This window comes from Pecten maximus, chromosome 10, assembly GCF_902652985.1.
Source record: "Pecten maximus chromosome 10, xPecMax1.1, whole genome shotgun sequence".
Classification (NCBI taxonomy): domain Eukaryota; kingdom Metazoa; phylum Mollusca; class Bivalvia; order Pectinida; family Pectinidae; genus Pecten; species Pecten maximus.
Window position 1 is genome coordinate 5012892 of NC_047024.1, and position 288358 is coordinate 5301249.

Genomic DNA, 288358 nt, shown 5'->3' on the forward strand with positions numbered 1-288358 from the left:
ACAAGATGGCCGACAGGCAGCCATCTTGGATTTTGACCATTGAAGTTTGTTATCGCTATTTCTGAGAAAGTACTGAAGGGGTCTTTCTCAAATTTCATATGTAGGTTCCTCTTGGTGCCTAGTTATGCATATTGCATTTTGGGACTGATCGAAAAACAACATGGCCGACAGGCAGCCATCTTGGATTTTGACCATTGAAGTTTGTTATCGCTATTTCTGAGAAAGTACTGAAGGGATCTTTCTCAAATTTCATATGTAGGTTCCCCTTGGTGCCTAGTTATGCATATTGCATTTTGGGACCGATCGGAAAACAAGATGGCCGACAGGTAGCCATCTTGGATTTTGACAATTGAAGTTTGTTATCGCTATTTCTGAGAAAGTACAGAAGGGATCTTTCTCAAATTTCATATGTAGGTTCCCCTTGGTGCCTAGTTATGCATATTGCATGTTGGGACCGATCGAAAAACAAGATGGCCGACAGGCAGCCATCTTGGATTTTGACCATTGAAGTTTGTTATCGCTATTTCTGAGAAAGTACCGAAGGGATCTTTCTCAAATTTCATATGTAGGTTCCTCTTGGTGCCTAGTTATGCATATTGCATTTTGGGACCGATCGGAAAACAAGATGGCCGACAGGCAGCCATCTTGGATTTTGACCATTGAAGTTTGTTATCGCTATTTCTGAGAAAGTACTGAAGGGATCTTTCTCAAATTTCATATGTAGGTTCCCCTTGGTGTCTTATTATGCATATTGCATTTTGAGACCAATCAGAAAACAAGATGGCCGACAGGCAGCCATCTTGGATTTTGACAATTGAAGTTTGTTATCGCTATTTCTGAAAAAGTACTGAAGGGATCTTCCTCAAATTTCATATGTAGGTTCCCCTTAGTGCCTAGTTATGCATATTGCATTTTGAGACCAATCAGAAAACAAGATGGCCGACAGGCAGCCATCTTTGATTTTGACCATTGAAGTTTGTTATCGCTATTTCTGAGAAAGTACTGAAGGGATCTTTCTCAAATTCCATATGTAGGTTCCCCTTGGTGCCTAATTATGCATATTGCATTTTGGGACCGATCGGAAAACAAGATGGCCGACAGGCAGCCATCTTGGATTTTGACCATTGAAGTTTGTTATCGCTATTTCTGAGAAAGTACAGAAGGGATCTTCCTCAAATTTCATATGTAGGTTCCCCTTAGTGCCTAGTTATGCATATTACATTTTGAGACCAATCAGAAAACAAGATGGCCGACAGGCAGCCATCTTTGATTTTGACAAATGAAGTTTGTTATCACTATTTCTGAGGAAGTACTGAAGGGATCATTCTCAAATTTCATATGTAGGTTCCCCTTGGTGCCTAGTTATGCATATTGCATTTTAAGACCAATCAGAAAACAAGATGGCCGACAGGCAGCCATCTTGGATTTTGACAATTGAAGTTTGTTATCGCTATTTCTCAGAAAGTACTGAAGGAATCTTTCTCAAATTCCATATATAGGTTCCCCTTGGTGCCTAAATCTTAGATTTCATATATAGGTTTCCCTTGTTTGAAAAGTACTAGAGGTTTCTTCTGAATTTACACAGACTAGTAAGACTTAGAAGAAGAGAAAAGTAGAGAAAAGATCAATCTGACATGGAACCTATGAAGAACATTCAATGGTGGGCGCCAAGATCCCTCTGGGATCTCTTGTTATGAAAAACAAGAGAGAATACCGATATGACAACGAAACTCTAATTCTAACCCAAAATAGATGAAGTGAGGGCCGACTAATACGAGCTTATCAATATCTATATATCATGATATGTGTACTCTTAATGTACAGATCTATATACTGGTTTGTTACTTCTGGTGTTTTGGCTGATGAGCTGAAAAGCTCAAGGAAAAATAAAGAACTATGAGCTATCTTAATAGTAAACTATATTGTCAATCAGTAACTGTTCATTCGATTCATTGCTCTAGGTGAAGCTGTCTTTGGAGGTTAAAATAACCTCCCTTGTGTACACTAATAGTGCAGGATGGATTTAAATGATCACAATGTTGAGAGACTTCACATTTTATTAGATGACTTGCGTAAGTACTCAATAACCTGGAATCGGTGAACATAGAAAACATAAAAGTGATTTAATGAATTTTGGTTATACGACGGTGGTAAAGTGGTGGGTGTATTTTGTGACCCGAGTATGTTGTTTACATAATGTAGATGCAATAATGATATTTTCCCTCAGAACTACTTATCTGGTCAAGGTAGGAAAGCTTGGTTTGTATTTTATTCTATTTATAAGAACTTATTCCCGTCTTTGTTACACATCTGAAGTAAGGAAATATGATATTATCAAAAGTCACACATAGAGTGTTGTAAGTTCATTAGGGGTAAAACGTTCAACTTAAAATCTAATGCTGCATGAACTAGGCATATATCCTCTAGAACATTTTATAGTTATCCCATATGGTATCTTCAGGTAGCACACCACAGTAAGACAGCCTGGCCATGGGCAATTTTTTTGTTAAGCAAATAACTCCTGTATTATGATATGTATAAAAAATGAAAAAATAAATGTACACTATAATTGGTATATCCAGTATGAAGTAGTACATACAGGCTTCACATTTATTAAAACAAAAATCAATAAATTGGTTCCGGATTTTAAATATCCGGATTTTCCGAACGTGTGTTTACACAGGAAATTTAGTTTCGCCTACAGCGCAAAATGGAAGCCCACAGAAAAGGTAAGATAGCGGAAAAACTTAATTTACAACATATGTCCAAACAAGATTAATTCTGTCTTTGGGATAGAGATATTTAATTTTAAATAGGTTTCAGAAAAAAAATTGTGTAGAGAATTGTGCCATTTTGGGTCAAATATCATAATATTTTGCAATTTTTGAGAATTTTTTAAGCTGTTACCATGGTATTCACAGCTCTAAAAATCACAGAAAATATCAGTTTACTTATCCTTCAGAGCTCTATTAAAATTGCAAATGTTGTACAGATTTCAAATATATATACTTTATTAGAGGTTATATGTAAGGTTAACTGGCAATGTTTACATATCTAAAGCATGTGCCATATTTTTCAGAATTTGGCATTTTTACTGTACACTGCTACCTCAAATACAAATAATATCAATAAGATTTGACAGTATCATATTGCTAATATACCTAAATATTCCGTCATCATCATAGTTCTCAATTTCAAAATGTTACTTAACCCGTTTTTTACCTTTATTTATATGGCGGGTGTCGTCGTGACCTAGATTTACATGACGGGTGTCGTCGTGACCTAGATTTGTATGACGGATGTCGTCGTGACCTAGATTTACATGGCGGGTGTCGTCGTGACCTAGATTTACATGGCGGGTGTCGTCGTGACCTAGATTTACGTGGCGGGTGTCGTCGTGACCTAGATTTGTATGACGGGTGTCGTCGTGACATAGATTTGTATGGCGGGGGTCGTCGTGACCTAGATTTGTATGACGGGTGTCGTCGTGACCTAGATTTGTATGGCGGGTGTCGTCGTGACATAGAATTGTATGACGGGGGTCGTCGTGCCCTAGATTTGTATGACGGGTGTCGTCGTGACCTAGATTTGTATGGCGGGTGTTGTCATGACATAGATTGGTATGACGGGTGTCGTCGTGACCTAGATTTGTGTGACGGGTATCGTCGTGACATAGATATGTATGACGGGTGTCGTCGTGACATAGATTTGTGTGACGTGTCGTCGTGACCTAGATTTGTATGACGGGTGTCGACGTGACCTAGATTTGTATGACGAGTGACATCGATGAATCAGAAGACGCTTACTCTGCCGGATCACCTGGTCGTACTCTCCTTGTACCATGCAGAGCTATATTTTTGTTCGTATTTGACCAAGTTTTCTCTATTTATAGGTAGACTTACGTTTCAATGTGTGTATTCTCAGTTGTTTTTGCAATTTGAGGAAACCTTTGTCCTTGACCCTATGTTAGTTGTGGGATGTAGATATGCTAATCCTACTCATGTACGTGGCTCGTTCATTTGCCCCACCTGTAATGCTAGCTCATATGTTGTAATTTTCAATTGAGACATTACGTTAAAAGTACATCGGACATCGCTAATAAAATAGCAATGGTTTGTTTTTGAGACGATATATAGCTTATCGTAGAACTGCCAATGCATGTACAGTGGATCCTCGATAATCCGAACACCTTCGTTCCCAGTCCAAACCGTCCGGATTACGAGTTTTCCGGACTGCCGAATTTCGTGTACCAGGTCAAAAAAATTGTCGTGAAAGAGTTATCTCCCTTGATTATATACAATCCGGGACGTTTCATAAACACGTCTAATTGTCAGACTTTTTAACAATAAATATACTTATGTTTCTGATATGATTCTTGATTTGTTTTGTAGAAAGTAAAAAATAAACTATGTTTTTAAAAGAACATGTAAAGTGAAAGTTGTTTTATTTATAGCGGGCATATGTGACCTACAAACAACATACATGTGTCGCGTCCCGGAGGTTCACAAACAAGTAGAAATTACAAACGTTAAATACTTTAAATAAAATTCCCGGATTTTACAACTTACCGTCAGTCCATGTTTTTTTTTATGATTTTTAATGTACTAAAATTGTAGTAAGTCTATTGATGACATACTCACAGGCATCCGGTTATTAAAGAACCTTTTAATGTTTTCTTCTTGTAATAATAGCGGAAACAGTTCAATGAGTACACAATTAGTAACATAATAAGCTACCTACAATCACGCGAAGTTCTACCTGCATCACACGGTGTTTCTGCTAGCAGGCGGTTTTAATAGCCGTATTAAAGATATCCGTATTTCACTTTTGAGATGGAATCGAGATAGGCCTATGGTTGGTTCGGTTGAAAGACTTGCTCACAATGGATACGTCAATACCTTTTACATGTCAACGATCAAGGTTGATCATGTCCGGGTTCAATATACCCGTAAGTACGGACTTGTCGGGTAACGCCAAGCCAGTTCACCCACAGGGGCTTGACACGCTCCTATGACGTCGTCCTGTCAGATGAATTTTAAAACTCGGACAATTATAGCGTTATTGATGTACGGAATAAATCAGTAGTGATTGGGAACTAAGTACCTATTTAGGATAAATAAATACATGTATCTCATTTATCGATGTAGGTATTACACCAATCAATATCGGGAATTCCTCATCTAACGCCTGGTGTTAGGATCAGAGGAAACTCGGGCTACTAAGAACATGTCTGATGATGAATAAAACTGTATCGTACAGTTGATTGGTATACTATTTTACAAACTATCGTGTGCATTTATGGTCGGCAGCAAAGACATTTATTTAAGGAAGCGCATATCATTGGCTCCTAACGTCAGAGATGGGTTCTAACATAACTGACGAGTCCTATATGGACGGAACAGCTTAATGATTTCTCTAAAGTCATTTGTGAGTCCTAGAAGGACGAAACAGCTGTATGAAGCCGTTGTATGCTCTATAAATGCTGCACTCTCACTCTCATTCCAATCCTAAATGATTGCTGACATCATACCAATGGATTGTGTAAAGCGTGATACCATCTTTATATCAAAGCACACGACTATAAAACGTAATATAAAACTTGTTTGCATTATAATGAACAAAACATGAATGTTACTGCTTCTGCGGATCGTGATGGCGGAACCATTATACATACCAACAAGCATCAACCACGTCTGTCGTCATATCGAGGAAATACAATATGTCCAAATGGGATCTTGATATAGACCATTAAACTTCCCCATGCTTCTTTATCAACCTGTATCACTCGAAATTCTGTGCTGTAAATGTCTCCGTCATTAGTCGGCATCTGTTACGGAAATCGTGATAATGGGAACATGGCAACCAGACATGTACTCTTGATAGACACTTGTTACCTAGTATGGACACTTGTTACCTAGTATGGACACTTGTTACCTAGTATGGGCACTTGTTACCTAGTGTGGACACTTGTTACCAAGTGTGGACACTTGTTACCTAGTATGGACACTTGTTACCTAGTGTGGACACTTGTTACCTAGTGTGGACACTTACTATCTAGTGTGGACACTTGTTACCTGGTATGGACACTTGTTACCTAGTGTGGACACTTGTTATCTAGTATGGACACTTGTTACCTAGTATGGACACTTGTTACCTAGTATGGACACTTGTTACCTAGTATGGACACTTGTTACCTAGTGTGGACACTTGTTACCTAGTGTGAACACTTGTTACCTAGTGTGGACACTTGTTACCTAGTGTGGACACTTGTTACCTAGTGTGGACACTTGTTACCTAGTGTGGACACTTGTTACCTAGTGTGGACACTTGTTACCTAGTGTGGACACTTGTTACCTAGTGTGGACACTTGTTACCTAGTATGGACACTTGTTACCTAGTGATGACACTTGTTACCTAGTATGGACACTTGTTACCTAATGTGGACACTTGTTACCTAGTATGGACACTTGTTACTTAGTGTGGACACTTGTTACCTAGTGTGGACACTTGTTACCTAGTGATGACACTTGTTACCTAGTATGGACACTTGTTACCTGGTATGGACACTTGTTACCTAGTATGGACACTTGTAACCTAGTATGGACACTTGTTACCTGGTATGGACAGTTGTTACCTGGTATGGACACTTGTTACCTGGTATGGACACTTGTTACCTAGTGTGGATACTTGTTACTTAGTATGGACACTTGCTACCTAGTGTGGACACTTGTTACCTAGTGTGGTTACTTGTTACCTAGTGTGGATACTTGTTACCTAGTATGGACACATGTTACCTGGTATGGACACTTGTTACCTAGTATGGACACTTGTTACCTAGTATGGACACTTGTTACCTAGTGTGGACACTTGTTACCTAGTGTGGATACTTGTTACCTAGTATGGACACTTGTTACCTGGTATGGACACTTGTTACCTAGTATGGACACTTGTAACCTAGTATGGACACTTGTTACCTGGTATGGACACTTGTTACCTGGTATGGACACTTGTTACCTGGTATGGACACTTGTTAGTTAGTATGGACACTTGTAACCTAGTATGGACACTTGTTACCTAGTATGGACACTTGTTACCTGGTATGGACACTTGTTACTTAGTATGGACACTTGTTAGTTAGTATGGACACTTGTAACCTAGTATGGACACTTGTTACCTAGTATGGACACTTGTTACCTAGTATGGACACTTGTTACCTAGTGTGGACTCTTCTTACCTGGTATGGACACTTGTTACCTAGTATGTACACTCGTTACTTAGTATGGATACTTGTTACCTAGTGTGTACACTCGTTACTTAGTATGGACACTTGTTACCTAGAATGGACACTTGTTACCTGGTATGGACAGTTGTTACCTAGTGTGGATACTTGTTACCTAGTGTGGACACTTGTTACTTAGTATGGACACTTGTTACTTAGTATGGACACTTGTAACCTAGTATGGACACTTGTTACCTGGTGTGGACACTTGTTACCTGGTATGGACACTTGTTACCTAGTGTGGACACTTGTAACCTAGTATGGACACTTGTTACCTGGTATGGACACTTGTTATCTAGTATGGACACTTGTTACCTAGTATGGACACTTGTTACCTAGTATGGACACTTGTTACCTAGTGTGGACACTTGTTAACTAGTGTGGATACTTGTTACCTAGTGTGGATACTTGTTACCTAATGTAGACACTTGTTACCTAGTGTGGATACTTGTTACCTATTGTGGACACTTGTTACCTGGTAAAGACAATTGTTATCTAGTGTGGACATCTGTTATCTAGTGTGGACACTTGTTACTTAGTATTGACACTTGTTACCTAGTGTGGACACTTGTTACCTGGTATGGACACTTGTTACCTAGTGTGGACACTTGTTACTTAGTAGGGACACTTGTTATCTAGTATGGACACTTGTTACCTAGTATGGACACTTGTTATCTAGTGTGGACACTTGTTACCTAGTATGGACACTTGTTACCTAGTGTGGACACTTGTTACCTAGTGTGGATACTTGTTACCTAGTATGGACACTTGTTACATGGTATGGACACTTGTTACCTAGTATGGACACTTGTAACCTAGTATGGACACTTGTTACCTGGTATGGACACTTGTTACCTGGTATGGACACTTGTTACCTGGTATGGACACTTGTTAGTTAGTATGGACACTTGTAACCTAGTATGGACACTTGTTACCTAGTATGGACACTTGTTACCTGGTATGGACACTTGTTAGTTAGTATGGACACTTGTAACCTAGTATGGACACTTGTTACCTAGTATGGACACTTGTTACCTAGTATGGACACTTGTTACCTAGTGTGGACTCTTCTTACCTGGTATGGACACTTGTTACTTAGTATGTACACTCGTTACTTAGTATGGATACTTGTTACCTAGTGTGTACACTCGTTACTTAGTATGGACACTTGTTACCTAGAATGGACACTTGTTACCTGGTATGGACAGTTGTTACCTAGTGTGGATACTTGTTACCTAGTGTGGACACTTGTTACTTAGTATGGACACTTGTTACTTAGTATGGACACTTGTAACCTAGTATGGACACTTGTTACCTGGTGTGGACACTTGTTACCTGGTATGGACACTTGTTACCTAGTGTGGACACTTGTAACCTAGTATGGACACTTGTTACCTGGTATGGACACTTGTTATCTAGTATGGACACTTGTTACCTAGTATGGACACTTGTTACCTAGTATGGACACTTGTTACCTAGTGTGGACACTTGTTAACTAGTGTGGATACTTGTTACCTAGTGTGGATACTTGTTACCTAATGTAGACACTTGTTACCTAGTGTGGATACTTGTTACCTATTGTGGACACTTGTTACCTGGTAAAGACAATTGTTATCTAGTGTGGACATCTGTTATCTAGTGTGGACACTTGTTACTTAGTATTGACACTTGTTACCTAGTGTGGACACTTGTTACCTGGTATGGACACTTGTTACCTAGTGTGGACACTTGTTACTTAGTAGGGACACTTGTTATCTAGTATGGACACTTGTTACCTAGTATGGACACTTGTTATCTAGTGTGGACACTTGTTACCTAGTATGGACACTTGTTACCTAGTGTGGACACTTGTTACCTAGTGTGGATACTTGTTACCTAGTATGGACACTTGTTACATGGTATGGACACTTGTTACCTAGTATGGACACTTGTAACCTAGTATGGACACTTGTTACCTGGTATGGACACTTGTTACCTGGTATGGACACTTGTTACCTGGTATGGACACTTGTTAGTTAGTATGGACACTTGTAACCTAGTATGGACACTTGTTACCTAGTATGGACACTTGTTACCTGGTATGGACACTTGTTACTTAGTATGGACACTTGTTAGTTAGTATGGACACTTGTAACCTAGTATGGACACTTCTTACCTAGTATGGACACTTGTTACCTAGTGTGGACTCTTCTTACCTGGTATGGACACTTGTTACCTAGTATGTACACTCGTTACTTAGTATGGATACTTGTTACCTAGTGTGTACACTCGTTACTTAGTATGGACACTTGTTACCTAGAATGGACACTTGTTACCTGGTATGGACAGTTGTTACCTAGTGTGGATACTTGTTACCTAGTGTGGACACTTGTTACTTAGTATGGACACTTGTTACTTAGTATGGACACTTGTAACCTAGTATGGACACTTGTTACCTGGTGTGGACACTTGTTACCTGGTATGGACACTTGTTACCTAGTGTGGACACTTGTAACCTAGTATGGACACTTGTTACCTGGTATGGACACTTGTTATCTAGTATGGACACTTGTTACCTAGTATGGACACTTGTTACCTAGTATGGACACTTGTTACCTAGTGTGGACACTTGTTAACTAGTGTGGATACTTGTTACCTAGTGTGGATACTTGTTACCTATTGTGGACACTTGTTACCTGGTAAAGACAATTGTTATCTAGTGTGGACATCTGTTATCTAGTGTGGACACTTGTTACTTAGTATTGACACTTGTTACCTAGTGTGGACACTTGTTACCTGGTATGGACACTTGTTACCTAGTGTGGACACTTGTTACTTAGTAGGGACACTTGTTATCTAGTATGGACACTTGTTACCTAGTATGGACACTTGTTATCTAGTGTGGACACTTGTTACCTAGTGTGGACACTTGTTACCCAGTGTGGACACTTGTTACCCAGTGTGGACGCTTGTTACCCAGTATGGACACTTGTTACTTAGTATGGACACTTGTTACCTAGTGTGGATACTTGTTACCTAGTGTGGACACTTGTTACCTAGTATGGACACTTGTTATCTAGAGTGGACACTTGTTACCTAGTATGGACACGTGTTACATAGTATGGACACTTGTTACCTAGTGTGGACACTTGTTACCTGGTATGGACACTTGTTACCTAGTATGGACACTTGTAACCTAGTATGGACACTTGCTACCTGGTATGGACACTTGTTATCTAGTATGGACACTTGTTACCTGGTATGGACACTTGTTACCTACTGTGGACACTTGTTACCTAGTGTGAATACTTGTTACCTTGAATGGACACTTGTTACCTAGTGATGACACTTGTTACCTAGTATGGACACTTGTTACCTAGTATGGACACTTGTTACCTAGTATGGACACTTGTCACCTAGTATGGACACTTGTTACCTAGTATGGACACTTGTTACCTAGTATGGACACTTGTTACCTAGAATGGACACTTGTTACCTAGTGATGACACTTGTTACCTAGTATGGACACTTGTTACCTGGTATGGACACTTGTTACCTGGTATGGACACTTGTTACCTGGTATGGACACTTGTTACCTGGTATGGACTCTTGTTACATGGTATGGACACTTGTTACCTGGTATGGATACTTGTTACTTAGTATGGACACTTGTTACTTAGTATGGACACTTGTTACCTAGTGTTGACACTTGTTACCTGGTATGGACACTTACTATCTAGTGTGGACACTTGTTACCTGGTATGGACACTTGTTACCTAGTATGGCCACTTGTTAGTTAGTATGGACACTTGTAACCTAGTATGGACACTTGTTACTTAGTATGGACACTTGTTAGTTAGTATGGACACTTGTAACCTAGTATGGACACTTGTTACCTAGTGTGGACACTTGTTACCTAGTGTGGACTCTTCTTACCTGGTATGGGCACTTGTTACCTGGTATGGACACTTGTTACCTGGTATGGACACTTGTTACCTAGTATGGACACTTGTTACCTAGTGTGGACACTTGTTACATAGTATGGACAGTTGTTACTTAGTATGGACACTTGTTACCTGGTATGGACACTTGTTACCTAGTATGGACTCTTGTTACATGGTATGGACACTTGTTACCTGGTATGGACACTTGTTACTTAGTATGGACACTTGTTACCTAGTATGGACACTTGTTACTTAGTGTGGACACTCGTTAGCTAGTATGGACACTTGTTAAGTAGCGTGGACACTTGTTACCTTGTATAGACATTTTCTTACCCAGTATGGAAACCATGGATACCGTTACCCAGTATGGATATCGATGTAAGTGATACACAATATTTCCATTTTCTGTTAAGGAAGAATATTCCATCGAGTCGAACAAATATTGCAAAGGTCTTGTCTCCAAACAGCTGTAATCGTGCCATTCATTTGTCCTATCTGACCTCTTAGAACATATCATCAGCCATTAGAGTGGGTGTACAAAAACACACGATATTGGTATACACGATGCAGCTGTCTGGTATTTCTGGATTTGGTTTGGTTTTGTAGTGTTTAACGTCTAATCAACAGCTCATTTAGCACGGTCTCCCCTGTGAACGAGATAATTCGTGTAATGAATGTATCTCGTGATTGTCTCCTTGTAGCGCGGAACTGATGCCGACTTTATTGTGTAAATCCAGCAGGACACCCAACCAGGTCACAGTATACTGACAACGATACTGTTTCACAATAACAGGGATGTGTGTTACACAATATCAGAGATGTGTGATAAACGATAACAGAGATGTATGTTAAACAATAACAGAGATGTGTGTTACATGATAACAGAGATGTGTGTTACACGATAACAGAGATGTGTGTTACACGATAACAGAGATGTATGTTACACGATAACAGAGATGTATGTTACACGATAACAGAGATGTGTGTTACACAATAACAGAGATGTGTGATACACGATAACAGAGATGTATGTTACACGATAACAGAGATGTGTGTTACACAATAACAGAGATGTGTGTTACACAATAACAGAGATGTGTGATACACGATAACAGAGATGTATGTTACACGATAACAGAGATGTGTGTTACACGATAACAGAGATGTATGTTACACGATAACAGAGATGTGTGTTACACAATAAGATATGTATGTTACACAATAACAGAGATGTGTGTTACACAATAACAGAGATGTGTGATACACGATAACAGAGATGTATGTTACACGATAACAGAGATGTGTGTTACACGATATCAGGGATGTGTGTTACACGATAACAGAGATGTGTGTTACACGATAACAGAGATGTATGTTACACGATAACAGAGATGTGTGTTACACGATAACAGAGATATGTGTTACACGATAACAGAGATATGTGTTACACAATAACAGAGAAGTGTGTTACACGATAACAGAGATGTGTGTTACACGGTAACAGGGATGTGTGTTACACAATAACAGAGATGTATGTTACACAATAACAGAGATGTATGTTACACGGTAACAGAGATGTGTGTTACACAATAACAGAGATGTGTGTTACACAATAACAGAGATGTGTGTTACACGATAACAGAGATGTGTGTTACATGATAACAGAGATGTGTGTTACACGATAACAGAGATGTATGTTACACAATAACAGAGATGTGTGTTACACAATAACAGAGATGTGTGTTACATGATATCAGAGATGTGTGTTACACAATATCAGAGATGTGTGTTACACAATAACAGTGATGTATGTTACACAATAACAGTGATGTGTGTTACACGATAACAGAGATGTGTGTTACACGATAACAGAGATGTGTGTTACATGATATCAGAGATGTGTGTTACACAATATCAGAGATGTGTGTTACACGATAACAGAGATGTATGTTACACAATAACAGTGATGTGTGTTACACGATAACAGAGATGTGTGTTACACGATAACAGAGATGTGTGTTACACGATAACAGAGATGTGTGTTACACAATAACAGAGATGTGTGTTACACGATAACAGAGATGTGTGTTACACGATAACACAGATGTGTGTTACACGATAACAGAGATGTGTGTTACACGATAACAGAGATGTATGTTACACGATAACAGAGATGTGTGTTACACGATAACAGAGATGTATGTTACACGATAACAGAGATGTGTGTTACACAATAAGATATGTATGTTACACAATCACAGAGATGTGTGTTACACAATAACAGAGATGTGTGTTACACGATAACAGAGATGTGTGTTACACGATAACAGAGATGTGTGTTACACGATAACAGAGATGTGTGTTACACGATAACAGAGATGTGTGTTACACGATAACAGAGATGTGTGTTACACCATAACAGAGATGTGTGTTACACGATAACAGAGATGTGTGTTACACAATAACAGAGGTGTGTGTTACACAATAACAGAGATGTGTGTTACACGGTAACAGAGATGTGTGTTACACAATAACAGAGATGTGTGTTACACGGTAACAGAGATGTGTGTTACACGGTAACAGAGGTGTATGTTACACGATAACAGAGATGTGTGTTACACAATAACAGAGATGTGTGTTACACGGTAACAGAGATGTGTGTTACACGATAACAGAGATGTGTGTTACACAATAACAGAGGTGTGTGTTACACAATAACAGAGATGTGTGTTACACGATAACAGAGATGTGTGTTACACGATAACAGAGATGTGTGTTACACAATAACAGAGATGTGTGTTACACAATAACAGAGATGTGTGTTACACGATAACAGAGATGTATGTTTCACAATAACAGGGATGTGTGTTACACGATAACAGAGATGTGTGTTACACGGTAACAGAGATGTATGTTACACGATATCAGAGATGTGTGTTACACGATAACAGAGATGTGTGTTACACAATAACAGAGATGTGTGTTACACGATAACAGAGATGTGTGTTACACGATAACAGAGATGTGTGTTACACGATAACAGAGATGTGTGTTACACGATAACAGAGATGTGTGTTACACAATAACAGAGATGTGTGTTACACGATAACAGAGATGTGTGTTACACGATAACAGAGATGTGTGTTACACGATAACAGAGATGTGTGTTACAAAATAACAGAGATGTGTGTTACACGGTAACAGAGATGTGTGTTACACAATAACAGAGATGTGTGTTACACAATAACAGAGATGTGTTACACAATAACAGAGATGTTTGTTACACGATAACAGAGATGTGTGTTACAAAATAACAGAGATGTGTGTTACACGATAACAGAGATGTGTGTTACACGATAACAGAGATGTGTGTTACACGATAACAGAGATGTGTGTTACACGATAACAGAGATGTGTGTTACACAATAACAGAGATGTGTGTTACACAATAACAGAGATGTGTGTTACACGGTAACAGAGATGTGTGTTACAAAATAACAGAGATGTGTGTTACACGATAACAGAGATGTGTGTTACACAATAACAGAGATGTGTGTTACACGGTAACAGAGATGTGTGTTACACAATATCAGAGATGTATGTTACACGATAACAGAGATGTGTGTTACACAATAACAGAGATGTGTGTTACACGATAACAGAGATGTGTGTTACACAATAACAGAGATGTGTGTTACACGATAACAGAGATGTGTGTTACACGATAACAGAGATGTATGTTACACGATAACAGAGATGTGTGTTACACAATAACAGAGATGTGTGTTACACGATAACAGAGATGTATGTTACACGATAACAGAGATGTGTGTTACACGATAACAGAGATGTGTGTTACACGATAACAGAGATGTGTGTTACACGATAACAGAGATGTGTGTTACACGATAACAGAGATGTGTGTTACACGATAACAGAGATGTGTGTTACACGATAACAGAGATGTGTGTTACACGATAACAGAGATGTGTGTTATAATATCAGAGATGTGTGTTACACGGTAACAGAGATGTGTGTTACACGATAACAGAGATGTGTGTTACACAATAACAGAGATGTATGTTACACAATAACAGAGATGTGTGTTACACGATAACAGAGATGTGTGTTACATGATAACAGAGATGTGTGTTACATGATAACAGAGATGTGTGTTACACGATAACAGAGATGTGTGTTACACGATAACAGAGATGTATGTTACACAATAACAGAGATGTTTGTTACACAATAACAGAGATGTGTGTTACACAGTAACAGAGATGTATGTTACACGGTAACAGAGATGTGTGTTATACGATATCAGAGATGTGTGTTATACGATATCAGAGATGTGTGTTACACAATAACAAAGATATGTGTTACACAAGAGATGTATGTTACACAATAACAGAGATGTGCGTTACACAATAACAGAGATGTGTGTTACACGATAACAGAGATGTATGTTACACGATAACAGAGATGTGTGTTACACGATAACAGAGATGTGTGTTACACAATAACAGAGATGTATGTTACACGATAACAGAGATGTGTGTTACACGATATCAGAGATGTGTGTTACACGATAACAGAGATATGTGTTACACGATAACAGAGATGTGTGTTACACAATATCAGAGATGTGTGTTACACGATAACATAGATGTATGTTACACAATAACAGTGATGTGTGTTACACGATAACAGAGATGTGTGTTACACGATAACAGAGATGTGTGTTACACGATAACAGAGATGTGTGTTACACAATAACAGAGATGTGTGTTACACGATAACACAGATGTGTGTTACACGATAACAGAGATGTGTGTTACACGATAACAGAGATGTATGTTACACGATAACAGAGATGTGTGTTACACGATAACAGAGATGTATGTTACACGATAACAGAGATGTGTGTTACACAATAAGATATGTATGTTACACAATAACAGAGATGTGTGTTACACAATAACAGAGATGTGTGTTACACGATAACAGAGATGTGTGTTACACGATAACAGAGATGTGTGTTACACGATAACAGAGATGTGTGTTACACGGTAACAGAGATGTGTGTTACACGATAACAGAGATGTGTGTTACACGATAACAGAGATGTGTGTTACACGATAACAGAGATGTGTGTTACACAATAACAGAGGTGTGTGTTACACAATAACAGAGATGTGTGTTACACGATAACAGAGATGTGTGTTACACAATAACAGAGATGTGTGTTACACAATAACAGAGATGTGTGTTACACGATAACAGATATGTGTGTTACACGATAACAGAGATGTATGTTTCACAATAACAGGGATGTGTGTTACACGATAACAGAGATGTGTGTTACACGGTAACAGAGATGTATGTTACAAGATATCAGAGATGTATGTTACACGATAACAGAGATGTGTGTTACACAATAACAGAGATGTGTGTTACACGATAACAGAGATGTGTGTTACACGATAACAGAGATGTGTGTTACACAATAACAGAGATGTGTGTTACACAATAACAGAGATGTGTGTTACACAATAACAGAGATGTGTGTTACACGGTAACAGAGATGTGTGTTACAAAATAACAGAGATGTGTGTTACACGATAACAGAGATGTGTGTTACACGATAACAGAGATGTGTGTTACACGATAACAGAGATGTGTGTTACACAATAACAGAGATGTGTGTTACACAATAACAGAGATGTGTGTTACACGGTAACAGAGATGTGTGTTACAAAATAACAGAGATGTGTGTTACACGATAACGGAGATGTGTGTTACACAATAACATAGATGTGTGTTACACGGTAACAGAGATGTGTGTTACACAATATCAGAGATGTATGTTACACGATAACAGAGATGTGTGTTACACAATAACAGAGATGTGTGTTACACGATAACAGAGATGTGTGTTACACAATAACAGAGATGTGTGTTACACGATAACAGAGATGTGTGTTACACGATAACAGAGATGTATGTTACACGATAACAGAGATGTGTGTTACACAATAACAGAGATGTGTGTTACACAATAACAGAGATGTATGTTACACGATAACAGAGATGTGTGTTACACGATAACAGAGATGTGTGTTACACGATAACAGAGATGTGTGTTACACGATAACAGAGATGTGTGTTACACGATAGCAGAGATGTGTGTTACACGATAACAGAGATGTGTGTTACACGATAACAGAGATGTGTGTTATAATATCAGAGATGTGTGTTACACGGTAACAGAGATATGTGTTATAATATCAGAGATGTGTGTTACACAATAACAGAGATGTATGTTACACAATAACAGAGATGTGTGTTACACGATAACAGAGATGTGTGTTACATGATAACAGAGATGTGTGTTACATGATAACAGAGATGTGTGTTACACGATAACAGAGATGTATGTTACACAATAACAGAGATGTTTGTTACACAATAACAGAGATGTGTGTAACACAGTAACAGAGATGTATGTTACACGGTAACAGAGATGTGTGTTATACGATATCAGAGATGTGTGTTATACGATATCAGAGATGTGTGTTACACAATAACAAAGATATGTGTTACACAAGAGATGTATGTTACACAATAACAGAGATGTGCGTTACACAATAACAGAGATGTGTGTTACACGATAACAGAGATGTATGTTACACGATAACAGAGATGTGTGTTACACGATAACAGAGATGTGTGTTACACAATAACAGAGATGTATGTTACACGATAACAGAGATGTGTGTTACACGATATCAGAGATGTGTGTTACACGATAACAGAGATATGTGTTACACGATAACAGAGATGTGTGTTACACGATAACAGAGATGTGTGTTACACGATAACAGAGATGTATGTTACATGATATCAGAGATGTGTGTTACACGATAACAGATATGTATGTTACACAATAACAGAGATGTTTGTTACACAATAACAGAGATGTGTGTTACACAATAACAGAGATGTGTGTTACACGATAACAGAGATGTGTGTTACACGGTAACAGAGATGTGTGTTACACAATAACAGAGATGTGTGTTACACGGTAACAGAGATGTATGTTACACGGTAACAGAGATGTGTGTTACACGATAACAGAGATGTGTGTTACACAATAACAGAGATGTGTGTTACACGGTAACAGAGATGTATGTTACACGGTAACAGAGATGTGTGTTACACAATAACAGAGATGTGTGTTACACGATAACAGAGATGTGTGTTACACGATAACAGAGATGTGTGTTACACGATAACAGAGATGTGTGTTACACGATAACAGAGATGTGTGTTACACACTAACAGAGATGTGTGTTACACAATAACAGAGATGTATGTTACACAGTAACAGTGATGTGTGTTACACAATAACAGAGATGTGTGTTACACACTAACAGAGATGTGTGTTACACGGTAACAGAGATGTATGTTACACAATAACAGAGATGTGTGTTACATGATATCAGAGATGTGTGTTACATGTTATCAGAGATGTGTGTTACACGATAACAGAGATGTGTGTTACACAATAACAGAGATGTGTGTTACACGGTAACAGTGATGTATGTTACACAATAACAGAGATGTGTGTTACACAATAACAGTGATGTATGTTACACAATAACAGAGATGTGCGTTACACAATAACAGAGATGTGTGTTACACGGTAACAGAGATGTATGTTACACCATAACAGAGATGTGTGTTACACAATAACAGAGATGTGTGTTACACGATAACAGAGATGTGTGTTACACAATAACAGAGATGTATGTTACACGATAACAGAGATGTGTGTTACACGGTAACAGAGATGTATGTTACACGGTAACAGAGATGTGTGTTACACGGTAACAGAGATGTATGTTACACAATAACAGAGATGTGTGTTTGGTATGCTCGTTCATCGCGATCTAGGGGGAAACAAAAGACACAAAAACGGACAAACAAACAATAATTATAAACAGAGAAAAAAAGAAGGAATTTCAACCTTATTCCATAACAAATTAATCTTGTCGTGACCTTTTCCCTAATAGCTATTTCCCAATAAGAATATTTCTAAGACGAGTATCAATCTCAAATACATTAAAACGGCGGGAAGCATATAACATTTATTGTTTATGCTGACAGCGAAGGTACTATCTATCCCTCCCTGAGTATCCCTCCACACTTTACACCAATTCGACAACTTTTGATAATCTTTATAATTAAAAAAAAGTGGAATAATTATCTACTGTGGAAAATATCTGGGTAGCCGCTTTTAGTACATCGCACACTCAAATAGCTTGTATTCACCGGGTGATGCCGGAAGTTACGAATCCGACGGGGAGTATATACAAATCCGACGGGGAGTATCTACAAATCCGACGGGGAGTATCTACAAATCCGACGGGGAGTATCTACAAATCCGACGGGGAGTATCTACCCGATGGGCGTAAGGACATGGCTGGGGTATGTTTTATAGTGATACGTGGCATTTTAACACACTATCGGAAATATGATAATACCCACGGAATTCTACGCTATTTCCTTTATGCATATCAGTACTTCGTTAATCTCATAAACTTGTCGTGTTTGATTGATGCTCAATATTATCCGGCTGCCCTACTGTCAAACGACGAATTTGCGATGATTTTTGTCAAAAATACCCAATTATCGCGATCAAAACACGATGGACAGACTTTTGGCATTAAATATTGACTACAATAAACTATTTGTAATCAACAATTTGTTTGGACTTCAGCTATAAAGTACCTTAATTTGCTAATTATAATGACACGAAAAAAATCCGACGGGTAAAATCTCTCTCCAAGATCTGAATCCGACGGGGAATATCAGTACACAAAGTCGCGACTGTGTGAGTTTTAAGCATTGAGCTTCTTTCATTTGGAAGTTATGGGCTGATGAATGCCAACTGGACAAAGGCAAATTTAATGAAGTGCGCTAGCCCTTCATTTTGAATTTGCCTTTGTCCAGTTGGCATTCATCAGCCAATAACTTCCAAATAAAAGCAGTTCAGTGCTTATACTTACATTTGACAACGATTTTTAAAGACTATATCCAGAAATTTTGTTCCTGCGATGAATGAACAAATCATTATTCCCAAAGACGGAACCACCTTTGCAACAGCCTTCTTTCGTTATCGCCGACGTGGCAATATTATGACCTCACAATAGTAATGACGTTATGGACTCGTAACCTTCAAGTGAGTTTGGTTAATGTTATTTATTACATTTTTACCAGTGAAATATCAAAAATTATTCATTCTATAAAAGTGATATTTTTCATATTTATCACTAGTGAAAAATATCACTTTTGCTGATTTGACCAATCAAATTAATGATTAGAAAATACCAAAATAATTGACCAATCAGAAAGCCCGACATATATCTCAGAACCTGGACAGGGGGAACTACATGTTTTGTTTACAAATTATCGCTGTAGGCCTAGTCAGCATACGGGGTAGGCTTTTCGTTGATAAAAAAAGCAATAAACAGAATATCTAACAGTGTCTTCAGTAATACCAAATATATTTCACTCGTGTGGCTAATATTTAGATATTTTTCACTCGTGCTGCGCACTCGTGAAAAATATCAAAATATTAGCCTCACTCGTGAAATATATTTGGTATTACTGTAAACACTGTTAGATATCCTCTATATAGTGGGGCTGCAGTGTAAGTATAAATATAGATATGTACAAGTATGTCAAGCATCATTCAGTGTGTGTATTGCGCTACACGCGTGTTCGGGGCTCAGTTATCAAAATGTAATAAGTCTAACTGAAAACTGTATGGGTCCAGTTGCTTTTGATCTTATGAAGCTCGATTCCACTATGATATTGTTCATGGAGCCAAACGTACCAATCATCCACGGGACATAGCTAAATTCAAAAATCAGCGAAATAAAGTGAATAATATGAAAAAGTATGCACGACAGTCTTTTTATGAAAATGTTGGAAATCTTATTGAGTTTTATCATTCGTCTGATCCTAAAAACTATTGGCGACTTGTCAAAAGATTGATGGGGAATTCTGAGACATCACGTCCTATCCCTACTTTAGTTGATCCAATTTCGGAACGTTTATTAGTCGATGATAAGGCCAAATGTAATGCATTGAACGACTATTTTTGCAGTATCACTAGCATAGATGACAACAATAACGATGTTCCTTTGTTAGAACCTAAAACAGAGAGTTCTTTTGAGTTACCTGTAATAAGTCAAAATGACATATCTGATGTTTTGATGAATTTAAAACTTGGTAAAGCTTCTGGCTCTGATGAAATTAGCCACCACATGTTGAAGTATACTGCTAAAACTGTATGTAGACCACTTGAATTGCTTTTTAATTTGTCGTTATCAACTGGTATTTATCCCGATACTTGGAAATTTGCTAAAGTGATACCTCTTTTTAAAAAGGGTGATAGGCATTCTCCTTCTAATTATAGACCTATATCACTTTTGTCCTCTGTTGGTAAAACATTTGAAAGAGTTATCTTCAAGTATTTACATAATTATTTTCTTGAAAATTCACTTTTCTATCAGTATCAATCAGGATTTATGCCGGGTCACTCGACCGTATATCAATTAATTGATTTATATCATAACATTTGCCTTGATCTAGAAGAAAAAAAACATTCTTGTTTAGTTTTCTGTGATATTTCTAAAGCGTTTGACAGGGTTTGGCATAAAGGTTTATTAGTAAAACTAAAGTCATACGGGATATGCGGAAATTTTCTATCATGGATTGAAAACTACTTAACCAACAGACGACAAAAAGTTTTTATAAATAATTGTTATTCGGATTTTGGTTTGATACATGCTGGCGTCCCTCAAGGTTCCATTCTTGGGCCTCTATTTTTCTTAATATTTATCAATGATATCTCAGAAATTCTTCAATCTACTGCACGTCTTTTCGCTGACGACACCTCTTTGAAAGTCTCTTCATCTTCATGTCTAGAAATACAAACAGTTTTAAATAGAGACCTGGATGCTTTAAACAGATGGGCAAGTACTTGGCTAGTTACTTTTAATCCAAATAAGACGGAAGTTATTTTTATTTCTAATTCGGATAACGTTGATGAAGATCTGGAACTGATTTTTGATGGTCATTTTTTAAATTTTAGTAGTAAGCATAGACATCTTGGAGTTACATTAAATTCAGATGCTAAATGGGTAGATCATATAAATGAAATTTATAAGTCGGCTATGGGAAAAGTAAATATATTGCGAAAACTTAAATATACATTAAAGCGTGATGCTCTTTTACGAATTTATAAAACTTATATTTTACCAGTTTTAGAATATGCGTGTGAAGTTTGGGATGGGTGCACTTCAAGTGATTCAGAAAAGTTAGAGAAGGTTCAGCGGGAGGCAGCTAGGATAATAACAGGGTTACCATTATTTGCTAGAAACGAGTCATTGTATTCAGAAACAGGTCTAGAATTACTTTCAGTTAGAAGGAAAAGACGGAAATTACAATTAGTTTACAAAATGGATAGACATCAAACTCCAAACTACATTACAAATTTACTTCCCTCTACAGTCGGTGAAAACAGACAGGGTCTAAGAAATAATGAAAAATATAGAATCCCAAATTTCAGACTGTCTATTACAAAACAATCTTTTCTACCTTCCTCTTTGACGATGTGGAACTCTATACATTCTGATATTAGATCCATGCCTTTTTCTGCTTTCAAGTCAGCTTTAGCCCCTAACTTACCATGCTCAGTACCCCCTTATTACTTAATTGGTGATAGAAAACTTAATATTATTCACACTAAATTAAGACATGAATGCAGTTCCCTTAATCATGATCTTTACCGTTCAAATCTGGTCCAAAACTCAAATTGTGTAAATTGTGGCTATTATTGTGAGAATGCCTATCACTTCTTCTTTGAATGTCAATCTTACACAAATGCTCGAGTTGTGCTTTTAAATCATTTAAGTGATTTAGATATAAATATATCTTTAAGATTATTACTTTTTGGAAATGAAAATATGTCTTTGGATTTAAATTGTGTTGTATTTAACAAAGTACAAAATTTTATAAAATCCAGCGGAAGATTTTAACAAAACAAGATTTTAACAATATTTAACATGTTTGAAAATTTTATTGACTTTGTTATATTATTTTGTGTGAGTGCCTAATGTTATGTAGGCCTATATCTCTTTCGTACTGCAGTTGATCAGTCTGTAATATCATCTGTTGTCTATGTAACTATTGTAAGGAAATGGCTTCATAAGTTGTAATAACTTGTGCCAAATCCTATTTGCAAATATGTGTAAATAAAATATGTTTAAAGTCATGGAGCATGCGCATCTAACAGAAAATGTATGTAACCTCCCCCCGTAAGCCAAGTGAAATAATTTAAATCTACATTTGTACCCGTCAATTACTCCATCCCAGGCAACAGGAATTGTCCACTTCTCAGAAGCCAGAATTTTCCTGTATTAAACTTGTTTTCTCGTATCAATTTTTTGGAAATCGGATGTCATGCCATAGAAGAAAATGGTGAACAATCATATGTCGGTGTGCTCGTTTTCGAGCTATTGTTGATCAAATATAGAATACCAATTTACGTACCCCCTGGCCAATGAATTTTGAAGTAGATACTTTAATAACGTCAACACTTATTTCCTTTCATTTTCAGGTAAAGCCAACACGTAAAAGGAGTTCGTTGTGGCTTCACGCGCCCCAAAAAGGATTAGATCCAATTTCGTTAACTCCAAAACTTTTTATTACGTTTTATTACGCCGCATAAACGTCAACGGGTAAGAAGTCCCTGGATCAAATGTAAAACACCAGAATCTTCAGATAACTGGGTAAATCTAGAATTATCTGGAAATAAATGAAATCATGTGTCATATTGATTACAAATATTTGATATCTGAATGAAAATCAAATGAAAGCCTGTGTACTGATATTCCCCGTCGGATTTTGATATTGGAGAGAGATTTTCCCCGTCGGAATCTTTTGGTATCATTATAATTAGCAAATTAAGGAACTTTATAGCTACAATACAAACAAATTGTTGATTAAAAATAGTTTATTGTAGTCAATGTTTAATGCCAAGACTCTGTCCATCGTGTTTTGATCGCGATAATTGGGTATTTTTGACAAAAATCATAGCAAATTCGTCATTTGACAGTAGGGCAGCCGGATAATATTGAGCATCAATCAAACACGGCAAGTTTATGAGATTAACGAAGTACTAATATGTATAAAGGAAATAGCGTAGAATTCCGTGGGTATTATCATATTTCCGATAGTGTGTTAAAATGCCACGTATCACTATAAAACATACCCCAGCCATGTCCTTACGCCCGTCGGGTATATACTCCCCGTCGGATTTGTATATACTCCCCGTCGGATTTGTAGATACTCCCCATCGGATTCGTAACTTCCGGTATCACCCGGTGGTATTGTGAATGTCACGTGTCAACTCTCATGTTTCATTGTTGCATTCTTTGTAAACATTAAATCACGTTTTGGACGCGTGTTATCGCATTCAAAACACATGTATACACATATACAATGTATAATCATATTGTATGTAATTCGTTTTGTCGATTAGAAAACAGGACAAATTTATTCCGGTTCATTGATTACAAACGTATATCAACTGTAGATTCCAATGCAGAATTATCGTAATGTTATAGTTATCTCCTGGTATGTGCTATAGGTTAGGTTAATTATAGTATAGGTTAGGCTAATTATGGTATAGGCTAGACTAAGTATGGTATAGGCTGGACCAATTATGGTATAGGCTAGACTAATTATGGTATAGGCTAGACTAATTATGGTAAGGCTAGACCAATTATGGTATAGGCTAGACTTATTATGGTAGACTAATTATGGTATAGGCCAGACTAATTATGGTATAGGCTAGACTAATTATGGTATAGGCTAGACTATTTATGGTATAGGCTAGACTAATTTTGGTATAGGCTTGACCAATTATGGTATAGGCTAGACTAATTATGGTATAGGCTAGACTAATTATGGTATAGGTTAGACTAATTATGGTATAGGCTAGACTAATTATGGTATATAGGCTAGACTAATTATGGTAAAGGCTAGACTAATTATGGTATAGGCTGGGCTAATTATGGTATAGGCTAGACTAATTAAGTTGAAGGTTAGACTAATTATGGTACAGGCTAGTCTAACTATAGTATAGGCTAGACTAATTATGGTATAAGCTAGGCTAATTATGGTATAAGCTAGGCTAATTATGGTATATTCTAGGCTAATTATGGTATAAGCTAGGCTAATTATGGTATAGGCTATGCTAATTATGGTACGGGCTAGGCTAATTATGGTATAGGCTAGACTAATTATGGTACGGGCTAGACCAATTATGGTATATAGGCTAGACTAATTATGGTATAGGCTAGGCTAATTATGGTATAAGCTAGGCTAATTATGGTACAGGCTAGACTAATTATGGTACAAAGACTAGGCTAATTATGGTATAGGCTAGACTAATTATGGTATGGGCTAGGCTAATTATGGTATAGGCTAGGCTAATTATGGTACATAGGCTAGACTAATTATGGTACGGGCTAGGCTAATTATGGTGTAGGCTAGACTAATTATGGTATAAGACTAGGCTAATTATGGTATGGGCTAGGCTAATTATGGTACATAGGCTAGGCTGATTATGGTATAGGCTAGACTAATTATGGTATAGGCTAGGCTAATTATGGTGTAGGCTAGACTAATTATGGTATAGGCTAGACTAATTATGGTATAAGCTAGGCTAATTATGGTATAAGCTAGGCTAATTATGGTATAAGCTAGGCTAATTATGGTATATTCTAGGTTTATTATGGTATAAGCTAGGCTAATTATGGTATAGGCTATGCTAATTATGGTATAGGCTATGCTAATTATGGTACGGGCTAGGCTAATTATGGTACAGGCTAGACTAATTATGGTATAGGCTAGACTAATTATGGTACAGGCTAGACTAACTATGGTATAAGCTAGGCTAATTATGGTATAAGCTAGGCTAATTATGGTATATTCTAGGCTAATTATGGTATAGGCTATGCTAATTATGGTACGGGCTAGGCTAATTATGGTATAGGCTGGACTAATTATGGTAAAGGCTAGACTAATCATGGTACAAAGACTAGGCTAATTATGGTATAGGCTAGACTAATTATGGTATAGGCTAGACTAATTATGGTATAGGCTGGACTAATTATGGTACAAAGACTAGGCTAATTATGGTATAGGCTAAGCTAATTATGGTATAGGCTAGACTAATTATGGTATAGGCTAGGCTAATTATGGTGTAGGCTAGACTAATTATGGTATAAGATTAGGCTCATTTTGGTATAAAATAGAGAAATATTGACATAGGCTAGACAAATTTTGGCATAGGTTAATTTTGGTGTGTGTACGAATGAAAAACAACTGGCAAGACAAAGTGACGTCATAAGTGTGGTATTATCGGATTAGTATCATCTTATCTATTGACAGATAAGATTGATTCAAGCATGAAGCGTGAAGTAGATAGCAATGCAATTATATTAATATACTTATTAACTTCAATTTCAAAACATTTGCTCTGTTACTTGATCCGCCCTAAGCTAGGCTTGCACAGTAGTATAATATGTAGGTTTACCGGGTGGATAGAATTTTCGACTACACGTTCCCACGAGGTTTCGGGATTCCCCTACGTAAAAACCCGTTGGCAGGCAGAGTGATAGGGGTGGTTAGAAAATGGAGGTGTTGAGATAAGTTTTTGTGTAGATCGGTGGTAACCAACAGCTGACAACTCGGTGTGTCCATGTTATGATGTTTTTTACATCGAAGAATCTTTGTGGTTACTGATTTATCGGACACATAGCTGATTATAAACCTACCTACAAGACGGTAAGTACCCTCTTTGGACTCACTGCATAGAACACGGTACTTTGTTACTTATATAGTCCGTATAATTTATAACGCAGTTGCAAATCTATATCGGTGAAATTGTATTCCATTAGTTGGAGAAATACTTTTGTTTTGTATCGGATCGACATTATAGAATTTCATACGCATTACGTTAAAATAAAATTATAATGCTTTGTTTTAACAAATTAATGATCTGTTACGTATTTTTGAAGAATTACTTTGTAGGTAACTCGTTATTCTCTCTAAGTAAGGTATTACCCAGCCATGCTGATTTATGTTTTTTTTTCGTTTTTATTAAGATACCTTATATTTGGTTCACTGCACAGGTATGTGCTAGTTTGCACCCTTTTCTCAGAATAGGTCTTTGCCTGTATTTCGTAATACCTAACTTATGTACAGGTATTTATAAATAGAATAGAGGCAATGCAATTAACCAGCCAAGTACTTGGGACACCAGAAGGAGATAATCTAGTAAAAATGTAGGGTAAAACACACAAAAGGAGATCAGGGCGAGAAAGTTTATGGTAAAACACACAAAAGGAGATCAGGGGAGATAGTTTATGGTAAAACACACATAAGGAGATCAGGGGAGATAGTTTAGGGTAAAACACAGATAGTGAGATAGATAAATAGAGGTTACACAACGAGTGGTTGTTGGATATGGAATTTATTTCACACGAGTAAGTTATTTTTTAAAAGTTACAAAAGACACGAGCTTTAGCGAGTGTTTTTTGCAACTTTTAAAAAATAACTTACTCGTGTGAAATAAATTCCATATCCAACAATTTCGAGTCGTGTGACCTGTTTCTACCACAATAATATCGGCTTGAATCAAAGGGAAACGTGGCCAAGTATAATTTCGCGTATGCAAATAAAGTGTACTGGTGACGTCCGGGACCCGGTGATGTGACATCATTAGATTATTGATGACGTCAATAACAATTGCAGCTTGGGTCAAAGTTCACCGTGTTAGCCAATCAAAATGCGTACAGAGTTTATACCAGTGTGGTATAAACAGATTGTTAATCAACAGCTGTAATGATTAACTGATGGTCTGAGAGTTGAATAACACAGCGTATTGTGGTAGAATGTAGGGTAAAACACAGATAGTAAGATCAGGGGAAGGTAATTTAGGATAAAACACAGATAGTGTGATAGATAATTTAGGGTAAAACACAGATAGTGAGATAGATAATTTAGGGTAAAACACAGAAAGGGAGATAGATAATTTATGGTAAAACACACATAAGGAGATCAGGGGAGATAATTTAGGGTAAAACACAGATAGGGAGATAGATAATTTAGGGTAAAACACAGATAGTGAGATCAGGGGAAGGTAATTTAGGATAAAACACAGATAGTGAGATAGATAATTTAGGGTAAAACACACGTAAGGAGATCAGGGGAAGATAATTTAGGGTAAAACACAGATAGGGAGATCAGGGGAAGATAATTTAGGGTAAAACACAGATAGTGAGATCAGGGTAAAACACAGATAGGGAGATCAGGGGAAGATAATTAAGGGTAAAACACAGAAAGGGAGATAGATAATTTAGGGTAAAACACAAATAGGGAGATCAGGAGAAGATAATTTAGGATAAAACACAAATAAGGAGATCAGGGGATATGATTAAGGGTAAAACACAGATAGTGAGATCAGGGTAAAACACAGATAGGGAGATCAGGGGAAGATAATTAAGGGTAAAACACAGAAAGGGAGATAGATAATTTAGGGTAAAACACAAATAGGGAGATCAGGGGAGATAATTTAGGGTAAAACATAGATAAGGAGATCAGGGGAGATAAATAAGGGTAAAACACAATGAAGGAGATCAGGGGAGATAATTTAGGGTAAAACACAGATAGGGAGATCAGGGGGAGATAAATAAGGGTAAAACACAAATAAGGAGATCAGGGGGAGATAATCAAGGGTAAAACACAAATAAGGAGATCAGGGGAGATAATTTAGGGTAAAACACAGATAGTGAGATCAGGGAAAGATGATTTAGGGTAAAACACACGTAAGGAGATCAGGGGAAGATAATTTAGGGTAAAACACAGATAGGGAGATCAGGGGAAGATAATTTAGAATAAAACACAGATAGTGAGATAGATAATGTAGGGTAAAACACAGATAGTGTGATAGATAATGTAGGGTAAATCACAGATAGTGTGATAGATAATGTAGGGTAAATCACAGATAGTGTGATAGATAATGTAGGGTAAAACACAGATAGTGTGATAGATAATGTATGGTAAAACACAGATAAGGAGATCAGGGGAAGGTAATTTAGGGGAAATATAGGAAAGAAAATCAAGGGAAAATAGGGAGACGAGGGGAGATAATTTATGGTAAAACACAGATAGGGAGATCAGGAGAGATAATTTGTTAAACAAACATAGAGAGATCGGAGAGATAATTAAGGGAGAAACATAGATAAGGAGATCAGAGAGATAATTTAAGGTAAACACAGAAAGGTAGATATGAGGAGATAATTTAAGGTAAAACTCAGAAATCGAGGATATGATTTAGGGTAAAACACAGATAGGAAGATCGGGGAGATAATTTAGGGTAAAAAACAGAAAGGGAGATCAGGGGAGGTAATTTAGGGTTAACCACAAATGTAAACTTTATTTATTTTACAACAATTACGAATCAAGTTATATAACTTATATTAACCACGCTTGTTGGCCCGGATGGAAGCTTGCAAGAGGTCTTACTGTGGGAGGAAACCGGAGCACCCGGGGAAAACCCACGTGGTCGGGCAGGTGGCCCCATACCTTTTCACGTCCGATCGTGGAATTGAAACCCGGCCACCTAGGTGAAAGGCAAGTTTGTTACCACTGTGCCACCCGACCACCAAAAACACAATATGGAGATCAGGGGGAGATAATTAAGGGTAAAACACAAATAGGAGATCAGGGGGAGATAATTTAGGTAAATGTGGCAGTGGTCAGTAAATAGATAACTCTGAGGTAGACAGGTCAGTGGGAGATAATCAACGGAGGTAGACAGGTCAGGGGGAGTTAATCAACGGAGGTAGACAGGTCAGGGGAAGATAATCAAGGTAAATGTGGCAGTGGTCAGTATATAGAAAACACTAAGGTAGACAGGTCAGGGGGAGATAATCAACAGAAGTAGACAGGTCAGGGGGGATAATCAACAGAGGTAGACAAGTCAGGGGGAGATAATCAACAGAGGTAGACAGGTCAGGGGGAGATAATCAACAGAGGTAGACAGGTCAGGGGGAGATAATTAACAGAGATAGACAGGTCAGGGGGAGATAATCAACGCAGGTAGACAGGTAAGGGGGAGATAATCAACGGAGGTAGACAGGTCAGGGGGAGATAATCAACGGAGGTAGACAGGTCAGGGGGAGATAATCAACGGAGGTAGATAGGTCAGGGGGAGATAATCAACAGAGGTAGACAGGTCAGGGGGGATAATCAACAGAGGTAGACAGGTCAGGGGGAGATAATCAACAGAGGTAGACAGGTCAGGGGAAGATAATCAACGGAGGTAGACAGGTCAGGGGGAGATAATCAACAGAGGTAGGCAGGTCAGGGGGAGAAAATCAACAGAGGTAGACAGGTCAGGGGGGGATAATCAACAGAGGTAGACAGGTCAGGGGGGATAATCAACAGAGGTAGACAGGTCAGGGGGAGATAATCAACAGAAGTAGACAGGTCAGGGGGGATAATCAACAGAGGTAGACAGGTCAGGGGGAGATAATCAACAGAGGTAGACAGGTCAGGGGGAGATAGTCAACAGAGGTAGACAGGTCAGGGGGAGATAATCAACAGAGGTAGACAGGTCAGGGGGAGATAATCAACAGAGGTAGACAGGTCAGGGGGAGATAATCAACAGAGGTAGACAGGTCAGGGGGAGATAATCAACAGAGGTAGACAGGTCAGGGGGGGATAATCAACAGAGGTAGGCAGGTAAGGGGGAGTAATCAACAGAGGTAGACAGGTCAGGGGGAGATAATCAACAGAGGTAGACAGGTCAGAGGGTGATAATCAACAGAGGTAGATAGGTCAGGGGGAGATAATCAACAGACGTAGACCGGTCAGGGGGAGATAATCAACAGAGGTAGGCAGGTCAGCCTGGGGGAGATAATCAACAGAGGTAGGCAGGTCAGGGGGAGCTAATCAACAGAGGTAGACAGGTCAGGGGGAGCTAATCAACAGAGGTAGCAGGGGGAGCTAATCAACAGAGGTAGGCAGGTCAGGGGGAGATAATCAACGGAGGTAGGCAGGTCAGGGGGAGATAATCAATGGAGGTAGACAGGTCAGGCGGAGATAATCAACAGAGGTAGGCAGGTCAGGGGGGGATAATAATCAACAGAGGTAGACAGGTCAGGGGGAGATAATCAATGGAGGTAGACAGGTCGGGGAGATAATCAATGCAGGTGGAAAGGTCAGGGGGAGATAATCAACAGAGGTAGACAGGTCAGGGGGAGATAATCAACAGAGGTAGACAGGTCAGGGGGAGATAATCAACGGAGGTAGACAGGTCAGGGGGAGATAATCAATGGAGGTAGACAGGTCAGGCGGAGATAATCAATGGAGGTGGATAGGTCGGGGAGATAATCAATGGAGGTGGATAGGTCAAAGGGAGAAGGTAATTGTGGTAGTGTGTTGTATGTAAGGTATCATGAAATTAGGACAAGTCGTCTCCTTTCCTGTAATTCATTATTAATATTCAAAAAGCTTATATATGTTGTTTTTTTTACTCAGTTAATCACGCAAGAGGATTTTACTTTATACAAATGTAAATTTGATTTTTGAATATTGTGTTGGCATTTTGCCTATACCTACACAGCACTGACAGCTACAAGTGTTATCTGCATTGTTCTGTGGATGTAGAAACGTGACCAGATACTCGAGAGACAGGACAAACTGCAGGTCATATTAACATTACGTAATAAAGGGGCTGGGTAGATATACTGTACATACACTGTTGTATAGCTGTGACAAGGCTCATTCTGCTGAGAATTTATAAAAAAATCAATTGTGAACAGAAACGTAGTTAAAGAATGCTGTAGGCCAGCACAAACTGGTATTTGCTTTTTAGAATGCCATATGTATACATACACAGTTGTTACACACTGGTACCTGAGGTTTTCCCTCCTTAACAACAAGCAAAGCCAATCAGCTTGGGTATCAGTCCCTTACTGGTGAAACGGGGTGGGGGATGGTGGTGGGGGTGGGGGGGTGGGGGGGGGGGGGGGTTGACTAAAGGATTCCTCTCCCCTCATCCCCAAAGTATGTCGGCTCTCTAGCGACTTCATTCCATGAGGGATTTTGATAAAACATCACACAATGATAAAGGACCATCATATCTCGAATAAGTTCAAGTTTCAGGGTTTTTGGGTCAAGGTCAATGTTACTATTTTTAGCTGGGGCTGTTAAGGTACATGTATTGCTTTAGCAATACCGAGAATGATTCTTATACAAATGCTCATCTCATAGTGAGGACATTAGTTGAGTGTTTTTAACCAATTCACCATCAAAGATGATCATCTGTTCTTTGTAATAGATAGCTTTTGTTTCCTTTCATCAGATAAATAGTAATAACCATATTGGATTTTGAAAATGGTTCTCTGGTCCTGAACAGCCTGTTTTCATTTGATTAAAAAAAAAAACTGCAAAATTTTGTTCTAGACTTTAGAACAGTTTTGGAACTGTTTTAGAATATTTCTGGAATTGTTCCAGAAAATCTGTTCTAGAACTGTTCCAGAGTAGTTTCAAAACTTTTGTTCTAGAATAGTTCCAGAACTAGATCAGAACATTTGTTCAAGAACTGTTCTGGAATTGTTCTAAATTTCTGTTCTAGAACGGTTCTAGAACTGTTCCAAAATATTTTGTCTCATTTAACATTCTAGAACTGTTCCAGAACATATCTATAACAGTTCTAGAACACTTGTTCCAGAACATTTCTAGAACAGTTCTAGAATTGTTCTGGTATCTTTCACAGGGGTAGGAGGCCATATATACCATTCATATTTAACTGATTGGTCAGATCAATTTTAACGAGATGTCTTATAAATGACCCATACCAAGTGTTGTTTGTTTTATTGTTTGGATAGATAAGAAACAATACTGGGATGCTCAATTTAGATACATGTAATTGCTGCAGGCCCAGCAGGCCTCTTGTTCTGGCTGTATCAGATGTTGAATGGGAATATAAACTGGCTGTACAGCCAGAGAAATATCAAGGTCGTCAGACTGAATAATAAACAAGGAAACTGCTCCATTGAGCTGTGAGAGTTTAAGAGATTTTCTGTGTCCTGTTTGCCAAGTGATAGTATATTTTACAATGGAGTTTATCAATGAATCTTTTTGTTTAGTATGTATGTCCTCTGAGAACTCTAAGTATGCTTTGTGTATAATTAATGTGTTATTAAGTGCAGCATTTAAGATTTAAGAATATTTAGATTCTCTGTTTGTTTTTGGCTGAAATAACCACTACCTGTGTGTGATACCAAGCGAAAGCTGACTGAAAATTTCATCTGTATATGTTGAGACATCTTGTCAGACTACCAATAGCTCAGGTAGAAGACACACCTTCCATTTAAGTAAAGAATATTTGTTAGTTGTATCTAAGCTCTCAACAATTAAGTCATCAACTGTATCTCAGTTGTCAACAATTAAGTCATTATAGCTGTATCTCAACTGTCAAAGCTTAAGTCATTATAGCTGTATCTCAACTGTCAAAACTTAAGTCATTAGCTGTATCTCAACTGTCAAAACTTAAGTCATTAGCTGTATCTCAACTGTCAACATTTTATTCATTAGCTGTATCTTATCTGTCAACATTTGATTCATTAACTGTATCTCAGTTGTCAACATTTGATTCATTTTCTGTATCTAATCTGTCAACATTTGATTCATTTACTGTATCTCAGTTGTCAACATTTGATTCATTTTCTGTATCTAATCTGTCAACATTTGATTCATTTGCTGTATCTAATCTGTCAACATTTGATTCATTTACTGTATCTCAGTTGTCAACATTTTAGTCATTAGCTGTATCTCATCTGTCAACATTTTAGTCATTAGCTGTATCTAATCTGTGAACATTTTATTCATTAGCTGTAACACAGTTGTCAACATTTTATTCATTAGCTGTATCTCATCTGTGAACATTTTAGCCATTAGCTGTAACACAGTTGTCAACATTTTAGCCATTAACTGTATCTCATCTGTGAACATTTTAGCCATTAGCTGTAACACAGTTGTCAACATTTTATTCATTAGCTGTATCACAGTTGTCAACATTTTAGCCATTAACTGTATCACAGTTGTCAACATTTTAGCCGTTAACTGTAACACAGTTGTTAACATTTTAGCCATTAGCTGTATCTCATCTGTGAACATTGCATGCACTAACGGTGTCAAGATGTTTAATGATATAAAAACAATAATTTTTGGTGTAAAAACTCTGTTTCTCTATCTCATCAGGAGCCGATCAACATTTGTTTTATTCAGCAGATATCATTACTCAGTGGTTTTCAGTTTATTTTATAATGTCAACTTTTATCTTCTGGTTGCGAAATCTTGATGAAACCGAATAATTATTGATAAAGATATTATATATAGCCATGACATATGTACAATTTAAATAGATGTAATTAGGTGTAACACATTGCTAGCAATACAAAAAATATCAAATATAAATTTCATTTAAGATTAAACCATAATACGCAATGTTAGTTTATTACCTGTGCTTAGATAATTACTCAGCTACCTTTTTACCTGTTCTAAAGTGATAAATATATCTGTTAAATTATTACCTGTGGTAACTAATAACAATGCTATCTAACTAACATGTGCTCAAATAACTATTGTCTTTGTTAGCTTATTACCCATGCTAAAATAATATCTGTTAGCTTATTGCCTTGATTGACTGAGAATATAATAGTTAAAAATGTATAAGTCTGCTTATTGCAGTTATTTATCCTAATATCTGTGGTAGCACAAGAAAGTCATGAAGCACTGTTGTAAAATTGACTTGCTGTGTCATTAATAGACAGCTTGTTTCTGCTGTATAGTTGTGCAGAGCTTGTCAAGTGTTATCTTGGGTAGGCCGTAGGCTGAATGGGGTAACTGGAGCATGCTGTATACCTACCACCACTATCGACTGCGCACTATACCCCTATATACAGTCTACCTGTCGCCATTTTAGAAATTTAGGAAAATGATTTTACTCTTCATCAAATTTCATATGTAGTGAGGATTAAGGATTTGTGACTTATTGACTGGTTCTGTGCATAAGGTAGGTAGTTTATACTGTGACAGCAATGTTTCTGATGTAATAATTACACCATACCTGGTCAACACTGTCTGAAGTCACAAGTGTTTACGAACTGATGTTTATGGTGTGTGCAGGTATGTGTTTTTAACACCAACTTTTACATAAGTACTGATGCTGCAATTGGGTGGTATAATTTGTCTAAAAATACCCTATTGTTTTATGTCTCATTTTAAAACTTATGATACATTTATACAGAGTGGTATTGGTATTTGTCTAAATACCATATTGTTTTTTTGCCTCAGTTAGACTGGTGTTATACATTTGTACAGAGATTGTTATTGGGATTTGTCTATGGATATCAACATTATTTTACACCTAAGTAAAACTGATGTTACATTTCAGAGTGGTATTGATAGAATATAAAGGTTGCATATGAACAAAACATACATATATAGTATCAGTCTGTAACTGGAACATGCTTTATGTGAAGACCATCATGATGGTTCACACTGGTTGCTTCAGTTGTTGTGAGCAATCTGTTAGGTTGTTATATTTTAAAGGTTCATGTCATTTAGGTTTGGATTAGGGTTTTTTGGGGCACTTACATGTACCTGGTAGTTTTTTTTTTCTATCAGGGAATTTTTATTGTTTGAATGCTGTATATTTTTCAACTAATTTCTTATTGATATAAAAGAATTCCTTTAAAGGAAATACTGAGTTAACCCATTAATAATACATCTGCATTTATGATAAAAACATTTAAACGACAGATTTAAACATGACATAAATGTCATGGTGACACTGGGGCTTGATCTAGGAACATCTTTCTTTAAGTGGCGACATTTAATTAAGTGGACACATATATGTGTTTCGTATTGTAACCTTCACCACTACCTGAGTGTTGTAACATTTACCTGTACCTGTACCTGATTGATGTAACATTTACCTCAAGGCTCAAGGAAATAAAGAACTTGAACTTGAACCTGTACCTGTGTGTCTTAACATTTACCTGTACCTGAGTGTTGTAACATTTATCTGTACCTGATTGATGTAGTGATTTACCTGTACCACCTGTGTGTTGTAACATTTACCTGTACCTGATTGTTGTAACATTTATCTGTACCTGAGTGTTGTAACATTTACCTGTACCTGATTGTTGTAACATTTACCTGTACCTGAGTGTTGTAACATTTACCTGTACCTGAGTGTTGTAACATTTACCTGTACCTGAGTGTTGTAACATTTACCTGTACCTGAGTGTTGTAATATTTACCTGTACCTGAGTGTTGTAACATTTACCTGTACCTGAGTGTTGTAACATTTACCTGTACCTGAGTGTTGCAACATTTACCTGGACCTGATTGATGTAACTTATATCTGTACTTGTGTATTGATATATTTACCTGTACCTGTACCTGAGTGTTGTAACTTAACTGTACCTGTACCTGAGTGTGGTATAATTTCCCCTGTACCTGATTGTTGTAACATTTACCTGTACCTGATTGTTGTAACATTTACCTGTACCTGAGTGTTGTAACATTTACCTGTACCTGATTGATGCAACATTTACCTGTACCTGAGTGTTGTAACATTTACCTGTACCTGAGTGTTGCAACATTTACCTGGACCTGATTGATGTAACTTATATTTGTACTTGTGTATTGATATATTTACCTGTACCTGTACCTGAGTGTTGTAACTTAACTGTACCTGTACCTGAGTGTGGTATAATTTCCCCTGTACCTGATTGTTGTAACATTTACCTGTACCTGATTGTTGTAACATTTACCTGTACCTGAGTGTTGTAACATTTACCTGTACCTGATTGATGCAACATTTACCTGTACCTGAGTGTTGTAACACTTACCTGTACCTGTAACTGATTGATGTAATAGTTACCTGTACCTGAGTGTTGTAACTTATATCTGTACTTGTGTATTGATAAATTTACCTGTACCTGAGTGTTGTAACATTTACCTGTACCTGAGTGTTGTAACATTTACCTGTACCTGAGTGTTGTAACATTTACCTGTACCTGATTGATGTAACATTTACCTGTACCTGAGTGTTGTAACATTTACCTGTACCTGAGTGATGGATTATTTACCTGTACCTGAGTGATGTAACATTTACCTGTACCTGAGTGATGGATTATTTACCTGTACCTGAGTGATGTAAAATTTGTAGGTCTTTGTTTATGATATTTTATTTTTTCTGGAGACAACAAGATGTCTTTGCCATATAAGCAGCAGACAGATAAGACCACCGTGTTGTAACCCTACAAAATGATTGCCGCTGACCTAGATTTCCAGTGTATGTTGAGATAATAATTATCAGTTTGCAGTATTTCTCCCCACATCAGTCATATCTGTCAATCCTGTATTGCCAGCACTGCTCAGCTGGCTTCTCTAACGGTACTGCTTTTTATTGGTATTATCTTTACTTCTCTGCTGTAGTTATTGCTTTGTGTACATCATCTTGGTTATCATATATCTTGTACAGCAATAAGGACAATTAATGTTTACACCTATACAGCCATGAGGACCATTAATGTTTACACCTGTACAGCCATGAGGACTATTAATATTTACACCTGTACAGCCATGAGGACTATTAATATTTACACCTGTACAGCCATGAGGACTATTCATGTTTACACCTGTACAGTCATGAGCACTATTAATGTTTACACCTGTACAGCCATGAGGACTATTAATGTTTACACCTATACAGCTATGAGGATTATTAATGTTTACACCTGTTCAGCCATGAGGACTATTAATGTTTACACCTGTACAGCCATGAGGACCTTTAATGTTTACACCTGTACAGCTATGAGGACTATTAATGTTTACACCTGTACAGCCATGAGGACTATTAATGTTTACACCTGTACAGCCATGAGGACTATTAATGTTTACACCTGTACAGCCATGAGGACCATTAATGTTTACACCTGTACAGCACCATCAGGACCATTAATGTTTACACCTGTACAGCTATGAGGACTATTAATGTTTACACCTGTACAGCCATGAGGACTATTAATGTTTACACCTGTACAAACATGAGGACTATTAATGTTTACACCTGTACAAACATGAGGACTATTAATGTTTACACCTGTACAGCCATGAGGACCATTAATGTATACACTTGTACAGCCATGAGGACTATTAATGTTTACACCTGTACAACCATGAGGACTATTAATGTTTACACTTGTACAGCCATGAGGACATTTAATGTTAACACCTGTACAGCCATGAGGACCATTAATGTTTACACCTGTACAGCCATGAGGACCATTAATGTTTACACCTGTACAGCCATGAGGACTATTAATGTTTACACTTGTACAGCCATGAGGACCATTAATGTTTACACCTGTACAGCTATGAGGACTTTTAATGTTTACACCTGTACAGCTATGAGGACCATTAATGTTTACACCTGTACAGCCATGAGGACATTTAATGTTAACACCTGTACAGCCATGAGGACCATTAATGTTTACACCTGTACAGCCATGAGGACCATTAATGTTTACACCTGTACAGCCATGAGGACTATTAATGTTTACACTTGTACAGCCATGAGGACCATTAATGTTTACACCTGTACAGCTATGAGGACTTTTAATGTTTACACCTGTACAGCTATGAGGACCATTAATGTTTACACCTGTACAGCCATGAGGACATTTAATGTTAACACCTGTACAGCCATGAGGACCATTAATGTTTACACCTGTACAGCCATGAGGACTATAAATATTTACACCTGTACAACCATGAGGACTATTAATGTTTACACCTGTACAGCTATAAGGACCATTAATGTTTACACCTGTACAGCCATAAGGACAATTAATGTTTACACCTATACAGTCATGAGGACTATTAATGTTTACACCTGTTCAGTCATGAGGACTATTAATGTTTACACCTGTAAACCATGAGGACTATTAATGTTTACACCTGTACAGCCATGAGGACTATTAATGTTTACACCTGTACAGTCATGAGGACTATTAATGTTTACACCTTTGCAGCCATGAGGACTATTAATGTTTACACCTGTACAGCCATGAGGACTATTCATGTTTACACCTGTACAGCCATGAGGACTATTAATGTTTATCCCTGTACAGCCATGAGGACCTTTAATGTTTACACCTGTACAGTCATGAGGACTATTAATGTTTACACCTGTACAGCCATGAGGACTATTAATGTTTACACCTATATATACAGCCATGAGGACCATTAATATTTACACCTGTACAGCCATGAGGACATTTAATGTTTACACTTGTACAGCTATGAGGACTATTAATGTTTACACCTGTACAGCCATGAGGACTATTAATGTTTACACCTGTACAGTCATGAGGACCATTAATGTTTACACCTGTACAGTCATGAGGACCATTAATGTTTACACCTGTACAGTCATGAGGACCATTAATGTTTACACCTGTACAGTCATGAGGACTATTAATGTTTACACCTGTACAGCTATGAGGACTTTTAATGTTTACACCTGTACAGTCATGAGCACTATTAATGTTTACACCTGTACAGCTATGAGGACTTTTAATGTTTACAACTATACAGCCATGAGGACCATTAATGTTTACACCTGTACAGTCATGAGGACTATTAATGTTTACACCTGTACAGCCATGAGGACTATTAATGTTTACACCTGTACAGCCATGGGGACCATTAATGTTTACACCTGTACAGCCACGAGGACTATTAATGTTTACACCTGTACAGTCATGAGGACCTTTAATGTTTACACCTGTACAGTCATGAGGACTATTAATGTTTACACCTGTACAACCATAAGGACTATTCATGTTTACACCTATACAGTCATGAGGACTATTAATGTTTACACCTGTACAACCACGAGGACTATTAATGTTTAGACCTGTACAGCTATGAGGACTTTTAATGTTTACACCTGTACAGCAGTAAAGATTTTTAATGTTTACACCTATACAGCCATGTGGACTATTAATGTTTACACCTGTACAGCAGTAAAAATCTTTAATGTTTACACCTGTACAGCTATGAGGACTATTAATGTTTACACCTGTACAGCAGTAAAGATTTTTAATGTTTACACCTATACAGCCATGAGAATCATTAATGTTTACACCTGTACAGCTATGAGGACTATTAATGTTTACACCTGTACAGCTATGAGGACTATTAATGTTTACACCTGTACAGCCATGAGGACTATTAATATTTACACCTGTACAGTCATGAGGACTATTAATGTTTACACATGTACAGTCATGAGGACCATTAATGTTTACACCTGTACAGCCATGAGGACTATTAATGTTTACACCTGTACAGCTATGAGGACTATTAATGTTTACACCTGTACAGCCATGAGGACTATTAATGTTTACACCTGTACAGTCATGAGGACCATTAATGTTTACACCTGTACAGCTATGAGGACTATTAATGTTTACACTTGTACAGCCATGAGGACTATTAATGTTTACACCTGTACAGCCATGAGGACTATTAATGTTTACACCTGTACAGCCATGAGGACTATTAATGTTTACACCTGTACAGCCATGAGGACCATTAATGTTTACACCTGTACAGCCATGAGGACTATTAATGTTTACACCTGTACAGCCATGAGGACTATTAATGTTTACACCTGTACAGCCATAAGGACTATTAATGTTTACACCTGTACAGCTATGAGGACTATTAATGTTTACACATGTACAACCATGAAGACTTATAATATTTACACCTATACAGCCATGAGGACTATTAATGTGTACACCTGTACAGCTATGAGGACTATTAATGTTTACACCTGTACAGCCATAAGGACTATTAATGTTTACACCTGTACAGCTATGAGGACTATTAATGTTTACACATGTACAACCATGAAGACTTATAATATTTACACCTATACAGCCATGAGGACTATTAATGTGTACACCTGTACAGCTATGAGGACTATTAATGTTTACACCTGTACAGCCATGAGAACAATTAATGTTTACACCTGTACAGCAGTGATGACCATTCATGTTTCCACCTGTACAGCTATGAGGACTATAAACATTTACACCTGTACAGCTATGAGGACTATTAATGTTTACACCTGTACAGCTATAATGTAATATATGTATATATAGTGATAACTATCCATATATGTTACTGTACTACACTTTTATAACTCTTCTATTATAAAGAGTTCCCAAAAGGGAGACAAATCAAACACATCCTGGTGAGACCTTAACACATCGGTAACTAAAATGTGTAATTGTGGGTTATTTCCCTTGCACTAAAAACCAATAGTACGGTAACATGTGAATGGTTTTATATATGGAGTTATATGTTACCACACAAAACCTGTACAGTTATTGATACACAAAGATGTTAGTTTACACTTCACATCAGGTTTTTGCAGCACGCTGCTCCTCAGTGCAGTGTAATTAGTAATTACTCATGATGCCATGTATTACCATACCAGTACAGCAGAATGATGTGAATTAGAGTATATTATTGGCACATCAAATAGGTGATCACCAACAATTTTATCTTTGTTTCTTTTGTCCTCAGATCCATAATGGAGAAGTTCCGTGGTATCCCTTTTATGGTTTTGCCTCGAAAAGAACAGAACCGTTTGGCAAACCAACTGGACCAGACGGATTGTACAGGCAAAGACTACATTGTCTTTGCTCAAACTCTGGAAAAGATGTGTGCCTATCAGCTAGGTGTTGTGGAATTCCATGCTTTAAGGGTAAAAACTTATCAATTATTAATTAACAATTATTTTACTGAGTAAATATTATGAAACTCAGTGATAAGATCTATATTTGTGTATACTGACACTATGCACTGTTTGATGAACAACGTTCTATCTCTGACATTCTATGTAATTGTTTAAAAATGAATGTCCTGGACCCATTTTCAAGGTCATAGAGGACATATTTGAATCTGATGATCTGGATTAAAAATTGTTTTGCTATCTTGTTGTTTCTATGACATTATGTTAATATTGTCTGCGTGATATTCAAATTGATTTGTTGAATTTCAAAATGATTGTTGGAATTTCCACACTTGAACAGTTTGAACTCACAGACTAACTGTATGAACAATTAAATGTTCGCTTTTTCACAGGTGATGCAAACCAAAACAATTGGTCCCACCCTGACGTTGTTTGACCATTACTATGTCCACAATCCTAAGATCACTCTGGACTTAGTGTACAGGGTCCTACAGGAAATGGGCCTGGATGACTGCACGGCTGTGCTGGACGAAGCCTATGAAGGTCAGTATCATCTTCACACCTTATCTAGGTATTAATGATAAAATTATATCCGCTTCAGCTTACAAATTATTAAGAGCTTCATTTTCCCAAAAAGTCTGGAAAAGACAAAGGTAGAACAAGAAATGCCATGGGAACGTGTGGGGTGTCATGGTTATGTGTGGGGTGTCATGTTTATGTGTGGGGTGTCATGGTTATGTGTGGGGTGTCATGGTTATGTGTGGGGTGTCATAGTTATATATGGGGTGTCATGGTTATGTGTGGGGTGTCATGTATCACCTTCCCATGACACACCACACCTGATACCCAACACCTTCCCATGATACACCACACCTGATACCCAACACCTTCCCATGATACACCACACCTGATACCCAACACCTTCCCATGATACACCACACCTTATACCCAACACCTTCCCATGACACACCACACCTGATACCTGACACCTTCCCATGATACACCACACCTGATACATGACACCTTCCCATCACACACCACACCTGATACCTGACACCTTCCCATGACACACCACACCTGATACCCAACACCTTCCCATCACACACCACACCTGATACCCAACACCTTCCCATCACACACCACACCTGATACCCAACACCTTCCCATCACACACCACACCTTATACCCAACACCCTCCCATGACACACCACACCTTATACCCAACACCTTCCCATGACACACCACACCTGATACCCAACACCCTCCCATGACACACCACACCTTATACCCAACACCTTCCCATGACACACCACACCTGATACCCAACACCCTCCCATGACACACCACACCTTATACCCAACACCCTCCCATGACACACCACACCTTATACCCAACACCTTCCCATGACACACCACACGTGATACCCAACACCTTCCCATGACACACCACACCTGATACCTGACACCTTCCCATGACACACCACACCTGATACCTGACACCTTCCCATGACACACCACACCTGATACCTGACACCTTCCCATGACACACCACACGTGATACCCAACACCTTCCCATGACACACCACACCTGATACATGACATCTTCCCATGACACACCACACCTAATACCCGACACATTCCTATGACACACCACACCTAATACCCGACACCTTCCCATGACACACCACACCTGATACCCGACACCTTCCCATGACACACCACACCTGATACCTGACACCCTCCCATGACACACCACACCTGATACCCAACACCTTCCCATGACACACCACACCTGATACCCAACACCTTCCCATGACACACCACACCTTATACATGACACCTTCCCATGACACACCACACCTTATACATGACACCTTCCCATGACACACCACACCTGATACATGACACCTTCCCATGACACACCACACCTGATACCTGACACCTTCCCATGACACACCACACCTTATACCTGACATCTTCCCATGACACACCACACCTGATACCCAACACCCTCCCATCACACACCACACCTGATACATGACACCTTCCCATGATACACCACACCTAATACCCCACACCTTCCCATCACACACCACACCTTATACATGACACCTTCCCATCACACACCACACCTAATACCCAACACCTTCCCATGACACACCACACCTAATACCCAACACCTTCCCATGACAAACCACACCTGATACCTGACATCTTCCCATGACACACCACACCTGATACATGACACCTTCCCATGACACACCACACCTGATACCCAACACCCTCCCATCAGGTGTCAGGTGTGGTGTGTCATGGGAAGATGTCAGGTATCAGGTGTGGTGTGTCATGGGAAGGTGTCAGGTATCAGGTGTGGTGTGTCATGGGAAGGTGTTGGGTATAAGGTGTGGTGTGTCATGGGAAGGTGTCATGTATCAGGTGTGGTGTGTCATGGGAAGGTGTCAGGTATCAGGTGTGGTGTGTCATGGGAAGGTGTTGGGTATAAGGTGTGGTTTGTCAATTGAAGGTGTAACGTATTAGGTGTGGGGTTTCACAGAAAAATGTTATTGTGGCCTTTTAGTTTTAAGATGTTAGTTATTGTTGATGTCTATGTATTTAATGAAATGACCATTGGAATTCATTGATTGTTTCAGATATCAAAAAAAGACATGAGTCAGGACGTTGCCAACCTTTCAATGAGGACAGACAATTGAATGTACACAGATGTACATGTGAAAGTTGTAGACCATTACACTCGGTAGAACAAGAAGACATCCCTTCCAATAACACAAACCCCCGTTGCCATCCTCCTTGCACAACTTGTTCATCTTCTCAGAGGACCTGTCATCCTTCATGGACAAACTGTGAGCGTTCAAACATTAATTGCATACATCCAAATATAAGCAGTGTGCATTCAAGGTTACTCCCCACTGAGAGTGCTGGACACCCATATGCTCCTCCCCAAGTTACTCCGTATCTGCAGCAAAATAATCACTTTGTGCGTCAGAATGAACACCTAATGCAGAGACAAGACAGGTTCTCTCAAGATGGACCAAACTGGGTACCCCGTGGACACCCCATATCCCATGATGGACACAACATAATGCGTCATGTTCCTCAGAATGTAGTTGTGCCACCGTGTCCACCGTGTCCACCTCACCCACCCGCTCACTATAGTACATCAACAGTACAGCTACCATACTACCAAGGCAGTTCCCTAAAAACCCCAGTCACCCATGTCTCTACTCAGCCTGGACCAGAAACTGGTGCCATTCCAAAACAGCCCAGTCAACGTGTTGATGAATCTGAAGGCAGTTCACTGTCCCCTCTCACATCACAGAGTTATGTTGATAACAGGCAGTGTTTACCAAGAAATTTGTATCAGCAGTTCTATCCATCCCCTGGTCGAAAAGAACCGCCGACTCAAGCAAATGATTCTGACAACTACTGTAGACTTTTGCCTGAGGTGAATGATTTAGGGAAAGACAATGTGATGAGACCAGTAAGGACAAACCAGTGTACTTGTCCACCGTATGTCAGGCCTCAGTATACACCATCAATACCAGCTGGTGAGTATCAGAACAGGTCACAAATTAGTTTCATACCTCCTTCAGACAGTGAAGAAGATGATTCTGATGAGACTAAGTTACTTGAAGTAGTTGAGAGTTCCAGTTGTAATCGGTCACAGTTGACATTTCAATCTCCAACCAAGAATGGTCCATCAAGTACCAGACAGTCAAGTAACAAGGCTGATGCTGAGCGTCGTTACTCCGATCCACCAGATAATTTTCCACCCTCAAGTCCCTTTGACAATGGCGTGAGGCGATCCATTAGCGACGATGAATTAAAATGTAGCCTCAGCCCTGCAGAACCTGTCTACTTGCATAAAGTACAAAGTAAGTTTGTAACTTAAACAAGCTTTATCATCTAAGCTGCTCCTACTGACTAAAGAGAACAACCAGTAATATCAGCTTGATATAATGGTTATTGTGTGTTGTTTTTCTCTATAGACAGGTTACTGTGTGTTGTTGTCATCTATTTACAGGATATTGTCTTGTGTTATTCTCTATAGACAGGTCATTGTGTTTTGTTGTGGTCTATAGACAGGTTATTGTGTTGTTTTTCTCTATAGACAGGTTATTGTGTGTTGTTTTTCTCTATAGACAGGTTATTGTGTTTTGTTGTTGTCTATAGACAGCTTATTGTGTTTTGTCTTCTATAGACAGTTTATTGTGTTTTGTCTTCTATAGACAGGTTATTGTGTGTTGTTGTCGTCTATAGACAGGTTATTGTGTTGTTGTCGTCTATAGACAGGTCATTGTGTTGTTGTCGTCTATAGACAGGTTATTGTGTGTTGTTGTCGTCTATAGACAGGTTATTGTGTGTTGTTGTCATCTATAGACAGGTCATTGTGTTTTGTTGTCGTCTATATAGACAGTTTATTGTGTTTTGTCTTCTATAGACAGGTTATTGTGTGTTGTTGTCGTCTATAGACAGGTTATTGTGTTTTGTTGTCGTCTATAGACAGGTTATTGTGTGTTGTTGTCATCTATAGACAGGTCATTGTGTTTTGTTGTTGTCTATAGACAGGTTATTGTGTGTTGTTGTCGTCTATAGACAGGTCATTGTGTTTTGTTGTCGTCTATAGACAGGTCATTGTGTTGTTTTCGTCTATAGACAGGTTATTGTGTGTTGTTGTCGTCTATAGACAGGTTATTGTGTGTTGTTGTCATCTATAGACAGGTCATTGTGTTTTGTTGTCGTCTATATAGACAGGTTATTGTGTTGTTGTCGTCTATAGACAGGTCATTGTGTTTTGTTGTCGTCTATATAGACAGGTTATTGTGTGTTGTTGTCGTCTATAGACAGGTCATTGTGTTTTGTTGTCGTCTATATAGACAGGTTATTGTGTGTTGTTGTCGTCTATAGACAGGTCATTGTGTTTTGTTGTCGTCTATAGACAGGTTATTGTGTGTTGTTGTCATCTTTTTACAGGATATTGTCTTGTGTTATTCTCTATAGACAGGTTATTGTGTTTTGTTGTCGTCTATAGACAGGTTATTGTGTGTTGTTGTCGTCTATAGACAGGTTATTGTGTGTTGTTGTCGTCTATAGACAGGTTATTGTGTTTTGTTGTCGTCTATAGACAGGTTATTGTGTTTTGTCTTCTATAGACAGGTTATTGTGTTTTGTCTTCTATAGACAGGTTATTGTGTGTTGTTGTCGTCTATAGACAGGTTATTGTGTGTTGTTGTCATCTATAGACAGGTTATTGTGTTGTTGTCGTCTATAGACAGGTTATTGTGTGTTGTTGTCATCTATAGACGGGTCATTGTGTTTTGTTTTCTATAGACAGGTTATTGTGTTTTGTCTTCTATAGACAGGTTATTGTGTGTTGTTGTCATCTATAGACAGGTTATTGTGTTTTGTCTTCTATAGACAGGTTATTGTGTTTTGTCTTCTATAGACAGGTTATTGTGTGTTGTTGTCGTCTATAGACAGGTCATTGTATGTTGTTGTCGTCTATAGACAGGTTATTGTGTTGTTGTTATCTATAGACAGGTCATTGTGTTTTGTCTTCTATAGACAGGTTATTGTGTTGTCTTCTATAGACAGGTTATTGTGTTTTGTCTTCTATAGACAGGTTATTGTGTTTTGTCTTCTATAGACAGGTTATTGTGTGTTGTTGTCGTCTATAGACAGGTCATTGTATGTTGTTGTCGTCTATAGACAGGTTATTGTGTTGTTGTCGTCTATAGACAGGTTATTGTGTTTTGTTGTCGTCTATAGACAGGTTATTGTGTTTTGTCTTCTATAGACAGGTTATTGTGTTTTGTCTTCTATAGACAGGTTATTGTGTGTTGTTGTCGTCTATAGACAGGTTATTGTGTGTTGTTGTCTTCTATAGACAGGTTATTGTGTTGTTGTCGTCTATAGACAGGTTATTGTGTGTTGTTGTCATCTATAGACGGGTCATTGTGTTTTGTTTTCTATAGACAGGTTATTGTGTTTTGTCTTCTATAGACAGGTTATTGTGTTGTTGTCATCTATAGACAGGTTATTGTTTTGTTGTCATCTATAGACAGGTTATTGTGTTTTGTCTTCTATAGACAGGTTATTGTGTTTTGTCTTCTATAGACAGGTTATTGTGTGTTGTTGTCGTCTATAGACAGGTCATTGTATGTTGTTGTCGTCTATAGACAGGTTATTGTGTTGTTGTTATCTATAGACAGGTCATTGTGTTTTGTCTTCTATAGACAGGTTATTGTGTTGTCTTCTATAGACAGGTTATTGTGTTTTGTCTTCTATAGACAGGTTATTTTGTTTTGTCTTCTATAGACAGGTTATTGTGTTTTGTCTTCTATAGACAGGTTATTGTGTTTTTGTCTTCTATAGACAGGTTATTGTGTTTTGTCTTCTGAAGACAGGTTATTGTGTGTTGTTGTCGTCTATAGACAGGTCATTGTATGTTGTTGTCGTCTATAGACAGGTTATTGTGTTGTTGTTATCTATAGACAGGTCATTGTGTTTTGTCTTCTATAGACAGGATATGGTGTCTTGTCTTCTATAGACAGGTTATTGTGTGTTGTTGTCGTCTATAGACAGGTTATTGTGTTTTGTCTTCTATAGACAGGTTATTGTGTGTTGTTGTCGTCTATAGACAGGTCATTGTATGTTGTTGTCGTCTATAGACAGGTTATTGTGTTGTTGTCGTCTATAGACAGGTTATTGTGTTGTTGTCTTCTATAGACAGGTTATTGTGTTTTGTCTTCTATAGACAGGTTATTGTGTTTTGTCTTCTATAGACAGGTTATTTTGTTTTGTCTTCTATAGACAGGATATGGTGTCTTGTCTTCTATAGACAGGTTATTTTGTTTTGTCTTCTATAGACAGGTTATTGTGTGTTGTTGTCGTCTATAGACAGGTCATTGTATGTTGTTGTCGTCTATAGACAGGTTATTGTGTTGTTGTCGTCTATAGACAGGTTATTGTGTTGTTGTCATCTATAGACAGGTCATTGTGTTTTGTCTTCTATAGACAGGATATGGTGTCTTGTCTTCTATAGACAGGTTATTGTGTTTTGTCTTCTATAGACAGGTTATTGTGTGTTTTTGTCGTCTATAGACAGGTCATTGTGTGTTGTTGTCATCTATAGACAGGTTATTGTGTTGTTGTCATCTATAGACAGGTCATTGTGTTTTGTCTTCTATAGACAGGATATGGTGTTTTGTCTTCTATAGACAGGTTATTGTGTGTTGTTGTCATCTATAGACAGGTTATTGTGTGTTGTTGTCATCTATAGACAGGTTATTGTGTTTTGTCTTCTATAGACAGGATATGGTGTCTTGTCTTCTATAGACAGGTTATTGTGTTTTGTCTTCTATAGACAGGTTATTGTGTTGTTGTCATCTATAGACAGGTTATTGTGTTTTGTTGTCGTCTATAGACAGGTTATTGTGTGTTGTTGTCATCTATAGACAGGTTATTGTGTTTTGTTTTCTATAGACAGGTTATTTTGTTTTGTCTTCTATAGACAGGTTATTGTGTTTTGTCTTCTATAGACAAGTTATTGAGTTTTGTCTTCTTAAGACAGGTTATTGTGTGTTGTTGTCCTCTATAGACAGGTTATTGTGTTGTTGTCCTCTATAGACAGGTTATTGTCTGGGTTGACCTCTATCGACAGGTTATTATGTTTTGTTGTCGTCTATAGACAGGTCATTGTGTTGTTGTCCTCGATAGACAGGTTATTGTCTGGTGTTTTCCTCTATAGACAGGTAATTGTCTGGTGTTTTCCTCTATTGACAGGTTATTGTCTGGGTTGTCCTCTATAGACAGGTTATTGTCTGGTGGTTTCCTTTATAGACAGGTAATTGTCTGGTGTTTTCCTCTATAGACAGGTTATTGTCTGGGTTGTCCTCTATTTACAGGATATTGTCTGGTGTTATTCTGTATAGACAGGTCATTGTATTTTGTTGTCATCTATAGACAGGTTATTGTGTTTTGTTGTCGTCTATAGACAGGTTATTATATGTTGTTTTCCTCTATAGACAGGTCATTGTATTTTGTCTTCTATAGACAGGTCATTGTGTGTTGTTGTCGTCTTTAGACAGGTCATTGTATGTTGTTGTCCTCTATAGGCAGGTCATTGCATGTTGTTCTCTATAGACAGGTTATTGGCTGGGTTGTCTTCTATAAAGAGGTCATTGTCTGTTGTCCTCTATTTACAGGTCATTGTCTGTTGTCCTCTATTTACAGGTCATTGTCTGTTGTCCTCTATTTACAGGTCATTGTCTGTTGTCCTCTATTTACAGGTTATTATATGTTGTCCTCTATTTACAGATTATCATATGTTGTCCTCTACTAACAGGTTATTGTCTGTTGTCCTCTATTTACAGGTCATTGTCTGTTGTCCTCTATTTACAGGTCATTGTCTGTTGTCCTCTATTTACAGGTTATCATATGTTGTCCTCTATTTACAGATTATCATATGTTGTCCTCTACTAACAGGTTATTGTCTGTTGTCCTCTATTTACAGGTCATTGTCTGTTGTCCTCTATTTACAGGTCATTGTCTGTTGTCCTCTATTTACAGGTTATTATATGTTGTCCTCTACTTACAGGTTGTCTGGGTTGTCCTCTACTTACAGGTTATTGTCTGTTGTCCTCTATTTACAGGTTATTTAAGCATTGAACGGCTTTCAGTTGGCATTCATATTGACTATGAATGCCAACTGAAAGCCGTTCAATGCTTATATTTACCATCTGCGATTTTGTATTTGTCGTGCGATTTTTTTTTGAAATTTTCAAATTCAAAATTCAGTTGGCAGTTCATAAGCTGGTGAACTCGCAACTGAATTAGTAGGGTTATATAGTGGCAATGCCATACAATGGTAAATATTATATGTTGTCCTCTACTTACAGGTTATTGTCTGTTGTCCTCTATAGACAGGTCATTGTCTGTTGTTCATTATTGCACTACAAACCAAGGTGACTGCATTTACAGTGTTATTTATTGTGTTACAGATCCAATCAAGCTATTCCTTACATTTGCTGATGACAGTGAAGAACACTTGGAAGAAGTTCTTGATTTGGGTAAACTGCTAAAAGAAATGGGCTACAGTGTGAAATGTGACATGTTTGACCAAACCATTCAAAAACTGATCTCCGACCCTGGTTCTAGGGAGGTACAACAGAGCATGCAGCAGTTCTTCAGTAATTCCCATGACTGGCTGGATGACCAGATCCTTAACGCTTCTTACCTGGTCTTCTGTATCTCACCAAAGTACTTTCAGTATGTTAGACCACAGGAGGAGATATATGGAAACAGCACTGCTCATAGTGTTGGAAGTGCCCGCAGTTTGACGGAGATGGCCCAGCCTAACAGCTGCCACCTCCATACAAAGTACATTTACAACCAAGCATGCAGTGAACATTTACAAAAACTTACACAAAACAAAAGGTTTTTTCCAGTCTTATTTCAGAAATCTGGGGCTACCCAACATCACATTCCGAACATTTTTAAGTCAACTTGGATTTTCAACTATCCTGATCCCAAAAAATCGCTGCTGACATATCTCAGCAACCAGTTCAAAGAAAGAACCATGCAGTAGGTGTCTATCATCTCCTCATGCCAAAACTGGGGAGGGGATAACAAGCTGTTTGTCTGCATGTCCATAATTGTTCCCCTTTCGTCTTCGCTGTAGCAACCTCATTTTTAATCATATTTTGATCAAACATCATATAATGGTCAAGTATGAGAATAACTGGAACAAGTTTGTATTTATGGGTGCTAAGGTCATTATTAAGGTCACGGTTACTATTTATATAAAATATTTGTCAGCATACTAGTGACTTCCTCATTTAATGCATTTTAATCTAACTTCATATATTTATTGTAATTGGTCAAGTATGAGAATGTATGAGAATACAAGGTATCTCAAACGAACTCATTTTTCAAGGTCCCAAGGTCAATGATAAGGTCACTGTTATCATTTAAAGGAAATCCAGTTTTTTCATCCTTCAGGTGATTTGATTTTGATATATTATGGTTCAATTGCATCCATGAAAATATTCTTACATAATGTACGTGTGCTGATTAAATTTTATGAAGAAAAGAAAATGCATATAGATACTGCATGTATAATTATATTGATAACCAGGAGTGTAATGTGACTATAGACAGTGCACTGTTGGAGGGATTAATCACGATATACCTTGGTACACTTTTATCTAATAACACCCTTATCAGCATCACGACAGCTTATGTAATTAGCCTCAGGCTAGCTAGTAGGCTTATTGTAGAATAATTTCATATTTTGGTAGGTACAGTTCAGGTATATGCTTTGCAGCTAGTAGGGATTTGTATCGCGCCTCGATCCCTGGTGGTGAAAATTTTAAATAAAATACCTGTTTACTAGTTAAGTTATATTCCCTTGTTGTATAATGCTGTGGTACACCACACTCCAGGTAACATCTTTAAGGATATAATGTTACACCCGGTGTGCTGCTCCTACATAGGTATAATGTCTACATTTCAATTCTTTATTGTTTCTTTGAAATACAACTTTTTGTCTCTTCACGCTCCTTGCTCTCAGTCTATTAGCCATCTTTCTTTAGATTTTGATGAAACTTACCTGGTGGATTTGCTTTGTGATATATATATAAATATTTATATAGACACGTGTATGCTGTATATGAAAACTTTAAAAACAACAACGTACACCAGTATAGATAGCAACATTAGATAAATCAGCACGGGATTCTGAGATCACTAATGTTTTCAGGTCTTCAAGGCCGTCTTCTGGCGATAGTTTATTTACCAGGAAACAAGACCATGTACCCTTACCTCCCCTGCGATCATAGAATGCTGTTTTGATTTCTTTTATTTTTGCTATATATATATATACATGTATACCATACCACTGTTACTAATAATATAATTCTTTACCTTTCGATTCACTGACATAATCTTAACAGCATAAAATTTTAGTTTTGATAAAATTTTGCACGTACATGTATTTAATTTTCATTTTAATGTTATGTAAGACCAGTTACTAAAATGCAATTTCACTCCCAAATTCATTGTTTCTTAATATATTTCGATGAAACAGCAAATGTATGTTGACCTTTCACAATTCCTACAAAAGTTCAAGTATCAGGATGATCAATCAGTGAAGGTCAAGTTCATTATTAGTAAAAAATACTCAACTGGTGAATCTAACTTTAAAAGTGAAAACTTAATGTATCTTACAACAATTTGACAAACAAGTTATATCTACTTATTTTAACTGCATTAATTGCACCATCTCCATGTCAGATTAAGACATATCTACGATGTCAGATTAAGACATATGTGTACAATGTCATATAAAGACATATATGTACAATGTCAGATAAGACATATATGTACAATATCAGATAAGACATATGTACAATGTCAGATAATACATATATGTACAATGTCAGATTAAGACATATATGTACAATGTCAGATTAAAACATATATGTACAATGTCAGATAAGACATATCTACGATGTGAGATTAAGACATATATGTACAATGTCAGATAAGACATATATGTACAATGTCAGATAAGACATATATGTACAATGTCAGATTAAGACATAATTATATGTACAATGTCAGATAAGACATATATGTACAATGTCAGATTAAGACATATATGTACAATGTCAGATAAGACATATCTACGATGTGAGATTAAGACATATATGTACAATGTCAGATAAGACATATATGTACAATGTCAGATTAAGACATATGTATAATGTCATATTAAGACATATATGTACAATGTCAGATAAGACATATATGAACAAAAATATGTATAATGTCGGATTAAGACATATATGTACAATGTCAGATTAGGACATATAATAATTATGTACAATGTACATTGTAGATGTCTTTAAGTGACATTGAGGTCACTCAGGATGTCTGTCTTTGACATTGTAGATGCCTTTGTCTGACATTGTAGATGTCTTTGTCTGACATTGAGGATATCTTTGTCTGACATTGAGGATATCTTTGTCTGACATTGTAGATGTCTTTATATGACACTGAGGATGTCTTTGTCTGACATTGTAGATGTCTTTAAATGACATCAATGATATCTTTGTCTGACATTGTAGATTTTAAATGACATTGATGATGTCTTTGACATTGTTGATGACTTTAAATGACATCAAGGATGTCTTTGTCTGACATTGTAGATTTTAAATGACATTGATGATGTCTTTAAATGACATCAAGTATATCTTTGTCTGACATTGTAGATTTTAAATGACATTGATGATGTCTTTGTCTTTGACATTGTTGATGACTTTAAATGACATTAAGGATGTCTTTGTCTGACATTTCAGATGTCTTTGACATTGAGGATGTTTTTGGCGGACAATGGTGATGTCTTTAAATGACATTGAAGATATATTTGAAAAACATTGTAGTAATCTTGGACATAGAGGATGTCTTTGTCTGACATTGAGGATGTCTTTAAATGGCATTGAGGATGTCTTTTAAATGACATTGATGATGTCTTTTTCTGATATTGAGGATGTTTTTGTCTGACATTGTAATTGTCTTTATATAACATTGAGAATGTCTTTGTCTGACATTGAGAATGTCTTTGTCTGACATTGTAGATGTCCATATATGACCATGTCTCTTGTGTTACCTTATAATGTCAGACTTGAGTGACTATTCTATATACGCATTTCCTCCCATTGAACATTCTCATCTCATGTTAGGACCATAGAATCTCTCATAGAAATGTTATTCTGATCATTTTCACATTAATTGATATTTTTATTCTATTCTACAATTTCTTATGTTTTCATCCTGATGTTACATTCATCAGGGCTGGATTGCAGAGGTATCTAATGTGTATACGTGTATAAATGCATGTATATTTTTCTTACATCTTTGCGACATCTGGGGGTATTTCAATTCCACTCATTTTTGGTGATGGGGTGGAATTTAGGGAAATATTGAAAAAAATCAAATCCACCTATGTTGTGTTTTCAATTGTTTTCTTATGAAAATACATATTACTCTGTGATCCAAGCATTTTTTTTACCAGAACAGAAGTGGCCTAAAAGTCACTGTGCAGGGTTTTGATTGTTTTTATGTTTAACGTCCTATTAACAGCCAGGGTCATTTAAGGACGTGCAAGGTTTTGGAGATGGAGGAAAGCCGGAGTACCCGGAGAAAAACCACCGGCCTACAGTCAGTACCTGGCAACAACTGCCCCACGTAGGTTTCGAACTCACAACCCAGAGGTGTAGGGCTAGTGATAAAGTGTCGGGACACCTTAACCACTCGGCCCCCCCTACCATGCAGGGCCAAAACAGGCCACCATCAGGAAAAAGCTGCATGCGAAACTTTCAAATAGGTGCTATTTTCCCCCTTTTCTCTCATGTCAGTAAATAGTGAAAAAAATGGTGCTAACTGCCTTACAAAACAAATATGATACCTGCCAGACGGATAATTTATTTTAGATTAAAATGTGACCAACATGTTTAACAATTTGAACTGTCGAACAAACATAAAGCTATCCTGTATAGGGACTTACAAAATATAGTATACAATTATCACAAATTACTTTCAAAAAAACTTTCGCCTGTAAATGAAATTACCCTAATTATCAAAAGTCTCATTTCTAATAAAACTTTTAGCGAATTTCCAACATTTCTCCAACATTTAATTCTTATAGGTTCAGCCCTTGATGCCATAACTATTTGTAAAAAAACTCACATTTTGCTATTATTAATATTTTTTTTTACATATCCTTCCAGTGTAGTTTTGACATCAAACTATGTATAAAATGTGTGTATATATATGTAGTTCCTTTCTGATATAATAGAATAAATTATAGCATCAAGATTACAATATTATCAAGTGTCACCAATATATACCATCAAACATGTTCTTAGTTTCACTAATCTTGCTGAATATTAAAATAATAATCCTTTCATCACCGTTTGCTGGGTTTATTGCCAGACAGTCAGGGTTATTTTGTCGTCTCTTTGTAGTAACTATATATATGGCTAACTTGATCAATCAGAACAAAGGCCTGTTACAAGCTTCTAAAGTATCCAGATCAAGTGGGACAGAACCAGACTATTGCTAAAATTGAAGGATATTTTACTTTGAAACAGTGATAATGACTGTCTTAGTAAATCTTAAAACATAATAATATACTCTCTATGTGAATATGTAATATAAAGACTGGCAAAATTAATTATGGTTTTGGTTTTGTCAGTTTTATTGTGTGATTGTCATGTTTTTTGTTAAAAAAATCTTGATACAGAAATACTGTACATATACACAATCTTACAATTAAACATACATTTTGTATAGCTGACGTATATGAAAGAACCATTATAAAGTGTTATAGAGCTGATGGACTGAATCAGTGTGGCTTTTGTGCAGTGTTATTTTAGAAAAAATTCTGTCACTTATAGAGCAGGTCGATAGTACATAATGTTATGATGTGACCTTGTATATAGTGTTAAATATGGTATGTCACTCAGCTGACAGAGTAGGTCATTGTGACCTTGTATATAGTGTTAGATATGGTATGTCACTCAGCTGACAGAGGTCGATGTGACCTTGTATATAGTGTTAAATATGGTATGTCACTCAGCTGACAGAGTAGGTCATTGTGACCTTGTATATAGTGTTAGATATGGTATGTCACTCAGCTGACAGAGGTTGATGTGACCTTTGACATAATGTTAAGTATGTGATGTCATTAAGCTGACAGAGCAGGTCAAAGTGACCTTGTAAATACTGTTACAGTCAAGTCACTCAGCTGACAGAGGTCGATGTGACCTTGTACAGTAAATATGGTACAGTGTACATCTCTCAGCTGGTGGAGTCTACTTCTTTGGCTCGATTAGTAGAGCCAACGATTATCACATTGGAAAACTGGGTTTGATTTAAGTGGGGCACTCACCAGGAATTTGCTTTTTCCTGTTCTTTTACAACAGTATGGCCTTATAACAGGGAACAGTATCAAACATATTTAAGTAAATTAATGGCAGATGTTTCAGTTTACAGTAACAAGTGTACATGCCTATTGTTCAATGTGGATGTTTAAGTCTTTCAGTCCAGATATGTAATGAACAAGTTTAGCAATACATGAACATGAATTAAGTTGAATGTTGTGAGTGCTCATGTTAAGTGAACATATTTGATGTAAACAAATTACAAGCATCCATGTCTTTTTAAATGTGAACAAAAGGCCAGTGTTCAGGTATTGATGGATACAAACATTAATTATTATGTTGTGGTTGTGAACATGTTAACAAGATGCATGTTTGGGTATTATTTGATGTGAACATGTTGTTAGACTAGTGTCTAATTGGACTTGAAAAAATGACGAATGTCTTGTTGGTCGTGAACCAATTAATAACATCAAATCTGATGTCAATTATATACAGTAACGTGCCAAAAGTATTCGGTCACGTTAAATTTTCACTATATATTTCATGCATTTTGACAGATATTCATTTTATTACTTCGCTTTGCAATGGAATTATTTGAAACTTCACATACATGTAGAGAATTATTTGCTCATTCCTATGATAATATTTGTATAATTTTCCGTAGTTGATTTCAAGAGATATTGCATGTTACAGTTTTTAAAATCTTGGCAATGGCAATTGTCTACTAGTGTTTGGAAATTAAAAAAAAACTGTTGATAAACAAAGTCATAAAAATTCATTGACAAATTGTAAAAAATGCAAGAAATATATAGTAAAAATAAAATGACCAAATACTTTTGGCACTTTATTGTACATCTAGATGTTGCTTGTCATGAAAAAGTGTTGAGGTCCGTCTGTACCCTGTTTGTTGTGAATGAATATATTCATACCAAGCTAAGCTATTGTAAATAATTTCAAGGATTAAGTCTCTAATCAAAATTACTATTGCTATATTACTATTATATATTGACAATAAAATGACTGAATTAAAAGTTCATGTATGCCTTGTGATTTTTTCCTGGATTTTTTTTTTTTTATATCTCATATCTAAGTCGAATTTTTGATGGCCCCATATATCAGATTAATATGATTATGATTTCTGTTCAGTCTTAAAAAGCAGTTAATTTGTTTTTCAAGTCTTCAAGTGTTGAAATCCAAAATGGCTGCCTGTTAGCCATCTTGTTCTCTAATCAGACTGATAGGTTAACATACATACATAGGACCAGAGGATACAAGAGGAATCCTGGTCCACTATGAAATTTCAAGTAATACCTTGTAATTTCTGAATAAAAATATAATGTTAACATCAGGTACATTCTTCAAATGTCAAAACATTTTTGCCATCTTATATTCTTTCATCTTATATTCTTTTACTCAAAGTAAAATATGTGTAACCAAGCACCCTGAATCTACATACCTTGGTATGCAATCTAAAAGATCTTGAACGAGATCTTTTCCTAACAAAATCCTAGATCGCCAACTGGCAGCCAATTTGATTATGCCATCACTTTCAGAAGATTTCGCCATCACTTTCAGAAGATGGCCACACAAGAAACGTACAGCACTTAAAAGAATAATATCAGGTTGGACCCTGATCAAAAGGCAATTTGAACAGCACCGAAAGTCCACAATCTGATTATAATGGTATAGAAATGTGACAAAGGACACAGCACTACAGCATAGACTCTTTCCTTCAGGTGAAATACAAGATAGGCAGACATAACATTTCTTCTTTGATATTTAATAAATTTGTATTCTTGTTAAGAAAATATCATAACAAACAGTCTATTATACATCATAATTAAATGGAAATAAGAATTAAAAATTTGTTCAGTCATGGTTCAGTATGTCAACTTTCACAACATTTAAACAATACACAATGTACTAATAATCAGGCCGTTTGAAACAACACTCTTCATTGTAAAATTACTCACCAAGTATAGGTGATCTCTAGACAGGGTGTCTTAAGGAGTCTCTTAAGGACTGGAGGGTGTCACTTTGCTGTTTACAATATGGAGTAGTACAAGCCCTAATTATAAGTTGGCTATTATATATATGTATATAGACATATGGTCCCTCTCAGTCCTCAGTATCACATCATGATCTATCAACAGATAAACTCTAACATTCATAGACAGATTTAAAGATATTTCACAGGAAGTCAAAACAATAGTCATTGTTATCAACTTCCTACCTCACAATAACAAATATTGCACTGCCTTTCTTAAAATAAAATTTGCTTTAACTGTACAACTGTGTTCTAGGACAAAAACCTTAACAGCACAATGTAACATATAACTACATACAATACAGTTAACAGACTCGCAGTTATCCAACTTAAACTAAAATTACAAATACACCAACTTAGGACATTTTAATGAGCATAGCCTGATCTGTCATTACACCAATAACATAATCATTCCTGGTATATCATTGTAGTGTAGGCAGATCATGCTAATGCCGGTGATTTCAACTGTACAGTAGACGTACTGTCATGATTTATTTTGCATTCAAACGGCTTATCAGACAAAAACATAAATATTCAAACTTTCAATTGTTAATTTCAATTTAACGATCAAAAACTCCTTAGGAGTTTAACCCAAAAACACGTAACTGACATTGAAAACTCAGGGTTATTGTATTTAGCCATAAATGAAAATGCTTGCTCTGTCTTATCGACATAAGGAGCTTGATCCTTCATGTAAATATGTGAAGGAATTTTTACCATTAATTAATTGCTACCATGAGATTTGTGTTTTGGTGTTAAATTGATTATAATTGAATATTTACTGCAAAGACATTTAATATTGGACCTCAAAAAATTCTGACCTTCACCAATGACCATGGATATTGATGACATGGCACCTGGTGTAAATCCTCACAATAGCATACTCATATTGCTTTTTAACATTAAAACTATGTAACATTAATAAAACTAGAATTAAATTTGACCTTCACTGCCTTGACTTTATCGCTGAGGCACTTAGAATCTGAAACAGTATCTAATCCGATACAATATTGCTTCTTATTTTAAACATATAAGATATCATCCACATGATCTATAACATTGGAAAAAAACAGGAACAAATAAATTTCAGCAACGACAATGAAGCGTTTAAAACCAAATGAGCTTCAATATTCATCTAATGAATCTGGGAATCTCTGGAAATAACTGAGTGTCATATTAAATATGATATTAAAGGTAAGGAAGGAAATATCTAATTAACCAAGTGACAGAATTGTGAATAAAGACTGAAAGAACTACATTAACAAACAGGTGTACAGTAAAACCTGCCTTAGTGACCACCCTTCCTACGTTATTTACTATAACAAGAGGCCCAGAGGGCCTGTATCGCTCACCTGGATTTCATGAGATATGAAACAAGAATGATGATTAAGTATATTTGTCACTGGTATTGCTATGTCAATATATCATAGGCATTTTATATGGGTACGTGAGGATTTGATGTCAAAAAATGCATTAATCCATGAAATAAAATTAACTTTTGGCACAACCTCATAGGGATGCTACCACACAAATGTGAGTGATATCCATTGCTTAGTTTCAGAAAAGAAGTTGTTGAAACCAATTGACCCCTTTTGACCCCGCCTTCTGCACCCCGGGGGGAGTGGGGGTCAGTTCCTTCCTTTATAAAATTTTGAATCCCTACCCAAAAGGATGCTACCAGGCAAATATGAGCGATATATCTTGCTTAGTTTCAGAGAAGAAGTTGTTCATATCAATTCAGCCAAATTGACCCCTCTTGGCCCTGCCCCTCAGGCCCCCGGGGGGTCAGCCTCACCATTTGTACAATTTTGAATGCCCACCCAATAGTGATGCTACCAGGCAAATATGAGCAATATCCATTGCTTGGTTTCAGAGAAGAAGTCGCTAATATCAATATGGCCCAATTGACCACATTTGGCCCCACCCTTCAGGCCCCCGGGGGGTCAGCTCCATCATTTGTACAATTTTTAATCCCCACCCCATAGTGATGCTACTAGGCAAATATGAGTGATATCCATCGCTTGGTTTCAGAGAAGAAGTCGTTTATATTAAGAGAGCCAAATTGACCCCTTTTGGCCCCGCCGCTCAGACCCCTTGGGGGTCAGCCCCACCATTTGTACAATTTTGAATCCCCACTCCATAGGGATGCTACCAGGTAAATATGAGTGATATCCATAGCTTAGTTTCAGAGCAGAAGTCGTTTATATTAATTCTATAAAACTGACCCATTTTGGCCCCGCCCCTCAGACCCCAGGGGGTCAGCCCCGTCATTTGTACAATTTCAAATTCCTACCCCAAGGTGATGCTACCAGTAAAATATGAGAGATATCCATTGTTTGGTTCCAGAGAAGAAGTCAATTATATGAATATAGCCCGATTGACCACATTTGGCCCCGCCCCTCAGGCCCCTGGGGGGTCAGTCCCATCATTTGTACAATTTTAAATCCCAACCCCATAGTGATGCTACCAGGCAAATATGAGTGACAGGCATTGCTCGGTTTCAGAGAAGAAGTTGTTTATATCAAAATAGCCAAATTGACCACATTCGGCCCCACCCCTCAGGCCCCTGGGGGGTCAGCCCCATCATTTGTACAATTTTGAATCCCCACCCCATAATGATGCTACCAGGTAAATATGAGCGATAGCCATTGCTTGGTTTCAGAGAAGAAGTCGTTTATATCAATATAGCCAGATTGACCACATTTGGCCCCGCCCCTCAGGCCCCTGGGGGGTCAGCCCCATCATTTGTACAATTTTGAATCCCCACCCAATAGTGATGCTACCAGGCAAATATGAGTGATAGCCATTGCTTGGTTTCAGAGAAGAAGTCATTTATATCAATAGCGCAAAAATGACCCCTTTTGGCCCCGCCCCAGAGGCCCCCAGGGGGTCAGCCCCATCATTTGTACAATTCTGAGTCCCCTACCCATAGGGATGCTTCTGACCAAATTTGGTCAAATTCTGATGTGTGGTTATGAAGAAGAAGTCAATTGTTGACGGACGGACGGACGACGGACGCAACGGTATGGCATAAGCTCACCTTGGTCCTTCGGACCAGGTGAGCTAATAAAGCTAGCTATCTGAACCTGGATTAAGAGACCACCTGTCCTCTGCCACTTTTTGTTTTTTTGCCTCCCTTGGAAGGTCACATAAGACAATTTTGACTCTATAATATGCTGAATCTATCGTCAGACCATATACATGATGGCTCACAGAAAATTCTGATTCTGAACAAAGTGCTAAATTATGTTTACTAAGTAATATAAATCACTGCTCATCAATCAATCTGAGGCTAAAAGATGGCACTTCAATTTTATAATTTCTCCTTTTCAATAAATCTTATATATACAGCTATCACATACAAACACAGGGAACGTATGGCAATCTTGTAACTTAAGTACATGTACAATCAATTTTTTTGTTCGTTACGTAGAAGTAAATACATGTAATCTCTTGTTGGAAATAGGACTTAATATAAAAGGGGATACTTATATGTGCAGTACTCTTAAAATCACCAAAAATATATTGATTTGAATCATATCTAATTCATGTAGGCCTGAACATGGAATTTTGAAAATCCTTTTCTAAATTTAAGGAATTATACCCAAAAAGTAAGATCACAAATATGAATGGCCTCTATATATGAGGCCTCTATTTTATAAACATTCTCTAAGTTCAAGAAATTTCTGATATATAAAATTTTCCGTAGGAACGCATTATTGGATTCAAAGAAATAACTTTTTATGGCATTTTCTTAAATTTTAAGTTCAGCAATTTCCCTAAGTTACAGAATACTGATGAAACTGTGACCAGGTGAATCTTAGAGCTCAGAATTGTATTAAAATTTCTACTATTCTATCATTTTTGTGACAGAGTGCTAGATATCAAAACTGAGACCTCTGGCTAACTAGTTGAACGCTCAGGAATTACTACTTTACCAGGGATACATCTTCTGTGATAAAAAATATTAGATTTCTATATGTTGAAAAAGGAAAATTAACAGTTGATAGATCATTCCTAACATAACTTCGTGTTTCAATTCTGCAACATACACTTCTCAACATATTGACTGAACACCTCTGAATATATTGACCTAATTCATCACTGCTGCCTGCAATGGTTCTTTGCTGTTTAGTAGGTTTTCCTCCTCCTGACAAAGGATGGTCTCCCCTGTCTGTAGGAACGGCGACTCTGTCATCACAAATGGATCTGGGTCATGCTCCTGCTCATTATCTAGTACAATGTACGACACATTCTGATCACAATCAAAATCTTGGACATACTGAACCATGACCTTAGGTTCCCCCCATGACCCTGAACAGACATTCACTTTCTCTGAGGCTACTGATGAGTGGAGATTTGTTACCATGGTCACCTCAGGAAGTGCCTCATCTGTGTCCATGGCAACAGGTTTATTCACATCCTCAGTTACCATAGCAACCTGTTCAGACACATTGTTTGTACCAGTAGTAGACAAGTGAATGTCTGTAACCACAGTAACTCCTGGATCGGAGTGAATGTTGTACTGTGTCAGAGCCTCAGAAGAAGACGATACATATACATTAGAAACTGGTGTAAGATAACTTGTAGATGAAATATTAGAAGCATGAAAGGAATTCTGACCAACTAGATTTGAACCAGACGTAGCATCAGAGTAATGGATGTGTCTTTCATCCACCTCCCGATTCCCCTGCTGAGACAGAGTGTTGCATAGATTTGACTTTTGATTTTTACTCTGCTCCGATACATTAACACTTTCCTGACCATGCCAAGTCCCTAGACAGCCAGTACGCTGACCATTGGAATTAAGTTGCAATGACGATTTGTTGGCCACAACAACACCCGAATTGTCCCACTTTTTTAAATCCTCTACACCACACATCACTACTTTGACTCCAGGTTTCTGGGAAGTTACTGGTTTTGACACGGCAGATGGTATACCATTTTTATCTGCATTACATGAACACTTAGTCAATATGTCTACAGCACAGGTACTACATGTCTGTTGGGATGTACATTTGTCTTGATGAAGCCGGTCACCATTGTGTTGTTCTTTGGTAAGTTCTGGTTTTGCAGGCAAGTCAATCACATTTATATCTGTGGTATAATTACTGGAGGTGGACTGGTTGTTCATGACGATGATCTGTACACTAGAATCCTCGGCTTCGTCAATACATGAGGTAGGCTGTACAAATGGTATATTTACAAATACTGAAGACTTTTCTGACTGGGTGTTCTTTGTTCCTATATTGAAATCTGTTGCTTCAGTCTGCTTGCCAGCAGAACTTTCACTTTGAGGATCTTGATTCTCATCAGAGTAAATTCCGAGAGACTTTGCAACCATTTCCAGCAAATTTGTCCTGTTCTTTATGTCTGGAATATCCCTTGAGATACCTAGAGGTAAAGATGCTGTCCTACCGACAAACTGTGGAGAAGACTCTGGTGTCTGTTCTGTCAGTTTACTTCCAGGAGGAGGAAAAACAATTACTTCTTGACTGTTAGGCTGAGGTATATGCACGTTTTGGGCAAGTTTTTCCTTGAGAAATATTTCTTTATTTGGTAAGGAATCACTATGCATGTTTTTAGGGAGAGGAGAATATATCAAAGCTTCTTTGTTGGTTAGCAAGTTTTGAGTTAGAGGGTATGTAGTAGCTTCCTCATTGTTACAAGGTGTGTTGTTTTGGGTTGGAGGATATGTAGTAGCTTCCTCATTGTTACAAGGTGTGTTGTTTTGGGTTGGAGGATATGTAGTAGCTTCCTCATTGTTACAATGTGTCTTTTGGGTTGGAGGGTATGTAACAGCTTCCTCATTGTTACAGTATGTATTTTGGTTTGGAGGATATGTAGCTGATTCTGAATTGCTTGACAGTGATCTATCATTGCTATCAGATTCTTTACCAAGACTAGAAAAGAGACTTTCAAATAAATTACGCCCTTCGCTTTTTTGGGGAGAAGGTTCCTTGGACAACCCTGGTTTCTTTGAGGACTTTATCAAACTAATTTCGTTTAGAGGGAGTTGCTTCTGAATGGTTATTGGACTTGGGGAATGATCTGGTATGATATTTTGTGATTCCACTGCCCCACATTCCTGTGAAGTTGATTGCACTGGATATGTTTCTAACTGAATGTCAAACATTGGACTAGGGTCGGAACAAATACCTGTTTTGTTTGGAAATATGTCAATGTCATTTGGAGAAATACAGGTATCATGTTTAGTTAGAAGGTCACTGGTCTCCAAATTTACGTTGTCAGTCTTTTCTGTTGGTTTCACTTTGCTAGATGTTTCAAATGTTTCACTTCCTACCATATCAGCACAAATCAACTCAGTGGATGGTATATCTGTCCTAGAAGCCATGATTTTAGCAGTAAAAGAGTCGGCATCAGTTTGCACCGCCACTGTGACCTTTTGGACTGTTTTGCGCATGCCATTAGATCCTGGGTCAACTTTAACACTGGCACTCTTACCAATATCCAAAGCTGCTGCCATGATGGCATCCATGAAGTGGCGCTCACCTAGCTTTTGTGGTTCCTTGGATTTTAAATTAGAACTTCCCACTTCCTGATCAGGTTCATTGTGGGGTGAATTTTCTTGAGCTTTGGACCAAATTGAGGAATCTATGGTTGTCAATCCTTCGGACTGTTGTGAACTACATATGTCAGCAAGAAGATCTGTGAAATGTCGGGTTGTGGATGACTTTGAAGGGGAAGACAATGCAGCAACTGAATTTTGGATATTTCCACCATGACATTTTGTTAAATGTTCTTTTTCTACAAAATCTGTGTGTGTGCTTGGATCTGCAGACTGATTCAACTCTGTGTTCACTATCATATGAATGCCAACACCACATGGTGCTGTGGTACCAGACATATGGTGTTCCAGATCTCCTGCAGCAGAAACATCACCACAAACAGGTAGTTCAAGAGCCATCTCTGAATTATCCATGGTGTTGTCACCAATCAATAAGAGATTTGGGGCAGTATAATTTGCCTTTTGTGGAAAATGTTGACCTTGACCTTCCTGTGACTGCTCTGTATCCAATGTAGCATGTGGTTCAGTCTCAGTTTGTAAAGTCGTGTTGAAGGGGATTGCCATTTTATCTTGTGATTTGACAGCTGTCTTTTCATTTACTTCAGATTGTGTATGAGCTTGTTCATACACATTTCTATCCCCTCCTGGTGATAATTCCTGTACCACATCCAACAGTACACATTCTTTTGGTGAAGATATATCCTCTGTCTGAATATCAAACATCTGTCCCTGATTATGAATTGAAACAACCTCCTGAAGATCTGCAGGTTCAGAATTAAGTGACTCAGTATCTTTTGACATTGAATCTTTTAAAAGCAGTTGTGCTTGTTGCTCTGACTTGCAATTTGAACTCTCTTTTTTTGACTTTGGGGAGATGAAATATTTTGTAAATATTTCACTCATTTGTTCCTGAACTGATTCTGGACCTTCATGTCCTGATGTCCTGTCACTGGAATTTTCCTCGCCCAACTCATTTTGTTCGTTGTGGGTCACAGAATTTACTGTAGCAGAAGCACTGATACTTGATGTTTTGTCCTCACCGTTTGTGTCTAGAACTGGTGGTACCTCTGTTGTTGCTGGTGGTAATGGAGACATTACTGGTGTGACAGAGGCTCTGTTAAATACTGTAGAATCTGATGTTGTTATAACCTCTGGACTAGAATCTTCAAACCTTAAGTCAGAAATGACCTCAAGTACAGGAGGTTCAAGGTCAAGACAAGATGTCGGACTATGTATTGGAAAAAAGTCAAGGTCAGGTATTTTTTCTAAAACTGGTGGAGGAGTACACGGTCCGACCACATCACTTATTTCCTGACTAGACTGATCCATGTCCAAACCTGGTAAGGAACTATCCATCATTCTTGGGTCACATCTGTCTTTGTTGAGATGTACAGAAGAAATCATGCCCAGGTCAAAGAAGAACTTTTCCTTGAATGGTAATGACTTGTATGTCATATGTATGCCCAGGAATGTGTTCTTATACTCCTTCACTGGTGGTGAATATACAAACACTGGAGCAGATTTCCGTCTTTTTTTACCTCCCTTCTTTGCTTTAGGCAATATAAAGAGAGTGGTATCAGAGATTCGTCTAACGGGCAGAAGCTGCGGCCGTAATACATTCTTGTTGCTTTTCTTGTTTGTGAGATTCTGTTTAGGTTTCTGCTTGAGTGATGTTGGACGTTCAACAGGTGCACGTTTGGGACGAAGCACCTTCTGACAAAGATTGCGTGTGTGTTTGATTTTGCATGGCACTTTGTTGTGTTTCTGAAGAAGCTGTATTGATTTGAACACACGATCACAGATTCGACATTTTGGTTCTCTTGCTGGTTTTGGTTTCCGTGTAACAGTTTGAGGAAGACATACATTACTTTGAATTTCTGTCTCTTTAGTTTCTGAGTTGTGACTCCCCAAATCCTCACAGTTTTGTTTTTCGACACTTCCTGTTGTCTGTGCTGTGTTTGAATTTACATTACTTGCATTTTGTAGTGCTGTCTTTTTCAACTTTTTTCTCTTTGACCTAGCTACACAGTCCAAACTACCTTTCCCACCAATATATTTCCGTTTCTTTTTAATAACTTTGTTTGGAACACTTTTTTCTTCCTCTACAGACGTACTTCTAGTTCTCATCTTTTTGGCAGTCTCATGAACCTTGTACTTTGGTGGTTTTGGGGGTGGACGCGATGTTGAGGGTGACCGTTTTGATTTAGAAAATTGGCTTGATGTAGATTTTAATTTACAAGTACAGTGCGGTGTAGGTCCATTTATTTGGCTATCATTATCGTCTATAAGGTTTCTAAATCCAAAATCATCAACAGTAGGATCATAACAGCATCCATTTTCACAACAGTTTGAAGGTTTGGGTTTGACAACATTGTTTGTTTCATCCTTTGAACACACACTTTCATGGGAATCCTCATTGTTTAAAGAATTTTGGACACATTCCGAGTCGGATGAAAATGTGTTGGTAGTAGCAGGTCCAACAGAATGTGATACGGCCTCTGAATTTGTACTGTTTCTTGAGTCCTTGTTATGAGAAATTTGTGAGTCTTCATCAACAGATATCCCCTGGCAATGATTGGTGAGTTCCTCAGTTTGTTCGACAGCTGGGACAGGGTATGGTGGTGGTGAACTTGTAGATGATGTTCGACTGGATGGAGGGACAAAACTATGATGCTTTCCAATCTCTGGTTCCTCCCTCGCTATGACCTACTCAATGTGAGAAAGATAAACACTTAAAATAAATATTCAATCACCAAATCAACAGAATTATTTAGTTTTAAATCACACAATCTTTAAGGCTATTCCAGTAATATATCTACCCGATTGGAGAAATCCAGGTTTGTCAAAGAGGGACCAGCCATAGAATTAGTGATATTTATATACATGTAATTCAAACAGTACCATATGATAAGCTGCATCTTTTTCAGCAACCACCATGTACGTAATATCTTTATTTCTGAATTCCTCCTATCATATCTATATATATATATATATATATAAGTTAAAAAGTTTAAGGTGAACCTTACGGACGAAAAATATGCATTCAAAAAGAATAAAAAAGCGCTTTCGTCACGTCTAGGTGACTCTTCAGAATCGACAGCTGGGAATATATATATTCTACTGGAATAGCCCTAACCTAGGCTAGAAAACAGAGATTCTAATAAGTTTTGACAGAATAGAACCTGGCCATTTTGACCTGTTCCTACCAGACATCATCTCTGGTGATTATCAGCAGTTTAGTATCTGTTTTAATAATACATAAGAACAGTAAAGAACATCTATGATCAACGGAGCTAACACATTGAGTTGTTTCCATTCTTTAATATTTGCCGGTAGTGTGAGATTTGTACCACACTAAACCCTGTTATGTTTGATCGTATCATATACATTACTTTATATCATGTGTGTTAACAACTCATAAAACACAATCAGTGGGGGCTAACATTCTCTAATCAGAAAATGGTATGTGTGGAGATTAATAATCACCTGTAAAAATGTTCCAGAAATACAAGAGGTATGACTTAAGACCCAATGACTGATGACCACCAAATTTTAATCAGGTATGAACCTTACTGTTATGATACTCTGGAGTGAATATGAACTAAATATGTTGACTGGTTCATGTCATATCTTCACACAAGCTTTTTCTTTCAAAATTTGTTAAGTGTGACCTTTGACCCTTTAACCTGGACCTATGACCACCAAAACATAATAAGGTATATTGATGTCATGATAAAGGTGTGATTGTTTATGAGGACTATCATCAGATTGAGTTTATTACAAATGTCATATAAGTATTTTTACAAACGCTGTCAAATCCCAAACTGTTTTACTTGTAATACATAGAAAGTGGCTTCTTACCAATGAATCCAATTAGTGTATACTTTATTAATTAGATATACGGTACCAGATAACATTTTTGACCTATACAGCCAGCTCAGGGGTGGGTGGAGGTTGAACAGTTCTCCAAGAAATAAGAACATCCTTCACCGTACGATAATATACAGACCACAGATTCTTTTCAGGAAACAAGTTAATAGTAATTCTGTTTTTTTTATTATGGTTATATTTGTAAAAGAAACAGACCTTTCCTTGGTACATATTTTATACATAAATTCTGCTTTCTCCTACGGAATTTATCTGGGATTGTTTATTAACAGAGTGCCACACTTGACCTACATATAAACATTGTTAAAACAAGACTGTCTTGAAAGCCATGAACTCCCTATAATTGAGGCTAATTTTCAAGAATCTGTGTATACATACTTAGTTACTTACAGACTTCAATTGCTTATTACAATTACAAATAATATGAAATTTTTCTATAAACAAGACGTACATTTGACAATACCCATAACTAATTATATTTATCACATTTTACCAGTGAAATGATTTCACTGAAGGTTTTTTTTTCTCTGACATAGGAAGTTATACTTATTTAATCACTGAATGATCATTGGATTGTTTAGTGTCAATATGAATGCAACTTGTACAACAGATACAAATAATGACCTCCCTACACAGTTTTAGTAAGGAAATAAACAATTCTTTTAACCTAGACATTTTTGCTACAAAAAGATGTGTTATTGTCATAAATCACTTTGCTAGCTGCTAACATTTTTACCAGGAGATGGAGTATGAATTTAACTGTTTATGTGCTATATTTTACTGGGTTGAATATTTTCTGTATATTTTATTCATGCTGCAGGTCTAACTTGCAAAATGTCATACTTAATTATATACAGGTTTTCCATTTACATCATTAAATTATTTCTCAACACACAAACCCACTATCCTAAACAGTCAGGGCTTTTTCTCACTGATTTGGGATGAGGCCTTTCTGTCTCATTTTGGAAAAACTTTTTCAGGAGTAAACTGAAAATTTGGGTACTTTGGCCTAAATATGAAATAATTTCAACTGGGAATGGGGTCCATTAACAGTCCAAAAAAGTCCTCAGAAAAAGTGCTGACATTGGACATATAATAGTAAAGATTAACAGTTTCTATGACCAATGGATCCGGACTCATTTAAGCTAGTTAAGACTAATATATGGGTCGGTTACAGTGATCTTATGCTATGTTTTCAGCCAAAAACAGGATGTTTGTCCAAGCAAAAAATGTGTTTTTTGAGCGAGGAATAATTTTTGATTTCATCAAAATATATATCGATAATAACATGTGTATTTTTCTCAAGTGATGTGGCACAGGTGCCTGGAAAACTAGAAAGGAAAAAAATGCATACAGATTTAGGCCATTTTTTAATTTCACAACTAATAATTGCTTCAGTAAACTATGCTTGGTGGTAAATGTATTTTTCATTTGTACTGTAGTCTATATATAACTAATCTGTAGTCTATATATAACTAATAACCACATGATTTAGTAATATGACCACCAATTCAACATTTGCTTTATCGGATATCTTCCTGATCAGAAAATAAGTCTTCTTTAATATATTTACTAACATCAAAACATGACCAAAACATAAGCTAAAGGCCTTAAGAATTTTTATATGTATCCAAACAAAACAGGAGAATGAGCTGTGTACCATGATGGAACAAGTGGGAGGTCGAATAATTTTGAGATTAAAAAGTCAATAAAATTAATGAAAAACTTTAAAAAAAACAAACTGTTTAAAAGTTAAATGACACAAAATGGTTACCTACCAAGTTCGAATGTTGGTACTGTAACAGTCTGAAAGGAAAACCAAAGGTTTTAAAGGTTCAATGAGCTACCTGGATATAAAACTGAATAAAACAACAAAAATATTCAACTTTACTCCCCTATGTGTTGTGAAATTGATGACCTAAGATGACCTATCGTGACCTGGTCCAAGGTCAGAGTTGAATCCTTACCTCAGATATCAGTTGGAGGTCATCTGGTTCAATGTTTGGCTGTAGAACTACTTGTTGTTGGGCCACCTCTGGACACATAGCGACCTGTGGAACAATGTTCTCCAGCGTGGCAACTGTTTCTACAGTAACTGCTTCAAATTGCTAAAAAATTTAAAGATTTTTATTATGACAATTTACAAATCAAATGTTTCCCTAAATTATGAAATAAGTTACGTCATAATATACCGTACATTAAATGTAGGATATCACAGGCATTAGCCAGGTTTTTAACTCCTCTAAACATGTCTAAAGTATTTCATTTATCATTACTTATGAAAACATTCTGAAAAAAGCCAATAAAATAACTAAACTAGAAAAATTAATTCAGATATGGAATTTAGAGGTGAATCAAGGTAAAAGCATAAAAGATATCAATGGTAATCATCACACCTGGACATCTTGGTATTGGTCTGGGTTAGAGGTGATGACATACTGGGTGTCCACATTACTAACAAGGTCTTCTGTGCCTAAAAGCTGGTATGTGGTCGACTGTTGCTCTTGCTGCTGTTGTTGCTGCAACACCTGAGCAGCCTTCAGAAGTGATTCAATTTGATTTGCCACAACTTCATCAGCTACATCAGACCGCATGGCCAAAGACTGTTCCATCTGCTGCAAGTTTGCCTCCAGACTATTCAAGGCACTGGCCTTTTCATCTTCATCTTCAGCCTCTACTTTTTGGTCAAAATCTGGTAAAGTTATTGATACTCCAGTCACAGGGACTGTCGGCTCTTCAAATGGAACTACTTTCCTACACGGGTGCTTGACATGCTCTCGCATTTCATCAAGTGACACAAACACTCGTTCACAAATCTGACATTTCAAATCATTCATGACAAGCTTACGGATTTTACGTTTCGATACAGAAGGTTCAGGTTCTTCCAGTGGTGCTAGATTAGACACCACCACACTACCCTCAGTAGTTCCTGCCACCACCTGTAATATTCGACCATCTGTACTGACTATTTCTTGACGAGGATTAGACGAAACAATCTTTTTGCAGGTTTTGCTGTGCCTCCACCTTTGAATGGGGTCAATAAACTTTGCCATGCAGTGACGACACCAAAAGAGACGCTTAGATGGGTTACTGAGGTTGTGACATGGATGACTAGAAGACTGACCTCCTGTTGCCATAGTTTGAAAAATTCAGTGCTTCACCTAAAAATAAACAAGGAGATGCTATCAGCGATTATATCCCCACTGGACTGAAATGTCTGGATGAGAGGCAAAAAATATATAAAACAATTGTTTCAATTTGGATAGGATAACAGTCAAATATTTCCTTTCACATACAATATATTCAAGGCCAATCAAGAGTGCAACATTTGCAAATGAACTAAGATTATTACTGAAAGTATTATTATTTTGACATTTGATTGTATTTATTGCAGTTAACTTCATTTTACTGATTTTATTCATATATTTTTGTTTCAAAAATTGTAAAATAAAACAACCACAAAAATCAAATAGTGGTGACATCAGCTTGAATATTGCAATTAAAAAAAAAAGGTTGGGTAATGTAGAAGGTTGGTGTGAGTGACACTAAATCAAGGGGACTTTTTCAGGTTTAGGCTGAGATTTCTTCCATTCTCAGAAGAAAATTGATGAATTGGGAAGGAAGTTTTCATGAGTAAACTGCAATAAATGAAATAATTTAAATAGGGATTGGGGTTCATTTCTGACCCCAAAAAGTGCTGCATTATTCTACTAAAACTTACAGACGTCCAGTCAGAAATTTGGAGTTTGATTATGCAGCTACTTAGACAAAACTCCCACAAAAGTATCAAATGCTTGTCCGCTACAACAGTAGCTGGTGATTATGATTAGTTTTAAGCCTTTGCAAATATTGTCCCAGTGTGATTTTAGAACACAATGCTAATTAACTCAACACAAACCTCTTCAAGTCGAGTGTTACACGTGATTTTTATCATTGGTCACCATGTCCAAATTCATATACACCTGTTTCGATTACACAATTCCATGCCGATATATTTACTACGATAAATGTGCGAATTATTTCTTTTAGTTTTAGCTAATAAAAACAGTCGCACCCAAAATCATTCATGAATGACCGCCCTACATTCATAGTTTACGTTATTTAGCGGTCCATACTCCAGTAAAATTGCAATTGACTAAAAAAATAAACACGAAAGTCACCATATTATTGGGGGTACGATCAAAGTTACCCAATCCTCCATCCACAAATGCTGGTGTTGTTGCTATGAACTTCTTCAGTATTTTCTTAACATTTCGCCATTAGAGTTACATCCCTTGATATTAGGTACAATGCTCATGTCAGTAATATACACGAGTGCGCATTTGTTATCTAAATCGACAACATATACTTACGTCTCCTTCATCTGTTGATTATTTTGTATTACATTCACTATACAAATATTATCTTCGATTCATTTGCTGGATCTTCATTTCATCAATCGCTAGACCCTGTCTGTCTTTCAAAGCTTCCTGTGTGTATTTAGCAGGTGGCGCCACCAACATGCATATGTAATGACCCGAAACTTTATCATTGACCTTCACCTGTGGTAGTTTAAGTGAGTATAGAGGTTTAATTCAATAATCTTATAATAAAAATATTCATGTATGAAACATAAATAAGTTGATGAGATGCATTAAAGAGTCGCGGAATGGCGGAAACGAACACTCACATTCCCTCCTAAAGGGAGGAAACTCTTTCCAAAATACCACTCGGAGTTTTTGTACGGCATAGATTTCTTCAGTGGTATGAGTGCGAGAGTTCCGAATAGAATAGTTACTGTTTACAAATGGCGGCCCACAGATGACAGTAATGCGGATAAATACGCATATAAGGTAATGTTTGAAATTGTAGCTAGTATCACGTGTTTGATTCATCCATATTGCCCCAACAAAAGCATCCACTTGTTAGCCGCAAGAAGCAAATTCTTATTTTTCTTCGCTCGTGTAGAGATACATGTGTGGATGTCTATGAAATTGACAAGCTAACTTGTTACAGTACAGTAGAGTTAAGTTGACTTCTCCACAATTGAAATACTAATGTCAATTATAAATCGTCCGACTAGTGATCTCTTTTGCTATACGGATAATGCGTTCAAAATATTTGGTACATTTTTCTTTTATTAAAATTACAAGGAACGGATATTTTTGTCCGTTAAATGGGAATCTTATGCTGTATATTTTGTTTATGCTATATATAACCATGCATGTGTGTTATCTTTCTTTTTCAGGACACATAGTGTTTAAGCTGTTGCTTATTCGACAAATAAGCATAAACAAGAAAAAGGATACCATCCACTATTGTACCATATATCAGTAATTATGTCGATGAGGACCAAGATAAATGGCTATACTGCCTGGGTAAACCTGCGGTTGATGCCTTATGACCACTTACTGAACAATGCTCTGATGGACTTACTAACAGGAACACACATGAAGTTCCTCCTTGAAAGCATCACTGGCAGGGACATAAAGCGACTGGAGAGTTTTGATGAGTACGATTAAATTTGAGATCAGAAATCAGTAAAATTAGTCATGAGGCTGAAAACTGAGCATTTGACAATTGTTTAATGCAAGCATTACCGGACATGTTTGCATAGACTACATTTGGGCACTAAGATCAGTGCTAATATCTTATATCAGTATTTTAAATACACACTCTGTCCCTGTTTAGATTATGTTATCACTATATATATCCTAATTGGGGAGAGTAATTTAGCTTTAAGTTGTTTTCTGATCCCCTATTACTCTGTTAAAAAATGCTTGTTTTTGTAAAACTTTCAGAAAAAATACTGTTTAAACTAAATTATATAGAAACAATATTTCATGTTTGTTTGTTTTGTAATAGCATTTATAATATTCAGTGATTTTCCTTTCTTAGTAAAAATTGTCCATTTACTTCAAAAGTATTTTAGAGAAAATTATATTAAAAAAATCTTTTCATCACAAGAACCTGTGAAGAAAGCTATTTTTCTTCTCTTTGAATTTCCTTTAATATTTCTCCTTTACAAGATGCAAGATACAAAATTTATTTTCCAATATTGGGTTCACATGGGTTATAATCAAATACATGCACACAATATGAGATGAAATCTTAAGTACAATATAGCCAGTCTCAGATGAACCCCCTCCTTGGCATCGTGGTGTACAAAAGGATATCAGTATATACTGTATTTGTAAAACCTATATAAAACAAATAAAAAACTTGTGTTGATGTGAGATCAATATTTAAATATTGATATTTGGTTCATCACTTTATTTTACTGGTGTGTGGTAATTTCAAAACTAGGCTTATTGACAGTAATGCATTGCACTGATCCTTTGTATTTAACAGATTTATTTTAATGAAAGGATATTGTTTCAGCCTTTCCCAACAGCAGAAACAGACAAGGGTGGAGTGGGTGGTGGATGAACTGAAGACATGTCAGGTTTTACCAGATGATGTTGCTGTTGACTCAAGACTGTTTGCTATGAGGAGTGCAGATCACGTAGGTTTAAAGTTTGCAGGACCCCTGCTATTTTTTGCATGCGAGGACCTCAACACAGTTCATAGATCATGTGTTAAGTTATAATCTAACAACACGCTCATCAAAACATTTCTGGGGGTTGATGCCCCCTCACCCCTTCCCTCTTTCCATTCTAGCTACATGTTTTCAGATAGGACAGAGAAATTTGATATAAATTTGATATAACATAAGTGAATAGTCTGTGTGGCTGTGTACAATAATAGATAGCATTGTTTGTTTTTATTAAGGTGTTTGATTTACTGTGGCGATTGATAAGCCATGATATCTGGTTTGTATGGGAGAGGGCAGAATACCTACAACACGAAGACTTGGATGTACTCACACAGATTCCATTCAAAGTAAGAGTATTTTGTACAATGGATGTTAATTTTTTAATTGTCAATTGTCAGATTGATTTGAAGTGTTATGAATAAAACAGTTTCGTGATCTGATTAGGTGTGGTCAACCTTCTGGGGTCAGTATGTTACAGTAAATATAAAAGCTTTGACACAATCTTCACAAACTTCTAACTTCAAAACAGGATGTGAATTATAAATACAGTAAATGTCTTTGTTATAATATAAAAAAATAAAATAAATTATAAAGTTTAGATGCAGCAAATTAATAACAATTCAAAGCTTTTAAAACAAAACTTTTTTCCCCAGTGGACACCAGAACCACCTCCCAAAAAGAAGAAAAGTAAAAAACCCAAGAAGTCATTACTGTCGGGGTTTGGATCTGGTTCAGCAGCTGGAGAGGATAGTGTAAGGATGAAGTATTTCTGAATTTTGTTATAAATATTTTCAGTATTAAATAAGTATATTGAACAGTTGTACAATAATGAATGATCAAAATATTCATTGCAGGTTTTGTACATTTTCTGAACCATAATGGTCAGCTCAGTGCCCAAGCTATTCAATATTGACTTGACAGATATAGGATATTAAATAAGTTTTTATTTCATGTGAGATTTTATGAAATGAGTCAAAAGAAATAAGAAAGGAAAACTTGAATTACATTTTTATCAAATAACTTAAAAAAAACATTTTGACAGGTTTATAAGTCATACTGTGGAGAACTTAAGCAGTGACATCCATTTTGTTGCAGCATTTACAGTTCATGACGTCACATCATTATCCATATTGTGACAAATGAAAAAAAGCTTGAGGGTATATCACATAAACTTATGTGATAAAATGATCTTATTAGCACTGTATTTACTGATGTGTTATATCCAGTACCACCTAGCTGTACAAATGAGTACTGACTTATGGGAAGAAATCATCTTAAATTGGAGTTTCTGATAAATGATAATGAACACTATCGGTAATTTGCCCATTAAAACTAAAAGCACATCTGATCCGTAGCAGTTTACAGGACTAATGCCTCATTTATTTTAATCTTAATAGAAAGATATGAATTGTTAAACAGAAAGTATAGAATTCAGTTTTGCATGTCTTAACTTATGACTTGTGTTCCTCTGTAGGGTACTTTAGACTCCATCGATCTGAGTACATGTACTCCATCACCAATACATGACCTTATGGTTTGTCTTACTCTCTACTGGGTATATGGTATACATCTCTAAAATGGTGATCAGTTGTCTTCTATTGTCTAAAATTAATTTCTTCTTATTTCTGCATAAAGTGTTTATCATTCTTTTATAACTAAAATGTATGATATATATACTTATTCCTTTGTATTTCTGAATGGGTAACTAGATATACATTCTTCTTAATTGTCTGTTGATGCTATTTAAAAATCTTTTTTTTCTATAGAATCCGATTTCTACTTGGTATGGGGAATATTTTGGTTGTGCTTGTGAGAATATTTTGTTGGCATTGTTTTGACTGTGACTTACCATTTAAATGAATGAAGCTATGATCATAATAAAAATCATCTTGATATTGATACAGTGGGGATTGGTATTTCTGTTTGTCTAACACCTTTCTAACCATAGAAACAGTTGCTGATTTAACAGACTAACATATGACAGTGTTTATTTGTGTACTATGTTATATATTTACCTAGCATCATTTAACCATTTCTGATACGTGTTGGTTATAATGTATACACTCTATATCAGTCATTTAACAAAGACTGGTCTAGGTGGTCTGTAATCATTTGGTAAATTCAATTTTAAAGAAAAGATTAATCAATCACCTCTTCTTTTGTATTGGTAATGATGTTAAGATCATTAAGATATTATACAAATGTTTAAAATAACCATCTAAAGTTTGGCTTTATAGGGCATTACGGTTACCATTTAGATTTCTTGTTTCAGATTTAGATTATTTTTTTAGTTTCCTGTTTTGAGTGTGATTTTCAGATAAAAAAATATTTCAGTGTGCAAACTGTATAATGTTCTGTGATTAACAGTAGTGTATACAGTATAAACCATCAGATATGATAGGATCAATGATACAAGGCTGCTTTATACATCGTAAGACTTCTGTATACTTATTGTCAGTGTATAGTACAAAAGCCACTTGGTAAAAATCACTTGTATATAATGATGAAAATTAAACAGGTATAATACTTAAATTACAATCAAATCAATAACATATCTAAATGTAGAACTTCAGTTTCAATTTTGTTATTTTGTATCATGAGAAACATGATGATAGTAAATCATGATAATAGATATCCAGGTTTTCCTGTCATTTTTACTTGGTGTCTCATTGTTTTATGGTACAGAGACACAATGCTGGACTAGTATACAACCATTGAACGCCATCTTTGTAACATCTACTAGTATGTGTGATGTTTCTTTTTCCAGTCAGATGATGTTATGGAGGATTGGGTTAAATTCCCGAATGCTGAGTGGGTGAAAAACTTCAAGAAGAAGAAAAGGGAATATGGAAACTACCCCAGTCCTGATGAATGTATCTTGGAAATGGTGAACTATCAACTCAGGGTATGTAACACCTATCATAGCAGACTTAGTGTCTTTATCGACCCTTTTGCTACATCAGATTCCCAGTTCACCTTTAACTTCACCAATAAGATAAACAAAACACAAACACATAAATGTATTTCACAGTGACAGAGGTACCACATGATTTAATCAAACCAAATAACATTTGTCAAACATCAAGACAATATGATTAATATTGTTCCATAAAACTACTACTGAATACAATGTATATATATATACTCTCATTTAATCAGTTATACCCTTAAACAACCAACAGCTCCAATGTATTGATTAATTATGAAATTAAAAATAAATGGTTTGGTGAAAATACAAGGGATGGTATAATGTGTTGATTTACCTATGATGGGAGACCTATTGTACTGTGAATTGTATGATATTATGTATGATGGGAGTCTGGGAGACCAATTGTACTGTGAATTGTATGATATTATGTATGATGGGAGTCTGGGAGACCTATTGTACTGTGAATTGTATGAGATAAAAAAATAAATTTTTCAGGGATCATTGTCTCATTAATTGTATCATCTTTCTCTACTTGAACTGATTTAATTTGTGTTTCTCCTTTCTGCTTTTGTCCCTCAGACATTTATACAATACACATGTACATTAAGAATTCAGAGAAACTTTTTTTCAATTTGATCAGAAGGAATTTAGTTGAATTTATAAATAATGAATATTGATATCTGGACTGTCCTGAACCGAGTACATACATACAATATACAGTGATAATGTTGGTAGAATACTTAACAGTCATTGTTCTGGAATTGATTTTTTACAGACCACAAGAGATGGGAGAAATCTGGCCTGCCATGTAAGTATACCTAGTTCAAACTGAGGTATATACATTGATCTGAAATCTCCTCAAGTGAATCATCAGCTATCAGTTTTGAGGAGGTTATATTACCTTGATATTATGATGGTATCATGGTGTTTTGGTTTGGTTAACACAATACACATAGTGACAATGAAAACAATACACACATGTGAGTGACAATGAAAACAATACACACAGTGACAATGAAAACAATACACACAGTGACAATGAAAACAATACACAGTGACAATGAAAACAATACACAGTGACAATGAAAACAATACACACAATGACAATGAAAACAATACACACAGTGACAATGAAAACAATACACACAGTGACAATGAAAACAATACACAGTGACAATGAAAACAATACACACAGTGACAATGAAAACAATACACACAGTGACAATGAAAACAATACACACAGTGACAATGAAAACAATACACACAGTGACAATGAAAACAATACACACAGTGACAATGAAAACAATACACACAGTGACAATAAAACAATACACACATGTGACAATGAAAACAATACACACAGTGATAATAAAAACAATACACACAGTGACAATGAAAACAATACACACAGTGACAATGAAAACAATACACACAGTGACAATGAAACAATACAAACATTTTAAGACATTCTGAATTTAATAGAACAATTTCAAACACTTCAGAACAAGTTTTATAATACATTACTAAATAATTCATTCACTTCAGACAAGTATGTGATATAAAAATATAGAGATGATCAGAGGGAAGATGAAAAGGTGATACCTGTATAAAATATAGAGATGATCAGAGGAAAGGTGAAAAGGTGATACCTGTATAAAATATAGCGATGATCAGAGGAAAGATGAAAAGGTGATACACTGTACCTGTATAAAATATAGAGATGATCAGAGGAAAGGTGAAAAGGTGATACCTGTATAAAATATAGAGATGATAAGAGGAAAGATGAAAAGGTGATACCTGTATAAAATATAGAGATGATAAGAGGAAAGGTGAAAAGGTGATACCTGTATAAAATATAGAGATGATCAGAGGAAAGATGAAAAGGTGATACCTGTATAAAATATAGAGATGATCAGAGGAAAGGTGATACCTGTATAAAATATAGAGATGATAAAAGGAAAGGTGAAAAGGTGATACCTGTATAAAATATAGAGATGATCAGAGGAAAGGTGAAAAGGTGATACCTGTATAAAATATAGCGATGATCAGAGGAAAGATGAAAAGGTGATACCTGTATAAAATATAGAGATGATCAGAGGAAAGGTGAAAAGGTGATACCTGTATCAAATATAGAGATGATCAGAGGGAAGATGAAAAGATAATACCTGTATAAAATATAGAGATGATCAGAGGAAAGATGAAAAGGTGATACCTGTATCAAACCAATAGATATCATTGGGGTGGGGGCCATCTTGTTTTGATTACTGGTTACTATTTCCCTATTCTAATGTACTTTAAGCTGGTATATAGTGTTAATTTATGCATTATGTATCAATGGATATTTCTAGGAGGATATATATACATGGATATCTAGTCATGGCAGAAAATGGTATGATCTCACCTAAATATGTTGCATGTGTTTTCGATATCTGCATGTCCTTTGTTTGGTTTATTTAATAATACCTTATTATGTGGACGGTGTACTGATGGGCATCACCACAGCAACAACAAGACACATGATAACCATGGCTTCCTGTAGGTAACGTTTTGCATAGTTTATTGTGTATTTTGAAGTGTGTATAGAGAACATTGATATATCTTAAGTACTGTGTCGTTTTACAGTTAGATTTTATAATTTGTATTCTATTTCAGACAATAGATGACTTTGTTGACAGTAGAGTGTTATGTGCTCTTGTCAACTCTTTTGTACCAAACACATTCACCACCGACCTCCTCCTCAATGACAGGTAATTACAACATGTCTCTTCTCACCTGTATAATCTGCCTTCCTCGGGTTTGTCCCCACCTAACCTGTATCATCTACCTTCCTAGGGTTTGTCCCCACCTCACCTGTATCATCTACCTTCCTAGGGTTTGTCCCCACCCCACCTGTATGATCTACCTTCCTAGGGTTTGTCCCCACCCCACCTGTATGATCTACCTAACTAGGGTTTGTCCCCACCCCACCTGTATCATCTACCTTCCCAGGGTTTGTCCCCACCCCACCTGTATTGTCTGCCTAACTAGGGTTTGTCCCCACCCCACCTGTATCATCTACCTTCCTAGGGTTTGTCCCCACCCCACCTGTATGATCTACCTAACTAGGGTTTGTCCCCACCCCACCTGTATCATCTACCTTCCTAGGGTTTGTCCCCACCCCACCTGTATCATCTACCTAACTAGGGTTTGTCCCCACCCCACCTGTATCATCTACCTTCCTAGGATTTGTCCCCACCCCACCTGTATCATCTACCTTCCTAGGGTTTGTCCCCACCCCACCTGTATTGTCTGCCTTACTAGGGTTTGTCCCCACCCCACTTGTATCATCTACCTAACTAGGGTTTGTCCCCACCCCACCTGTGTCATCTACCTTCCTAGGGTTTGTCCCCACCCCACCTGTACCATCTACCTTCCTAGGGTTTGTCCCTACCCCACCTGTACCATCTACCTTCCTAGGGTTTGTCCCCACCCCACCTGTATCATCTACCTTACTAGGGTTTGTCCCCACCCCACCTGTATCATCTACCTAACTAGGGTTTGTCCCCACCCCACCTGTATCATCTACCTTCCTAGGGTTTGTCCCCACCCCACCTGTATCATCTACCTAACTAGGGTTTGTCCCCACCTCACCTGTATCATCTACCTTACTAGGGTTTGTCCCCACCCCACCTGTATCATCTACCTTCCTAGGGTTTGTCCCCACCCCACCTGTATCATCTACCTTACTAGGGTTTGTCCCCACCCCACCTGTATCATCTACCTTCCTAGGGTTTGTCCCCACCCCACCTGTATCATCTACCTAACTAGGGTTTGTCCCCACCCCACCTGTATCATCTACCTTACTAGGGTTTGTCCCCACCCCACCTGTATCATCTACCTTCCTAGGGTTTGTCCCCACCCCACCTGTATCATCTACCTAACTAGGGTTTGTCCCCACCCCACCTGTATCATCTACCTTACTAGGGTTTGTCCCCACCCCACCTGTATCATCTACCTTACTAGGGTTTGTCCCCACCCCACCTGTATCATCTACCTAACTAGGGTTTGTCCCCACCCCACCTGTATCATCTACCTAACTAGGGTTTGTCCCCACCCCACCTGTATCATCTACCTTACTAGGGTTTGTCCCCACCCCACCTGTATCATCTACCTTCCTAGGGTTTGTCCCCACCCCACCTGTATCATCTACCTTCCTAGGGTTTGTCCCCACCCCACCTGTATCATCTATCTTCCTAGGGTTTGTCCCCACCCCACCTGTATCATCTACCTTCCTAGGGTTTGTCCCCACCCCACCTGTATCATCTACCTTCCTAGGGTTTGTCCCCACCCCACCTGTATCATCTACCTTCCTAGGGTTTGTCCCCACCCCACCTGTATTGTCTGCCTTACTAGGGTTTGTCCCCTCTTCTATGAAGTTACGTCATTTGCATGTAACATCAACTGATTTATAAATATGGATTTATTACGTTATTGAGGAAGAAAACTTTCTGTTTTTTTATCAGTGTTGTAAACATATAAATGTGTTGTGTTTTGTTACTATTCTCATAATTAGATATGCATGTTGAATTTTGTATAAAAGGATACCACGTAATTACCTGCATGAAGACATCACTGAAATATTCACGTAAAATGTTAACTGCCTATCATTACTATGGAATACAGCGTCTTTATTCATTACATGTAATGAATGTACTCCTTTTTAGGTGTACGGCACTGTATTTCAATTTGTAAAATGATGATTATTTTTCTTCTTTGTTGTCCAGTACTGTTTTTTCTACTTTGTCGTACAACACTTTGTTAGTATTATAATATAAGTGATTTTTTCCTTCTTTGTTGTACAACACTTTGTTAGTATTATAATATAAGTGATTTTTCCTTCTTTGTTGTATGTGTCACTGATCTACATGTTGTGGCACCTTGGTTATGTATTTCATAGATGGACGATAAACCTTGCACTGCGCACTGCAGAAAAAATGTTTTATGCCGAAACACCTTTTGACTCGGAGGATTTAGTCGAGGTATAACATTGGAGTGTTCATTAATTGTGATGATGATGACATGTAAATTTCATTAACATGACGTGTGTATATATGACATGTAAACCTCATTAACATGACGTGTGTATAGATGATATGTAAACCTCATTGACATGACGTGTGTATAGATGACATGTAAACTTTATTGACACGACGTGTGTATAGATGACATGTAAACTTTATTAACATGACGTGTGTATAGATGACATGTAAACTTTATTAACATGACGTGTGTATAGATGACATGTAAACTTCATGGACACGAGGTGTGTATAGATGACATGTAAACTTCATGGACACGAGGTGTGTATAGATGACATGTAAACTTCTTTGACATCATGTCTGTATATATGACATATAAACTTCATTAACATGACGTGTGTATAGATGACATGTAAACTTCATTGACATGACGTGTGTATAGATGAAATGTAAACTTCATTGACACGAGGTGTGTATAGATGACATGTAAACCTCATTAACATGACGTGTGTATAGATGACATGTAAACTTCATTGACACGACGTGTGTATAGATGACATGTAAACCTCATTTACATGACGTGTGTATAGATGACATGTAAACTTCATTGACACGATGTGTGTATAGATGACATGTAAACTTCATTGACACGACGTGTGTATAGATGACATGTAAACCTCATTAACATGACGTGTGTATAGATGACATGTAAACTTCATTGACACGATGTGTGTATAGATGACATGTAAACTTCATTGACACGACGTGTGTATAGATGAAATGTAAACCTCATTAACATGACGTGTGTATATATGACATGTAAACTTCATTGACACGATATGTATATATGACATGTAAACTTCATTAACATGACGTGTGTATAGATGACATGTAAACTTTATTAACATGACGTGTGTATATATGACATGTAAACTTCTTTGACATGATGTCTGTATATATGACATATAAACTTCATTAACATGACGTGTGTATAGATGACATGTAAACTTCATTAACATGACGTGTGTTTAGATGACATGTAAACTTCATTAACATGACGTGTGTATAGATGATATGTAAACTTCATTGACATGACGTGTGTACAGATGACATGTAAACCTCATTGACACGACGTGAGCTTAGATGACATGTTTTTGAAATACTGGCATTTTCTCCTAAAATTATAAAGTAAAGATCAACAAAATTATATCAGATATACTAAAAGTAATCTGGGGATTAGGGTTATTGACTTGTATTAAATGTAGTCATTCTTGTCTGAGATAAAAGTGAGCTTTTTAGGGAGATGGTCCCTTTTTTGATGGCGCAACAAAAAAGTTTTCATTAATCAGAATATTGACTTGTGAGTTATTAGACATTTTGTTTTTACTTTTAATGTTTTTAATTTCATGTGATGATATTTTTAGGCTGATCCAACAGCAGTGTGTTCCTATTTCTGCTTTTTCCTGATGATGGCATACAAGTACCGTCAGTGTAAAGCTGCCGTTAGTCGTGTGGTAAGTACATGTGTGTCCCTGATTCTTAATGACGGTGTACAGATAATATGTCAGTGTAAAACTTTATGTTTCTGTTTCCAAATGATGGCATATACCGTATTTGACCTAATAAGGGCGCCTGCCCTAATAAGAGCGCCCCTACCTTTTTTCAAGGAAATAAATCTTTGACTGAGTGTCAAAATGGTGTTCAAAAGTAATAATTCATGTGAAATATTTTGCTACTTTATGTGTTCAATTTTCTTCAGCAAATTAAGTAACTGGAACACATGTTTTCGCCACATTTTGTGTATTCCTACAGGCTACAGATGATCACATGTCAGTACACAGAGCACCCAAAACTAAACACACATACAAATAATAACTTACCATCTTTATTTGAAGATAAAGTAAAGACTTCATTCTTGTTGATAAATAACTTTTGTTCAGAACAGAAAGCTAGTAAAAGACATTGTAAATCAATTATTAGGTCAGAGAAAACGATGTCTGATATGATCTGGGAAATCACCTGTTTCTATAAATAGAACACAAAAGAGTTCCATTTGAACATAAATGGTGGAACACACGTTCTCTGGTCTAAAGATCAGCTGGCATGGTTTACGAGTTTACAGGAGTATTCAAGTCATGTTTAAGCTTAATATATGATAATGAATAGATATCTTCATCTGGAATATTTTTATGACTGAATATTTTTCCGTTTCCACAACCTTGGGTATTCTGCTATAAAGTATAGTCTGTTTCATAAAACTTCAGAATAACTAATCTTAATAAGGGCGCCCCCACTGTCAATTACCCGCGCCCTGCGCCCTTATTAGGTCAAATACGGTAAGTACTGCTACTTTAAGGTCCCATGGTAAGAACGTGTGTGCTACTTTCTGTTTATTTTCCTGACAGTGGTGTCATGTTAACATGGTCACTTGTATAATTGTAATAATTGTAAAAATAAGATGTCAATATCACCAGAAACAATACCAGTAAAGTATCTTAAAGTTTATGAGAGGAAAAACATCTTTAGTGGGTAACTAATGGGGTGTTAGTAATGTAATGTTTTCAAACAAAATTCAGGATAGTCATTACTGGATATAACTGACAAGGGAGGTAACTGAGGGGAGAGTTATCTTAAAGGGGAGATAACTTTAATGGGAGCTAAATGTCATTGGAGGCAACTGATTGAGGAAGTAATTAAAGGAGAAGTGTTTTACAGGTGAAATAACTAATTGGGAAGGTTCAGTACATGAGAGAGAGGTTACTGGGGATGTCTGATAGGGAAGGTACAGTACATGAGAGAGAGGTTACTGGGGATGTCTGATAGGGAAGGTACAGTACATGAGAGAGGTTACTGGGGATGTCTGATAGGGAAGGTACAGTACATGAGAGAGAGGTTACTGGGGATGTCTGATAGGGAAGGTACAGTACATGAGAGAGAGGTTACTGGGGATGTCTGATAGGGAAGGTACAATACATGAGAGAGAGGTTACTGGGGATGTCTGATAGGGAAGGTACAGTACATGAGAGAGAGGTTACTGGGGATGTCTGATAGGGAAGGTACAGTACATGAGAGAGAGGTTACTGGGGATGTCTGATAGGGAAGGTACAGTACATGAGAGAGGTTACTGGGGATGTCTGATAGGGAAGGTACGGTACATGAGAGAGGTTACTGGGGATGTCTGATAGGGAAGGTACAGTACATGAGAGAGAGGTTACTGGGGATGTCTGATAGGGAAGGTACGGTACATGAGAGAGAGGTTACCGGGGATGTCTGATAGGGAAGGTACAGTACATGAGAGAGGTTACCGGGGATGTCTGATAGGGAAGGTACAGTACAAGAGAGAGAGGTTACTGGGGATGTCTGATAGGGAAGGTACAGTACATGAGGGAGAGGTTACTGGGGATGTCTGATAGGGAAGGTACAGTACAGGAGAGAGAGGTTACTGGGGATGTCTGATAGGGAAGGTACAGTACATGAGAGAGAGGTTACTGGGGATGTCTGATAGGGAAGGTACGGTACATGAGAGAGAGGTTACTGGGGATGTCTAATAGGGAAGGTACAGTACATGAGAGAGAGGTTACTGGGGATGTCTGATAGGGAAGGTACAGTACATGAAAGAAAGGTTACAGGGGATGTCTGATAGGGAAGGTACGGTACATGAGAGAGAGGTTACAGGGGATGTCTGATAGGGAAGGTACGGTACATGAGAGAGAGGTTACTGGGGATGTCTGATCGGGAAGGTACAGTACATGGGAGAGAGGTTACTGGGGATGTCTGATAGGGAAGGTACAGTACATGAGAGAGGTTACTGGGGATGTCTGATAGGGAAGGTACAGTACAGGAGAGAGGTTACTGGGGATGTCTGATAGGGAAGGTACAGTACATGAGAGAGGGGTTACTGGGGATGTCTGATAGGGAAGGTACAGTACATGAGAGAGAGGTTACTGGGGATGTCTGATAGGGAAGGTACAGTACATGAGAGAGAGGTTACTGGGGATGTCTGATAGGGAAGGTACAGTACATGAGAGAGGTTACTGGGGATGTCTGATAGGGAAGGTCCAGTACATGGGAGAGAGGTTACTGGGGATGTCTGATAGGGAAGGTACAGTACATGAGAGAGAGGTTACCGGGGATGTCTGATAGGGAAAGTACAGTACATGAGAGAGAGGTTACTGGGGATGTCTAATAGGGAAGGTACAGTACATGAGAGAGAGGTTACTGGGGATGTCTGATAGGGAAGGTACAGTACATGAGAGAGAGGCTACCGGGAATGTCTGATAGGGAAGGTACAGTACATGAGAGAGAGAGAGAGGTTACTGGGGATGTCTGATAGGGAAGGTACAGTACATGAGAGAGAGGTTACTGGGGATGTCTGATAGGGAAGGTACAGTACATGAGAGAGAGGTTACTGGGGATGTCTGATAGGGAAGGTACAGTACATGAGAGAGAGGTTACTGGGGATGTCTGATAGGGAAGGTACAGTACATGAGAGAGAGGTTACTGGGGATGTCTGATAGGGAAGGTACAGTACATGAGAGAGAGGTTACTGGGGATGTCTGATAGGGAAGGTACAGTACATGAGGGAGAGGTTACTGGGGATGTCTGATAGGGAAGGTACAGTACATGAGAGAGAGGTTACTGGGGATGTCTGATAGGGAAGGTACAGTACATGAGAGAGAGGTTACTGGGGATGTCTGATAGGGAAGGTACAGTACATGAGAGAGAGGTTACTGGGGATGTCTGATAGGGAAGGTACAATACATGAGAGAGAGGTTACTGGGGATGTCTGATAGGGAAGGTACAGTACATGAGAGAGAGGTTACTGGGGATGTCTGATAGGGAAGGTACAGTACATGAGAGAGAGGTTACTGGGGATGTCTGATAGGGAAGGTACAGTACATGAGAGAGGTTACTGGGGATGTCTGATAGGGAAGGTACAGTACATGAGAGAGGTTACTGGGGATGTCTGATAGGGAAGGTACAGTACATGAGAGAGAGGTTACTGGGGATGTCTGATAGGGAAGGTACAGTACATGAGAGAGAGGTTACTGGGGATGTCTGATAGGGAAGGTACAGTACATGGGAGAGAGGTTACTGGGGATGTCTGATAGGGAAGGTACAGTACATGAGAGAGAGGTTACTGGGGATGTCTGATAGGGAAGGTACAGTACATGAGAGAGAGGTTACTGGGGATGTCTGATAGGGAAGGTACAATACATGAGAGAGAGGTTACTGGGGATGTCTGATAGGGAAGGTACAGTACATGAGAGAGAGGTTACTGGGGATGTCTGATAGGGAAGGTACAGTACATGAGAGAGAGGTTACTGGGGATGTCTGATAGGGAAGGTACAGTACATGAGAGAGAGGTTACTGGGGATGTCTGATAGGGAAGGTACGGTACATGAGAGAGGTTACTGGGGATGTCTGATAGGGAAGGTACGGTACATGAGAGAGAGGTTACTGGGGATGTCTGATAGGGAAGGTACAGTACATGAGAGAGAGGTTACTGGGGATGTCTGATAGGGAAGGTACAGTACATGAGAGAGAGGTTACTGGGGATGTCTGATAGGGAAGGTACAGTACATGAGAGAGAGGTTACTGGGGATGTCTGATAGGGAAGGTACAGTACATGAGAGAGAGGTTACAGGGGATGTCTGATAGGGAAGGTACGGTACATGAGAGAGAGGTTACTGGGGATGTCTGATCGGGAAGGTACAGTACATGGGAGAGAGGTTACTGGGGATGTCTGATAGGGAAGGTACAGTACATGAGAGAGAGGTTACTGGGGATGTCTGATAGGGAAGGTACAGTACATGAGAGAGGTTACTGGGGATGTCTGATAGGGAAGGTACAGTACATGAGAGAGAGGTTACTGGGGATGTCTGATAGGGAAGGTACAGTACATGAGAGAGAGGTTACCGGGGATGTCTGATAGGGAAGGTACAGTACATGAGAGAGAGGTTACTGGGGATGTCTGATAGGGAAGGTACAGTACATGAGAGAGAGGTTACAGGGGATGTCTGATAGGGAAGGTACAGTACATGAGAGAGAGGCTACTGGGAATGTCTTATAGGGAAGGTACAGTACATGAGAGAGAGAGAGAGGTTACTGGGGATGTCTGATAGGGAAGGTACAGTACATGAGAGAGAGGTTACTGGGGATGTCTGATAGGGAAGGTACAGTACATGAGAGAGAGGTTACTGGGGATGTCTGATAGGGAAGGTACAGTACATGAGAGAGAGGTTACTGGGGATGTCTGATAGGGAAGGTACAGTACATGAGAGAGAGGTTACTGGGGATGTCTGATAGGGAAGGTACAGTACATGAGAGAGAGGTTACTGGGGATGTCTGATAGGGAAGGTACAGTACATGAGAGAGAGGTTACTGGGGATGTCTGATAGGGAAGGTACAGTACAGGAGAGAGAGGTTACTGGGGATGTCTGATAGGGAAGGTACAGTACAGGAGAGAGAGGTTACTGGGGATGTCTGATAGGGAAGGTACAGTACATGAGAGAGAGGTTACTGGGGATGTCTGATAGGGAAGGTACAGTACATGAGAGAGGTTACTGGGGATGTCTGATAGGGAAGGTACAGTATATGAGAGAGGGGTTACTGGGGATGTCTGATAGGGAAGGTACAGTACATGAGAGAGGTTACTGGGGATGTCTGATAGGGAAGGTACAGTACATGAGAGAGAGGTTACTGGGGATGTCTGATAGGGAAGGTACAGTACATGAGAGAGAGGTTACTGGGGATGTCTGATAGGGAAGGTACAGTACATGAGAGAGAGGTTACTGGGGATGTCTGATAGGGAAGGTACAGTACATGAGAGAGAGGTTACTGGGGATGTCTGATAGGGAAGGTACAGTACATGAGAGAGAGGTTACTGGGGATGTCTGATAGGGAAGGTACAGTACATGAGAGAGAGGTTACTGGGGATGTCTGATAGGGAAGGTACAGTACATGGGAGAGAGGTTACTGAGGATGTCTGATAGGGAAGGTACAGTACATGAGAGAGGTTACTGGGGATGTCTGATAGGGAAGGTACAGTACATGAGAGAGAGGTTACTGGGGATGTCTGATAGGGAAGGTACAGTACATGAGAGAGAGGTTACTGGGGATGTCTGATAGGGAAGGTACAGTACACGAGAGAGGTTACTGGGGATGTCTGATAGGGAAGGTACAGTACATGAGAGAGGTTACTGGGGATGTCTGATAGGGAAGGTACAGTACATGAGAGAGAGGTTACTGGGGATGTCTGATAGGGAAGGTACAGTACATGAGAGAGAGGTTACTGGGGATGTCTGATAGGGAAGGTACAGTACATGGGAGAGAGGTTACTGGGGATGTCTGATAGGGAAGGTACAGTACATGAGAGAGAGGTTACTGGGGATGTCTGATAGGGAAGGTACAGTACATGAGAGAGAGGTTACTGGGGATGTCTGATAGGGAAGGTACAATACATGAGAGAGAGGTTACTGGGGATGTCTGATAGGGAAGGTACAGTACATGAGAGAGAGGTTACTGGGGATGTCTGATAGGGAAGGTACAGTACATGAGAGAGAGGTTACTGGGGATGTCTGATAGGGAAGGTACAGTACATGAGAGAGAGGTTACTGGGGATGTCTGATAGGGAAGGTACGGTACATGAGAGAGGTTACTGGGGATGTCTGATAGGGAAGGTACGGTACATGAGAGAGAGGTTACTGGGGATGTCTGATAGGGAAGGTACAGTACATGAGAGAGAGGTTACTGGGGATGTCTGATAGGGAAGGTACAGTACATGAGAGAGAGGTTACTGGGGATGTCTGATAGGGAAGGTACAGTACATGAGAGAGAGGTTACTGGGGATGTCTGATAGGGAAGGTACAGTACATGAGAGAGAGGTTACAGGGGATGTCTGATAGGGAAGGTACGGTACATGAGAGAGAGGTTACTGGGGATGTCTGATCGGGAAGGTACAGTACATGGGAGAGAGGTTACTGGGGATGTCTGATAGGGAAGGTACAGTACATGAGAGAGAGGTTACTGGGGATGTCTGATAGGGAAGGTACAGTACATGAGAGAGGTTACTGGGGATGTCTGATAGGGAAGGTACAGTACATGGGAGAGAGGTTACTGGGGATGTCTGATAGGGAAGGTACAGTACATGAGAGAGAGGTTACCGGGGATGTCTGATAGGGAAGGTACAGTACATGAGAGAGAGGTTACTGGGGATGTCTGATAGGGAAGGTACAGTACATGAGAGAGAGGTTACAGGGGATGTCTGATAGGGAAGGTACAGTACATGAGAGAGAGGCTACTGGGAATGTCTTATAGGGAAGGTACAGTACATGAGAGAGAGAGAGGTTACTGGGGATGTCTGATAGGGAAGGTACAGTACATGAGAGAGAGGTTACTGGGGATGTCTGATAGGGAAGGTACAGTACATGAGAGAGAGGTTACTGGGGATGTCTGATAGGGAAGGTACAGTACATGAGAGAGAGGTTACTGGGGATGTCTGATAGGGAAGGTACAGTACATGAGAGAGAGGTTACTGGGGATGTCTGATAGGGAAGGTACAGTACATGAGAGAGAGGTTACTGGGGATGTCTGATAGGGAAGGTACAGTACATGAGAGAGAGGTTACTGGGGATGTCTGATAGGGAAGGTACAGTACAGGAGAGAGAGGTTACTGGGGATGTCTGATAGGGAAGGTACAGTACAGGAGAGAGAGGTTACTGGGGATGTCTGATAGGGAAGGTACAGTACATGAGAGAGAGGTTACTGGGGATGTCTGATAGGGAAGGTACAGTACATGAGAGAGGTTACTGGGGATGTCTGATAGGGAAGGTACAGTATATGAGAGAGAGGTTACTGGGGATGTCTGATAGGGAAGGTACAGTACATGAGAGAGGTTACTGGGGATGTCTGATAGGGAAGGTACAGTACATGAGAGAGAGGTTACTGGGGATGTCTGATAGGGAAGGTACAGTACATGAGAGAGAGGTTACTGGGGATGTCTGATAGGGAAGGTACAGTACATGAGAGAGAGGTTACTGGGGATGTCTGATAGGGAAGGTACAGTACATGAGAGAGAGGTTACTGGGGATGTCTGATAGGGAAGGTACAGTACATGAGAGAGAGGTTACTGGGGATGTCTGATAGGGAAGGTACAGTACATGAGAGAGAGGTTACTGGGGATGTCTGATAGGGAAGGTACAGTACATGGGAGAGAGGTTACTGAGGATGTCTGATAGGGAAGGTACAGTACATGAGAGAGGTTACTGGGGATGTCTGATAGGGAAGGTACAGTACATGAGAGAGAGGTTACTGGGGATGTCTGATAGGGAAGGTACAGTACATGAGAGAGAGAGAGAGGTTACTGGGGATGTCTGATAGGGAAGGTACAGTACATGAGAGAGAGGTTACTGGGGATGTCTGATAGGGAAGGTACAGTACATGAGAGAGAGGTTACTGGGGATGTCTGATAGGGAAGGTACAGTACATGAGAGAGGTTACTGGGGATGTCTGATAGGGAAGGTACAGTACATGAGAGAGGTTACTGGGGATGTCTGATAGGGAAGGTACGGTACATGAGAGAGAGGTTACTGGGGATGTCTGATAGGGAAGGTACAGTACATGAGAGAGAGGTTACTGGGGATGTCTGATAGGGAAGGTACAGTACATGAGAGAGAGGTTACTGGGGATGTCTGATAGGGAAGGTACAGTACATGAGAGAGAGGTTACTGGGGATGTCTGATAGGGAAGGTACAGTACATGAGAGAGAGGTTACTGGGGATGTCTGATAGGGAAGGTACAGTACATGGGAGAGAGGTTACTGGGGATGTCTGATAGGGAAGGTACAGTACATGAGAGAGAGGTTACTGGGGATGTCTGATAGGGAAGGTACAGTACATGAGAGAGAGGTTACTGGGGATGTCTGATAGAAGTAATAACTAAGACATTTTAACTCTTCCTATCCAGGACTACATCAGTATGTTGATCCGAGAATGTAACCATGAGATTAGTAAGTTCCCTGCCATTGTGTCCAACATGCAGGAGCTTCAGCGACGGAAGGAGGTGAAGACCGAGATTGAACAACACAAACAAGGTAAAATTTGTTAGTTTGTCTGAACAACAAAACAATGTAAAATGTGTACCAAAACTACCAAATCCTTAGGAAAAGTTATTTTCTGCACCAATATAATTTTCACATTATTTGTACGTAACCCACACTATTTGTAATCTCCATACAACATCTACCATTTCCACAGGAAAATGCGTTTCCTTTTAGTTAAATTAAATTAATATCAATGTGTTTAGTTTTCCTCCAGTTGTAGTATGTAAGAGAATACCACTTGTTGTGGTTGTTAAACCTGTTAACCAGTAAATGTTATCACACTATATAGTTTGTGATGCTATTTTTAACAGCTCTGGACAAGTTCAATAACAGATTTGATATCCCCTACTGTAAGAAGTGGCTAAACCATGTAGAATATGTACAGAATGAGGTAGGTATTTACTTTCATTTTCTCTGAATTATGAAGACAGACTGTACCTACTTATATTTACAAACTGATGATGAGTGAAGTATCTAATTTAGCATAACAACGCAGTTTGTTACAGTGAAAACTTGACACATGTAAGATTTGAAATGACTATTCCACTTCACAGAAATGTTTAAATTTGTTAAAATATCAGACAGAAATTTGTACTTTGTTCTTAGAAACAAATTTCTCTTAAAATACATGCTGTCATTCATAATAAGATTTATATTGGTATGTTTTTTCTCCAAACTCTTGGCATAGATAAGATGAAAAAACATGTTATGTGACTGAATTCTGTGTGTAGGTGAGGAGACTATTCTTATGTGACTGAATTCTGTGTGTAGGTGAGGAGACTATTGTTATGTGACTGAATTCTCTGTGTAGGTGAGGAGACTATTGTTATGTGACTGAATTCTCTGTGTAGGTGAGGAGACTATTGTTATGTGACTGAATTCTCTGTGTAGGTGTGGAGACTATTGTTATGTGACTGAATTCTGTGTGTAGGTGAGGAGACTATTGTTATGTGACTGAATTCTGTGTGTAGGTGAGGAGACTATTGTTATGTGACTGAATTCTGTGTGTAGGTGAGGAGACTATTGTTATGTGACTGAATTCTGTGTGTAGGTGAGGAGACTATTGTTATGTGACTGAATTCTCTGTGTAGGTGAGGAGACTTGTTATGTGACTGAATTCTCTGTGTAGGTGAGGAGACTATTGTTATGTGACTGAATTCTCTGTGTAGGTGAGGAGACTATTGTTATGTGACTGAATTCTCTGTGTAGGTGAGGAGACTATTGTTATGTGACTGAATTCTGTGTGTAGGTGAGGAGACTATTGTTATGTGACTGAATTCTCTGTGTAGGTGAGGAGACTATTGTTATGTGACTGAATTCTGTGTGTAGGTGAGGAGACTATTGTTATGTGACTGAATTCTGTGTGTTAGGTGAGGAGACTATTGTTATGTGACTGAATTCTGTGTGTAGGTGAGGAGACTATTGTTATGTGACTGAATTCTGTGTGTAGGTGAGGAGACTATTGATATGTGACTGAATTCTCTGTGTTTGTGAGGAGACTATTGTTATGTGACTGAATTCTGTGTGTAGGTGAGGAGACTATTGTTATGTGACTGAATTCTGTGTGTAGGTGAGGAGACTATTGTTATGTGACTGAATTCTCTGTGTAGGTGAGGAGACTATTGTTATGTGACTGAATTCTCTGTGTAGGTGAGGAGACTATTGTTATGTGACTGAATTCTCTGTGTAGGTGAGGAGACTATTGTTATGTGACTGAATTCTATGTGTTAGGTGAGGAGACTGTTGTTATGTGACTGAATTCTCTGTGTAGGTGAGGAGACTATTGTTATGTGACTGAATTCTCTGTGTGTAGGTGAGGAGACTATTGTTATGTGACTGAATTCTGTGTGTAGATGAGGAGACTATTGTTATGTGACTGAATTCTGTGTGTAGATGAGGAGACTATTGTTATGTGACTGAATTCTGTGTGTAGATGAGGAGACTATTGTTATGTGACTGAATTCTGTGTGTAGGTGAGGAGACTATTGTTATGTGACTGAATTCTCTGTGTAGGTGAGAAGACTATTGTTATGTGACTGAATTCTGTGTGTTGGTGAGGAGACTATTGTTATGTGACTGAATTCTGTGTGTAGATGAGGAGACTATTGTTATGTGACTGAATTCTGTGTGTAGATGAGGAGACTATTGTTATGTGACTGAATTCTGTGTGTAGATGAGGAGACTATTGTTATGTGACTGAATTCTGTGTGTAGATGAGGAGACTATTGTTATGTGACTGAATTCTGTGTGTTGGTGAGGAGACTATTGTTATGTGACTGAATTCTGTGTGTAGATGAGGAGACTATTGTTATGTGACTGAATTCTCTGTGTAGGTGAGGAGACTATTGTTATGTGACTGAATTCTATGTGTTGGTGAGGAGACTGTTGTTATGTGACTGAATTCTCTGTGTAGGTGAGGAGACTATTGTTATGTGAATGAATTCTCTGTGTGTAGGTGAGGAGACTATTGTTATGTGACTGAATTCTCTGTGTAGGTGAGGAGACTGTTGTTATGTGACTGAATTCTCTGTGTAGGTGAGGAGACTATTGTTATGTGACTGAATTCTGTGTGTAGGTGAGGAGACTATTGTTATGTGACTGAATTCTCTGTGTAAGTGAGGAGACTATTGTTATGTGACTGAATTCTGTGTGTAGGTGTGGAGACTATTGTTATGTGACTGAATTCTGTGTGTAGGTGAGGAGACTACTGTTATGTGACTGAATTCTCTGTGTAAGGTGAGGAGACTATTGTTATGTGACTGAATTCTCTGTGTAGGTGTGGAGACTATTGTTATGTGACTGAATTCTGTGTGTAGGTGAGGAGACTACTGTTATGTGACTGAATTCTCTGTGTAGGTGAGGAGACTATTGTTATGTGACTGAATTCTCTGTGTAGGTGAGGAGACTATTGTTATGTGATTGAATTCTCTGTGTAGGTGAGGAGACTATTGTTATGTGACTGAATTCTCTGTGTAGGTGAGGAGACTATTGTTATGTGACTGAATTCTCTGTGTGTAGGTGAGGAGACTATTGTTATGTGACTAAATTCTGTGTGTAGGTGAGGAGACTGTTGTTACGTGACTGAATTCTCTGCGTAGGTGAGGAGACTATTGTTATGTGACTGAATTCTCTGTGTAGGTGAGGAGACTATTGTTATGTGACTGAATTCTCTGTGTAGGTGAGGAGACTATTGTTATGTGACTGAATTCTCTGTGTAGGTGAGGAGACTATTGTTATGTGACTGAATTCTCTGTGTAGGTGAGGAGACTGTTGTTATGTGACTGAATTCTCTGTGTAGGTGAGGAGACTATTGTTATGTGACTGAATTCTCTGTGTAGGTGAGGAGACTATTGTTATGTGACTGAATTCTCTGTGTAGGTGAGGAGACTATTGTTATGTGACTGAATTCTCTGTGTAGGTGAGGAGACTATTGTTATGTGACTGAATTCTCTGTGTAGGTGAGAATACTATTGTTATGTAACTGAATTCTGTGTGTTGGTGAGGAGACTATTGTTATGTGACTGAATTATATGTGTTGGTGAGGAGACTGTTGTTATGTGACTGAATTCTATGTGTGTAGGTGAGGAGACTATTGTTATGTGACTGAATTCTCTGTGTAGGTGAGGAGACTATTGTTATGTAACTGAATTCTCTGTGTAGGTGAGGAGACTATTGTTATGTGACTGAATTCTCTGTGTAGGTGAGGAGACTATTGTTATGTGACTGAATTCTCTGTGTAGGTGAGGAGACTATTGTTATGTGACTGAATTCTGTGTGTAGGTGAGGAGACTATTGTTATGTGACTGAATTCTCTGTGTAGGTGAGGAGACTATTGTTATGTGACTGAATTCTCTGTGTAGGTGAGGAGACTATTGTTATGTGACTGAATTCTCTGTGTAGGTGAGGAGACTATTGTTATGTGACTGAATTCTCTGTGTAGGTGAGGAGACTATTGTTATGTGACTGAATTCTCTGTGTAGGTGAGGAGACTATTGTTATGTGACTGAATTCTCTGTGTAGGTGAGGAGACTATTGTTATGTGACTGAATTCTCTGTGTAGGTGAGGAGACTATTGTTATGTGACTGAATTCTCTGTGTAGGTGAGGAGACTATTGTTATGTGACTGAATTCTCTGTGTAGGTGAGGAGACTATTGTTATGTGACTGAATTCTCTGTGTAGGTGAGGAGACTATTGTTATGTGACTGAATTCTCTGTGTAGGTGAGGAGACTATTGTTATGTGACTGAATTCTGTGTGTAGGTGAGGAGACTATTGTTATGTGACTGAATTCTGTGTGTAGGTGAGGAGACTATTGTTATGTGACTGAATTCTGTGTGTAGGTGAGGAGACTATTGTTATGTGACTGAATTCTGTGTGTAGGTGAGGAGACTATTGTTATGTGACTGAATTCTCTGTGTAGGTGAGGAGACTATTGTTATGTGACTGAATTCTCTGTGTAGGTGAGGAGACTATTGTTATGTGACTGAATTCTGTGTGTAGGTGAGGAGACTATTGTTATGTGACTGAATTCTGTGTGTAGGTGAGGAGACTATTGTTATGTGACTGAATTCTGTGTGTAGGTGAGGAGACTATTGTTATGTGACTGAATTCTATGTGTAGGTGAGGAGACTATTGTTATGTGACTGAATTCTCTGTGTAGGTGAGGAGACTATTGTTATGTGACTGAATTCTCTGTGTAGGTGAGGAGACTATTGTTATGTGACTGAATTCTGTGTGTAGGTGAGGAGACTATTGTTATGTGACTGAATTCTGTGTGTAGGTGAGGAGACTATTGTTATGTGACTGAATTCTGTGTGTAGGTGAGGAGACTATTGTTATGTGACTGAATTCTGTGTGTAGGTGAGGAGACTATTGTTATGTGACTGAATTCTCTGTGTAGGTGAGGAGACTATTGTTATGTGACTGAATTCTCTGTGTAGGTGAGGAGACTATTGTTATGTGACTGAATTCTCTGTGTAGGTGAGGAGACTATTGTTATGTGACTGAATTCTATGTGTAGGTGAGGAGACTATTGTTATGTGACTGAATTCTCTGTGTAGGTGAGGAGACTATTGTTATGTGACTGAATTCTCTGTGTAGGTGAGGAGACTATTGTTATGTGACTGAATTCTCTGTGTAGGTGAGGAGACTATTGTTATGTGACTGAATTCTGTGTGTAGGTGAGGAGACTATTGTTATGTGACTGAATTCTCTGTGTAGGTGAGGAGACTATTGTTATGTGACTGAATTCTCTGTGTAGGTGAGGAGACTATTGTTATGTGACTGAATTCTCTGTGTAGGTGAGGAGACTATTGTTATGTGACTGAATTCTGTGTGTAGGTGAGGAGACTATTGTTATGTGACTGAATTCTCTGTGTAGGTGAGGAGACTATTGTTATGTGACTGAATTCTCGTGTGTAGGTGAGGAGACTATTGTTATGTGACTGAATTCTCTGTGTAGGTGAGGAGACTATTGTTATGTGACTGAATTCTCTGTGTAGGTGAGGAGACTATTGTTATGTGACTGAATTCTCTGTGTAGGTGAGGAGACTATTGTTATGTGACTGAATTCTCTGTGTAGGTGAGGAGACTATTGTTATGTGACTGAATTCTCTGTGTAGGTGAGGAGACTATTGTTATGTGACTGAATTCTCTGTGTAGGTGAGGAGACTATTGTTATGTGACTGAATTCTCTGTGTAGGTGAGGAGACTATTGTTATGTGACTGAATTCTGTGTGTAGGTGAGGAGACTATTGTTATGTGACTGAATTCTCTGTGTAGGTGAGGAGACTATTGTTATGTGACTGAATTCTCTGTGTAGGTGAGGAGACTATTGTTATGTGACTGAATTCTCTGTGTAGGTGAGGAGACTATTGTTATGTGACTGAATTCTCTGTGTAGGTGAGGAGACTATTGTTATGTGACTGAATTCTCTGTGTAGGTGAGGAGACTATTGTTATGTGACTGAATTCTCTGTGTAGGTGAGGAGACTATTGTTATGTGACTGAATTCTCTGTGTAGGTGAGGAGACTATTGTTATGTGACTGAATTCTCTGTGTAGGTGAGGAGACTATTGTTATGTGACTGAATTCTCTGTGTAGGTGAGGAGACTATTGTTATGTGACTGAATTCTCTGTGTAGGTGAGGAGACTATTGTTATGTGACTGAATTCTCTGTGTAGGTGAGGAGACTATTGTTATGTGACTGAATTCTCTGTGTAGGTGAGGAGACTATTGTTATGTGACTGAATTCTCTGTGTAGGTGAGGAGACTATTGTTATGTGACTGAATTCTCTGTGTAGGTGAGGAGACTATTGTTATGTGACTGAATTCTATGTGTAGGTGAGGAGACTATTGTTATGTGACTGAATTCTCTGTGTAGGTGAGGAGACTATTGTTATGTGACTGAATTCTATGTGTAGGTGAGGAGACTATTGTTATGTGACTGAATTCTCTGTGTAGGTGAGGAGACTATTGTTATGTGACTGAATTCTCTGTGTAGGTGAGGAGACTATTGTTATGTGACTGAATTCTGTGTGTAGGTGAGGAGACTATTGTTATGTGACTGAATTCTCTGTGTAGGTGAGGAGACTATTGTTATGTGACTGAATTCTGTGTGTAGGTGAGGAGACTATTGTTATGTGACTGAATTCTCTGTGTAGGTGAGGAGACTATTGTTATGTGACTGAATTCTCTGTGTAGGTGAGGAGACTATTGTTATGTGACTGAATTCTGTGTGTAGGTGAGGAGACTATTGTTATGTGACTGAATTCTGTGTGTAGGTGAGGAGACTATTGTTATGTGACTGAATTCTCTGTGTAGGTGAGGAGACTATTGTTATGTGACTGAATTCTCTGTGTAGGTTAGGAGACTATTGTTATGTGACTGAATTCTACGTGTAGGTGAGGAGACTATTGTTATGTGACTGAATTCTATGTGTAGGTGAGGAGACTATTGTTATGTGACTGAATTCTATGTGTAGGTGAGGAGACTATTGTTATGTGACTGAATTCTGTGTGTAGGTGAGGAGACTATTGTTATGTGACTGAATTCTGTGTGTAGGTGAGGAGACTATTGTTATGTGACTGAATTCTGTGTGTAGGTGAGGAGACTATTGTTATGTGACTGAATTCTCTGTGTAGGTGAGGAGACTGTTGTTATGTGACTGAATTCTCTGTGTAGGTGAGGAGACTGTTGATATGTGACTGAATTCTCTGTGTAGGTGAGGAGACTATTGTTATGTGACTGAATTCTCTGTGTAGGTGAGGAGACTATTGTTATGTGACTGAATTCTCTGTGTAGGTGAGGAGACTGTTGATATGTGACTGAATTCTATGTGTAGGTGAGGGGACTATTGTTATGTGACTGAATTCTGTGTGTAGGTGAGGAGACTATTGTTATGTGACTGAATTCTCTGTGTAGGTGAGGAGACTGTTGATATGTGACTGAATTCTCTGTGTAGGTGAGGAGACTATTGTTATGTGACTGAATTCTCTGTGTAGGTGAGGGGACTATTGTTATGTGACTGAATTCTCTGTGTAGGTGAGGAGACTGTTGATATGTGACTGAATTCTATGTGTAGGTGAGGGGACTATTGTTATGTGACTGAATTCTCTGTGTAGGTGAGGAGACTGTTGTTATGTGACTGAAATCTATGTGTAGGTGAGGAGACTGTTGTTATGTGACTGAATTCTATGTTGTTATGTGACTGAATTCTATGTTGTTATGTGACTGAATTCTCTGTGTAGGTGAGGAGACTATTGTTATGTGACTGAATTCTGTGTGTAGGTGAGGAGACTATTGTTATGTGACTGAATTCTCTGTGTAGGTGAGGAGACTATTGTTATGTGACTGAATTCTGTGTGTAGGTGAGGAGACTATTGTTATGTGACTGAATTCTGTGTGTAGGTGAGGAGACTATTGTTATGTGACTGAATTCTCTGTGTAGGTGAGGAGACTATTGTTATGTGACTGAATTCTATGTGTTGGTGAGGAGACTGTTGTTATGTGACTGAATTCTGTGTGTAGGTGAGGAGACTATTGTTATGTGACTGAATTCTGTGTGTAGGTGAGGAGACTATTGTTATGTGACTGAATTCTGTGTGTAGGTGAGGAGACTGTTGATATGTGACTGAATTCTATGTGTAGGTGAGGAGACTATTGTTATGTGACTGAATTCTCTGTGTAGGTGAGGAGACTATTGTTATGTGACTGAATTCTCTGTGTAGGTGAGGAGACTTGTTATGTGACTGAATTCTATGTGTAGGTGAGGAGACTATTGTTATGTGACTGAATTCTCTGTGTAGGTGAGGAGACTATTGTTATGTGACTGAATTCTGTGTGTAGGTGAGGAGACTATTGTTATGTGACTGAATTCTCTGTGTAGGTGTGGAGACTATTGTTATGTGACTGAATTCTGTGTGTAGGTGAGGAGACTATTGTTATGTGACTGAATTCTGTGTGTAGGTGAGGAGACTACTGTTATGTGACTGAATTCTGTGTGTAGGTGAGGAGACTACTGTTATGTGACTGAATTCTGTGTGTAGGTGAGGAGACTATTGTTATGTGACTGAATTCTGTGTGTAGGTGAGGAGACTATTGTTATGTGACTGAATTCTGTGTGTAGGTGAGGAGACTATTGATATGTGACTGAATTCTCTGTGTAGGTGAGGAGACTGTTGTTATGTGACTGAATTCTGTGTGTAGGTGAGGAGACTACTGTTATGTGACTGAATTCTGTGTGTTTGTGAGGAGACTATTGTTATGTGACTGAATTCTGTGTGTAGGTGAGGAGACTATTGTTATGTGACTGAATTCTCTGTGTAGGTGAGGAGACTATTGTTATGTGACTGAATTCTCTGTGTGTAGGTGAGGAGACTATTGTTATGTGACTGAATTCTGTGTGTAGGTGAGGAGACTACTGTTATGTGACTGAATTCTGTGTGTAGGTGAGGAGACTATTGTTATGTGACTGAATTCTGTGTGTAGGTGAGGAGACTATTGTTATGTGACTGAATTCTGTGTGTTTGTGAGGAGACTATTGTTATGTGACTGAATTCTGTGTGTAGGTGAGGAGACTATTGTTATATGACTGAATTCTGTGTGTAGGTGAGGAGACTATTGTTATGTGACTGAATTCTGTGTGTAGGTGAGGAGACTATTGTTATGTGACTGAATTCTCTGTGTAGGTGAGAAGACTGTTGTTATGTGACTGAATTATGTGTGTAGGTGAGGAGACTATTGTTATGTGACTGAATTCTCTGTGTAGGTGAGGAGACTATTGTTATGTGACTGAATTCTCTGTGTAGGTGAGGAAACTATTGTTATGTGACTGAATTCTCTGTGTAGGTGTGGAGACTATTGTTATGTGACTGAATTCTGTGTGTAGGTGAGGAGACTGTTGTTATGTGACTGAATTCTGTGTGTAGGTGAGGAGACTATTGTTATGTGACTGAATTCTGTGTGTAGGTGAGGAGACTATTGTTATGTGACTGAATTCTGTGTGTAGGTGAGGAGACTATTGTTATGTGACTGAATTCTGTGTGTAGGTGAGGAGACTGTTGATATGTGACTGAATTCTCTGTGTAGGTGAGGAGACTATTGTTATGTGACTGAATTCTCTGTGTAGGTGAGGAGGACTATTGTTATGTGACTGAATTCTCTGTGTAGGTGAGGGGACTATTGTTATGTGACTGAATTCTCTGTGTAGGTGAGGAGACTGTTGATATGTGACTGAATTCTATGTGTAGGTGAGGGGACTATTGTTATGTGACTGAATTCTCTGTGTAGGTGAGGAGACTGTTGTTATGTGACTGAAATCTATGTGTAGGTGAGGAGACTGTTGTTATGTGACTGAATTCTATGTGTATGTGACTGAATTCTATGTTGTTATGTGACTGAATTCTATGTGTAGGTGAGGAGACTATTGTTATGTGACTGAATTCTGTGTGTAGGTGAGGAGACTATTGTTATGTGACTGAATTCTCTGTGTAGGTGAGGAGACTATTGTTATGTGACTGAATTCTGTGTGTAGGTGAGGAGACTATTGTTATGTGACTGAATTCTGTGTGTAGGTGAGGAGACTATTGTTATGTGACTGAATTCTCTGTGTAGGTGAGGAGACTATTGTTATGTGACTGAATTCTATGTGTTGGTGAGGAGACTGTTGTTATGTGACTGAATTCTGTGTGTAGGTGAGGAGACTATTGTTATGTGACTGAATTCTGTGTGTAGGTGAGGAGACTATTGTTATGTGACTGAATTCTGTGTGTAGGTGAGGAGACTGTTGATATGTGACTGAATTCTATGTGTAGGTGAGGAGACTATTGTTATGTGACTGAATTCTCTGTGTAGGTGAGGAGACTATTGTTATGTGACTGAATTCTCTGTGTAGGTGAGGAGACCATTGTTATGTGACTGAATTCTATGTGTAGGTGAGGAGACTATTGTTATGTGACTGAATTCTCTGTGTAGGTGAGGAGACTATTGTTATGTGACTGAATTCTGTGTGTAGGTGAGGAGACTATTGTTATGTGACTGAATTCTCTGTGTAGGTGTGGAGACTATTGTTATGTGACTGAATTCTGTGTGTAGGTGAGGAGACTATTGTTATGTGACTGAATTCTGTGTGTAGGTGAGGAGACTACTGTTATGTGACTGAATTCTGTGTGTAGGTGAGGAGACTACTGTTATGTGACTGAATTCTGTGTGTAGGTGAGGAGACTATTGTTATGTGACTGAATTCTGTGTGTAGGTGAGGAGACTATTGTTATGTGACTGAATTCTGTGTGTAGGTGAGGAGACTATTGATATGTGACTGAATTCTCTGTGTAGGTGAGGAGACTGTTGTTATGTGACTGAATTCTGTGTGTAGGTGAGGAGACTACTGTTATGTGACTGATTTCTGTGTGTTTGTGAGGAGACTATTGTTATGTGACTGAATTCTGTGTGTAGGTGAGGAGACTATTGTTATGTGACTGAATTCTCTGTGTAGGTGAGGAGACTATTGTTATGTGACTGAATTCTCTGTGTGTAGGTGAGGAGACTATTGTTATGTGACTGAATTCTGTGTGTAGGTGAGGAGACTACTGTTATGTGACTGAATTCTGTGTGTAGGTGAGGAGACTATTGTTATGTGACTGAATTCTGTGTGTAGGTGAGGAGACTATTGTTATGTGACTGAATTCTGTGTGTAGGTGAGGAGACTATTGTTATGTGACTGAATTCTGTGTGTAGGTGAGGAGACTATTGTTATATGACTGAATTCTGTGTGTAGGTGAGGAGACTATTGTTATGTGACTGAATTCTGTGTGTAGGTGAGGAGACTATTGTTATGTGACTGAATTCTCTGTGTAGGTGAGGAGACTGTTGTTATGTGACTGAATTCTGTGTGTAGGTGAGGAGACTATTGTTATGTGACTGAATTCTCTGTGTAGGTGAGGAGACTATTGTTATGTGACTGAATTCTCTGTGTAGGTGAGGAGACTATTGTTATGTGACTGAATTCTCTGTGTAGGTGAGGAGACTATTGTTATGTGACTGAATTCTGTGTGTAGGTGAGGAGACTATTGTTATGTGACTGAATTCTGTGTGTAGGTGAGGAGACTATTGTTATGTGACTGAATTCTGTGTGTAGGTGAGGAGACTATTGTTATGTGACTGAATTCTGTGTGTAGGTGAGGAGACTATTGTTATGTGACTGAATTCTGTGTGTAGGTGAGGAGACTATTGTTATGTGACTGAATTCTGTGTGTAGGTGAGGAGACTATTGTTATGTGACTGAATTCTGTGTGTAGGTGAGGAGACTATTGTTATGTGACTGAATTCTGTGTGTAGGTGAGGAGACTATTGTTATGTGACTGAATTCTCTGTGTAGGTGAGGAGACTATTGTTATGTGACTGAATTCTATGTGTAGGTGAGGAGACAAATCCGAGAGAAGATGAAGAGTCGGTTTGACATGATTACTGCCCCAAGGAACATCACAGTTAACGACATGTGTCTGTCCTGTGTTATCAATCTGGTATGTATGATAAAAATAGAAACAAATCAAACCTTCACCAGGATTCATATTCTGTAATACTGGCTATTTCAGTATATGAAAACTTTAAAGTTGTTTGTCTTTTTGTCTGTCCATTATTGTGTGTTTATTAAGGTTTTATATTTTTTCATCGCTTCTTTACATAGTCTCAGTTGCATTATCAAATTTGTAATTTTCACACAGAGGCAGGTGGATAGAGTTATTGCCCTTTAAGGTTCTTGACTACAACTTTATCAGTTCATGACCTAGACAGTTTCTTGTCTTGGCTGTAACTTGTCCATGATTTTATTTGCTGGACTTGTCAGATTGTTATGTACATGTACAAATGTATGCATGTACAGGATACATTATTTACAATTTAAATAGAATTGAGTAAATTGTATAAAGTATAATCCTTCTCATATATATCTATGTTGTGTATACTGTAACCATTGGTTAATTTAGTAGTGTTACTGAAATATGAACCAAATTCATCAGCATGATTAACCTATGAACCTATGGTTGAAATAACCCAGTGTATAATTATATAGTTATTTATAGATCATTTAAATGCAACAACTGACCGTTGGTTTGAGAGTGAACAAAGCATTTTCTTTTCGTTCACATATTTGTTTCTCTTTAATCCAATTCATGATATGTCTGTCACCTCTAGAGTGTGATTTTTCTGTCAGCCCCTAGAATATGACATATAGCATGTGCTGGCAACATCAATATTACGATGCGTTGTAATACATCGTATTTACCCTTCGTACTGGATAAAATAGTATGATGGGAGAACAATAATCATCCACTATCTTGGGGACGTGACAGAGAAATCTCCAATTTAAGGGGTTGATGTTCTTGGTTGTGTAACCAGAGGTGCCACAGAAGGCTAACGATCAGGAATATCATACCTCTGGCTGGAGATTTTCTCACATCAATCAGGATTATCATACCTCTGGTCGGAGATTTTCTCACATCGATCAGGAATATCATACCTCTGGCTGGAGATTTTCTCACATCGATCAGGAATATCATATCTCTGGCTGGAGATTTTCTCACATCGATCAGGAATATCATACCTCTGGCTGGAGATTTTCTCACATCGATCAGGAATATCCTACCTCTGGTCGGAGATTTTCTCACATGGATCAGGAATATCATACCTCTGGCTGGAGATTTTCTCACTTCGATCAGGAATATCATATCTCTGGGTGGAGATTTTCTCACATCGATCAGGAATATCATACCTCTGGCTGGAGATTTTCTCACATCGATCAGGAATATCATACCTCTGACTGGAGATTTTCTCACATCGATCAGGAATATCATCCCTCTGGGTGGAGATTTTCTCACATCGATCAGGAATATCATATCTCTGGCTGGAGATTTTCTCACATCCTCAAAGTAGTTATATTAGCCATTGAATCATTATTGATTGCCATAGGTATTTGAGCTTTATTAAAAAGTCTATTGAGAGGTGTTGGTGTCTTCATCACAGCTGTCCATTCATAATGATGTATTTATCTGTCAGATACTGATGAATGTGGTTTTTATTTGGCAGACACTGACAAATGGTTCTGGGTTTTACCTAGCAAGTAATAAGGAAGTTTTGGGTGATGGAAGGAAGGTTGTACTGAGAGCGAAAGAGACTGGGGACTTTATTGACGACTTTAGTACCGGACGCTCCCGAGGTAAGTGTTATAGTGGAATCCGTCCTTTGACAACTTTAGTACTGAACACTCCCGGGGTAAGTGTTATAGTGAAATCCATTCTTCAGGATTATACGTTTCATTGTCTTTTGATACAATGCGTTGTGACAAATGAAATAAATATTCTTCAAATATTAACGTGTTTCATGCAGTCACAATGATATTGATGAGTTGACATTACAATGTTGTTTGTTACTTTCAGGACCGACTGTGAGAGAGATTTTAAAAGTAGCTGATGCCGGAGTGGTAGAGCTTTACCCTGACAACTATCCAGGGATTGAGGTACTGTAGGTTACATTGCTAAGCGTTGTTGTTATTGTAGACTTTTGTCATGTTAATTATGTTTATGGTCACTATGATAATTGTTACTTATCTCCCTTTGTGAATTTATAGCATTGGAATTACAAAGTTGGTTTACCAGCCATAAACTAATACTAGATAAACACAGTTTAACAGTCCTCTCACTTGTTTGTGTTACAGATCTTTGTGGAGGCTCAGAGTCGGAACAAGCTTCTCAAGGCTGGTACTGTGTTCCTGTATCAGGTCTTCCCTGGAAACACTACCACCTGGCAGAGGCTCTTCATCAAGTCAGCTAGGGAGAATGAATTTGAAACTGTCCAAAAGATGATTGTATTCTTCCAGAGTAATCCATCCTTCATCAACGCTAAGGAGCCAAAGACAGGAAATACAGCCCTTCACTGGGCATGTAGGAATGGCTTGTTTGTACGTAATGGCTGTTATGTTACCCACCCTCCACCAATAGTCAGCTGTTATGATACCCACCCTCCACCAATAGTCAGCTGTTACGATACCCACCCTCCACCAATACAGTCAGCTGTTACATACCCCCCCCTCCACCAATACAGTCAGCTGTTACAATACCCACCCTCCACCAATACAGTCAGCTGTTACAATACCCACCCTCCACCAATACAGTCAGCTGTTACAATACCCACCCTCCACCAATACAGTCAGCTGTTACAATACCCACCCTCCACCAATACAGTCAGCTGTTACGTACGATACCCACCCTCCACCAATAGTCAGCTGTTACAATACCCAACCTCCGCCAATACAGTCAGCTGTTATGATACCCACCCTCCACCAATACAGTCAGCTGTTACAATACCCACCCTCCACCAATACACTCAGCTGTTATGATACCCACCCTCCACCAATAGTCAGCTGTTACGATACCCAACCTCCGCCAATACAGTCAGCTGTTATGATACCCACCCTCCACCAATACAGTCAGCTGTTACAATACTCACCCTCCACCAATACAGTCAGCTGTTACAATACCCACCCTCCACCAATACAGTCTGCTGTTATAATACCCACCCTCCACCAATACAGTCAGCTGTTACAACACCCACCCTCCACCAATACAGTCAGCTGTTACAATACCCACCCTCCACCAATAGTCAGCTGTTACGATACCCAACCTCCACCAATAGTCAGCTGTTATGATACCCACCCTCCACCAATAGTCAGCTGTTACGATACCCAACCTCCACCAATAGTCAGCTGTTATGATACCCACCCTCCACCAATACAGTCCGCTGTTACAATACCCACCCTCCACCAATACAGTCCGCTGTTACAATACCCACCCTCCACCAATACAGTCAGCTGTTACAATACCCACCCTCCAACAATACAGTCAGCTGTTACAATACCACCCTCCACTAATACAGTTAGCTGTTACAATACACACCCTCCACCAATACAGTCAGCTGTTACAATACACACCCTCCACCAATACAGTCAGCTGTTAAAATACCCACCCTCCACCAATAGTCAGCTGTTACAATACCCACCCTCCACCAATACAGTCAGCTGTTAAATTACCCACCCTTCACCAATACAGTCAGCTGTTACAATACCCACCCTCCACCAATACAGTCAGCTGTTACCATATTTACCCGCCACCAATACAATTAGCGGTTATGATACAAATATAGTCAGCTATCTTTCCAAATACAATCAGCTTTTATGATAATTTTCCTCCACAATTACTGTCAGCTGTTACAACACCAAGATACCTTCACTTTTGAAATGCAATATGCTCGTGTGCAGATAACATGAATCCCTGTCATCAGGTACAGTAGTTCATATTTACATTGTATCACGGTAAATTTGTTTTAGTCATCTGCCACTTTGTGGGATGCTTATTTATGAGTCTCTGAATGCGTTGTTTTGATTCTGACAGGATATGGTGTGCCTCCTGTTGGAGAATGGTGCCAATGTTGACAGTAAGAACACCAACAAGAGCACTCCACTGTTCGCTGCCATTGAGGGACTGCACAGGAGGATTTGTCACGTAAGTCTACAGGACAACCAAAACAGTTTAATTATATTTTATCAGGAAATATAATAATTATGTATATCTCTTGGATTGTTGCTTTTGGTATGATGAGTAAAACAATGTTATCATTTAACCTTTGTGTTCAATTCTACAGTTGCTGATTGAATGGGGCTGTGATGTCCATTGTAAGAATGTCAAAAATCTTACGCCGTTTGAGATGATAAAAAATGACGACTTCAAACACTACCTTATAGGTACGTACTGTGTGTCATGGTAATACCAGTAATTATTGAGTATTGTAGATACATCTCTCTATCAGGATATTAACTAAATTCACGTTCAACAGAAAATTTCATTTTTGCCTTCCTATCATCAACTCATCAACTCTTTTTCCTCGATACAGAGTTATATGGACACTATTCTGATATTGTCCCCAAGATTATGGAGGGAGACAAGGCACTCTTGGATGATGTCATACACAAACATGCAATCAAGCAGAAGCAGTTCTGTAGCCTCCGTAGCAGGTCAGTACTTTACTTATTCAAAATATTCTGTAGTCTCCAGAGATGGTCAGTTTAAAAATGCTTCCTTTCTGTCCAGCGGTGTAGAGGGCATGGTACCATGAACATTACTCTAAAACCTATCAATAGCTGTCTAGCGGTGTAGAGGGGCATGGTACACATTACTCTAAAACCTATCAATAGCTGTCCAGCGGTGTATAAGGGGTGGTACCATGTATATTTCTGTGAAATCTATTAGCTGTCTGACGGTGTAGAGGGGTGGTACCATGTACATTTCTGTGAAATCTATAAACTGTCCGGCGGTGTAGAGGGGTGGTACCATGCACATTACTATGAAACCTATAAACTGTCCGTCAATGTAGAGGGATGGTACCATGTACATTACTGTGAAACATATAAACTGTCCGTCGTTGTAGAGGGGGTGGTATCATTCACATTACTGTGAAACCTATAAACTGTCCGTCAGTGTAGAGGGGATGGTATCATTCAAAATACAGTGAAACCTATAAACCTGTTGACATAGCACTAAATCCAGAAGATTTTTTTGTACTAAGCAAACATATTTTTACATGTACCGTATGTGTATACCTGCTATAATATTATAGATTGTATCATCAACAAATTGACAATGTGCAAAACTTCTCATGTTGCAAATAGATACGAGGCTAAGACCTGTGAAGATCTATGATTATCAGAAACAAAAACTATGTATTATTGTATAGTGCTTTGTGTTTTTGATGTTTTCCGTATAACTAATAAGATATGTAAACCTTGTTCCCCAGGTGTATCAATGGCAGTACCCTACTACACACAGCTGCCTACTACGGTAATGTGTCTGCTGTCCGGGAACTGATTCAGTTGAGACTCAACGTCAATATCCGTGACTACAAGGGTGCCACTGCCCTCCATCGTGCTCGGAACAAAGAAATCTTGGAGGTGGGTTTAAATACTGGATGTCAAAAACTAGGACAGAATTTTGTCAATTGTTTTATAATTATAAAAACTTGAATCATGATATCAAAGGACTTTTAAGAAAGACGATTCTCTAATATATCAAACTACATGTTGTGATATTGTGACTTCACAAAAACTTTTAAACTGTTAATAATAAAATGTAAAAACAAAACTCACTAAAAGTGTTTGACATGTCAGGTGTTGTTGGAGTCTGGAGCCAGTGTTGATGCCGAGGATGGAGAGGCTAATACTCCACTCCATGTTAAGTGCTATGGAGAGACTAATGCTCCGTCAGAAATACCGTCCATAGAAGTGCTACTCGCCAGGAATGCTAACCTTGCCAGAAGGAATGTCAGGGTAATGAAGACAAAGATATTGTCATTCTTTGTTAGAGAAATTCCATCAATAGATACCATATTTTCCCCCTCCCCTAGTGTAAAACTTCATAGATTTAAAGTTTAAAGTTAAGGGAAGGGCTTACATTTGAAAAAGGCCCTCATTTGTTTTGAGCAGGGAGTAATTTGCAGATATATACAGTAGTGTTCTTTTGTCAATGACATATTGAAATACAATGTACAAATAATGTATTAAAACATTTTATGTGATTTAAGAACTTGGTTATGTGTATGTTCTTTTGTATAAGATGTATTGGACCAGGTATATGTTGATTTTGTGTAGTATAAGGTGTGTGTGTTATGTGGATTTTGTGTGGTATAAGGTGTGTATGTTATGTGGATTTTGTGTGATATAAGGTGTGTTGGTATATGTGGATTTTGTGTGGTATAAGGTGTGTGTGTTATGTGGATTTTGTGTGGTATAAGGTGTGTGTGTTATGTGGATTTTGTGTGGTATAAGGTGTGTGTGTTATGTGGATTTTGTGTGATATAAGGTGCGTGTGTTATGTGGGTTTTGTGTGGTATAAGGTGTATTGGTTATGTGGATTTTGTGTGGTATAAGGTGTATTGGTTATGTGGATTTTGTGTGGTATAAGGTGTGTGTGTTATGTGGGTTTGGTGTGGTATAAGGTGCGTGTGTTATGTGGATTTAGTGTGATATAAGGTGTGTGTGTTATGTGGATTTAGTGTGATATAAGGTGTGTGTGTGTGTTATTTGGATTTTGTGTGGTATAAGGTGTGTGTCGTGTGGATTTTGTGTGATATAAGTAGTGTTGTTTATGTGGATTTAGTGTGATATAAGGTATGTGTGTGTTATGTGGGTTTTGTGTGGTATAAGTTGTGTGTGTTATGTGGGTTTTGTGTGGTATAAGGTGTGTGTGTTATGTGGATTTAGTGTGGTATAAGGTGTGTGTGTTATGTGGATTTAGTGTGGTATAAGGTGTGTGTGTTATGTGGATTTAGTGTGGTATAAGGTGCGTGTGTTATGTGGGTTTTGTGTGGTATAAGGTGTATTGGTTATGTGGATTTTGTGTGGTATAAGGTGTGTGTGTTATGTGGATTTAGTGTGGTATAAGGTGTGTGTGTTATGTGGATTTAGTGTGGTATAAGGTGTGTTGGTTATGTGGATTTTGTGTGGTATAAGGTGTGTGTGTTATGTGGATTTAGTGTGATATAAGGTGTGTGTGTGTTATGTGGATTTAGTGTGATATAAGGTGTGTGTGTGTTATGTGGATTTTGTGTGGTATAAGGTGTGTGTGTTATGTGGGTTTTGTGTGGTATAAGTTGTGATGGTATATGTGGATTTCGTATGGTAAAAGGTGTGTTGGTATATGTGGATTTCGTGTGGTATAAGTTGTATTGGTTATGGGGAATTTTTGTTGTATTCATACTCAGTTGTTTTGTTTGTTTCAGGGCCTTCTCCCGGTACACTGCTGTGCCATGCAGGGCCGTGTGGATTTAATCCGCCTGATGGTGCGGGCTGACACTGAGAACAACATCTCTAAGGCCATCTCTGGAGAGGACGATAAGAAGCCCCCTAGTCTGTTACATTTGGCCATCGCCAATGACTTCATAGAGTGTGCCAAATGGTATGTCTGTGTCGTGTTATAGATGTAGATCATTTGACTACTAGACACGGAACAACTGGAATTTGAGATTGATTTCTATGGAGATGACTAAAATATAGTATCATAATACATTTACATGTACATGTATATAACTGTGAGGTAGACAACTCTGTTACAACAATGTGGGGATGAAAGGCTTTGCTATTCAGTATCATGTAATCAGCCTTTTGTTTTCTCATTTACATTTCATCAAGATGTATGAAAGTGTTCATTCAGTATAATATCATCTGCCTGTGTATAATTTGTATCTGTTCCGTGATTCTCCTCTGGTAATACAGATAATGTTAACTTTGACTGACATCTCTTACCATGTTGGTAATAAAGAAGTATTCTTGTCTGTATAAAGTTGTTTATTTGTCTGTAGGTTGTCCACCAATGGTTTCTATTTCAAGAAAAGGGAACAGGACATCCTGTTACGGCGGATCATCACCGAACAAATCTCACTGTAAGTTTAAGTCTCAAAGTGTAAAACTGTAATTGTGGATCATCACGGAACAAATCTCACTGTAAGTTTAAGTCTCAAAGTGTAAAACTGTAATTGTGGATCATCACCGAACAAATCTCACTGTAAGTTTAAGTCTCAAAGTGTAAAACTGTAATTGTAGATCATCACCGAACAAATCTCACTGTAAGTTTAAGTCTCAAAGTGTAAAACTGTAATTGTGGATCATGTCAAACAAATCTCAATGTAAGTTTGTATATTTGTAGATATACATGTCGGTTTCTGTTTTCAGGTCTGAAGTCATACTAAGTTTAAATGATTCCTTTTATTAAAGTTTAGAATGATATTGTATTGTATTAATCCTCAAATAAGTCTCCTCCTCTAGTGTAAAAGTTAACTATTTAAGTTTGGCTTACTATATTTTTGAAAAATGGCTTCTGAAAATAGTAAAGAGGTCATATATGTGGTCAAGAGGTTATTTGTGGATTAATTTGGGTTTTTTATCTTCATTAGAAACCAGATATGTTTTGTTTCCATAGTAATGACAGAGAGGAAGCTGTGAGGTTCCTGTTGGAAAATGAAGCTGACCCCAGTCCACGGTATCCTGGTGGAAGCACGTAAGTAATTAAATGTTAGGTTGTGTATCTGTAGTATAGTCTGAATGGAAACAACATGGCCTGCCTCAGTGTACAAATGTTAGCTTTTGTAGTGGTAGTGGTTATTCTTACTGTGTGTTGTCGATGTCTACATCATACTGACAGACACTGACGGTAGTGGTTATTCTTACTGTGTGTTGTCGATGTCTACATCATACTGACAGACACTGACAGTATAGTGGTTATTCTTACTGTGTGTTGTCGATGTCTACATCATACTGACAGACACTGACAGTATAGTGGTTATTCTTACTGTGTGTTGTTGATGTCTACATCATACTGACACACACTGACGGTATAGTGGTTATTCTTACTGTGTGTTGTTGATGTCTACATCATACTGACACACACTGACGGTAGTGGTTATTCTTACTGTGTGTTGTCGATGTCTACATCATACTGACAGACACTGACGGTAGTGGTTATTCTTACTGTGTGTTGTCGATGTCTACATCATACTGACAGACACTGACGGTATAGTGGTTATTCTTACTGTGTGTTGTCGATGTCTACATCATACTGACAGACACTGACGGTATAGTGGTTATTCTTACTGTGTGTTGTCGATGTCTACATCACGCTGACAGACACTGACGGTATAGTGGTTATTCTTACTGTGTGTTGTCGATGTCTACATCATACTGACAGACACTGACGGTAGTGGTTATTCTTACTGTGTGTTGTCGATGTCTACATCACGCTGACAGACACTGACGGTATAGTGGTTATTCTTACTGTGTGTTGTCAATGTCTACATCATACTGACAGACACTGATGGTAGTGGTTATTCTTACTGTGTGTTGTCGATGTCTACATCATACTGACAGACACTGACGGTATAGTGGTTATTCTTACTGTGTGTTGTCGATGTCTACATCATACTGACAGACACTGATGGTATAGTGGTTATTCTTACTGTGTGTTGTCGATGTCTACATCACGCTGACAGACACTGACGGTATAGTGGTTATTCTTACTGTGTGTTGTCGATGTCTACATCACGCTGACAGACACTGACGGTATAGTGGTTATTCTTACTGTGTGTTGTCGATGTCTACATCATACTGACAGACACTGACGGTATAGTGGTTATTCTTACTGTGTGTTGTCGATGTCTACATCATACTGACAGACACTGACGGTATAGTGGTTATTCTTACTGTGTGTTGTCGATGTCTACATCATACTGACAGACACTGATGGTAGTGGTTATTCTTACTGTGTGTTGTCAATGTCTACATCATGCTGACAGACACTGACGGTAGTGGTTATTCTTACTGTGTGTTGTCGATGTCTACATCATACTGACAGACACTGACGGTATACATAGTGGTTATTCTTACTGTGTGTTGTTGATGTCTACATCACGCTGACAGACACTGACGGTATAGTGGTTATTCTTACTGTGTGTTGTCGATGTCTACATCATACTGACAGACACTGACGGTAGTTGTTATTCTTACTGTGTGTTGTTGATGTCTACATCATACTGACAGACACTGACGGTATAGTGGTTATTCTTACTGTGTGTTGTTGATGTCTACATCATACTGACAGACACTGACGGTAGTGGTTATTCTTACTGTGTGTTGTCGATGTCTACATCATACTGACAGACACTGATGGTAGTGGTTATTCTTACTGTGTGTTGTTGATGTCTACATCACGCTGACAGACACTGACGGTATAGTGGTTATTCTTACTGTGTGTTGTCGATGTCTACATCATACTGACAGACACTGACAGTAGTGGTTATTCTTACTGTGTGTAGTCGATGTCTACATCATACTGACAGACACTGACGGTAGTGGTTATTCTTACTGTGTGTTGTTGATGTCTACAACATACTGACAGACACTGACGGTATAGTGGTTATTCTTACTGTGTGTTGTTGATGTCTACATCATACTGACAGACACTGACGGTATAGTGGTTATTCTTACTGTGTGTTGTCGATGTCTACATCACGCTGACAGACACTGACAGTATAGTGGTTATTCTTACTGTGTGTTGTTGATGTCTACATCACGCTGACAGACACTGACGGTAGTGGTTATTCTTACTGTGTGTAGTCGATGTCTACATCATACTGACAGACACTGACGGTATAGTGGTTATTCTTACTGTGTGTTGTTGATGTCTACATCATACTGACACACACTGACGGTAGTGGTTATTCTTACTGTGTGTTGTCGATGTCTACATCATGCTGACAGACACTGACGGTATACGTAGTGGTTATTCTTACTGTGTGTTGTTGATGTCTACATCACGCTGACAGACTCTGACAGGAGTGGTTCTTACTGTGTGTTGTCTATGTCTACATCATACTGACAGACACTGACGGTATAGTGGTTATTCTTACTGTGTGTTGTTGATGTCTACATCATACTGACAGACACTGACGGTATACGTAGTGGTTATTCTTACTGTGTGTTGTCGATGTCTACATCATGCTGACAGACACTGACGGTATACGTAGTGGTTATTCTTACTGTGTGTTGTTGATGTCTACATCACGCTGACAGACACTGACGGTATAGTGGTTATTCTTACTGTGTGTTGTCGATGTCTACATCATACTGACAGACACTGATGGTAGTGGTTATTCTTACTGTGTGTTGTTGATGTCTACATCATACTGACAGACACTGACGGTATAGTGGTTATTCTTACTGTGTGTTGTCGATGTCTACATCATACTGACAGACACTGACGGTATAGTGGTTATTCTTACTGTGTGTTGTCGATGTCTACATCATACTGACAGACACTGACGGTATAGTGGTTATTCTTACTGTGTGTTGTCGATGTCTACATCATACTGACAGACACTGACGGTAGTGGTTATTCTTACTGTGTGTTGTCGATGTCTACAACATACTGACAGACACTGACGGTATAGTGGTTATTCTTACTGTGTGTAGTCGATGTCTACATCATACTGACAGACACTGACGGTAGTGGTTATTCTTACTGTGTGTTGTCGATGTCTACATCACGCTGACAGACACTGACGGTATAGTGGTTATTCTTACTGTGTGTTGTCTATGTGTACATCATACTGACAGACACTGACGCTATAGTGGTTATTCTTACTGTGTGTTGTCGATGTCTACATCATACTGACAGACACTGACGGTATAGTGGTTATTCTTACTGTGTGTAGTCGATGTCTACATCATGCTGACACACACTGACGGTATACGTAGTGGTTATTCTTACTGTGTGTTGTCAATGTCTACATCATACTGACAGACACTGACGGTATAGTGGTTATTCTTACTGTGTGTAGTCGATGTCTACATCATACTGACAGACACTGACGGTATAGTGGTTATTCTTACTGTGTGTTGTCGATGTCTACATCATACTGACAGACACTGACGGTATAGTGGTTATTCTTACTGTGTGTTGTCGATGTCTACATCACGCTGACAGACACTGACGGTATAGTGGTTATTCTTACTGTGTGTTGTCGATGTCTACATCACGCTGACAGACACTGACGGTATAGTGGTTATTCTTACTGTGTGTTGTCGATGTCTACATCACGCTGACAGACACTGACGGTATAGTGGTTATTCTTACTGTGTGTTGTTGATGTCTACATCATACTGACACACACTGACGGTAGTGGTTATTCTTACTGTGTGTTGTCGATGTCTACATGATACTGACAGACACTGACGGTATAGTGGTTATTCTTACTGTGTGTTGTCTATGTCTACATCATGCTGACAGACACTGACGGTATAGTGGTTATTCTTACTGTGTGTTGTCGATGTCTACATCACGCTGACAGACACTGACGGTATAGTGGTTATTCTTACTGTGTGTAGTCGATGTCTACATCATACTGACAGACACTGACGGTATAGTGGTTATTCTTACTGTGTGTTGTCGATGTCTACATCATACTGACAGACACTGACGGTATAGTGGTTATTCTTACTGTGTGTTGTCGATGTCTACATCATACTGACAGACACTGACGGTAGTGGTTATTCTTACTGTGTGTTGTCGATGTCTACATCATACTGACAGACACTGACGGTATAGTGGTTATTCTTACTGTGTGTTGTCGATGTCTACATCATACTGACAGACACTGACGGTATAGTGGTTATTCTTACTGTGTGTAGTCGATGTCTACATCACGCTGACAGACACTGACGGTATAGTGGTTATTCTTACTGTGTGTTGTCGATGTCTACATCATGCTGACACACACTGATGGTAGTGGATATATACTGTGTGTTTTCAGATGTCTGCATTACGCTGCTGGCCTGACAGGATCATCGGATGTCCTGGAGCTGTTACTGGACCATGGAGCTGAGGTAGATCCAGTCGATGACAATGGCTGCACGCCATTGTTCTTCGCCACACAAGCCAACAACCAGTTTGCTGCCTGTGTCCTCATAGAACAGAATGCTAATGTCAGACACAAAAATAACCAGGGTAAGATTTCTACATCCTCAAACTGTAGGATAAACATATTGTTAACTGAATCATGAGTCATTGATCATAAAGTATGTAACCATTCAGGAGTAAACAGAGTTTTATTGAAACTTTTTAAATCCGTGTCACTATCGGCAATATGTAAGAGATGAAATAAAATGTCTAGTATTATTTGCCATGTACCAGTTATATAATACTAGTAAGCATTTTATGTATTGTGGTTTTTACAGGGTTGACTGCGTTTGATTACATCATAGATTTTGAGGAGTGGATTGAATGTGGCTATTTCACAGACGAGATAAAAGCTAGACTCAAGGGTAAGTTAACTGTCATTGTCTACTTTAGAATTTCGTATTGAAGTACTGGTACATGCATTTCATGCATTTCATCTTTTTAATAATTTCAATTTCATGCAGCTTCAAAAGATAGCATGTAGATATACAATGTTCAGTAAACCGCAGTTCATTTCACCATTGTGAAGTGCCCCCACCCCACCCCAAACGTACAGTCTGAAGCATGCTCGTGACCTAATTAGACCTCACCTACATTCTGATATGTGTTATCGTTGTAGCCTACAGTCTGAAGCATGCTCGTGACCTAATCAGGGCGATATCAAAGAAGGTGAAACCAAACCAGCTCCATAGTTTTCAGGACATGAGGATGAGATCTGGTCTGTCTACAAGGTCATTCCAACCCACAACCAGCAACACAATGACTAACTCTCACTTCTCCAGCCAGCTTCCTTCTATCCGTCGGGAGTCAATATCTACTGGCTACATCAAAAACTGACTGTGCTAATAAGGTCTGATTGCCAGAACTGACCAGTAGGTGGCAATTTCAAAACTGACCACAAGTTGGTGATATCCAGATTGAGAATAAGCTTTTGATTTCCAGAAGGGCTGACTACAGGTCAGTGATTTCCAGAACTGACAGAAAGTATTGAATTTTCAACAATTATTTGTGTTGTTACACATTTAATCAATTTTTTTTTTTTTTTTCCTGACCAACAACTTGCTGAATTCATGACTGACCTAATTTGGCTCGGAATTAAATGGCCAATTCATATAGAGAAACAAAACTCAGAATTAATGAACAGAGATTTGTATTGGTGTTCTATACTGGTAAACATTGTTGTTTTAAACTGAAATCCTGTTGATCTGGGATATTGTTCTTGTCCTGGCGATATGGGATTCTGTTCCATTTGAGATTTTGTATGAAATATACAGAGAAAAATGTGAATCATGTTGTTCAGTATATTGTATCGACAGATCGACATGTATCTAAATCAAACCAAAGACAGGGAATGATACAATTGGTGTATACCATTTGTACAAACTTTATCATCTTCGTTAGCTGTGGCTTCTCCGCGTGGAGTGTAACACAATCAGAAGCCTTGGCTAGTGAAGATGATACTTTATTTGTAGAAAACTATTGTTAATATGATAGACTTATACTTTATTTGTAGAGGAATATTGTTAAGATGTGCCAATGTTTTATAGAATTAATATAGTCTGTTTTTGTTGATATTTTTTGCTAGAATTTCTTTATTTTCATTCACAGTATTAAAGGGCATGTGATGTTTTTGTGAATTACTTAATATATAATATAGATATAAATTTTAGACAGTTTATACATTTAATTACTTATTTGATGTCTGTACAAATGTATACTGTTACAATTACTATCATAATCCAGAAATTATTGGGACCAGTGTTTGGTATTTTGTCTTTTTTAATACAAGTACATTGTAGATACATGTATATGTAATTACTGTGTGTAATTGGTGTTTTTGGCTCTTTATTTTTTAAACTTGTATATGTTTACTTGATTTAATACCTGGTATATACAGATATATGATTGAGTCCATTCAGCATGGAGGTAGAATTGATTCCTGCCGGTCAGTGTTGTAAACTGACTTGTAGGTTATTATGGGTTATATTTTTGCTGTCTTCAGTATATCATGCTTTCTTTTATGAAATGTGCTGAAATTTATTTACTTGTAAAATATGTATATTTTATTAGGTAAATCAGAAACACAAGTAAACAAGTGTACATGTGTACTATACATGTAAAATACAAACTGGAATTACATGAGTTTGAATAGTACTGTATTTGATATGTAGAATTAAGACATGTAAAACATGTTCGATTAGAGTAGGTAAATTATAATTACAGATTAGGGAAATTATCATTACAGGTAAGATCAAATATAATTACAGGTAAGATCAATTATAATTATAGGTAAGATCAATTATAATTACAGGTAAGATCAATTATAATTACAGGTAAAACAACTTTAAACAGTTAGCAGTGTTCAACAGGTTAATCAGATATGCTTTCATATTATCAATACATATACCCTAATATTTGAATTTGTTGTGAATTGAATATTAAACTGTAACTATAGTGAAGTTAAAGTATCAATACCTACCCCAGTCCCTAGTTAATACAGAGATTTATACTAGGATAGTTATAGGCAGTGTAATACTTGTTGCCAATATTTTTTACAGGAGCAGCTAGATATCATAGAGTAGATTTTATTTATTTTTTCTCACCGTATTGTAATGTATGAAATAATGTAATAGCTATACCAGTGCTCTGTACAGTGTTTTGGGGAATATGATTCTGAAACCACCGTCCAGGATTGTACATAAAGATTGAAATACCCCAGCTCCTTTCAAATCAATGATCCGTCCAACATTAGTTTTATTCCCTTAGAACCATTGATCTGTTCCAATATAAGATTTAACAATAATATCATCTATCCATTTCTGTGAAGGTTTAGGCTGAAACCGTCAGAAATAGACATCATTGAGTGGCAGGAATGTATGATTAATGTTTTGTTTATTAACATTTTTGTTGCATCTTTTTTTAAATTATTTTTTTATACTTGTTTTCTTATCTGTAGTTTCACTTGTTAAACTTTACATTTGATTCATCCATTGTTTACATTTGTTATACCTTCTCACCAGTATATTGCTCGTTTTATTCTGATGCTGTTGTGATGCATTTGTTTACTGTTCAACAATTAAGACCAGTACGACTATCTGACAAGGAGCTCAATTTAGAGGATTAATCAGTCAACTCTGTACCATTTATGATAATAAGCTCATTGTGACTATTGATACATGGAGCTTAAATTTCAAAACCTTTAATCAGTCTGTTGGAACTCTCTGAAGATGACAATACAGTTTCATTCATGACTATGATCTTATATATAACAGTTATAATCTGTCAGCTGTGACTTACTTTGGGCTCATGAAAAGGCATGATCAATCAATTGTGACTATCTTTACACTCATGAACAGGCATGATCAGTTAAATGTGGCTATGAGTTTAATATTGAACTGATCAGTTAAATATGGCTATGAGTTTGATATTGAACTGATCAGTTAAATATGGCTATGAGTTTGATATTGAACTGATCAGTTAAATATGGCTATGAGTTTGATATTGAACTGATCAGTTAAATGTGGCTATGAGTTTGATACTGAACTGATCAGTTAAATGTGGCTATGAGTTTGATATTGAACTGATCAGTTAAATGTGACTATGAGTTTAATATTGAACTGATCAGTTAAATATGGCTATGAGTTTGATATTGAACTGATCAGTTAAATGTGGCTATGAGTTTGATATTGAACTGATCAGTTAAATATGGCTATGAGTTTGATATTGAACTGATCAGTTAAATATGGCTATGAGTTTGATATTGAACTGATCAATTAAATATGGCTATGAGTTTGATACTGAACTGATCAGTTAAATGTGGCTATGAGTTTGATATTGAACTGATCAGTTAAATGTGGCTATGAGTTAAATATTGAACTGATCAGTTAAATGTGGCTATGAGTTAAATATTGAACTGATCAGTTAAATGTGGCTATGAGTTTGATACTGAACTGATCAGTTAAATGTGACTATGAGTTTAATATTGAACTGATCAGTTAAACGTGACTATGAGTTTGATATTGAACTGATCAGTTAAATGTGACTCGAGTTTAATATTGAACTGATCAGTTAAATGTGACTATGAGTTTGATACTGAACTGATCAGTTAAATGTGACTGAGTTTAATATTGAACTGATCAGTTAAATGTGGCTATGAGTTTGATATTGAACTGATCAGTTAAATGTGACTATGAGTTTAATATTGAACTGATCAGTTAAATGTGACTCGAGTTTAATATTGAACTGATCAGTTAAATATGGCTATGAGTTTAATATTGAACTGATCAGTTAAATGTGACTCGAGTTTAATATTGAACTGATCAGTTAAATATGGCTATGAGTTTGATATTGAACTGATCAGTTAAATGTGGCTATGAGTTTAATATTGAACTGATCAGTTAAATGTGGCTATGAGCTTGATACTGAACTGACCAGTTAAATATGGCTATGAGTTTGATATTGAACTGATCAGTTAAATCGGACTATGAGCTTGATATTGAACTGATCAGTTAACTGTGAGCTGTGAGTATCTGTAACCTCACAGTGTAACTTATAAATATTCCCCTTACTGGGACGTATGAGCTCATTATCAAACAGTATAATAACTAATCAACTGTAACAATCTCCAACTAACATACAACATTTTATTTTACCCCAACTTGTAACTCATTTGTATTGTTGCCCATGTTGTATGTGTCTTGTATTTTTTTATTCACTTAGTAAGCTTAGCCCTTGGAATTTAATGCTTATCTAGAATATGCATTTGCATGTAAACATTCTTTTCCATTAAATTTAAAGTTTTCATTTTAGTGAATTCAGAATCATTTTCGTAGTTTTTATAACTCAGTAGCTTTATTAATCTAACATAATTATCGTGGTATAAATTCTTGGTATGTGCAATTATATACAAGTAGCTTTTATTAAGAACTACTGTAACATTTCTTAAACAAAGAATATGAAATAATGTAATAATAGATTAGTGTGTAGCCAGTCTATAGGTTATTGATTTGACTGCTGGTGTCTTGAATCAATTACATTATAACATTGGTCAATTTACACCTGTTATATATGGGTGTATTGACACCTGTTATATATGGGTGTATTGACACCTGTTATATATGGGTGTATTGACACCTGTTATATAATGGATGTATTGACACCTGTTATATATGGGTGTATTGACACCTGTTATATATGGGTGTATTGACACCTGTTATATATGGGTGTATTAACACCTGTTATATATGGGTGTATTAACACCTGTTATATATGGGTGTATTGACACCTGTTATATATGGGTGTATTGACACCTGTTATATATGGGTGTATTGACACCTGTTATATATGGGTGTATTTACACCTGTTATATATGGGTGTATTGACACCTGTTATATATGAGTGTATTGACACCTGTTATATAATGGATGTATTGACACCTGTTATATATGGGTGTATTGACACCTGTTATATAATGGATGTATTGACACCTGTTATATATGGGTGTATTTACACCTGTTATATATGGGTGTATTGACACCTGTTATATATGAGTGTATTGACACCTGTTATATAATGGATGTATTGACACCTGTTATATAATGGATGTATTGACACCTGTTATATATGGGTGTATTGACACCTGTTATATATGAGTGTATTGACACCTGTTATATAATGGATGTATTGACACCTGTTATATAATGGGTGTATTGACACCTGTTATATATGAGTGTATTGACACCTGTTATATAATGGATGTATTGACACCTGTTATATAATGGGTGTATTGACACCTGTTAAATATGGGTGTATTGACACCTGTTATATATGGGTGTATTAACACCTGTTATATATGGGTGTATTAACACCTGTTATATAATGGATGTATTGACACCTGTTATATAATGGATGTATTGACACCTGTTATATATGGGTGTATTAACACCTGTTATATATGGGTGTATTGACACCTGTTATATATGGGTGTATTGACACCTGTTATATATGGGTGTATTGACACCTGTTATATATGGGTGTATTGACACCTGTTATATAATGGATGTATTGACACCTGTTATATATGGGTGTATTTACACCTGTTATATATGGGTGTATTGACACTTGTTATATATGAGTGTATTGACACCTGTTATATAATGAATGTATTGACACCTGTTATATATGGGTGTATTAACACCTGTTATATATGGGTGTATTGACACCTGTTATATATGGGTGTATTGACACCTGTTATATATGGGTGTATTGACACCTGTTATATATGGGTGTATTGACACCTGTTATATATGGGTGTATTGACACCTGTTATATATGGGTGTATTGACACCTGTTATATATGGGTGTATTGACACCTGTTATATATGGGTGTATTGACACCTGTTATATAATGGATGTATTGACACCTGTTATATATGGGTGTATTAACACCTGTTATATATGGGTGTATTGACACCTGTTATATATGGGTGTATTGACACCTGTTATATAATGGATGTATTGACACCTGTTATATAATGGATGTATTGACACCTGTTATATATGGGTGTATTGACACCTGTTATATATGGGTGTATTGACACCTGTTATATATGGGTGTATTGACACCTGTTATATATGGGTGTATTAACACCTGTTATATATGGGTGTATTGACACCTGTTATATATGGGTGTATTAACACTATTTGCACAGGAAAATGAATTCCCAATTTCTAAATGTGTTTCAAATCTCAGAACTTTTATGTTCTCAATAGTCAAAGGTATTTTCAACAATTTAATCTTAAATTTTAGGTTTGTTTGTGTAGAAAGTAGAAACAGTTTACCAACATTTTATACAGTGTTAAAGTCATAGATTTGGCATTCATGAGGATAAACACAATTGTCATTTAACTTCTTGTGTGTATTCACCCAAATTATAACTTCTGTATAAAATTCCACTGTGATTGTATAATTTCAGTAGGAAAATGTTTTACTGCATTTATTGTTTTTCCAATTCACCCAAGATCAACAGTGCAGTTTTAACACATGTTGAACATCAAGTTTTTTTTTGTTTTTTTTTTTAATATTACTTGTATCCAATACATATGGGCAGGTCAATTTAACACTGGATTTTAATACAAGGTAAACACATGTATAGCTATTGTCCATTTCGTTAATTTCATTAATAAGGGAAAATTCAATACCAGGTTCATTTACTTTTAAATGACGAGATGGAGAAAAATTATCACTAGTAGGTTGGTCTTAAATGCCATTTGAAATGATACAAAATGTTTTCTGTTGTAAGTCGTCACATGTCTTCTGATCAATTATAGATGTGATAGGGTTGAAATGCATTGACAATGTTGTTTTACATACTAGAAAGTTCTTGCTCACTATGGATTATTTACACAGTATTTATAATTATTGTATGCTTTTGTCACAGGAGCACGGCCATTAAAATTGTAAAATAAAACTGAGTTTGGGCTTCTTATTCTTATATATATTGGCTTTGTACATACCTAAAGTCAAAGTTGACTTATGAGCCTCAGTAAGAGGGAAAGTCTGGGTTTGTTTAATTACCATGATTGTTCATTATATTGTATTTTGTAATATTGCTTCCTTCATATTACATATATTTGGTGCTAAAATATTGAGTAGTGATGTTGGCAGGAATCAATCAAGTCAAGGTTATTTGGTTAAAGTTCACATTTTTTGTCTCCTAACTGATAAAAAATTATCTTTTATGCAATTTTGGTCAGAATTAAATGAATAAAGACTGACCCAAAGTTGATATAATTGATATAATTTGAACTTTGATATTATTCATCTTCATAAACACTTTTTAAACTTCTTCTCCGGTTCCTCTGGTGCCATTGAGCTGGAAATTGATGAGGATGTTAAGGAAGGAGAGCCAAGTGTTGTTATTTTTCGGCCTCGTAAAAACTTTGACATGGCAGTCACGGCAGCCATTTTGTAACATGATTGCGCAATCATGGTTTTCCTTAACAACACCTATTTCAAATTTCTTCTTAAATTCTACCAGTGGGATTCAGCTCAAACTTACCAGAAATCATCCTGATCAAGTGTTGTTATTTTTCGCGTCGGTCAGAAATCCAAGATGGCCGCCATGGCTTCTATCTTGAAAAACACATTTCAAACTTTTTCTCCAGTACCACTGGTGCCATTGAGGTTTTAAACTCGCCACCCAGAGGTGGAGGGCTAGTGATAAAGTGTCGGGACACCTTAACCACTCTGCCACCGCAGCCCCTTAAGAAATTACAAGACGGTAACACCTATTTTATAAAATTTAGATTTGTATTTTACCATTTCAGGCTAGTCTGGTGTCTACCAGATATTTACAATTAATTCCACTTCAGACACATACATCCTCACACATACCGATATACATTGTACATAATATAACCTCCCTAACGTAATCAGAATATTGACAATAATGGATATTAATACCTAGATATCTATCAGATGAATGAGTAAAATTACATGCACTCTAAATGCGATAGACAGCAATTATACCATGAATCTATAAATGCAGTGAAATCAGATACCCCCAGTTTACAAAATTATCTACCAACATATGGATTGTTACCAATTCACACTTAAAACTGCACATATGCTTCTTATAGATTATGATTTATACACTTCTCACAATCTTTAGACTGCAACACATCCATATATCTGCCAGCAGCATTAACACTTGTTACTCTTAAATTAACATATGAATTTGAATTAAAAGACTTGGCCAGATCTTCTAAACCACAAGAGTTCTGCTCTCAATATATTGATCTTCTCGGCATCTTTAGAATATGTCATGGCCAAACTGAAGGGTCTCTACATTCCTCCAGTCTGCTGATCATACCAGACTGGAGATTGTTACAGAACCATGCATCCTTGTAATCTCTTAATAAAGGAATAATGGATTTATATAGAGGCAAGATTGACTTGCCTCCGACTTGTGTCTAGCAGTTACGGACAAATATCAGCGATAGGTCTGCTTTAATTTTCTGTCTGAATCTAATTGATTCCACTGACTTTCAATTTCACGACATGTTCCAAGGTTGCAGAAAGATACATCACGATTAAAACTACTGGATATCTTAGATGACCTACCTATAGATCTTAGCCTTTGACCCGATCTAATTACTGGCTTCAGACAAATATTCATCATATGATCCCGTCTGTCACTGGTTTATATTTGTCAGGATCAATGGCTCTGTAGGTTAAAATGACAAGTCAGCAGTTCTTGATTATGTCCGTGTAAATGTGTCTGTGACATTCACAACTACATGTAAGTACAAATCTGTTCCAAATGAAAACTGATCTACACAACACAGCAGGACTTGTATCAGCCTTTCAGGAGACTGCTGCAGTGTTTCAAACGTCTGTAATATTGCTTCATTCTTAACATTCTTAGTGAACAATTTACTTAGTGATGCACAGCAAAACACCTGTACCATTTTTTCCTCCAGTAACATTTTCATTTCATTTCAGCCTTTATCAACAATAACTGACAGGGGTCACTTTGAGGCTGTCACAGGTTCTGCTGACCATTGACTTTGTTAGGATGTGGTCACTTTAAATATTCCCTTTAACAGGTAGAGTTGACCACTGACTTGGCTAAACAAGTGGTCACTTTAAATGTTCACTTTAACAAGTAGTGTTGACCATTAACTTGGCTAAAGTGTCACTTAAAATTTTCCTTTTAACAGGTAGAGTTGACCAGTGACTTGGCTAAAGTGTCACTTTAAATGTTCCTTTTAACAGGTAGAGTTGACCACTGACTAAATTGGTCACTTTGATGATTTCTTTGTTATACTGCCGTGGGCAGGTATGACTGTTGATTTGGTCCCAGTGGCGGTCAGATTAATAACAGCTGGGTTGATCATCCCAGGTATGTTGATGACATTAGGCTGGGCATCCCATTTACTCTTTCTCTTCTTCTCATCTGAATGATACAAATGATATCCTGATTATTGTAAAAATAATCATCACAGTACCGAAATACCTGAAAGACACATTCCAACAACAGCCATGTATGTAAAAACTGATTGCAGCAGGTCACAAAGCAGATACATTTCAAAATGATGGTCCAAATTCAGATAACACCATTTCAACAGTCTACCCAATACATTCTGGATAACATTGGAGTCTATGACTTACACCGGTGTCTACCTAATATGTTCTGGATAACATTGGAGTCTATGACTTACACCGGAGTATACCTAATATTCTCTGGATAACATTGGAGTCTATGATTTACACCGGAGTATACCTAATATGTTCTGGATAACATTGGAGTCTATGACATACACCGGAGTATACCTAATATGTTCTGGATAACATTGGAGTCTATGACTTACACCGGTGTATACCTAATATGTTCTGGATAACATTGGAGTCTATGACATACACCGGTGCCTGCCAAATATGCTCTGGATAACATTGGAGTCTATGACTTACACCGGAGTATACCTAATAAGTTCTGGATAACATTGGAGTCTGACTTACACCGGAGTATACCTAATATGTTCTGGATAACATTGGAGTCTATGACATACACCGATGTATACCTAATATGTTCTGGATAACATTTAAGTCTATGATTTACACCGGAGTATACCTAATAAGTTCTGGATAACATTGGAGTCTATGATTTACACCAGTGTCTACCTAATATGTTCTGGATAACATTGGAGTCTATGACATACACCGGAGTATACCTAATATGTTCTGGATAACATTGGAGTCTATGACATACACCGGAGTATACCTAATATGTTCTGGATAACATTGGAGTCTATGATTTACACCGGAGTATACCTAATATGTTCTGGATAACATTGGAGTCTATGATTTACACCGGAGTATACCTAATATGTTCTGGATAACATTGGAGTCTATGACATACACCTGAATATACCTATTATGTTCTGGATAACAATTGAGTCTATGATTTACACCGATGTCTACCTAATATGTTCTGGATAACATTGGAGTCTATGACTTACACCGGAGTATACCTAATATGTTCTGGATAACATTGGAGTCTATGACATACACCGGAGTATACCTAATATGTTCTGGATAACATTGGAGTCTATGACATACACCGGAATATACCTAATATGCTCTGGATAACATTGGAGTCTATGATTTACACCGGAGTATACCTAATATGTTCTGGATAACATTGGAGTCTATGATTTACACCGGAGTATACCTAATATGTTCTGGATAACATTGGAGTCTATGACTTACACCGGAGTATACCTAATATGTTCTGGATAACATTGGAGTCTATGACTTACACCGGAGTATACCTAAAATGTTCTGGATAACATTGGAGTCTATGACATACACCTGAATATACCTATTATGTTCTGGATAACAATTGAGTCTATGATTTACACCGATGTCTACCTAATATGTTCTGGATAACATTGGAGTCTATGACATACACAGGAGTATACCTAATATGTTCTGGATAACATTGGAGTCTATGACTTACACCGGAGTCTACCTAATATGTTCTGGATAACATTGGAGTCTATAATTTACACCGGAGTATACCTAATATGTTCTGGATAACATTGGAGTCTATGATTTACACCGGAGTATACCTAATATGTTCTGGATAACATTGGAGTCTATGATATACCCCAGAGTCTACCTAATATGTTCTGGATAACATTGGAGTCTATGATATACCCCAGAGTCTACCTAATATGTTCTGGATAACATTGGAGTCTATGACATACACCGGTGTATACCTAATATTCTCTGGATAACATTGGAGTCTATGATTTACACCAGAGTATACCTAATATGTTCTGGATAACATTGGAGTCTATGATTTACACCGGAGTCTACCTAATATTCTCTGGATAACATTGGAGTCTATGATTTACACCGGAGTCTACCTAATATGTTCTGGATAACATTGGAGCCTATGATTTACACCGGAGTATACCTAATATTCTCTGGATAACATTGGAGTCTATGACTTACACCGGAGTCTACCTGATATGTTCTGGATAACATTGGAGTCTATGACTTACACCGGAGTATACCTAATATTCTCTGGATAACATTGGAGTCTATGATTTACACCGGAGTATACCTAATATGTTCTGGATAACATTGGAGTCTATGACATACACCGGAGTATACCTAATATGTTCTGGATAACATTGGAGTCTATGACTTACACCGGTGTATACCTAATATGTTCTGGATAACATTGGAGTCTATGACATACACCGGTGCCTGCCAAATATGCTCTGGATAACATTGGAGTCTATGACTTACACCGGAGTATACCTAATATGTTCTGGATAACATTGGAGTCTATGACTTACACCGGAGTATACCTAAAATGTTCTGGATAACATTGGAGTCTATGACATACACCTGAATATACCTATTATGTTCTGGATAACAATTGAGTCTATGATTTACACCGATGTCTACCTAATATGTTCTGGATAACATTGGAGTCTATGACATACACAGGAGTATACCTAATATGTTCTGGATAACATTGGAGTCTATGACTTACACCGGAGTCTACCTAATATGTTCTGGATAACATTGGAGTCTATAATTTACACCGGAGTATACCTAATATGTTCTGGATAACATTGGAGTCTATGATTTACACCGGAGTATACCTAATATGTTCTGGATAACATTGGAGTCTATGATATACCCCAGAGTCTACCTAATATGTTCTGGATAACATTGGAGTCTATGATATACCCCAGAGTCTACCTAATATGTTCTGGATAACATTGGAGTCTATGACATACACCGGTGTATACCTAATATTCTCTGGATAACATTGGAGTCTATGATTTACACCAGAGTATACCTAATATGTTCTGGATAACATTGGAGTCTATGATTTACACCGGAGTCTACCTAATATTCTCTGGATAACATTGGAGTCTATGATTTACACCGGAGTCTACCTAATATGTTCTGGATAACATTGGAGCCTATGATTTACACCGGAGTATACCTAATATTCTCTGGATAACATTGGAGTCTATGACTTACACCGGAGTCTACCTGATATGTTCTGGATAACATTGGAGTCTATGACTTACACCGGAGTATACCTAATATTCTCTGGATAACATTGGAGTCTATGATTTACACCGGAGTATACCTAATATGTTCTGGATAACATTGGAGTCTATGACATACACCGGAGTATACCTAATATGTTCTGGATAACATTGGAGTCTATGACTTACACCGGTGTATACCTAATATGTTCTGGATAACATTGGAGTCTATGACATACACCGGTGCCTGCCAAATATGCTCTGGATAACATTGGAGTCTATGACTTACACCGGAGTATACCTAATAAGTTCTGGATAACATTGGAGTCTGACTTACACCGGAGTATACCTAATATGTTCTGGATAACATTGGAGTCTATGACATACACCGATGTATACCTAATATGTTCTGGATAACATTTAAGTCTATGATTTACACCGGAGTATACCTAATAAGTTCTGGATAACATTGGAGTCTATGATTTACACCAGTGTCTACCTAATATGTTCTGGATAACATTGGAGTCTATGACATACACCGGAGTATACCTAATATGTTCTGGATAACATTGGAGTCTATGACATACACCGGAGTATACCTAATATGTTCTGGATAACATTGGAGTCTATGATTTACACCAGAGTATACCTAATATGTTCTGGATAACATTGGAGTCTATGATTTACACCGGAGTATACCTAATATGTTCTGGATAACATTGGAGTCTATGACATACACCTGAATATACCTATTATGTTCTGGATAACAATTGAGTCTATGATTTACACCGATGTCTACCTAATATGTTCTGGATAACATTGGAGTCTATGACTTACACCGGAGTATACCTAATATGTTCTGGATAACATTGGAGTCTATGACATACACCGGAGTATACCTAATATGTTCTGGATAACATTGGAGTCTATGACATACACCGGAATATACCTAATATGCTCTGGATAACATTGGAGTCTATAATTTACACCGGAGTATACCTAATATGTTCTGGATAACATTGGAGTCTATGATTTACACCGGAGTATACCTAATATGTTCTGGATAACATTGGAGTCTATGACTTACACCGGAGTATACCTAATATGTTCTGGATAACATTGGAGTCTATGACTTACACCGGAGTATACCTAAAATGTTCTGGATAACATTGGAGTCTATGACATACACCTGAATATACCTATTATGTTCTGGATAACAATTGAGTCTATGATTTACACCGATGTCTACCTAATATGTTCTGGATAACATTGGAGTCTATGACATACACAGGAGTATACCTAATATGTTCTGGATAACATTGGAGTCTATGACTTACACCGGAGTCTACCTAATATGTTCTGGATAACATTGGAGTCTATGATTTACACCGGAGTATACCTAATATGTTCTGGATAACATTGGAGTCTATGATTTACACCGGAGTATACCTAATATGTTCTGGATAACATTGGAGTCTATGATATACCCCAGAGTCTACCTAATATGTTCTGGATAACATTGGAGTCTATGATATACCCCAGAGTCTACCTAATATGTTCTGGATAACATTGGAGTCTATGACATACACCGGTGTATACCTAATATTCTCTGGATAACATTGGAGTCTATGATTTACACCAGAGTATACCTAATATGTTCTGGATAACATTGGAGTCTATGATTTACACCGGAGTCTACCTAATATTCTCTGGATAACATTGGAGTCTATGATTTACACCGGAGTCTACCTAATATGTTCTGGATAACATTGGAGCCTATGATTTACACCGGAGTATACCTAATATTCTCTGGATAACATTGGAGTCTATGACTTACACCGGAGTCTACCTGATATGTTCTGGATAGCATTGGAGTCTATGATTTACACCGGAGTATACCTAATATGTTCTGGATAACATTGGAGTCTATGACATACACCGGAGTATACCTAATATGTTCTGGATAACATTGGAGCCTATGACTTACACCGGAGTCTACCTAATATTCTCTGGATAACATTGGAGTCTATGACATACACCTAAGTCTACCTGATATGTTCAGAATAACAATAAGATTTATTTCATAAATACCTGATGGTCCATCTGATGTAGGCTTTTTTGTACCAACCACAAACTCAATCTGCAATTCAAATAATTCTAATGTTAAAATAATTAACAAAGCGTATAGCTTAGCACTGACTTCCTGTTATTACAAAAAGGATTACCTTAAATATTGATTTGCCACAAAAAAAAACAACTCTTGAACAGTCAATATATCTTCATGTAAATGATATTATGTAGCAGCCTGGTCAGACTGTAAAAAGCTGTCGGATATGCTGAAAGTTCAATTACCACTTATACAATATCTGGTCAGCTTTTAAATTAGCTCAATGTGCAGACTTAATATTATCAAAATCAATTCTGTAAAGTTTTGTGTTTGAAACTTTTTGTTCTGATTTTTCTACCAGTTCAGCCAAATTGTCACGATCCTATAAAATGGATGTACATATTTTTGTATTACCATCAGTTTTTTCTGTATACTCTACCCACTGAATCCTTTTATTAGTAAAAATACATATTCAAAAGCAGGCAATTCAAATTCAAGACCAACTTGGCATATAACTTTTCAAAGGCATGAAAACAGCTGGAAGACAATACATGCCAATCAACACCTGTAACTATAGAAATGTCACATGTATATTTACCTTTGTTCTGTCTTTCTTTTCTTTCTCCCTTTTATTCACTTCAATTGTCTGAGCTTTATCTGAAAAAAATAAAGCAAATCACTTAAGTCTCTGAAAAAAATTAAAGCATACCACTTTTTTTTAAAGTCCAAAAAATGTCACATTACATAATTTTGTTTTACTTACTATCTTTTAATCAATACATATAATACTTATTTATTGGAGCTACTTTTACAATGTATGAACAGTCAGTATATGTGTCGGACCTACAACATGGATTTTTATCATGATTTAAGAGAAAAGTTTTTGAATTTTTACCCTAATAAATGAAAGTTCCTATCAAGTGTAATCCAATTAAATGGAAGGGACTATACACACTAAACTGTCTATAATATCTATTGGACTGTACACACTGTCTATAATATCTATTGGACTGTACACACTGTCTATAATATCTATTGGACTGTACACACTAAACTGTCTATAATATCTATTGGACTGTACACACTGTCTATAATATCTATTGGACTGTACACACTGTCTATAATATCTATTGGACTGTACACACTGTCTATAATATCTATTGGACTGTACACACTAAACTGTCTATAATATCTATTGGACTGTACACACTGTCTATAACATCTATTGGACTGTACACACTAAACTGTCTATAATATCTATTGGACTGTACACACTGTCTATAATATCTATTGGACTGTACACACTGTCTATAATATATATTGGACTGTACACACTGTCTATAATATCTATTGGACTGTACACACTGAACTGTCTATAATATCTATTGGACTGTACACACTGTCTATAATATCTATTGGACTGTACACACTGAACTGTCTATAATATCTATTGGACTGTACACACTGTCTATAATATCTATTGGACTGTACACACTGAACTGTCTATAATATCTATTGGACTGTACACACTAAACTGTCTATAATATCTATTGGACTGTACACACTAAACTGTCTATAATATCTATTGGACTGTACACACTAAACTGTCTATAATATCTATTGGACTGTACACACTGTCTATAATATCTATTGGACTGTACACACTGTCTATAATATCTATTGGACTGTACACATTAAACTGTCTATAATATCTATTGGACTGTACACACTGTCTATAATATCTATTGGACTGTACACACTAAACTGTCTATAATATCTATTGGACTGTACACACTGTCTATAATATCTATTGGACTGTACACACTAAACTGTCTATAATATCTATTGGACTGTACACACTAAACTGTCTATAATATCTATTGGACTGTACACACTAAACTGTCTATAATATCTATTGGACTGTACACACTAACTGTCTATAATATCTATTGGACTGTACACACTAAACTGTCTATAATATCTATTGGACTGTACACACTGTCTATAATATCTATTGGACTGTACACACTGAACTGTCTATAATATCTATTGGACTGTACACACTGTCTATAATATATATTGGACTGTACACACTAAACTGTCTATAATATCTATTGGACTGTACACACTGTCTATAATATCTATTGGACTGTACACACTAAACTGTCTATAATATCTATTGGACTGTACACACTAAACTGTCCATAATATCTATTGGACTGTACACACTGTCTATAATATCTATTGGACTGTACACGCTGAACTGTCTATAATATCTATTGGACTGTACACACTAAACTGTCTATAATATCTATTGGACTGTACACACTGTCTATAATATCTATTGGACTGTACACACTTAACTGTCTATAATATATATTGGACTGTACAAACTAAACTGTCTATAATATCTATTGGACTGTACACACTGTCTATAATATCTATTGGACTGTACACACTAAACTGTCTATAATATCTATTGGACTGTACACACTAAACTGTCTATAATATCTATTGGACTGTACACACTAAACTGTCTATAATATCTATTGGACTGTACACACTAAACTGTCTATAATATCTATTGGACTGTACACACTAAACTGTCTATAATATCTATTGGACTGTACACACTAAACTGTCTATAATATCTATTGGACTGTACACACTAAACTGTCTATAATATCTATTGGACTGTACACACTGTCTATAATATCTATTGGACTGTACACACTAAACTGTCTATAATATCTATTGGACTGTACACACTAAACTGTCTATAATATCTATTGGACTGTACACACTGTCTATAATATCTATTGGACTGTACACACTGTCTATAATATCTATTGGACTGTACACACTAAACTGTCTATAATATCTATTGGACTGTATACTGTCTTTAATATCTATTGGACTGTACACACTAAACTGTCTATAATATCTATTGGACTGTACACACTAAACTGTCTATAATATCTATTGGACTGTACACACTGTCTATAATATCTATTGGACTGTACACACTGTCTATAATATCTATTGGACTGTACACACTGTCTATAATATCTATTGGACTGTACACACTAAACTGTCTATAATATCTATTGGACTGTACACACTGTCTATAATATCTATTGGACTGTACACACTAAACTGCACAACTGAACATCACCTTTGAGATGATACAAACACCTTGCTTGGAGAAGTCATCTTGTCATGTACTTTTAAAGAACAATTTTACTGTCATGTATAAATTAGATCCATATCTTGTTAAATGTTTCACGGATACTGCCTTTAAAATCAACACTCTTACTCTATTCAACTCTAGCTGGAACTTTGTAATCCAGATACCACTCCATTCAAAATGTAATCTTTGATATCAACACCATCACCACAATATTACTGATATCTTACCTAAGGCATCATAAAATGATTCTTTTCCCCATCTGTGTGGATCAAAAATTTCCTATAAAGAAAAGCAAAATTTTATCAAATAAAGAATATGTAATAGAATCTTGACCTTTTCAATAAAACATGACACTGAAAAATAAGAATGCTTTCCTGACAGACTTTATTCAAATAATATTATTAATTAATAGATTATGATTTCCCACATTAAGATTTAATATTTCTGTAACAGCTATTATATATCAGTTATTAACAACTGATTCAGAACATAGATCACTTACTGGTGGATAGTTGGTGCCCTTCTCATCTATGCCACAATACTCTATTAGTTTCTCACATATACTGCAAGAAATATCAAAATATATAAGTTTTTTTTATAAAAGTGATATAATAGATGTATACAGTTTACCCAAAATGTTTACACAGTACACTTTTTCCTTCCTATATGATATTTTTGTTTCACAAATATTTATCTTTCAGTGAAATTTAACCTAACCACTCAATTTGAAATACTTTAGCACAAATCAATGAGGCCCATATGAACATTTGATAGTTAACTATACCTTGGATTACGGAAATCTTTCCTTCTTTCTATTGATGCCACCATATTGAGCCCGTCTCTTCTCATCTTCTCATACAATTTAGCAATTTTATCCTAAAATAAATGGATAACAAACATTTAAGAACATGATTTTTGGCCAATTAACCTGTATAGTTACAGGAATTGATACCCAGTATAGTTACAGGTATTGATACCCAGTATAGTTACAGCCATTGATACCCAGTATAGTTACAGGTATTGATACACAGTATAGTTAGACATTGATACACAGTATAGTTACAGACATTGATACCCAGTATAGTTACAGACATTGATACCCAGTATAGTTACGGGCATTGATACCCAGTATAGTTACAGGCATTGATACCCAGAATAGTTACAGCCATTGATACCCAGTATAGTTACGGGCATTGATACCCAGTATAACTACAGGTATTCATACCCAGTATAGTTACAGCCATTGATGCCCAGTATAGTTACGGGCATTGATACCCAGTATAACTACAGGTATTCATACCCAGTATAGTTACAGACATTGATACCCAGTATAGTTACAGACATTGATACCCAGTATAGTTACAGGTATTCATACCCAGTATAGTTACAGGCATTGATACCCAGTATAGTTACAGCCATTGATACCCAGTATAGTTACGGGCATTGATACCCAGTATAACTACAGGTATTCATACCCAGTATAGTTACAGACATTGATACCCAGTATAGTTACAGACATTGATACCCAGTATAGTTCAGGCATTGATACCCAGTATAGTTACAGACATTGATACCCAGTATAGTTACGGGCATTGATACCCAGTATAACTACAGGTATTCATACCCAGTATAGTTACAGACATTGATACCCAGTATAGTTACAGGCATTGATACCCAGTATAGTTACAGACATTGATACCCAGTCTAGTTACAGACATTGATACCCAGTATAGTTACAGACATTGATACCCAGTATAGTTACAGACATTGATACCCAGTATAGTTACAGCCATTGATACCCAGTATAGTTACAGTCAATGGTACCCAGTATAGTTACAGGTATTGATACCCAGTATAGTTACAGCCATTGATACCCAGTATAGTTACAGACATTGATACCCAGTATAGTTACAGCCATTGATACCCAGTATAGTTACAGACATTGATACCCAGTATAGTTACAGACATTGATACCCAGTATAGTTACAGGCATTGATACCCAGTATAGTTACAGACATTGATACCCAGTATAGTTACAGGTATTGATACCCAGTATAGTTACAGACATTGATACCCAGTATAGTTACAGGTATTGATACCCAGTATAGTTACAGGCATTGATACCCAGTATAGTTAGACATTAATACCCAGTATAGTTACAGACATTGATACCCAGTATAGTTACAGACATTGATACCCAGTATAGTTACAGACATTGATACCCAGTATAGTTACAGGCATTGATACCCAGTATAGTTACAGGTATTGATACCCAGTATAGTTACAGACATTGATACCCAGTATAGTTACAGACATTGATACCCAGTATAGTTACAGGCATTGATACCCAGTATAGTTACAGACATTGACACCCAGTACAGTTACAGGCATTTATACCCAGTATAGTTACAGGCATTGATACCCAGTATAGTTACAGGCATTGATACCCAGTATAGTTACAGGCATTGATACCCAGTATAGTTACAGGCATTGATACCCAGTATAGTTACAGACATTGATACCCAGTATAGTTACAGACATTGATACCCAGTACAGTTACAGACATTGATACCCAGTATAGTTACAGGCATTGATACCCAGTATAGTTACAGGTATTGATACCCAGTATAGTTACAGACATTGATACCCAGTATAGTTACAGACATTGATACCCAGTACAGTTACAGGCATTGATACCCAGTATAGTTACAGGCATTGATACCCAGTATAGTTACAGACATTGATACCCAGTACAGTTACAGGCATTGATACCCAGTACAGTTACAGACATTGATACCCAGTATAGTTACAGGTATTGATACCCAGTATAGTTACAGACATTGATACCCAGTATAGTTACAGACATTGATACCCAGTATAGTTACAGACATTGATACCCAGTATAGTTACAGACATTGATACCCAGTATAGTTACAGGCATTGATACCCAGTATAGTTACAGGCATTGATACCCAGTATAGTTACAGACATTGATACCCAGTATAGTTACAGGCATTGATACCCAGTATAGTTACAGACATTGATACCCAGTATAGTTACAGGTATTGATACCCAGTATAGTTACAGACATTGATACCCAGTATAGTTACAGGTATTGATACCCAGTATAGTTACAGGTATTGATACCCAGTATAGTTACAGACATTGATACCCAGTATAGTTACAGACATTGATACCCAGTATAGTTACAGACATTGATACCCAGTATAGTTAAGGGCATTGATACCCAGTATAGTTACAGGTATTGATACCCAGTATAGTTACATACATTGATACCCAGTATAGTTACAGACATTGATACCCAGTATAGTTACAGACATTGGTATCCAGTATAGTTACAGACATTAATACCCAGTATAGTTACATACATTGATACCCAGTATAGTTACATACATTGATACCCAGTATAGTTACAGACATTGATACCCAGTATAGTTACAGACATTGATACCCAGTATAGTTACAGACATTGATACCCAGTATAGTTACAGGTATTGATACCCAGTATAGTTACAGACATTGATACCCAGTATAGTTACAGGCATTGATACCCAGTATAGTTACAGACATTGATACCCAGTATAGTTACAGGCATTGATACCCAGTACAGTTACAGGTATTGATACCCAGTATAGTTACAGGCATTGATACCCAGTACAGTTACAGGCATTGATACCCAGTATAGTTACAGGCATTGATACCCAGTATAGTTACAGACATTGATACCCAGTATAGTTACAGACATTGATACCCAGTATAGTTACAGACATTGATATCCAGTATAGTTACAGGTATTGATACCCAGTATAGTTACAGGCATTGATACCCAGTACAGTTACAGGCATTGATACCCAGTATAGTTACAGGCATTGATACCCAGTACAGTTACAGGCATTGATACCCAGTATAGTTACAGGCATTGATACCCAGTACAGTTACAGGCATTGATACCCAGTATAGTTACAGGCATTGATACCCAGTATAGTTACAGACATTGATACCCAGTATAGTTACAGACATTGATACCCAGTATAGTTACAGACATTGATACCCAGTATAGTTACAGACATTGATACCCAGTATAGTTACAGGTATTGATACCCAGTATAGTTACGGGCATTGATACCCAGTATAGTTACGGACATTGATACCCAGTACAGTTACAGGCATTGATATCCAGTATAGTTACAGACATTGATACCCAGTATAGTTACAGCCATTGATACCCAGTATAGTTACAGACATTGATACCCAGTATAGTTACAGGTATTGATACCCAGTATAGTTACGGGCATTGATACCCAGTACAGTTACAGGCATTGATACCCAGTATAGTTACAGGTATTGATACCCAGTATAGTTACAGGCATTGATACCCAGTATAGTTACAGACATTGATACCCAGTATAGTTACAGGCATTGATACCCAGTACAGTTACAGGTATTGATACCCAGTATAGTTACAGGCATTGATACCCAGTACAGTTACAGGCATTGATACCCAGTATAGTTACAGGCATTGATACCCAGTATAGTTACAGACATTGATACCCAGTATAGTTACAGACATTGATACCCAGTATAGTTACAGACATTGATACCCAGTATAGTTACAGACATTGATACCCAGTATAGTTACAGACATTGATACCCAGTATAGTTACAGGCATTGATACCCAGTATAGTTACAGGCATTGATACCCAGTACAGTTACAGGCATTGATACCCAGTATAGTTACAGGCATTGATACCCAGTACAGTTACAGACATTGATACCCAGTATAGTTACAGGCATTGATACCCAGTATAGTTACAGACATTGATACCCAGTATAGTTACAGACATTGATACCCAGTATAGTTACAGGCATTGATACCCAGTATTATTATACCTCAGACTTGTATCACAGCTTCTGATTAGTGAAAACCATGTCACGTGATTAAAAACATTCGTTATGTCACCCTCTCGTGAGCCCTCCAAAATCGTTATGTCACCCTCTCGTGAGCCCCAACTCGGAACTCTCTTCCGTAACGTCTTCAAAAGTAGTCGAATCAGAGAAGTTCCGAGTATTCTGCTTGACAACAACAATGGCTGCCGGCGGATGCTATCGTCTGCCAACAGAGGAGGAATTGGCGAAATTATTGCAAGAAAAGGATTCTAAAAACACCAAAAGGGTCATCAATGTGGCCGTGGATTCCTTTAGACATTTCCTATCTGCAAAAGGTAGGCCTAGACCAAAGGATTGTGAAAACTTCGACGTCCATACATTGAAAGTTCAACTGGGAGAATTTTATGCCGGGTCCAGAAAGACGATGGGGTACCTCTTAAAAACTTTTCTTAAAAACTGTTGATAGTAATAAATAAACTTATTGATACCAAAATTAATTCACTTATGTTTTTTTCGGTATAATAAAACAGTTACTGCCCTTGTTCCGAGTTGACATGAATATTTGCCCACCCTTGAGGTGTCATGTCACCCTCGGGCTATGCCCTCGGGTGACATGACACCTCTCGGGTGGTCAAATATTCATGTCAACCCGGAACAAGGGCAATAATTGTATATAGTTACGGGCATTGATACCCAGTACAGTTACGGACATTGATACCCAGTACAGTTACAGGCATTGATATCCAGTATAGTTACAGACATTGATACCCAGTATAGTTACAGCCATTGATACCCAGTATAGTTACAGACATTGATACCCAGTATAGTTACAGGTATTGATACCCAGTATAGTTACGGGCATTGATACCCAGTACAGTTACAGGCATTGATACCCAGTATAGTTACAGGTATTGATACCCAGTATAGTTACGGGCATTGATACCCAGTACAGTTACAGGCATTGATACCCAGTATAGTTACAGGCATTGATACCAAGTATAGTTACAGACATTGATACCCAGTATAGTTACAGGCATTGATACCCAGTATAGTTACAGACATTGATACCCAGTATAGTTACAGGCATTGATACCCAGTATAGTTACAGGTATTGATACCCAGTATAGTTACAGACATTAATACTCAGTATAGTTACATACATTGATACCCAGTATAGTTACATACATTGATACCCAGTATAGTTACAGACATTGATACCCAGTATAGTTACAGACATTGATACCCAGTATAGTTACAGACATTGATACCCAGTATAGTTACAGGTATTGATACCCAGTATAGTTACAGACATTGATACCCAGTATAGTTACAGGCATTGATACCCAGTATAGTTACAGACATTGATACCCAGTATAGTTACAGGCATTGATACCCAGTACAGTTACAGGTATTGATACCCAGTATAGTTACAGGCATTGATACCCAGTACAGTTACAGGCATTGATACCCAGTATAGTTACAGGCATTGATACCCAGTATAGTTACAGACATTGATACCCAGTATAGTTACAGACATTGATACCCAGTATAGTTACAGACATTGATATCCAGTATAGTTACAGGTATTGATACCCAGTATAGTTACAGGCATTGATACCCAGTACAGTTACAGGCATTGATACCCAGTATAGTTACAGGCATTGATACCCAGTACAGTTACAGGCATTGATACCCAGTATAGTTACAGGCATTGATACCCAGTACAGTTACAGGCATTGATACCCAGTATAGTTACAGGCATTGATACCCAGTATAGTTACAGACATTGATACCCAGTATAGTTACAGGCATTGATACCCAGTATAGTTACAGGTATTGATACCCAGTATAGTTACAGACATTGATACCCAGTATAGTTACAGACATTGATACCCAGTATAGTTACAGACATTGATACCCAGTATAGTTACAGGTATTGATACCCAGTATAGTTACGGGCATTGATACCCAGTATAGTTACGGACATTGATACCCAGTACAGTTACAGGCATTGATATCCAGTATAGTTACAGACATTGATACCCAGTATAGTTACAGCCATTGATACCCAGTATAGTTACAGACATTGATACCCAGTATAGTTACAGGTATTGATACCCAGTATAGTTACGGGCATTGATACCCAGTACAGTTACAGGCATTGATACCCAGTATAGTTACAGGTATTGATACCCAGTATAGTTACAGGCATTGATACCCAGTATAGTTACAGACATTGATACCCAGTATAGTTACAGGCATTGATACCCAGTACAGTTACAGGTATTGATACCCAGTATAGTTACAGGCATTGATACCCAGTACAGTTACAGGCATTGATACCCAGTATAGTTACAGGCATTGATACCCAGTATAGTTACAGACATTGATACCCAGTATAGTTACAGACATTGATACCCAGTATAGTTACAGACATTGATACCCAGTATAGTTACAGACATTGATACCCAGTATAGTTACAGACATTGATACCCAGTATAGTTACAGGCATTGATACCCAGTATAGTTACAGGCATTGATACCCAGTACAGTTACAGACATTGATACCCAGTATAGTTACAGGCATTGATACCCAGTATAGTTACAGACATTGATACCCAGTATAGTTACAGACATTGATACCGAGTATAGTTACAGACATTGATACCCAGTATAGTTACAGACATTGATACCCAGTATAGTTACAGGCATTGATACCCAGTATAGTTACGGGCATTGATACCCAGTACAGTTACGGACATTGATACCCAGTACAGTTACAGGCATTGATATCCAGTATAGTTACAGACATTGATACCCAGTATAGTTACAGCCATTGATACCCAGTATAGTTACAGACATTGATACCCAGTATAGTTACAGGTATTGATACCCAGTATAGTTACGGGCATTGATACCCAGTACAGTTACAGGCATTGATACCCAGTATAGTTACAGGTATTGATACCCAGTATAGTTACGGGCATTGATACCCAGTACAGTTACAGGCATTGATACCCAGTATAGTTACAGGCATTGATACCAAGTATAGTTACAGACATTGATACCCAGTATAGTTACAGGCATTGATACCCAGTATAGTTACAGACATTGATACCCAGTATAGTTACAGGCATTGATACCCAGTATAGTTACAGGTATTGATACCCAGTATAGTTACAGGCATTGATACCCAGTATAGTTACAGGCATTGATACCCAGTATAGTTACAGGCATTGATACCCAGTATAGTTACAGGCATTGATACCCAGTATAGTTACAGGTATTGATACCCAGTATAGTTAGACATTGATACCCAGTATAGTTACAGGCATTGATATCCAGTATAGTTACAGACATTGATACCCAGTATAGTTACGGGCATTGATACCCAGTATAGTTACAGGCATTGATACCCAGTATAGTTACAGGCATTGATACCCAGTATAGTTACAGACATTGATACCCAGTATAGTTACAGACATTGATACCCAGTATAGTTACAGGCATTGATACCCAGTATAGTTACAGACATTGATACCCAGTATAGTTACAGACATTGATACCCAGTCAAGTTACAGGCATTGATACCCAGTCAAGTTACAGGCATTGATACCCAGTATAGTTACAGCCATTGATACCCAGTATAGTTACAGGTATTTATACCCAGTATAGTTAGACATTGATACCCAGTATAGTTACAGCCATTGATACCCAGTATAGTTACAGACATTGATACCCAGTATAGTTACAGGTATTGATACCCAGTATAGTTACAGACATTGATACCCAGTATAGTTACAGACATTGATACCCAGTATAGTTACAGGCATTGATACCCAGTATAGTTACAGGCATTGATACCCAGTATAGTTACAGGTATTGATACCCAGAATAGTTACAGACATTGATACCCAGTATAGTTACAGGTATTGATACCCAGTATAGTTACAGACATTGATACCCAGTATAGTTACAGTCAATGGTACCCAGTATAGTTACAATCATTGATACCCAGTATAGTTACAGATATTCATACCCAGTATAATTAAAGCCATAGATACCCAGTATAGTTACAGACATTGATACCCAGTATAGTTACAGGTATTGATACCCAGTATAGTTACAGACATTGATACCCAGTATAGTTACAGACATTGATACCCAGTATAGTTACAGCCATTGATATCCAGTATAGTTACAGACATTGGTACCCAGTAGTTACAGGCATTGATACCCAGTATAGTTACAGACACTGATACCCAGTATAGTTACAGGCAATGATACCCAGTATAGTTACAGGCATTGATACCCAGTATAGTTACAGGCAATGATACCCAGTATAGTTACAGGTATTGATACCCAGTACAGTTACAGGCATTGATACCCAGTACAGTTACAGGCAATGATACCCAGTATAGTTACAGACATTGATACCCAGTATAGTTACAGACATTGATACCCAGTATAGTTACAGACATTGATACCCAGTATAGTTACAGACATTGATACCCAGTATAGTTACAGGTATTCATACCCAGTATAGTTACAGACATTGATACCCAGTATAGTTACAGACATTGATACCCAGTACAGTTACAGGTATTGATACCCAGTACAGTTACAGGTATTGATACCCAGTATAGTTACAGACATTGATACCCAGTACAGTTACAGGTATTGATACCCAGTATAGTTACAGACATTGATACCCAGTATAGTTACGGACATTGATACCCAGTATAGTTACAGGTATTGATACCCAGTATAGTTACAGACATTGATACCCAGTATAGTTACAGGCATTGATACCCAGTATAGTTACAGACATTGATACCCAGTATAGTTACAGGTATTGATACCCAGTATAGTTACAGGCATTGATACCCAGTATAGTTACAGACATTGATACCCAGTATAGTTACAGACATTGATACCCAGTATAGTTACAGACATTGATACCCAGTATAGTTACAGGTATTGATACCCAGTATAGTTACAGGCATTGATACCCAGTATAGTTACAGGCATTGATACCCAGTATAGTTACAGACATTGATACCCAGTATAGTTACAGACATTGATACCCAGTATAGTTACAGACATTGATACCCAGTATAGTTACAGGTATTGATACCCAGTATAGTTACGGGCATTGATACCCAGTATAGTTACAGGCATTGATACCCAGTATAGTTACAGACATTGATACCCAGTATAGTTACAGGCATTGATACCCAGTATAGTTACAGGTATTGATACCCAGTATAGTTACAGGCATTGATACCCAGTATAGTTACAGGCATTGATACCCAGTATAGTTACAGGCATTGATACCCAGTATAGTTACAGGCATTGATACCCAGTATAGTTACAGGTATTGATACCCAGTATAGTTAGACATTGATACCCAGTATAGTTACAGGCATTGATATCCAGTATAGTTACAGACATTGATACCCAGTATAGTTACGGGCATTGATACCCAGTATAGTTACAGGCATTGATACCCAGTATAGTTACAGACATTGATACCCAGTCAAGTTACAGGCATTGATACCCAGTCAAGTTACAGGCATTGATACCCAGTATAGTTACAGCCATTGATACCCAGTATAGTTACAGGTATTGATACCCAGTATAGTTACGGGCATTGATACCCAGTACAGTTACAGGCATTGATACCCAGTATAGTTACAGGTATTGATACCCAGTATAGTTACAGGCATTGATACCCAGTATAGTTACAGACATTGATACCCAGTATAGTTACAGGCATTGATACCCAGTACAGTTACAGGTATTGATACCCAGTATAGTTACAGGCATTGATACCCAGTACAGTTACAGGCATTGATACCCAGTATAGTTACAGGCATTGATACCCAGTATAGTTACAGACATTGATACCCAGTATAGTTACAGACATTGATACCCAGTATAGTTACAGACATTGATACCCAGTATAGTTACAGACATTGATACCCAGTATAGTTACAGGCATTGATACCCAGTATAGTTACAGGCATTGATACCCAGTACAGTTACAGGCATTGATACCCAGTATAGTTACAGGCATTGATACCCAGTATAGTTACAGACATTGATACCCAGTATAGTTACAGGCATTGATACCCAGTATAGTTACAGACATTGATACCCAGTATAGTTACAGACATTGATACCCAGTATAGTTACAGACATTGATACCCAGTATAGTTACAGACATTGATACCCAGTATAGTTACAGGCATTGATACCCAGTATAGTTACGGGCATTGATACCCAGTATAGTTACGGACATTGATACCCAGTACAGTTACAGGCATTGATATCCAGTATAGTTACAGACATTGATACCCAGTATAGTTACAGCCATTGATACCCAGTATAGTTACAGACATTGATACCCAGTATAGTTACAGGTATTGATACCCAGTATAGTTACGGGCATTGATACCCAGTACAGTTACAGGCATTGATACCCAGTATAGTTACAGGTATTGATACCCAGTACAGTTACGGGCATTGATACCCAGTACAGTTACAGGCATTGATACCCAGTATAGTTACAGGCATTGATACCAAGTATAGTTACAGACATTGATACCCAGTATAGTTACAGGCATTGATACCCAGTATAGTTACAGACATTGATACCCAGTATAGTTACAGGCATTGATACCCAGTATAGTTACAGGTATTGATACCCAGTATAGTTACAGGCATTGATACCCAGTATAGTTACAGGCATTGATACCCAGTATAGTTACAGGCATTGATACCCAGTATAGTTACAGGCATTGATACCCAGTATAGTTACAGGTATTGATACCCAGTATAGTTAGACATTGATACCCAGTATAGTTACAGGCATTGATATCCAGTATAGTTACAGACATTGATACCCAGTATAGTTACGGGCATTGATACCCAGTATAGTTACAGGCATTGATACCCAGTATAGTTACAGGCATTGATACCCAGTATAGTTACAGACATTGATACCCAGTATAGTTACAGGCATTGATACCCAGTATAGTTACAGACATTGATACCCAGTCAAGTTACAGGCATTGATACCCAGTCAAGTTACAGGCATTGATACCCAGTATAGTTACAGCCATTGATACCCAGTATAGTTACAGGTATTTATACCCAGTATAGTTACAGACATTGATACCCAGTATAGTTACAGCCATTGATACCCAGTATAGTTACAGACATTGATACCCAGTATAGTTACAGGTATTGATACCCAGTATAGTTACAGACATTGATACCCAGTATAGTTACAGACATTGATACCCAGTATAGTTACAGGCATTGATACCCAGTATAGTTACAGGCATTGATACCCAGTATAGTTACAGGTATTGATACCCAGAATAGTTACAGACATTGATACCCAGTATAGTTACAGGTATTGATACCCAGTATAGTTACAGACATTGATACCCAGTATAGTTACAGTCAATGGTACCCAGTATAGTTACAATCATTGATACCCAGTATAGTTACAGATATTCATACCCAGTATAATTAAAGCCATAGATACCCAGTATAGTTACAGACATTGATACCCAGTATAGTTACAGGTATTGATACCCAGTATAGTTACAGACATTGATACCCAGTATAGTTACAGACATTGATACCCAGTATAGTTACAGCCATTGATATCCAGTATAGTTACAGACATTGGTACCCAGTAGTTACAGGCATTGATACCCAGTATAGTTACAGACACTGATACCCAGTATAGTTACAGGCAATGATACCCAGTATAGTTACAGGCATTGATACCCAGTATAGTTACAGGCAATGATACCCAGTATAGTTACAGGTATTGATACCCAGTACAGTTACAGGCATTGATACCCAGTACAGTTACAGGCAATGATACCCAGTATAGTTACAGACATTGATACCCAGTATAGTTACAGACATTGATACCCAGTATAGTTACAGACATTGATACCCAGTATAGTTACAGACATTGATACCCAGTATAGTTACAGGTATTCATACCCAGTATAGTTACAGACATTGATACCCAGTATAGTTACAGACATTGATACCCAGTACAGTTACAGGTATTGATACCCAGTACAGTTACAGGTATTGATACCCAGTATAGTTACAGACATTGATACCCAGTACAGTTACAGGTATTGATACCCAGTATAGTTACAGACATTGATACCCAGTATAGTTACGGACATTGATACCCAGTATAGTTACAGGTATTGATACCCAGTATAGTTACAGACATTGATACCCAGTATAGTTACAGGCATTGATACCCAGTATAGTTACAGACATTGATACCCAGTATAGTTACAGGTATTGATACCCAGTATAGTTACAGGCATTGATACCCAGTATAGTTACAGACATTGATACCCAGTATAGTTACAGACATTGATACCCAGTATAGTTACAGACATTGATACCCAGTATAGTTACAGGTATTGATACCCAGTATAGTTACAGGCATTGATACCCAGTATAGTTACAGGCATTGATACCCAGTATAGTTACAGACATTGATACCCAGTATAGTTACAGACATTGATACCCAGTATAGTTACAGACATTGATACCCAGTATAGTTACAGGTATTGATACCCAGTATAGTTACGGGCATTGATACCCAGTATAGTTACAGGCATTGATACCCAGTATAGTTACAGACATTGATACCCAGTATAGTTACAGGCATTGATACCCAGTATAGTTACAGGTATTGATACCCAGTATAGTTACAGGCATTGATACCCAGTATAGTTACAGGCATTGATACCCAGTATAGTTACAGGCATTGATACCCAGTATAGTTACAGGCATTGATACCCAGTATAGTTACAGGTTTGATACCCAGTATAGTTAGACATTGATACCCAGTATAGTTACAGGCATTGATATCCAGTATAGTTACAGACATTGATACCCAGTATAGTTACGGGCATTGATACCCAGTATAGTTACAGGCATTGATACCCAGTATAGTTACAGGCATTGATACCCAGTATAGTTACAGACATTGATACCCAGTATAGTTACAGGCATTGATACCCAGTATAGTTACAGACATTGATACCCAGTATAGTTACAGACATTGATACCCAGTCAAGTTACAGGCATTGATACCCAGTCAAGTTACAGGCATTGATACCCAGTATAGTTACAGCCATTGATACCCAGTATAGTTACAGGTATTTATACCCAGTATAGTTACAGACATTGATACCCAGTATAGTTACAGCCATTGATACCCAGTATAGTTACAGACATTGATACCCAGTATAGTTACAGGTATTGATACCCAGTATAGTTACAGGCATTGATACCCAGTATAGTTACAGGCAATGATACCCAGTATAGTTACAGGCATTGATACCCAGTATAGTTACAGGCATTGATACCCAGTATAGTTACAGGTATTGATACCCAGAATAGTTACAGACATTGATACCCAGTATAGTTACAGGTATTGATACCCAGTATAGTTACAGACATTGATACCCAGTATAGTTACAGTCAATGGTACCCAGTATAGTTACAATCATTGATACCCAGTATAGTTACAGATATTCATACCCAGTATAATTAAAGCCATAGATACCCAGTATAGTTACAGACATTGATACCCAGTATAGTTACAGGTATTGATACCCAGTATAGTTACAGACATTGATACCCAGTATAGTTACAGACATTGATACCCAGTATAGTTACAGCCATTGATATCCAGTATAGTTACAGACATTGGTACCCAGTAGTTACAGGCATTGATACCCAGTATAGTTACAGACACTGATACCCAGTATAGTTACAGGCAATGATACCCAGTATAGTTACAGGCATTGATACCCAGTATAGTTACAGGCAATGATACCCAGTATAGTTACAGGTATTGATACCCAGTACAGTTACAGGCATTGATACCCAGTACAGTTACAGGCAATGATACCCAGTATAGTTACAGACATTGATACCCAGTATAGTTACAGACATTGATACCCAGTATAGTTACAGACATTGATACCCAGTATAGTTACAGACATTGATACCCAGTATAGTTACAGGTATTCATACCCAGTATAGTTACAGACATTGATACCCAGTACAGTTACAGGTATTGATACCCAGTACAGTTACAGGTATTGATACCCAGTATAGTTACAGACATTGATACCCAGTACAGTTACAGGTATTGATACCCAGTATAGTTACAGACATTGATACCCAGTATAGTTACGGACATTGATACCCAGTATAGTTACAGGTATTGATACCCAGTATAGTTACAGACATTGATACCCAGTATAGTTACAGGCATTGATACCCAGTATAGTTACAGACATTGATACCCAGTATAGTTACAGGTATTGATACCCAGTATAGTTACAGGCATTGATACCCAGTATAGTTACAGGCATTGATACCCAGTATAGTTACAGACATTGATACCCAGTATAGTTACAGACATTGATACCCAGTATAGTTACAGACATTGATACCCAGTATAGTTACAGGTATTGATACCCAGTATAGTTACGGGCATTGATACCCAGTATAGTTACAGGCATTGATACCCAGTACAGTTACAGGCATTGATACCCAGTATAGTTACAGGCATTGATACCCAGTATAGTTACAGGCATTGATACCCAGTATAGTTACAGACATTGATACCCAGTATAGTTACAGGTATTGATACCCAGTATAGTTACAGGTATTGATACCCAGTATAGTTACAGACATTGATACCCAGTATAGTTACAGGTATTGATACCCAGTATAGTTACAGACATTGATACCCAGTATAGTTACAGACATTGATACCCAGTATAGTTACAGGTATTGATACCCAGTATAGTTACAGGCATTGATACCCAGTATAGTTACAGACATTGATACCCAGTATAGTTACAGGTATTGATACCCAGTATAGTTACGGGCATTGATACCCAGTATAGTTACAGGTATTCATACCCAGCATATTACAATTGCCATTAATTAATAATTCATAGTTTTCACTGATCTTTATTCAATATTTGATAGGATTTGGTTTTTATTTAATAGCTATTAATTGTCTGTAGAATTTTACCAGGATAAGATTTATTTTAAACTTGAATCTATTAAGTACTTCACATACAAACATTTCTATTAGTTCATATCCAGAGCTGAATTTAGATGTGGATTGGTGTACCTGTAAGTGACGGGGACATTTTCCTGCAGGCTCTGGAGGTATTTCTATTTCATCTGCTGTTTTATTCAGCACACTTCTTGACAACAAAGCTATAAATTCAGAATGACAGTGATTGCAATAAGCAACTGTACCACATTTAAAAATGTATACATACAAAACAATCCTAACAAATATTAAATAACCAACCTCAAGTTTATTATAGCTATTCAAATGTAGAAAATTCCCTCATTGTCATGCTGGATTTCTTATTTTAGTGAGAAATATATTTTCAAAACCATCAGTCAATCCTCTATCAATATAATATAATTCAGTAACGCAATGTTAATTAGAAAAAGAGACTGGTATTTTGAGTTTAATGTTACTTAAAATATACCCAATATTTTTTTTTAAATATCATTAGCTGTTAATCCAAAACATCATATTTTATCAAAATAATTAGTTATTAACCCAAAATATAATATTTCATAAAGATTATTCATTGATCATGAATTCAATAACTGATCTTCAGGAATAGATTTTCAAGATGTCTGTTTTGGCATACTGTGAGTATTTCATATTTCCTCCAAGAACTATTTTTTTCCAACACAGTAAACCTTGTTAGTTAACTTAAGTTTTTAAGTTAATAAACTTTAATGCACTCTGTTAACAATTTATTTAACAAAGCTTTCTGGTAAATAATTTGTATGTTCATTATTGCAGTGTTAGAAACATTGACTCACAGATCTAGATATGGCAGTGAGTCACTGACCTAAAATTCCCTTTAAAATTAATCTTAATTTAGTTATCAATGGAGAAATTTGAAATATTCAAACTTACATGCTTGTTCTGGGTTTAAAGAAGAATTCAGAACACGTTCCTAAAATGAAAAAAAAGTTTCAGTGAAATTGTCACATTCAATTTACAAGTAAAAATTAGAAAAAGCGTATACTTGTTTATCCTTCAACTGCCACAAACATTGAATATAACTACTGATGGATAAATGTATGCTTTATCCATCAATATGATTGCTTTATGCATCAATATAATTCAAATGAATTTGTTCCACACCTGACAGGACTTCTTTCAACTTGACCCTGAATTTTGGCCTGAATTTGTAACGTTAACATAAACAAACACAAGTAAATACTATGTCCTAATTGCCAAAAGTGAATTTGTTTGTTTTTTCGGGAATAATTTGTATTATATTTCCATGCATGATTAAGCAAAATTGAAGTCTGGAACTATTTTGCAATGACGCATTTATAGGTTTGTGGAAGCTAAGTAAATACACACGCAAGTGGTATCAATGAATAATTATTTTCCTGTGCAATGTAGTACACTTCACTTTGGATCACTAGTACCCGTACCAAAGAAAGGTAAACAAAACAGAAACGTGTTTGTTTTGAATGTTGTCAACTTGTAGAAATTGATGTAGGATAAACAGAATGTTATAATAAAAGGTTTATTTTGGTATGTGACATGGAAAGCAAAGATGACTCGGCAAAGCCTCGTAATCTCATGATCAGCTTACTTGAGTTTGGCACCAAAATAAACCTTGTATAATCACATACTAGCCATGTATTCTCCCTCTCTGTATATAAAGTAATCATTCAATAATGCTTATAATCAATGTCTGGACATCCATGCTATGTGAACCATTTATTGAAAGTACATACCTTACTCTTGTTTCATGATAAATCAAATAGACATTCATACATTTGACATGTTATTACATACATCTGAGACGATGTCATCTTCCACTTCATCTTCTTCTTCTTCATCAGATTTTTCTTCCTCATCAGATTCAAGATCATCTTTAGCATAGGACACTAATCTAGTAGCTGTAAAAAAAAGAAAAACTCACGTTTAAAACAATCTAGAACCAATTGCAAGCATGAATTTTAATGGAGACCACTACATGAGGACTTGGCAAATAACTACCTGTATGAGTTATGTATACAATACACAAGTGTGATTATACTGATAATATTATCTTCTTTTAAATTGAATTAGACCTTTGAATTATCAATTGGAAATTGTTTTCCTGAAACAACTAATGATCATGATCATAAGGTAGGAACATTACTGATTTCAAAATTTTGTATCATCCAAAAACTGTAAAAGCAATTATTATGCTGTAATAGCTTTTTAATTTCTGTCATCAAAATGCTTTATTTGTATAATCTAAAGAGTGAATTTTGACTATCAACCATGATACTCTAAATGTATCAGTTTGACAGGTTGAGAATTGAAGCCCTCCGTAATGTCGAGACAGTTGGTATAAGATCGAGTGTGCCCTAATGAATTAAAATTTTCAAGAATGATCATATATTTGATTGAAAACCACACCCAAGACCTCTTTTGCAACAAATTTTCTCCAGACAATGAGTTCGGTGATTATATCGGTATCAGAATGGAAATCTGTGAAGCCATTGGTTTGAATCATTTAGTGTTACAAAGCCTGAATACTTAAATTGATCCAAACCATGTTTTGTTAGTTTATCACATCTTGTACTCCGTAATTTGCACATTATTCTATATAAGAATTATGAATTAGCAATCATTACGCTTTCTTTTCAGCGGTTTCTTCGTTGGTTCCCTATCCGGTGCGCTAGATCCAGAGTTGTAATCCTCTTCCAAAACGGGCCTTGAAGATGGTCGAGACCCTGGTAATTCGGTTTCTTCGTCCGAAATATTATCAATCGCAGATATGGAAGGAGTATCAAGTTTTTCTTGTTCATCATCAGAAATTTCTTCGTCGGCCCTTCCGTACATAGCCAACGAAGACATCGCACTTGAGCTATCGTTCTTTTCCATTTTACTGATGTCGTCTATAGAGTATCACTCTGTATCGTGCGGTGTCGTTAACAGGAACCCGTTAACAGACGTCTTGGATTCGGAAAATGTGTTGTTCTTTCAGATAAAATTCATTTCAGATCAAATACATTTTATGACCCTTTCACATACCGACGTATACATCAGTTGAAACATCAACTAGCTTCGATGAATTTAAAGTAATCAAAAAAGTTTATACTCCAAACGATAGTATTAGTTCGTCGATTTGTCGAAATAGCCTCGTGTATTTTTTTATCTTCTCAATTGAAGAGTTCTTACTCCTGATTCCCACTTTTACACAACTTATTTAGTTTAAAATGTGTTTATTTCAAACCATGATGGATTATAATAAATTACAACATAAAAACAACAAAAACACATATAAATAATAAGTACACTGTTTAAAAAAGTGTGTTTACGGATCCAAAATTCTTCTGTGCTGTGAATTTATATGTATGTGAGTATAACTGACCAATCAGATGAGAGCTTTTATTCAAACATTTACCCAATCATATTAGACGTCTGTTTTTGGCTCATTATTTGAAAGGCAATTGCCGAGTATATTTTGACGGATTTCTTATTTCAGCGACAGTCGGCGATAATGAGCCAGGTATTGCATTTCAACAAAGACACGTTGATAGACCGAGCCAGTTTCATACATTCATTCATTGAAGGGATTTTTAAAGTTGCAAACTGGTACCTTGTTAATTACTGGTGAAAAAGCCAACACTATCTTGTTGACAGGCGTCGTAAAAAGTCCAATCATCAGATCATTGGGCCAATGTATTTTTCACTTTATAAGAAAGCTAATGTAAATGTTTTGATGTAAATTGCTGCTATTTAATTACTGTAACTATTCATTGGTAGAACCACAGAACGTCCGATTCCTGTGGAAAAGTGTAAGATTTCAATGACCAACATGCTTCGATGATCACGGTAGTCTCCCCTGCTGGCCAAATGTACAGTACCCAGAGTCCAGAATAGGAAAATTAGAAAAAGTGCTACTGTTTAACTAGTTTTTTTAACGAATGTAAAAAGTCAGTGCTAATATCTATTCTGCTTAAGTCGGGAATATTAGAATATTCCCTTTGGTTGGTTACATTGAGTGATCATGATTCCAAAAAAAAAAAAAATTAATATTGAAACCCCATTATAATTACAAAAAAAAACTATGGAAAGCCAGTTAAAAACGTTTGTTGAATTGTTGATGATATAATAATCTGTGAGTGTTAGGATTCAATTTGAAAATCTATATTTATCAGGTTGGGAATTCCCTTTGAAAGTTGACACAGACTAGAAATTGCAATTCATATATTTTAGTTTTGTATAACAACAATGAGCATTTTACACTCTACCTTAAAAAAAATGGGAATTTATTGTATTTGATTGGCATTTGCATCTCTTTTGGTTATTATTTTTTTTTTATTATAACTTAATATTTGTTGAAAGGAATGTCTGCATTCTTTTTATTAACATTCGATTTGTTGATTTTATCTTTAGAGGCCATTAGCAACTTTAAATGGTACAAGTAGTAGGCTGCCACGATTACCGGCACCCAAGATTTCTTCAAAGATGCCTGTGCCAATGAAGAGGACAAGAAGTCCAGATGAGGTAATGATTGATAAGTGCATAACATTGTATATAGTATGATATACAGACTGTATTGCATTTGAATTTAGTCCACTATATCATCAGATATTGGGCTAATCAAATCACTCTTCGTGTTTGGTCCACCACGCCATGGTCTGTCGGTCCACAATCCTTGTAATTTCACTATATTTCTTGAGAAGTACTAGAAGATATTGATCCCTACACTATAGGTAGTACTACTTCTTGTGCTCATTCAATTTTGAGTGGATTGGCTGATGGGCACAGACTGCCACCTTGGATTTGGACAGTTGAAGTTTGTTATCACTATTTCTTGATAACAGAACTTTCTTAATAGATTTCTCTTAGATTTCTTATGTATGTTCCCTTATTTTCAAATAATTAAGATAGTCTTACATAGAACCAATTAATATTGATTCATTGGTGGATGCGAAGATGCCTCTTGGATCTCTATCTTGTTTAAGTTGTTTTGACATTATGATTTTCCACATGTAATGGCAATTATATTGAACAAATTTAAGTATTTAAGTGAAAGGTAATATCATTTCCTGTAGCAGATTTTACTGGACTCAGAATGGCACAAATTTACAAATATATAAATTATTAAATAATAATTAAATATAGTTTTATATGTACACTAATGTAAATGCATGTATAGAATGCTTAGTTAATGAAGTAGAATTACTAGGGCTACAATGAACTGGAACCTCTTGATATGATAATTTCTCAAATTGTCATTCTTACTTAGTTGCCTTCAGAAAAGAGGATATGTCTGGAAAGCCGCTTCTCAACAGATTCTAACTCCAGCACCAGCAGTAGTTCCAGTCTCCGCTCCCAAACATCTGGATCAAAACTCCGCTCACAAACATCTGGATCAAAACTCCGCTCACAAACATCTGGATCGAGTCTTCGTACACAAGCAACTGGATCAAATTTACGTGCAAATACCAATGTTTTAAATAAACCTAAAGCTGTGGCAGGAAAACCTCCAACCATGACAAGGACTGTGCCTTCCAGGACAGGCCTAACAAGATCCAATTCTGTGGCAGTAAAGCCAACTGTCAAACAGAGTAAGCTTTTGATAGATTCTCCACAAAGGAAAAATATAATTCTGTATAGTGTCCTATCCAATTGTTAAACATCCTAACAAAGTTGTATTTTGATTTGTATCCACGTTCATCAATTTCCACAAAGGAAAAATATAAAAATATAATTCTGGCAGACTGCAAGTTTATAAACTTGTTGAAATGACAGCTTTATTTGCTGTGAATGCTAACATTTTATTTTCTTCTGGTTTTTTGATAAGATAGTGTCCAGATGAAACAGATTCTTTGAAATTCTCGATTTTTGCTTTTTAATATATGCTTTTTGTGATGTGATATCAAAGCTATTTTCTCAAAGTTTGATTAATACTAGCAAGCTTTAAAAGTATGACTAGCCATTTCAGATGAAAATAAATTTTTCACATGATATAGACATTTCATGACATCCCGTGGTATAGTTAAATACATTCACACAAGGGCCAAGGTGCTGGTAGATGTCCATGTTCTATAAATTGGACAATGTCAAACATCTGTTTATTACATTCTATTGAAAATAGTCATAAAATTAACTTTTCTCTGACAGGAATGCTTTAACTTAAAATTAGGATTTTGTCAATATGTAAGTTTGAATCATGGTACCCAGATATATGCTTTCCGGAGTGTTTTGCAGTAATATTTTGTTATTCCCATCTATATGAACAAATTTTCCTTGTCAACTTGCATTAATATTTGATACCAAGACTATATAACAAGTTGGCACAAAAACAATGATAATGCATCCAGTGCTTGAAATCATCATCATTTAGAAATGTTTCGGGTGACATAATAAGTACAGTAATTCTTGTCAGTCACATAGACCATGTAATGTAGAATTATACTACAGGGTCACAATATTTCTATAGAGAATATTTAAAATAGTGCATTATGTAATTTAAAATATGTGATAGAATTAAAGAAGAAATTTGAAGCTCCTAGATTTTGAGATTTTATATGAACATTTTGACATTTGTTAGGTGTTACAAGGTCAACAATGGTATCTCGTGGAGGTCCAGCTGCACCACCTACAAGGACAACTTCTGGTCAGCAAGCACAAAAGGTTCCAGGTAATACAACCAAACTTCAATGTTAGCTAAATGGTGTTCAGTTTTATGTTAATGTTACTTTCCTGTAATGCCTACTCCTAATGCAGTGTGGGTGGTCATACTGCCTTTAACCTAATCGGAAAACAGTTTATTATTCTTATTATTCCCATATCAGTGAAACCAGGGGGACTATATGTTTCCTCTCCATGTGTCTTTTATATGCATGTTATATATGTAACGTCAAAATTTGTCAGCGCTCTAGTTTTACTAGTCCATAGGTGTCAACCATCCTGGATTACGTGGGAAGGCCCCAGAAAATCATTAAAATTTCACATTTCTCGAATCACGCTAAAATTTACCCTGGATTTGAGCAGTTATCCCCCATAAAACCCCAGAAATCTCACACTTTGAACCTGGCCTGATTTTGTAAACAATCAGATGAAGGCCAATAATGCCTTTCTTAATAGTCGCTGTACTAGTGTTGTACTACTGCCATCTTTAATCGGACAATACTAATAAGTTGTAAACTGCCACAAAAATCCTGACTTCAATTTGGGTCAGAAAATTTTTTAAAAAAATGTGAAGTTTTTTTTTATATCACAACAGAACTAGTAGTAATACAAACACTAATTAATTACTGTGTAATTTTATTTATGGAAGAAAGGGAGATAATTTGATTAAATACATTCAGAAATATTTCAGAACAAAATATCAACAAGCAACCAAAAAAACAACAACATATTTTTATAACATTTTGATATATTATTTTTCTTATAATTAATCTTTTTGCCAAATTTTATATAATGATATAATTTAAATATCATAATGTACTTATCAATAGCCTGAGGTAATTAACACCTGTGCAAGCTCACATGAAACGTCCCCTAAATGCAACAAAAAACATCACAATTTTTGTTCACGCACTTTCTCCCTCATTTTGGATGTGGAATGAGGGAGACCCCCTCATTGGAGGTTTCAGCGGTTGACATGTATGGGATTATAAACTTTTGGGCAACTACCCCAACTGACTCATAGTTTTGAAAGTAAAGTTCTAGCCCTGTCAGGATTATTAAGATTATATGTGACAGATATTTTTAGCACTAAAACCAAACAATCTAAGAATTTAACACTAGAAACATACATTTTTCATAAACATGACAAAGTTGACCTGTTATCAATGCAAGTCCAATAAGTTAACCCTGTTGATCCTACCTCCGGGTTACAGTTAATCATAGTACTGCAGAATGCCAGTTCAAGTAAATATTCATCCTTCAGCCGAACGTTATTACAACCACAGCCTATTCAAAGGTGAAAAGTAGAAAAATTAAATTTGGATGGTGTATGACAATACAAAGTATACTGTTATTTTGGTTGATTAATTTTTCTTTTGCTCACCTTTGCTTATATAATTTTACATCCTGATTTGTGGGGGGGGGTTGGATTTTTTGAAATGATGTGTCACCCAGATCAAGAATAAGTAAAAAGGTTTTATCCAAATTTTTTCAGAATGTGAATATCAAGTTGTGGCCTCTTCCTAAAAGTGAGCCAACTTATCACCACTCATAAATGTTTTGGTGTTATTTTGTTGTAGAATTGATGAGACATGCATATAAGCAAACAGAGCTTCACAGCATGGAGATACTTATAATCACTTTACAGATGCACATGTATGGTTCTATAGAAGTTATTTGGGAGGAGGTCAAGACACAGCACATAAACATTTAATAATGATCATCAGCACAAATAAATGTTGGCCTTGCTAGGTTAAGTATTTGCATTAAAGGAACAATAGATAATATACAGTATGCAGATAATGTCCAAAATATCAATCCCTTTCTACAATTAAGGTCAATTTTTGATTCATCTACTTGTTTCACTTTGATCATGAATGTAAAAATTATTATTAGAAAGTGGTGGAGGTGGCGGGGTGAAGAAGCGTCAAGCTTGGGACCTAAAAGGGCGCCTCCAGGACATGGAGTTTATATTGAAAGAACAGAAAACCTCCAGTACTGATCTGATGATGCAGCTTAAGATCAACAATGATCGCATCTTCTCCCTGGAGAATCAGAACAGCCACCTATCTGGTACTGTTGCCCAGAAGGAACAGGTAGCCTCTGCTGCCTCAGAGGAGATTTCCATTCTCAAGAAACAGATCAGGTATGAAAGGACTAATGTACATTTGATATTGATGTTTTCTACTTCACTTTTGATTCATTATGGAACAACAAACTAACTTTTATATGGCATATTTTATTTTGGTTGTAACTTGAGTTTTTGTACCTGTTTCAGAGAAGAGGAAGAAAAGTTTGACAGTATAAAAAGAAAACTGCAGGGAGATATCAATGATATGACTTTCCTGAAAGAGTCGTTGGAGCGTCAGAAACGTCAGCTAGATGGTGAAGTCACTGCTGCCAATGCTGAGATCAGCGGCCTCAAAACGACTGTAGCACAGATGACATCAGCTCAAGCTGGCATGTCTGCTGAGTTAGAGGCAACAAAGGTAAAGACATCACAATTTGACAAAAAAGAAATCTAGTTTAAGTTGTAATCTTTCCACAAATCCATAAATGTGTCATTACTGGTCTTCTCTATATGTCTTTGTTAGGTTGACAGAGGGTCTGTTTGTATGAGACATCTATTGAGGGTGTTTGAATTCCATTGTCATTGGTCATGTTACTCTTGAATGATAAATATTGTGTATATTGAACTTATGTAAAAGTATTTATGATCTTAATTTTTGCTACAGATTTCACTAGAGGCTGCCATGAGAGCAGGCCGACAGAAGGATGAGGAGATCTGTAGACTAAAGGGAGTTGTGAGGTCACAAGAAGACACCATTGAAGACTTCAATGCTAAGTTCAGAGAGCATGAGACAGCACGGCGTAAACTTCACAACACTATACAGGAGCTGAAGGTAATTTTAATGTTTAAAATGGGGGTTCTCAACAGTTAGCTGTACCTCCATCTCCTGTGGTTCTCATAATTTGTCTGTCCTGTCCCTTTACAAATCAAAAGTCATCTTGAGAACAACAGATTTGGGCTGTTTTCATTTATCTTGGTCCAAGTAGAAGGACAAAGTTGTTTGTTTATGACACAAAGATGAACCTAGTGGTTTAATGTTGCTTTCAAACAAACCTTGACAAAGAATTTCAAGGCCTGATTTATCATATTTTATGTCGTCTATCAATATTTATTCATGAAACAAAACATTTTTAAAGAATGACAACCATTTATATATGTCTGTAGGACCTGTGTACATATTTACACTGCTGTATCATAATATCCACCTCCACCTGATCATATTCTGGTAGTCCTCCAGTTATATTGTGGGTTGGCTTATCAACAGGTATGGGCCCATTGCTTTTAAGATAAAGATACTAGTTTGCATAGGAGTAGGAGTTTTCATGTTTTATAGACATTTTCCCAATAAACTCTTTAAGTCTTAGACTTATTTAACAACCATTGAGGGGGTCAGTCAGTCCGCCCACTCAGTTTCCCGCACTTTTCTCAGCCATTCTTCAAAGTATGTTGATGACAGTTGGTATATAACTTCAGTATGAGTAGCTACAGATCAAGTTCCAGTTTCAGTGGGTCGTGGTCACTGTTATTATATTTAACAGAGATCAGTAGGGGAGATGTATTGCTTTAGCAATAACCAGCATGCTTGTTTACATAGTAATATTTGTGTCTTTTTATTGAATTAGACTTTGTTTATTACCATGTTAATAGTAATATTTGTGCTGTTATTAGACTTTGCTTATTTACAGTGCAATATTCATGTAATTTGCGATTGTGCCCTCTTATTAGACTTTGTTTATTTACAGGGTAATATTCGTGTCTTTTGTCGTGTACGCCCTCTAATTGGAGATGAGTGTTTGGGTAACAATGGTGAGGTCCAGCACATGAACTTTCCTGACATGGACCAGAAGGTCCTGGAGCTGGAGAAAATTGGGGATATGTCCATGAACGAGGTCAGTGTAAATCAGTACATGTACATGTTCTTATTAATTTGGTTAATGAGCAGTATTTGTTGGTTAACTTAATGTACATTTGTCAAATTGACATTAAGGAATACTGACGTTATCCATCAACATTTGGTTAAAATTTCCCTACAGTTCATTTTTGGTATGAATGTCTGTGGGGCCTTACCATGATGTTATGAATTCAATTTGTGAAGATTATTTTAGATTTTCTCAAAGTTTTTATAACCCCCCCCCCCCCCCCCCCCCCCTCCACCCCCCCATCAAATAACCCGAATACATCAAATGGCTCCCACATTATAGAAGTATATATAGACATCTGACACCAACCAATGAGAAGAAATAACAACAGCATCCTTATAATGATCACTTATATCACCTGAAGTTACATACAAATTATAGTGGTGGAGCACAAATGAATCTCTTCTTTAGTGTATTGTACCTTTTTTTGTCACTGATGTTTTGTTTTTCAGAGTTGTCTGACAGCAAGTCGACGGGGGAACAAATTTGAGTTTTCATTTGACAGAGTTTTCCAGCCTACCTCTACACAATCAGAAGTGTTTGAAGAGATTTCACAGTTGATACAGGTTAGACTAAATCACGTTTGCTTCCTGATTGATGTTTTAGGCCAGTGGTCATTTTCCTAATTTGTATTTATTGATACCATCACCTCCTTCCTTGCTGTAAGTTCCTGATAATGGATAGAAATCTGATTACTTCATTTGATTGTTTGATAATGAATTTGGCAGTAGCAATGATGCATTTTCCTGCATTGATTTAAATTATACATCCATTTCTTACTAAAATGTGTTCTGTTTGAATTTCTTGATGTATATATTGGTACATAGATTAACATAATTTTACTTAGATTGATTTTACATTCCTTGTTTCGGTATCTATTAAACTCAACTAGTTCACAAGAGGGATTTATTACTGGTGACTCAAAAAGTTTTAATTTTGAAGAATTATCTGCTATCTGAGTGGTAAACATGCTATGAAATTTAAATGGAACGTAACTCGGTAATAACTTCATCATATATGTAGGAATTGAATGGGACAAAGTTGTGATTTTTCCTATTACAGTGGAACTTCGTTAACTCGAAGTCGACGGGACCACGAAAAAACTTCGAGTTATCCGAGTGTTCGAATTAAGCGAGTTATCATTTTTGGTGAAAAGTTTGGTCAATATTTGTCAACATTATATAATCATTATAACTTTGCTCTGTCGCTCATCAGTTTAGTGTGAAGACTGGTCAATTCATGTAAATATATATGTAATGTTTCGTTATGTCACTTGTAATTTGGTGTAGTTTTGCCGATATACAGTCACGATAAAGTTTCTTTCACTTAATCACTTCAATAACGATCTGATGTGCAAGTCATGTTTGCAAAAGGTAAACAATAAAACAGAATTCGACAAAATAACAAGTTATTCACGTCAAATCAAATAACCGTTTAAGTTTAACACAGATTGCATGCAAAACGTAACAGAACCATTACCTTTTATTGGACATATAAAATACTGTTTGATCGACCTACTTACTTTTTATTGATAACCACGCCATTTCCATGTGTATTAGCACCTGTAACTGAGTTGGCGTTTTATCCGATTTAATAGACGGCACTGACCGTTACAGTTGTACTCTGAACACCTCGGCAGTAATCACGCTATTGTTTCAGCAGTTTAAAGATTTAATAGGCGCCGGTGACCGTTTCATTTCTACACCTGTAAAAACATCATCCGGGTAGATCTACCGGTGTGTCAGAGATTAGTTTCGCTTGAGCGAGCGGGTAGATGAGTTGTTGACTATCGTGTGTACTTATATCGGCGACCGCCTTAGGAAATTACCTGATGTAAGTAAAGCAATTCTTTTTATCACCAAGACTTGTTGTTATAAGATTCAACCGACAATTTCTTTTATGAATTTATGAAACACTTATAATAGCATGTAGGTTAGTAGTGCCGATATGTTCAGTATTACAAACGGAATTTAGCTCTTAAAAAAATGTCGGCGTTTACCACCGATCGACGAAAATTATACTTCGAGTTGTTTCGATCATTTCAAATAGGATTTTTATTGTTGGGACCAAATTTTCACTTCGTATTCGAGTTTTTCGAGTTTTCCGAGTTCGAGTTTTCCCGAGTTTTCTTTACTAAGATAAAGAGAGAATTCGGCCGGGACCGACGAGGTACTTCGTGTTAAGCGGGGTATTCAAGTTTTCCGAGTTCGAGTTAACGAAGTTCCACTGTATAAAAATATACACCAAATATTTTACTTAAATATTGCATGACATGTGTACTGTATATATCTTTAATGCTGCATTTCTCTATGTATACTGTTTGAGTCACTAGCGTAATATATACATTTGTATTAATCAAACCTGACCAACTAGTCCAAAGGAATGAAGCTTTATTAACAATATACCTATTGTGTTTTTAAATCATTGCATTACATGATCAGCCAGTTAAATTTTCTTCTGTTTGTATCACCTTTACAGAGTGCACTAGATGGCTACAATGTCTGTATCTTTGCCTATGGACAGACAGGCTCTGGTAAAACCTATACGATGGAAGGTGGATCTGTGGATGACCCAGAAAGCCAGGGGATGATCCCCAGGTCTGTCATTCAGATCTTTGAGAGTATCAAGGAGCTGGAGACGAAAGGATGGAAGGTAGTCTTCTTCAATAATGTAACCACAAAAATATGCAAGTCATAGTTGGTGTAAGATGCAATCTTAAATTAATTTGATTCATGTATATTTCATATATGTGCCTCCACAGATTACTCCCATATTGATTAAATAAAGCAACATTTAAACAAACAATTCTTCTTTTGATGAAATCTAGTAGAAAAATGTTAATTGACATTACAACGTGGAAGCCCAGCAAGTAAAAATTTGCAATTCAGTTTTCAAGTTTTGTTTTATAACTTGAACTGAAGTTAAAATACAGAGGTATGTGAAAAAGGAAGCATAAAAGGATCCAGTGTTAGTTTGGGTAGTCACATGTTATACTGTACGTAATGTGTATAGATTTTACGGTACATATCAGTACAAACTATACATTATAGGTAATACTCTGATTGAGCTTTACCACTTCCCTGTATGATGGTCTACACACTACCATATCATCTGTAAGTTTATTTTACTTTACAATGTGTTGGTTTGTTACAGTATAATATGGAGGCCTCTTTCTTAGAAATTTACAATGAAACAATCCGAGACCTGCTAGGAAATGGCAAAGATGAGCTTAAACATGAGATCAAGTTGACAGGGACTAGCAGTAACGATGTCACTGTGACAAACCTCACACTGGTCACCGTGGAAACAGACAAACAGGTACTGGGTCACTGTTATTGTTGTCAGTGTGACAAACCTCACACTGGTCACCGTGGAAACAGACAAACAGGTACTGGGTCACTGTTATTGTTGTCAGTGTGACAAACCTCACACTGGTCACCGTGGAAACAGACAAACAGGTACTGGGTCACTGTTATTATTGTCAGTGTGACTAACCACACTGGTCACCGTGGAAACATTTTCAGTGTTTCTAACATCACACTGATCACCGTGGAAACAGACAAACAGGTACTGGGTCACTGTTATTGTTGTCAGCGTGACTAACCTCACACTTCAAATTTCGTTAGATGTTATTCATTACATACTGCTTTCAATTGACTAAGTGTAAAAGTCATCTCAACATTAATTTGTGCAAAATATCAAGAATAATCAATCCTCATTTATTTCTCCATTGGGGAAAAAATCCTTATTCAGTACAGTAATGACAGTGTTGGCTACTGTGATGCGATGTCAAGCTGTCAGAAGTGTGTACTTGGGATTGCTTTTCATGTGTCAGATAATATAATATTGGTTTCCATAGATCAGCACTTTGCTGAAGAGAGCATCACACAATAGGGCTGTGGCAGAGACAAAATGTAACGAGCACTCATCGCGGAGCCACAGCGTGTTGAGGCTGAAACTCACTGGGGAAAACTCACTCAGCGGAGAGTCCTGTGTTGGTCAGTATTGTCTGTTAATAACCTTGTCATAGATAAATATTTAAACTCGACTTTTAATACTGGACATGTGAATACCTCATTCGTTACAAATGTTGTTGGCAGTATTTGACACCTTTGTATATCAGTTTAGATTAATGTTAGAAGTCATTCCTAGTGTATAACACTGCAATTGTTTTAACTATCTATTTCCAGTATAACACTGCAATTGTTTTAACTATCTATTTCAAGTATAACGTCTAGTCAGATGAATATTACGGCCCATGAGCCTCCTGTTTGTTTTGTTTCCCTACAAACATGTCATATGGTCTATTCTGTATACAAAGAGTTGCAAGAATATGCAGTTACTTTTTTGTCATGTGTTTGAGTTGGATATCAAATTTACTCCAGTGGCCATTAAGGCATTTGTATCTCCCATTTCATTTATTTTCTTGTATTCCTTTGTTTATGTGCTTTATGCAAACAACCAAATTCATACATGTATGGTAATTAACATTTCTTTAGTGGGGAGGGAGATATTGACGACAGCATGTACATGTATAACTGGAACATACACAACTATTAACTTAATATATGGATTCCCTTTTAGGAACCCTGAATTTAGTCGATTTGGCAGGAAGTGAGAGGCTGAAGGATTCTGGGTCAGAAGGTCAGCGACTTAAGGAGACTCTGAGTATCAACAAGAGCTTGAGTACATTAGGAAATGTAATCATGGCCCTTGGTAATAAGGTAAGGTGTACAATATCAACTGGCCCTTGGAAATAAAGTAAGGTGTACAATATCAACTGGCCCTTGGTAATAAGGTAAGGTGTACAATATCAACTGGCCCTTGGTAATAAGGTAAGGTGTACAATATCAACTGGCCCTTGGTGATAAGGTAAGGTATACAATATCAACTGGCCCTTGGTGATAAGGTTAGTTGTACAATATCAACTGGTTAATAATAAAGAGGCCGGGGGCTAGCGTCATTATAATTGGCCAGAAGCATGCTGAAGGCCCAACAAGTTTGTTGAAGTGAAGTACCTCGAGTTACAAGCTGATAGAGGATAAGCTTCAGAACAATTTTCTTTTCTGAGAATGTCTGCTTTGAAGCTCATTAGAAAAAAAAAATCACTGGAGGTCAATGAATATTATATAAAGTTCTATGATTTTACCTACATGAGATAAGGTTGGCAAACTCACAAGAGGATTGTTATAAGTGAAGCATTGCTCATTCAAGTTTCTAGAAAAACATGTTTTTGTTAATGTTCAGTTAATTGTTTTTTATCATTTATGTGAATGTTTTGTTTCAGGATAACCATGTTCCCTATCGGAACTCCAAACTGACGTACCTCCTACAGAACTCCCTTGGTGGTAACAGTAAAACCCTCATGTTTGTCAATGCTTCCCCAAAAGAGGAGTGCTTCCAGGAAACACTCAACTCTCTGCGTTTCGCAACCAAGGTAACATTTAGTTCATGTAAAGTCTCAGTTGGTGGACATTTTTGTGAGTGTCTAATCAGCATTTTTGGTTTTTGGAGATTATTAAGGTGGGTTTTTTTTTTTTTAATAAAAATCTCCTGTTAAGGTCAAAGTCACTATTAATAAAAAAAAAATGGTAATGTATTGTCACAGCATGTAAGGCCCTTGCAGAAGGCCAAACTTTCTGAAATTTCACATTGTTGCTGTTACTTAAAATATCAGTAGAACTGGGAATTAGTATCTAAATACGTCATATAAGTCCTTTACAGAAGCCAAACTTTATTTTAATGTGACATATTCCTATTCCAAAATTGCTGCTTTTGCTTGGTGCAAATAGAGATTTTTAGACACACATCAAGGCCCTTGCTGACTTGTTTTAGTTCATTTTACATTAATTAACTCCATAATGTGATTTTCGAGATATTGTGTTGAGTTGATGACAATCACGAGTTAGTTGAGTGTTTCTATATTGGATATTAAAGCTCATTTGATAGTGTGACCATGAACTTTGCCTTTTAAGATATAACAGCTTTGTTGTTTTGTCCATTTTGGACCACCAGTTATTCTCACTTTTTCATTTTGTAGGTGAATCAGTGCAATATTGGTACTGCCCAGAAGAAAGCAAAATAAAAATTATGACAAGAGAGGAGTGTGAGGAGGTATGAGAGGATAATGGAGACATAAAAAAGAGTGCGGTACTTTTACATTGTATATTCATGTTATAATTATCACTGTCTATGATTATGATAACAGAAAAGCTTGAATACTGGTTTGATGGCATGCTTATTTTGCAAGGAATTTTTATTTAATTTTAAACAATAAAAATTGACAACCTGGTTAGAGACCTGATACCAAGCTGGTTTCAAATTCCAAAGTAGTTATTTTACAAGTGATTACAACATTAATTTTTCTCAGATTCTCTGATCTGTATTTTCCGAAATGGTATTCAGGTGCTGAAAAATATCTATGTTTTACTACCCAATTTTAACTTCATGTTTTCAATCTAAAATGTTCATGCTAACCAATCTTTTATTGTAAATATTTAAAATGGTGTAATTTATGTAGATTCATCATATCTAGATGCATTGTCATATGTATTGATACCATTAGGAACACTTCGTACATTAGTTTTCCTGGATTTCAGGTAAGCTATTTCCCAGAATGTGTATAAAACTGCCTCCTTCATCTATACCCAAATGTACTGAGTATTTATTCCTTACTGATTTTATGGGTAGGTAGGAGAAATGGACCATTTTTATTTCTATTTTATGGTATATCTATTGTTTTAAATATAAGTATACTTGCAAGTATAAAAAAAGGTTTCTATATCGAGGGCAAAGGGTCTTTTGCATCCAAATGATTTTTGTCGGAATGACTCAACTGAGTAATTGTAGTTTAAGGACAAATATCAATTTAAGTTTTAGGCCTTTTGATTTTTTGAGCTTGCAGAAAAATGTAAGATATTTTTACTTATATTTATACCCTCTTGATGAAGTCAAGGGAGGATATAGCATTCTAATTGTACTTAGTGACTTCAGTTTTTAACAGATTTTGATCAAACTTCATGTATTGGTCAAATGTGATGAGAATTGTCTCAAACAAGTTAGCACGAGGGTTTATTACAGGATATTTCATTAAGTATACTTGGCATAGGAGGGTATTTGTATCGTTTGCGATGCGTTGTTGAAATAAAAAAAACACTGAAGTGAAGGATGTATAATCGTATTTTTTTATCAAGGTCATATAAAGAGCTCTTCTGATTAGAGTGTAAATGGATGAAGAGCTATTGATGCTTTAATATGTCTTTATATGTTCAGGTTTTTAGAACCAAGGGGAAGAATATTAATTTGACAAAGACGAGGCTTGCTGAATGTTTGACAGCTGAATATCATACCTGAGGGTTGAGATCCCCTGCCTCACTCTTAAGTGGGTGAATGATCATTTTTCGCCCTGCCCTCTTTGGCCTCTTATGTATTTAATATTGATATTGATGTGATATGATTTAATTGTAAACGTGACATCATACAATTGTTGTGAATATGAAATACCCTAAAGTGGCTTTAACCAGTATACAAAGTCACAAAGGTGAACATATATCATGTGCTAAGCATTCAATTGACATCTGAAACCCTTTTTAAATGTTAGATAGTACCATTTTCGGTCATACGAAATGATCTTTAACTTGTTAAAGGCCAATACTCTCGGATTTGTTGAAACGCTTGTAAAAGAACTTATGAAGAAGAGTCCCCTAATGTCAGCATATTTAGCCAGGAATGTAACAAAATTTGTGCATCATCAGGCCCATTAGGCATTGTACATGTAATGTAAACATCGAGTGTGACATGTTTGTAATTGCTCTTGTTGTAAGTGGTGGATGACCTAACTGTATGTGTTGTGTGCTGATCTGAGATGCAATTTTACAAACACTCTGTTATTTCATATCTTATTATTATGTATGTATTGTGTTAAGTCAGAAAGGCAGCTTCTGTTATTTGTATTGGATACATATAATGTATGTTTCCAAGTGTCTTAAAAAGCTGCTTGGTACTGTAAACATGAGATATGGTAGGTATGTGTCTGGCCTCTCTCTCTGTATGGAGGATATTTAATACTGTAAGTTCATTTTATTGTAAGTTTCCATAGAAATAATGATTCTAAACCAAAATGTTGTTGTTTTTTTCAGATCAGGGACATATTATAAGTGACAACAAATTGCTGTATTTATTGCCTTTGTATTTACACTTTGTCAGCCGTCACAAGTTGTATATGAAATATTAGTATGTGTATTTAGCTGTTTGAATTGCTATTTAGTATTGACTTAACGCAAGTGTGTGAATGATATTCTTAGCTCTCTGTTTTGTTCTTACTTTCTCTCATTGGCTACATCTTTTCTTTCTAGAGCCTAGTTTCTTTCTACTTTTTCTGAACTTTCTTTCCTTTTTCATCATAAGTTCTTTCGTTTGGACACTTGATAAATTATTCAACAACAAAAATTTATCTAAAACATCAAGGCCCAGCACCTGTTTGTGTGGAATGATTCAAAGGGACAATTTTGTGAAGTTGTGATATTTTTTTTAAAAATCATGTTATAGAATTTTTCCAAACACTATTTCTTGATATCCTTAATGAACAATTCATGTCGAAATATGGATACAAGTCACAGTTTTCTTGGTAGTTAAAACTTAATCCATACTGAAATGGATTGGGATGGAAATTCACACATTGTTCATCCAACTTCTTAACAAATAGCATCTATGTAAACTTATATACCAAGTATGAAAAATGAACAGCTGCTTCTGTCCTTTAAATTCAGTTATGACCAAGATGATTTATAACTGAAATTTTGAGTATCTTATACAAATAATTCATGCATGCAAATATTTTTGAGTGCGGTATTTTGAAATATTGGAAATAGAAAAAAACGTTTTTGTATCCCCACAGTTTACCACCCTAAATTAAATCAGCTTTTTGAGGTGGTGACTTTAACTGTGCCATATAAAGAGTAAAATAACCAAAATGTCAAGGAAACTATCAAATGTTATCACTGATAAAATTATACGGAAACCAGCAATATTTAAAAACAAATAAAAAATAATTTTCTTTACACTGTTGACTTTATCAATATGTTGATGTGTATATATACTGGACATGTATTTTATGGATAAATATGCTACAATTTTAGGAATAAATTCATTTATCAGTCAAACAAATATCTGTTGATTTGTTACAATGTATTAACTTGGTGCAACTTGTTGACGTGGTTGAGTCACACTAACAAGGTAGCATAGCGCCTCTCAGATAGTGATGTAAAATTACAGCAATGCACCTGTTGACTTGGTGTTGAGTCACACTGACAGGATAGCATACCATCCTGGATTATGATGCAAAATTGTAGTCATGCACTTGACTTGGTGTTGAGTCAGCATACTGTCTCAGATTATGATGCAAAATTGCTGTCATGCACTTGACTTTGTGTTGAGTCACTGACAGGATAGCATAGTGCCTCTCAGATGGTGATGTAAACTGGCAACCTCCTGGAGTTGTTGGTGAAGCATAGTGCCTCTCAGATGGTGACGTAAACTGGCAACCTCCTGGAGTTGTTGGTGAAGCATAGTGCCTCTCGGATAGTGACGTAAACTGGCAACCTCCTGGAGTTGTTGGTGAAGCATAGTGCCTCTCAGATGGTGACATAAAATAACAACCTCCTGGAGTTGTTGGTGAAGCATAGTGCCTCTCAGATGGTGACGTAAACTGGCAACATCCTGGAGTTGTTGGTGAAGCATAGTGCCTCTCAGATGGTGACGTAAACTGGCAACCTCCTTGAGTTGTTGGTGAAGCATAGTGCCTCTCAGATGATGACGTAAACTGGCAACCTCCTGGAGTTGTTGGTGAAGCATAGTGCCTCTCAGATGGTGACGTAAACTGGCAACCTCCTTGAGTTGTTGGTGAAGCATAGTGCCTCTCAGATGGTGATGTAAACTGGCAACCTCCTGGAGTTGTTGGTGAAGCATAGTGCCTCTCAGATGATGACATAAAATAACAACCTCTTGTTGATGAAGGATAGTTCCTCTCGGATAGTGACGTAAACTGGCAGCCACAGTTTACTTGGCAGCGAGTCAAAAACAGAATATCAACATGTTAAAAAATAAACCAAGAACAGAATATAGATATACATGGGGAAATATACAATGAGAATAAGACCAGGTGTTACAGAAGAGTAAGCATCTCCTCCAACGACAGCACACTTGTAAATCAAATAAGTCAAAAGGGTAATGTTGCATTATCACAATGAGAATTTGAGTGATGACAATGGAACCACCAGGTTAAGTGACAAGCACCCAACACGTCTAATGTCAAGGAACATTTCACAATGGGATAATTATATCCAAGGTGATCGTTATATTTGAAACAAGCCATTAGCACTGACGGTTGTGGAAGCACAGGGATTTGGCACAAATATTCATTCACGGTACATGTATAAATACAAAATATTTATATATTATAATAGTTGACCACTTGGGTTCGAAATTCTTGCCAAATCCCTGTGGGGAAGCATTAACATAAAGTTATGCAAGCTATTTTTGCGACAAACATGGGACAGCATAATATCATGGTATAACAAGCCGTAATAGGAATGATCAGATTAGAGATTAAAATTAGCTCAAGACAAGATGTTAAATAAGATATATCAAAATTCCATTTATTTGAAATACATGATCAGACTATATAGAACAGGAAATGAATGTACAAATCCACTCGTATTAAATAAACCATTTATACTTGTGCAAATCCTGTTTGAGATGTTTAAAGTAAAAAGACAACTAGAAAATGTCTTAGATACAAAATGTATATAGAAATTATCTTGAGAAATGAACTTGTGTTAATCTGATTAAAATAAGTTAGGCGTAGTATGTCGTAAACGCAGTCATAAAACAGTTAATTTTAACCAGATTGACCTTGTGTGTGCGAATCTGATGATGGAGTTAAAAAGTGTAAGAAACTAAGGGCGATAACTCTGTAAATAAGGAGTGCCATAATAAACTCGTGTATAAAGTTTCATGAAAGAACGTTGAGACATGGTGTTGTGAGGGCGGTGACAAAGATAGATTTGAGTGAATTAAACTAAGGGCAATAGTTCGGAACGCAGAATTTATTAAACTTGTAGGCCTACTGAAACAAGATATTGCCATAATAAAATCATACGTCAAGTGTCATTAAATTCCGTTGAGAAATACATTTTTGAGAGTACTGACAAAATTGTATTTGAGTGAAATAAACTAAGGGCAATAACTCTGTAAATAAGTGGGTGCCGTTTCTAAAAAACTCAAACTCATTCGAAATATTACCATTAATTAAGCTAACATTTGAAGTTTGATGAAATTCCCTTGAGAAATAAACTCGTGAGATGGCGACAAAGTTAATAAATAACTGTAAATAAAGGAGTGCGGGTTCTGAACTAAACCGAGATGTTATGTACAATAGAATTAAATTGTAGAAAGGGATATTGCATGAAATATTACAATGACATACAAGTTAATATAGTTTAGTGGTTAGTAATATTACAATATTGCAAACTAACTAACTAAATAAGGTGACAGTCGATTATATAAACACATGACCTTTCAATCCCGTATGTAAATGAAGAATCTGGACAGGCTGAGGGAGCAGTTTGAAAAATGGTGTTTTGTTGGAGGAATTCGGCGATGTTTTCACGGATTATTGTGTTTTGTATGTAACAATTCGTATTGAGTGACACGGTAGGTTAAAGATATATGTTTCTAGATGGCGGTAATATATATTATGTGCCGTGTCAGTTTGAATAAATGTGTTTTTTAGTTGATTGAAGTGTGGTGGTGTGCCGTTTCGCTCGTGGCGGAGTTGCCAACCTTGTACTTTTAAACATATTACACATACCAGTCATATCAAAAAAAAAAATTGAAATCACATTTTCTATGCAAGCGCCTGTGCTCTGGTCCTGACATCCTTTGCTTTACCCTAGTGCGAGTTTCCTCTGGTCCTGACACCAGACTAGGACATTACGACAGTTAGACATCTAGTTGTCAGAATGTCCAAGTCTGATGTCAGGACCACAGCAATTAAAACAAATTCAGATGTTCATTATCCACTTCTCAAACTACGGAGTGGATAATGAACATATGATTTTAATTAGATTTGGGGCGGGAGGAAACTCGGGCTATCCTTACCCTCGATAGGGTAACTGACCAGTGTATTTTACAGACCACACTCATTGTTTTTATATTTCTCCTATGTACTATTTAGGATAAGAGGGTTATTATCAATGTTAATAACCCTTAATTTGCTATGTTATTATACTGAGTGATGCGTGAGACAGGAAAGAAATGGAACTAATATATTAATGTTAAAACTAGTATACCGAATAAATAAGGCTATCTGAAATATAAAGTCAAAGATTAAGACCCATAAATAGATTATCCTGAATATGTTGTTTCTCAGAAAAGGGAAAATTTGTAAAATGTGTTTGTGTTTTTTTTCCATAAATGGTCATGTCTTACTGAGTATAGAAATCTAGTACTTATACGTTTCACACGATACACAATGTTCCAGATAACTGTCTCGTGCCAGCAATCAGTGATTTTAATGAGTTCAATGATATTTAAGTTTGATCTTTTCTCCTAAGCCCTCATAGTTATCTGTGGTGTCCTGTAAACAGGAAATCAATTACTAGGATATACATAGTGTGTTATTATTTTGCTGTGCTTTACAGGGAGAACGTTCTTTAATATAGCTATTGAAAAGAATAACTAAATACACGTATGAGCAGAAGAAATACAGAAATGACTTCGACGGACATTTCCATGGTAGCGGTAAGTGATAGGTCAATGGTATCAATAATTCAAGTGGCGTTATCTGATAAAGATACGTGTGTTAGTGTTCTTAAAGTCTGTGGAATATTTCCGAAATAGGGTCCTATAGAAGTCTTCAAAATCACAAACAATCTATATCACAGAAAAAAACATACACATTCAGATATCACAGCACTGCAGATTTACCACATGTTAGGATAACAAAATACGACAAGCACCTAAAATCTGGAATGCTCTCCCAGACCACTTCAGAACAACACCTTTACACACACAATTCAAGCCACTGACAAACAGCTGGTATGGGCCACGATTCAAATGCAGCACACGCAGACAAAACGTTAGAATCTTAGACACACACATAAACATAAAACAAGTGCTATTCTAAAGAGGTAACTCTAATAGAAATATATATATATTTCCAACGATTATTTTTTGCAATTATGTTTTTACAATGTATAGATCTACATTAATTTCTCTGTAAGTGGAGACAGCCAGAACAGACTTCGCTGATAGTGCTAGCCCATGCCCTTAGAAATCTCTGGCTGTGCTGCATTGTCCAAAACTTTTTTTTTGGGAACAGACATATATTCGAATATCTTTCAATTCTATGCCACCATATAGAAGAGACATATATACAGATATATTTGTATTATATATGTCTCTGCCATATAGGCCTAACTCACAATCAGGTAAATACACGTTTTTAATGTTTTATTTCTATTTATTTGTCTTTATCTATTTTGTATTTGTGCATGTCTTTTACTGTTTGAGTCGGTTTTAAATAGGAGTTAAATAATGTTGATTTGTTATGATATGTAGACTACCGCCGTAAAGTTGTTCTTAGGTTATTCAAAATTTGGTAAGAAGAACGCTTTGTTTTACTGCCTGTGTTCTGATTGGTCGATTTCTTAGAAACCTTATTGCATGACAGTGGTTATCATTGGTGTGATTTAAATGCGTGCATCAATTTATGTTTCTGGTACGAAACTAAAAGTTGGAATATAAATGGTAGCACACCAAAATTTATAGCAAGTTGTATATTTTCGTAACCAGGTTGTGTTTTATTAAAATTAATACACGTCTAAGGAAAGGACATAATCAATTTTCTTTAGTTTGTTATTGTATATTTTTAGTTTCGTATTTTTCAGAACACAAAAGCTCATACTGCGCATGCGGGGAATGCTCATCTTGCAAAATGTTTCAGTGTTGTTTACATCGGTTTCCCTGCTGAGGAGCTACCGAAAAAAATGTTTTCCTGGGGGACCGACTATCGGGTAATCGTGTCAACATTATAGATTATATGTGTTGTGTGTTATTCGAATTACCAATCTGTTACCCATGCCGAATGAAGGCTGTTTACTTCTGTAGAGGTGATCCGCGTTGAACTGTTGAACTTGGAGCTACCGTTTGGGTCAAAATGTATAGGCCTATATGATGGTCTTTGTACAGGCAGACATGTCTTAATTCATCCCCGATGATGCATTAGTAGGATTTATTCGGGGTAATATATTTTATATGCAACACTTTTGATAGTACCTGTTGGTATGTTGGTAGACCTACACCTATTACTTTTTTCTACTGACTCGACAATTTAATATATTTAAAGGCATATAGATATCTAGTTAAAAGCTGGACACAAAGCCAGAGAAGATATTGTAAGGTATTTTAAATAAGTAAGTATAATTGGTCCTTTTTATCAAATTCACCCAAAATTCAAAGTTGAAACAACTCGCCAAACCATCATATATCAGAATTCTCGAAGGCTCGAGTCAGCATGTGCATTCTTTGTTCGAAGGGAGTTGAATGGTATTTTAGGGGCGGCGAAACTGTAACGCATTGGACAATGTAACCATAGGTATAGATCTGAGGTTGTGTTGGATCCCTACAGGTCTTGGGCAATTTTTCTTCCACATGGCTATTTGAGGTTCCACCTTTAATACAGCGACCGTTGGTTAATTTAGCAACCATCCCCAGTTCTTGCAACTGTTGATTGAAGTTGTGAACTAAAATCAAGACAGTTGTTAAATTAAAAGTGAAGTCTACAGCTGAACTAAAATAATTCCACCTATGGCAAGCCGTTTTAACATTTAATCCCATTTCCTCTTAAGGGGATGTTTTTTCACTTAAGTGAAAAAGGAATTTCACTTAAGTGAAAAAAGAATTTCACTTAAGTGAAAAAAACATAATGCAAATAATTTATTCACCTTAAGGTGAAAAGAATTTCACTTAAGTGAAATTCTTTTTCACTTAAGTGAAATAAAACATAATGCAAATAAATGTTAATATCCCTTAAGACAAAAAGAATTTCACTTAAGTGAAAAAAATTATGTGCAGACATAATGCAAAATACTTGTCCCTTAAGTGAAATTCTTTTCATCTTAAGGTAAATAAAACTGACCATATGTCCATAAAGTCACTCTGTCCTCCTATCCACCCCATGGTATAATGGAATGAACCCCTTGGACCTGTCAACTAAGAAACAGCGTGAGTAAACTTTAACTTTGATACGTTCTTATCACTTATCATAAGGGAAATAAATAAAACATATATTTAATGGAATTAAAACATAAGTGAAAGTAAATCATATGGGAAATAGTAACTGTATTGATTTTACTAACAACAAATGAAGTAGAGAAAAGGTCTCGAATTGGTCAGAAATTAAACACCCAATGCTTGGTCAATAGATCGACTAGTCCATATCTGATTCATGAGAGTGGGTGTCCGATTTACTCAACAGCAGCATTTGCATTATGTTTTATTTCACTTAAGTGAAAAAGATTTTCCCTTAAGATGAATAAAATTTATTTCACTTAAGTGAAATTCTTTTTCACTTAAGTGAAATAAAACATAATGCAAAAAAAAGTCTTTTAACCTTAAGGTAAAAAGTATTTCACTTAAGTGAAATAAATTTGAAGCATATTTTACCTTAAGAGGAAATGGGATTAAATGTTAAAACGGCTTGCCATATCCACCAACCAAACAACAAGCAGTGTCGTTAATGGGAGTGAGGAGTGTGGCAGAGGGTGATCGTGTGTCAAACAAGACGAACTCTTCTTTGTGAATTCTCTGTCATTTATTTGCATTGGTATGATGAATATAATAACCTTGAGATTTTACAAACAGATATAAAATTATAAAACCATACAGATTACACATTCACACAATCCTATCAAACATGAGATAAGGGAGGTAACTCATGCATATTTTACTTTTCGCTCTTTATTGGATATAAAATTAGATACATGTAATCCTTTGCTAAATATTAAATACTTAAAAAACATTATTAAACAATATATAAGTATGGCATACCTGTGTAAAGCATAGAGCTGTTGTATTTCACATTACCGGGTATACAATTCCTGACAAACTGAAAATCTGTACTGTAGATTAAATAAAATCATAGTGTTTTCTAAATTACCCGGTATGTCGAAATCTCATTACATAAATGAGAAAACTTTGATATATAATCTGCAAGTAGTCCAATTTATTAAATTATATGACTTTGGAAAGGTTCAGCGTCAATCTTTTTAAATAGTCAAAAAGTACTCAAATTCAAATATTAAAATACATCCACCACTTAATTAATCATGTTAACTTAATGAGGCATATAGATTAGAGTTTAAAGTATCGCAATTAACACATATAAAATTATGAGAAAGCTTACTGTCATCAAAACCCTCCGTCCTCTAGATCTGAGTCCACAAAAAAAGGGTGCTGGTTAAACAACGACCAAAGACAAAGAAACTTGCGCCAAAATGATGTTGCACCATCCAGATTCCCTAAGTCTTTGATGTAAAGGATCTAGTTAAACTTCACTTAATTGGCTTAAAATCTCACTTAGACCCCTTCCTGCATATGATTACTGGACTGTCAATATCAAATGAGGTATATTTGGTAGCTCACACTTCACACATGTTTACTGATGTTTACATTTTTTACAAACAAACTAGAAGCTCAGACTTGTCTCCAATGCATGCATATATGACAGTCAGAAGATTAGGGGACAGTCCTTAATTAGAAAGACATTCGTTGTATTGAAGAATGAGCCTGGTGTTACTTTTAAGAAGTTACTTGTGGCAATTTCTATTTATGTAGCAAGATCGTCAAACAAAAATAAATTGTGCTTGCATTCCCCAGGCAGTTTGGATTTAAATGCTTCGGACCTCCAAAATCTGGGGGGTATGCTCTAACCAATTGAGGTACCTAGTTGGCACCTGTGATCTAACTAGTCCAGTTTTGCTTCACTCTTCCTTTCTTTAAGAAAGTGTTGTATATTTAGTTGGGCACCAAATGTAACAAGAGATGAAAAATGCAACAACCAGTCTGACATAGATCAATCAGAACTGTTCTGCTCCACAATACATATAGATAATACAAAGTCATGATACTAAATTTATACTTTGTGCAGTTATATCCTAAATTAATCATCATCCACTATAATTAAAACGATTTATCTTTTCAGTGTATATCATGTCTGAGTATTGAAGAATGAACAACAAACTGATAAAATTAGAGCCAGCTATATAACCAGTATCTGCTGCCATACAGCTACAGTGATTTTATACTAACTCTAGTACTACACTCCACCACAATGGCAGAAGTCAATGTCAGAGTAGCCGTGAGGGTAAGTAGTTATTGCCAGCTTAACCAGATACTGGCACAAGACAACTTAAGTTTTTGTTTTTCATGGATATTTAATGATATATGGCTGAATAAAGAGACAGAACTGTTTTTTTTTATCTGTTTTTGTCAACATTTCATAATTTAACCTTGTTGTCTTAAAAAAGATTGCATTACACTTTTTTACATGCTAAAAGTTTAGTAAGGGGCATAATCTTGTCACATTGTTTTGGTTTTTGTGCATGATGAATCAATATTGATGTATTTTTACAAAACTTGCTAGGGCACGGCATTGTGGGTTCCCTATTATAATCATTGTATACGTATGTCTGTTCATCAGCTCTTTGTTTCTGGATATTATCTCAGAATCTAGAAGGCCAAACTTTTTGAAGCACTTTTGCACTGTAATGTGCAGATGTGCAATATGGGTTAAAAGATTTCAAAGATCAAAGTTACTGTTACCAAAAATAAACTGGGTAATACTGAAAAAAAATCAATTTAAGAAGGTCAGACTTTCTGAAATTTTACATAAATGCAGCTGCACAATAAGGGTATAAAAGTTCCTAAAGTCAAGGTCCCTGTTACTAAAAATAGAATCCAGGAATATACTGTCAAGAATATATCGTATAAGATACAGAAGGCTCTCAACTGAAATAACATATGGTTATACACTGTGTATCATCTGTACTATACAGATGTACAATATGAAACCTTGTTCCTTCACTATATTTTCCTAATATCATTATCATGTATACTAGTTTGTTGTAATTTGTATATTTGGAGCATATACACTGTAATTAAGTAGTAATTCATTGTCAATGTAACACTTGGTTAAACTTCAGTTTTAGAAACAGACATTATTGGCCCTCAGTATGTCAGTAATCCAGGTTTAGAGACAGAGACATTGTTGGGCCGTCAGTGTGTCAGTAATCTAGGTTCAGAGACAGACATTGTTGGGCCCTCAGTGTGTCGGTAATCTAGGTATAGAGACAGAGACATTGTTGGGCCCTCAGTGTGTCAGTAATCTAGGTCTAGAGACAGAGACATGGTTGGGCCTTCAGTGTGTCAGTAATCTAGGTCTAGAGACAGAGACATTGTTGGGCCGTCAGTGTGTCAGTAATCTAGGTCTAGAGACAGAGACATTGTTGGGCCCTCAGTGTGTCAGTAATCTAGGTCTAGAGACAGAGACATTGTTGGGCCGTCAGTGTGTCAGTAATCTAGGTCTAGGGACAGAGACATTGTTGGGCCGTCAGTGTGTCAGTAATCTAGGTCTAGGGACAGAGACATTGTTGGGCCATCAGTGTGTCAGTAATCTAGGTCTAGAGACAGAGACATTGTTGGGCCGTCAGTGTGTCAGTAATCTAGGTCTAGGGACAGAGACATTGTTGGGCCGTCAGTGTGTCAGTAATCTAGGTCTAGAGACAGAGACATTGTTGGGCCCTCAGTGTGTCAGTAATCTAGGTCAAGAGACAGAGATATTGTTGGACCCTTAGTGTGTCAGTAATCTAGGTCTAGAGACAGAGACATTGTTGGGCCCTCAGTGTGTCAGTAATCTAGGTCTAGGGACAGAGACATTGTTGGGCCGTCAGTGTGTCAGTAATCTAGGTCTAGAGACAGAGACATTGTTGGGCTGTCGGTGTGTCAGTAATCTAGGTATAGAGACAGAGACATTGTTGGGCCCTCAGTGTGTCAGTAATCTAGGTCTAGAGACAGAGACATTGTTGGGCCGTCAGTGTGTCAGTAATCTAGGTCTAGAGACAGAGACATTGTTGGGCCGTCAGTGTGTCAGTAATCTAGGTCTAGAGACAGAGACATTGTTGGGCCGTCAGTGTGTCAGTAATCTAGGTCTAGAGACAGAGACATTGTTGGGCCGTCAGTGTGTCAGTAATCTAGGTCTAGAGACAGATACATTGTTGGGCCCTCAGTGTGTCAGTAATCTAGGTCTAGAGACAGAGACATTGTTGGGCCGTCAGTGTGTCAGTAATCTAGGTCTAGAGACAGAGACATTGTTGGGCCGTCAGTGTGTCAGTAATCTAGGTCTAGAGACAGATACATTGTTGGGCCCTCAGTGTGTCAGTTATCTAGGTCTAGAGACAGAGACATTGTTGGGCCGTCAGTGTGTCAGTAATCTAGGTCTAGAGACAGAGACATTGTTGGGCCGTCAGTGTGTCAGTAATCTAGGTCTAGAGACAGAGACATTGTTGGGCCGTCAGTGTGTCAGTAATCTAGGTCTAGAGACAGAGACATTGTTGGGCCGTCAGTGTGTCAGCCATCTAGGTCTAGAGACAGAGACATTGTTGGGCCCTCAGTGTGTCAGTAATCTAGGTCTAGAGACAGAGACATTGTTGGGCCCTCAGTGTGTCAGTAATCTAGGTTTAGAGACAGAGACATTGTTGGGCCCTTAGTGTGTCAGTAATCTAGGTCTAGAGACAGAGACATTGTTGGGCCCTCAGTGTGTCAGTAATCTAGGTTTAGAGACAGACATTGTTGGGCCGTCAGTGTGTCAGTAATCTAGGTCTAGAGACAGAGACATTGTTGGGGTGTCAGTAATCTAGGTCTAGAGACAGAGACATTGTTGGGCCGTCAGTGTGTCAGTAATCTAGGTCTAGAAACAGAGACATTGTTGGGCCCTTAGTGTGTCAGTAATCTAGGTCTAGAAACAGAGACATTGTTGGGCCGTCAGTGTGTCAGTAATCTAGGTCTAGAAACAGAGACATTGTTGGGCCCTCAGTGTGTCAGTAATCCAGGTTTAGAGACAGAGACGTCGACATTGTTGGCCGTCAGTAATCTAGGTTTAGAGACAGAGACATTGTTGGGCCCTCAGTGTGTCAGTAATCTAGGTTTAGAGACAGAGACATTGTTGGGCCGTCAGTGTGTCAGCCATCTAGGTCTAGAGACAGAGACATTGTTGGCCCTTAGTATGTGAGTTATCCAGGTATAGAGACAGAGACATTGTTGGACCCTTAGTGTGTCAGTAAGTTTTAAACTTTATTGTTGTGATTCGTTACCTCTGTAGTAATTTGTGTTACTGAACTTTTTTAGGTACGCCCACTGCTACCAAAGGAGAAGATTGCTGGAGAGGAGATCTGTGTGAGGGTCTTACCCAATACAAAACAGGTGGTTGTGGGCAAGGACAGAGCCTTTACATTTGATTATGTTTTATCCTCAAAGACAGCTCAGGTATGTTCAAAAGACAAGTTTTCACAGTCCATAAAACCCCACTTAACTGCTGTGGATCAGTCTTTGTTGTACAAACATATACGAGTTCTCACAGTCGCTAAAACTGACTCAAACCCTTGCGGGTTGGTCTTTGTGGTACGCACATTTTTAGCCCAATTTAGATATCACACCAATTTGTATCTGTACAGGATGACGTTTACAAGTCTTGTGTTGAATCCCTGGTGAAGAGCACCTTTGATGGCTACAATGCTACTGTGTTTGCCTACGGTCAGACGGTAAGATGTCTATATTTTGTGTGCATATTAGGTTATAATGATTAGGTGGAAAAAAGCATCACCTACAAACTCTCCTCCTGTAATATCCATTATTAGCCATAAAATTAGAGCACATGTTCATTAATATAAGACAAGGAACCATCATAAATCATTGTTTTCCACATTTTGAAGCAGTTTATATGAAAATGGATAATGATTAATGATTGGTTTGAAGAAAAAAAACATACCCTCATCTAATGAAATAATGGGAAAAAGTAACTCCTTCTCACATCTCTTTTTAGAAAAATTAGTCGGTAACTAAGTAATTGATTTTATTTAGCATTGCAGTCATATAAAATCTTAATAATTGTTTAATTTTCCCCTTTCTCTCTGATTTCAGGGTTCTGGTAAGACATTTACTATTGGAGGAGGAAATATCTCCTGTGAAGAAGAATATGGGATTATACCTAGAGCTCTTAAGGAAATATTTGACACCATAGAGGTAAATATGTAAACTATCTATAAAATAAAAGGAATACTTCTTGATAAAATCTGGGCAATATATGAAATTTTGGAAAAAAAATGCAAATGGAAGGAATGTTATTTTAGTTAAATGTTTGCCCCTTTACTGGCAGCAGAATACAGGCATGTTTCTGCACATGTAAACACATACAACATCTGGTAGTGTGACAAGGGAGGTAATAGTGTCATTTAAATTAAGGATATGCAGAAGATATTTTTATTGAAACAATGTATTCATTTGTAAACAACTCCCAGATCAAACAGAACTGATCCAAATCAGTAATCAAGCATCATTTTTACAGTCAAAGAAAGAAGACCAAGAAGTTCCTGGTGAAGGTTTCTTATATAGAGATTTACAAGGAGGAACTTCAGGACCTGCTGGACACAGAAACATCCTACAAGGATCTCCATGTCCGTGAGGACGACAAAGGCAACACAGGTAACTAGTTTATCTCTCCATGTCCGTGAGGACGACAAAGGCAACACAGGTAACTAGTTTATCTCTCCATGTCTGTGAGGACGACAAAGGCAACACAGGTAACTAGTTTATCTCTCCATGTCCGTGAGGACGACAAAGGCAACACAGGTAACTAGTTTATCTCTCCATGTCCGTGAGGACGACAAAGGCAACACAGGTAACTAGTTTATCTCTCCATGTCCGTGAGGACGACAAAGGCAACACAGGTAACTAGTTTATCTCTCCATGTCTGTGAGGACGACAAAGGCAACACAGGTAACTAGTTTATCTCTCCATGTCCGTGAGGACGACAAAGGCAACACAGGTAACTCGTTTATCTCTCCATGTCTGTGAGGACGACAAAGGCAACACAGGTAACTAATTTATCTCTCCATGTCCGTGAGGATGACAGGCAACACAGGTAACTAGTTTATCTATCCATGTCAGTGAGGTTGACAAAGGCAACACAGGTAACTAGTTTATCTCTCCATGTCAGTGAGGATGACAAAGGCAACACAGGTAACTAGTTTATCTCTCCATGTCCGTGAGGATGATAAAGGCAACACAGGTAACTAGTTTATCTCTCCATGTCCTTTAGGACGACAAAGGCAACACAGGTAACTAGTTTATCTCTCCATGTCCGTGAGGATGACAGGCAACACAGGTAACTAGTTTATCTCTCCATGTCAGTGAGGATGACAAAGGCAACACAGGTAACTAGTTTATCTCTCCATGTCAGTGAGGATGATAAAGGCAACACAGGTAACTAGTTTATCTCTCCATGTCCTTTAGGACGACAAAGGCAACACAGATAACTAGTTTATCTCTCCATGTCCGTGAGGATGACAGGCAACACAGGTAAATAGTTTATCTCTCCATGTCCGTGAGGACGACAAAGGCAACACAGGTAACTAGTTTATCTCTCCACGTCCGTGAGGACGACAAAGGCAACACAGGTAACTAGTTTATCACTCCATGTCCGTGAGGACGACAAAGGCAACACAGGTAACTAGTTTATCTCTCCATGTCCGTGAGGACGACAAAGGCAACACAGGTAAATAGTTTATCTCTCCATGTCTGTGAGGACGACAAAGGCAACACAGGTAACTAGTTTATCCCTCCATGTCCGTGAGAACGACAAAGGCAACACAGGTAACTAGTTTATCTCACTATGTCTGTGAGGAAGACAAAGGCAACACAGGTAACTAGTTTATCTCACTATGTTCGTGAGGACGACAAAGGCAACACAGGTAACTAGTTTATCTCTCCATGTCCGTGAGAATGACAAAGGCAACACTGGTAACTAGTTTATCTCTCCATGTCCGTGAGGACGACAAAGGCAACACAGGTAACTAGTTTATCTCTCCATGTCCGTGAGGACGACAAAGGCAACACAGGTAACTAGTTTATCTCTCCATGTCCGTGAGGACGACAAAGGCAACACAGGTAACTAGTTTATCTCACTATGTCTGTGAGGAAGACAAAGGCAACACAGGTAACTAGTTTATCTCACTATGTTCGTTAGGACGACAAAGGCAACACAGGTAACTAGTTTATCTCTCCATGTCCGTGAGAATGACAAAGGCAACACAGGTAACTAGTTTATCTCTCCATGTCCGTGAGGACGACAAAGGCAACACTGGTAACTAGTTTATCTCTCCATGTCTGTGAGGACAACAAAGGCAACACAGGTAACTAGTTTATCTCACTATGTCCGTGAGGACAACAAAGGCAACACAGGTAACTAGTTTATCTCTCCATGTCCCTGAGGAAGACAAAGGCAACACAGGTAACTAGTTTATCTCTCCATGTCCGTGAGGACGACAAAGGCAACACAGGTAACTAGTTTATCTCTCCATGTCCGTGAGGACGACAAAGGCAACACAGGTAACTAGTTTATCTCTCCATGTCCCTGAGGAAGACAAAGGCAACACAGGTAACTAGTTTATCTCTCTATGTCTGTGAGGTAACACAGGTAACTAGTTTATCTCTCTATGTCTGTGAGGTAACACAGGTAACTAGTTTATCTCTCCATGTCCGTGAGGATGACAAAGGCAACACCGGTAACTAGTTTATCTCTCCATGTCAGTGAGGATGACAAAGGCAACACAGGTAACTAGTTTATCTCTCCATGTCCTTGAGGACGACAAAGGCAACACAGGTAACTAGTTTATCTCTCTATGTCTGTGAGGATGACAAAGGCAACACAGGTAACTAGTTTATCTCTCCATGTCCGTGAGGACGACAAAGGCAACACAGGTAACTAGTTTATCTCTCCATGTCTGTGAGGACAACAAAGGCAACACAGGTAACTAGTTTATCTCTCCATGTCTGTGAGGACAACACAGGTAACTAGTTTATCTCTCCATGTCCGTGAGGACAACAAAGGCAACACAGGTAACTAGTTTATCTCTCCATGTCTGTGAGGACGACAAAGGCAACACAGGTAACTAGTTCATCTCTCCATGTCCGTGAGGACGACAAAGGCAACACAGGTAACTAGTTTATCTCTCCATGTCCGTGAGGACGACAAAGGCAACACAGGTAACTAGTTTATCTGTATGTCTATCAGTGTCTAAGGGAATATCACAATCTAAAGTTATGTACGGTTGAATGTCATTTATTTGAAGCTAAGAGAATCAAAAAACAGTATTGTTATATCTTGTCATATTTGATAAATTTGATTGAGTATTATGAAAGTTATATTTTTTGAATTTTAAATAAATATGATAAACATTGTAGTATTGTGAAAGTTGGAACTGTTTTCTGGGTTTTGCAAACAAATATAATGGGTGTTTTATTTAAATCTTTAGACTCTTGAAAATGAATGTTCACAAGCTCACAATTGATTCAACAAATTTCAGTGATTATTGGAGCCCGTGAAGTGGACTGTGAGTCGCTGGATGACGTGATGACTTTACTTGAGGCAGGGACAGCTGTCAGACAGACAGGGTCGACTCAGATGAATGAACAATCAAGTCGCTCACATTCCATATTTACTGTTGTTATAGGTACATGTTAAAGTCATCTGCTAACTCTGCATACTCTAAACTGTGAAGTCTTTAAAGCAATACTTTCTGTACTCTAATCTACAAACTCAGTACCTAAACAATACTTTCTGTACTCTTGTCCACAAACTCAGTACCTGAATAATTCTTTCTGTTCTCTTGTCTGGTAACTTGGTACCTAACTTCTCTCCGAAAGTCCCACTTCCAAGTTTTAACATGTTTCATATCTGTTTTGCTGGACAGGAGATTTTTGATATTTCCCTAGTTATCCGTTTGATAACATATCACTTGTGTTTTCCTTAAGAACAAAAATGGACAGAAGCTGATGTTATGGCCGGAAAGAGAAAACCTAGTGAGAGTTCTGAAGTTGTTGATGAAGGTAAGTGTTATGTTCCTAGTAAGCTATGTATGTTTCAGTTTTGTTTGTGATTTTCATATATAACTTATGTTGTAAATTGGTTTTTACGTAAAAGCTTATTTTATACTGGTAAATTATATTTCATTCCTCTCGGGACCAGAGGAAGATTGTGTTGAAGTTTGAGCAGTAATCATATTTTTGTACTTTTGTGTTGGCTCAGAAGTGCTTTGTTATATAAACTGCTATTAAATATAAACCGACGGTATTAATTCCAGCATTATTATGTTGATTTATTCTGTTGTATGGCTGTCTGTATTTCAGCCATCAACCTACCACAAGGTTTGTGTATTATGTTTGTCACTACTTTGATTTGTTTTGGCACTTTTGATATAATATGTATGTTTTATCTTTAAAGCTACACTGTTTCTCATAGATTATTTCTTGCTTGTAAATCTAACATTGTGTTTTGCACATTTTTGATAGGTAGCTATGCCGTCTCCTTCCTGCCTTGCTCTTATGACTTGTCTTTGTTCACAGTTGTTAGTGGATACAGCTGGGTTACCCAAACGTTTGTGTGGATACAGCTGGGTTACCAAAACGTTTGTGTGGATACAGCTGTGTTACCCAAGTGTTTGTGTGGATACAGCTGGGTTACCCAAACGTTTGTGTGGATACAGCTGTGTTACCCAAACGTTTGTGTGGATACAGTTGTGTTACCCAAACGTTTGTGTGGATACAGTTGGGTTACCCAAACGTTTGTGTGGATACAGTTGGGTTACCCAAACGTTTGTGTGGGTACAGCTGGGTTACCCAAACGTTTGTGTGGATACAGCTGGGTTACCCAAACGTTTGTGTGGATACAGTTGTGTTACCCAAACGTTTGTGTGGATACAGTTGGGTTACCCAAACGTTTGTGTGGATACAGTTGGGTTACCCAAACGTTTGTGTGGGTACAGCTGGGTTACCCAAACGTTTGTGTGGATACAGCTGGGTTACCCAAACGTTTGTGTGGATACAGTTGTGTTACCCAAACGTTTGTGTGGATACAGCTGTGTTACCCAAACGTTTGTGTGGATACAGCTGGGTTACCCAAACGTTTGTGTGGATACAGCTGGGTTACCCAAACGTTTGTGTGGATACAGCTGTGTTACCCAAACGTTTGTGTGGATACAGCTGGGTTACCCAAATGTTTGTGTGGATACAGCCGGGTTACCCAAACGTTTGTGTGGATACAGCTTGGTTACCCAAACATTTGTGTGGATACAGTTGGGTTACCCAAACGTTTGTGTGGATACAGCTGTGTTACCCAAACGTTTGTGTGGATACAGCTGGGTTACCCAAACGTTTGTGTGGATACAGTTGTGTTACCCAAGTGTTTGTGTGGATACAGTTGGGTTACCCAAACGTTTGTGTGGGTACAGCTGGGTTACCCAAACGTTTGTGTGGGTACGGCTGGGTTACCCAAACGTTTGTGTGGGTACAGCTGTGTTACCCAAACGTTTGTGTGGGTACGGCTGGGTTACCCAAACGTTTGTGTGGGTACGGCTGGGTTACCCAAACGTTTGTGTGGGTACGGCTGTGTTACCCAAGTGTTTGTGTGGATACAGTTGGGTTACCCAAACGTTTGTGTGCTCACTGAATCCAGACTTGGAAAAATGCTTTAAACACAAACTAATTCTGAATTTGATGAAGGATTTTTTTGTTTGTGAAATACTGTATAATATAGATGATTCCTTGTTAGGTGATTGTTCTGTTTAATGGGATATGCTGTATGGTAAAGTGTAGTTATTAATGATTTGTGGGATGATATAATGTCCAGAATTGTGTAGAGATTAATTTTTTTCTCTCTGCATGAATTATTCAGAGATTCCTCAAGCAGATGTTAATTAAAATGTCTTTATCTACATTTCACATGGATGATTTCTTCTGTCATTGATTACCACGAGTTGTAACAGTGAACTGAATATATTGCGGTATCATCAATCTGACAAACGTGATGATATTACTTGATAGTAATGTGGTTACCAAGTCATTATGTCATCCTATAGTGGGTTGTGATGTCTGTAGAGTTAAGGTGAATATAAGCTAACTTTTCTCAAGGTAGAAAAATACCAGGTTTACCTACCAAAAAATGGACTGTACTTGTAGTGTGAAAGAATCATTTCACCAACTTTTTTAGATTTGTGTAGAAATTTAATCATTAACTTCCTAATTTGTGTAGAGATTCAATCGTTATCTTTTGATTTATTTTAAACATTGAATTTTTAACTAACTCTAACTTGATTTGTAGAGATTGAGTTGTTGACAGCATTGTTATATTTCATTCTACACTGGTTATGTTTTCACTTCACTGCAATCATAACCTCGTATCCTAAAAGGTCTTGCCATCCTCTTCGAAAAAACAAGTGTTCTTATAATAAGTGTTTTTTCTTTTTAATTTGAATTTTTGCGTTTTATTTTACAGTACTAAATCCACCTCAGATTTTAGATAATTATAAACAACTGCCTATATAATGATAAATTTGTTAATTTCTAGTTTTAGTTGGTTGCATTTGAAAAAAAAAGAAGCCTTTCATTTTTCTATTTTAGGAGAAATGCATAGGGTAGAAAAAGATTCTGATTTATAAAAATACTTCACATGCAACTTCTAAAGATTTGGTGCTGTATAATACGTACTGTACATAATGAATATAAACTACTGAGATAAGTAAACAAACTTTAGAATACAAATTTGTGAACATTTTATGAAGAACATCAATAAATAAGCACTTCACTGTATAGAGAGTTAAGACCAGCAAACACATTTTAATTTATTTAATTTTACCTTGACCACACTGCTTAACCTTACATGGTTTTTGGTATGTTGTATTTACAGAAAGTGTCTAATTTTAGATTGGTTACCACACACTGTATATACAGCCAGGTACAGAATATGTCTTACCTTAGATTGCTTACTACACATTTTGTTTACATACAGGTACAGAATATGTCTTACCTTAGATTGCTTACTACACATTTTGTTTACATACAGGTACAGAATATGTCTTACCATAGATTGATCCCATGATGCACTTGTTAAATTAATTTTCTTTAACATTTTCACTTTTTCACTAACCCAAATGAATTAAGTTTTCCAGTACATATCTGTCAAGGGGTCAAATCTTCAGTTAAGAAAATCTTACAAAACTGGATTTAAAAAAAATTGTTACTTAAATTCAACCCTTTTGTTCTGCTTAAACAGCTTAATGACAGCCTCATACAATGTTAGTACCGGGTAATCCACTTAGTGTTAATGATAGCAGACATTAGATCAGGGGAAATTACAGGTTTAATTTTCCAAATCTTCTGATCAGAATGGGGTCAAAATATTGTACTTGAGATTATTAGATTTACTGTAATTAACTGAGAGTACATGACATTGTATAGATAAAAACTTGAGACGTGGCAGGTATGCTCACAGCAGAATCGCCCCTGATACAAACTTTTCTAGTGTTTTCTTCATTCTTTTAAAGAGACATTTAACAGACTATCTAAGCAAGACAATATTTCTTTTATTAGATAAATATATAACATACTGGTAAGCATATTATCATTATGTTGAAAGTACATAAGAGGATCTTTTAACATCACTGATACATATAATGCTGCTCATTTCAATACCTTCTAGTGGTTTCTAACAAAAGGAACTGATACATGTATTGCTACTCATTTCAATACCTTCTAGTGGTTTCTAACAAAAGGAACTGATACATGTATTGCTACTCATTTCAATACCTTCTAGTGGTTTCTAACAAAAGGATGTAATGTCCTAAGAACACTTAAGATTACTGTCTTACTTTTCAGAATTGTTTGGAGAATAAAAGATGTCTCTAGAGAGGTCAAGGTTTATTCTGTCGTGTGACTTTCTCTAACAGCACATCAGTTCAGTTTGATTTCCATTTTCATATTCGTATGATTTTATAAAAACACAAACTTTGAATCTTTCCAGATATTACCCACTGTATGTCAGGTAAATTCCATTTTGTGGATCTTGCGGGATCTGAACGTGCTCACAGGACTGGCAATGTTGGAGACAGATTCAAAGGTACGGATTAAAAACTAATCCAGTTTTCAGCCCTAAGACCTGTATCAATTTTAAATCCCTTGCTTCAAGTAGATGGGGAGTATTTTTCCCATTTGTCTGTCCATTACATTCTTTGTCATCACCTTATCACTCATATTTACTTGAAAGTGGTTTATGAATTTCAGAAGAATATCAAATTTTGCTTTATTGTTAGTTTTGTTAAGGTCAAGGTCACTTACCAAACAATAGATTTCATATTAAGGTTCCTTGTCATCACTGTTGTGCTTATAAACATATTAATACGATTAAACTTCACAGGCAAATTCAAAGGTAGAAAATAAAACTCAGTTTGATACAAGGATCTGTTACAGTTATCATTGCTCCTAATAAAAAGTAGTTTTCCACATCATCACTCATGTCATACAGCCTATTTTTTGTCAAGTGCCTTTGAACCGAGGTAGCATAATTTTCACATGGAATAAACAGAATAGCCATCCTGTATGAACATTTAAAAGTAAACCATCAGAGGAGTGTTTGATATATTAAACTATATAGTATATCATTAGTTATTGAGATGTAAATATAATACTACAGAGTCTGTACATATCAACTCGGGACTGCTGGCCCTCGGCAATGTGATAAGTGCTCTGGGAGATCCAAAGAAGAAATCAAGTCACATTCCATACCGAGAATCAAAAATCACCCGGCTCCTCAAGGTATGATAAGATATGGTTACTCAAACACTGAAGTTTTCTTCAACAGTGATTTATAGGAAACCAATAAACCAGAGAACCTGGGAACAAAATGTTACCAGTGGGGAAAAAAAACAAAAACTGTTTTTATGGAATGGGACTTTTTACTTATAGGAAGCCTTAAATGCTACTCTGTATTGAAGTATTAAATATCTTTTATCAATATTCATGGATCTCATACTCAATATGACTACCTTTCAAAGAAAAAATTTGACATTCGAAAGTTATGATATTTTCTGTGATTTATTAGATATGATAGTTTCTGACAGGTTTTGCTGTTAACACACTTGCCAGGTTTTAATGGTGACATTTCCTTGTGGATTGATATTTCAGGACTCCTTAGGGGGTAATGCACAGACCCTGATGGTGTGTTGTATCAGTCCGGCCACAGCTAACTTTGATGAATCCCTTAATGCCCTCAAGTATGCCAATAGGGTAAGTAAAACATATGTAGTATAAGAAAGGAGTGTTGTTCAGTGAAATGGTGATTTGATACTGAAAGTGCTTGTTTGTGATGATCGAATTGGAAAGTGCATCATTCTGTCTTTCTGTAAATCTCTTTACTGTTGACTACACAGGTAATACATCCATGTCTTCTCCTCTTTGTAATTTTTCAACTATTGGCCATATTGGTAAAGCTAACTTCTGTAGAACTTTGTATTGGATGAAGATACTGCAAGTGTTTGTTTCACTTGAATAAATTTTGATTGCTCGAGTGAGGCACTTCTTACAATGATTGAATTTATCCTTATTACCAAGAGAAAATATATCACTAATGTATTTGTACAGGCACGTAACATCAAGAACAAGCCAATCGTAAACAGAGACGTACAGGCACTGAGGTTTGAGGAGATGCAGTGTGAAATCAAGGTACCTTCATATACTGTTCTGACGACAGTATCAATACAAACTTCTTTTATAATTAACACTTGGTTCAGTTTCAGAGTCATTAAATTTTTTCATAAGTTCATTCTTCAACATTTCTTTAAAACAACTGATGGATGTAATCTCTGCCTTTATTTTACTTATCACTACTGGTCATTATCAACTGTTCGTACAGGGCTACTCAATGTTCTGGTTTATACAGATGACCGTTCACAAGTAAACATCCATTTCATGTTGTTAGGCTCTACGTGAGGAACTTGTACGCCAGCGGACGTCCATACTAAGTAATGGCGGGGCGGGAGACATGGTTAATGCAGAGAGGGCGATACAGGATGCTGCTAACATGAAGCACATGGAAGATCAAGTCAGCAGGTATGTGAAGAATGTGGTGATCCTCTAAATTAATAATATTAAACTTTCTATTCATTTACTGCAGATATTTAAAATATGTCCTTGGTGTGTAAAATGTAAACATCATGTATTTTACAAATACAAAACAAGTTATAGCAACTGATATTAATCATGCTTGTTGACCTGAATTTCGGGCATGTGGATCTGTAACTTTTCACATCTGGTCAGGAAATGAAACCCCAGCCACCTAGGTGTGTTATCACTGTACCACCTGACCACCAATATGTCCATGTTAATTTTAATATTAGTTGTTATTGGCTTATCTCGGTTAAAGGTAATATTCTGGTTACAATTAGTTAATGATCTTCAACATATTATCAGCATCTACTGAATTTTACCTTAATGTACTATATACAGCAGGGTGGTTGAGCAATCTCTTTGCACAGAAACTACCAAGTGGTACATTTGAGCTACAGACCCAAATATTTCAGGCTTCAGGCTACAGATGGAGTGGCCCCATTTTATGATGTTTACTGCGTTTATAGTTAAGATTTCCACTTTCAGGCTACAGACAGAGTGTTCCCACTATAAGATGATAGCCGACGAAGCATACAAACAGTTACTGGAGATCCAGGACCGTGACATCTTGTCTCAGAGCCAAGATTTCCGATTGAAAGACTGGTTAGATCTCATGGAGGAGGTATGTAAAACACTATATACAGGTGTATTGGCTTCATTCCTAACCTATACTTTTGATGCACATGATAGTCATATATGTATTCCCAAATTATCATTATACTATTTGAAGGTACATGATTGAAGTTTATGTAATGGTCATTTTGCAATTGTTTAAAAAAAATGGTTGAAACCCAAAGGCAGTTAGCCCTAACGTCATTGAATATTTTTGTTATTGACAGATAAATTATGTTGCTTGTATGATCTGATCTTGTGTGTGATTTCTAGATAAAAAATAAAGTGCCAACCACATTGACAAGAGAGGAAGTGGAAAACGAAACCATCAGAGATCTGCAGACACAGCTTTCTAAGGTGAGACCAAGCTTCATTTACTTTACAATAAGCTGTTTAACCATCCATGACCTGTCATTTGCCTTTTTTTATTATCTTCCAATGTAGAAGTATACATAAATTATGTAGGTTTCCATTGGTCTGTAACTTTGTAGCCTTTAATTTTGAGACTGATTGAAAAAACAGTATAGCTACCTGATAATTTCAAAACAGACAGGAAAATTGAAATGAAAATATGGCAGACAGATGTCAAAAATCTTTGTATTCAATACATTTCTATTTAGTCAATAAACTTCACTTTGAGAAAAGAAAAAAAAAACAATTTGAACACAGCATTAGAAATTTTTGATCATGTCTGCTCATTATAACTGACGAAGGTGTCAGTATAAGAGATCATTACAAAGGAAGAAGAAAATAGGAAAATATAGAAAAGGCCAGACTTACATAGAAGGAGATATACATAGAAAGGCATTAATTAGGAAAATATAGAAAAGGCCAGACTTACATAGGAGATATACATAGAAAGGCATTAATTAGGAAAATATAGAAAAGGCCAGACTTTCATAGAAGGAGATATACATAGAAAGGCATTAATTAGGAAAATATAGAAAAGGCCAGACTTACATAGAAGGAGATATACATAGAAAGGCATTAATTAGGAAAATATAGAAAAGGCCAGACTTACATAGGAGATATACATAGAAAGGCATTAATTAGGAAAATATAGAAAAGGCCAGACTTTCATAGAAGGAGATATACATAGAAAGGCATTAATTAGGAAAATATAGAAAAGGCCAGACTTACATAGGAGATATACATAGAAAGGCATTAATTAGGAAAATATAGAAAAGGCCAGACTTTCATAGAAGGAGATATACATAGAAAGGCATTAATTAGGAAAATATAGAAAAGGCCAGACTTTCATAGAAGGAGATATACATAGAATGATATTTTGTTTACTAAATAGTTGTTTGTACACAACATTTAAAAACCCCGTCACAGTCTTCATGTTAGTAAATATCTATTTCTAACCTCGCGCCTTTGATCACGTGATGTTCTTGACCAATGGAAATACGTCAGGGGATAGCGCCACCTGCATTCATTTTCAAGCAGCGTGATTATTTGTAGCAGCAGTGTTTTATTCATCATTATTTTCTCCTATTGTTTACTTTCGTCGCAACAACTCCTATTGACTTTTGAACTTACGAGTGTTTTGCCTGGAGTTGTCGTCTTCTACGACAGTAGTACACACCAATAACGGTATTTACACGTGTGTTGTGTTTGTTTACATTTTTATCGACGTGTGTCGATGACATTTCCTTTAGTTTACATTGACGAATGTCATTCGTCATCGAGCTGTGTATTTCCTATTTGGATCCTAACAGTCTTTATGCAACCACAATGTGTTTTCTTTGCTATCGGGATCTAACTTTGTGTGTGACTTATTCGTGCTAGTGGAAATCGAAAGACATCAGTTTGTAAACCGTCTCGGGTCATCTAACATGGCGGCCAAGCAGGTCAGGAACGCGTCACTACCAGCAGCTTGGTGCGCGATCCCAGGATTCCGTGCGGGATTCAAGATGGCAGCGCCCATGTCTTGTCGAACACTGTAGGGCATTGCATCGTCTTCTTTGGCGTTTACGGTTAATTTTGTAGGGGTAATTATCTGATTTAAGGAAAAATAATTAAGGAACTACACGTACAACATTATTAGTCTAGATTTCCATCTCGCGATATTACGACATGCAGTGTACTCGGAACTAACCGAACAACTTAACTAGTCGGAATTTCAATCTCCCGACGATTACGACATGCAGACTCCTCGGATAATCAACGAACAACTTTGATAACTACATACAGACGACTCGGAAACTCACCGAACTACATTATGCGTTTCCATCTCCCGATGATAGCGACATGCAGATAAAGTGGAAATCGTAGCATCAGCTTACTATGCTTCCAACTCAGTTGTCTTGGACTTTTCAGCGGTGAGATTACTCATCAATCTGTCTATTTTGACTTGTTGTACCTGACCAGACTTTGGTTACAGCGTGGATATCAGAGGAGCATTCTCGATACTTGTTACTCTAGTAAACATTTATATCTTCGTGTTCACACCTTCTATCTGTATCTAGCGTTACTGTTTTCTATGTACTTGTCACAGATATTTCTAAATAATTGGTTTACGGCATAGCTGTCACACCTTTTATCTGTATCTAGCATTATTGTTTTCCTTGTTCTTGTCACAGATTCTTGTTTATACTTGTGCGGAATATATTATGCAACTGTTAAGGAGAGCTTTGTCATAGATATATATAGAGATGATGTTTCTTCCTCACTTTATTTAGTCTGTTACTAGATTGTTATTATCATGTACTAGGTTTAATTAGTTATCAGTCAGATCAAGCCTCTTCTATTACGAGTCAAGTCACTCATCTCATGAGTAATCACAACTTAAAGTCTAGGATCTTCTCAGCAGCCATAAGAAGTGAAGTTTTTCCTTACAATAGCCACCAACCTATGCCATGTTTTATTTGTTTATTTTGTGGGTAATCAGGTCATGTCTTCAACCACAATCAAGTCACTCTTCTCTTGAGTTGTCATAACTCGAAGTCAAGGGTCTTCTCAGCTGTGTCTGCGAGTCAAGTTTCTTCTCACGAGTCACTGAGACTCAGAGCCAAGGGTCTTCTCAGTAGCACTTAGGAGTCAAGTTTGTCATGCCACCAGCTACTACTTCGCTGTGTTTTGATTCGTTAGTTTATGCAGTCATGTCATCGCTTCTCCAATCATGAGTCAAAACTCTTCTCATGAGTAATCACAACTCAAGAGTCAAGGGTTTTCTCAGCTGTGTCTGCGAGTCAAGTCTCTTCTCATGAGTCACTGCGACTCAAAGTATGTAGTCTTCTCAGTAGCACTTAGTCAAGAGTGTCCCGCACTAGCTACCTACTACTTCGCTGTGTTTTGATTCGTTAGCTTACGTAGTCAGGTCTTGCTTCTCCAATCATGAGTCAAAAACTCTTCTCATGAGTAATCACACTCAGAGTCAAGAGTCTTCTCAGCTGTGTCTGCGAGTCAAGTCTCTTCTCACGAGTCACTGAGACTCAGAGCCAAGGGTCGTCTCAGTAGCACTTAGGAGTCAAGTTTGTCATGCCACCAGCTACTACTTCGCTGTGTTTTGATTCGTTAGTTTATGCAGTCATGTCATCGCTTCTCCAATCATGAGTCAAAACTCTTCTCATGAGTAATCACAACTCAAGAGTCAAGGGTTTTCTCAGCTGTGTCTGCGAGTCAAGTCTCTTCTCATGAGTCACTGCGACTCAAGTATGTAGTCTTCTCAGTAGCACTTAGTCAAGAGTGTCCCGCACTAGCTACCTACTACTTCGCTGTGTTTTGATTCGTTAGCTTACGTAGTCAGGTCTTTGCTTCTCCAATCATGAGTCAAAACTCTTCTCATGAGTAATCACACTCAGAGTCAAAACTCTTCTCAGCTGTGTCTGCGAGTCAAGTCTCTTCTCACGAGTCACTGAGCCTCAGAGCCAAGGGTCTTCTCAGTAGCACTTAGGAGTCAAGTTTGTCATGCCACCAGCTACTACTTCGCTGTGTTTTGATTCGTTAGTTTATGCAGTCATGTCATCGCTTCTCCAATCATGAGTCAAAACTCTTCTCATGAGTAATCACAACTCAAGAGTCAAGGGTCTTCTCAGCTGTGTCTGCGAGTCAAGTCTCTTCTCATGAGTCACTGCGACTCTGAGCCAAGGGTATTCTCAGTAGCACATAGGAGTCAAGTTTGTCACTACAGGGGTACTAGAGTCAAGTCGCTTCTCTATGGCTCAGTAGGGTCAAGCTTCTTCTCTAGTAGGACCTTTCAGTATGAATGATTTAGAGTCAAGTTGCTTCTCTGCTGTCAAGTAGAGTCAAGCTTCTTCTCTAAGTCAGGCATTTTAGAGTCAAGTTGCTTCTCTGCTGTCAAGTAGAGTCAAGCTTCTTCTCTAAGTCAAGCATTTTAGAGTCAAGTTGCTTCTCTGCTGTCAAGTAGAGTCAAGCTTCTTCTCTAAGTCAGGCATTTTAGAGTCAAGTTGCTTCTCTGCGGTTCAGTAGAGTCAAGCTCCTTCTATAAGTTTCGAGTACTCCATTTTCTTTCTTCACCGTGAAATACCTGGAGTCAAGTTGCTTCTCTGGAGTTCATCAGAGCCAAGTTTCTTCTCTGGGTGTTTCTCCAAATACTCAAGTCTTGTTAATTTAAGTTAGCTGTTTAAGCCCTGTACACCATTCAGTATCCTTATTGTATTTCTGCTGTTCAGTAGAGTCAAGCCCCTTCTTTAGTTTTGAGTACTCAATTCTTTCTTCACTGTGAAATACCTGGAGTCAAGCTGCTTCTCTGGAGTCCGACAGAGTCAAGTCTCTTCTCTGGGTGTTTCTCGGAATACTCACATCTTGTTTATTTAAGTTAGCTGTATAAGCCCTGTACTACATTCAGTATCCTTATTGCATTAAGTACTTATAACTTTAATCGTATCTCCTTTTATGCATCGTAATCAGTTTGAGTGTTGGCAGGTTCATTATAACTACCTGTTCTGTGTATGTAAGTTCCTTAGTCTTGGCAACCAGTTTGTTGACTTTCTTAGGACATCTGCAACCCTTTCTTTGTCTATTATTAGTAGATATAGTTGACATACGGAGCTTGTTATCCTCTTACATCTTCAGGGTGCGTTCCCAGTACCTAATTATCATCCTTAACACTTTATCATTGGCACTGTTTCCTTAATTAGACCTCCATCAGAAGGATGTAGTTCTTGCATCTGTCTCATTCACAGACGCAGAATCTAGTGCTCCTTTAAATACTATCTCACTTTATAGTATTAGGTATGTTTTTCCTCTCTTTTTCAGCTTTATTCCATACGTGATATAACCTTTCAATCATTTGAACTCTTGTCATTACTTGGTTTATCTGCAAGCTTTATACCAGTTACTGTGCCACTGACCACATTTAACTTCTTAATGTCTCATTTTAGAGCATATGATAATTATGTGTGTATATATGTAATACGGTGCATTAATTTCTATAGGCAAATTTGTGCTTAGTTGTACTGATTATAATCAATAATTTTCTAGTTCATCATCGATTCACTTTATCTACATTCTTAAAAATATTACATTGTCATATCCTTCTTGCACATAATTTCTTTCTTGGGGGCTCTCATTCGGTTACTTTATTGTAACCTCTTCGATTTGGCTTTTAAATTCGGGGAATTTCTTGCCCCCAATTCATTATATCATATTTTGTGTATTTATTTCTTATGTAGATGATATGCTTGGGATCGCCCAAGCTCGGGGGTCGCCCCATCTGAAACAGTCTTAGCAGAACTGCCTGCTTTTTAGCTACCAACTGCTTACTCTGTGGCTTGAGGTCGCTCAAGCTAGGTTTCTCTCCTCTCTATTAGTCATAGCTAGCTAAGCTATGATCGCTCTAGCTTGGGGGTTGCATGCCCCTATAGTATAATTAGTATCTTAATTGTTTAGGTGTATCTTTTGAGTAGCGAGTAAAAATTTATTATGTAATATTGTTAGTTGATGTTATTTAGTTGTAAGAATGAGCAGCCCCTAAGAATGCCAAAACCTTTAGATAATATTTAATATGAGCCTGAACAAGTTTTTGGTTCCATTCAATAAATTTTTGACTTTCATACTGTTTTGGTGTGTTGTGTATAAAATGATATTTTGTTTACTAAATAGTTGTTTGTACACAACATTTAAAAACCCCGTCACAGTCTTCATGTTAGTAAATATCTATTTCTAACCTCGCGCCTTTGATCACGTGATGTTCTTGACCAATGGAAATACGTCAGGGGATAGCGCCACCTGCATTCATTTTCAAGCAGCGTGATTATTTGTAGCAGCAGTGTTTTATTCATCATCCACCATCCGCCCCACCTCCACCTTTGATAATTTGCAGTTTTCTTTACTGTGGTTTGTGTATAATTGTTTATATTATATTATAATTACCTTTTAATATTTATATACTGTTGTTTTGTTTTGATTGCCTGTACTTTTCATGTGTATATGTTGTTTTTATTATATGTGTTTACTTATAATATTTATATTTATTACATGTCTTTTTTACTTGTTTCGGGCTCATTTGTTTAGGGGTAAGTAAGGCCTCATGGTGAGACAACACCTGGCAAGCTGGTCTGAGCATTGGATAAACCTACCTCCCTGATTCAGGTTGGGGCAGCCGGCTCGCAGCACCTTTTTGTACATCTGTGTTGGTTAATTATAAGCTTTATTTTGTTACAATGCAAGCTGTCACATTTTTATTTTTATTTTGGGCTGCTCTTCTTAGTAAGGAATAGTTAGAGGATATCACTCACAGTAATGAATTTATCACGCCGTGATATTAGCGCTTTTAAATTCGGGGAATTTCTTGCCCCCAATTCATTATATCATATTTTGTGTATTTATTTCTTATGTAGATGATATGCTTGGGATCGCCCAAGCTCGGGGGTCGCCCCATCTGAAACAGTCTTAGCAGAACTGCCTGCTTTTTAGCTACCAACTGCTTACTCTGTGGCTTGAGGTCGCTCAAGCTAGGTTTCTCTCCTCTCTATTAGTCATAGCTAGCTAAGCTATGATCGCTCTAGCTTGGGGGTTGCATGCCCCTATAGTATAATTAGTATCTTAATTGTTTAGGTGTATCTTTTGAGTAGCGAGTAAAAATTTATTATGTAATATTGTTAGTTGATGTTATTTAGTTGTAAGAATGAGCAGCCCCTAAGAATGCCAAAACCTTTAGATAATATTTAATATGAGCCTGAACAAGTTTTTGGTTCCATTCAATAAATTTTTGACTTTCATACTGTTTTGGTGTGTTGTGTATAAAAAGGCATTAATTAGGAAAATATAGAAAAGGCCAGACTTACATAGGAGATATACATGGAAAGGCATTAATTAGGAAAATATAGAAAAGGCCAGACTTACATAGGAGATATACATGGAAAGGCATTAATTAGGAAAATATAGAAAAGGCCAGACGTACATTGTAGTTTATTATTTATAATAAACTTTGTTTGTAAACAGCCTTTTCTGTGGATAGCCTGACAACATTGTTGATTTTGAAGAGTTAGATTTGTGTATAGCTTTAACCATTTGTCTATATAATTACTAACATGTGTGTACCACCATCAGGGCTTGGTCATGCTCTTATGTTATATAATATTATGGCACAAAGAACAGACCCACTATTTCCTACACTTCTATCAGTGAGCATATGGTAGTAATTAACTAGCTGAGATGCTGCTGATTGGCTTAAGCTGTCAATCAATCTGTCAAGACCAATATGATTGGTCAAGCAGTTTAACCACACATAATTAAGGAGCTGACCTATACTACTAGATCAGCTTCACCCACAGTGTTTTAAGATTTATCAGAGTGTGTGGACTTATTTCATAATTACAAGCTTACCACCATCCACCCCAACCTCCACCTTATAGTGATTAGTGTACATTGGAACATGTAAATTGTAGCTTCTGAGTCTGGTGGACATTATTATCTATTTCAATTTGCTATGCACATTAATAATAAACATCCACATATATAGTGTAACCATTAGATAACACGTACAGCAGTTCATTATAATATGTAATTGTAATGATGATGTTTAAATTGACACAAGTCCATATATAGTGTCATCATATTTCAAAGCATGTTTTAATATACAAACATTATATAATGTAATAGTATTTGGGGCTATATCACCATAGGAATAGGGATACAATAAGGTATATACAATATGGGAGGTACGGGAGGTACACAACACATGTTGTTGTATTCAGCCCCCAAGTTAATACAGTTATACCTACATAATATAAAGGTGCCTATAAGCTATAGGTATCATATAGATCCAGGACTTTCCAACAAGTTGAATCCTCTCATGGGATTGGTACTACATGGGCTAACGGGGCTTATGGTCCAATCCAGGATTCAGGAAACATCCTCTCAAGGGATCTATATACAGAACAATAGATATCAGGTGGACCCAGGAATTTCATGACCCGATATCCTCTCATGGGATCTATATACAGAACAATAGATATCATGCGGACCCAGGAATTTCATGACCCGATATCCTCTCATGGGATCCAGGTATATGAGGTACTCAGTATATCTGGATCCAGGATTGTCAGAAATATCCTCTCATGGGGTACGTATTGATAATGGGAAATCTCATCCAGCCGTTGGGACCAGGAGTGACTATTTCACTTCTGGTGGGATAATATTGGCAGTAATCCTGGGACAAGGAGTGACAGTTCGCTCCTGGTGGGATAACGTCAGTAATCCGTGAGATTTCCATAGTTATATATATGTAGTGTGATATAGCCCCCAAGGCCAAACTTTGTATGTGTATAGATGATCATGTCTGTGTATGTTTTCTTGTTTTTATTTCTTTTATAATGTATAGATATGTAAGTTGTTTTATGATAATACATTCTACACAATGTTGTGTATGCCACATACATACAGTTAATAAATAGCATTAATTAAACTGTAGCATATTGTTTGGTTGTTTATAAATAGGAGATATACATAGAAAGGCATTAATTAGGGGAAATATAGAAAAGGCCAGACTTACATAGAAGGAGATATACATAGAAAGGCAGCAGGACCCTTCTGTCTCGGTCTCGTGTATACAAAGACACACAACCCAACCTTGTGTTTGAGTCGTGAGAACCCAGTTTATTGATTTGTTTAATTGTATAGTGTAAGGAAGACCTGAAGAGTGACGAGGAAATCTTTGCTGAGAAGAGTAGAGACCATAGTCAGATGATGGATCGACTGGAGGAGTTTGTACGTATGACTCTGTAGTTTATATTCAACACACCTAATAGTCCAACTACAGGATAAATAACAATACAGGGATTTTGAGGCGACATTTCCAATTCAAAATCGGTCCTTTAACCAAAATTAACCCTAAATTTTTGCAATTATAAATGTACACTATCAAAGGTTCTAAACTCAATATTACTGCACACTGTAATATTATAGATTCTGATGATGGTGACAATTTGGAAACTAGTGAAATAGAATTATCAAAACACTGGATCCAGATGCTATTTTCTAAGTCAAAAAATACAAAATGTACCTCAAAAACTTACAGTCTCTGAGGCAAGGAAATCAAGGTGCTATCAATTGAATTCAAAGACTTATATTCTACACTACACTTCCTTAGTTATATATTCTATAATCTACACAGCAACACTTTTATATGACAGGAAACTGTCCTGGAGCAGCGCGACCAGGCACTGATAGACGCAGATGAACGGATCAAACAGCAGCAGCAACAATTACTGGAGCAGCAGATGAAGATAGAGGAACTCCAACGTGCTCTAAAGGTACAGGACAGGCACAGTAAAACTGATACAGTAGCTTACACAGAAAATTATTCCCTTATCTACTCAGAAATAGAATGACTGCCAAACCACTAACTTGTTAAACCTCCGGACTGTTTGTACAGGAATAAGACGGTACAACCTCTGAACCATTTTACTGTAGAATTGATTAAAAACTGATTTGATCACTCAAAGGAAGATTAAAAAAACTTTGTAGTTTTTTGTACATCTGTTACTAATCTTAAAGATATTTTCTAAAAAAGGTCTTCATTGAAAACAATGTATTCATTGTTTACAAGTCTTCCCTTCATTTTTCATCTAGTTTAAACATGAACAATTTCTTCTTCTTAATTTGTAGATTTTATAAGTCAGTGATAAACTTTGTTTAATGAATCTTTTGTATGCAGTATTATTTTAATATGAAAAATTAAAAGTGTATCATTCTAAATATTGTCAGATCAAGATTGCAAAAATAATTTGTTTAAATAGTTCAGTTTCACTAACTCTTCTTTATTTTTGATTGTATCAATAATTTTTAATTAGGAAGCTTACTGCTATCAGTAGCCATTATAAAGTTATTAACATCATAAATTTTCAAACTTAACATCACATAAGTTTTACTTCTATTTTTGCTTTGTTTTCAGACAGAGGTAAACAATTTATGTAATCACAGTATGTAGTTCTCACAGTTTAGATTAATTTTTCAACTAACTTTCTGCTTAATAGTACCTGGTTTGTATCAAACTGTATAAAGTTAAATTGATCAAGCTAATCTAGGAAAGTTATAATTACTATTATAACTAAGTAATTTAGGAAAGTTATAATTACGAAGTAATTTAGTTTTATTGAATGTTTCTGGATGAAATGCTCATTTTGTGCACCTTTTTACAAATACTCTTGGTTCGTTTTACATACAGTATTATCTGACTAAATTGACCCCTGTCTAATCCAGATTCCTACTTATACAGCTTTTGAATTTTGTTTCTAGCATTTTAACTGTAAAATCATAGTTGTAGTAAAAAAAATAGATGTGACAACCAGACCCTGTCTATTGTGGAAACCTCTGCTTGTTTTCTGCTCTCAGATGAAAATCCTTCTTGTATAAACAACTGGTTTATTCATGTTCCCAATTTCTGTTGTTAGATGAGAATCAAAATGGCCTGAACAATTGTTTTTTCAAAATTCAAAAACGTGAGATAAAGTTTCTTGTGATATTTTGGTATACCACAGGTAGGGTTATGGTTATATCCCCCAACTGGAGGTGGCTATTTTAGGATAATTCACCAGTCAAAAAGAATGCAGTGTTCATTATTTTCATTAAAATATTTTAAAAGTATTTTTGGAAATAAATAAAATCTGTTGAGGAATCAGATATGTTCTCAGTATGAGAATTTTCTCTCTAATTCAACTTTTAGTGGAAAGATCTTCTAAATAATGAATTGCAAATTGTTAAAAGTTTTTAATCGCTGTTTTGTTAGGCATACACAAATTATTAGTCCCCTACTGGTGATGTATTGCTTAGCAATACTCTCAGAATGCTTGTTTTCCATATTCTCATGTCATGTCTACCAAGCCCTTATAAAAAGACACCTCTATAATTTCTGTCTCGTTTATAACTGGTTTAGGCAGGTTATACTGTTTAATATTGTATGTTACAGTTTCACAAATTTTTTTTTTTTTGACTATTATAGACATCCTATCTACCAGGCCCTGTAACAGCTCATCAGTACTGATTGATTTTCAAAATGTTGCTTCTTGTTCAAGTATAGAAAAATATTTAGATAGGTAATGAACTGATTATCAGGTCTGAATTTGTTTTAAATGATACCTTAAAAAATTTGATATTGTGATTTTGAAATATCAGCATTTTGAAGGAAAATTTGAATTATCTAGATTCTAAAAAATAAGCTTCTACATGACATATTTCTGTCACTATAGTTTCATCTTCTGGTGTAGTTGGTAGATTATGATGGTCCCTTTAGTGCTAGTCTTTTAGACATAGATACCGACGGACACCAAAGTCTCCTTCTGCTTACAGCTACCTTCTTCATATACCATAAGCTACTTGAGTAGGTATGCTGCACTCTTATAACACAAGTTTTGTTATTCAATGGATTCCACTGTGATATCACTTAATATCACAAATCATTTAATATCAAGTTTTCTATCTAAACACTATATATATCATATCCCCTTAAGTTTCTACTCTCTTCATTTCATGTTCTTTACCAAGCAAACATGTCACTTGTGAAACTTTTTAGGATTTTCATAGCAAAACAAATGGACACTTTAAATGATTAACTCAAAATCTAATGAAGTATGCTGTTTTGTGATTGTTTGTCTTAAAGTGAAATTCTTCAAATTAAAGGTATGCTGATGTAAGGAAGAATTTGTTATGTTCCTTTTTAGTGATATGGGGAAAAAATGAATTATAAAGTGAGGAAAGTTTGTGTCAAATTTGTTCTAAAAGTTATTTTTCTGTACAGGAAAACAATTAAAAATGGTTACTGATTATTCTGGCACTAGTTCGTTATTCCTGACAAGTGATCACAACAACTGTTGTCTATACACAGGATACCTTCCTCAGTGAGAGCAGTATATTGGACGATGATGCAGTGTCAGCCAGTGCTCCGCCTGCTCCCTTGTCCAGTCGACGGCCAAAGTCGGTCCCCGCCCACGTGCATCGGCGACCAGATACAGTAAGTCCACAGGCTATGGGTGTGTATATAGCTATCTTATAATATCTTAAAAAGGTAAGATGATGGAAAGCCTTGGACAGATGTCACCTTGGTTAAGCTAGATTATCTCCCTTATAGGAAGCAGAAGTTCATAGATTGTATAAAAAAAAAATGTTTTTATTGTATAACAGCATTGACATATACCTCCTGTTAATAAAGTATCTGATCTTATTTTACCATATTTGCTCTGTCATGTTGTAAAGTCTGCACAGTATTGGTATTTTAAAAAGATAAATTAGAGTTAGAAATGTAGGTGATTTAATTGGTTTATTGTTTATTCCAGACCAACTCAGGTCTCAGACCTCCATCTAGAAACATCAAGACAAGTCCCTGCCTTGTTCACACTTGAGCGAGTAATGAAGAGTTTCCGGGCACGGAGTCAATTGTTGGTGAGCCGACTGGAGGATAGTGATGAGGTCTTACACCCAGACTTCGGCGAGGAGCAAGAGAAAGATAACCCAAGAACAGCCTCTGTGTGCGTAAATGTAAACATGTAGTGCGTAAATGTAAACATGTATATCGGACAGAGTGGGAAATTATCATCATGGTCTGTCAGATAGTTGATGTAATGGTTTTTCGTATTTATTTCAGCTTGTATGTAACCTGTTTGTTAAAAAAAAGAATAGGTGGAGTATTTGTTAAAAAAGAATAGAGATAGACAAAAGAATAGAGATAGACAAAAGAATAGAGATAGAAAAAATAATAGGTGGAGTAGTCTTGTAGTAACTGGAGGTTCTGTTGTCATTGATCTTCTTTTTCTTGTGTAGACATCCATTTTAAATGAAACAGAATCAGAATAAAATTGTTTTGATGATTTTTTTTTATTATTTCAAACCATATTTATCTTTGTGGATTTGACCCTCTGATAAACAGCAAATATGATGTGTTTTTTGACTAATAAGGAAATGCCTAAGTTTTTAGTCTTTAATTGTTGGAATATAAATGACTGTTTAGGGCTGGGTCACGGCTCACCAGGAGGGGGACATTCAAGGTGGGAAAGCAGAAGAAAACCGAGGAAAACAAGGAAAACAATGCCAGCAGTGTCAACATTCCTGAGATCAGATTCAGCAGACCAGGTAAATAATCACATTCTAACTTCAAACTTAATTATATATATAGTATCAACATTCCTGAGGTTAGACTCGACAGACCAGGTAAATAATCACATTCTAACTTCTAACTTAATTATATATATAATATATCAACATTCCTGAGGTTAGACTCGGCAGACCAGGTAAATAATCACATTCTAACTTCTAACTTCATTATATATATAGTATCAACATTCCTGAGATCAGATTCAGCAGACCAGGTAAATAATCACATTCTAACTTCAAACTTAATTATATATATAGTATCAACATTCCTGAGGTTAGACTCGGCAGACCAGGTAAATAATCACATTCTAACTTCAAACTTAATTATATATATAGTATATCAACATTCCTGAGGTTAGATTCAGCAGACCAGGTAAATAATCACATTCTAACTTCAAACTTAATTATATATAGTATCAACATTCCTGAGATCAGATTCAGCAGACCAGGTAAATAATCACATTCTAACTTCAAACTTAATTATATATATAGTATCAACATTCCTGAGGTTAGATTCAGCAGACCAGGTAAATAATCACATTCTAACTTCAAACTTAATTATATATATAGTATCAACATTCCTGAGGTTAGACTCGGCAGACCAGGTAAATAATCACATTCTAACTTCAAACTTAATTATATATAGTATCAACATTCCTGATGTCAGACTTAGAAAGACTATTGTTAAGTGAAGTTTTGTTGGACAAATAAATCTTAATGTTACCATGGTATCAAAGTATAGAAAAGACTTGATATGTTTCTGCATGCTGGTATCTGTTATGAAAACCAAACATGTAATATATTGTTGTTGGTCATATATAAGTTTTTTACCTGACAATTTGTTCTGTGGTCAGATTCTGCAAGGTCGAGTTTGTCTTCATCGGCTGGGGACCTGGATTTTCTCAAACAGAGCGAGGATTTAAGGAAAAGTACAAACACTCAGCGCCAGATCAAGGAGTCACAGTTGAAGATGATCGAGTCCCAGCAAAAAATGAGGGATCTCTCCATCAACATTAAGTAGGTTTTTATATCTGACCAGACGGATCACGATGATCTCTAGTCGCCATGTCTGTCATTGTCATTTGGGGTAGTACTAAGGAATTATTAAACAATTCTTCTCATCTCAACCAACAAAATATTTAGTAATATGATACATTAATACTGTGATTAGGTAGCCTACATGCTTGTCAATATATACTCATCGACTCTACAAGAGCATATTAACTGATGATATGTTTTCTCATTCAAAGGATGAAGGAACAGCTGATAAGAGAACTCGTGAAGACAGGAAAGGACTCTGAGAGCATGAATAAACAATATGCTGAAAAAATTAGAGCTTTAGAAAAGGTTTGCATGAATATCACTGTTTTGTTTCCATTATTTGTACTCCTCACAATGAAGTTAGGGGATAAACCATCAGTCACCATCTGTAGGGATAAAACAGGGTGTCTGTCCATCTGTCACCATCTGTAGGGATAAAACAAGGTGTCTGTACATCAGTCACCATCTGTAGAGATAAACCAGGGTGTCTGTCCATCTGTCACCATCTGTAGAGATAAACCAGGGTGTCTGTCCATCAGTCACCATCTGTAGGGATAAACCAGGTGTCTGTCCATCTGTCACCATCTGTAGAGATAAACCAGGGTGTCTGTCCATCTGTCACCATCTGTAGAGATAAACCAGGGTGTCTGTCCATCTGTCACCATCTGTAGGGATAAACCATGGTGTCTGTCCATCTGTCACCATTTGTAGGGATAAAACAGGGTGTCTGTCCATCTGTCACCATCTGTAGGGATAAAACAAGGTGTCTGTCCATCTGTCACCATCTGTAGAGATAAACCAGGGTGTCTGTCCATCAGTCACCATCTGTAGGGATAAACCATGGTGTCTGTCCATCTGTCACCATCTGTAGGGATAAACCATGGTGTCTGTCCATCAGACACCATCTATAGTGATAAACCAGGGTGTCTGTCCATCAGTCACCATCTGTAGGGATAAACCATGGTGTCTGTCCATCTGTCACCATCTGTAGGGATAAACCATGGTGTCTGTCCATCTGTCACCATCTGTAGGGATAAACCATGGTGTCTGTCCATCTGTCACCATCTGTAGGGATAAACCATGGTGTCTGTCCATCTGTCACCATCTGTAGGGATAAACCATGGTGTCTGTCCATCTGTCACCATCTGTAGAGATAAACCAGGGTGTCTGTCCATCTGTCACCATCTGTAGGGATAAACCATGGTGTCTGTCCATCTATAGGGATAAACCAGGGTGTCTGTCCATCAGTCACCATCTGTAGGGATAAACCATGGTGTCTGTCCATCTGTCACCATCTGTAGGGATAAACCATCGTGTCTGTCCATCTGTCACCATCTGTAGGGATAAACCATGGTGTCTGTCCATCTGTCACCATCTGTAGGGATAAACCATGGTGTCTGTCCATCTATAGCGATAAACCAGGGTGTCTGTCCATCAGTCACCATCTGTAGTGATAAACCAGGGTGTCTGTCCATCAGTCACCATCTGTAAGGATAAACCAGGGTGTCTGTCCATCTGTCACCATCTGTAGGGATAAACCATAGTGTCTGTCCATCAGTTACCATCTGTAGGGATAAACCATGGTGTCTGTCCATCTGTCACCATCTGTAGGGATAAACCATAGTGTCTGTCCATCTGTCACCATCTGTAGAGATAAACCAGGGTGTCTGTCCATCTGTCACCATCTGTAGAGATAAACCATGGTGTCTGTCCATCTGTCACCATCTGTAGAGATAAACCATGGTGTCTGTCCATCTGTCACCATCTGTAGAGATAAACCAGGGTGTCTGTCCATCTGTCACCATCTGTAGGGATAAACCATGGTGTCTGTCCATCTATAGGGATAAACCAGGGTGTCTGTCCATCAGTCACCATCTGTAGGGATAAACCATGGTGTCTGTCCATCAGTCACCATCTATAGTGATAAACCATGGTGTCTGTCAATCAGTCACCATCTGTAGGGATAAACCAGGGTGTCTGTCTATCAGTCACCATCTGTAGGGATAAACCATGGTGTCTGTCCATCAGTCAGCATCTATAGTGATAAACCAGGGTGTCTGTCCATCAGTCACCATCTGTAGGGATAAACCATGGTGTCTGTCCATCAGTCACCATCTATAGTGATAAACCAGGGTGTCTGTCCATCAGTCACCAATGTAGGGATAAACCAGGGTGTCTGTCCATCAGTCACCATCTGTAGGGATAAACCAGGGTGTCTGTCCATCTGTCACCATCTGTAAGGATAAAACAAGGTGTCTGTCCATCAGTTACCATCTGTAGGGATAAACCAGGGTGTCTGTCCATCTGTCACCATCTGTAGGGATAAACCATGGTGTCTGTCCATCTGTCACCATCTGTAGGGATAAACCATAGTGTCTGTCCATCAGTCACCATCTGTAGGGATAAACCAGGGTGTCTGTCCATCAGTCACCGTCTGTAGTGATAAACCATGGTGTCTGTCCATCTGTCATCATCTGTAGGGATAAACCAGGGTGTCTGTCCAGATGTAGGGATAAACCAGGGTGTCTGTCCATTAGTCACTGTCTGTAGTGATACACCAGGGTGTCTGTCCATCTGTCATCATCTGTAGGGAAAAACCATGGTGTCTGTCCATCAGGCACCATCTGTAGGGATAAACCAGGGTGTCTGTCCATCAGTCACCGTCTATAGTGATAAACCATGGTGTCTGTCCATCTGTCATCATCTGTAGGGATAAACCAGGGTGTCTGTCCAGATGTAGGGATAAACCAGGGTGGCTGTCCATTAGTCACTGTCTGTAGTGATACACCAGGGTGTCTGTCCATCTGTCATCATCTGTAAGGATAAACCAGGGTGTCTGTCCATTAGTCACCATCTGTAGGGATAAACCAGGGTGTCTGTCCATTAGTCACCATCTGTAAGGATAAACCAGGGTGTCTGTCCATCTGTCACCATCTGTAGGGATAAACCAGGGTGTCTGTCCATCTGTCACCATCTGTAGGGATAAACCAGTGTGTCTGTCCATCAGTCACCATCTATATAAATCTTGGTTTGTATGAATATGATCAGAACCTCAAGTAGTTTTATGTTCATGATTTATTTCTCATTTCAAGAATTTTCTAAGGAGTTCACCACTCTAATGATGCCTATTTATAAATCCCTATGTGGGAGTTGGGGATATTAAATTAATATTTGACAAACTTTTCTAGTAAAGATTCTTTATTTTTATTTTATATTTCCCCACTAGATCTGTGTTACATTATACAACTGCTGAGACTGTAATAAATGAGGCTTTAATCTATTGTTGTATCGATTTTAACCCATTGTTGTATCAATTTTAATATGAAAGTACACATTTAGGGACCAGCTTTGCTATTAGTTAAAGCTAAAACTTTTACCATCTTTTACCTCTAGATCTGTTGTATTTCAGGAAAAGGAAAAAGTGAAAAGTGACCTAGCAGAAACCCAGAAAGTTCTGTCAGATATTGAGGTCAAAGGTCAACAGGAATCCTCAGAAAAACAAAGATTACAGTCGTATGTAGTGTTCTCTGTCCTATAATATCCAATGAATCAATATATATCAGTTTATTTTAATAAGAACTCTACCACAATTCAAGAGTGTAGCAAAATATCAAGCTCTGGCCATTTTTGTGAACTAAGACAACTTCAAGAATACAGAAAATGACAATACAAAACACTCACTATGCTTTCTTTATTAACCAATTGTTAAACTTTGGCCTGTTCTGAAGAAACTGATCTTTAATGATATCTGCAATGGATGAAGTTGTCAATTATGAAATTGTGAAAATGAAATGCTTTATTCAGCTATAATTTTAACCAAGTAAGATTTGTAAGGAATGTTCACTCTGATGTAAATAACAAATTTTGGTATTTATGCATGATTTGTAACAACATGACGATTTTGCAAAGATATCTGAGAAAACCTAGAATGATCTAAAGTAACTTTAGTAATCATTGTTGGTGGTATACTTTATTGCAGTGAATACAGGAAGAAAATAGAAAGTGCTAAAGCTAGAATAACAACACTCCACAAACGACAGAAAGACACGGAGAAAATCGCCAACTTTACATTGCAGAATGATAAAAAGTAAGAACTTGTGGGATACCTCGACCTGTGTCTGTTGTACCTGTAATAGGATTCTGTCTGTAAATACAATGCCATCTAGACTACAGTACCATACTAATAGGGAAATTTGAACACATCTTACCATAACATGATGTTTAGAACATGAAACAAAGACATGAAATGCTTTGTTCCAAAATAAATTCTAGGAACATTATACCAAATGTAAAGAAGCTTAAGCTCCTACATATACTGGAATTCATGTTGGAGTTCAAATTTTATGACAGTTGGGAAATTAACCCGGTTTTTATGGACTCCTGTAATAACATACTAGTAATATTGTGTGACTTTCTATAAACAGGATCCAGGACCTGGAGCTGAATGTAGACAGAATGAAACAGCAACAAGAAACTTTGAATAAACGTCTGAAGGAGGAAACAGAAAGGAAGAGCAAATTGGAGGTCTGTTTTTCTAGACTTTTCTGTGGCTCTTCAGTGATATTTCAATATACTGAGCTTCTTTGAATTCCTTAGAAAGAACTGATAATTTAGCTATGGTAACGTTTTCTTGATTAAATACTGAAAAATATTAGCTGTGCTGATTTTCATTGTAATGAATAAGAGAGTGGCAACGTTACATATTTTAAAGGTGACGGGGTTGAACCTTGAGGTATGTTTATATCTGCATCTGTGTCACCCTGATGCTTGTTGTCACCCTCTTGTTACCTTGTCTGCTAACATGTCTCTAAGTGTTTAATACATTTGGATTTTTTGAAGTCTGGTTCACTGCTAACATCGGGGCAGGTTTCATATAAACAGCTTCACCATCAACATGTCATCAATAAACAGACTGTAATCTCGTAAGGCGTGATTTCTATCAACATGTCATCGGTAAACAAACTGTAATCTTGTAAGGCGTGATTTCTATCAACATGTCATCAGTAAACAAACTGTAATCTCATAAGGTTTGATTTCTATCAACATGTCATCGTTAAACAAACTGTAATCTTGTAAGGCGTGATTTCTATCAATATGTCATCTGTAAACAAACTGTAATCTTGTAAGGCTTGATTTCTATCAATATGTCATCTGTAAACAAACTGTAATCTCGTCAGGTTTGATTTCTATCAATATGTCATCGGTAAACAAACTGTAATCTTGTAAGGCGTGATTTCTATCAACATGTCATCGGTAAACAAACTGTAATCTTGTAAGGCTTGACTTCTATCAATATGTCATCGGTAAACAAACTAATCTCGTAAGGTTTGATTTCTACCAACAGGTGTGTATTGTTGTTGGTGCAGTCCTATCATTAACACTGAGCTGAATTAGTAACATTCATGTGTTGTTTTCCATCTAAAGTTTAGAACTCCCAACCAAAATAGGAATTCTTTTTAATGATATCTTTGAAATAAAGATTGTGAATATTGAATGGTTTTATATTTACACCATATATGTATACCTGACACCGGTATGTCTGTGTGAAACAGGAGAAGGAAATACAGGTATGTTCTGTTATGCAAACCAAGTTTGTGTATATTGGGATTGTAATATATCATGTTAAATTTTTCTTGATTGAAGATATGGCATTTACTTTTTATATACAATGTAAATTATTTAAAAGATAATACCTGTTTGGTTGATACTGCATTATGCATGACAATCTAACTGTATTTTTGTTGTTATTTTAGAGAGATATGCAGAAAGAAGTTCATAGAGTGAAAGAATTGCAGTTAAAGAATGAGCAACAACAAAAAATTCTAAAACGTAAAAATGAAGAGATAGCAGCTGCTCAGAGAAAGTTGAGAAGTGGCTCCCTTCCTCCCATCAATATGTAAGTAATCATTATTTCAGATATAAGTACACAATTGTTCCCGGTGGTTCCTTTGATGAACCATTAGTAATCATTATTTCATATGTAAGTACACAATTGTTCCCGGTGGTTCCTTTGATGAACCATTAGTAATCATTATTTCATATGTAAGTACACAATTGTTCCCGGTGGTTCCTTTGATGAACCATTAGTAATCATTATTTCATATATAAGTACACAATTGTTCCCGGTGGTTCCTTTGATGAACCATTAGTAATCATTATTTCATATGCAAGTACACAATTGTTCCCGGTGGTTCCTTTGATGAACCATTAGTAATCATTATTTCATATGTAAGTACACAATTGTTCCCGGTGGTTCCTTTGATGAACCATTAGTAATCATTATTTCATATGTAAGTACACAATTGTTCCCGGTGGTTCCTTTGATGAACCATTAGTAATCATTATTTCATATGTAAGTACACAATTGTTCCCGGTGGTTCCTTTGATGAACCATTAGTAATCATTATTTCATATATAAGTACAATTGTTCCCAGTGGTTCCTTTGATGAACCATTAGTAATCACTATTTCATATATAAGTACTATTGTTCCTGATGGTTCCTTTGATGAACCATTAGTAATCATTATTTCAGATATAAGTACACAATTGTTCCCGGTGGTTCTTTTGATGAACCATTAGTAATCATTATTTCATATATAAGTACACAATTGTTCCCGGTGGTTCTTTTGATGAACCATTAGTAATCACTATTTCATATATAAGTACAATTGTTCCTGATGGTTCCTTTGATGAACCATTAGTAATCATTATTTCAGATATAAGTACACAATTGTTCCCGGTGGTTCCTTTGATGAACCATTATAACAATCATTACCAATCAGGTACTTTCAGCATATCGCCATTCTCTGTTTTTAAAACAGATTCACCTGGTGTTAAAATGTCTACTGCTTACTATAGATAGTTATCATTAGTAATTCTTTATTGAATTTACCCTATCTAGCAATAGTGCAAAATAAAGAAGCTAGATGAATATTCCTTCACAATTAGAAAGATGAGGTGATGAATTCTTAGATCCTTGAGTATATGAAATGTAGACTTCTCAAGCTTGGCTGTGATTGGGTTGCAGTGAAGACCATGACAAGATTGAGGAACAGAAGCGATGGCTTGATAATGAGGTGGAGAAGGTTGTGGAACAGAGACGTCAGATGGAGGTTCTACAGGAGGTAAGGGATCAACAAATATTATAGTATCCTCAGTTAGCTATTACAGAGTGTTAAATCATACTAGATCAGATGGAGGCTCTAGAGGAGGTAAGGGGTCAACAAAATATTATAGTATCCTCAGTTAACTATTACAGAGTGTTAAATCATACTAGATCAGATGGAGGCTCTACAGGAGGTAAGGGGTCAACAAAATATTATAGTATCCTCAGTTAACTATTACAGAGTGTTAAATCATACTAGATCAGATGGAGGCTCTAGAGGAGGTAAGGGGTCAACAAAATATTATAGTATCCTCAGTTAACTATTACAGAGTGTTAAATCATACTAGATCAGATGGAGGCTCTATTGGAGGTAAGGGATCGACCTGTATAAATGTTATCATAGTACTCTCAGCTCACTATTACACAGTGATAAATCATACTAGATCAGATGGAGGCTCTAGAGGAGGTAAGGGATCAACAAAATGTTTTATTATCCTCAGTTAACTATTACACAGTGATAAATCATACCAGATCTGATGGAGGCTCTACAGCTCACTATTACACAGTGTTAAATCATACTAGATCAGATGGAGGCTCTACAGCTCACTAGTACACAGTGTTAAATCATACTAGATCAGATGGAGGCTCTACAGCTCACTAGTACACAGTGTTAAATCATACTAGATCAGATGGAGGCTGTACAGGAGGTAAGGGATCAACAAAATATTATAGTATCCTCAGTAAACTATTACACAGTGTTAAATCATACTAGATCAGATGGAGGTTCTACAGGAGGTAAGGGATCAACAAAATATTATAGTATCCTCGGTTTGCTATTACAGAGTGTTAAATCATACTAGATCAGATGGAGGCTCTAGAGGAGGTAAGGTATCAACAAAATATTATAGTATCCTCGCTTTGCTATTACACAGTGATAAATCATACTAGATCAGATGGAGGCTGTACAGTAGGTAAGGGATCAACAAAATATTATAGTATCAGGGCTTTTTCTGAGGACTTTTTGGGGCCGTTAATGGGCCCCATTCCCAATTAAAATTATTTCATATTTAAGCCAAATTCCCAAAATTTGCAGTTTACACCTGAAAAATCTTTCCCAATTCACTAATTTTCTTCCCAAAATGAGACGAAAAGGCCCCATCCCAAACAAGTGAGAAAAAGCCCTGAGTATCCTCAGTTCACTTTTACAGTGTTAAATCATACTAGATCAGCTGGAGGCTCTACAGTAGGTAAGGGATCAACAAAATATTATAGTATCAGGGCTTTTTCTGAGGACTTTTTGGGGCCGTTAATGGGCCCCATTCCCAATTAAAATTATTTCATATTTAAGCCAAATTCCCAAAATTTGCAGTTTACACCTGAAAAATCTTTCCCAATTCACTAATTTTCTTCCCAAAATGAGACGAAAAGGCCCCATCCCAAACAAGTGAGAAAAAGCCCTGAGTATCCTCAGTTCACTTTTACAGTGTTAAATCATACTAGATCAGCTGGAGGCTCTACAGTAGGTAAGGGATCAACAAAATATTATAGTATCCTCAGTTCACTATTACACAGTGTAAAATAATACTAGATCAGATGGAGGCTGTACAGTAGGTATTAAGGGATCAACCTGTATAAATGTTATTATTATAAAAGTACTCTCAGCTCACTAGTACACAGTGTTAAATCATACTAGATCAGATGGAGGCTGTACAGTAATAGTACTCTCAGCTCACTAGTACACAGTGTTAAATCATACTAGGTCAGATGGAGGCTGTACAGTAATAGTGCTCTCAGCTCACTAGTACACAGTGATAAGTCATACTAGATCAGATGGAGGCTGTACAGTAGGTAAGGGATCAAGCTGTATAAATGTTATTATTATAATAGTACTCTCAGCTCACTAGTACACAGTGTTAAATCATACTAGGTTGATATTGCCAAAATGAGACTGTGAATTCTAAGTTTGATGATCATACTGATGTAATGTTTGTGTTCTGTCTACCAAACAGGAGCTGAAGAAAAGGGAGGCCATCATTAGCAAGAAGGAGTATATGCTGGCTGAGAAAAGTGAATTGGAGATGAAAAGATTACGATCCAGTCAAGTTATCAACAAGGTAGTCTCCCTTTGTCACTTCATTCCACAATTAAATCAGCTACTTGTCAAATTGGTTTACTTATTGTGTCGTTTGGTTTCTGATATATATCTATATTGTTTTGATCTGTGAACACTGACATAACTAAATCAGTCACCCCTATTTTACAGTGTATAATTTCAAATGTTGTCCGGTCACAATGCTCATTTACTGTTGATGTTGGTAGAATATCCTAACTGTGTCAACGAAACTGAATTCTGTGGACAAAAAATTAGAGGAAAAAAGTAAGGAACTGGCACAAACTCCGGAGGAACATCAGGCACAAGTCAAGGACGAGATCCAGACATTGTCCGACAGTCGGGAGAAACTCAACAAACAGCGGCTTGTACTGGAGAAAAAACTCCAGGATGGTCGGATTTTGTCAGGTCCTGAGGAGAGAAGGTTGGTAATGATAGTTAGACCAATACTGCGTCTCGTCCCAGATTTATTTGATCTCAACTTGTGAAAATCTTCCATCAGTAGGATACTGTTACTATATAAACATACTTACATTCTTGGTTTATGTGGTTAAAGCAGAGTCGTTAATAGTAATGGACAGCTTAATTAACTCAATCAAATTCATATAGCATCATCAACAACATTTGTATTAATACAAACTATAAAGGAATTTAAGAAAGCTTTATAAATAATACAGATTAATTTGTTTTATATTGAGTAAGACATTGCAAATGACTAACATCAAATCCAGACTGATAAATATTGAAAGTTTGTAGTGATCTGCTTGTTTGGTTTGTGAAGTTATCTAGATTGGTTCCTTTACTTTGTACTTTAGAATGATCAAGCTAACTCCCCTACCTTATATTATAGAATGATCGAGCTAACTCCCCTACCTTTATGTTATAGAATGATCGAGCTAACTCCCCTACCTTATGTTATAGAATGATCGAGCTAACTCCCCTACCTTTATGTTATAGAATGATCGAGCTAACTCCCTTACCTTATGTTATAGAATGATCGAGCTATCTCCCCTACCTTATGTTATAGAATGATCGAGCTAACTCCCCTACCTTTATGTTGTAGAATGATCGAGCTAACTCCCCTACCTTTATGTTGTAGAATGATCAAGCTAACTCCCCTACCTTTATGTTGTAGAATGATCAAGCTAACTCCCCTACCTTTATGTTGTAGAATGATCAAGCTAACTCCCCTACCTTTATGTTATAGAATGATTGAGCTAACTCCCCTACGTTATGTTGTAGAATGATCGAGCTGGATGAGGCAATCGATGCCTTGGATGCTGCCATAGATTATAAAAATGAGAATATCAACAGTCGACAACTGGAGATCCGACATTCACAGATGTTATCACAGGTACAGAAAATAGAACAGCTTGGACAATGTGTTGTCATCTAAATGCTGAGGAAGTTTTAGGAAGTTTAGGTAAACAGGTTTGTAAAGAGACTGTCATGGATGTTTCATATTTATTTTTGTAGAGTGAAGACAATATGATAAATCGTCTGAACTCCCTGTCAACAACCGAGACAAGGACTCTTCTGTCACGCTACTTTGACAAGGTCATCTCACTGAGGGAAACAGAACGCAAAATAAACCTTCACAACAGCGAACAGGAAGTATGTGTATACTATTTCAGTAGTGCCTAGCTATATATAGTCAATGTTATAGTGTACAGGGTAAGACAGGATAGGGACTAGTCCATGTTATATTGTACAGGGTAAGACAGGATAGGGACTAGTCCATGTTATATTGTACAGGGTAAGGCAGGATAGTGACTAGTCTATATTATATTGTACAAGGTAAGACAGGATAGTGACTAGTCCATGTTATATTGTACAGGGTAAGACAGGATAGTGACTAGTCCATGTTATATTGTACAGGGTAAGACAGGATAGTGACTAGTCCATGTTATATTGTACAGGGTAAGACAGGATAGTGACTAGTCGATGTTATATTGTACAGGGTAAAACAGGATATTGACTAGTCCATGTTATATTTTACAGGGTAAGACAGGATAGTGACAAGTCCATGTTATATTGTACAAGGTCAGACAGGATAGTGACTAGTCCATGTTATATTGTACAGGGTAAAACAGGATAGTGACTAGTCCATGTTATATTGTACCAGGTAAGACAGGATAGTGACTAGTCCATGTTATATTGTACAGGGTAAGACAGGATAGTGACTAGTCCATGTTATATTGTACAGGGTAAAACAGGATATTGACTAGTCCATGTTATATTGTACAGGGTAAGACAGGATAGTGACTTGTCTATATTATATTGTACAGGGTAAAACAGGATATTGACTAGTCCATGTTATATTGTACAGGGTAAAACAGGATATTGACTAGTCCATGTTATATTGTACAGGGTAAGGCAGGATAGTGACTAATCCATGTTATATTGTACAGGGTAAGGCAGGATAGTGACTAGTCCATGTTATGTTGTACAGGGTAAGGCAGGATAGTTACTAGTCCATGTTATATTGTACAGGATAAGGCAGGATAGTGACTAGTCCATGTTATATTGTACAGGGTAAGACAGGATAGTGACTAGTCCATGATATATTGTACAGGGTAAGACACGATAGTGACTAGTCTATATTATATTGTACAAGGTAAGACAGGATAGTGACTAGTCCATGATATATTGTACAATGTAAGACAGGATACATTTCGACATTGACTAGTTCATATTTGTACAGGGCTAAGAAGGGATACACACTTCAACATTAGTTAATTTTATTTTGTGTAATGGTAATACAGGATATATACATGTATTCCTTCTTTCCACTTGTGATCTTTCGAAAACCTTTTTACTGGAACAAAGATTTTAATTTTAACAAAAATTCAGGAATTTAATTTACGACATTGACTAGTTCATATTTGTACAGGGCTAAGAAGGGATACACACTTCAACATTAGTTAATTTTATTTTGTGTAATGGTAATACAGGATATATACATGTATTCCTTCTTTCCACTTGTGATCTTTCGAAAACCTTTTTACTGGAACAAAGATTTTAATTTTAACAAAAATTCAGGAATTTAATTTAAGGAAAGTAAAATGTACAAAATTTTAAAAGACCTATCTGATTTATATGAGTAGGGTCTTTAGTACAAATGTACATATCGGGTGTAACAATACATCATGTATAAAGGAAAATGATTGATAACCTGACTTTCTGTTCACCAGGTGAAGATAGACGAACAGGAGAGACTGATCCGTGAGTTGGAGTCTTCCCTACAGAGGTCACAGGTAGATATCGATCGACGACTGACCAAACAACAGAAGGAATACGAACAGAAGATACAGTTACTGATGAGGCAGATCACAGAGATGGGCGGGTCAGGCAGTGGACATCAGTCTGATAACTTAGAAGCAAAGTAAGTCCGACAGTAAACCCCATGTCCGACAGTAACACCATGTCAGACAGTAACCCCATGTCTGACAGTAACCCCATGTCTGACAGTAACCCCATGTCCGACAGTAACCCCATGTCTGACAGTAACCCCATGTCAGACAGTAACCCCATGTCCGACAGTAACCCCATGTCCGACAGTAAACCCATGTCTGACAGTAAACCCATGTCCGACAGTAAACCCATGTCTGACATTAACCCCATGTCCGACAGTAACCCCATGTCAGACAGTAACCCCATGTCCGACAGTAACCCCATGTCCGACAGTAACCCCATGTCCGACAGTAACCCCATGTCCAACATTAACCCCATGTCCAACAGTAAACCCATGTCCGACATTAACCCCATGTCCAACAGTAAACCCATGTCCGACAGTAAACCCATGTCCAACATTAACCCCATGTCCAACAGTAAACCCATGTCCGACATTAACCCCATGTCCAACAGTAACACCATGTCCGACAGTAACCCATGTCCAACAGTAACCCCATGTCCGACAGTAAACCCCATGTCAGACAGTAACCCCATGTCCGACATTAACCCCATGTCCGACAGTAACCCCATGTCCGACAGTAACCCCATGTCCAACATTAACCCCATGTCCAACAGTAAACCCATGTCCGACATTAACCCCATGTCCAACAGAAACCCCATTTCTGATAGTAACCCCATGTCCGACAGTAACCCCATGTCCGGCAGTAACCCCATGTCCGACAGTAAACCCATGTCCGACAGTAACCCCATGTCCGACAGTAACCCCATGTCCGACAGTAGCCCCATGTCCGACAGTAACCCCATGTCCGACAGTAACCCCATGTCCGACAGTAAACCCATGTCCGACAGTAACCCCATGTCCGACAGTAGCCCCATGTCCGACAGTAACCCCATGTCCGACAGTAAACCCATGTCCGACAGAAACCCCATTTCTGATAGTAACCCCATGTCCGACAGTAACCCCATGTCCGGCAGTAACCCCATGTCCAACAGTAAACCCATGTCCAACAGTAACCCCATGTCCAACAGTAAACCCATGTCCGACAGTAACCCCATGTCAGACAGTAAACCCATGTCCGACAGTAAACCCATGTCCGACAGTAAACCCATGTCAGACAGTAACCCCATGTCCGACATTAACCCCATGTCTGATAGTAACCCCATGTCTGACATTAACCCCATGTCTGACAGTAACCCCATGTCCGACAGTAACCCCATGTCCGACAGTAACCCATGTCCGACAGAAACCCCATTTCTGATAGTAACCCCATGTCCGACAGTAACCCCATGTCCGGCAGTAACCCCATGTCCGACAGTAACCCCATGTCCGACAGTAACCCATGTCCGACAGTAACCCCATGTCCGACAGTAACCCCATGTCCGACAGTAGCCCCATGTCCGACAGTAACCCCATGTCCGACAGTAACCCCATGTCCGACAGTAAACCCATGTCCGACAGTAACCCCATGTCCGACAGTAAACCCATGTCCGACAGTAACCCCATTTCCGACAGTAAACCCATGTCCGGCATTTACCCCATGTCCGACAGTAACCCCATGTCCGACAGTAGCCCCATGTCCGACAGTAACCCCATGTCCGACAGAAACCCCATTTCTGATAGTAACCCCATGTCCGACAGTAACCCCATGTCCGGCAGTAACCCCATGTCCAACAGTAAACCCATGTCCATCGGTAACCCCATGTCCAACAGTAAACCCATGTCCGACAGTAACCCATGTCAGACAGTAACCCCATGTCCGACAGTAAACCCATGTCTGACAGTAACCCCATGTCCGACAGTAAACCCATGTCTGACAGTAAACCCATGTCAGACAGTAACCCCATGTCCTACAGTAACCCCATGTCAGACAGTAACCCATGTCTGACAGTAAACCCCATGTCAGACAGTAACCCATGTCAGACAGTAACCCCATGTCCGACAGTAAACCCATGTCAGACAGCAAACCCATGTCTGACAGTAACCCCATGTCCGACAGTAACCCCATGTCCGACAGTAACCCATGTCCGACAGTAACCCCATGTCCTACAGTAACCCCATGTCCGACAGTAACCCATGTCAGACAGTAAACCCATGTCCGACAGTAAACCCATGTCTGACATTAACCCCATGTCCGACAGTAACCCCATGTCCGACAGTAACCCCATGTCTGACATTAACCCCATATCCGACAGTAAACCCATGTCCGACAGTAACCCCATGTCAGACAGTAAACCCATGTCCGACAGTAAACCCATGTCCGACAGTAACCCCATGTCGGACAGTAAACCCATGTCCAACAGTAACCCCATGTCTGACATTAACCCCAAGTCCGACAGTAAACCTGTGTCCAACAGTAAACCCGTGTCCAACAGTAACCCCATGTCCGGCATTTACCCCATGTCTGACAGTAACCCCATGTCCGACAGTAACCCCATGTCCGACAGTAACCCCATGTCCGACAGTAACCCCATGCCTGGTAATTAGCCCATCCAGGTCTATTGGTGTTAAGTGAAAAATGCTAATGAGGCTAATGAGTGCTATTACATTGTCCTGTAATAAGTCCATCCTCTACTTCAAGTCAAAGTTTATATGTGGCTAATCTCTTAGCTTATCACTGGATAAATATGGTTATAGTATGGGAGTAGGTAATAGAGAAGATGTAATACCTAGGCTCTGAATGGCCATAGAGACTAGCAAACAGAGAAATCAATGGGTAAGTGGCGATAGGACGGACACAGACCATTGTAAATTATACAGAAATGTAGAATTACTTACACTGTACATTGTAGATTTAATTACACATTGTTTTATATGATGTAGGTATCAACAGCTGGAGAAGGAACTATACTATTACAAGAAAACCAGTCGAGATCTGAAGAGGAAGTTACGAGAAATTCATGCATCAGGTGCTCTAGGTCTGTAAAGTTTTTAATATGTGGTGTGTAACTCATCAGCTGGGAATTCTAATTCATTTGTATAGAGCTTTCATCTGGCCCACATAACCAGGTGGACCTATGTTCTTATGTCATGACCCAGTATCTTGTATCCAGTGTTCAACTTTTCCTTTAAAATAATACAAGTGTATACCATACAACTGAAAAATGCATAATTAGAAATTCAGCAGTTTCAATGAGGCAGTTATAAAATGTTTTATTGAATAACAGAAAACTAATGATTTTCTAGCAGCTGTGTAATGTCTAATGTCCGGCTGTGTAATGTCTAATGTCAGGCTGTGTAATGTCTGAAGTCCAGCTGTGTAATGTCTAATGTCCGGCTGTGTAATGTCTAATGTCCGACTGTGTAATGTCTAATGTCAGGCTGTGTAATGTCTAATGTCCGGCTGTGTAATGTCTAATGTCCGGCTGTGTAATGTCTGATGTCCGGCTGTGTAATGTCTGATGTCCGGCTGTGTATTGTCTAATGTCCGGCTGTGTAATGTCTAATGTCAGGTTGTGTAATGTCTAATGTCCGACTGTGTAATGTCTAATGTCCGGCTGTGTAATGTCTAATGTCCGACTGTGTAATGTCTAATATCAGGCTGTGTAATGTCTGATGTCAGGCTGTGTAATATCTAATGTCCGGCTGTGTAATGTCTGATGTCCGGCTGTGTAATGTCTAATGTCCGGCTGTGTAATGTCTAATGTCAGGCTGTGTAATGTCTAATGTCCGGCTGTGTAATGTCTAATGTCAGGCTGTGTAATGTCCAATGTCCGACTTTGTAATGTCTAATGCTCGGCTGTGTAATGTCTAATGTCCGGCTGTGTAATGTGTAATGTCCGGCTGTGTAATGTCGATTGTCTGACTGTGTAATGTCTAATGTCCGGCTGTGTAATGTCTAATATCCGGCTGTGTAATGTCTAATGTCCGGCTGTGTAATGTCTAATGTCAGGCTGTGTAATGTCCAATGTCCGACTGTGTAATGTCTAATGTCAGGCTGTGTAATGTCTAATGTCCGACTGTGTAATGTCTGATGTCCGGCTGTGTAATGTCTGATGTCCGGCTGTGTAATGTCTAATGTCCGGCTGTGTAATGTCTGATGTCCAGCTGTGTAATGTCTAATGTCAGGCTGTGTAATGTCTGATGTCCAGCTGTGTAATGTCTAATGTCAGGCTGTGTAATGTCTAATGTCAGGCTGTGTAATGTCTAATGTCCGGCTGTGTAATGTCTAATGTCAGGCTGTGTAATGTCTAATGTCCGGCTGTGTAATGTCTAATGTCAGGCTGTGTAATGTCTGATGTCAGGTTGTGTAATGTCTAATGTCCGGCTGTGTAATGTCTGATGTCAGGCTGTGTAATGTCTGATGTCAGGCTGTGTAATGTCTAATGTCCGGCTGTGTAATGTCTGATGTCAGGCTGTGTAATGTCTAATGTCAGGCTGTGTAATGTCTGATGTCAGGCTGTGTAATGTCTGATGTCCGGCTGTGTAATGTCTAATGTCTGTGTAATGTCTAATGTCCGGCTGTGTAATGTCTAATGTCCGGCTGTGTAATGTCTAATGTCTGGCTGTGTAATGTCTAATGTCAGGCTGTGTAATGTCTAATGTCAGGCTGTGTAATGTCTAATGTCCAGCTGTGTAATGTCTAATGTCAGGCTGTGTAATGTCTAATGTCCGGCTGTGTAATGTCTAATGTCCGGCTGTGTAATGTCTAATGTCCGGCTGTGTAATGTCTAATGTCCGGCTGTGTAATGTCTAATGTCCGGCTGTGTAATGTCTAATGTCAGCTGTGTAATGTCTAATGTCCGGCTGTGTAATGTCTAATGTCCGGCTGTGTAATGTCTGATGTCAGGCTGTGTAATGTCTAATGTCAGGCTGTGTAATGTCTAATGTCTGACTGTGTAATGTCTAATGTCCGACTTTGTAATGTCTAATGTCCAGCTGTGTAATGTCTAATGTCAGGCTGTGTAATGTCTGATGTCTGGCTGTGTAATGTTTAATGTCCGGCTGTGTAATGTCTAATGTCAGGCTGTGTAATGTCTAATGTCAGGCTGTGTAATGTCTAATGTCAGGCTGTGTAATGTCTGATGTCAGGCTGTGTAATGTCTAATGTAAGGCTGTGTAATGTCTAATATCTGGCTGTGTAATGTCTAATGTCTGGCTGTGTAATGTCTAATGTCTGACTGTGTAATGTCTAATGTCCGACTGTGTAATGTCTAATGTCGGGCTGTGTAATGTCTAATGTCAGGCTGTGTAATGTCTAATGTCAGGCTGTGTAATGTCTAATGTCAGGCTGTGTAATGTCTAATGTCTGACTGTGTAATGTCTAATGTCCGGCTGTGTAATGTCTAATGTCCGGCTGTGTAATGTCTGATGTCCGACTGTGTAATGTCTAATGTTAGGCTGTGTAATGTCTAATGTCCGACTGTGTAATGTCTAATGTCCGGCTGTGTAATGTCTAATGTCTGACTGTGTAATGTCTAATGTCCGGCTGTGTAATGTCTAATGTCTGGCTGTGTAATGTCTAATGTCCGGCTGTGTAATGTCTGATGTCCGACTGTGTAATGTCTAATGTCAGGCTGTGTAATGTCTAATGTCCGGCTGTGTAATGTCTAATGTCTGACTGTGTAATGTCTAATGTCCGGCTGTGTAATGTCTAATGTCCGACTGTGTAATGTCTAATGTCCAGCTGTGTAATGTCTAATGTCCGACTGTGTAATGTCTAATGTCCGACTGTGTAATGTCTAATGTCAGGCTGTGTAATGTCTAATGTCCGACTGTGTAATGTCTAATGTCCGGCTGTGTAATGTCTAATGTCAGGCTGTGTAATGTCTAATGTCCGGCTGTGTAATGTCTAATGTCAGGCTGTGTAATGTCTGATGTCTGGCTGTGTAATGTCTAATGTCAGGCTGTGTAATGTCTAATGTCAGGCTGTGTAATGTCTAATGTCAGGCTGTGTAATGTCTAATGTCTGGCTGTGTAATGTCTAATGTCAGGCTGTGTAATGTCTAATGTCAGGCTGTGTAATGTCTAATGTCAGGCTGTGTAATGTCTAATGTCAGGCTGTGTAATGTCTAATGTCAGGCTGTGTAATGTCTAATGTCAGGCTGTGTAATGTCTAATGTCAGGCTGTGTAATGTCTAATGTCAGGCTGTGTAATGTCTAATGTCAGGCTGTGTAATGTCTAATGTCCGGCTGTGTAATGTCTAATGTCAGGCTGTGTAATGTCTAATGTCGGCTGTGTAATGTCTAATGTCAGGCTGTGTAATGTCTAATGTCAGGCTGTGTAATGTCTAATGTCAGGCTGTGTAATGTCTAATGTCAGGCTGTGTAATGTCTAATGTCAGGCTGTGTAATGTCTAATGTCAGGCTGTGTAATGTCTAATGTCAGGCTGTGTAATGTCTAATGTCCGGCTGTGTAATGTCTAATGTCAGGCTGTGTAATGTCTAATGTCAGGCTGTGTAATGTCTAATGTCAGGCTGTGTAATGTCTAATGTCAGGCTGTGTAATGTCTAATGTCTGACTGTGTAATGTCTAATGTCCGGCTGTGTAATGTCTAATGTCCGGCTGTGTAATGTCTAATGTCCGGCTGTGTAATGTCTAATGTCAGACTGTGTAATGTCTAATGTCCGACTGTGTAATGTCTAATGTCCGGCTGTGTAATGTCTAATGTCCGGCTGTGTAATGTCTAATGTCCGGCTGTGTAATGTCTAATGTCAGGCTGTGTAATGTCTAATGTCCGGCTGTGTAATGTCTAATGTCCGACTGTGTAATGTCTAATGTCAGGCTGTGTAATGTCTAATGTCCGACTGTGTAATGTCTAATGTCCGGCTGTGTAATGTCTAATGTCCGCTGTGTAATGTCTAATGTCCGACCTGTGTAATGTCTAATGTCCAGCTGTGTAATGTCTAATGTCCGACTGTGTAATGTCTAATGTCCGGCTGTGTAATGTCTAATGTCAGGCTGTGTAATGTCTAATGTCCGGCTGTGTAATGTCTAATGTCCGACTGTGTAATGTCTAATGTCCGACTGTGTAATGTCTAATGTCTGACTGTGTAATGTCTAATGTCTGGCTGTGTAATGTCTAATGTCCGGCTGTGTAATGTCTAATGTCCGACTGTGTAATGTCTAATGTCCGACTGTGTAATGTCTAATGTCCGACTGTGTAATGTCTAATGTCCAGCTGTGTAATGTCTGATGTCCAGTTGTGTAATGTCTAATGTCCAGTTGTGTAATGTCTAATGTCCAGCTGTGTAATGTCTAATGTCCAGTTGTGTAATGTCTAATGTCCGACTGTGTAATGTCTAATGTCCGACTGTGTAATGTCTAATGTCCAGCTGTGTAATGTCTAATGTCCAGTTGTGTAATGTCTAATATCAGGCTGTGTAATGTCTGATGTCCGGCTGTGTAATGTCTGATGTCCGGCTGTGTAATGTCTAATGTCAGGCTGTGTAATGTCTGATGTCTGGCTGTGTAATGTCTAATGTCAGGCTGTGTAATGGCTAATGTCCGGCTGTGTAATGTCTGATGTCCGACTGTGTAATGTCTAATGTCCGGCTGTGTAATGTCTAATTTCAGGCTGTGTAATGTCTAATGTCCGGCTGTGTAATGTCTAATGTCAGGCTGTGTAATGTCTGATGTCAGGTTGTGTAATGTCTAATGTCAGGCTGTGTAATGTCTAATGTCTGACTGTGTAATGTCTCATGTCAGGCTGTGTGAGCCAGAATACATACAAAATAATTGTATGATGTTGATTACAGGAGATGATCACATGAGTTTGCACGGTTCCGTCCAGAGTTCCATGGGAGATATAGATTCACAAGTCAACCATAGTCAGTCACATCACAGAAACACAGACAATGGAAGGTAGGAATAATCATAGTCAGACATACCACAGTATATAAAACATAGAAATTGAGGTTGATTATTGTGAACAAATGCTAGTAAAACAGAAATTATATATTGTTACAATTTAAATAATATCATTTTATATTCAGTAATGATAAGGTAGTGATGCTGAACCTTATTGGACCGTGTTTTCTTTGTTCATATTATTGTTTGTTGATGTAATCATGTTATTTGGTTTTGTTTGTAGCCATTCCCATCAAGGTGAGAAGTCTAGTTCACGTCCAAATTCTGCTCGATCAGCTTCACACATTCCTGCCAATGCTACCCCTGTCAAAATATCCAGAAAGGACCTGCGTCTGATGTCAGAAACAGAAGTCAAACTACGGAGGTCCAACCTTAGCCATAGCGGCAGTTCTCAGCAACTTAGAGGTATGGATATGTAGTCAAATCTTAACTTAGAGGTATGGATATGTAGTCAAATCTTTAACTTAGAGGTATGGCTATGTAGTCAAATCTTTAACTTAGAGGTATGGATATGTAGTCAAATCTTAACTTAGAGGTATGGATATGTAGTCGAATCTTTAACTTAGAGGTATGGCTATGTAGTCAGATCTTAACTTAGAGGTATGGCTATGTAATCAAATCTTAACTTAGAGGTATGGATATGTAGTCGAATCTTTAACTTAGAGGTATGGATATGTAGTCGAATCTGTAACTTAGAGGTATGGATATGTAGTCAGATCTTTAACTTAGAGGTATGAATATGTAGTCAAATCTTAAACTTAGAGGTATGGATATGTAGTCAGATCTTTAACTTAGAGGTATGGATATGTAGTCAAATCTTTACTTAGAGGTATGGATATGTAGTCAAATCTTTAACTTAGAGGTATGGCTATGTAGTCAAATCTTTAACTTAGAGGTATGGATATGTAGTCGAATCTTTAACTTAGAGGTATGGATATGTAGTCAGATCTTTAACTTAGAGGTATAGAGGTATGGCTATGTAGTCAAATCTTTAACTTAGAGGTATGGATATGTAGTCGAATCTTAACTTAGAGGTATGGATATGGAGTCGAATCTTTAACTTAGAGGTATGGATATGCAGTCAAATCTTAACTTAGAGGTATGGCTATGTAGTCAAATCTTTAACTTAGAGGTATGGATATGTAGTCGAATCTTAACTTAGAGGTATGGATATGTAGTCAAATCTTTATAGGTGTAATGATTTAGATGAAGTACAGAAAGTTCAATACTCTAATAAGTTAATGTTATTGGCATACACAGTAAGTAGGAAACAGTAACACATGCATTGGTCTACTTAACGACAATAATTTTATCTTGTATTTTAAATTTCAGACTCGCTTGATTCCAATGCTGATAATAATCCATGGAGTTGAGGCATATAATGTCCAGAAATTACTCCTAAGAAGGAAATATCATTCCAGGAGAATCCTGCTCCAATCAAGAGGGACTTTTTAGGAAGATTGAAGCCATTGTGTTCAATATCCACTGGTACTGCCCATCCAATGTGTGGTAGAATTAAATATGGAGCTACTTTTTTCCAACAAATTGAGCTAGTGCTAATATAAAGTGCAAAATTGACAGTGGCACTACCACTTATGGCAAAAGTGGAAGTGACACATCTATAATGATTTAAGGCACAACTGGGAATATCACTGATAGAGGTTGTGTTGCTATAACTGTATTAGATAGGGTATATTGGGATGATACAGGAACACACAATGAAACTTTAGTCAAAGATGTTGTCTTTAGGCAGAATTTGATAGTTTTTCTATGAAAAATGTCTGTAAAAGTTGCTGTTAGTGACAGTATATTTTGATAAAGGTCATGACACAATGTTGTTCCGTAGAACCATAGACAATTTCTGTACAGGATTTTGTAATACTGCCATCTGTCTGCATTGCCTGGATATTAATATCATATGTGAACATGGAAAAACAATTACACCTATCTTATAACACTCAAGTTGATATATTACATTGTTTCCAAACTCTGTCAAACGTCATTACTGATCAACATCCTGTAGTCCATTCTGACTGTTTAACGGCTTAAGTAGAACTAATGAAAACCGATTAAACTTCAAATACAAGGGCTGATTGATATGTTGTGAGTCTCATTTTCTGCGTCACTTAAGTTTAATATTTTCCTGTAACTGCTTCAGGAGTGAAACATAGTATGTGCTATTGATCGTTTGTTCCTTTTGGAGATAATCTATCTGCAGAATACTATCTGCATCCCAGAAAACAGAGGCCATAATCTTCCAAGCTGATGGAACAGTCTTTGCCTTCTTTGGCGGGGGAGAGACAGGGTGCTTCCATTGTTTCGATTGTTGTTTGGCCTCTGGGGTAAAACGATGGACCCATGTTTCATCCATAGTGACAAATCTCTGAAGAAAGTTGGCAGGATCTCCCTCAAAAAGGTTAAGATTAGCACGCGAAAATGTGCACCTGGTGTGATTCTGATCAACTGTCAGAAATCTTGGTACCCATCGGGCCGAAAGCTTTCTCATTGCAAGATCCTCGGTCAGAATGGAATGTACTCTTTCCTGTTAAATACCAACTCTACTGGCTATATATCTTTTTGTGACTCGTCTGTCAGTCATAAAAATATCATGAACTTTATTGACCATTTCTGGGGTTGCAACATTGACAGGCCTTCCAAGACGGGGGTTATCCTCATGGCTCTGTCGGCTGCACTTAAATTCTGCCACCCACCTTTTCACTTTAGCATATGAAGGGGTATCGTTCCCTAGTGTTGCTACCATATCATAATGGATATCCTTAGGTGTTAAACCTTTTTTATGCAAATATTGGATGACTGCTCTTTTACTGATTTTGTCCATTTGCAAAAGCCGCTTGTCTTGTTTACTTCAGAGTGCTACCTCATTGATATAAACTATTCAAATGAAACCAGTCCTTGGGTACATGGCCCTATATAGTCAGAGAATAGTAGGGCTTAACAAGATCATCCTTGAGTACCTCCTTCAATACAATGCTCACAACATAACAATCATCCCATGTATAAAGTTATTGTCACGCAGAAAAAAAGTGATTTGTGGAATGGAAGGAATTTCTATATCTCGTACAGCAACAATGAAAAACAAACAGTGACACTAGCTAGATTATACACCCAGTTATATCTATTTGATTCAAAATAGAAGCACAAGCTTACCATTCCTCTTTTTCCACAATTTGATTTTATTATCAAGGAAAATCATGAAGGTGTTGTACTGCTGATTCTCGTCAATGCTGTGAAAAGTGTCTTAATAGTTTTTCTAGCCCGTGTTACAGAATAAATACCATTAAACATAAATTATAAAATGCTAATCTGGTTCTTGCCATTACAGATAAGTTCAGTATCAAATCACAAATCTACCCAATTTAAGATTTGTTTTTATCCGTGAAGATATTTCTTACGCCATTTGTGGATTAGACACAAACCACTGTTAACCTATATATCAGCACCAAGTCTATGGTACATTTAGGTGAACATGAATAAGTAACAATTTAACAAAATAAATATCTCTAGATTGTGTATGGTATTGGAGAGTGTTATCAAATTTAACAATATTGATTTTACTAGATATGTTTGCCAATTTATATGTAGATGATGTGAGTACAATAACGGTATGTAAGATTTAGAATCAGTCCTGTGATGTGTATAAATGGTAATGTCTCCGTATGCTGTGAGTGTAGGACTGTGATATGCGAGACAGAGTTGTATCCATTGGCGATGCCATCAAGAAACATGTGTTCATGTTTAACATTGTGTTTGGGTTTGTTTATAAAGGTATATCCAGTGTGGTTTTCTCTGTAGATGTGTAACTTTGTTTATTGTACACAACATTGTGTGAATTATATTCTACTCTGTATACATTTGTATTACACTGGGCTAACATTGTATGACAGTATACATTTGTATTACACTGGGCTAACATTGTATGATAGTATACATTTGTATTACACTGGGCTAACATTGTATGTTAGTATACATTTGTATTACACTGTGCTACCGTTGTATGATAGTATACATTTGTATTACACTGGGCTAACATTGTATGATAGTATACAGTTGTATTACACTGGACTACCATTGTATGACAGTATACATTTGTATTACACTGGGCTAACATTGTATGACAGTATACATTTGTATTACACTGGGCTAACATTGTATGATAGTATACATTTGTATAACACTGGGCTACCATTGTATGACAGTATACATTTGTATTACACTGGGCTAACATTGTATGACAGTATACATTTGTATTACACTGGGCTACCATTGTATGATAGTATACATTTGTATAACACTGGGCTACCATTGTATGACAGTATACATTTTATATCTAACCATTATATTACCATGTTTAACATTGTTTCTATCATTTAAATTTCCTGACCTCTGCATATCAGTAATGGAATATTTTTGTACATTGTATGACTTATTTTGGTTGTATATATGGTAACGTAGCCGTCCCTTATGTGTAAATCTCTTTGTATGTTTACCATGGCTTTGTTTCATGGCTCTCCGTCCACATATCATATATTTTTTTCTAATTTATTCAAAGACTTTCATAGAAAATGGCTTAAATCACTGCATTTTACTTACTAGATGATATAACTAAAGACAACTGAGTTACTGAGATATTACGATGTTATAGGCTTTACACATTTTAGATACAGAAATACCATGGTTCACTGCCTCCCTAGCTTGAACATGTTTATTTATTTAAATTTAAGTTATAATTTTCTGTTGGTGTTGGGCAGTCACAATCTGTTGTATAAATGTTGTTGGATGAGTTTGCCAGGTATATATTTTACCAACTACTCCGTCGCAACCTCTAACTGGTATTTTACCTCCAGATGTAGAATCTCTGATAGTCCAGAAAACTAATTGCTAGAATTTTCTGGGTCGAAATTGATTTTAAACAATTCCCCCCCCCCCCCCCCCCCTCCTTATATTAATGTTTTTTCTACATTGTAGAGATGTTAAGATATCCTGCCACGTATTGTACCCCATACAAGCCCTATACACGTGATGTATCCTGCCACGTATTGTACCCCATACGAGCCCTATACACGTGATGTATCCTGCCACGTATTGTACCCCATACGAGCCCTATACACGTGATGTGGGATACAAGTTACTTGTTTAACTTTTCATACCTTGTGTGGTATCCAGTGTTGTTTTGTTATATGTTATTTATTTCTGTTTGTTGCACCTGAGATATTGATGTAATTCACACATTCCTGTTATAGCACACAGTTATATGTAGCTATGGTAACAATACTAACCCTCAATTATCTAGACTTATGCTTTAATATTCCAGTTATAATCACTAAAAAATATTCAAAAGAAATTCATATATCTTTAAATGAACAGATCTTTTAATGCTGTCTTCCCAACCAGATGCTTACTGGAGTAACTGATCTTTAGATTTTCAAATAAGATGAAACTGACAAAAGTTGGTTTTAAATGTGTGACAAGTGATTAACCTTGGATTTATATACATTTATGGAGTCACACTTCGTGTCTCATCAGCAGGTTAAGTGCAAGAATGACAGGCTGCTGAAACATTCATGTCTCTAGAGGCTTAAGTTTACAACTACGTCAGGACAGTGTAAATGGTATATAAATTGAGCAGATATAATCCTGTCTTATTTTATTTCCCGGGTAACTGTAAGATCTGTTACATATGTCATAAAATCTTTTCTCGTACCTGGACATGGATATCCACAATTTAACTGGTGAGATTTTCTTATCTCACCCGAGGTTGTGACAAGCTACAACAATTGCATTTCGTCACGACAACAATTCCTTGACGTTGGGTCAACAATTCAATCACATCATGTCAACATTTCCTTGCATTGATGTAACGTCCATATTGGATACATAAGAGAGTAAACAGGGTAAGAGAAAAATAATCATTCACCACTCATGGAAGTGAGACAGGGGAATCTCAACCCTCGGGGTAAGATATCTAAGCTGACAAACACTTGGCAAGCCTTGTTTGGCAACTTAAGAACCTTCCCCATTGGGTTGAGATTCCCCTGTCTCGCCCCCACGGGTTCAAAGATTCTATTAGTCTTAAACTGGATGATTTCTACTGTTGTGAACTGCTGTCAAACTTGTTAACTTGAAATCTGATAGCACAAAGACTCTGTTAAATGGAAGTAAAAGTTCAGTTCAGACAGTAAAAATTCTGTATAAATATTTGATTACTTCAAATACTTGGGATATTTCAAAGCTTTTTCATGACCCCACTGTCTTCAAGATAACGAGGCTCGACTTATCTTAACCAACCGGCAAGTGATTTCTACCACCATGATTAATCAATTTGTTGACTCATTAGAGTCTAATTGGGACCAGGTGTAACGACGATTTAATATTTCTATGAAATTTTATATTGTTTTATTTCTGTATGATATGTGATAGATTTGTCATAATATGTATTTTTCTACATTTTCTATTAACTGTAATCTCACTGTTGTGGAGCTACATGTCTCAGGATCGGGAAACATCATAGCTACTGGACATAAAAGGCCTCTATAATTGTTTATATCTTTGATAATGGTTTCTTTTTTGTTTTTCCATAAAAATAACTTTTGAAAGAAAACAATCCATATAAATGTATATCTGAAAGAATATAATTATATGTTGTAATTAAAAATTACTTAATCCTATCAAATCTGAATTCTGTTCAAATAACTTTAATAATTTTTTTAAGGAAACTCCTTCAATAATCCAGTTCCAGGTTGTATATTCAGTTACCGCGGTACGTTTGTGAGATAAGGAAATCCTTTTTGACAAATTTCAGAGAGTTGAGAGAGGATTATTCTCTGTTCAAACAGAACCGTTATGAGATACTAAAGTAAGAATAAATATATATTCCAGTAGCCGTAATGAAACAGTACATTCAAACTGTACCATTTCTTTGAAATCAGGTAAGGAAGATATTTTGAACTGCTCAGCTCAAGTTTGTACAATAGACTGTGATCATCAGATATTCTATTTATTTCATCTTTACATTGGCTGAAGAGTGAAGCGTGTTACAGGGTCATCTTAATTTATTGTCATGAAACTAACCATAATCACATGCATTCACAGGCATTGAAATTCAGACTGGTTGTGATTATGGTCAGTGGACTATTGCAAAAGTAGAACCTCATCGATTTGTAATTGAAGATAGCTGTGTTTATGTAGACTCTCGACACTGTAGTAGAGGTCACACTGTATGTGTGTCTAGGCCCCAGTCAATTCCTTAAAAATTTCCACAGCAAAAAGAAACAGAATTTAGAAATAAGATATTGTCTTTTAATCCAAGAAAATTGTTCTTGTTGAAAATGTTATGAAAGTTGATGAAGCCTGGGTCTGATATTCCAGCTGTTTTTACCAGTATGTCTGATACAGATACCTGTATCCTTTTTAGTCTGTTTTTGAATTCTACTTATTTTTATGTAGTCATTCATTCCAACCGTCCTTAAGGCAAATCCATCAATTTTACAGCTTTGCCCTTCATTCATATTTACCTTACAGTTCTCAAAATCTCCAGATCTTGTGTGATCTAGGAAAGTGTGTCACAAGTTTGACAATTTTTGGATGAATGTAGAGTTATACTGTTTTTCAGGATTTGAATATTGATGCTGATTTACCTCGGTCCAATGCGAGGTACAGGACGGACCTGACGCTGTTTACATAGATGGTGTGTCACTTTTCACAGTGCTGTGTGATAGGTTCCAAAAACAAATCATATTTTATAAAGCAGTATTGTTTGTCAGGTTCTTTTGTCACATGCTTGTTAATTTCTGTAGATTTTCTCTGCCAAGGAATTGTCTGGAAATATTAATAAAATATATAAAGCAATACAATGATGTTTTTCTTGTATTTAGCCCAATATCATCAGGTAGCGGGCTTTCCATCAGTGGTTTGTCATCTCACCTGCCATTGTGCCTCTTGTTAGATTGATCAAACAGAAAGTTTTCATTGTATTTCTCAGAGAGAATGTGGATTGCCTTGTGCAGGTTCCCCTTGATACCTAACTGTGCATGTTTAATTATGTCGGCTGGTGAGATAAACAGAAATGACTGACAGGTGGCCATCTTGGAATTTTGACTTCATGGTTGGAAAATTGGAAAACAAAATGGCAGATATGAGAAATTTCTCTTTCTATAAAGTATAATTATATTCTGAAAAACATTTTTTTTTAATCTGCTATGTACATGATTCATGCACTGATTTAGATTATGTTAACCTGATTAATAGCTAGGTCACCATGTGTTAAACTCTTCCAATGACTTCTCAATTTAAACAAGCAAATTAAAGGTTTTATAAGTTATGGTTGTCAGCCAGTGATATATATTGGTAGCCGATTCAATCACCTGTACACAAACAGCTTTCCTGAGTAAAATATATGCTCAATTATTCAACAAAAATTGTGAAAAACATCATCCATGAAATGAATACGGTGGCTGGGAACGAACATCATAAAAAATGCATTGCTTTCGAAAATTTTGATGACTTCAAATAAATATTTAGTTTAACGGAATTATTTGTTCTTACCTTGTTGATAATGCACATGCATATCCATACTACAATAATACTTTGTTCAAAAGCAATATTTTGTTCACTTCCAATAATGTTTGTTCACATACAATAATATCTTGTTCATATACCATACTATTTAATTCATTCCAATATCTTATTTGAACATATTTACTAAACCTCAAATTTGCTTCAACACAATTCATACTTGTTCAAACATTCTATTTCTGCCAACCCAAATAAATCTAAATTAAATACATAATGCAGATTGAATGACAGTCTGCCGGTTTTTATTGACCTTTGTTTTAAATTGACCCATTCTGATGTTCATTTTTTTGCTATAAAGGAACTTGGAACTGAAATACTACACATAACGGTAATGATTCCGTGCTGTGTGAGGCATGCCATTTGAAATCCTGATCGGATCGCCTTGACATCACAATGGCAGGCGTTCAGTATGTCGTAATATATTTACATTTTTCTAGAAAAAAAGTCATGACACAATGTTTCAGTTGAAAATGCAAATACTGTTTATTTCAGATGGGTTACTAAGATTTTTAGCATTAATTCAATATCGTAGTCATTTGAAGCTATATGTCGTAATTGTGTTCTGAGCTACTTTACGTTAGCCGCCATTGTTGGTTGCTACAGAAAACAACAGAAAGTCCCCGCGCACCGACTGAAGGAACAATCATGGTTAGTGATTACCTTTTCTTACCTACAGCATAACCCTCGCGTTTAAAAGGATTTTGTTAAAAAACCTTGTATACACGAAACATATTTATTGCACAAAACACTTGAGTCCGGCATGTTTAGACATACAATCGGTTAACCTCCTGTAAACCAACCAAATACATAACGTACAGTAGAATATACTGTAGCCTACTCAGTTGGACCTTTTGAAAACACCGTGGTTCAATGCAGTACAGCACGACATACCGACAATAGATCCAGTAGCTCTAATATACTACAAGTCTTGGACAAATCAGACCCGCATTAATTTTTTTTTAAATCATGCAAATAATTCACCAATTGATGATATGATGCTTGAAACAAACAGCCAAAGGGATAACTCATTTCGTGTGACGATTCACTGAACATAGAGCAAAACATTATATCTGATAGATTGGGCATTCATTAGAACACGTAGACCAAGCTAAATACCTGGGTGTCACAATACAATCAAACTTGAAATGGGACTCGCATATTAGAAACATCACAAACAAAGCAAATTCCACACTTGGCTTCATATGTAGAAACATAAAAATAGGGTCATCTGTAAAATTACAGGCCTACAAGTTATTAGTTCGTCCATCACTAGAGTATGCCTGTTCTGTGTGTGACCCATACACCACGGAAAAAAATGAACGTATTGAGATGGAACAAAGAAGGGCTGCTCGCTATGTATTAAATAAGAACATATACACTCACAGAACATCCAGTGTCTCTGATATGCTGAAACAACTCAAATGGCGACCCCTGGCTGACAGATGTAGAGACTTGAGACTCTGTCTGATGCACAAAATTATCAACAACCAAGTAGCCATCAGCCAACACAATAGACTCGTATAAAAAAACAGGCAATAAAGGCACACCAATCACAAACCATGGTCAGAAAACAATAATTTTTTCCATGTACTGAGTGGAACAAGATCCCACCAGATATCGTATCCTCCTGTCCAACAGATGAATCTTTAAGACTGCCCTCCTGTCAGTATATATCCCCCAAAATCAATTAATACCTATATACACATCTTTTTGGGCTTTTTAGGAAATGACTGCATCTCTTTTTCTCTCTCTCTCATGACATTATCTTCAACTTTTAGAAGCTGGTCGTTATCATTTAGAAGTAGAAGATTGATAGGGTCATAAAACTTATAAACTGCTCACACACATTGATTCCTAGAAGGTGAAACAAAGAATATTGTGTAAACTTATACTTCAGCTAGCTATACAGGTCTCTGGCTATTTTTTGGTTCTGACACCAACGGACGGCGCCTGTCATAAGTTTCTTGCCATGTTATCCTCTAACATTGTTGGAGTAGTAAACTTAATGGTAATATTTCTCTGTAGCCTCCCAAGAAGGCGGCCCCTAAGCTGTCCAAGGCAGAAAAAGAGAAACTCCAGCAGGAGGAAGATGAGAGAAAAGCACAGGAAGATGGTAAGTTTATACAGCTACCGAGAATGAATTAGATAGCTGTATATAAAAGATATACGAAGCATTCAGCCAATTCCAGTTCTGCTGAACAACAATTAACATCAGTTGAGTAGATCTATTTTTGTAGGACTGAATAAACATGAGATCATGATACAAACGTGAAAGTTGAAGTAAGTCAGAATTTTTTGCAAAGGGAGTACGTACGGTATACAGTTAAGAGTCTATATGTCGATAGCAAAACAGAATTATTTCTTTCTATTTACAGAGGAGGCCCGTGAAAAAGCTGCTGTTGAGGAGAAGGAACGAAAGGCAAAAGAAAAACAAGTCGCAGCAGAAAAGAAGAAGCTAGAAAATGAGGTCAGATTTTTAAAAATAGTTTATGATATGAGGTGAAGTGGTAGATTGTCAGATATTGAATTACATGTAAAAGTGATAGACGTCTGATGATTCAACAATCCTTTGGACAATAATTTTTATTCATATAAATTTTCAGGAGAAAAAAAATAGATCGATAGAAATGAGAGAGTTGACACAGATTGTGGAAAGAAACAGAGACGCTTTAAATGAACTACACAACAACAGGAGAAAGAAGGCAAAGGTAAGTATAAGAATGATTACATTTCGCGAAAAGCTTTCTAAATTTTCAAACGGAAATTAACATACCTGGTCATATGATAAGTGCCTTATAAAACAGAATTTTTAATTAAAATCCTAATTAACTCAAGGAGCAGTGATTAATGTTTCCAAGATGTAATATGGATATACAACAGTGTATATGGAAAAAATTACTGACAATAATTTGAATATAAAAATAAAACAGTGTGTTAAATTGATCTTGATATTACATGACTACACAAAATTTTAATATTTGTGTAATACAAGCTGTACAAACATTTTACAGTGGGCCAGATATATGAGGTGTGATGGTTCTCCAGATCCCATAATCGCCGGAGAAATAAACACTTACATTAACCTACGTATGGAGGACCGGGAACATGATGATGTAGAGTCCGTGTTACAGGCCAGTAAACTGGACATCTCTGTAAGTACATTTTTCACACAGTCAGCCTGTTATCCAGTGAATGACTGAATGCACCTGTGTATTAATTTTGCATTTGTCACTCATGTATAATATACATAGAATAATTTTTCATTGGCTATATACATCAATCAGAAATTGATTCTGACATCAAAATATGGACGTTATACTAAGTCATGAATTGAAATTGTACAACAAAATACCTGCCTCCATTCAATCTTTTTTCATTTTCATGTGAGATTTTGTAAAACTCATCTTGAAGCTTTAATTTTTGCTTGACAATGCTTGCAAACAAAAAAAAAACAAAAAAAATCTAAGACTTCTAAAATCTAAGATGAAATAAAAACTCATTTAACACCCATTCTATATCATTGTAATACTAACTTTGTATAATAAGATTAATCAGTGAACTTACAGAATATTGACAATACTTTTCCTCTTGGCAGTTGATCAATGAGCTCGACTTTTTACTGGAAGACACGCCCCCAGAAGAACTGTCAGCGGATGAGGTAGCACGGTATATGGAAGTAAGTATAACGGTACATTATGGTCTTGAGTATTCTAGGCCAAGGGTATTCCATTGTTGGCCCGATGGAGTTTTCTATGCTTTTCACTCATTTGAACAGAACTTTGTGAAAACAGATCATGGGTACGAACAATGAGGGACCCAAGTCAGTCAACATATACATGTAATTTAAGAATTCTCCTGTTTGATAAGATGGAGGGATCCATCAGGTAAAATAGGAGTAAATCTTTAAAATATTCTATTTCAATCTTTCAGCATAGAAAAAGATTTTAATCTAATTTCCTGTTACCGTTTTAGTTTAAATAATTTTCTGTTTGTCAGACCAAGGAAGACCTGCAGACATTGATGAAGACTAAACTTGATTTTGCGACAATGAAACTTTTACAAGAAGCATCTGTACGAGCTGACCCTGAAACATTAAACCTACAGTACGCCATTAAAAATGAGGACACCTGTCTAAGTGTGTGGGGCAACCTGAGTAAAAACCCCAGGTATATATATCAACTTAATACACTCTGTTTGTTGATTGAGGGATAGTAACATAATGTGTTGAAACAGGACAATGATCTTGTGATGTACTGATATCAGTCACCGAATTTCATGTGTTTGAATATGTACTTATTGATTATGTTGCAAATGATTTAAATGGAATTTTAATAGCAATTCTAAGAGGATTATGATAAAAATTTGAGATACAAATTCATCAAATATTTTTTTCAGAATTAAATCATTTGAGTTTGCAAAGCAAGGTTTCACTTTTGATATCCCTCGCTTGTTGACGCTGTCGGACTGTGGTATCCGTGTCCTGGATCCTAAGTATGATCACTACTCTCCAACCTGTAAGAGCTTTCATCCCAGACCCAAGAAGCAGCCAGGTATGTTTAGTAAAATGGCAGAAGTATAGATGACCAGATGAGATGGTCACTAGTATAGCAAACAGGACTTGGCATATGGCATAGCTATAAGTATATACATGTATATACATGTATATTAATAATGCTGGGGACATAAAATATTTGTATCTTAAAAAGAAAACAAAAAAAAACAACAGGACTTGTATTTTTATCTACCTAATTAGGAAGAGATTGATTTTAAATTCTATGGAATACAACAAAAATACATTTTGGTAAAACTAGTCTTAATGTCACCAAATCAATATATATTTTTTTATAGTGTTACAGAATTTAAGAGACAATATTGCTATATTGTTTCTATAATTTAAGCCTTTTGTAATGTCCATTGATGATATTAAACCTAACAGAACCCGAGGTGGTACCTGAGGAGGAAGTCCCAGCAGTAGAAGAGGCCTGTAGCTGTCGAGGAAGAGAAGAAAGAGGTCGGAGAGGAGGAGGCGCCAGTAGAGCGTGAAGAGACGGTAGGTTTCACTGATTTTATGAATAAAGAATTATTTTAATCTGAGGATGTTGTATTTACCAGTAGGTTAGTCTTATTTTATTTATCTTTTCATGCCAGAAAATTATTACTTCAAGTCTGCTTAAATTCCTTCAATATCTGAAGTTTAATTATTCCAATGACAAAAGTAAATCCTGATTATATTTCATTTCTTTACAATTCTTTTCCATGTATGTCTGTTTATCACAGAGCCTGTACCATTTTCTTTGTCATACCATCCATCATATAAATTATTTACTATCAACAGATTTATTAACACCTAGCCAAGGTGTGATTGACTGTATGTTTCCATAGTGATTATTGTGCCTTCACAACTTCACATCATAATTTCCGATTGTAATGTGATGGCAAAAAGGCCAGGAATCCAAATATTGATAGTTCATAGATTACATTAAGTCCACTTTTTTTTTTGTAAATATGTTACATACCTTGATTTTGTGATAAAATAATCCTACACAAGTTTCCATTTCATGAATGATGAAACTGTTCACAGAGTTTTAATGTCAGCTAACCAGAGTCTCACTGAAGGAAAAAGAAAATCTTCAAGTTGTTTCATTGATGTTATGTAATGGAAACTCGCGGAAGATCCTTTATTTCTGGAAATATTCTCAACCATGTGTCTCTGACTGAACCTTTACTTTAAACTTAACAATTATCGCACATTTCTACATGCTTCAGAGATCTATCTAGTATTTCGAAAATAACGTAATATAATTTTTTTGTTAAAATTTGGAAAATTATTTTTTTATTGAGAAAAAAAGTAAAAATAAGAAGAATCAAACCTTTCATTTGTTTTCTGCCTTGAAGTACATATATCTGTTAGTTTGAAAAAAGAAATCAGTTATAGCAATTGTGATATCATTACAGCCTATCACTTTGTTAATATCAGCAATAGGGGGAGGGTCAGTGGGGTTCAGAAGATGAACCTTATTTGGTGTAATGAACCTTGTTTATAAAAGATTAAAGTTAGTAACCTAGATTGATCGCTGCTGTAAACAAACTCCTGATTATGACTATAATATTAATGTGCACTCTAATGGCCTGTTCACCTTCTCTCCAACATACACCTGTTTGTTTACATCCTGTGTAAGTATCCACTCAACGTTTTACTCATTAACTGTTTGTGCATGTTTTCTGTATAGCCAGAAATGTTTGTCGGCCAAAAATCAATGTCCCAGCAATATCTGCCCAGAAAAATCTATATCCTCCCTGTGTTAATTGCCCAGTAAAATCTTTATCCTCCCTGTGTTAATTGCCCAGTAAAATCTATATCTTCCCTGTGTTAATTGCCCAGTAAAATATATATCTTCCCTGTGTTAATTGCCCAGTAAAATCTATATCCTCCCTGTGTTAATTGCCCAGTAAAATCTTTATCCTCCCTGTGTTAATTGCCCAGTAAAATCTATATCTTCCCTGTGTTAACTGCCCAGTAAAATCTATATCTTCCCTGTGTTAATTGCCCAGTAAAATCTTTATCCTCCCTGTGTTAATTGCCCAGTAAAATCTATATCCTCCGTGTTAACTGCCCAGTAAAATCTATATCCTCCCTGTGTTAATTGCTCAGTAAAAGCTGTATTCTTCAAAGAAGCTAACAACCCAGTAAAATCTATATTCTCCCTGTGTTAACTGCCCGGTAAAATCTATATCCTTCCTGTGTTAATTGCTCAGTAAAAGCTGTATTCTTCAAAGAAGCTAACAACCCAGTAAAATCTTTATCCTCCCTGTATTAACTGCCCAGTAAAAACAATATCTACAAAGTGTGAACTACCCCATAAAAAATCAACATCAATCCTGTGTTAAATATTTATCTTCCCATCAGTCAGATATACATAATTGTTCAGTGTTAACTGCCCAATAAAATCTAATTGATCACCAACCTCCCAGTGTTGTGTTGATCATTTACATACATGTGTGCTGGTTTATATGATATGATGACTTTTGTAGTCAGACTGACAAATATTTCTGGCTATATAGCAATACTTATAATTGAAAGTTTGGTTGTAATTATGTATGCAGTAACACTTGTTTTCAGCTTTCACTGAATGCATCAGGATATATGCAGCATGATGTATGATTAAAGTTTGAAGTTAGAATCATACAGGAATTAACCAGTAACACAGCGGGCAGATTTTATAACTCAAACACCGCATGAAAACACACAAATAGACTTTGGAGGCACATTTCTAGTCTATCATATCTAGTATGTGACATTTCTTTATCATATGCACAACTGCGGCACATCAAGCTTCATGGAATGTTAACCAAGTTTGATTTATAAAAACATTAAAAACAACTTCAAGGAAAATAATTTGAAGCCTATATACAAATTATGTACAAAAACCACACTATCAAATCACTGAAATGCCCCATTCATACACTGAAAATCACACCATCCACATGATGAAAGCCCCACCATCCTCACACAGAAAGCCACATCATCAAGACACAGAAATCCACACATAAACATGCAAAAAATCACACTGTCCACACACAGAAAATCACACCGTCCACACACAGAAAATCACACCATCCACACACAGAAAATCACACCATCCACACACAGAAAATCACACCATCTACACACACTAAGCCACACCGTCCACACACACTAAGCCACACCATCCACACACACTAAGCCACACCATCCACACGCAGAAAATCACACCGTCCACACACAGAAAATCACACCGTCCACACACAGAAAATCACACCATCCACACACAGAAAATCACACCGTCCACACACAGAAAATCACACCATCCACACACAGAAAATCACACCATCTACACACACTAAGCCACACCGTCCACACACTAAAATCCACACCATCCACACGCAGAAAATCACACCGTCCACACACTGAAAATCACACAATCCCCACACAGAAAATCACACCATCCACACACACTAAGCCACACCGTCCACACACTAAAATCCAGACCATCCACACGCAGAAAATCACACCATCTACACACACTAAGCCACACCGTCCACACACTAAAATCCACACCATCCACACGCAGAAAATCACACCGTCCACACACTGAAAATCACACAATCCCCACACAGAAAATCACACCATCCACACACACTAAGCCACACTGTCCACACACTAAAATCCACACCATCCACACGCAGAAAATCACACCGTCCACACACAGAAAATCACACAATCCCCACACAGAAAATCACACCATCCACACACACTAAGCCACACCGTCCACACACAGAAAATCACACCATCCACACACACTAAGCCACACCATCCACACGCAGAAAATCACACGTCCACACACTAAAATCCACACCATCCACACACACTAAGCCACACCATCCACACGCAGAAAATCACACCATCCACACACAGAAAATCACACCATCCACACACAGAAAATCACACCGTCCACACACAGAAAATCACACCATCCACACACAGAAAATCACACTGTCCACACACAGAAAATCACACCATCCACACACAGACAATCACACTATTCACACACAGAAAATCACATAATCCACACACAGAAAATCACACCATCCACACACAGACAATCACACTATTCACACACAGAAAATCACATAATCCACACACAGAAAATCACACCATCCACACACACTAAGCCACACTGTCCACACACAGAAAATCACACCATCCACACGCAGAAAATCACACCATCCACACACAGAAAATCACATAATCCACACACAGAAAATCACACCATCCACACACAGAAAATCACATCATCCACACACAGAAAATCACACCATCCACACACAGAAAATCACACCATCCACACACAGAAAATCACACCATCCACACACACTAAGCCACACCATCCACACACAGAAAATCACACCATCCACACACAGAAAATCACACCATCCACACACACTAAGCCACACCGTCCACACACAGAAAATCACACCATCCACACACACTAAGCCACACCATCCACACACAGAAAATCACACCATCCACACATAGAAAATCACACCATCCACACACAGAAAATCACACCATCGCACACAGAAAATCACACCATCCACACACAGAAAATCACACCATCGCACACAGAAAATCACACCATCCACACACACAAAGCCACACCATCCACACACAGAAAATCACACCATCCACACACACTAAGCCACACCGTCCACACACAGAAAATCACACCATCCACACACACTAAGCCACACCATCCACACACAGAAAATCACACCATCCACACACAGAAAATCACACCATCCACACACAGAAAATCACACCATCGCACACAGAAAATCACACCATCCACACACAGAAAATCAAACCATCCACACACTAAAATCCACACCATCCACACACTAAAATCCACACCATCCACACACTGAAAACCCCACCATCCACACACTGAAAACCCCACTATCCACACACTGAAAATCACACCATCCACACACAGAAAGCCACACAATCCACACACCACTGTATTTTAGGTTACATAGCTTCTTTGTATTTGTGATTGCTTCTTTGTAATTGTAATACCCCTACTGTGGAGCATTGGACCAGATAACAGCAACATGTGGGATCTAAGTTTTATAATCAGTACTTAATCCTGGTATACATGGGAATAAGAGTGTTTTTATTTAAGCACCGCTGTGGTTTTTTTCGATAGGTCACCCCTAATAGTGGACTATAGAAACATGACTCACATAATTCATCAGTTGACCATTTGAAGTATTTCTGTTCCTTTTATTTTTTTAAATTAATTTGAAATTATAAAGTGTTGGTGTGAATCTTATCCAGATTGCTAACTATTTAAGTGGTAAACAGCATTCTGTTCCGTGTTATAGTCCTATAACATAAAACTATCTAATATTGATATTGGTTATAACTGTTATACCCTACACATACACCTATCTATTAAAACTCGTATTGTCAATCAGATTAAAAATGTACAATATGAACAATACAATAATACTATTTTACCATTCTAAAAAGCCAGAAATTGTCAATTCATGATTTTTGTGTAACTTAATTATTATAAGAAAATTTTATTTGATTTAAAAAAAAAATTAAGTAAAACATTTTGAACATTTCTTAAATTTCCTATTTTTATCATAATTATACTTTTTGAATTTGTAGGATTTAATGGCTGCATTAAAGGAGTTGGAAGATGGACCAAAAGATGAAAATGAAGAAGAGAAAAAAGAGGAAGAAGAAGAAAAGGAAGAAGAAGTAGAAGAGTTTGAGGAAAGAGCAACACCTGGTAAGTGTCCGAGTTAAAAGTCTAGTGGTATAAAAATATGAGGTGGACTGGCTATTTTTATTTTCAGATGAAAAAAAATTGAATAAATTGTAAAACTGATGTGATGAAATACTAATTAATATATATTAACTTGTGTGGAAGACTATCTTGATGGAAAAGATCGATTAAATATGTAATTCTAATTTACAGAGCCACAAGAATGGGAGGACTTTGCCGAGGATGATGACATTGTTGACCTTCGAGCCAATGACATTGTTGGAGGTGTATTACATTTTGATTTGATGCACCTGCCACCCCAGCCCAAAAGTATGGCGTCGTGGACAACCACACTCTGTAAGTATTTAACAGTGTTTTATATAACGCCTATTTACCTGGCAATTTTGAAGGTGTGTTGTATCTTTCCATCCTTACTTGACCATAGTTGTTCATAGGGATGTTAAACAATACAAAGCCAAACTGGTCCGGAGAGATTGGACTTGGTGTCATATCATTACCAATAAGATCATACAATAGTGGATACAAAGATCTGACTCTAATTTTTTTGTTTAAATTGAACATTAATTGAACTACATTTGTATTTCAAGTTAATATATGGGAGATATTTTGTAGATATCATTGCATAAATAGATGAGTAATGCAGGCCCATAAGACCTCTTGCTGTCACATGTATATTTATTACTGCAGTGGTAGACATCAGACTCTGATTCATTGATCCTCTTGTTTTCACATGTTTCACATATCCATTGGTAGACAGACCCCATGGACCTCTCCTTAAAATGTGTTTCACATATCCAGTGGTAGACATGCCCCTTGGACCTTTTGTTAAACATGTTTCACATATCCAGTGGTAGACATGCCCCTTGGACATCTTGTTAAAACATGTTTCACATTTTCAGTGGTAGACCCACCTGAGATACAATACATGGACTATGTAGCAGACATTGCCCTGGCCCCACCCTCTGCCACTGAGAATGACACACCTACTCAGGAAAAGAAGGAAAAGGAACAGGCACAAGAAACCAAGCGTGATGAAAAGCCACCAATTGGTGTCACCATGAAGTACGTATAACAGTGAAAGTTGGTTACAAATAATTGGAAATCTGAGTATTTTCATCAAAGTAGTACATGTACTAAAAGATTACTTTTTTTATCTACATGTATTTTCCCTCGATATACTGAAAATCTTAAATCAATAAAATAACATTTTCAGATTTCTTATAATAGTAAAGGGATATCAACCTGTTGTAATTTTGTGAGAGTCAATAACATCTCAAAATGTTCATTTTCGTCACAGACTCCCATCCGAGGTGTTGTTCTCCGAGGAGCCACTCATTGCTAGATGGGACTACACAAAGAAACACTGGAAACAGGATGGCTTCTCAGACATGAAATACGATGAAGGTTCGCATCCAAGTTATTTCAGGTTTATAGAACAAAGCTGCTTCTATTGTAAATGATATGATGTATTTGCAGAAAGTAGACCCCCTCTTTGTGATAGGAATCACAAACGTATATAACTTTCTGTTTGCTTCATATATTTTGCAGACAAGAGAGAATTCTTTTTCAAGACAGCATACTTTGGAACATTTGCATTGATGCAGGATTCACACCTAAACATGCCTTTCCAGTCCTGGGAGATTCGACCCCACGGCACCAATTCTGCCGTCCTCACAATCATTGCTGCCATTGTAGAAATAGAAATTGAAATTAAGGTACCAAACTACAGTTTACAAGTATATATAGATACATTTTAGGAGGTATTCAGAAATCATCACATATAAATTATGATCATTTTGATTCTAAGATCTGTCAGATGTCCAAGCATGGTCTGAATGAAAGGCTAGCCAATCAAAATTTGGTAGAATTTGCGTGTCTGTCCATCATGAAAAGAGAGTCGTCATTCTATTAGAAATCCATCATTCTAAATCATCATTCTATTAGAGATCCATCATTCTATTAGAAATTCGTCATTCTATTAGAGATTTGTCATTCTACTAGAGATGTATCATTCTATCAGAGATTTGTCATTCTATTAGAGATTCATCATTCTATTAGAAATCCATCATTCTATTAGAGATTTGTCATTCTATTAGAGATCCATCATTCTATTAGAAATTCGTCATTCTATTAGAAATTCGTCATTCTATTAGAGATTTGTCATTCTATTAGAGATCCATCATTCTATTAGAGATTTGTCATTCTATTAGAGATTCATCATTCTATTAGAGATCCATCATTCTATTAGAGATCCATCATTCTATTAGAGATCCATCATTCTATTAGAGATTCATCATTCTATTAGAGATCCATCATTCTATTAGAAATTTATCATTCTATTAGAGATTTGTCATTCTATTAGAGATCCATCATTCTATTAGAGATTTGTCATTCTATTAGAGATCCATCATTCTATTAGAGATTTGTCATTCTATTAGAGATTTGTCATTCTATTAGAAATTTGTCATTCTGTTAGAGATTCATCATTCTATTAGAGATCCATCATTCTATTAGAGATCCATCATTCTATTAGAGATCCATCATTCTATTAGAAATTTATCATTCTATTAGAGATTTGTCATTCTATTAGAGATTTGTCATTCTATTAGATATTTGTCATTCTACAAAATGGTTTTATTTAATCTGTAATGACACTATTATAACTCTCCAGGATTCAGTTTGCTGTCTCAGCAAACCTGAGGACAGACCAGAGCTGGACAAAATCAGAAATGTTTGGGTCACTCCAATGGAACTTGTAAAGGTAGGTGGTTACTTAATTATCATACATTAGCAACATTATCACTTTACATTTAGAAATGACACTTCTTAGGAGAGTCCTAGAATTACTGTTATATCAGAAGAATATTTTAGATATATCTCCTTTTTTTGGCGGAAACAATTTTCTGAGTTATTGGCCCATGTGGGTTGATTTCTGACATTTTAAGAGATTCTTCTAAACATTTAAGATTACTTTTAAATTACTGATCCAAAGTTTCTAACTCACTTTACAACTTTAATACCAATGTCTCCATAATACAGTCGAACCACCATCACAAATTCATCTCAATCAGTTCTTCAAAATATTTTCCAGGTTTTTTGTTTAAATACTTTGTATGTTTTATTATTTCAGATGTTGAAACACGCAGGAATTAATGTGTTTCCAGCTGTAGATTCATCAAAATATGTTAGCATTCAGAACAAGGTGAGTTACGAGAGGTACTGGTTTATAGGTAGAGTGTTTGATTAGTGGTAGAGAACTGGGTTAGTAGTAGAGTGCTGGGTTAGTGGTAGAGTGCTGGGTTAGTGGTAGAGTGCTGGGTTTGGGGTAGGGTGTTCAGCTTGTGGTAGGGTGTTCGGTTTGGGGTAGGGTGTTCAGCTTGTGGTAGGGTGTTCGGTTTGTGGTAGAATTCTGGGTTAGTGGTAGAGTGCTGGGTTTGGGGTAGGGTGTTCAGCTTGTGGTAGGGTGTTCGGTTTGTGGTAGAATTCTGGGTTAGTGGTAGAGTGCTGGGTTTGGGGTAGGGTGTTCAGCTTGTGGTAGGGTGTTCGGTTTGTGGTAGAGTACTGGGTTAGTGGTAGAGTGCTGGGTTTGGGGTAGGGTGTTCAGCTTGTGGTAGGGTGTTCGGTTTGTGGTAGAATTCTGGGTTAGTGGTAGAGTGCTGGGTTAGTGGTAGGGTGTAGGGTTTGGGGTAGGGTGTTCAGCTTGTCGTAGGGTGTTCAGTTTGTGATAGAGTACTGGGTTTGTGGTAGAGTACTTGGTTAATTGTAGAGTGTTGGATTAGTGGTAGAGAACAGAGTTAGTGGGGGTTAGTGGTAGAGTGCTGGGTTAGTGGTAGAGTACTGGGTTAGTGGTAGAGTACTGGGTTAGTGGTAGAGTACACTGGGTTAGTGGTAGAGTACAGGGTTAGTGGTAGAGTAGAGTGCTGGGTTAGTGGTAGAGTAGAGTGCTGGGTTAGTGGTAGAGTGCTGGGTTGGTGGTAGAGTGCTGGGTTAGTGGTAGAGTACTGGGTTAGTGGTAGAGTACAGGGTTAGTGGTAGAGTACAGGGTTAGTGGTAGAGTACACTGGGTTAGTGGTAGAGTGCTGGGTTAGTGGTAGAGTGCTGGGTTGGTGGTAGAGTGCTGGGTTAGTGGTAGAGTGCTGGGTTAGTGGTAGAGTACACTGGGTTAGTGGTAGAGTGCTGGGTTAGTGGTAGAGTGCTGGGTTAGTGGTAGAGTTCTGGGTTAGTGGTAGAGTACTGGGTTAGTGGTAGAGTACACTGGGTTAGTGGTAGAGTGCTGGGTTGGTGGTAGAGTGCTGGGTTAGTGGTAGAGTGCTGGGTTTGTGGTAGAGTACTGTGTTAGTGGTAGAGTAGAGTGCTGGGTTATAAGTGGTAGAGTGCTGGGTTAGTGGTAGCGTGCTGGGTTAGTGGTAGCGTGCTGGGTTAGTGGTAGCGTGCTGGGTTAGTGGTAGAGAACAGAGTTAGTGGGGGTTAGTGGTAGAGTGCTGGGTTAGTGGTAGAGTGCTGGGTTAGTGATAGAGTGCTTGGTTAGTGGTAGAGTACACTGGGTTAGTGTTAGAGTCATTATATATGTATGAGTGACCTTGTTAGCTGGTCTTAGATAAAGATGAGTATTTGAAATCATGAAGTATTTGAGTTAATAAAACAAGGAAAGCATGTTTTATATCAATCTACTTTCAATAAAATTAATTACACAATTTTGTTTACCATTTTGATACATAATAGCTCTACATTGTATCGTAACAACCATGATACCTAAATAAAACAAAAAAGGTAGGAGTGTTGATAATAAGGTTGGCAGATTAACACAACCTCAGGTGAAGGTGTGTTGTTCAGTACCCACGGGGGCAGTTTATGATTCTTACGAGGCTGAGATCACCTACAATAGTTACGCTGTTCTAGTTGTGTTTCTGGGTAATACACTCTACAAGGAGAACCCGTGTCTCAGCATCTCCTTGGTACGGAGTGATTAAGCAGGAGACAAACAGATCTACATCTTGTACCTGAGCCTCATTTTTACAGGTGTCCCGCACTATTGAAATGGGCAAATATCTTATGAACTGTGTTAAAATTAAAGACAAAAGTAAATGTAGCCATGAGACTGTAATATGTAAGGTTGTGAATGTTAGGAATGAAATATCTATTTTACTTACCGTAACTTTGGAACTAATGATTCTTAGTCAAAGTTAGTGATGGATTTACTATATATATCTTGTACTTACATTGTTTTAAAATGATTTCCGCAGCATGTGGTGGGTATCGTACACCGAGTGTTTTGATTTTGCATGATGATGATGTCCATAAACATTCATTAAGATTACTTTGGAATATCTAAATACAGTTGCATAAGTCGGTTAATCGGGTAAAAAGTCCCCGCAAATAGGCAACCCGATTAAGCGGAATGCACTGTACATGTATTTTAAAGAAAAAAATTCAACAGGAATGATTTTGTTTCTGGTATTGAGTGTGATGTTTATTTGTTTGTTTTTTTTTTAATTTCCCTTCTGAGAACTTTTTCAGAGGAATTTAATTTTATTGTCTTAAGTAATCAATTTTGAAATGCAGACAAAATACATGATGTATGTAGAGAGAGCTAGTTTTATCTTGGTAATATTTTATACTAAAGCTGATACTGATAGGCTTGACCATTGAAGTCACTGGGATTTATTCTCTCTCACATACAGTAAAATAAAATACACGATGTTATACTATAACAGTACATTACAACTGAAATATATTGTTAAGATATTGACTCATATCTATACGTTCAGATTAGAAGTTAGAGATCATGTAGAATTACCTGGTTATATTAATATCAATGTGACCCAGAATGTGGAACTCAGACAAAGTTTTCTATTTTTTGTGTGTTTGTATGTCAATATAGAGAACTTGTACAGTTAGGTATAAGTTTGTTTTTATCGTTACATTTAAGTGTATTTACAGAAATGGTAATAGAATGTACATGTACTTTGAAGGTGAATCTGTTAACTTAAATATACATCTATGGATGCTAATGCCTCCATATAAGCAGGTGATGAAAGATCACAAATATTATTTGATATGTTCATACCAATACATGTTATTTTAGAGAGAACAAAAATCATCATAATAATTATGTTATTTATTAAAACATTCACATTTTACCACCCCAGCACCCAATCGTGGCAGAATCGGCCTATGAGCAGATAGCACTGACAGCATCATCATTCGCCTACTCTTGGTCCAAGTGGAACGGTGAGATTCAGGAGAGGGACAAGATCTTCTTCCAGGTGTCAGAGTGCCTTCAGGATGAACCCCTGCTTGAGGTATTGTATAATTTACAATGTATAATGTTAGGGTACAGCCATACAAATGTGTCTGATGCTAAATATTATCCAAAATGTAATAAAAAAAACATTGACTTACGTACAGATAAATCAATTCTTATTCAAAAATAAACAAATAGTTGAGTCCTATAGCTGCTATCAAAATATAAAAAAAAGATGTGTATAAAAGTTTTTGTGGTGCCAGTATAAAAAAGTATGATCTGTCACTGAATTGTTTGTCTTTGCTCTAGTTTGACACCAAGATGTATATGATGTCATGGATATGTCTGTTTTGACTCTGAGAAATCTGTGATGCCACAAATTGTCTGTGATGTCCCAGGGAGGTCAAGTCTAACACGGAGATATCTGTGATGTCACAAATTGTCTATAATGTCTGGGACACTGGGATGTCTGTGATGTCACAGAGAGGTCTAGTTTGACTCCGAGATGTCTTATGTCACTGATTTGTCTATAATGTTACAGAGAGGTCTAGTTTAACACTGAGATTCTGTGATGTCACTGATTTGTCTGATGTCACAGAGAGGTCTAGTCTGCAACTGAGATGTCTGTAATGTCACTAATTTGTCTATGATGTCACAGAGAGGTCTTGTCTGACACTGAGATGTCTGTTATATCACTTGGATGTCTGCTATGATTCTGAATTGTTACAGTGGTGTATACTATGTCACAGATATCTGTTTTGACACTTATTTGTTTTTGGATTTTGATTTGCCCTTTCCATGACTTACAGGAAGACTGGGGTGTGTTCCTCATGACCAAGAGGAGATCAATGAAACTCAACTTAAGTGACTTTGATGAGACTTACAATGAAGAAATGGCAGATGGAACTGTGGTAAGTCCAACGACTGATAGTTTTCTGACACTTAAAAGTTACAAGTCCTCGTGCGATATTGAATCACTTGTTAACCAGACACACGGTCATTATTAAGAAGAGATATAAAATGTTCCTGTTGATCACAGTAGTCCTTTTGTTATCTATTACGTAATCCATTGTAATGTCACAGATAATGTTATTAGTATGTAAGGGTTGTTGAATTATAGGGTTTGTAGCCACGACCTGTATTAATTTTAATGTATATCTGTTGACATGATGATAATCCATGTAATTTAAACACACTGTATGTACATCTTATTAAACCATTTTCCTTACAGAAGGTCGAGATCTGTATGACCGCTACTGAAACCATATATTGTTCCTTTTTTCCAGTTTAAATCCAATTTGTACCACTTGGTTGAAGACCTAGCTACTCCAGCAGCCAAAGAAAGGATTGTCAACACAAGTTTCCAGTTTGTGGATTGTGTTACCCAGATCCTCAAGTCAACCAAACTTTTAACATTTGCCTGAGACTTGTAAATCTACTCTGACATTCAGAAATTATTATCAACATGTCAAAAGGAGAAATAACAACCTGTTGTCATTGAAACTTAAATCTAATTTCCTCAAGAACATATTTTCACAGCTCATCTACAAATATGTTGTATAGCATCTGGAGAAATGAACAGTTATATTTCAAACACTCAGTGTGTAAACATGTACGAGATATGTAAATTCTCAGTTATCTCCCTTAAGAATGATAATCTTAATTCTTGGTTGTCTCCCTTGAACAAAGATGATCAATTCTTGATTGTCTTCCTGAATGAAAGATCATTTCAATTCTTGATTACCTCCCTTGAGGAAAGATAATTGTCAACCGTCTCCCTTGAAGATAGTAATTCATAATTCTCGATTGTCTCCCTTTGCTGATGAATGAGGAAAACTTTTTCCAGTAAAGAATATGACATTCATGTAACTGTACAAACCTACTCAGTGTGACTGTATGTTGCATCACTGTAAGTAATAAGGTCAAGCATCATCCGAAAAAAAAAATTCATGTATGAATATTTACTGCTACAGATCATCCTTCACTTCAAACCATAATATAGATGTTTGTATGAGCAAATCCAACTGTTGGTGAAGATATCGTGGAGAATAATTGATGACAACATACAGAAATACCCCAGACAGTGGATGGTGAACCCTATGAGCTATGTTGAACATGGCATAAGCTAATAGTGTGGTCCAAAATGATGTTGCTTTTGTTGCACATTGTGATATTGAATATGAAAAGTTCAGTTTATTTAACTGTAAATATAACACACTGTACTGTTATTTATGTGTGTACATTCCAAGCTCATAATGAGTGATATTTATCGATGAAACATGTCTATTTTAAATAAAATTGAAATGCTCACTGAAGTGTTCTCTTTGTTTTCTATTAACCAATCAGGTCTTTGTACTTTGACTGTGTTCTATTAACCAATCAGGTCTTTGTACTTTGACTGTGTTCTATTAACCAATCAGGTCTCTGTACTTTGACTGTGTTCTATTAACCAATCAGGTCTCTGTACTTTGACTGTGTTCTATTAACCAATCAGGTCTCTGTACTTTGACTGTGTTCTATTAACCAATCAGGTCTCTGTACTTTGACTGTGTTCTATTAACCAATCAGGTCTCTGTACTTTGACTGTGTTCTATTAACCAATCAGGTCTCTGTACTTTGACTGTGTTCTATTAACCAATCAGGTCTCTGTACTTTGACTGTGTTCTATTAACCAATCAGGTCTCTGTACTTTGACTGTGTTCTATTAACCAATCAGGTCTCTGTACTTTGACTGTGTTCTATTAACCAATCAGGTCTCTGTACTTTGACTGTGTTCTATTAACCAATCAGGTCTCTGTACGTTGACTGTGTTCAGAATATAAAGCTGTAATCTCCTTATCAGTGTCTTCCTTTGTGTACCATATTAACTTGGTATCAACATGGAAATAACTCAGTACAAACTTGGTATTAACTCATTCTTCTGGCATCAAGCTTTTTTATTCAAACAACTTCTAAATGTGTGGATGAAAGTGTTAGGTATTAATACCAAATTCAGTATTTTGGAACAAACTTCCCCCATATATGCCTATGTTATCCCCCATATATGTATGTCTATGTTAAATTTAAACAAAGCCACAGGATTCAGGACACTGAATATACAGTGTACTAAGTTTGTTCAAATAAATGACATTGAGTTACATTCAAGTTCACAGGGGTCAAATATGCTAAAAACTTTAAACAATTTCTTCTCAATAACAAAAAGGCCCTGGGACTTGATATTGGGTCTGTAGCAAGCTGGGGTGTAGTGCTACTAAGTTCGTTGAAATGAATGACCTTGACTGACATTCAAGGTCACAGGGGTCAAATAGGCTGAAATGTTTAAACAACTTCTCAATAAACAAGAGGCCCAGGGACTTGATGTTGGTTTTGTAGCATAAACTGGGGTGAAGGGCTACCAAGGTTGTTTTTTTTTTCAAATGAATGACCTTAACCACGATTTTATTAAGAGTTAAATTGCCCAAATTTTTAAAAGACACCTTTTTGAATAACTGCAAGACCATGAGTTCTTATATATGGTCTCTGATACACTTGTCCTTGATTATATGTATACAATGTATATAACAATGATTATTGGATAGCAGGTGAGTGATTTGAGTCCAATGGGTCCATGTTTTGAATTATGTTTTTTTTCTTAAACAACTCAGCTACCAGATAAAGCCATGTAGAATGAAATAGTTTGGCAGTATGGACCAGAAGCATGCTTTTTGGATGAAGGGCTACCAGTTATGTTAATTGACCTTGTCCTACTCTTAATATCTCACGGGTAAAATATATTAATATATTAAAGCAGCTTCTCAATAACCAATTAGAGGCCCAGTGTCATGATACCAGGCAAACTGAGATGAAGATGTACAAGTTTGTTCAACCCTGAGCTTTTCAAGGTCACATGGGTCAAATGTGTTGAGATATTCAATGATTGCTCATTAATCAAGAGCCCAGGATCAGGATATTGTTCCAGCAGTATGCTGGGATAAGAGCTACCAGATTTAGGCAAATGAAGGACATTGACTTACTTTCAAGGTCATAAAGGGGAAATTGTTTAATTCTTCAAGTTACTTCTCAATAACTCTAATAACTGTCATGGTGGTCAAACTATTATTAAAGTTTGACCCACACCTGTAAGGTGTATATAGATACTTGCGCTGTGTACTGTATGAAATGTTTGTACAAGTCCCTGTGTCATATAATGTCCTATGTACCAGTGTATAGAGTTGTTATTGTGACGTATGAGAGGTGAGCGCAAGGATTGGTTGAGTGTGTCACTTTGACCCTGCATGACCCTATATATACCCGTGCACGTGGAAAACCTTACCTGGGCCTTGCCCAGGTGAGTGCAGCCACAACGGCTATAGACCCTGCACCAACATACACGTCTGTTATAAGCCTGTGTGCTTCACGGCCACAGTGCTTCAAGGTAAGTTTATTTAACTTAGAATAATACACATCATGTAAATACATTATTAATATGTTTTAGCTATCTAATATAGATACAATACATCAAACTAACATATCACATTTTAAATATCTTGCCCGTAAGGTGAACTATTTAACAAGGGACACAAAGTTAGTGTAAAAATAATGTACATTGTTAAAAGTGTAACTATGAAATAAAATATAATATAAACATAAAATACCTATGCGTTCAGTATTAAATAATGTAATTGTCGGCATCGTTTACACGTGTCCGTATGTATTTTAGGTATTGTTCTTTTTATTTTAGGTCACTATCTCCGTGTCTGTGATTACAGAGACATATATCTGTATATATGTCTCTGGTGATTATGTCCAATAATGACGATACTTCACATTGGATGAAGACATTATGTTTGTAAAGCTTGGGCAAACACTTTAAAAGTTGTGTAAAGATTTCCGCGAAACTAACCCGCGCCCTCTCGAAAGGGTTTGAAGATTGTTTTACTACGCTAGCACTTTACTCTACCCCCTGTATCGCATAAACGTTAGTTAGACCCATCGTAACGTTACTATGCATACCCGTCCGAACATCGTCCATACTTGATGATGCTCTGCACTTTTTCATATTTTCCTTTCAAAAAGTAAAACGCGTGAGCAATCCAGTGATTTTTGGCAAATTCTTCTTTGGCTTGGTGAAAAATCTTATCAGATAATATTTTGTTTCTAATGTAATCCACGGATACGCCTTTCTTTATTATTTTGTAAATAGATTGGTTGAGGTTCTTGTCTTTCAACACAGACAGTTCCTTGTATTGTTCACACTTTATAATAGATCATGTTCCATACTAGATCAGTGAAGAAGAAATAACGAACTTCAATAGTCAAAATTCAAAATGGCAGAATGTCGTTCATTTTGTTTTCTAATCGGGTGTATGTCTGTATCATACCGTATATTATATTTCTCGCGGTACAACTACGACAGGAAACACAAATCTATATCATCGGAGCACCAACACATAGTGTATATGATACATTGTGCCAATACATAGATATATAACTTAGCAACACAAATGACGAAGGAAGACAACTTTTTGACTCGTGCCCTGACCGGGCCTCGAACTCACGATCTACGGCACTCAATCGCCTAGCCAGAAATACCCGCAGCTTATACCGCTACGCCACATCGGCATATATAGACCGTGGGTTGGAAATCGATCCGTGCCAAGTCCCTGTGCAACCGCTAAAGTATATGGGGAACCTGTTGTAATAGCTTTACTCCAAGAATCCATTATTTGACTCCTTTACAAACATCCATAATTCTGCTCGGAGTCGGAGGAGTCGTCGTCGTCGTCGTCGTCGTCGTCGTCGTCGGAGGAGGACATTTCCGTTGCCAATACTGCAGGATTAACAAGATTATAGCACTGACCACTCAATCTCGGCTCCATGGATCGTATGGATCGTACATGGAAATCAACAATTTGACTCCTTTATGGAAATCTATAAGTCGACTCCTTTATGGAAATCCATAATTCGACTCCTTTATGAAAATCTATAATTCGACTCCTTTATGAAAATTTATAACTTGACTCCATAACGGATACCAATAATTTTACTAATCGTATGATGTATATCAATAACTTGACTCCTTTATGGAAATTAATAATTTGGCTCCTTTTTGGAAATCCATGATTCGACTCCTTTATGGACATTGGTAATTTGACTCCTTTATGGAAATCCATAATTCGACTCCTTTATGGAAATCCATAATTCGACTCCTTTATGGAAATTAATAATTTGACTCCTTTATGGAAATCCATAATTCGACTCCTTTATGGAAATTGATAACTTGACTCCTTTCATTTATGGAAATCCATAATTCGACTCCTTTATGGAAATCTATAAGTCGACTCCTTTATGGAATTCCATAATTCGACTCCTTTATGGAAATTGATAATTTGACTCCTTTATGGAAATTAATAACTTGACTCCTTTATGGAAATTAATAACTTGACTCCTTTATGGATATCCATAATTCGTCTTCTTTACGGAAGTCAATAATTTGATTCATTAACGGATACCAATAATTTTACTCATACATAGGTAAGTATGCGTAATTTGACTCCTTTGTATATATATAAAAAATTAGGCTCCTTTATGGATATCAATAATTTGATTCCTTTATGGATCCGTAATTCGACTCCTTTGTTGGTATCATTTTCCGACTCATTTATAGATACAGCAACCATATCAACTTCTGTATGGTTATGCGGACTTTGACTCCTTTTTTGGATATCAATAATTCGACTCTTTTTATTGATATGCATGCTTAAACTCCGTTTTGGGTATCCATATTTGACTCCTTTTTAGGATATCAATAATTCGACCCTTTAGTGATATCCATAACTCAACTTCTTTATGGATACCAATCATTCGACCCCTTTATGGATATCATAGTTCCATACTTTATTGATATCCATAATTTGACTCCATTTTGGATATTAATAATTCGACTTCTTTATAGATATCCATAATAAGACTACTTTTTAGACATCTACATGTATAATACGACTACTTGTATGGCAAGCCGTTTGGGTTTTTACCTATTGAAATGAAGATATCTCTATTTAATTAAAGATATCTCTATTTAAAATGAAGATATCTCTATTTAATTAGAGATATCTGTAATTTAAATAAAGATATCTCTATTTAAATAAAGATATGTCTAATTTAGATACAGATATCTCTATTTCTACTGAAAATATAGATATCTTCTTTTAAATTACAGATATCTCTATTTCAAATTCAGATATCTCTATTTGAATTACAGATATCTTTAATTGTAATTGAGATATCTTTATTTTAAATAGAGATATCTTTAATTCTTGTCCAATTAAAGATATCTTTATTTAAAATAGAGATATCTCTATTTGAATTAAAGATATCCCTATTTTAAATAGAGATATCTTTAATTTTGTTGAAATAGAGATGTCTTCATTTTAAATACAGATATCTCTAATTCAAATACAGATATCTCTAATTCAATTAAAGATATCTCTATTTTAAATAGAGATATCTTTAATTGAATTAGAGATATCTGCAATTACTTTGCAATACAGATATCTCTATTTCAAATACAGATATCTATATTTGAATTAAAGATATCTGTATTTACACGTGTTTGCTCAGTGCGAAGATTAATATTGAAACACAAAGAAAATAATGATTACTCCCTAATCCTGATCAGTGTTAACGAAACGCTTGTAATTAAATTGGACTATCCGGATCCCATATGCATGCATGAGAGATGTAGGTCTAAACCGATAAACTTGCTACTTGGAGGGGATTTCTAAAGAACAGAACATGACAACTGTTCTACGGGAAATAGAGCGAACTGTTGCGGCTATACGCAGGTACCATTGAAAGCAGCACACGGTCTGCATTTCCCGCCATTTTGCGTCACTACTGCTTTACTTCCGTCATGCGCAAAAGGGAGAATCAGGGGAGCAGTCGTTTTTCCTATTTGATGGTTAAATACAGATATCTCTATTTCATGTCAAATAAAGATATCTTTAATTCAAATAGAGATATCTGTATTTAAAATAAAGATATCTGTATTTCTACAACAATTAGAGATATCTCTAATTGAAATAAAGATATCTTTAATTGAATTAGAGATATCTGTATTTGAATTAGAGATATCTCTATTTCGTGTTTTATTAGAGATATCTGTATTTTAAATAGAGATATCTCTAATTCAAATACAGATATCTCTAATTCAATTAAAGACATCTCTATTTATATTAAAGATATCTATATTTGAATTAAAGATATCTTTATTTTTTATATTAATAATGATATCTTTATTTTGAATACAGATATCTGTATTTAATAGGTAAAAACCCAAACGGCTTGCCATACTACTTGTGGATATCAATAATTTGTTTTCTTTGAAGATATCCCTACACAAACCGACTCCTTTATAGAAATCCATAATTCGAATACTTTATGGATATCTATAATTGGAATCCTTTTAGGATATCCATGATTTGATCTTTTTCGTTTTATGTATTTTACACTTTGATATGCCATATATCCCATCTGGAATTCATCGCAAACACGAGCGTAGCGATTCAATTCTGTAATGGTAAGCACGCCAATTCTTCGTTTCATTTGGTTTATTGTTGTTGCATCGTTAGATTATGTTTTACATGTTTGACATGTGTATGAAATACTTCTCAATTAGCTATTATTTTATCTATTGTTACTTAAAATTAGCAGAATTACTTTAACAACAAAATGTATTTTTGCAATGATATGAGGACTCATCAACGTATTCATAACGCTTGTGACATGTCACAACGTGTGTGTTCTAGATAATGAAGCTTTTGGCTGACCATGATCTAACGTGACACACGGTGAGCTGTCAGTCTCTGCAGTCAACAAGCCCAGGTTAGAAGGTAAACAAGTTACGTATAAGTAAGTAAACATTATGACGATTTCGTCGTCTGTTAATGTGTGTGATTGCTATTTAATTATTGATGTTCATAGCTTTGAATTTAGACGGGACATCGATTTGGTGGGTATAGTGGCGTGCAAAACGTATTCGGTCACGGAATATAGTTCGACACTGTACTTACAGTAACAGTTGCTGACAGTATAGTACCAGAAAAGACATAGAAACCTCGTGCTTTGTGACAAATTTTCAATTGTTTTTTATGATATCGTTTTTTAATTGATTTTCTTAAACAATTGCTAGCTCTTTCGTCTGGCATTCTTGCATACTTTTACCCTGGTCTTAATTTTCCCGAACTAGACAAATCTAATTATGCAGTGTAACAGGTGCAATTTAGTGATGGGTCTTCGATGGGGGAATTTACCAAAGGCCTTGGAAAATTCAAGTACAATCAGGTTGACATGATCGTATTTGACTAAGACCGTTAATAAAGTCCCCCATCAAAGTCTCCTCACCAGGCAAACTGCACCACTACGCACTGAACCAAGATAAGATCATGTGGATCCAAGGTTTTTCGAAGAAGAGAACTAAACAAGTGGTGCTCGATAATGAAGTTTCAGAAACAGCAGATGTCCTATCCGGGGTACCAAAAGGAACATATATAGGCCCAGTCCAGTTACTGCTTTACACAGACAACATTGTGGACAACCTACTGTACATACACCATCCGTATGCTAGCCGATGACTGTCACAAGCTCCTGTATCGCGAGATAAACACTCCCATGATCAGGAGTAACTCCAGAATTATCTTGATTCCTTACATGAGTGGTCAGTGAAGTGGCAGATGCCATGGCCTTAAATACCAAGAAGTGTAACAGTAACTCCATGACAGTTATACTTGCCAGGAAATATTAGTTTGCCAATATCTATGCACTAGGAGGGGATCTACTGAAACACCATACCTAGGAATCAGCCCCATTCTATTCTACAAAGTGATTAAACAACTAATTACCATTCCAGATTCGTATCAGCCCATGACTCACATGCAGCCATAATTGTCACCCGAAATCACTAATGCTGTTTCTTAGTATAATCTTACAAATATTTACAAATATTCCTTTTTTCCCAAGGACAGTACTAGTCTTGTTATGGAACAGCCTCCCTCCAGATCTAGACACCACCATACATTCCTTCGATATCTTCAAGACGAGATTGGCCTCACCCAAACAGATATAGACAGATACTTGTGTATTTAGTTTTAAAAACAAACTTCTTTTGACACATCATTTTTTAATAATTACATGCTGCATGTGTGCAGTCAGCAAAATATCCTTCAGACGTTGCTGGTTATGATCCAGATACAGAACAGTCGTGTGATGTTGTTTTGTTCTTTAATCTTACTTAATCATGCCATTTCTAAAATTCCAAGAGTGCAATGTGCAATATCTTTTGCTCTCTGCTGCTGAAAATTATACAAATATTATTTCAGGAATGAGCAAATAAACTTCTACATGTTTGTAAAACTTCAATAAATTCCATTAAATAACAAAGTCATGAAAATCCCTTGAAAATTTGTCAAAATCCCTGAATGTATATATAGCAAAAAATTAATGTAATATTTTTGGCACGTCTGTGCATGGACAGTTTATATCGGTCATTCGTCTTTCATGAGCTGTATGTTTCTGGACCTCCTTGATTTTGTTACTGTGCACTCTCGTGGAGCTCCTTAATTTCTTTTCTTGGAAATTAATACAGCATATTGATTTTGTGTTTTATCATTATATACTGCCCCTCTTTAATGTCTAACTATTACAACATTTGAATTAAAATTATACACACTGTATAAATATATACAGTTCCTGTGCAACTTAATTTGTATGGTAGTAACTTTGGTTGAACTTTACTTCAAGATCTCTCCAATGGTAGTTCAAGGCAGATTTAAAACCATTTAATGTGCCTGCATCCACAACACATTCTTTAGAGCTGTTCCAGACGCCTTAACTCAAACTTCAAAGAAATGTTTCCTGATGTTTAACCGTGCACATTGATTTTCCAATTTCTTGTTGTGACCCCTTGTTCTAGCTAGATGTTTTGATTTAAATCTTTTGACCTTTATGACTAAGTTTGTCTATGCAAGTTATTAACTTGAACATTCGGATAACATCATCTGCAAAAAGTTGACATCTGCGTAGGTGTCTTGTGTGATAACTCAAGTGTCTTTAAGCAAATCAAACTCTAACTTCATTCAGATCTTCCTTTTCACAATTGCTTGCTTGGGATTGCTTTTGAGATCTGAAGGTCAAAAGTCAAGGTCATTGTTACTGAAATAATAGGAAATTTGTTTCTGTGCAATAACTTGAGTTCCCTCGGGCTGATCAAACTCGAGCTTCATGCAGATCTCCTTAACACAAGTGATTGTTTTGGATTGATTTTCATGTCCGAAGGTCAAAGGTCAAGGTCATGGGATTACTTTCATATACAAAGGTCTAAGGTCACTGTTACTGAAAGTAGAAAATTTGTTTCCAGGTCGATCAATCTCAATCTTCATGCAAATCTTATCACAATTACAATGCTTGCTTGGACATGGACTGCCATCATCGTCTTCCCTCTTTCTCGTCGGTGGCACCATTTCAATGTGTGGTTCAGTGATTGGCTTACCTGACCTTTTCACTCTCTTATGGCTAATTGACCCTACATAACCTCCCCAACTCATATCTCATAACTAAATATAATAAGTAAAACCTCCTTAGTCCCATGTCTATCATACCCAATAATGGTGTCAGTAGTTACAGCCCTAAGTGATTCTTTGACAGTTGAGTCATTGGTATTTTTTGATTTCCTCAAGTTTTTTTTATAAAGTTCTGTTTTAGTTAAATTTGGAAAGGCAGCATGGAATGGCTCCCATAACCTGATTTTAAGTCTAAGGTTGTGAAATATTTTGTGTCCCTAACAAATCCAGAATGTCATCTATCAATGGCAGTGGATAAGAGAGTGTTATTTTGTAAGGGCACTTATGTCAGCACAAATTCTCTGTTGTATCAACTATCACTAAATAAGGGGTATGCTACTAAAGAATCCTGCCTGTAATAATTTGTCAATTGTCTTGGATTTCACTAGGATTTTTCCCTGGCATGTAACTTGTATTTTTACCAGACCTGTAGCCTCAAGCGCCCCAGCTTTACATGCATTAGTGGTGGCTTCACTTCGTTCCTCTAATGAATTTACCTTCAAGTTGGTAATAATAATAGCCTTTTTCAATTGGAAAGTTTTGTTAGTATAATTGACAACAAATTTGGCACCTCACGGTTGTTGACTTTAATTTCCCCTTTATTAATGGCTGATATTTAAAACAGACCTGAACCTGGGAACCCAGTATTTGCTTTAAACCTTCCTTTGCATAAATGGGCTGTTTGAGTTTTAAGTATTTTGGTGGTAAGTGTTTTGGTAATCAGTCTGACAAGAGAGACCACGTGGATATCATCTTCTAGCAGAACATTTGTCTTTTTTACCCATAGGTAGCCTATAAGTCAAAATACAATCTTATGCCTTGTTTGATCAGCCAGTCTTGCCCTGGGATAATGTTTATATTAATGCCTGCTACTACAAAGACAGAGTGTTTACATTTTACCTTGCCTATGGCAAACATAATGCTAATCATTCCATCGACTTGTATAACTTTGCCATTTACAGCTGTAAATTGACTGTACTTTTTATGAGTTTAATTTGCTCTTTAGGCTTTATAAACTTGTCTGTTCATTAATGATACCTCTGCTCCGGAGTCTTCTATAACTCTTAGCTTCTGATTTTGAAGTTTTATTCTACAGGAATAAGGGTTGGTTGTAAGTTCTATCTTATACTTTGGTACTTCTAGTGCAAGTTTACTTCTAATCCATGTTTTTGGTTTTGTACATTTTTTCTGTTTCTCTGATCTTACACCTACGTACCATTTGTTCTCTCCCTTTTGTTTCAGAGGTCGCGGTGGTCGAGTGGTTAAGAACACAATGGTTCTGACATCTGAATTTTTTCACTTACCTATTCGTTAGTCATATTATTGGAATACAGGATTAATTTGACGTACATGACTTTTTTCTCTGTCTTGTAATTAGCTGTCACTATCACTGATCATGTCAGCTTCACTCACTGGTCCCTCATGATCACTCTTTGAGGAGGTTTTTTTCTGGGAAATTGGTGCTTTACATCCCCAGAGCACAACCCTGAGAGTGTGACATATCCACTGAGGTTGTGACACATCCACTGAGAGTGTGACACATCCACTGAGAGTGTGACATATCCACTGAGGGTGTAACACATCCACTGAGAGTGTGCCATATCCACTGAATGACACATCCACTGAGAGTGTGACACATCCACTGAGAGTGTGACACATCCACTGAGAGAGTGACATATCCACTGAGAGTGTGCCATATCCACTGAGGGTGTGCCACATCCACTGAGGGTGCGACACATCCACTGAGTGTGCCATATCCACTGAGGGTGTGCCACATCTACTTAGGGTGTGACATATCCACTGAGGGTGTGACACATCCACTGAGGGTGTGACACATCCACTGAGAGTGTGGCATATCCACTGAGGGTGTGACACATCCACTGAGGGTGTGACATATCCACTGAGGGTGTGACATATCCACTGAGAGTGTGACTTATCCACTGAGGGGGTGACATATCTACTGAGGGTGTGACACATCCACTGAGGGTGTGACATATCCACTGAGGGTGTGACATATCCACTGAGAGTGTGACTTATCCACTGAGGGTGTGACATATCTACTGAGGGTGTGACACATCCACTGAGGGTGTGACACATCCACTGGGAGTGTGATACATCCACTGAGGGTGCAACACATCCACTGAGAGTGTGACATATCCACTGAGGGTGTGCCACATCCACTGAGAGTGTGACATATCCACTGAGAGTGTGACATATCCACTGAGGGTGTGACATATCCACTGAGAGTGTGACATATCCACTGAGAGTGTGCCACATCCACTGAGGGTGTGCCACATCCACTGAGTGACATATCCACTGAGTGTGTGACTTATCCACTGAGGGTGTGACACATCCGCTGAGTGTGACATATCTACTGAGGGTGTGACATATCCACTGAGGGTGTGCCACATCCACTGAGTGTGACATATCCACTGAGGGTGTGACATATCTACTTAGGGTGTGACATATCCACTGTGGGTGTGACATATCCACTGAGGATGTGACACATCCACTGAGGGTGTGACATATCCACTGAGGTTGTGACATATCCACTGAGGTTGTGACATATCCACTGAGGGTGTGACATATCTACTGAGGGTGTGACATATCCACTGAGGGTGTGACATATCCACTGAGTGACACATCCACTGAGGGTGTGACACATCCACTGAGGGTGTGATACATCCACTGAGGGTGTGACATATCCACTGAGAGTGTGATACATCCACTGAGGGTGTGACATATCCAGTGAGTGACATATCCTCTGAGGTTGTGACACATCCACTGAGGGTGTGACATATCCACTGAGGGTTTGACATATCCACTGAGGGTGTGACATATCTACTGAGGGTGTGACATATCCACTGAGGGTGTGACATATCCACTGAGTGACACATCCACTGAGGGTGTGACACATCCACTGAGGGTGTGATACATCCACTGAGGGTGTGACATATCCACTGAGAGTGTGATACATCCACTGAGGGTGTGACATATCCAGTGAGTGACATATCCACTGAGGGTGTGACACATCCACTGAGGGTGTGACATATCCACTGAGGGTTTGACATATCCACTGAGAGTGTGGCATATCCACTGAGGATGTGACATATCAACTGAGGGTGTGACATATCCACTGAGGGTGTGACATATCCACTGAGGGTGTGACATATCCACTGAGGGTTTGACATATCCACTGAGAGTGTGGCATATCCACTGAGGATGTGACATATCAACTGAGGGTGTGACATATCCACTGAGGGTGTGACATATCCACTGAGGGTTTGACATATCTACTGAGGGTGTGACATATCCACTGAGGGTGTGACATATCCACTGAGGGTTTGACATATCCACTGAGGATGTGACATATCAACTGAGGATGTGACATATCAACTGAGGTTGTGACATAACCTCATATATCCATATGGGCTTCCCTCCGTCCCTCGCATGTTAAGAGACTGCTATGATGTACTTGTATTTGATAAGTGCTCTAATCTAGATCTGTAGCTACATGTTTGTAATTAAATCTACACAATATTCCACTTTTGTTTCAGATGAAATCTCGTTGATAGAGTTAAAAAGTAAGAGTTACAGCTGTATCAATTAGCGAAAAAAAATTACCAATCATGATGCAAGATATGGAAGAAGAGGAAGTCACATTTGATGAGGCGGGCCTCCTTGACAACAAGCAGAAGAGGTCAAGGTCATCAGTATGGTGTCAGAGTATCATCAAAATACTCTGTCTGTCATTGGCATTCTTCAGCTTGGTAAGTTTGTGTATCTGTCATTGTTATTTTTCAGTTCTGTAAGTTTTTTGTGTTCAGGTAGAGCTCAATACTAACAGTGTACCTGGAGTCCTGATGAGGCCACCCAATATTGACCTCCTTCAATGTTGTATTTCAATATACAAGAAGTATTAAACTTCCATCATCAGATGTTGGCTATTCATATTTTCTTTTTCCCATAGTCTGTCATTCAGTTATCTAACTCTTTCCAGCTATCCTTAAAGAATTCTTGTTGTCACTATTTATTCTGGGATACTGAAAGATTTTGGATTCCTCTTGTGAACTTTATTTATTTTACGACAATTGAGAACAAGTTATATAAACTTTTATTAATCACACTTGTTGCCCCAGATTGAAGCATGCGAGGGGTCTTACCGTTGGAGAAAACCGGAAACCAAAAACTGGATTCCTCTTAGTCCCTAATTTCTCATGTTCACAATTTTAAGATTGATTTGGAAAAAAAACAACAAAAAACTGAGAGAGCCATTTCTTGAGTTGACAGTTTTAAGTCATCTATCATCACATGGTGGGCTATTCAAATTGCCCTCCCTCCCTCCGTAAACGATTTTTGTTATTGCTATTTCTCAGAAAGTACTTAAGGGATCTTTCTTAAATTTCATATGGAAGTGCCCCTTGGCCCCTTGTTTTACATATTGCATTTTGCGACCGATCGAAAATCAACATGGCAGACAGGCGGCCATCTTGGATTTTGACAATAGAAGTTTGTTACTGCTAGTTCTCAAAACTTACTGAAAGGATTTTTCTCAAATTTCATATGTAGGGTTCCCTTGGTCACTTGTTGTGCATATTGCATTTTGGGACTGATCAGAGAACAATGGCCAACAGGCGACAGTCTTGGATTTTGACAATTGAAGGTAGTTACTGCTAGTTCTCGGAAGGTACACAAGGGATCTTTCTCAAATTTCATATTCCCCCTGGTCCCTAGTTGTGCATATTGCATTTTGGGACTGATAAAAAAACAACATGGCTGACAGGTGGCCATCTTGGATTTTGTCAATTGAAGTTTGTTATAGCTAGTTCTCAATTTTCATTTGTTGGTTACCCATAATCCCAAGTTATGCATATTCTTGTATTGGACCAATCTGACAACAGCATGGCTAACAGGCAGCCATCTTCTATTTTGACAATTGAAACTTCATTAACAATTTCTAACAGTACTAAATGGCCATTATGGGTCTTTCTCAAATTTGAATATAGAGGTTATCCTTGGTCTCCAGTTTTGCATGCAAGTCTGATTGTAAGAAATAAATGGATGGCAAAGAGTATGGCCATCTTGGATTGTGATAGTTGCAGGTTGCTTCTGCTATATCGTGTTATATAGTTATGAAATGTTTTGAAGTACCAGTAAGAGTGAAAGAAGGGAAAAGAAGAGAGAAGATCACTATGTCATTTGACTGATATGGAGCATTCAGTGGTGGCTGCCAAGATCCGTCTGGGATCTCTTGTTATTTTCATTTCTACTTCTCAAGAACTGTAGGTTCTCCATTGGCTATTGTTGAGAATGCTTAATATTTAGACTAATAAAATGGCTGGCATATTGTCATTTTGACAGTTGAACATTTATATTGCTAAATTAATAATTCTCAAGAAGTAAACTGCAGTGATCTTTCTCATATTTCTTATGTAGGATCCTTTTGACCTTAGCTATGCATAAACAATTTTAAGTTTGATGAGAAAAATAAGATATTTGCATAAGTTTAACTGTTATCCCAGTTTCTGAAAAAAGATATTCATTTGTAGGTTCTTCAGTGATCTTAGTTAGTTACAAATGTATGTTCAGTCATGTGACTGATCAGAAAACATTTCAATCATATTTCGTCGTATGTCAGTTAGATGATTAAGAGAAAACTTGTTAAAACTAGAGAAAAATAAATTTTACGTGAGAAAATAGAGATTATCGTCATTATGATAGATGTTGTGTTACTCATTTGAATATTTTTTTAAAATCTAAACTTTGATTTGTTGTGACAGGGTCTGTGTATTGCCATTCCTGGCCCTACTCTAATAGACCTGGGAGAACGTGTTCAGACTGACACCACACACATGGCCTTGGTGTTCACAGCCCGCTCCGTTGGCTACCTGTTGGGAGCCCTTGTTGGAGGATTCCTGTTTGACATATTTGACAAACAACTGTTGCTGTGTGTGACTCTGTTCCTGGCGTCCTTAGCAACCTGTGTGATTCCCTGGGCACTGACAATCGTAGTTCTGGCCGTGATGTTCTCCCTTCAGGGCATCGCTATGGGGGTGCTGGATACAGGTAGGCATTGTAATCTCTGTATCTTATTTTGCAAGAAAAAAACTTGTTATTGTATTAAATGAGTTCTAACTAATGTATTGAATATTTCAACAGCTTCCTTGGTAATCAGTTTCGCAATTAAGATATATTCCTGGATGTACACCTTATTATGCACAGCTGGGCTCAAAGTGGATATTTTCACCAGGTGGCCTATTTGGCTACTAAGTCAAAAATCTAGATGCTAATTGGTAAAGTTAGTCGCCCGGCCAAGTTGTCTTACATTTAAATAAAGTCTTTTAATTCTTTAGATCAGTATAACATCTCTCTGTAACTTTTTCAACTGTGAATGTCATTTTAGTGTTGACTTCAATGTTAACCTTTGAAATACAATGATGTATTAACCAAATCGCAAATTTACACAATTTATTTTAGTGGCCATGCAGGCACCTTAACAGTTAATAACTGGTCGCCAATGGTGAATTTAAGACGCCATGGCAACTAAAATTTGAGCCCCCCCCCCCCCTCCCCGTGTACCCCTGTGTACCCCCTGTGTACCCCTGTGTACCCCCTTTGTACCCCCGTGTACCCCCCTTTGTACCCCCGCCCCCTTTGTACCCCCGTGTACCCCCTGTGTACCCCCTGTGTACCCCCTGTGTACCCCTGTGTACCCCCCCGTGTACCCCTGTGTACCCCCTGTGTACCCCCCCGTGTACCCCCAGTGTACCCCCAGTGTACCCCCAGTGTACCCCCAGTGTACCCCCTGTGTCCCAAACATCACAGGAAGGTGTCCCTTGGGTCTTAGTTATGTGACCCTCTGATTTCTAGTCTGATCCAGAAAACAAAATGGTTGAGTTGAAGTTTAGTATTTCTATTTTAGCTTGCTTCATGATAGGAGTCGGGGCTTGTGTTGGCTTCAAACTTCTTAAAATTCCACAAAGAACTTCTTCTGAAACACCTAAAACCTTGAAAAAAACATCTTTTAATGCATCTAAGATCAGACCATTTTGAGATCAAGATTATTGTATCCAAATTACAATAAATTAGATTTTAGGGATCATTTTTTATGCTTGATCTTCGTTAAATCTTAGAAGACAGATAAAATTATCTTTGATAAACTTGTTATAAATGGTTTTACTTAAATCATCCACAGGTGGGAATGCTCTATGTGTGAGAATCTGGGGTAAGAGAAGCTCGCCATATATACAAGCCATGCACTTTGCCTTTGGAATAGGAGCTTTTATTGCACCGCTATTGTCCCAGCCTTTTCTCCACGAAGTCGCCCTTTCTAACACAACAAATCCTATCACAGACGGCAGCCAGTTATGGAAATTAATGATCAACAACAATTCTTCTCTTAGAATTAAACGTGACGATTTAAAAAGTGTTCAAAATGTGACAGATTCAGTGAATGGGTCTTCAAGTTTTGAGATGTCCCTAAACATTTCCACAGAGATAAATGTGAGTGTGACAACCTTAGCTCCTACTACTACCACATTGAAGGTTGTGAAGCCAAATGCTAATGATGGATTCCTAAATCCGTATTATGCTGATGGCAATTATGCAAATAAAAACAAAGATGATTTAACTGATACTGGTGAAAAAGATGGTAATCCTGCCCCACCAACGCCATCACCAGCGGTGGAGAAGTCAAACACCACCTTAACTCTGACTACAGTGAATCAGGGTGATGAGAATTCTTTGAATGATAGTGTCACAAACATCACATCTGATTATAGTAACACCAGTGAATCAACACCTATCACTTCCTTGCCACTTACTACTCCAACTGCAACTTCTAAATCAACTACAACTCTGAATCCAACTACAACTCCAAAACCAACAACTACAACTCCAAAACCAACAACTACAACTCCTAAACCAACCTCAACTCCAAAGCTAACTACAACTCCAAAGCCAACTACAACTCCAAAGCCAACTACAACTCCGAAACCAATTACAACTCCGAAACCAATTACCACTCCGAAACCAATTACAACAACTCCCAAACCAACCTCAACAACCATTGATATGGATTGTTTCGCTTGTATTGGAGTAAGTGAAAGTAATCTACATATAGACACACAGGAATCGTCCAATGCCAGTCAGTCCAATATGTCAGACGTCACTACTGTATCCTTGGAGACCAGCACAGCCATTAAACCACAAACAGTTGGAGATATGTTTAATTCTGTGGTGCAGTCAGTTAAAAACATGTCCAAGATTCAGTTCTCTTATACCATCATAGCAGCACTACTCCTGGTTAACGCTGTCATCTTCCTGCTTCTGTTCTGTTATGACAAGGGGAAGGGAGATCTCGACCTTGTGGCCCAGAGGGAGAAGGAAAACTATGTTCAAAATACCTGTGTACGATTTATCATACTCCTTGTCATGTTTCTGTTCTTCCTGTCCTACATCGGCATGGAAACGACCTATGGCGGGCTCATCATGACCTTCACTGTAGAGTACATGGATTGGAATAAGAATCAAGGGGCCATTGTAACTGCCATATTCTGGGGCTCCCTGGCTGCTGGGCGGGGATTTTCAATCTTCATAGCTGGGTGTTGTAAGCCACACTGCATGCTGATAATTGATCTCCTTCTGGTCATTGGAGGGGCCACAATGCTGAGCTTTGTTGTAAAGAAGTATAGTTTTATTCTCTGGCTAGGAACATTATTCCTTGGATTGGGGATGTCATCCATTTTCCCCACGGGTCTCGCTTGGACAGAACAATATTTCCGAATGACAGGCAAGTCAACTGCAGTGCTAGTGACTGGCTCTGCCCTGGGGCAGATGATAATTCCTGTTGCCACGGGATATACAATTGACAAAATCAACAAGATGTACCTGATGTATGTGGTATTGATTCTCAGTGTTTTCTGTACAGTACTATTCATAGTGATGCAGCTGTTAGCATCCAGGTGCAGCAAGGCATCTGTCTCACAAAATGGATTTATGCCTTTACGCAGTGAAGACAGTATAGAAATGGACGGTATGTCTTACGGTACTACAGAGGCATCAACAAGGCGAAGACTTCTGCCAGCTTACAACGATGTTGAGTATGATCAACTTCCACAAGATGGTGATTTTGAATTAGATTAAAATTCCAAATATAAACTTTTACTGCAGGTACAGTAATGAAGATATGTATACTAATTAATTGACATACTTTTGTTTTGAGAGAGATTCACACTTTGATTTTTTCGAATTTATGTGATCCCACCGTTAATACTCATTTCAGGATTTAGTTTTAAATCATTTGAAGTTTTTTTTATGTGGCAGTCGTTTACTGTTGTGTATGTTGGTTTTAGCTCACCTGATCCGAAGGATTAAAGTGAGCTTACATATAATTACGCCGTCCGTGGCATCTGCCCATCCGTCAGTCTGTCTGTACATCCACGAACTTAGTTTCTCACTTTTAACTATACTATTTATTGACTGATTTACATGAAATTTGATCAAGAAGTTCAGTTCACAAAAATAAATACCGAGGTAAAAAAAAAACAAGGTCAAAAGGTCAAGGTCATTAGGCCAAAAAGTCAAGATCAAGTTTTATATATTTTCATTAGTTAATGTGTTGTTAATCAGAATTAATTAAAGAGTAACTGACCAAAGATCAAAGTCACTGGATCAAAGGTCAAGGTCATTTGGGTCCAAAGGGAAGCGTTTAGCCACATTAACTAAAATATCTAGGTGATTGGTACAGGTCCTCTTGGTCTCTTGTGTTTTATATGCACTGCTTCTTACTCTCTGACACTGTACATTAATTATCAATCAAATCCAGAGTGTCACACAGTGAAAGTCCAACCAGAGGAGATGTGTGTGACTGTCAGATCTAATAAAAGGTTTGGTGGGGAATTTCTTTGTCCTGAAGATAAGAACTTACCCTTCTTCTGCCAAATGTCTCCACACATATGCAACATGTTTGTTATTAGTGACAATTTTTTGTTGTATTTATGTTGATAATACAAATGTACCAATGGTAGAAATATAGACATTCAAATGTTAATCTAAATTCTCCATCAAATTATCTGTACAACATTGATGGTCAAGCTGTATATATATATGTTGACATTGCTAGGTGTCTGTTGCATAAATTTAAAAATAAACATATCATACAACTGTCAATATCCAAGTGTGTATGTAGTGTACCTAGATGTCCAAGGTTGTCTGGGTCCAGTAATTGCTAGTAATATTTTAATATATAAATACATTGTACACATATACATATATATAAATATATCATATGTTGAGGTGTGGTACCTTCCTATATAACTTTTGTTTTACTAGAAATACAATGTCTCCTGTTGGTAATCCACATAAAAAGTAAAGTAGTCTACAGGTGTAAAAATCTTTGTCCAGTAGAAAATACATATAAAATGCCTCAAAGAACAAATTTTATCGTTTGATTATTTTATGATTATATAAAAATATTTTTTATTACATTTGTATTTATATGTGAACATATGACTAGATACCTTGTTTTTATGCATATACACAAAGTTGTGTATAACCGTATACTCATCATTGACTTCCCACCTTAATATCAAATTTCTGAAGTGTCTACTGAAGTAGATAAATTTTTTGTGTCTCAGATCAATGAAGGCCACCTTATTATGATGGCACCGTTTCATAATTTCTGTTTATTTTGAAAATCTCTTTTTTACTGATTATTTGAACTCAGATGTTGAAGTACACTCTCTTTGTATGTGAATCTTTATAATTATGTACTTTCTTTAATTTGTGTTAATCAGCTGATCATGATATGCACATTGTATGTGAATACATGTATGTCTGGAGATTTTGAACCCACCAGAGAACATATAGATATCCACAAAATCCTTCTTAATTCATACAACATACATCATGTAGTAAATTTAATTTTTTTTTATGTATACGGTATGTACTTTATTGACTGGTTTGGTAAGGGGAGATAACTCAGTAACTCAGTGTTTCATGGTTATAAATGTGCAATTAATTAATTACACAATGCTGGTAGAACACCCTCAAATTTACAAAAGGCGTTTATGTCTGTGATAATCAAATATCTTAAATCTATACTAGATATATGATTTGTTGTATATTTGTTAAATTTATATTAATAACATTTCACTGTTAAAATAATTTAGTTTTGAATTTATTACAGAATCAAAGTAGACACATTTATCCTGAGATGTTCATATACAAATGTAGCTGGTGAGAGTGCAGACTAGGTCAGTGTTATGGATCTTGTTGTTATGTGATACAAGGTGTATTTTGGAGTTGTGATTTGTAGGATATGGCGCTTGTGAATTTGTACCTAGCATGAAAAATATTAGCATGAATGAAAACAAACATGAAAAAGTAAAGTTGAAAACATCTTTAACATTATTTGATTGAAACACTCATGTATACTACAGTGTTTGTTCCCCATTGATATTCCAGGAGGGGATTCCCTGTATAGGGCCAGCTCAATCACTTGTCAGTTGATTGCTTTCTGGAACATGGCAAGCTATTTCACCTACAATTGCAAAATTTGCATACAATGCCTTAGGTTCACCCAGACTTGTGTATACTACCATTATTGTAAATGTGTGTTTGCTAATACTGTGTCGCTTACAACTGCCAACTTGTATGTGAGAACCAAGAGAATGGCAAAATGTTGCCTGGGGACATTGGTTCATGAGCCCCGGCGCCACTCTGTATATATAGGGAGTTACAACTATTTCATGAGCCCCAATCTGTATAATAGAGAGAGTTACAGCCCTTGATTTAGCTTTACTATCAAAGTTTAGCCTGATGTGTAACCTTCTGCATTTTTACTACAGAACTACAAACAATATTCATTTTTAGATAAATTTTGTAAAATTTCTATGATATTTTTTTTGTTCAATACAATGATACATGTACATTGTCACATCTTCACAACATATATGTATACATAACACCACGCGTACATCTGCTCATACATTGGTACTATGCACACACATACAGTAAAATTCTGTATAATGCATGGTTATTACACACAATCCAATTATCCAGTTATTATTACTGGTATATATAGTATACCAATATAACATACATATTCTTGTATACCAATAGAACATACATATTCTTGTATACCAATAGAACATACATATTCTTGTATACCAATAGAACATACATATTCTCACATACCAATATAGAACATACGTATTCTTGTATACCAATATAGAACATACATATTCTCACATACCAGAACATACATATTCTCGCACACCAATAGAACATACATATTTTCGAACACCAATAGATTATACATATTCTGGCATACCAATAGAAACATATGCAACAGTTTGCAAATTCAAGGTGACCGAATATTCCGATACAGTTACACTGATATTTACTGATATTATATTTCCTTCTATTTACTAAGTCCTTATTGGAGTAGGTACCAGGTATGTTAACATGCAGTTATAGATTACTGGTTTAGGTGCTCTTAAATATTATGTAGATTGCTTCATTTTGTTCATTTTACAATACTACAATGTAACAAAATCTGTCAACATCTTATTTTTTTTTAATTTTAATTTTTTCTAATAGAACATATTTATTTTGTACTGTACTCATGCACCTTACATGTTTTTAATCATTTTTAGTTTGAATTTTGTAGAACTACTTATTTATATTCTAGTAGTGCTATATTTAATTCATACTTTGTCATTTACAGTCCTACACAAACAACATCAGAGACGTATAAACTGGTACATGCCTCGATACATGTCGTCATATACAATCACAGTCCCACACAAACAACATCTAGTTAACATCAGAGATGTATAAACTAGTACGTGCCTCTATACATGTCGTCATATACAATCACAGTCCTACACAAACAACATCTAGTTAACATCAGAGATGTATAAACTAGTACGTGCCTCTATACATGTCGTCATATACAATCACAGTCCTACACAAACAACATCTAGTTAACATCAGAGATGTATGAACTGGTACGTGCCTGTGTATATGTAGTATTTAGATCACTTGAAGTCATGTACAAACATGTTTGTCTGTTTTCTTTATCTATTATTATGTATGTACCTACATATTATGAGTTATTAGACTGAGCAAATTCATACAAACATTAATAAGCAACTTAAGATTTTGGCACTCATAATACTTGTTTTATCTATGTACATTTTTTATTAAATCTATCTAAAACATTTTCTTCTGAAGAAAACTTTTTACCAAATACGGTATCGAATTAGATGTACTTACTGGTTTCAGATGATATTTACATTCTGTAATGCTGGTGTCGTCCCTGATCAAAATCTATTTTGTATGAAAGTATGTAGCATAGTTTTATGTCAAACCTGCACACTAAGTATATATAGTATGGTTTTATTTAGTAATAACCTGTCATTATTATGATTTATATTTTCCTGCACTAGTATCCTTTATAGCTTTGTCCTATGTGACTATGGGTATTTGATAATTGTATATTTTCATGTTAAATTGTTAAGAAATATGCTCAATAACTGATGTAATCATACCTGTATTGATGTCTCAATTCTTATTAGCTCACCTGGTCCGAAGGACCAAGGTGAGCTTATGCCATACCGTTGCGTCCGTCGTCCGTCCGTCCGTCTGTCGTCCGTCGTCCGTCGTCCGTCCGTCAACAATTGACTTCTTCTTCATAACCACACATCAGAATTTGACCAAATTTGGTCAAAAGCATCCCTATGGGAAGGGGACTCAGAATTGTACAAATGATGGGGCTGACCCCCTGGGAGCCTCTGGGGCGGGACCAAAAGGGGTCATTTTTGCGCTATTGATATAAACGACTTCTTCTCTGAAACCAAGCAATGGCTATTACTCATATTTGCCTGGTAGCATCACTATGGGGTGGGGATTCAAAATTGTACAAATGATGGGGCTGACCCCCCAGGGGCCTGAGGGGCGGGGCCAAATGTGGTCAATCTGGCTATATTGATATAAACGACTTCTTCTCTGAAACCAAGCAATGGCTATCGCTCATATTTACCTGGTAGCATCATTATGGGGTGGGGATTCAAAATTGTACAAATGATGGGGTTGACCCCCCAGGGGCCTGAGGGGTGGGGCCAAATGTGGTCAATCTGGCTATATTGATATAAACGACTTCTTCTCTGAAACCAAGCAATGCCTGTCACTCATATTTGCCTGGTAGCATCATTATGGGGTGGGGATTCAAAATTGTACAAATGATGGGGTTGACCCCCCAGGGGCCTGAGGGGTGGGGCCAAATGTGGTCAATCGGGCTATATTCATATAATTGACTTTTTCTCTGGAACCAAACAATGGATATCTCTCATATTTTACTGGTAGCATCACCTTGGGGTAGGAATTTGAAATTGTACAAATGACGGGGCTGACCCCCTGGGGTCTGAGGGGCGGGGCCAAAAGGGGTCAGTTTTACAGAATTGATATAAACGACTTCTGCTCTGAAACTAAGCAATGGATATCACTCATATTTACCTGGTAGCATCCCTATGGAGTGGGGATTCAAAATTGTACAAATGGTGGGGCTGACCCCCAAGGGGTCTGAGGGGCGGGGCCAAAAGGGGTCATTTTGGCTCTCTTAATATAAACGACTTCTTCTCTGAAACCAAGCGATGGATATCGCTCATATTTGCCTGGTAGCATCACTATGGGGTGGGGATTAAAAATTGTACAAATAATGGAGCTGACCCCCCGGGGGCCTGAGGGGCGGGGCCAAATGTGGTCAATTGAGCTATATTGATATTAGCGACTTCTTCTCTGAAACCAACCAATGGATATTGCTCATATTTGCCTGGTAGCATCACTATTGGGTGGGCATTCAAAATTGTACAAATTGTGAGGCTGACCCCCCGGGGGCCTGAGGGGCAGGGCCAAGAGGGGTCAATTTGGTTGAATTGATATGAACAACTTCTTCTCTGAAACTAAGCAAGATATATCGCTCATATTTGCCTGGTAGCATCCTTTTGGGTAGGGATTCAAAATTTTATAAAGGAAGGAACTGACCCCCACTCCCCCTGGGGTGCAGAAGGCGGGGTCAAAAGGGGTCAATTTGTTTAAACAACTTCTTTTCTGAAACTAAGCAATGGATATCACTCACATTTGTGTGGGTAGCATCCCTATGGGGTCGCGCCAAAAGTTAATTTTATTTCATGGATTAATGCATTTTTTTACATCAAATCCTGACGTACCCATATAAAATGCCTATGATATATTGACATAGCAATACCAGTGACAAATATACTTAATCATCATTCTTGTTTCATATCTCATGAAATCCAGGTGAGCGATACAGGCCCTCTGGGCCTCTTGTTTGTTTATAACATGATTTACTGTACAGTACATTGTTTGTAGCGACCCCCAATGGAATCCTCTTGGTTTAGAAATGGAATACAGTAAATTTGACTGATTGTGTACAACTGTATAACACTTGTTTGATGCCGTGCATATGTATGTAACTGCATAACATGTGAATGAAAAATGAAAATATAAATCAAACAATATTTCATTAAGGTGATTTAGACAAAAATAAACAGACAATATTGTCCTCAAACATTGAAAGTTGGCTTTAATAATTTTTGTACAAATTTTAATCTGATTTGAATGTTGATGTTTATATGGTGGTTCTAAGCTTGTGTACATGCTACAGTATACTCGTATATACACTTTCAGGGTTTAGTAAAAAATGCATGGTTTGCACGTTGGTGCATGAAAGTTCCAACGGAATTTTATTTTTTGTTTTTCTGGTTTGGAGAAATATCACTTAGTTAATATGAGAAGTTGGGTGATGTAATACTAGATATACAACTCTAATAATCATATCGGTATTATTATCAATTATTTTTGTATTCCACATATGCCAATTTGAAATATATAAATGGAGTTAGCAGCTTTTAAATTGTGTGTGAATGTGTATGTATAAAAAGTACCGTAGTATTCATATAAAATAATCTCCTCATACCGTAGTATTCATATAAAATAATCTCCTCATACCGTAGTATTCATATAAAATAATCACCTCAATGTTATCTGTCCTCTACTGTGTCCATTTTTGTCCTGTGCTATTTATAGATCAGTCCTCATGCAGGGAGTTGTGTACATGTTATAATAGCAGAATATCAGTTAATTGTGACATCACAAACATGTTTAAACTTAAATTAACTGACATCCAAATGCCTGTGCATTACATGTATACCTTGAAAGAAGGCGCTAGATAAATTCAACAGGTATGAGAATTTTCAGTTAAAATCTTATTTCATATTTTTGCTTCATATTTGTTCCCATGTCAACTTTGAAAATTCCCATAGAAAATGTTCTGAAAAGAGTTTCTTCTCTGAACTTTGACACATGTCATGTCTCTGTTACATGTCTTCTACTACCTAATTATCATATATGGCATCATTCAAAGATTTGAAATTAAACACCATTTCGTAATAAATTGAATTTTGTCTTTTGTAAAGCAGACACGGTTAAAGTTTTTCAAGACTTTTCTCCTTGTCTCAAATGAAGACAACAAATGAGCAATCCACAACAAACTGTAAGATCCTCCATGTTTGATTTGATAAGATGGTAATGTAACGAGACCTGCACTTCAATGAATGTGTAAACATGTTATGATTTCACAGGTAAGTTTCTAATTAAGTGATCGCTCTTGATACTTATATTATAAATCTGTATGTGTGTTAGCATTATGTTAATGTTTTGTTTCTCAATCAATAAATCATTTGTTTCTACGACATTGTTCATTTTGTATTTTTAGCTCACCAAACACTCGTGAGCTATTGTTAATTTGGGGCCTGATCCGTTGGGCATCTTGTGTCTGTAAACTTTTTAACAGATATTGATGACACTTGTTTGGAATGACTATTAAAAGGTCCTGACCAAAGTCATAAAAACTGTTTTAAGTAAAAATGAAACTCAAGTTGGCAACCATGACTGCCAATTCTAAAATTTATTTTGATCTTATAACTTGGTTATCATCAGTTTCATAATAATAAGACTTTGTATGAATATCGAAGAGACCTTCTAAACAAGACTTACTGCTTTAAAAGTTTAATTTAATTTACAAGATAGCCACCACAGGAGTTATAACTCGGAAAGTATCAAAAATTACCTAAACTTTGAACCCAACATCATCAGATGGTACTGGGCTATTCAAATCACCCTGTGTCAGTGGTCCATGGTTCACCTGTCAATAAACAATCATTGTTATTGCTCTTTTCTTAAAAAGTACTGGAGGAATATTCCTCAAGCTTCATGTGTAGGTTCCCTTTGGTAAATAGTTGAGTCAATTCAATTTATTTTTCATCTATAAAAGAAAATGGCCGATAGTAGGCCATCTTGGATTTCAAAATTGAAGTTTGTTTATTGCTATTTCTTGAAAAGTGCTGGAGGTATATTCCTCAAACTTCACATGTGTACGTTCCCTTTGGTACCTAGTTTGTCAATTCAATTTTGATTTTTATCTGAAAAGTCGGTAATCATGAATTTTGAGAATTGAAGATTAATGTTACCACCATTTCTTGAAAAGAACAGGAGGGATGTTTCTCAAAATTCTTATTCCAGGTTCCATTTCTTGTTTTTGCCATCAGAATATCAAAAGGAAAAGAAGAAAGAAGGAGAAAATAGAAAGATCAGTCCGACAGAATAGATAAAGATCATCCAATGGTTGGTACCTATATCCCTCTGGGATCCTTTGTGGACAAGGTTACTCAATACTGAAACATTATTTATGGAGTACAAGGTCCACCTAGTGGTGGTGAATAGGTGGATCAAATTTTGGGTAGTTGTAATAAGTGGTTGAATTTTAATTTAATTGTTTTCACACCCCGTTACAAAACTGCAGTTAGGGGCCCCAGGTAGGGACAATCACTGCAGAATGTTTGATACACTATAACTACACTTGTATATACATTGTTTATGTATCTATAAAATTTGCTGCTGGGGACCCAAGAAGGGGGCAAGAGGCAGATACCTTATCAGATGTATAGCTCAAACTAACACAGGAATCAGAATTGTCAGGTTAGTTTGAAGAACAATGTCACTTGACCAAATTGACTTTTGACCTTGGGCAAGAAAAATCATTATTGCAATTCAAATTATGCTGTAGATTACAAAGGTATAAATGATTAACAATTTCACCTGTGAACTTTGGTGACCTATATACTGACCTTTAGCATAACTTTACAGAAAAGATAATATGGAAATGAAAACTACACCACACTGATATGAATCGCTGACCAATTTGACCTTCAGTGACCTATATATGTGTGTGCAAGTTAATTTGATATATGACCTTTGGTGACACATGGCTGTGGTTTTCAGGGGACGTCAAGGAGATCAAAACAGAAATAAAGAACAGGCAGGATAAAAATGACCATAGTAATTTCAAATCTAAGTTTTAGGTGTTGAGCAATAATTTCCCGACCAGGTGAGTGTTAAAAGCTATAAACCTCTTGTATAGAATATTTACATTAATTGGCCTGGGTAATTTGTGAAATAAATTGGAGGTCTCTCCCCACTGGAGTTAAAGGGATGGGATGTAATATGGACAATCACTCTTCATACAAAGGGTTCAGAACCCTAATTAGTAAATACCCCCAGTAAAGGGTGATGAATGTGAGCAAGTGTATGAAGTTTATGCCACTCAAATTATACAGGAAAATCACTAAATCTATCAACAGCTTGGAGATGATGATTTAAAATTCTCGTCACATCTCATAAAACGTTGTTGGTATGAACTGTGTGTTTTGGTTTGGTATTGTTTTATGCCCTATTAACACAAAAAGGTAATTTAAAGTCAGTAGCTCTACGGTCCTGTGTTCCAGGTGAGAAGAATCACAGATGTTAGATTTTATACATAACAAGGATACAGTGATTCTACTGGACCTCAACACCTAGCCAGATATACTCATGATATTTGCCCTCACCCAAAGCTCAATGGTCTTGACCTATTTCGACTTTTACGATATGTCAACATTGTTCAGAACTCAACTTATCAGATATGCTAATTGTTTAAAATCAAGTATGTTTTTTAAACAAAACAATAATTTATTCCATATGTTTTCATATTTTTTTTTATTTACATGTACTTTGCATACAATTACATTGTATTTTAATCTGGTTCATGTACAAGCATCATGCACAATATGTTATCTCAATTTACTATCGTCTGTGACAGCAACATTTAATGTGCCTGAGAATACAGCATCATAACAATAAATATAAAGTTGCAATGATCCAGACAAATGACCATATCATGATAAACATATTAGGTACTAAATTGTCCCACACAGCAATGTTACTGTATACATGTACATTTTAAAAGTTGGTAATATCCATGGGGGATTTAATTTTGCAGTATATTTATTTAATATTGATGGAGATTAAAACCAATTGAATATGCATGTATCAACAAATTATTGTGTAATTGTTCATTCAAGAATATTCACAAGGCCTGACTGTGTGAAATTAAATATGCGCAATCTAGGTGCGACTGCAACAAATGCACAATATAATTAGCCCCCTGAAATTTTACAACTATTCAGCAATACACTTGTATTTATATTGTGTGAAAAATATACCATGTACCTTTTAAAATGTCCCACACTGTACAAATTATTACTATAATTTTGCCTGTTTATTCAAATAAGTGTAGTCAAGGGAGATAACCTTAGCTATCTGTGTACGCTAGGTGGCGTGCTACACGCCACCTTATAATCAGTTCTTGCTTAGCTATTTTCTTTTATTAATAATTATTCATGCTTATAATTGCATGTACATGTACTTATATTGTATGTTTGGTGGATGTGTACTAAGTTGTGAACATAGGCAATGTGAATTTCAATAAATATTTGTATTTTTGAAATTATGCGTTGAGTTATCTCCCATTGACGTAGGTTTACAAAAAATATATTTTACAAATAAAGAATTACTATGATCAATTTACGTAATATATATAAAAATGTGAATAACGTAAGTAAGTAATCTACACCAGATTCAGTTCAGTAAAATCTCCCATCAAAGATAAAATGTTAAAACATGATACAAGATTTCAGGATGAATGAAGGTCTCAGTTTACAGTGACTTACAACTAATCTACAAAATTACGGTATTTACCAAAAATATTTTCAAATTTGATTTTAATTTATGTAATATTTTTAAAACAAGGTTTTTACATATGAAAATTATTCTTAAACAAGACTGAGGTTCTTATGAGGTTATTCCTTTATACCTGCAGGCATAAACACTGAAAACAGACTTATACAGCAATGTATATA

At 37.2% G+C, this 288358-nt stretch overlaps 9 protein-coding genes and 1 long non-coding RNA gene across 14 annotated transcripts in view; 6 read left to right on the plus strand and 4 right to left on the minus strand.

The window, feature by feature from the left end:
• The first annotated feature begins 26965 nt into the window (after positions 1-26965).
• Positions 26966-52622, plus strand: LOC117336072. Of its 2 annotated transcripts, none has more exons than XM_033896438.1 (5): positions 26966-27132; positions 42037-42217; positions 42598-42748; positions 44856-46097; positions 51225-52622. In XM_033896438.1, exons 2-5 carry the CDS (start codon positions 42044-42046, stop codon positions 51809-51811), a joined length of 2154 nt encoding a protein of 717 aa, XP_033752329.1. In that variant the 5' UTR covers positions 26966-27132; positions 42037-42043; the 3' UTR covers positions 51812-52622. The 2 variants fall into 2 exon arrangements, with proteins under 2 accessions (XP_033752329.1, XP_033752328.1); XM_033896437.1 differs by lacking the exon at positions 26966-27132 and adding an exon at positions 35260-35434.
• Positions 52623-55694: 3072 nt separating this feature from the next.
• LOC117336074 lies at positions 55695-58217 on the minus strand. Its single transcript, XR_004534530.1, has 2 exons — positions 56832-58217; positions 55695-56718 (listed from the first exon to the last, which is right to left on the minus strand). It is a non-coding gene; the product is annotated as an uncharacterized LOC117336074 (long non-coding RNA).
• Positions 58218-63185: 4968 nt separating this feature from the next.
• On the minus strand, positions 63186-74134 carry LOC117336073. 2 transcript variants are annotated; one of them, XM_033896441.1, is made up of 5 exons: positions 73987-74134; positions 72031-72795; positions 71602-71742; positions 64914-68452; positions 63186-64862 (listed from the first exon to the last, which is right to left on the minus strand). In XM_033896441.1, exons 2-5 carry the CDS (start codon positions 72769-72771, stop codon positions 63311-63313), a joined length of 5973 nt encoding a protein of 1990 aa, XP_033752332.1. In that variant the 5' UTR covers positions 72772-72795; positions 73987-74134; the 3' UTR covers positions 63186-63310. The 2 variants fall into 2 exon arrangements, with proteins under 2 accessions (XP_033752332.1, XP_033752331.1); XM_033896440.1 differs by having other exon boundaries at positions 63186-68452; positions 73987-74133.
• Positions 74135-74364: 230 nt separating this feature from the next.
• Positions 74365-124367, plus strand: LOC117336075. Of its 2 annotated transcripts, XM_033896442.1 has the most exons (28): positions 74365-74466; positions 74862-75125; positions 75995-76118; positions 76385-76495; positions 76802-76900; positions 77623-77682; positions 78916-79053; positions 79853-79885; positions 81730-81824; positions 84014-84095; positions 85520-85609; positions 94062-94188; positions 94509-94588; positions 106112-106216; positions 107778-107907; positions 108128-108207; positions 108406-108648; positions 110138-110248; positions 110388-110487; positions 110637-110757; positions 111537-111690; positions 111907-112065; positions 113517-113692; positions 114096-114176; positions 114713-114790; positions 119097-119290; positions 119521-119607; positions 119862-124367. In XM_033896442.1, the coding sequence occupies exons 2-28, from the start codon at positions 74953-74955 to the stop codon at positions 120077-120079; spliced, it is 3249 nt and encodes a 1082-aa protein (XP_033752333.1). In that variant the 5' UTR covers positions 74365-74466; positions 74862-74952; the 3' UTR covers positions 120080-124367. The 2 variants fall into 2 exon arrangements, with proteins under 2 accessions (XP_033752333.1, XP_033752334.1); XM_033896443.1 differs by lacking the exon at positions 77623-77682.
• Positions 124368-127534: 3167 nt separating this feature from the next.
• LOC117336070 (SAP30-binding protein-like) lies at positions 127535-156816 on the minus strand. Its single transcript, XM_033896434.1, has 10 exons — positions 156296-156816; positions 155466-155569; positions 154566-154605; positions 153750-153838; positions 138407-138498; positions 138125-138185; positions 137850-137901; positions 135031-135089; positions 134417-134465; positions 127535-129201 (listed from the first exon to the last, which is right to left on the minus strand). Exons 1-10 carry the CDS (start codon positions 156543-156545, stop codon positions 129047-129049), a joined length of 951 nt encoding a protein of 316 aa, XP_033752325.1. The 5' UTR covers positions 156546-156816; the 3' UTR covers positions 127535-129046.
• A 260-nt stretch (positions 156817-157076) lies between these two features.
• On the plus strand, positions 157077-173462 carry LOC117335697 (carboxy-terminal kinesin 2-like). The gene is made up of 15 exons (XM_033895860.1): positions 157077-157173; positions 158064-158174; positions 158920-159241; positions 160228-160317; positions 162204-162453; positions 162586-162796; positions 163043-163210; positions 164121-164267; positions 164750-164863; positions 166776-166949; positions 167451-167615; positions 168157-168295; positions 168882-169021; positions 169585-169734; positions 170338-173462. Exons 1-15 carry the CDS (start codon positions 157165-157167, stop codon positions 170380-170382), a joined length of 2235 nt encoding a protein of 744 aa, XP_033751751.1. The 5' UTR covers positions 157077-157164; the 3' UTR covers positions 170383-173462.
• Positions 173463-178270: 4808 nt separating this feature from the next.
• Positions 178271-233564, plus strand: LOC117335544 (kinesin-like protein KIF27). The gene is given in 39 exon segments (XM_033895614.1): positions 178271-178372; positions 181561-181722; positions 184761-184898; positions 185087-185173; positions 185553-185662; positions 185983-186113; positions 188996-189142; positions 189444-189518; positions 189819-189836; positions 193486-193581; positions 194155-194276; positions 194646-194747; positions 195102-195182; positions 195439-195569; positions 196113-196248; positions 196512-196595; positions 205329-205415; positions 205841-205960; positions 206602-206607; positions 208531-208656; positions 208979-209023; positions 209025-209170; positions 209650-209771; positions 210647-210809; positions 211043-211139; positions 214243-214346; positions 214813-214920; positions 215258-215357; positions 216587-216729; positions 217861-217957; positions 219948-220052; positions 220258-220472; positions 221291-221402; positions 221525-221662; positions 223243-223433; positions 226284-226378; positions 231159-231264; positions 231494-231675; positions 232603-233564. Coding segments are annotated over 38 exon segments (4140 nt in total). The 5' UTR covers positions 178271-178372; positions 181561-181689; the 3' UTR covers positions 232644-233564.
• Positions 233565-240435: 6871 nt separating this feature from the next.
• On the plus strand, positions 240436-258754 carry LOC117335975 (axonemal 84 kDa protein-like). Its single transcript, XM_033896272.1, is given in 20 exon segments — positions 240436-240510; positions 241888-241975; positions 242238-242329; positions 242466-242570; positions 242874-243014; positions 243458-243538; positions 243859-244028; positions 244258-244412; positions 244799-244854; positions 244856-244912; positions 250079-250202; positions 250392-250535; positions 251099-251261; positions 251497-251603; positions 251748-251914; positions 252871-252960; positions 253330-253401; positions 256349-256501; positions 257253-257354; positions 257730-258754. Coding segments are annotated over 20 exon segments (2208 nt in total). The 5' UTR covers positions 240436-240507; the 3' UTR covers positions 257868-258754.
• Positions 258755-265269: 6515 nt separating this feature from the next.
• LOC117336023 (sodium-dependent glucose transporter 1-like) lies at positions 265270-277600 on the plus strand. Its single transcript, XM_033896349.1, has 4 exons — positions 265270-265332; positions 271595-271807; positions 273818-274103; positions 275233-277600. Exons 2-4 carry the CDS (start codon positions 271667-271669, stop codon positions 277179-277181), a joined length of 2376 nt encoding a protein of 791 aa, XP_033752240.1. The 5' UTR covers positions 265270-265332; positions 271595-271666; the 3' UTR covers positions 277182-277600.
• A 9537-nt stretch (positions 277601-287137) lies between these two features.
• The window catches only part of LOC117336025 (protein YIPF3-like), a 17270-nt gene continuing 16049 nt past the window's right edge, over positions 287138-288358 (minus strand). For both annotated transcript variants that reach the window (XM_033896354.1, XM_033896352.1), the window contains one exon: positions 287138-288358. This exon is cut by the window's right edge and continues 1036 nt beyond it. The gene's annotated coding sequence lies outside the window, so the exon portion shown is untranslated.

Bases quoted from the DNA above. Each gene is read 5' to 3' on its own strand.
- LOC117336072 (XM_033896438.1), top strand. From the start codon at position 42,044: ATGGAGAAGTTCCGTGGTATCCCTTTTATGGTTTTGCCTCGAAAAGAA. The intron at 42,218-42,597 runs GTAAAAACTTAT...GCTTTTTCACAG, and splicing joins TGGAATTCCATGCTTTAAGG to GTGATGCAAACCAAAACAAT. The intron at 46,098-51,224 runs GTAAGTTTGTAA...ATTGTGTTACAG, and splicing joins CTACTTGCATAAAGTACAAA to ATCCAATCAAGCTATTCCTT.
- LOC117336073 (XM_033896440.1), bottom strand. From the start codon at position 72,771: ATGGCAACAGGAGGTCAGTCTTCTAGTCATCCATGTCACAACCTCAGT. The intron at 71,743-72,030 runs GTGTGATGATTA...TAAATTTTTTAG, and splicing joins ACCAATACCAAGATGTCCAG to CAATTTGAAGCAGTTACTGT. The intron at 68,453-71,601 runs GTAAGGATTCAA...CACATTGAGTAG, and splicing joins ACCTCCAACTGATATCTGAG to GTCATAGCGAGGGAGGAACC.
- LOC117336075 (XM_033896442.1), top strand. From the start codon at position 74,953: ATGTCGATGAGGACCAAGATAAATGGCTATACTGCCTGGGTAAACCTG. The intron at 108,208-108,405 runs GTACTGTAGGTT...TTTGTGTTACAG, and splicing joins ACAACTATCCAGGGATTGAG to ATCTTTGTGGAGGCTCAGAG. The intron at 114,177-114,712 runs GTAAGTTTAAGT...TTGTTTCCATAG, and splicing joins ATCACCGAACAAATCTCACT to TAATGACAGAGAGGAAGCTG.
- LOC117336070 (XM_033896434.1), bottom strand. From the start codon at position 156,545: ATGGAAAAGAACGATAGCTCAAGTGCGATGTCTTCGTTGGCTATGTAC. The intron at 155,570-156,295 runs GTAATGATTGCT...TTTTTTTTACAG, and splicing joins GAAACCGCTGAAAAGAAAGC to CTACTAGATTAGTGTCCTAT. The intron at 135,090-137,849 runs GTAAGATATCAG...TATTTTTTTCAG, and splicing joins ATCATTTTATGATGCCTTAG to ATAAAGCTCAGACAATTGAA.
- LOC117335697 (XM_033895860.1), top strand. The intron at 164,268-164,749 runs GTCAGTGTAAAT...TTTGTTTTTCAG, and splicing joins GGGATATGTCCATGAACGAG to AGTTGTCTGACAGCAAGTCG. The intron at 169,022-169,584 runs GTAAGGTGTACA...GTTTTGTTTCAG, and splicing joins TCATGGCCCTTGGTAATAAG to GATAACCATGTTCCCTATCG.
- LOC117336023 (XM_033896349.1), top strand. From the start codon at position 271,667: ATGATGCAAGATATGGAAGAAGAGGAAGTCACATTTGATGAGGCGGGC. The intron at 271,808-273,817 runs GTAAGTTTGTGT...TTGTTGTGACAG, and splicing joins CATTGGCATTCTTCAGCTTG to GGTCTGTGTATTGCCATTCC. The intron at 274,104-275,232 runs GTAGGCATTGTA...AATCATCCACAG, and splicing joins TATGGGGGTGCTGGATACAG to GTGGGAATGCTCTATGTGTG.